Source organism: Homalodisca vitripennis, chromosome 4 (assembly GCF_021130785.1).
Source record: "Homalodisca vitripennis isolate AUS2020 chromosome 4, UT_GWSS_2.1, whole genome shotgun sequence".
NCBI classification, from domain to species: Eukaryota; Metazoa; Arthropoda; class Insecta; order Hemiptera; family Cicadellidae; genus Homalodisca; species Homalodisca vitripennis.
Window position 1 is genome coordinate 135,978,488 of NC_060210.1, and position 288,358 is coordinate 136,266,845.

Consider the following 288,358-nt stretch of genomic DNA (forward strand, 5'->3'; position numbering starts at 1 on the left):
AGACGTTTCCTAAGATTTGTTGCCTTCAGATTGAGATACGACTACTCTAATGTCTCCGTGGATCAGCTACCTAACTTTCTTACTCTTTGATCACTGGCTTCATGGAGACAACAGGCGGATACGGTCTTCCTCAAGAAAAATATAACTGGTGATTTTTACTGCCCTGAACTTCTGGCTAAAGTTAATTCTAGTTCCAACATCCATCCGCTCAAACTACCTCTTCTTTTGTGTCTGCAGTTCAACGTCATATTTATATAATAGGTGAATGCAAAGGCCCCGTAGAATTGGAAATTAAATAACTAAATCACATTATTTCTTTATTAACTAAACTCTTGTCTCTTAGTAGGTTTAGTTTTCGAAAGGGTTAGACTAGGATCTTGCTCTCGAAAATCTGTTCAACTCGTTCGAATTCTCAGTCACATCCCCCACCAGTCTATCCCTAATTTTGAGATTGAGTTCTTTTTGAACATTATTTTTATTTTCGTAGATGGAGCTTATATTGGTTACTGTTAACTTAATTACATTAAAACATAAAACCAATATTTAATACTTTTGTTAAATAAAAGTATTAAATATTGGTTTTATGTTTTAATGTAATTAAGTTAAATTATTTTTATTGTTTATGATGCTCGAGACACACATTTGTGACGCATTAATTGATTTAGAAAAATTATTATTTCATAGCTTGGATCACTTTTCTATTAATAAATGCTCCGTTTGAAGATGTTTCTTAATTTTTTGGAAAAAATTAAGTTTTTCCTCAAATTCAAAAATGCTTTCGTGATCCATTTACTGTTCGCCTTTTGGGGGCAAACTTCGAAGCTTTTTGTTAGAAACCACAGATTTAAATTCTTATTAACAATTTTGAAAAGTATTTATACTGCTGTAATAAAGAATTAGCACTGGAAAAAATTATTAGTTGGTCTAAATTTAACATGTGCTTTATATGTTGTATTTTATAGTGAAACATCTATGACCTTCCATTACGATTGCTCCTAAAGATCAAAACTTAAATCCACCCATAATTGGACCTATAAAGATTTAAATATTTTATAACATATTTCTTATGAAAATTTGGTCATTTAATTTAAAAGATTTACAAGACATCATAAAATCGTCAGTTCATTTGAAACTTTCTTGTACTTTCTTTCTTTTTTTACTTTCTTTAAATCTCTTTTAGCTTTCGTTATTGGGGCTCCCCAGCTTAAACGCAAGCTAAAACCTATTACTATTGCACAATTCTATTAATTATGTAGGTTGCACTAACTGTAGGTTTTATATTTATCAAATAAAACTATGCCGATTTAATTTATTATTCCTATATCTTTTATAATGGAACATTACAACAACACACGTCATGTGGCAGAAATCCTTTTCGGTAAAGCTATTTCTGTCCTGTGACAAATAAACAATAAATAGTATACTAAACCTTTTGTTTACAGTTGTAATCCATTCTTCTGGTGTTTAACATTATTTTTATGATATAAATTTAATATGTTGGCTAATTTTTTAATATTGTCAGAATGTACTTAATATAACATAATTCATTTCTCGAATATACTGTGTTTTACACTTGCCACTAATCAACACACAATCACAAAGTTTTTAGTCCTAACATTAGATGAAAGTATATCATCTCACAGTTATATAATCAAAACCATCAAGCCACATATTGGTTACGACTTTTTACCCTTTATTGTAATACAAGAATATTTTTTTTTCTATGTTTAGACAGACTAGCTTGGTACCGCTTTTGTTGTTCGTCTACTTATTACGTTATGAATGTTTGTAAAATTCACTCACAGTTCATAACAGAAGTTGCGCGCTTCGCCGCTTTGGCTTTTAAGTGCCATTTTGCATGCATATGATTACAGAAACGTAGCAAAAATTATAGTGCGTTATTAATTAAATATAAGATCGACTTACTTTGTAACTATATAATTCTGTACTAGGTATACTTACACAATGTTACCCGGAGACGTCAAGGTATTATTTCTATATTTGTTATTATTTGAGGTTAAGTTAAATTTTACCGGTTACCAGTCTTTAACCATTTGACTGATCAACAAAAGTATATTTAAAAACCTAAAATTGATGTAACATTTTATATGGGTGAACCCTACATTGATATGCTTAAATAAGCTCTTGTAGTATTTAACTAAAAAAATTATAGTTTTATTGACCCAAGGACTTGCAGCTAACTTACCTCTATATTGGTAGGCTATTTTCCAGGTTTTGCAATCAATTGTATAAAATAGAATCATACAAAGAAATACTAGTATGCTTTTATCATTTTTTTCATGTCTATATTTTACATTCTTTTATTAGTACAATTTTTTAAAATTTTAAACTACAAATTTTTTGTTTTATGGGGGTTGGGACTACTATACCTACATATAGAAAATAGGCTACATTGTTTGATGGACTTATTTTATAAATTTTTATTTTTATATTGATAAAACTTGCAACTGAGCACTTTTTATGAAAATTGACATTGCCAGGTAAGATAATATATTACAACAATAATAGTTTTTCCTTACATGAAACAATATTATATCACATCAAGATTTAGTAACAACATATAGCTTAATTTATCAATAACAAGTACAAGTACAAAATTATGTAGTATAACTGTGCTAGACCTCCGCTTCTTTCCTTTATGATGATTATCGGGTAGGGTACGATAAGCGGACTCGGTTTTTTATATCGAAATTGGCAAACGATATTACTTAATCATAACCATCGATATAATCAATCGATTCTGATTAATTATTTTTAACAATTAACGTAAATAATCTGTATCAACAGCTGTAGGCTAAACACTTTCAAATAATACTCGTAATGTAATATTTCAATTTTATATAAGTAGCCTAACATTTAATTATTAAATATGTCAGTAAATTTTAGAAAACTACATGACAATGCTTTGAAAGATGATAAGACATGTTTCTGGACTTCAACATGTTGGAACCAGAAAAACGTATGTGAAATTTGTGGGAAAGAAACAACTGTAACTGTGAGAGGAGTAAATATGATCGTCTTCAGTTTTCCTAATTTTGGGTATAATAATTTGTTTGACCACTGTAAATATTAAATTCATATTTTAATTTAAAACATGTGATTGTTATTGAGGACTATAGATACTTTTATATCGATTGATGGTCTAGGGTTTGAGATGCGAATATTAGGTATCGATGATTACATTCTTCGATATAAAAACTGGGTCCACTTATCGTACCCTACCCATGATTATCCCCTGAACAGATTTGGCACAGTTTTTCTCTTTTCTCAGGTAATTTCCTGAGTCTGAAACCAACTGGTGTACCATCACCACCACCCTGAAGATTTTGCGGAATTTTCGTACTAGCAAGCCATTCCGAACAAAGATTTCGTCATGAACTCAGCCCTTTTCAGCCGGTCTTTTGTTCTATTTAACTTATACAAGACATACTTATTTAGCAACATAAGTCCAAAAATATTTAAAATGACCATTTTGGCATACTTCATGGTCCTGCGCTCGTCCATTTACACGTACAACATCTGGTTGGTTGAGTCAATACCACCCAAACCTTTATTGTACTGATGAGCAATTTTTGTTTTGGTCCTTATAGTACATGTCCTTTTCTGATTGAGTAAGTCTGTGAAGCAGCCTGACAGTAGACAAAGTAACAACAAATGAATTGGATTTTTTTTCTCTATGAGCTATTATTAGGAGAGGCCCTTTCCTCAGATAGGTTATCTGACCCACAGCATATTTTCCCAATAAGTTAATTGGGAATGCCTTTTCTATCCTTTCTTAGACTGCCATTGATGAAAGTATTATGATTAAATACAGAGGTCCTAGCAAGAGATACAGAGATGAAAAATTTATCAAGATAATAATAGTGTCCCTTGTTCAAGCAATTTGCTATACACAACAGTTGCATGACAACCGAGCTCCATAAACTAGTACTTTTTCTTTTTCCTGAGTTCTTTTTGCTCCTCTGTAACAATATAAAGCTACACAATAACGTGCTATTGAGTCACAAAGGACCCAAAGTTTAATTCCCCATTTTTTGTGGGTTTTTTATAGAAGTTACTAGTCAATCCGACTTGGTTCTTCGTGTGCCAACCAATGATTCATTAAGAGACAGAGGCTGTTTTGGGGATTAGTAATGTTTGAACAATCTATTTGCATGATCAATAATGGGTTGAAATCTACCACAAGGGTCATGGCCGGGATTTTCATGTGGAATAAGTTTGCTGACATCTTCAATATGGAATTTTTTTAAATTATTTGGAGAATTATTTGGAACCAATCGGTTACATGTGATCATTTTGGGAAAAATGGGGGTAGCATTTGTGAAGTGAGTGCCCCAGTAGCTGGTTATACTTGGCTTGGTTATCATTCCCATGTTTAAAATGATTGACAAAAAAGTTTTCATTTCGAGCAAGTTTAAATCTACTCACTTCCTGACTTGGAAGTGTCAGTATAGTTTTTGTAAAGAACAACTTGAAGTGCTCTATTGGTTTAGGATTTTGTGGAGGACAATGCTTTGACCCACTCAATTCAGCAAATGTGAACTGATGATTGTAAGGTGGATCATTGCCTTCCTCGACCTCGTAAACTACTGTCATCAGACCAAGCTCAGATGGGACAGCCTTCCAGTTCATGACTTTGTTAAAGTTCAGTGACAAAACATATACGAGGGGTATTAGAAAAATAAGGTTCCCTATGCCTCCAAGACAGAATGCGATATGTTGGGAGAAATCAGGCAACACTGTCTTACCCATCAGCTGTCCCTCTCTCTATCCATACCACTCATGCCTCGCTATGTCCAACAGTGCCGCCCTAGCTACCTTCGAAGATGGAGCTCCCTATCGTTGTTACCGCCAGATTCGAAATTCGTGCTGTGATACGTTTTTTAATTGCAAAACAGATTTCACCTATTGAAATTCATCGTCAGTTATTCGAAGTTTATGGGGAAAACTTCATAATCTGTTCAACACGTTCGGAAAAAGTGTAGAGAATTTAGTGAAGGCCGCATGGAAATTCATGATGAAAACCGAAGTGGACGGCCTGTCATGACAACCGTCTTTTGGGACAGTAAGGGCATGCTTTTGATCGAATTTTTGCCTCATGGAACAACAGTAAACTCTAATAGATATTCCGACACATTAAGAAAACTGAGACGCGCGATCCAGAACCGCCGGGGAGGATGATTGTCCAGTGGTGTGAGGCTTCTCCATGAAAACGCTCAACCTCATGTCTCACGTCAAACTCAAGAACTGCTGACAAATTTTTCCTGGACTATTGTGCCCCATCCCCCCTACAGCCCAGACCTAGCCCCAAGTGATTATCACTTATTCCCAAAATTAAAGGAACACTTGGGTGGCCGACGCTTCAGTACCAATGATGAAGTCAAGGAAGAGGTTACTCGATTCCTCAAAAGATTGGCGGCAGAATTCTACAACATGGGGATAGAAAAGTTGGAGCATCGTCTACAAAAGTGTTTGGACAGAAACGGTGATTATGTGGAAAAATAGCTTAACTGTTAAGTTTTAAATTGATGTATAACACTAAGTAGAAATATAGAGCTGTCTATTTAAAAAAAATCATGGGAACCTTATTTTTCTAATACTCCTCGTATAACAGAATGATCTGTTATTTTTATTTTGATGCAGATATATTTCTCTATCAGTTGACATGTATTAAGATTTATTTGGCAAAAACAATTGTTGTCACAACAATATATCGTTACATATCAGTCAAAGGGTTATTGAAGGGTCTCCAAAAAGAATGCCGGGATTTTTAACGGATGTTACTTAACTCTTAAACTAGAGAACACTAAAATGATAAATATTATGAGTAAGCCTAAGGTTTTATTCTTTATGGTTAATATGAATAAAAATTTGTATAATATGTTTTTAAAAAAGGGACAGTTATGTGATAAATGCAGTTATTCTAATAATGTTTTTGGATTTTGTAAAATTGTATAGTAACCTAATGTCACAAATTTAGTATAGTTTTATATATATATATATATATATATATATATATATATATACACATTAATATTTTGTTAGAAGACTATTACAAAAACTAAGAAAAGTGTGTGGAATTATTTTTTCTGCAAAAACGAAAACAGCAATGTCATTCTAAAATTACTCCGCTGTCATAGAGCAATCAAAAACCATTGTTGTGTTCGCAGCTCTTTACCTTTCCAATGGTAGGCCTATATGAATCATCTCGCTACATGATTGTTTATGTATTGTAACAAATGAGATTAAGGGCCAATTCAATGGATATCTGTTGCTTGGCATATAAGGAACGAAAATAAACAACGGATATCAATTGATTGGCAGTCAGATGGTTAAAATATATTCAAGTTAACTAAACGATTTTAAGGTCATATCGAAGTAGAAATGAGTTTTGTTTGCCATTTGGCTTGGAAGAAAATGTTAAACTTGGTATGAACAGACTGCGACTGCTATTGTGACTGACACGCTAGTCGGAAGTACCGTGTTCACGGCACAACAAAAGGCAGAGTGTGTGTTCTGTGGTACGCGGAATTGAAATAGATTATTAGTGTGCAGCGTCGGTTATTGAGGTCAAAATTCACAAGATGATAAATCAATTTGTTGCTGCTTTAACTAGTTTGGTGACGCAGGAAGTGTGTTGAAAGGACATCCAACTGGCCGGCCAAAAACAAGTGATGACAAAATCAAAGAAATCCGACAATCTTGCATCATGAGCCCGAAACAATTGATTGCCCAACGAAGCCTTCAGTTAAACATACCCAAATTGACAGTCCACAAACAGTTTTGTAAATAGTTCTTTTTTTATCAATAAATACACTAATTTTAAGTAAATTGCCCTTTTTTCCTTTGTTTGCTTTTACCTTTTATAATTTAGTTTTAATACAAGCTTTGAATTTAAAGAAAAAAAAAATTACTTGTCTTGGCGTTATAGGAAAGTTAATGGATTTATTAGTGGTGTACGAAGGGTTAAATAACTTTAAAAACTAATAGCCTGTATTAGAGTTATTGTGTTGCAGTCGCATAATGGGCATGATAGTTGTCCATGAGGCAGTGAAGTTTACTGCACAGGATGGTTGGTGATGCTTTACTAAGCTGTTCTGACCACAGAACACTAAGATAAGCTATAGGGAGCAGAGAATGCTGAAAATCATAGATAACAAGAAGCAGAGTTTATAGAAATATAAAGTAACGCTGTTCAAATCCCAGCCTATTTTTTCGGACATGCTGTATAACGTATGCATCTAACGATATAGAGTTGTAATTAGCAGTGAATTAAAAAACATTGCTCCCCACCTGTTTGTCTGTTATAGGATTGAATTAAAATGTTGCGCCAGTTCAAATGTTGTCTTGAACAATGTATTATGTTGAAATTTGGACTTTGTGTTGACACAATTCTGTGGAAAGTACAACCTTCTTATTTTTACTTAGGCCTTTTAGGTCAAAAAAGTGTTAGTAATATTACAGTTTTCAACAGTATACAAAGGAGCAAGACATTCAGTCCAATAAAGTCTCCATCACTGCAATTTAATTTTTGTTTTAAGGTAGGCAAAATTTATAGTCTGTAGTATTAGGCTATTATTTGTTTAGACTTTTAATTATTCTGGCGGGTTATTTTTTAAGTTTGTTTTTAGATTATAAAGCAGTTTCTAAGTATCAATATTAGCTTTTTCATTGCCAGTACTATCCATAGAGTGTATGTAAGAGATGCCAGGTACAGCTCCATATATACATGCATGAAGAGCCGAGCTATAACAGGCAATTTTTAGCTGTTTGCAAACAATAACATGGTTTTATTATTTACTTAAGAAAATAGTTACTTTCTATGTTTCGTTTGTAAAAAATGCTGTAAATGAAACACATAAAATAAATTTACTAGGCTGCCACTATGAAAATCAAGTCATCAGACTAAATTATTGATGAGAAATATCTAAACTACTGAATATTCAATACAATACAATACAATTGAATTTTCTTAGTTATTTACAATTAATTATTGGCAGCTCTTTTGGATGTGTTAAATTACAATATTATTTAAACTATTCAAACAAAACAAATCATTCATAGTGTTGTATTTGAGTAATGGTCACAAATAAAATGTAGATTATTGTGTCATTTGTGTTACAAGCTGTCGGGTAGGGGGAGGGTGGGTAAAGTGACTACCCTAAGGAAAAACTGTTTATTAATTACTGTAATAACTGTTTATTATTATTTTTAGGAAAAAGACTATTAAACATTGAACACTAAACAAATTTATATTTTATAGGCCACACTCATTTGTAAACATCACAAAGTCATTGTCCTGTACTTCACAACTGGCGCATTCCTTATGTGCCCATTGCAAGTAACACTGACATTAATACATGTTTATACATACATTACACTAACTACAGCTGTGGGTGTCCTCATGACCAGTCAAACAACAAGTGTCAGCTGGCTGCAATAAATAGCAAGTAATATTTTATGTAGTAATGCCAATGAGAAACATAAATATGTGATGTATAAGATTAGAAATAGTTCACAGCCTGTTCAGTGCTGCTATGTAGCAGACAACAGTACAATTATATAGTCAAGTTTCATGGCTCATCAAGGCGTGATTGTGGCACCACTATTCACAGAGGCTGACACTCTTGCTAATGGGTTCACTCTAATATACTTGTGTATTCGTTCTATGTTACAGGTAAATCTTTTATTTTTCCAGAACCTATAATTTATTTATTTCTTTTCTCAGTAAATATTATAATGTGGATTACAATGAGTATTTATTTGTACAGGAACAGAGTGAATCTGGATCAGCAAATGAAAACCTGCACAATCTAAGTGGAAGTGAGGATGAAGAACAAAACGATAAGAAGAATAGCAGGACTTCCAAAAAGGGACCTACATTAGATTCATGGGTTAAGAAATCAGAAAAAGAGTCAAAAGGGAGGAACAAGCGGTCTAGAAAAGATGATGGTGATGTCAAAGAAACCGAAGCAAAAAAATCGAAATCTTCAAATCCTGTAGAGGAAAGTCTTGCTGACACTGATTTCAACACTTGTGAAAAAACTACAACAGATGGAAAAACCTGGAACTTTAAAATATCATCTTGGAATGTAGCTGGAATCCGAGCATGGCTAAAGGTTGTACTTATTTATAGATTATATCTTTCTTTTATTAAAAAGTATATTCTTTGTCGTTTACATAATATATATTCTTTATGGGCATGTATATAAGAGTTTCTTTATTCAGACTTATTCTAGAATATGTCATAAAATTCAAATAGACCTTTAAGAGGCACATATTATTATTAACCAGTATATTAAATATATTCGCCCAAGTACGTAACCAAATATTTGGTATTCGGCCAAATCACTATTCATGTCATATCTAGTTTTTTCCACCCTCTATGCTATTTTAATAAATTATAATTTTGTGTTAGCCTATTAAGTACAGTAATGGCAAACACTTTAAAACAATTTGGTACTGTAGCAAAGATATATTTTCAAGGTAGTTTCAAATATTTTAGCATAATTTTTTCACAGAAATATTGCTTTTGACTGTTTACAGAGAAAGAATAAAATAAAGAATACAAATCATTTTGTTATTTTTAAATAGCATAAGAGCTATGTAAAAATGGTTTGAATTCAATTTTATAGCTTCTTTATAGTGACGAGAAAACTTTATAGTGACGAGAAAAGCTTTTTTTATACTCTTTGATTTTTATTTATTCATGAAAGTGTTCACAAGATAATTCCAGTGCAAACATCTTAAAAACTGATAACCCTAGTTGCATAATTGTATAAAATTTCGGCCTCTTTCTATACAGGGTATTCTGAAAAAAGGTGCCCATAAGTCAGGGCGTGATTCCTCACATCAAAATAAGAAAAAAAGGTCTAATTAACATAGGTCCGAAAATGCTTAGTTACCAAGTTATACAGGGTGAAAGATTTCGTCTGAATTTCAGTTCCCCTGCTGCAACGAAGCCCTACGGGTATTTGTTGGCTGTTAATTAAGATGTAAAATTTAGCGTACTTTATGTAAAATGAACTGAAAAATTGAATAAAACCGTTTCCAGACCTGTAGCTACAGTAATTTTTAAGATATGTGACGAAATACGCGAAACTTGGTCCCGAAAAACAAGTTACATTTAGGTTTGAAGCAGATTTACTATGTTAAATGTACAATAAACACAAAATATTTTTTCACGGTACTTGTAGAAAATTTAATTTCAAAGAGAAAGATGTAAAATAAGTCTATAATAGACAAACGCAAACTTTAAAAAATAATCCTTAATTACATACAAAACGCATGAAAAATAGACAAAATCTGTTAAGCTCTCTACAAATGTAATATTGAAATTAAAACAGCTGTTTTATTAAAACAAATTAATGAGTTACTATTATTTTTTATCAAGTAAATATTTTTAACAATCATTCATTATCATACATAAAAAAGTTATCTGAATTATCATTCAACAAAAAAGTTACACTTGTCCTAAAAAACTAACCACGTCACAGTAGATGTTCAAAATGTTTCCCCTCATTCAAAATACAAGCATCCAGCCGTCTTCTCATAGACTGCCGAACTCTTTCGAAGATACCAGGTGTCTCACGTATCCTTTGAATCCCGTTAACAATCCTTATTCGCAACTCTTCTATGGTATCCACAGGCGAGTCGTAGACAAGCGTCTTTAAATGTCCCCATAAGAAAAAGTCTAGAGGATTGAGGTCAGGTGACCTTGCAGGCCATGCTACTGGGGCTCCTCGACCAATCCATCTGTTTGGATATGCTTCATTTAAAAATTCTCTTACTTGTAATGTGTAATGAGCTGGAGCTCCATCCTGCATGAACCACATGTTGTTGCGTGTGTATAGTGGCACATCTTCGAGTAACTCATTCAGATTAGTCGTCAAGAAATGTAAATAATTTTCACCATTGAGCGTATCAGGTAAAAAACTAATAAAAATTTTATCACCCAGAATAGCAGCCCATACGTTTATAGAAAACTGATATTGGTGACGGTTCTCTGAAATAGCACGTGGATTTTCAATTGCCCACATGTGAGTATTGTGGGTGTTAAGAATAGCCATTCTTGAAAATTTTGCTTCATCAGTAAAGATAATGTAATTTAAAAAATGTGGATTTCTGCACCTTCGGATAAGCCATTGGCATAGCTGAACACGAGGAAAGTAATCTCGAGGCAAAAGAGCCTGGACCCTTTGATAGTGATAAGAATGCAACTGCTGCTCGTGTAAAATCTTCCAGACAATTGAATTACTAACACCGAAATCCAAGGCTAGTTCTCTAGTACTTCTTCCAGGATGATTCTCTATTTTGTCCAACACGCCCTCCTCCAATTCAGCTGTACACGTTGTACGTAGCCGTCCTGATCTACCAACTTTTCCAGATTTAAAGGTTCCCGTCTCGCTTAGCCTTCTATGAATGGAAGAAAACATTTTATGAGTCGGTAACTGTCTATGAGGAAAATGTTCCTGATAGAGTCGTCTAGCCTGACGACTGTTGCAATGTGCAAGACCGTACATTAAATGCATGTCTGCCATTTCACCATTAGTGTACATAATATTCATATTACCTGCCATGATGAATAAGATATTATTAGCTATCAAAAATTAACTTCAACGGCACTCGCACTAACTTGTATTAAAGTACAGATCAACACACGCACTTAATGAGCAATGGAAAAATAGCTGCTTGTAATGTTTATTTAAATTATTATAAACAATGTTGCATTGTTAAAACATATGTTTTAAATAGAAATTATTTTGTTTCTCAAATCAAATATTTTAATAAAACAGCTGTTTTAATTTCAATATTACATTTGTAGAGAGCTTAACAGATTTTGTCTATTTTTCATGCGTTTTGTATGTAATTAAGGATTATTTTTTAAAGTTTGCGTTTGTCTATTATAGACTTATTTTACATCTTTCTCTTCAAAATTAAATTTTCTACAAGTACCGTGAAAAAATATTTTGTGTTTATTGTACATTTAACATAGTAAATCTGCTTCAAACCTAAATGTAACTTATTTTTCGGGACCAAGTTTCGCGTATTTCGTCACATATCTTATAAATTACTGTAGCTACAGGTCTGGAAACGGTTTTATTCAATTTTTCAGTTCATTTTACATAAAGTACGCTAAATTTTACATCTTAATTAACAGCCAACAAATACCCGTAGGGCTTCGTTGCAGCAGGGGAACTGAAATTCAGACGAAATCTTTCACCCTGTATAACTTGGTAACTAAGCATTTTCGGACCTATGTTAATTAGACCTTTTTTTCTTATTTTGATGTGAGGAATCACGCCCTGACTTATGGGCACCTTTTTTCAGAACACCCTGTATAATTAATTAACATTATTTACTACCACTTAAGGGGGAGGGGAGCTGAAGTTAGAATTTTTATATAAATTTTAAAACCATTTTCATTCCTCACATACATATTTTTCAATCCACGCATATTATTGAATGTATTAGTACTGTAATCTACATTTCTTGACAAAAACTGTGTACATAAATGAGTAACTAATTTTAGTGAATATTTTATTTTTGGTGATTTTTGAAGAAAAAGGTTTAAAACAGTATGACAATTTTGAACTTCTGATGTGGCACTGGATCCAAGATTAAGTTTTGATGTGTACATAGTTTATAAACAGCCAATATATCACTTAATGCTGTTGATACAATATAAATATTACAAAATAAGTTATTACTCTTCCAAGTAGTTTAAAGTTTAAACAAAGCAGAAAAAATAGTGTTTTATGTTTTAATTTTTGAGTTCCCAGAACCCTTCATCAGAAACACACTGATTAACACGTTCAATGCGGTTGCGGTAGATCTACTGCACGGCTGCCTCGCGCCATGCGCGCATGACGTAGATCTACTGCACAGCGCCATTGTTTAGAAACCCAGTCAGTGTGCTCTCAGCACTCGTCGTGTATGGTTGTCCGTTTTGCCGCTCGTGGGGATATACTTTTCCCGCGTTTTTGTGGTCGCCGTTCTCAGTTAGCGTTTTGTGGTTAGTTTTTAGACTACTTCAAATTTTACCGTTTTTGTTGTGTGTTTAGTGTTATTCTTATAATACAATAGACATGGATTTGCCTCCTGGAACTAGTGGAATCCAGAATAGACGTCAGTTTGTGGCTAATAGTGATTCTGATTATGAAGACGACCCTGGTGTCCCTGGTTATGCTCCGGACCTCGACGATGAACAATACGAGACTGATGAGTCAGAGGTCGAAGACCCAGACTATGACGTAAGACCACCACAATGGAGTCCTCAAACTATAGGTATGAAAGATGTACCGTTTACAAAAGAGGAAAAGTTTTTAGTCCCTTTGCCTAATGAGATTACCCCAATCAATTTTTTCTTGTTGCTGGTGGATGTGATTTTTTTGGAGGGCATTGTGGCTACTACGAATAGATACGCGTTGGAGTTATTCTGTGGACCTACTACAACCCCAGGCTCACGAATCCATAAATGGAAAGACATTACCGTGGAGGATCTCAAATGTTTTATTGGCCTATTGCTGCACATGGGAATATTACAATTACCCCGAATACAAGACTATTGGAAAACTTGTAAGCTGTTTTCAACGTGCTTCCCCAAATTCATGGCCAGGGACAAATTCATGCTTATTTTGCGATGCATTAATTTTGAAAGGTACCCTAACCCAAACAACAGAGCTTCTAAAGTACAGTTTCTAATTGACTACTTCAACAATAAAATGGACTCAATTTATTATCCTCAAAAAAAGTTGTGCATTGACGAGGGAATGGTTTTATGGAGGGGACGGTTGTACTTTAGGCAATATATAAAAGGGAAACGCCATAAGTACGGCATCAAACTGTACAGTTTGTGTGACCCCCATGGCCTAATACTTCGTTTTTTTATGTATTGCGGAGTTTTAGATGATTACGGTGGTAAGGGGCATGCAGCCAATGTTGTATTGAAGCTGATGCAAGGGAAACTCAATTGTGGCCACAGTTTATTTATGGATAATTATTATAATAGTTTCACTCTTGCCTCAAGCCTGCTCCGTAGGAATACATATTGTACTGGAACTCTTCGGCTGGACAGAAAATACGTATCTCCTGAAGTCAAATCGGCAACCCTGAAAAAGGGTGAAACCATCGCCCGCTACGCCGAAAGTGTTGTTGTCGCCAAATGGAAAGACAAACGCGTTGTCTCTTACATATCCACTGAATTTGAAAATGACATGGTGAATTCAATTAATCGAGGTGGTTTGGAGAGACTAAAACCACTACCAATTGTTCAATACAACCATTTTATGAAAGGCGTGGACCGCAGTGACCAAATGATGTCATATTATCCTTGCGAAAGGAAAACACTGCGGTGGTATAAAAAGATTTTTGTCCACGTAATTCAGATGATGTTAGTGAATGCACACTATCTCTATAACGAAGTTCGCACATCAAGTGGAGAAAACAAAATGCCATTGTACGACTTCCGTCTGGAGGTTATTGACAAGCTACTCCCGGACGTTCCCGAGCCTCCTCGACCTCTGAAGCGCCGCCGCGTCCCCCATGTACCCTCACGGATTACAGAAAAAGTGGCTTGTGGAAAGAGAAGTAAACAAAAGAGGTGCAGAGTTTGCTATGCAAATGGCAGAAAGAAATACGTGATGTGGCAGTGTTTAGAATGTGATGGACAGCCTGGGTTGTGTGTCCCACATTGTTTTGACCAATTCCATGACTAATGAAGCGTACCTTGGGGAGGATGGTTGGGTTGTAAATAGTAGTTTTTAGTGTTTTTTATCAATATATTTTTAGTTATACTAAGTGATTTGTTCCCAGTATTATTATAAACAATCGTTAGTGGTCTGTTTTTCAAAAACAATAAGGAAAACGGTGCGCGCTTCGAAGAGAGACTGGCCCCAGGAGCGTGTGCGGTAGATCTACTGCACGTTTTCAAAATGGCGAAATTCGGCTCTTTTGGTGTTTGATGACCTTTCTGTACCAACCCGTGTCACAACAACTAAATTGGTAAGTGAATACTAATAAAAAAAAATTAGCCTCTAGCAACATACATTACTTAATTTTTAGCAGCGAACGTGTTAAATGAAACAGAAACAGAACCCAAACCCAGAATTAAAAACATAACCAAAAAAGCTTAACTAATTTTTAATTCTTGATTTGGGTTCTGTTTCTGTTTCATTTAATCAGTGTGTTTCTGATTAATGGTTCTGGGAACTTGAAAATTAAAACATAAACAATGGTTTTTCTGTTATGTTTAAACTTTGAACTACTTGGATGAAAATTAGTTAATATTGATATCCACAAGTGCCCACGTAAGGTTGTCAGGAATGGTTTCAAGTAAAATGGCAGTGGCCACTTAGAGAGGACTAATGAGTGAAAGACAATGACGTATCACAGTAAATTAGGAGTTATCGGAAAATGTGTAGTGATCAGAGGAGTGCAATGATTTTTCGTGAGAAAGATGGAATAAAAAGGGTTAATAGTTAATAGTATTGTATAAATTTACTTTTGGGCGGGTTTTAATTTTGTTTTGTAACCCAATAGCATTTTGTAACTTTGTTGAAGTAGAATAAACATTCCTAGTAGGATTAATAATGGGATTAAAAATTGTGTGTATTCCATGTACTAGTTTAGACACTATGTTTAGTCTCAGCTAATACATATTTAGGGCCTGTATTGGGTGTTGGTAGAGATTCTTCCAAATTTGACAATCACTATAGGGATTTTATAAAGCCTAAAAGGCGTAGCATCATAAAAAGCAGTCTTAAATCAACAAAGTAGTGCGTAAGAACAAGATAGTGAATTGTATTGGTCCAAAATCAATCACATTGTTTGCTCACAGTACTAAAAAATCTGTATTTGTTTAAAATATTCAAACTGTTGTAACTTTGTTACTATCCTAATACAGGTAATTTAATTTTGAATCTGTACGTAATTTATTAAAGATTTTATAAAGTTATAGGAACATTTTATTTTCAGGTCCGGAAAGAAATGCAATGATAAAAATGTATATGACCCATCCTTCCCTTTAGGTAATCAATTTGTTCAAGTACATAAATTCATTATAAAGTAGCATCCGCTTTGATATTGTGCCAAAAATTGAACAAGAGTCTTCTCTATGTGTGATTTGAAATCTAGGTTTTTTTATTGCTTAATTGGTACTGTTTTTACTTTGCTTTACTAAATATAAATTTTAATACATTTGAATAACCCTATTATCTATTCAGTGGATGAGTATGTGCTTCTGAGCTCTTGTTGGTATAGAGGACTGAAGTATGAATCTTGAACTTCCCTGGTTTGTCAACAGAAAGGTGGCATACACTACATTAACAAGGAACAGCCAGATATATTAACATTGCAGGAGACTAAATGCTCTGAGAAGAAGTTGCCTCCTGAGGTGAAAGTTCCTGGTTACCACACATATTGGCTTGGAAGTAAGTAACCAAAGTATCAATTTTAATTTTATTATACCAATTTACATTAGTTGCTTCCTAAGATCTTACATATGTAATAAACTTAAGTATTGACTTGTGAAAAACACCACAGAAATGCTTGAAAAATTGAAAATGTAAACGTAGTAAAACCACAGTAATCAATAACAATCCATAAATACACCAAACTCCAAGAAATCAGAACAGTGGTTATAAGCAAAAATTTCCATGTGGATTAATCTTTGATATTCTTCTTTTGTTAACATCATCTTATTAGTATAATGTCTATTATACAAGGGATGTCTGGAAAATATTGTGTATAAGACAATTACTCCTTATCTATGCCATCCACTGTATCCAGTTCAGCATGCACTGTGCACTGTCTCTGTACCCTTATGGCTGTACAAAGAGCTCAAGGAATCTCACAAATTAAGTGTATAGAGGTAATCTCTAATGGAGATGCAAGGGCTATTCAGAAAGTAAGGGACATTTAGGAATTTAAAAAAAAAACCATGTACAAGAAAAACATTTTGTTATATACATGTGAAAGAGACTAAAATACTACTTTTCTATATAATCACCGTACAAATTCAGGCACTTATCATAGCGGTGAACAAGCTTTGAAGTGTGTCACAGAATTCTGCTACCTGTGATCCCAGCCACTCAGTGACGCTTATCTGGAGCTCTTCATCGTCTAAACGCTGTATTGCTAGCCAGGTCTTCATTTTCGGGAACAAGTGAAAGATTAAGATCAGGACCGTAGGGGGGATGAGGTAAAACTTGTCTATCCCAGAACACTGTTGTCATGATCTTCCTCACTGACAAAATTTGCAGACATTTTCTTGGTTTTTTAAGGAAACGTGTATGCCCCCACTCTGTGGACTGTAATTTTGTCTCACAATTCACATGTTTCACCCGGGTTTCATCTCCTCTTTTGATTTAATCCAGTAGTGCATCACCATAACTGTGGTAGGCCTTAAAAAATGTCAAAACTTGTTGGTTGTCAAAACAACCATTTGTTGTTTTTTTGGGTGGTCTGTAAGCATTTTTGGCACCCATACTGCACAAATTTGTAGTAGCTTAGCTTCTGTGAAACAATTTCAAACAATAAAGTCTGTAAAACTTGTAGGAAACAAAAAGAAAGCTCAGTTATTGTGAAATGGCGGTTTTCCCCAATCTTTTTGTCATCTTTGGCGACCAGATTGTCAGTTACAATGTTCGGATGATCACTCGTCTCTTGAACATGATCATTTGTTCTGCCATTTTTAAACTGAATATACCACTTCCTGATAGAACTTTCAGTCATTACATTGTTCTCGTACACTTCAAATTTCCAGTTAAACATCAATTGATTTTAAGTCTTTGGCCAGCGAAAAACGAATTACAGATCGCACTTCAAAACTGGCGAGATTTTCTATAGCAGCACAAATTTCAAATTTGAATAAAAAAGAAAAAAAACTGAAAGCACAGAAATGTACCCGTTGTTACGGCTGGATGCTGACTGAGGTTCTGAGTACACCAAAATATATGCGATTGACGCACACCTGGTGGTATCAGATGGAAACTTACCTTACTTTCTGAATAGTCCTCCTATAACTACTTATTTAGAGTTTACTGTTCTGTATTTAACTCAGTGGTTTAAATTATTTGTATATTTCAGGTGAGAAGGAAGGTTATGCGGGTGTAGCTCTGTACACAAAAGAAAAACCAGTTGACATCAAATACGGAATTGGTGACAAAAGTTTTGACAAAGAGGGACGACTCATTACTGCAGAGTATGAAAAGTTTTACCTTGTTGCAACTTGTAAGCATTTATTTTTATTTTCTAATTAATGGTGTAAGTTAGGCAGATAGCAATAATTTTTATCAGAGTAAAATTTATTCAACAGTATAATAATTTATCTTAAACATTTCAATATATTAAGAGTTTGTATAGTATGTTATATTTTTACTCAATGTTAATTATACATTATTGTTACACATTTTTCAAACCATCATAATCAAGGGCTGGTTCACTATTGATTTCGGGGAAGTCCCTTAGTTCTAGTTTATCATTATCTTTACTGTTACAAGCGATTACACATTTCAGTACCAAACAAATTAAATAAAATTATAATTAATTAATTGTTATTGTAATGAGATATTATTATAATTACTTAATCATTTAATATATTTTGTTATGATAAATAAATTTAATCATATATAAACTTTGGTTGATTAAGGTGAAGTAATTTTAGTTACATTACAAGAGAAATTAAGTTTTATTTCATAAAAATATATATTTAAACTTTTGGAGGGGGCCATGGCCTCTTCCCTGGATTCACCACTAATTATAGTTGAGTATATTGTGATGTGCAAAACTCTAACTTATGCAAAAGGAAGGGTTTGTTCAGCCATAAGGAATGTTTGTTCACTTTACAACCATTAGGTTATTACTAGTGATGGGAATAACTGATTTAAAACAATTTGTTAATTCAGTTATAATAGGAAAACCCCTGTTTCACTTGGTTTGAAAATGTTGGTAAGAAAGTGCTTTTGTGTTTTATGATTATTAATTAGTATTGTAAATATATTATTTTATGTTTATATAAGATGGACCTTTTACAAAATCAAGCAGCTATCGTCAAATTTCACGCCTACCTGTATTTTAAAAAGTTATAGAAAAGATAGCCTTACCTTTTGATAAATCTTTGATCTTTTAGCAAATCTATTAATTGCAACTATAATGGAAACAAAGCAATCTGTTAACTAAAAACCAACATAGCTTTTTGAAAGGCAGGTCAACAGCTACAGCTTTTATACAACTAATTGAAAATATAACAGACTAGCTGGAAGAAGGCTGTGTGGTGACAAGCCTATACCTATATTTATACCTTGCTTTTGATTGCTTACATTATAATTGCCTACTTTGGTAAGTTAAACGCTCAAGGAAACACTGAAACAGCATTAGCCTGGTTTGACGGCTATTTAAATAATAGACAGCAATTTGTGGAGGTTCAATGTCTCTCTCATAATACTCTGAGGAAAGGACGATGAACTCTAACACCAGTACAGCGAGGTGTATTCCAAGGATCAGTGTTTGTCCCTGTCCTATTCCTGCTGCTAACAAATGACCTGCCAAACCAACTTATACATATCTGCCATATTGTCATATTGGTATATGACACTGTCATAACACAGTAGAAAATTCAAATGCACATATTGACATCGAAGCCTATATTGCCTTTACTATGGCTAAACAATACTGCTATTCAATCGACCTTGTGCTGAATGAGGGGAAAACATTGCAGATGATTTGTAGCACCGGAAAAAGGAAGTTGATGCTGGACTACCGGATCTGAAGAGAGAAGAAAACTCCAAGTACCTTGGAGTTGTGATAGACCTTACATTGCTACCTCATATGGGCCAGCTGTGTAAAAAGCTCAGCTCAGGAGTTTACGTCATCAGACAAACTAAACAAACAAGTGGGAGTACAACAGTAAAAGTTGTATGTTTTGCATTTTTTGAGTCCCACTTGAGATATGGGTTGGTAATATGGGGTGGAACAACCAGTTCAAACTCGGAAAGAGTTCTTATCCAACAAAAAAAGGATTATTAGGCGCCATGCAGGACTAAGCTATTAGGACATTTATTGAGAACCTTTTAAAAACCTAAAAATACTCACTGTAGTAGCACTATACATAAGTCATCCTACATTTAGTTAGAGCTTACCAAGACATGCATAGGGATTTACACAAGCATAACTCCAGATGCGCAACCAATTTTGTACTGCCAACTCATCATTTAAGTTTTTTTTAAAAAGTCCAGCTATAAAGTAGCTTTGTTTTATACCAATATGCCCGTTCACCTTAAGTAGAACACTGACAACATGGATGGCAGACAGACCTTTCTACATGGAGAAAGAATTTTTGGAGAGTGCCTAAAATTAAAGAAGACGAAGATTAATTTACAAACACTGACTATTACACTTTTCTTATAAAATAACACATACTTTGACTTTTGTTCTATTCTCCAAGGATATGTATAATGAAGAATCTGAATCAGAATCAACTATTGAAATGAAATGAAATATGCCTTATTCAAGAGGCGGAGTTAGGGCTATTTAGCCCTCTCTACCACTCAACCTCACACAATATACAGATATACATATATACAGGGTGATTCATGAAGTTCTCCCCCCACTTCTACAGCACATTGTACTAGTAAAAATGTTATATAAACATAGGTCCGAAAATGCTTCGTTAGCGAGTTACAGCTAGCGAAATATTTCGCCTGAATTCCTGGGTAAAGAGTAAAATAAAGCCATACTGAACTTTTGGAAAGGTTAATTAAGTAAGAAATATCGTGGATTCTTATGTATTTTTACCTGATAAAGCTAATAAAATAGGTTTCAGAACTGTACCTGTAGTAGTTTTTGAGGGATTCAGGGTTAAATGCAAAAAATTGGGGCACGAAACAATGTTTTTTTAAGTTTGATGTACAATAACTTTGTTAAATTGGTAATAAATACATAAAATCAACAAACATTAATTGTAGAGAATTTAATTCTGAGAAAATTGATATAATCAAAGTCTAAAATAAAACAGAAATAAGTACCAAAAAATTGATTTTATTCAGTATAATACATTACTAGTTTTAAGCAAAATTAATCAGGTTGGGCCAACCGTACGCACCTTTTTATAATAGATGTTCGAAAATGAGGCCATCATTATCAATACATTTTGCAGCACGTTTGTGTATTGCTTTTGTTGCGTTTCTTAATTTTTCAGGACTTCCCTGTATCTGCACAGCCGAATCCATAATACGGGCAATTAATTCATCACGAGAATTCACTTTTTTCTTGTATACAATGTCTTTCATCCATCCCCAGATGCAATAATCCAATGGAGATGAGTTTCCTTGCTATTTTATGTGCACCTAAAAATATTTCAACATATCCTTTTTCAGATGTTGTCAATGCAGGACAAGGATTGAAGACACTTGATAGAAAAATTGAGTGGAATAAGCTATTTGAAGAGTATTTGAAAAATTTGGACGCTAAGAAACCTGTCATTCTTACTGGCGATATGAATGTAGCGCATAAAGAAATAGGTGAGTTATTAGTTCTTTAATATTTATAGTGGTAAAAGTAAGTTTTATTCATATCTAATTTATTTTAAAAGGGAGTATTAATTTAGAGTGTAAGTTAAATTAGGGTCATTCCATATACATCATCCAGACCATGTCACCCATCATCTAAGATTTTGATGATACTTGGAGGTTACGATCTTCCTACTAAGATATACAAATATTCCAAGTTTCAACTCTTTATCTCAAACGGTTATTGTTTTGTAGGCTAGTATTTTAAAGCTTTGAAAAAATGGGGGTTTTTGCTCTCTCTGAAACTGGACATTTCTGGTTTAAATCTCTTGGGGGGAGGGGGGGAAACAGTATTGTCAAGTTAACTATGTTGATTATAGAAAAAATATTACATTACTCTATCTTCATTCAATTAATAAATAAGAAATATTTTTAGAATTTTCTCCTCATTTTTGTGGGTGAAAATGGTATTTAAAAAAAATTAATATCTCTTAAAGGCAGAATTATAATCAAGTCAATTTTTTAAAGCGATCTACACAAAATTATCTATCTGAAGAACCATTGTGGCTTTTTTACTGTTTTATTTTCTTAAATTAGTTTTAAGGATTTTCCTTAGCTTATTGAAAAATATACCTACTGTTAAATACAAGATTTCAAGTATGTTTCCTTTGTTAAACTAAAATCAATAAATTTTAAAGCATTTTTGTTGTACAGTAACTTACTAAACAATTTAGTAATGAATAGCTAAACTAAGTCTAATTCCCAAATTTTTTACATTTATTTTAAAGTATATGTATGTATACCTTTGACGACTATCTTCCCATCTGTTCTTGATTCAAAGGGAACATTTAAATATCAATTACATTAATGTTGGTTTGTATAATCTATGGTATATGATTATTTATAATGAATATGAGAGTTATAATTTGTTTTATTTGTAATAGTTTATGTCAAATATTACTTAATTACTGGATTACACATAATTAGCTGCCAGTTGAAACATGGCTGACTATTCGTTTTATGAGCTGTTCCTGCGTTATAATATTCATATAATTATTAGCATTGCAGAGTTGTTAGAATACAGAACAATTACGTAAAATTGCTTTAAATTATCCTTTTTTTTCAGGCTAGCAACTTTTAGTGTATGGCTAGTTCCAAAAAAGTTTAGTTGTGAATAACTTGAACTAGTTTTAGTTTTTTTATGTCTAATTTTTACTCCATTTCCTATTATTTTTTCAATAAATACATTATTTGGGTAAGAGTATCATTTCAAATTGATTAAGTAAGTTTTTATGTTTCAATTTTTTTACTTTAAAATTTGGATTTTTTTACTATTGTAAATATCTATAGCTTTGGCGTGATCACGTTTTAGACTTAAAGAACCCAAAAACCAACCAGAAAACAGCAGGTTTTACACCCCAGGAAAGAGAGTTCATGACTCATTTTCTCAACCAAGGGTTTGTTGACACTTTCCGCCACTTGTATCCAGAGAAAGAAGGAACGTACACCTTCTGGAACTACGTCGGAAACTGCAGGGCAAGAAACACAGGATGGTATGTATTAATAATTTTACTCTTGCATTTTTTCAGACCTAAAGAACCCCAAGACCAACCAGAAGTCAGCCGGTTTCACTCCTGAAGAGAGGGAAGGCATGACTAGTTTGTTGAGTCAAGGTTTTGTTGACACATATCGACACTTCAACCCAGATAAAGAAGGGGCTTACACATTCTGGACCTATATGAACAATGCAAGGGCTAACAATACTGGCTGGTACGTACTTCCCAATGTTAATGCTGTAAAATCTTGTTTTGTCATAACAGTAATTTGAACACTGTCAATGGGATGACTATATTTCAGATGTATGAAAATATAAATAGTAGAGAAACAACTACTTTTATAACTGACTTCAAACCAAGGAGTTCATCAGTTCACCAGATTATACTGTTTTCATGTAAGTGGAAAAATAATAATTTTATTGATACATGGTAATGGTACCATATATTGTAGTCATTATTAATAATTCTACGAAGAATTTGATTTTTATTATCATATTTAAATGTTTGAAACCTTAAATCATTTAGACCTTTATCTTATAGTTTTTTTAACCCTTATAGTGCCAGGGTCTCCCGTAACGGGAGACCTTATATACTTCTGAAAAGTGCCGAGTCTCCCGTAACGGGAGACTTCGTATTTAATTTATTATACAATATTTACTGGTTTACACTACATTCAAAAGCTTCATGGATATCCAAAGTGTAGAAAAAAAAATATTTTCCTTTGTACTGCGGGCAGATGACGTGCTTGTTTTTGTGGTACTTTGGAATTATACCGACCACACCCAGACATGAATCGTTATTTGACTTTTTGCTTCTACTGATTACTAGATTAGCGTAGAACAATATTTCGTCAATATAAAACAGGAATTGTCTTATCGCAAACCCCTCCCCACCCTCAGACAGAGGTCAAAGTCGAGCGGTCTAGCAGATAACGTGATTGCACAGTCTTGCCGCCCGTTCAGCTGGTGCGTCGCTTTGTTGTATAAATGTTTCTATAAATTTATATTTTTGTGTTCTTCGTACTGGTGTGGTCGGTTTAATCCCAAAGTACCGTTTTTGTTTTGTGTTCAGCTGTTTTGATGCAACGACGATCGCAGTGGCCGTTGTGTGTTGTGTTTCGTTGTTGTTTATCTTGCTTGAGAGTTTTCAAGTTTTTAGTGCTGTATTTGTAGTTTCAACCCGAAAAATGGAAGATAGTGATATTAGACAATTTTTGGAAGCTACTTGTTTTACACTTCTTACAGGATATATTAGGAATTGAAGTAAAAAAATGTAATATTATTGTTAGAAACATTGTTGCTTAGAGAAGAAAATCTAATTAATCCTTGCAAAAAATTTGTAATTGTTAGATATTATTTTTTAGGTAGTTTTAGTTCAAACCTAATGTTATATAATATATAAGTTCTGTTTGTTCTTTCACACAAAAAAAAATCATCAAAATATGTTGGTAAACCAATTTTTAACAGCATTGTAACCAAATATGGCATAACCAACAATTTGTCATTGTACTTTTTTTCAAGAAGGTTTTAATTCAGAATTATGTTATACATATGAATTTTGATTGTTTTTTTTTTAATGCTGTATAACATAAAAATATTTCTAACTAGATAAAACAAAAATTAGTTTTTTTTTTATCTCAAACTTAAAAAAGTGTTTAAACATTTTTTAAAGCCTATCGATTTTTTATAAAATTTAAAATTTTTACAGTTCTTTGTGTACTCTTTTATGATAGGTAAATTAAAACAGTCTTTTACCAACAAATTAAATAAAAAATCATTAAAATATGTTGATAAACCAATTTTTTACAGTGTTTTTACCAAAGTCTCACGTTTTTGCTGAAAAATTCCCGGCACTTCTTGCATATACCCCATAATTTCACCTGGCACTCTTACAATGTGAAAAATGTTTAGACCTGTGGCACTCAAAGGGTTAAACTGTACTTGAAAATCATGTTACTCTACCTTTATTGAACTGTAAAACTTATGACTGTGTTTAATACAGTTTATTTTCTTCTGTCATTATTGATATTTCTCAATTGAATTGAATGAGGGATCAGTGAATGCAGATGAAGCAATAAAATATATAATCCCTAATACTCTTACCTCCAATTTCATGCATCTATTTTTGAATTATACAGCCTAATATTTATAGGTTGTTACATATGAGAAAAAGATACCGAAATTCCGATTCAGAGGCAAAAAATGTTAACTTAATCACTACATTGAGAACACACCAACTAATACTAATAACTTTTTATTTTTGTGAGGCCTTTCGATAGCAAGGCTATTTTCATCAGACACATAAAAAACCAATACTAGGTTGGTGTGTTCTCAATGTAGTGATTAAATTAAGAATAGCCAATACAAACTCCATCTTTAACAAAGAATTTTAAGTTTGAGAGAACACAAATAAAATTAAAATGGATAAAAATTACATCCACAGATGGAAGGACAGATGAAACATGAGGTAGAATGAGGATAGATGCCAACTCATCATTGTTGATATAGAACCTTCAAACTTTGACAGACCATAGGCCATCTTTATAGGCCAAACTTTAAAGGTCATCCTAAAAACTATATCAATATTGTTGAGGGGGATATGGGCTATGTTATTAACAACTTAAAACATAACTGGTTTCACGCTTTTTCTCACTGTATTTTCAGAGAATTTAATAATGATAGACACATGAGTGCTGGAGTCACTACCTTGTTCAGAAAGCAATTTGATAGACCATCTTCTTCGGACTTACCCAGTGAAAATTTGACCTACTAGGCTTCTGTGGACAATGCTGCTGTTTATGGTCTTGTAACTAAACCTAATTACTATAGTAAACCATCAAAATATACTTATAATGAGGCCTTCATACAGCTGACAGATGACTTCAAGGCAAGGAAGTTTAAAGAACTCTTATGTACACCGTTGGGATGTGTCCAAGATATGATTTTTACTGAGGTTTTTGCTGAAAACATTGTAAGATTTCAACGCAACACTGAGGCTTCAGTTATTATTACTCATGGTGAAAGATCTACAAGAATACTATGTACAATGTTATAAATAAGTCCTTATGTGAAGGGATTTTTCCTGACCTATTAAAGTTATTAGAAATTCAACCCAATACATAAAAAGGGTTCACCTAGTGAAATAAACAATTATAAACCAATTTGTCTTCTAAGTTTATTTCAAAAATCTATGAAAAAATTATCCATAGCAGACTTTTTGACTTTTTAGAATCTAATAAAAAATTATGTAAAGAGCAGTATGGTTTTAGAAAAAATGTTAGTACACAAGCAACTCTGTTCTCTTTCGTAAATAGTGCCATAGAGGCCTTAGATGAGAAAAGTTACACTGCAGGCGTTTTCTGTGACTTATCTGTGACTTTTGATTGTGTAAACCATACACTGCTGCTGACAAAGTTAAGAAGAATGGGTGTCAAAGGGTCAATGGGTGTCAGCTCTTACACTATTACATTCCTATTTATTTAAACATAAACGGAGGGCAGTTATTACTAATAAATCAGAAAAATATTGTTCTGTTTGGGCAGATGTAAAACATGGTGTATCCCAAGAGTCAAGCTTAGGCCCATTGTCTATGTCAATGATCTGCCAAATTACCTCCCTAAAGAAATTTGAAGCCTCTTTTTATGCAGACACTACAACTGCTCTAATTAAACAAAAGATGTTAAGTGACTTAGAACTTACACCAAAGATATCATTGACAAACTTAATAAAAATTTTCCTTATTCACGATCTGTCGTTAAATCGAGACAAGACTAATACATTACAACATTACGCTTTAAATTAAGAAATGATCATTTTTGTAAAGGGTTATACACAAGTAGTAAAATTTGTTAGGTATACATTTTGACATTAAATTAAATTTTTCTGACCATATCAATATATTAAATAAGAAACTTAATTCACCCAGGTATGCTTTGAGTATACTAGTTAGAATAACATCTTTGGAAGTTGGTATAGCTGTGTATTATGCCCATTTATACTCGATGTTGAGTTATGGAATTACTTTGTGGGGTAATTGCTCAGATGTGCAAAAACTCTTTATTAGTCAAAAATCAATTATTAGAACAATAGGTCATTGCAAGTCAAGAACAACATGTATTTAACCCTCCAGCTGGTATGAAACGAATTTTCGTTGCCAAAGGCCCGTCCGATTTGGCAAGGACGAATATTTGTCGCCAAAGTAGACATGTACAGTTATTGAAATTTTAGGCAATTAAGGTTCATATAAATGATTGTTATTTTATATATTCTGGAAGAGCATTAACTATAGTACCGATTTACTGTTCTTACTTCGATTATTGTCTTCTTTGTTTACCGTAAAACATCGTTCTCTATGGACAGCTGACGTGTATGTAGTATGGGTCAACCATGTTGTGAAACTGAAATAAGTGCCGGGTTTTGAGTTTGAGGTTACGAATCCAATAGTATTTGTGGAAATTGTATTTTATAGTGTTTTAGTGTTGTTATTATTGTTGTTTAGCTTACTTATATTATTATAAATGCAGTCATGAGATTATGTTTACCCACAAACAATAATATTTATTTAGAAATCTACGCATTTTTGAAAATAAGTAAATACATGCGCTTTTTCATTCAAAGCCCTGTAACACATTCGTTTTGATGTAAAAGTTACAATAATTATATATTTTTGGAATCAGGACAAAATTTTGAATAAGTTATACATTTACAGTTTTGATGTAAAGCTTGTTGCTAAGCAGTTACACAATGGAATATTTACAAAAATAATTTCCAAAAAATATTTTTCTTACATTTTGTAAAAAAAAACAAAAATACAGTAAGTTTACATGGAAACAATAAGTTATTGTTATTATAATGCTCTGCATATAGTTATGAATAAATTGACATATAATAGTTTATATTTGGACTAACAGTTATGAAATGTGATACATTATAAAAAACATCTGCGAGGCTTTTAAAATAGAGCAGCCAGTTCAGAGTGACACCATTGCCAGTTCTAGGGTTAAAAAATTTAACATCCTTACTTTGCCATGCATATATATTTTTGAAATGCTTAAATTAGTACATAAGAATCCTGATCAATTTGAAAATACAAATTTAATCATAGATATCACACAAGAAATTGTAATTTGTTTGAATATCCGGCACATAAACTAAACAAATTTGAAACTAGTCCTCTTTATCTGGGTTTGAAATTATATATATATATATATATATATATATATATATATATATATATATATATATATACATACACACATATATTTATACAATAATAAACCTTTTTAACACTTTTTTATGTATTTTATTTCGTACAATGTACATTTCAAATTCTAAGAATTAATCATCAGGTACCTTTAGTTTAAGGTAAATTATGAAAATAAATAATTGAAACAAAATTGTCATATGTTTTAACTACCTTGTTGGCTAAATTTGGTGTATTTAATTTTATATGGGATCAATGTATATCATTTAAAAGTCTATTGAATAATAAATTTTTTATTAGAAAATCTTTGTCATTTAATAATACATTAGGATTGATTTTGGTAAATTTCAAAATGTTCTAAAGTTGACAAAAGATGACATTTTTTGCTTGTGTGTAAAATTTCAAGATTGTATTTGACGTTTAAGGATCTGCTGGTTTGTCCTATATAGTGGGATTGCCAATTATTGCAATATAATTTGTATAACCCACTATTGTTAAATTTTGATTTTGGTTTGTTGAATTGCTTTTGTTTTTGATTATAAGTCTGAGTTTGTTAAAAATTTTGAAAGCCAATTGATATTCTTGTTTATAAAATGATTTGTTAATTTTGTGGCAATGTTTAACAAGGTAGTCTGATTTAATGTATTTTATATCTCTTTCTTCTTATTTTCTTTCTTTGTGTAGTTCTTCGATAATACTTTAATAATATTTTTGGTGATGTGGGTGATTCAATGAGGAAGGAATAACTAAATCTGTGTATGTTGGTTTTCTGTATTTTATTATATAATTATAATATATAATACAATTATATAATTATAATACAATTATATAATTATAATATATAATATAATTATATTACAGTATATATAAATTTTATATGACTGGAATATTATTATATAAAATAACTTCCCTTATCTACATAAAAAAAATTAAAAGAAGCACTTTGTTAAAAAAAAACATATTATAGTGTAAATGAATTCTTTGAAAACAGTTCATGATAAAAAAAAAATAATAAAAATATATCTTTTAAACAAAATTGTAAAACGAGTTTAATCTTTGGATTTAATCAATGTTTTGTATGTTTTATAATGTTTTTATACCACTAAAATATGTATCAAAAGTAACGTTTTAGAATAAGCTTAGTTAGGTATTTAATCATTAACTATGTACCAGTTTTTTATTACATTGTAATAACAAAAACATATTGTACAATAAATATTTGTCTATTGTCTAAGCATTTATTATAGAACTGGTCTGTGTAAGAGCTAGCTGGTTTATGAATAGTACCAAGCTTTGTTTTGTTGGTATTTTTTAATTTTATCTGCTTGATTTAGACTTTTTTTGTTAAATAATATATAGCTTAATTAGATAAGTTAATATTAATTGTTTACAATAATACTATTAAGTTTATAAAGAGGGTGAAAATACAAAGAAATACACATTAATTTCCAGCCTTACCCCTGGTAATAAACCATTGGTGACAATTATACTTGGAACAACACATTTATCAGTAATATTTTGCTATTCTTGAAGGGTTATGGAAATACAGATATTAAAAGTAAATTTATGAATGAGATAAGCTTTGCATGATTGTTTCATGGCCGGGGTGGGATAATGAGATTGGTTCATTGAGTTATATATGGACTTATTCAGGAGAAGCAACTGTATGGACAAGCAGAATTTTTGACAGAGGTTTCCTCTTACTGGAAAATTGTAGATAGTGGATATATCAAAGAAATTTTGGTTTCGAAGAAGGTTTTGAGCATTATTAAATACTCCTACAAAATCTCATCAGATGTAGACAAGTAGGGTGATAAATGGTGAAGAAAGACAGGTATTTAAAGTTGTTTTCAGCTAGTGTTTTACTCCGTATAGAACTTGCTTCGAGATTAGATAGGTGGGGTAGCCCCTAACCTATCTGACCTACCCATTTTGGCCATGAGCCCTCCCTCAACCTTGAGTATTGTTTATTTTTATTTATTATTTTCTTCTTTCCTTTTCCAGAGAACTTTTTGCATGAATTTCTCTGCACTTCATTTTAGCTATACATTTACAAATACTGTAATACATCTATTGTTAGCGTAACCTTTATTTTCTGTTTTTAGGAGACTGGACTATTTCATAGTGTCTGAACGGTTTCTGCCAGCTGTGTGTGATAATGTCATCAGGGAGAAAGTCCTTGGTAGTGATCATTGTCCTATCACCCTGTTCCTGCATCTGTAGGATCTACAAAGGTTAGTATTTTGTTCACCATATTGTTTTATTTCATATTTAAATACCTGATGTTTCCCTTTTTAAATCATAGCAATGTTTTAAAACTAATACTTCTCAAACTAACTTAAAATTACAACAAATAACTGTTATTAAATCCAAAATTAACCAAATATATCCTACTTTAAGTTAGCTTTCTCTTCTTGTTTTAGTGCAGTACAGAGGAAGTTGGTAAAACTGTTAACTACTTTTGGTCAGGTTCTCAAAAATCTGTAACCTGCTTTTTAATCAATTTACATGTCAGCTATGGATAGTTCCTGTGAATAGAATTGCTGTATTCCTATGACACTTTGTTCGATCTTTTTTACATAGCATTAAACAGAAACGTACACAGATATAGGATAGAAACAGGAGAGAAAGAAGTTATAGAGTCATAGTCCATAAAGATATTCTTTTAATATGCTTCAAACAATAATCTGTAATGATAAATAATAAATTACATTAGTATTAATGTTAAAAATTAGATAAGGATATCTGGTCATAACATATCAAAATCTATTTAAACCCAACCTCGTAATACACAAAATGGATTTTAAACAATTATTAAATGTTAATTACATGCAGGCTGTATTAATCTGTACGTACAGTAACGTGAACATTGCACTGCGCGGAACAACCTTCAGGTGCGATCAGTTGGTATTTTTATGTTTTTGTGTCACAGCCTGAAAACCTGCATAAAAGTAGACTAAAAGTAGTATTAGCGTATTTTTGACACTTTGTTAATATTTCCGTGGTAATCGTAATATTGTAATAATCCCAAAGTTTTAATGCAAATAAATATTCGGCAACCCACATGTAAATTGAGAAAAAACTCTCTCGCCAACCATGAAGGGAAGACAACGGTGGTTTGCACCTGTGAGGTTACTCTCCACACATTCACAGATTGTATCAAGTTTTATAAATGCTTAGAAATGTACAGCTAAAAATAAATAATAGCTTAACATCTTTAACTTTATTTCTTTTGCTCAAAGTTACCATAAATCTAAAAAGAAATAAAAAAATCTTTTTAACATTAAAAAATTGATGTTTAGCATTAGAACAATGACAAAATGGAACGATTTGATTAAAAATCTTTTATCTATCATCCAAAAACCCATAATACATTTATGACCAAAGTTTAAATTTGCATTGTGTTGTGGGACATATAATACTCGATTCTGTGACATTCAGTAATCAAATTGTGAATTCTAGAACAGTTGATAAAATTCACAAGTGGCTTACTTGCTCGGTTACTCAATAATCAATTTATGTCCGGTTAGGATATGGTACATCAGTAATGGACGTAGTAGCTCATAGCGTGACATGACGCCAACAAATTATGTTACACAATATGGCAAAGCGCAAAGACACAGTTTAATGTTTGTCACACAGTATAACAGTATACACTGTTTACTCTGTAACAAAAATGTCTGTTTCCACTTAACTCATAATCAATACAAAATTAGTTAACTTAATTTGTATGGAGGGAATAAGAATGCTGGTTTTTTTTATACCCTTATGGTGAGTAAGTTTTCATTTGCCTAATTTATATTTTACAAAGCAAACACTACAGATAAAATTGATTTAAATTCTCTAATAATTCTGATTAAAGGCAAAACATAATCCTTCATTAAAAATATTTAAATCATTCCTTATTTTTATAAGAGGGAAAGATTCATGGACGAGAATGCATGAACCGCCCCTTGACGCATTTCTAAAAAAACCTCCCGCCAATCGAAATCGAATCGAAAGTTGGGTATTTTGTTTAAAACACATTTATTTTCCCCATCAACATTATACTCATTCAAGCAAATAATATTGATTACACTGAAGCTTTTAATTATTATTTTCAAAATTTCAATCATAGTAGCATTAATCAGACACTACAGATAAAATTGATTTAAATTCTATAATAATTCTGATTAAAGGTTTATAACGTGAATATTATCCTATTTGGGTTTCTTAGACCACAAGATGTAATCTTACATCCTATTACATCAGAATCAGAATCAGAATCAGAATCATTTTATTGTCGTCCAACAATTACAAAATTGTATTGACAAAGTCAAGTGTGATATTAAAAATATCACTAAGTAGGCCTACAGAGCCTAAAATAAATACAATCTATATCTACGTTAAAAGTTTTAAAATTGTAAGTCACTAAAATTATCATTTAAAAATCTCATCCATAGAATAAAACGTTTTTCTCTTGAGCCACTCTCTGCAACAACATTCTTAAACCTACCAACAGAAATTGATCTAGCACTTAATGGTAACTTATTGAATAGCCTAGCTCCGGTTATTGCATAGTTCTGTTGAGTTTTACTTAAACCTAGCATATTGTACATCAATTGTATTTTTTAATTCTAGTGTTGTATTCATGGTTAAAGCTTCTAAGATTGAAAGAGTCAAGATTTTCCTTAACAAAAACTAAACTGTGTAATATATATATACATGGAAGCGTAAGTATACCCAGTTCTTCAAAAAATGGCCTACAGGACTCATTGTCGCTAATTCCTACTATACAGCGTATGGCTTTCTTTTGCCACTTAAACACAGTCTTGGCTCCACTAGAGTTGCCCCACAGTAAAACCCCATACAGAAGGTGTACATTAAAAAAAGCGTAATATGCACTAATGACTAGATTAAGACTTGTATACAATTTTAGTTTTTTTTAGTAGAAATATCACTCTTGCTAATCTAATACATAAATGGTTTGTATGGATTCCCCAGTTAAGCTTTGAGTCTAAATTGATACCAAGTAGTTTTACAGACTTATTTTCAGCATTACGTAAACTAAAGACAATTTCCTCGGTCTTGTTATTATTAACAGTTTAATTTATTAGCAGAGAACCAGAGATAGGACCTTTCCCTCATATAGCCCATAATGACATCATTTAATTTTGAGTCTCTGTCTGATGATAACAGAGTAGTATCATCAGCATACAAAACAACCTTACCCAGGGACAAATTTAGGGAGATCATTAATGAAGACAGTAAACAAGAAGGGGCCCAAGACTGAGCCCTGGGGAACCCCGCTTGCTACCCTCTTAAGTCCTGATCTCTGGTCACCTACTTTGACAAGCTGAAGTCTATTGCTCAAATAAGACATAATCAAAGACAAAGCATTGTTCTCCAGACCATAATATTTCAATTTTTGAATGAGTTCATCATGAGGTACAACGTCAAATGCCTTACTTAAGTCCAATAACACAGCAGCTGTTTCTTCCTTATTTTCAAAGTTATTCAATACATAAGAGACAATATTATCTACAGCTTTAACAGTTGACAGATTTTTCCTAAACCCATACTGAGATGAAGAAATCAAATTATTGTACTCAAATAATATTCCAATTGGTTTTTCACAATAGTCTCTATTAACTTTGATATAACGGGTACTAGGGCAATAGGCCGATAATTGTTTTAAATTCATTTTGTCACCCTTCTTTATGCAAAGGTACCGTTATTGTTATTTTTAAGGCACTGTGGATATATTCCATCAGTAAGCACCCAGTTTATCAGCTGTGTTAAAAGGATAGATTATAACATCTAATATTTCCTTTAATACAAAGTTGGAAAGTCCATAGACATCTTCTGATCTGGAATTACTTAACCTATACACAGAACTATATACATCTCTACTATTTACAACTGTCCACTTAAAACTACACAGGCCAGGGGGTTTAATACCTGACGATTTCAACATATCAACAGAACTTGCTACATCTAAAATATCACAGCTATTTTTTAACACATTAACAACATTAATAAAAAAGCTATTTAAAATCATCAGCTGTTATTGGGATTTTTTCTTTGGCTTTGTTAGGCACACGACCTGTTTCAGCGTTTATAACTTTCCATGCAGCCCTTACATTTTATTGTGTGACTCAAAAATAAACTTTTCATTTGCTCTTTTTTTAGCCAAAATAATTTCCTGCCTATACATTTCTTAAGCCTACCATGAATTGCCATGCACTGAGGATCAGTCCTTTCCTTTTTTTTTTCATGACTTAAGTCTAGCAATAGCCTTATTTCCCTTAGCAGAGGAGTGTACCAGTTCAACTTTAAGCTTTTTGACTTATATCTAGGCCTACTATGGTTGACAAGACTTTTTCTTTTTTAGAGGGCACTGATTCATTCAAACAATCAGATAAAACTTGCAGAAAAGTTTGAAAAGCTAACTCAACATTAGTTACTGTTAAAAAGATGCTATCCCAGGTTACAGATCTTAACCTATGCTTAAGTCTATCTAGACAAGGTTTGCTCAACGGCCTATGTGTTTCAAATGTACCGTGACTATTTTGAAAATATTCAGAAGATGAGGTTAGGTGTTGCATATTATAATTTAAAAGTAATGCACAATGGTCAGAAAGATGAGGTTGGATAATTTCACAGGTAAGCATTGAGGGGTGTAGGTTAGTGATAAAATTATCAAGACAGGAGGCAAGGCGGGTGGGCTGGAAATTTAAACAGACAAAATCAAGAGATCGTAGAATATTTACAAAGTTTTGCACTTTAGGGTCGTCACTTTTTGGATCCATGTTTATATCGCCCGCAATTATCATCTTGAAATTTCTGTATTTATTTACAAAGTCAATAAGATTAGCCAGCTTCTCTGTAAAGATGTCGACTGACGAATCAGGTGTACGATATACAGACACAGTCAGTAAGCGCAAAGTAGGAAAAAACTATCACAGCGACTTCAAATTGCTTAATTTCACACAGGCAATGGATGTCAACAACTTCAAACGCATGTAAAAAAGTGTTTTTCACAAAGATTGCCACTCCGCCAAATGAAGTAGGCCTACAATAACGAGCAGCTAGTAGAAAACCTGCTGGTTGATAAAGCAATATTTCATCGTCCACACACCAGTGTTCGTTAATGCAAAGTATGTCACAATTGACATCCTCAAGGAAAACATCCAACTCGTTAACTTTATTTTTAATTGACTGAGTGTTTATGTGCACAAAATTTACATCCAATTTCGAACCAGATATAGATTGAGAAGGAATTGGATCACTCACCCTAACTGCAAACTTTGGTAGGCCTAAGTTACCAAACTCACACCATGGTTTGATTCCAAAAAAGACTCACTAGGAACATTATGAGAATTATTCTTCTGATTAATATCGAAAACGAGCCACATAAGTCCCAACTGGCCAGAAATCTGCATCATACACTTTTTCCCAGAGGGTAACGGGAACACTAACCTTAAAAGAACTATAACCAGGGTACCTGTTCTTAAGTTTTGTAACTCCATAGTTACCGTTAGCACCTTCATTAATATATCTTTTCACGGCCATACAGTCAACATCCTCATCAAACCTGGATACAAACAGAAACCTACTCTTCTCGACAACTTTGAGTTGGTCATTACTTGTTGCACGTCCCGTAATAAAAATCAGCGCGATTTCGGTTTTGCAGTTTATTGAAACCAATATTTACACCACGCTTTCTTTTGGCTTGAACTACTTTGAAATCTGTACGATCGGATTCAACTTTACTCATCTTCGTAACTGTCCCTGGTTCTGATAGTGAACGTTTACCCCAAACAACAGTGGAATAGGAATGGCGGACTGGAACAGAACTTGCCTTGCTTAGAGTTGAGGAGACTGAGTATTGTCATGAAGCCTTACAGTTGTTTGCCCATTAACACGACCAATTGGATCTTCTGCAGGCTTAGAAACTTTTTCCTTCCTCTTTGGAATAGTTATTTCCCTCAAAAAGCTGTTTGACGGTACAGAATTTCGTCTGCTTATGCATGAAGAGTTGTCAGAGTTAACCACTGGAGTCAAATCAAAGTCATCATTAATAACCTCACTAATGTTAGTTTCACCATCAGTCCCTATTCGAATTATTTACCGAATATAATGAGCTTGTATTTTTAGGAGATGATTTTTAAAGCACTAGAATAAGAGGTCCGACTACTATTACTAGTTAAGATATTGCTAATCACTTCTGAATGATCGGTCAGAATTGAGGTTAGTCTAGCGTTCTCGGCCAACAGATCGGTAACCTGTTTACGAAGATCCTTTTGATTCTGAGTTATATCAAAAATCTGGTCTGTTAGAATTCTAATATGCACCGAACACTCACACGAGCTGCTATTAGAACTCATTAAATCATCCACTGCATCGATCGGCTTACTCACTGATACACGTTTTCTCCAACTGCTGCTGCGTACACTCACTGCATTGAAAGTTCGACTTTTCACCTTTGGAGAAAGAGAAATCCTTCTTAGATTTACCCGCACAATCAAAATGAAACCAATTTTTACAATTACCCGGTACACATAACTCCTCCAGAGCTATTAGTCACTTTTTCTTGGACATCCACCACAAACCGGGTTCTTACTAGCAGGCGCCATTTTTACAATGTCTAGTTATACATTATACATATATCAGTAGAACTAGCTTACAGGTGTAAATTTTAGCTTTTGTTAAAATGAACCAGTTAATTTCTATTTATATTGCTTTTTTGTTTTTACTTGTGTTCTTTTTACAGGTCTAAGTCTTTGACAGTTCCTACCTGAACAGTTAAGTACAAGCGAGTTTTTTGCTGCTACAAGATCTAACGTAAATGTAATTAGCTTAAGTTAAGGTTGAATACAATGCAAATATAATTTGTAAATGATTGAACTATTTTGAGAAAAATGTATTAACCAATTAAATCTATCAGTGACCAATTACTGATTGAAACATATTGCAATGTGTGGTCCAGAATGGGCATGTACAATTCCAGTTACATTTATAAAATATTAATTTTAGTCCACCAGTTAACAAGTAAGGACATTAAAACATAGTACAGCAGTTATGTGAGTTGCTGTATTAATTGCTGTCATAGTTTTATTTTAGGGTTTATTGACAATATTCTACCAATTGTTTGAAAAAAGCTACTGATTTAAATTAAAGTCTATGATTGGTCCAAGCATGTTATTTTGTCCTTTAGGTCTGATTTTACAGTTGGATGAAAACAAATATGACAACTATTGTTATTTGGTGGAAACATATAAAAAATTTAACATTTTGTTGTGGAATGATTTTTGATTCTTTATTTGTTTTGTCTTATAATAAACGAAGAAAGTAATATTCCCTTATAAATCAATTTCTGGTATCTTAAATTGTATTTTTTTCAAATTAATCACGGTTTAATTTTTACCACCAAGAAATGTTGTTAAACCATTCTGATTAAACTCTTTACTATTTTCTTGTTATGTTGTTGGAATTACTATATGTTGTTGGAAATAGTTTTATGTTATTCCATAATGAAAAGTAAGTGTTTGCATTATAAAAACATTGCTTTTTAAAAGAATATTTCACTTCAAAAATACTGATGTTAAAATTATTTTTGTAGCTGTCGATTTTTATTGACTTGGCATTTTCTTCGGAGACTAAAATCAATAGTATTATCTTCAAGGAAGATTAATGATGTTTTCTTCGTTTTCATTAAATTAGTTGTACTTTTTTACTGTTAGTGGTATGATACTAGTTTTGTATATTCATGTGTAGTGAGGAATAGCAAAGTCAAAAATAAATGTTGATTGTTGTGGATGTTTTAGTTATTGGAAGTCTTATCCTGTACTCTCCCTTCTTGTAACATGATAAATGTATTTCTTAATTAGTGCTCGCACTTAGTGAGTACCTGGATACAGTATGTGTCACACCATGGTACATCTTAACATGTATATTTAGTCATCATTTTGATATGACGAGGATAATATGAAGCGATACTGTCTGATAAAAAAATCCAGGTAGTGAATAACACTTTAAAATACTGTTGTACTACAGGCACTGTCAAATTATTTAACTATTTATATGACTTGTATTTAAATTGGGCCAGAAAGTTTTGGATATTGGTATTAATAGTTACGTTCACTCATAAACAAATAAAATATTACTTGTTTGAACTAGAAATTAAGTCATATATGATATATAAAAGTGACAGGTAGATAACACCATTAATCAATAGGATATAGCAACCTACTCATAATACATATACTCATAGATCAAATAAAACATTTTTTATCAAATGCACCACATAAGTTTTAATCGACTAAGACATGATTGAGCACATTTGCCCTGTCAGAATCATGCTGGTCCATTGTAAATCCTCATTGAATAATCCCCTTCTTTATCCTCCAACAATGCAAGGAGGCAAAACAACTAGTCCAACAACTGGACTTTGCTGGTCCCACTAAAACAATTTCATTAGTCCCCCTGAGAACCAGTGCTATAAGATCCCTTTCTATCACATCCTTTAAATACAATCTACCTTGCAATCATGCATGTGGATTCAGCAATATGATTTACTAATAAATATTACAGTGAAAATACTATCATACCTACTACATTGGCATACCCTCTGAAACATTTAATCAAAGCATGATTGGTCTAAAATCCTTTCAAAACTGTTTCCACCCACACCAAAATATTGATAGCTCTGTTTTATCTTCAAAATGTAAAGATTCTTTAACCCTCTCCAGCTAACATCTCTCTGACTGACCAATAGGAGACCACTGAATTCCATGACCTTCACAACTTCAATATCAGTTCTTTATTGATGATGGATGATTTGATGGATAATAGGATTATGGAAATCTGTCATCGCTATGTTATTTAAAAGAAATACATTTTGAGGACTGGAATCTGTTTTCTTCTCCAGCTGCAAGTATTAAAACATAGCTTTAAGCATGCAAAAAGTAAACAATTCAATACATGGTGATGTAAATACCAACGCAAGAAGCAGTCCCAAGACTGTTTGCCTGGGCTGATGGGGATTTTAGTGGGCACGAGTATCGCTCATCAACGGAATATGCTGAAGGTGCATTGAAAAAAAAAAGAAAAACTACCATTTAGATAAAACTTGGGGAAATTCTTTAAAATATTGTTTATACATTCAGAAAACTTCTTAATTTTCAGAGGTTTATTGCTGCCACTAATACAGAACACAGAAAAGGAGTATTCAGTATTTAATAGCTTCCAAACTAAAGCAAAGTCATGTTTATTACAATAGCAAAGATCAAATGACACTGATTGTGTTCTTTCATTTATTTCTTCAAGAATTTGAAGTTCAGTCTCAATTGATGAAAACAATGCACTGGGTTGATTTTGTGTCTGTACTAATCTTCCAATGACCTAAATTCACTTACAATATGGACAATGCTTGGCCATTTTCTGCCAATAGATTAAATAAATTTGTTAGATAAAAACAATAAAAAAAATATATATTTTAAATACAAAAATGTGTTCAAATACCATGACTGTGGTATGCCTCCAAAAACTTTAAAACAGCCCCATTTGTTGTTCCTTATGGTGATCTGTAAGCACTTTTGGCACCCATCTTGCACAAAATTTGTGGTAGCCTAGCTTCTGTGAAACAATTTCATAAAATAAAGTCCATATAACTTGTGGGAACATAGAGAAAGCTCAATCATTGTTAAAAGGCAGTTTTCACGAATCTTTTGTTATCTTGGCAACCAGATCGTCAGTCACAGTGCTTGGACATCCACTCTTCTCTTGACCATGAATGTTTGTTCTGCCATTATTAAACTGAATGCTCCACTTCCTAACAAATCTTTGAGTCATTACATTGTTCCCATACACTTCACACAGTTCCCAATGAATTTCTATTGGTTTTAAGCTTTTCACCAACAAAAAACTCGTCACAGACTGCACTTCACAACTGGCGGGATTTTCGATTGCGGGAAACATTTTAAATTTGAATATAAAAGTTTGCTGAGGTACGTAGCACGAGCAAACCAATATATACGTGATTGGCGCTCAGCTGGAGGCGTCGGATGGAAACGTTTCTTACTTTCTGAATAGCCATTATACATTAGAAGGCTACTGTTGACTGGCAGAGTAAAAATAATTGTTAAATTGATTTGGTATAATTGCTTTTAAAAATGTAGTAATGGAAATTGCAAAATATAAAAATGTTGTTCTGGATAAGATAAATCTTGCACCAAAGTTTTTTGATCAAAATACAAATTGAACTCAGTTGAACCCTATACTTTTTCAGAGTTACATTAAATTTTTACCAATTACATTTAAAAATTACTGTTATTGTATTGATGATTATGCCTTTGAACACTCTATGAACTATTTAAAGGGAATAATAAACAAATAATAATACAGTTGCGCTAATGTAAAAATTTTATTTATAAAACATCATTTAGCAGATAGATAAAATAAATCATTAGCATATTACTTTAGTATTACAATTATTTTAGCTGTTTATAAATATTTTGGTTAAAATAATATTTGCTTGAAGCAAAAAAGCTACAAAAAAAATGTAACATATAAATTCAGTTTATTAAAGGATCAGAATCAGTCTTTGTGAATGCCTTCTCACATGCAACACCACAAATACAACATTGTATATACATGACAATAAATATGATACACACTAGAATCTAGTCTAGAGTTATAATATGTACAAGAGAAGAGACGTTATACTTGGACTAGTATAGTAAAGGTTTGATTCGGTTGTGATGGTTGTGAGTTGGTAAAAAATGTGACATGTTCGTTTTGCCAGAGGAATGTACAGATTTCTACAATTAAAAATCCTAGGAATAAGTGTTGAACACAAGTATATCCTCTTTTGTTCACAATTAAAACAATTTCTATTGGAAATCACAAATGTTGTGCAGTTTTGTTTATTTAAACCTAACATTAAACACATGCTCGTTGTATTAATTTGAGATCCTTTAATTAACTCGAGACTGTACAAGCCAGTGACTATTCGATAAACTACATTATCCTAAAGCTTTGTGTCGAGTGTTACAAAAGCATGTTTAGTAAAATTGTCTATATATAATGGAGGAATTTGAAAACAATTAGCAATAGTGATGTTTGAAACGTGAACAGTAATTTTAATTGACTTAATGGGAATGGGAGTCATCTCATTAATTAATTTCTTTATAAATTTGTCAAAAAAAATTTGTAATTATTTTGTGCATTAAACATCTAAAAACCTTAAACTTTATACATGTAAAGCACTTATATTCCAGCTTTATGACAATTTACTGATTTCAGTTGTTTAATCACTTTAAATGAAAACAATAATTTAAAATAACTAACGTGAATATCACACATTTCCAAACTCAGTTCTGGAGAGCATACTAAGATGTACAGCATTTGGCTTTACACTTTGTACTTGTTTAGACTGTTCAACTATATATACTTCTAGTCCTAGGATACATCGTAGCTTACCTAAGACACACACTAACACAACACACTGCTATTGCTTTGGCTAACAAACAGCTTCGAGAAGGACGGATTCAGCACTTTCTATAAGATATCACAGATGAGTTACTAGGCACTAGGGCAGTAAACTAAACACTGGTTCAATCGACATAGGTCACTCCAGCAGAGAGTGATTTTGTAATGAAGTAGTCCAACTGAGCTGGGCAGACAAAGTGAGTTGGTTGATCCTTTGTTTCAAGTCATTATTATGTATTACTGAACTTAATGTTGAAATTAAGGGAAAGATAACACTCTCCTTTAAAATTTTACTCCTTGAAGGTGATTAAGTCCACTATTTCCTTAGAGGATTTATTGAAAAAAGTAAGAAGAAAAGGTGTTTAAGTAACAGTTGGTCACAAATTTTAATATAGTTAAAAGCAGCTAAATGAGAAACACACAAATTACCAAGGATTGATTATTAGATACCCACATTTTAAATTCAATTTAACTGACCTATATCAGTTGAACTACTTCATAAAAAATGATTGCACTATGCCGAATTGAAAACACTTTACGATCTGTGCGATCAATGTCTGTGGAGGTCAAGAACTTTGTCAACTTCCAACACGATAGAGTCCTCATTTATTGGGGCCGCAGCATCTACAAGCCGCTCCGAACTGGAACTCTCAATGACATCCCGAACATTGCGCCGTATGCTACTGCGTAGTATGGTGGCCACATCGTCAGCAGTTAGGGTGGAGTGGTCTGTCCGATTCACTACCACCGTGTCTCCCTGACTCTGATGCATCTCGACCAGCACGGCCGAGTAGTCTGGGGGTGGTGGCAGAGGCAGGCGAGGGCGGCTTGACGGCTCACTGCCCTCTCCACTACCTAGTGCTGTGGTGATCCGCCGCATGCTTCGTCTGAAGCTCTGACGCAGCATTTTAGCAATCCTATAACATCAGGGAAAATGGGAACAAAATTAGTTTATAAAGTCTAGAATAGAAATTAAATTAATTACATTCGTCTCTCTTTGATTTGTTTGTCACAATCTTACAGTTTTAAAGTTCTTCAACAAAAATTGTGAAAAAAATTATGTTCTGCTTTTTTTTATAGTAACAGTATTGAATGTTCCTTGTTAATAAATAAATTGAATAATAAGCTTATGATTTATATATTTATAAAATTTTATATTTTATGATATAAAATTATAACCTCAAAGTATGTTTTAGACAATTTAAATGTTTACTATGGTGTGTACACATTTCTACAACAAAAACTCTTTTCCAAAATGTTTAACAAGACATGGATATATTAATTAGGGATTTTCTTAAAGTTAAGGAGAGTTTTTTAAAAGCTACCAGGTACAATAGAGACACTAAAAGTGAGATGCCTTGATGTTGTTTCGTAAAGGGAATGAAAGCTTTGGTTTTCTGTGGTTGAAACATTTACAACGAAACATCACGGGTTAAAACAGTTACGTACAGCTTTGTTGGGAGTAAATATAGAATGAATGATCAAATAAAACTTGTATGTAATAAAATGGAGTTTATTAATATGAGAATATTTGTGAAAGTGTATAATTTGTTGTACAATATTTTCTGACATTAATAAAACTTTTCTGGTTTCAGATAATTTTTCTTCAAATATTGAGAAATTCCAGTGTAAACAAAATAACGTATATTTATTACAAAATTGTAAAATTAAATTGTACAATAATATAACTGAGTTATTTTTAACCCACTTAGGGACAATTTTACTAACCTAGCTCCTGTGGCAGTGGTGTAGGAGGGAGGGGGTGTGTACTTGGGTGGGGGGTCCTCTGCTGCGATATTGGCGGAGGCGGTAGCTGTTGTCTCCATGTCTGTCTGACTTGTGAAGTCTAACACACTTGCTGCACCACCTATCTGTGGCCTATACAGCATTTGGATCCGCTGGAAAAGCAATATACTCATAATGAGATGTATATTTTATAAGTGTATTCTGTCATGTACTAATCATTGTTGTTTATATTTAATTTTTGTAGTTTGAGGTTGTCTATGCATATTCCATCACCAATTTTCAACCTTCTGATTTCCTATTCCTTATAATTATCATTGCATCATAGTATAGCAATCCACTCTTCATTTAAAAATGATGTCATCTTTGAATGAATGAGGAAATCTTCATTATATGATTTATACAGTATACAGCAGCTAAAAACGCCAATAAAAGTGAATTTTAATATTATGTGTACATTTTTTACTGAATTCCTATATAACCATTAACAACTTATTGGAAGTAAAAGCACAAATAACAGCTAAAATGAAATACTAATACTTCATGAGATATTACGATTCTAAACCTCTAGCAAGCCTGGCTGTAGAAAAAATACAAGTGTTCCAGAAAAATGAGATTGCTGTGGTATTGCAAACTTTCTCTGTAATTTTAAAATGATCGTAATATCAGATAGCAATTAACAATGTATATATGATTGCAAGATTAATGTTTGACAAAATAGTTAAAAAATGAAGTTACTATTTTCTTAACAGAACTACAATCTAACTTACATCAAGAATATCCGGAGGCCCATCAGAGAGGTAACGACAGCTCTGTATAAGACCGATGAAAGGTATCGTAAGGAGCAGCACGACCTGCAATAAGCAGCCGAACTGTCGAGCCCACGTAGGCCAGTAGTCGTAGAACATCGGAGCACTCCAGCAGAACAACTCTCTGAACTTTCCGTTCTTGAAGATGGTAATGGACACTACCTGTATTGAGATAAGAAAAACAATGAAATATAAAATGTTTTGTTGCTAACTTATTAATATGACTTGTTTTATCTGGGCTTGATTATTTCCTTATCTCTGTGACATTAATAAATACAAATTTGAAGAGACAATTTATAGAATTGTCAGAGTTGATAATTCTTGGATAAGGCATTCTTGTTCTAAATATGAAATATGTCCAAAAAGGATTTAATTAATTAAATTAATAATACATTACAATTTTTAATACTGTTTAATCTTCAGTCAGTTCTTGTCTCTCACACCTTTGATAAATCTAATCTGAATTCTCAATTGAATAATATAATATTTTTACTCTTCTCAAGAGCTAGTAAATAGTCAATACAACAATGTAAAGCACAGAGGATGAGAATGGATTGGTGAAAAGCAGAAAATTCCTGTTCTTGAATAACAAGTTTTTATTGGTGATACAGACAAGCCCTCTTATTTCAGCTCTATAAGCTTCTTACACGAACCTCTCGTTTAAAGGAACAGGCAGCTTAGGTTCAAGAGAGCGAGCAGGTTATTCCTCTAGACAAAAACATTTCTAGAGGAAATATTTACAGAGATCTGATACTCTAAATAACTTCTTATTCCATAATTCTCTTTTATCTTTATTGAAATTTTAAGGTAACGACATCCCCAGAATTGAATTGCATACTTATTTCATCTTTCTAATCAATCTTATAAATTTCACATTAAAGGTGTGAAATACTAAGTGTGAACTCTTTAATAGTTTTCTTGTAGAAACCTCTTTCTAGATTACATAATTTTCAATTTGCATAAAATATTTTTCTTTCCTCTTAGTGGTGAATTTTTATATCAAATTTCTCTGGGTAAGAGAGTGAGAGGATAAGTACCATCAGAAGCACCGGTAGAATGACGTTCCAGATGAAGGAGAGTAATGGAGCGACCAAGTTCTGGAGACAGGAACCGGCTCGGGAAAAGAGAGTAGCTACGACAGTCTCACCACTGTAAGGTCTCCCTCGCACCATGAAAACTGCCAGCAGTTCCGCTAAGTAGAGACAGATCATCCACCATCCGCCGCCCACACAGTAGTCCAGGTAGTAAACCACGAAAATGCCAAACTGGACAGAGGAGGCTTCATTATTACATGCCGACTAAAGTGATTTTATCCACTCTAAATTTATGACTGGCACAGATGAGTCATTGGAACTAATACGTGGATGTGGACTGGCATTTGTAAGGACTTTACAAACATTTTATTTTTATTATTAAATACATTTAGAAAAAAGTAATATTCATGAAAATAAATGCTAAAAACCAATAACCAAGTGAATATACTCTTAGGAATCAAGAATTTCAGTTAACTTCATGTGATGTCTTATGAAAAGTAAAGCAAAAAGTTTATGAAATGTAACATGCAGCTTTGAAAACACTTCTTTAATGAATTATGACTACATAAATAATTCACTTCTGCGATTGTGAGTGTATTAATTACTCAAGTATGGTATATTTTTTAATTTTGGCCAGGAAAATGTGATGAGATGTTTCCCGGAACTGAATCATTGTAAGTAAGCAGTTTTATACGATTGCAATTTATTTTTTAATAAAATTGAAAGAACATTTTTTTCCTAAATAACTGATTGTAAATTACTCTAATTTTTGTGGAGTCAACATAAAGGGTTAAAAATACTACATGATAAATTTTACCACAGGTTGTATTTCAGCTTCAAAAGCAAGGAGACTGTGGACTTTAAGATAAAAAAGACTGAAAGTCAAGATTTTCATTCTCTTTATCTTGTTGGCTGGCACTGATATGGTTATTATTTACATGTTGATAGATAATTTTAATTACAAGTACGCCAAGCTATAAAAACTGTGACATGTGATAAAACTTATCATTTGATATTATTATTACATTTTTCTACCCTCCCCACGATAACGTATCAAATCTAGCATAGATGGCAATCAATTTCTTAAAGAAACTTCATCAATCATTTTAAAGAAAAATTTTCATTCTATTTTTATACATTGTAAATTGGTTTTCGCTTCCCACATTATAAATTTACGATTAGAAGCATAAAATATAAAAATCCTATATCAAAATTCAACATTGTACTATCTTAAAGTTGTATCTCTAGTTTTATGATGTCCACACATTTAGCAAGTCTATATTACAGTGTTAATAGGTACCTGAGTAGCCATAGGCAAGCCGAGGATGAAACCACAAGCACAAGTGAAGAATGTGATTGTTGTTTCCCAGTTCTTCAGCTTCTTGATGTTGATAGCCATGATCCCAGTGATCAAGCAATGCCAGATTGCCAACTGAACAACAAGAAACTTAGTGAGTTAGTTATATGTTAAATAAATGTATACCTTCAAATGGAATTAATATGAAAAAAACACACATGAATTATATGTTTAGAAAAAGAAATGTTTGAGAGTTAAATTAATCTTATAAATATTATTTTTAGTTTTACAACAATTATTTAGCTCAGTTTTGAAAAACAAAGTGACATCTGATTCTTCTTGTACACTACTAATTGGAATAAAAATTGCTCATACTCAGGATTTGTGTGCTATTAGCGTGTAGATACTATAGAAATCTTAACTAGTATGATGTTATGCTACCACATTATAGATGAAATAAGATGTGTGGATGTAATATTTACTATCTCACTTTTGTGTTTCCTCTTCAATTGTATTATCCTTTATACCTTCTTTTCTAATTTTCATTTACGGGGCTAGCTACCTTACAGTGTTAAACTAACTGAAATTCATGTTGTTACCTGTTGAGCGATGCCGAACAGTATGAGGACGAAGTAGAAGAGGACAGACCAGAAGGGCGAAAGGTTGTTGGCTCCGATGAGTGCGAGAGTGGAGGGTACGAGTTCGGTGGCGAGGCGCAGAGCCTGGTAGCCGCTCTGTTGACGAGTGTTTGTGTGAGGCATCCACACACTCTCCCCCACTACATATTGTGAGTGAGTAAGCCATCGCACTGGCGTCCCCGCGAATGCGTTGGGCAGTGGATTCTTGACCGGATGCAGAAATGCATAAGTAGACATGCGTTCTGAAACAAATGAAAAATAACTTGGTGGTGGTTAAATTATCCATTGTTGTTGACTACAATTTCTCATTACATTGACATTTATATAGAATTAAGTGAAAACGGAAAAAGTATGAGACCAGTTAGTACAGTGTATGATTTTATATAATGAGGAAAAAGTGAGGAAAATCTCAACTTTTATTCTAACTGTAGTTGTTTTATTTTATTGTTAATAAATAGATGCATAAAGATAAAATTACTAGACTACTTCAAATAAATACAAAATGTTTTGATTTAAAATTGATAATCTTGGAAAACTTATTAAGAAAAATTAATTAAGAAGGTGAGTTTAAATTGTTTTAAAATGTTCATTTTAATGGCTAAATCTGATTGAAAAAGTACCATAAAAATTTAGTAAGTATGATTTTACAATTTTTTACAATTTGTTATTAAGAGGGAATACTAGTCAACTGCCACCTGCACAATGAGGCTGTGATTTTAACTAGTGGGCTAAAGTTTAAATACATAATCGTTTCACTTCAGAAACTTAAATTTGAGTGTTTCAATGCTAATGAATTGTTAAAAATACTAGTTTATATTTTATATTGAGTAAAGATTTTCCCATAGTGAAATAAATTTGGAATATAAAATATAAAACATTATTATTAACAGATAATTGTATTTTTAACAATTCGTTAACATTCTAACAGATTCTAAAGTGAAAAATGTGTGCATTTGGGATAAGTTCCTATTTATTAAGCAGTTTTTAACTTAAATCCTGTATTGAAATTGGAGCCTCAGATACGTGTGGTCGGCAGCTAAATAGTGTACCATTTTAAAATTGAGACTAACTCATAATATAGCCATAGGATTTTATAACTAGGAAAATGAACAAAGCGAAAGCTTAAAAACATGTAATGCATTCCTTAAACATTACAATTTTAAATGGTCCTTAGACTGTATATTTAAAAAATTTCTTGTTTATAAAAATGTAGGATAAAAAAACGTTATTTTAATATACTGTGTCAAATAAATTTGTTATAAATGCAGTGCTGCATAACGCTTTTAGAAAATTATCAATTTTATATAAGTTACCAACAACAACATAATGATAATAATAATAATAATCCATGATAAATTCAAGATGAATTGAAAGAGTTTGTTATATTATAGGTTTATCATTCTATAAACATAACATGTGATAATGTTTAATTAGATTTAAGTAATTAATTATGTAATAGAACAAAAGTTACTATGAATTAATTATTTCGTGATTTGATTACTTTTAATATTTATAGTTATTTTATACTGTATTATTATGTCTTTTTTATCTTTAATACTCATAGTGTCACCTGCTTCAATAGCAATGATATATTATCAAATATATTGTGTGATAATGAATAGATTCATTGATACAAGTCCAATTAATCTCAAATTTTACTCAATGAAAATTCAGTTTGTATACGGTGTGACTCATGTATGTATGTGGTGTGACTGACGTATGTATGTGATGTGACTCATGTATGTATGTGGTGTGACTGACGTATGTAATATGTAAAAAATAAACTTCAAACAAAGAATAACTTATGTATGTGTTGTGACTAAGAATTATGTTTAGAGTAAATGGAACTATTGAACTTGATATTTGGGGGTTATGATTTAATTATTTGCACAATGTTAATTTAGCTGTAATGTAATAAAACCTTTAATTTGTTTCCATAATATTTGGAAAGTAAATCTCCATATCATATTGTAATTTCCAATATGTAATCTCATATTGTAATCTCCTGTTCCCACCCAGTAATTACTCCAGTTAAATTACTACTTCAAAATCCACTTATACTGATTATTGAATAATTGGACTTATTTTTTGCTAATTGTTTTATTATCTCTATTTTATTGTTTGCTTTTTTGTTTACATTACACAGCATATTTTATTACGCATTTAAAACATTAGTAAATTTAAAAAATATATCAAATATTTGAGAAAAGATTGATTTAGTAGTATATTAAATAGACGTTAACCATATTCCAGCATAGCCTGAATTGTTTTGCTAGGATTCACTCACCGAATGAGCTGGGCATGTAGATGAAGCCGTGTGCCAATAGTATCTGAGTGCAGGAGTTGGCCAGGAAGGCGGAGAGTGCCAGAATGGAGAGAGTGAAGATGATGACGATGGCAGTGTCACGGTGGAGGTAGTGCTTGGGACGGTTGTGCGAGGCTACTTGCATAGCGGCAGCGCCTAGGAGTCCCCACGTGTAGAACGCTTCTGTACTAGCGGCCACCCAGCTCTGCAACGACACAAGGTATGATAGCAGTCAATACAGCAATAATTACTGGTCAAGATATTATCATTTGTGACTAAAACCACAAGTTTCTGAAGTTTTTTAGTTAACAGATGTTTAATTAGATGTAACCCTAAATATACTTCAATAAAGAACATTGTACATTAAATAAATACATTCAAACTGGTTTACAATATATCCATTTGCTAATATATAATTCAATGTTAGCCTTTTAGTACAAATATACATGCAGGAAACTTACCTTTGAGTTTAGAAAGAATTCACTCCATTCGGTTTCAGGAAAAAGAAATTGGAACTTAGGATCAGCCGGCATGAAGCCAAGAAGTTTGGAGCAAAACAACAACATTCCGAAAACAGGCATCAGGGAAAAGAAGTACACCACTTTGCCATAGGATTTTAGACCTAAAAAAAAACAGTATATTGTACTTGTGAATGTTGAGTTTAGCTCCAGTTCACCTTCCTCTTATGTAATCTCCTGTTATGTAATCACTGTATTTGTATTACTTAGGTAAACTTACACAACCAAAAATGAAATAAATAGAAAACTTGAAAACACACCAATAATATTCAAGGGTAAAGTTATTATTTTTGAACCTTAGTTCAATTTTACAATATTATAGGCATGATTTGTCTTCTAGTTTCACATCTTTCATCGGATACTGCAGCTTACAAGTTCAGACTGCTTTACAGTGTCTAACATAATCACTATGCCCCTTGGTAGTCAAAATGTTAAAAAAGTGTAATAGAACCCCTAACTCTTTTGAGGAACATTTTCGTATATAGGCTAGACAAGCAATGTATATTTTTTCTTTTAGTGTGGCAATGTGTTACTTTTGTAAATGGTAAGTTATTTTGTTTTCTTAACCTTTCAGTTTCTTACTGGTTTTGTAATAATCTTAAATGTAACATGAGTGAACTGTTGAAGATAGAGCTTACATTGGTTCTCTTACTTAATAAATTTACTTTTGTGATGCCTCTGATGAAGATGGCCTTGCTATTGAAGGCCTCACGATATATAAGTGATATAGTTCAGAATAGTGATAAAAAATGTGTGAACAGCACTATGATTATTTTTTTTAATACACCAAGTCATCAGTGAAACTCTTTCTCTGTATAATATAACCGAAGCATATGATTCTAGAGGTATTAGAGTTGAGATATACCTTTACTAAGAGAAATGAAGACTAGCATCCAGACTACGGCAAGGTTGAATGTAGCCTGGAACTTGAGGTTGCCTGGAGAACTTCCCGGAGAGCTGAGGTTGCGCTGTAACACCACGCCACTGAAGTAGTCAGGAACTGTCTCTTCGATCTTCACAGGCGTCATGTTGTATCCGGGCATTGACTGACCATCTAGTGGAACACAACATCGTGGTCACAGTCTGTCTACTCTACTGTGGTCGACATAATGATATAAGCTTAGTTAGATACAGTGCTTGTTTGCTGGGAACATTAAATATAAAGGCTTACCGTCTCTGTAAGCGTTGAAAGGCTCTGCCCATCGATAGATGTCTTGCTTTGTGATGAAAGAATCTCGGAAGTAGATGAACATCCAGGAAACACCCACAATGCTGTAGATACCCAGAAGAGCTTGTGATACTAGGAGAGCAATGCCGACACCCTGGAATTTGTTTATATTAATTTCGTATGTTTTTATTTGTTACGTAAAATAAAAATTGACATACCACGAGGACACCTTCAAGTAAGGTACAGGACAAGCATACGATTCATGCTTGTAAAAATTATTTCTATTACACTCGTTCACAAACAAGAAGCATTGCCATTAAGAAGTCCAACTGTTTATTTCATCAAATGTGTCACGCAACCTAATGTAGAACCTTTTCGAACAAACAAAACAATACAATTTGTTTGCTGCTTTATAAAATTTTAATAGTGACACATATTTGTACAAAAAACCCAGCTTCTGTTACACAAATTTTTCTGGGATTTTTAAGGTGATAACTAAATGTTCCTGGAATAGATAGTAAGAAATGTATATATAATTTTATAGTTTACAAGATTATTTTAACTTTCACATTGTTTTTGCAGACTATTTTTGAAGTTATAAAACACTATATGATAGGTTAGTCTAAAATATAAGAAGACATCTATTTAGCTGCTCACCATACAGCTGAGTCTCAGATTGTAACATGACTGAAGTTTAAAACCACATTATAAATAGGAACTCGTCTCAAATTTACAATGTTTCACTTCAGAAACTTAGATTTTGGTAACTCATTGCTTAAGAATTGTTAAAAATAAAATTATTTGTTAATACTAATGATTTATGATTATATTCAAAATAGATTTAACCATGGCAAAGCCATGAATTATAAAAATATAATCATATTTTTTAACAATTCATATTATAAATAATTATAAGTGACCAATTCCTCCTATTACCACACCCTCTATCACCATATCATGTAACAATTTCATTACCTTATCAGCCAGTTATATGTTAAATTAAAAATGTAATTTGTTAATATTGAAGGGTTATTCTATTAAGGATATTTCAATTACCATTATCCTTTATGAGAGTTGTGCTCGCAGCACCTGGAGAGTATATTCTTTATTGCAATTTTAATTGATAAGGCAACAACCATATACAATGAAACCTTGACTACTTCTGCCTATTTGTAAAATTTTCTCCCATATGATATCAGGAATAATAGATAATAATACACATTGTAGGATTCATTTCAAGGCTTGTAGCTCTTTTTATACAACCTTTCAAAGTCAATGCAATTGTTAATTGACTACACTTAACGTTTATAATATAAAACAGCCTAAACCAATTTGCAAATTTATGTTGAATTCTTCAGAAATTGAACTGAGCTCTAGTCTTACCCCTTAGGCTGTAGTGAAAGTGGAGTATTAAATATTTCCAAAAAAAGAGATAACTTCAGTAATAGTTAGAAACTCCTTATTTAGGTACCTGAAATATGGGTGATATCCTCCACATGTCCATGGTGCCTGCAGCGAGGAGCTGACCCAAAGATACATGGAAGGTGAAAAGAGGAATGCCGACCAGTAGAGACATGATGAGGAACTGAAGGAAGAAGTTTGCTGCAAAAAATAACAAACATTGTAGAAATAATCTACAAGTACTTGTAGTAGTTGTAATAAAAAGTCTAAATATACAAAATTATACAACTTTAAAATAAAAAAGGGAAAATATTACAGACAAAACGCAAGCTTTTTGAATAAAATCAATAAGATACTTCTCCGTGGTTCGGTACCATGTGATAATTAATAAATAAACACTTAACATAATTTTATATTACGTAAAAAAACATGTATTATACTAATAATAACATTATTATACCTTCTAAACATGCTCTGTTTGCATGATATTTAATTTTATTTTGTATAATATTTGTCAATGAATTTTTTATCTAGCTTTTGTAGTTGCCCCCTTTTTTAAACAATAAAAATTATGCTTTAACTTTCACTCCTATTGAAAAAGAATGTGAACTAGAGTTTGGAATAAAAAAATCTTGAGGGTAGTTCATCTAATTAAAATAATTGTTAATTTGAAACTTTTTTGTTATTGTTATATGTGATACATTAATTTAAAAATTTTTTGTTAATCTCTAAACAAATTATAAAAATATGGAATTCTTAAAGTCAGCTTGATTTTACACCTTACAGATGATAAGAGTTTGTTTACAGAATTATGTTGAAGAAAACTACTGATACATTTGTTTTGTAATTTAAACATACAATAGGTGTGTTAAACACAATAATCATAGGTGTGTTATGATTATTATTGTTTTTGTCTATTTTATTATATTTTTGCCAGCTTCGGAAAGTGGTGACTTATTTTATTTTCTATTTGGTTTTATTCTATTAGTCGTGGGTATGCTTTTGAATCAATTACCAGATGAGAGTGCCCAGTTAAGTCTGCTAAAGGCTCATGCATGGTATCTTATTTCCTAAGTTTTGAAAGCTTGACAAGAACTTGTCTATGGATGGATGCAAATCTCACCTCCGAACTGTACGCTGAGAACGGCGAACCTGCTGATGTTGAAGAGGCCTAAGGTACAACCGAGGGAGGCCAACACTGAGCTTAGACCGTGCGGCCACTGGCCTAGGGCGCTCTGGCAGGTGCGCGGCATCTCGTAGGCGCTGAACAAACAAATAAACTCCAATCAGATTTTGACAGTTGCAAATTATAACGATAAGGAATTGCAGCCACTGGCGCTCTGGCAGGTGCACGGCATCTCGTAGGTGCTGAACAAACAAAACAAACTCTAATCAGATCTTGACAGTTGCAAATGTATAAGGACGAGGAGCTGCAGAACACAATTAGATATGAATTCTCGCCTAAGTTTGTCTTTCCACACAATGTCGAAACGTTGTGATCACAATAAAATGTTGATGTATCAATTTATAGAGTACTTTCGTAGTCGGAGGCTTACTTAGAGAGACTCAACCACGAAACCTAGTAAAAAAACTTGTATTTATTTTCGTGATTTCCCTTCTCTTTATGAAGTTCACCCAACAAAAATACAAGAGTTCACTGGCTCTAGTAGGAGTCTATCAAGTTTGTTATTGAGTACTGATGTAATCTGTCAATATCGAGGTTAAGTAGTGAGTGCGTGGGCTGCCTCACTGTCCACGTGCCGTACCGTGTCTGAGTGCTGCTGCGCCTGCGCATTCCGGCATTTGTACGGGAAATAAATAACTGCAATTTATTGGATGATTATATTCAAATACCGTCGTTATATTTAAGTGGATTGCTGTAATTACTTAGCTAATACTATAGACCCGCACTACATGATAAATTCACTCAAAGCAGGGGTGTTAACAACTTACGACAAATTTGTTGCAATCTCTTAAAAAATGCGTGCGCCTTCTCGTTTATAATATAGTGTTATAATTTATTAAATTCGAAAGAAAAATATTACTTTCTTCACATTATTATTGAAGCTAGAATATATCACATGTGAAAACGTATAATGATGAATGTTCAACCCCTTCAATAGCCTCCTACCACCACAGAACTAACATGATAAGGAAGAAAATTCTTTCCCGGGGAAAATTTGTTTATCGATTTCGCGAAAATCCAAGTTATATTTTTTATGCAATGCAAATAAAGAATAGGAATAGTTGCGCTTTCTGGACAATAATTGTTCTATGTTGCCAGTGTGTTTGCCGTAGCGCAATTATTATACCCTGTCCGTGGCCCCTTAGGATTACTGACTCTACACCGACTCTAGCCTAGCACCATAGAGTAACGTGTTAATATTTATGTTAGTATATGCTAGCACTCTCACACGCGCACCCACAGCCTCCGTGTCTACCGTCAGTCATAGACTGTCTCTCCAATAAGCGTGATCATTTTTACCCATTCTTATTAAATTCAGTTAAAATACGATGTACTTATCAAAAGCACACGTAACCTTTAATGTAAGAGGCCGTTATTAAACTCATCATTATATGACTTCAACATGTTATATTTATGCTGTGTTTAGACTCATTTTCACACGTCAGGAGTCACAGTCACAGTTATCAAGACACAGTAGGCTATAGTTGTTAGGTAATAATTTATAAAACAAATAAAATAAAATGATAAGTAATATACTGTTTACAGACAGACGTTGCGTGAGAAGGGCTAATTTTAATCAAATGTAACGTTGATACATATATTCATATTTCTGTTTGGTTAACCAAGTGTTTACGTTTTGCACCTAAAGAAGGCAGCACATCTGGGTTTTCGAAACGCCGTGTTTTATGTTAGTCTGCAGTTCGGGTTGTGGGTCCATCAGCGCTGCCCCAACTTGTTTAGAGCTATAAACCACTAGAATTTTGTATAGAAAATAATTACGACGATTGGCAAACAATTTAATAATATAATAAAATAACCCATTGGTAAGAACGAAATTAAATATATATATATATATATATATATATATATATATATATATATATATATATATATAACGGGATCAGCAAATTTTCAAAGAGCGTATAATAACCACAACGCGATTATGAAGAGTAATAAATAATAAACAAGTAACTAATAATTTATTCATACTTACAAACTGTGTCGTGCCCAACCAGTTTTTGAAATAAGCACAATTAAAAATAGATAAAAAGATAAATAAGGAAATATCAGTAATAACAACTGCTAATAGACAAGTTTGGTTCATTTGGAAGATATAAAAGTGTAATTTTGAATTGAATAGTAATAATACAAATTTCGTAAGCGTTTTAAAGTTTATATTACTAAAGTTTATATTAAAAGAAAAAAGGGATATTCATCTTTGGTAGCCTATAACTTCAGAAGAATAACACTAAATAGCAGAGTCGAGCAATGCAATTACAGATGGAGGAATCGCAGAAGTTGACATTGAGTTATATTTCAGCAGCTGCGATTCTACACAAACACGCCGCCAGCGTTTGTTACATTGCGAAAACAACTTCTCTTTCAGTAAATAGCTTGGAACCGCAATACTGACTATTATTCTATTACTGCAGAGTGATTGTTTATCATCTTGGGTAAATACCGAATTATGCATGTAAGACAGTTACAGTTGCTGGGATACAGATGTGCCTTGAGGAGGAGTTTTCATGCGAGGTTTAAGTCATTTCATGTGTTTGATACCAGATGTTCCTGTCATTGACCTCTAATAGGCAGTCTCGAGCTGAGGGACTATTTGCACAGAATAAGCACACAATGTAGGTTTTATTCTAGAACCTAATAAAGGGATGTTTCTAAAAAAGAAATCGGTCGTCAGCCGCGTTAGTTTGTTGAAATAGGACGTTACCGAAATGGTTAAGAAAAGTAACGATAATATTTTTCCCAAGTTATATTTCTCATAGGTTGATACACTTAAAACCGACCGTCAAACGCGTAAATTACAGTTATATCAGCGTCAGACAACTAAATAAAGGGACAAAAACTCGCATCTTTTAGATTTGTATATGGTTTGCTAACGCTGATTTAACGTTTATTTATGATTCTAACGGTCGAGTTACTGTATAGTGTCAAGCTAAGAAAAGAACGACCTGAAAAACATACAATTTCATAACATTAGAACAATATAATGCTATTTACCTACCTAGTCCACAATTCCAAAATTCGTTTTTGTAGATTTGTTACTGCGTGTTCCGTGATTGAAATCCCATTGTCAGGTATATAAAAACGCGGAAGTCAACAACACGTAAAGTAACACATAATTTAATAAATTTAGACATATACACGATAAATAATTTACGGTACACAGACATCATAGTTCTACAGCAAACGCATAACCACGGACCCAAATAGGCCGGTTATCAGTGCACACACTGAGGTTATAGGTACAGTATGTCAACTACATAAATGACAACGAAGCTTTGTTATGGAAAGCTGACGAAGGCCACACAACCGGTATATTTTCTGAAGAGATTGCTCCGAAAAAGTTAACGAATTTGTAAATAATAACGATAGTGGCACCTCCAGAAAGACCTCGCCAATATTTATCGGAAGAAAATAAAACACCTTATCTATAAAAGTAAATTATTATTTACAGAAGATGACATAAAATACCTGCGTGTAATAAACTCAAGGGTCTAAAGTTTACATATGCTACATAAGGTATATAAAGAAAACATACCTATCAGGACACTTGTAGATTATACCACTGCTACAACTTATAAATTTACTAAAAGGCTAAGAAACCTTTTGAAAGAACGTATAGTAATAGATAAAAATAGTTTTAGCTTTAAGAAATCATATGATATAATCGAAAAAAAGAGTTAAAAATATTAAATCACCAGATTTTAGTATCTTTTGATGTACTACATTTTAAAACAAATATACTCGTATCTGAAACTTCCGATATTGTTAAAAAAAGCTGAAGTATTTCCACAATATGTCCTCAGAGATGTACACGAGATGATGTTCTTATTACAAGAAATATTTGAAGCAACGTTAATTTAAATTTGATGGAAGATTTTACAACCAAACAGGTGGATTAGTCATTGGCTCTCTCCACTATGGGGGATTCTAGCCGACATATATTTAAATCATATTGAAAACGAATTTAACATTTCAGACAAAAGTAAATTTAGGAAATAATACTATTCTATCTAAGATATGTTGATAACACGATCTTACGACACCGCTCCAACCCACGAGGAATAAAAAAACATCGTTTTCCCAACATGTTTTTGGAAATAACATCTTGAAAGATATTGATGATAGTCTGGAGGTTTTAGAAGTACGCAACAAGGGTTCAAAACTTGACACCCAGAATACATCTCTACAAAACTCTACAATCTACAAAACTTTCAAAACGAAAAACCAAATTGTGCTATACTAAACGAAAAGCTGCAATCCAGTTCTATTATATTTTCAAAATAGGATCATCGGCCAGAAAATTACTTTATTAACTACTGATATAGCTCTAGTAGAGAACGAACCAGGTAGTAAGGGGAGAGAGACAACTTCAGCCCTCAGTGTCTGCGCTGCCGACCGGCCGGGTTGATTTATTACGTACTATTTGTATGAGTTTATAACTTCCGTTTCATTAAAACTTGACGATGGGACTTTTGTTCCGAAACTACGTAACAATTATAGAAAAACGAATTTTTGAACTGTTGACAAAGTAAATTACCATATATTTGTCTATAATTGCAGCTTGGTGGCTACTACAAACACTGACTCATACTTTTAACCCTTTTGATACCTTTCCATTACAACCTCTACCAAAACCATAAAGAGCTCCCGGCTCCTGGACAAAGAGTTTCACACCAATTCGCCCGCATTAGCCAAGTGGTCAGATTTTCAGCCTATCATCCGATGGATTAAGGTGGAATCTAAATTTTGGATTTCCACATGATAACAAATAATTACTACATCAAAACATTGTATCTCAAGCCACCACAATAAACCCTACATTTGTCACAACTAATAGGCGAATACTCACTCTTCAAAGGACGAGTCCACCCGCACACAGACACTACTGAGAGTAAATGCCAACAGTGTGGTATCTAATCTTCCGCAAACAATATATAAGCCACGTCAACCACTCGAACACTTTAATCGGTCATGATCTTAGAAAATGACATCTATTCACTTAAATCAAACTTAATGCAGGGTGATACGGTGGAGGGCTCTCACAGATTACACGTTGTCTGTCATTAACAGCTATTTGGACGTGGGATCGATAACGGGTTTATCTTTGCATATGCTATCTGACACGGCAAGGACTGTTAGGAACCGCCGCGCGTGTGTCTTGTATCTACTCCAACGATATCTGACCTATTTGAAACTTGGGATTAAGATATAGAGGCGTTACTGCCACCGTATACACGAAAATAGCAATAACTGTTGAAATAGCACACTGATATTATGAATGAAATCAAAACAGCCAACAATCAAGTGTTTGGCATTTCTCCAAAATTCAGTAAAAAATGATGAACTTTTACCGATAATTATTAATCTAGATGCACGTTTTCTTGACAAAAAAGGTAGACACAGGGAGCTTCGTTCACACACCTTCTTGAATGATAGCAGAATAGATCATAGATCCGTAGTAAGTATAATGGTTCATCCCTATCTCTTAATTTGTAAAATAATAAATTTCAAAGTTCATTGGTATTACATGTCTCTTCAAAGTATGAGCCCAAACTGGAATATTTTAAAACCGAAAGAACGTTTGTTTGTGTTAGATAAAAATATTTAAAGCGAAAAACAAAACTATTTTATTGTTAAAAGTTTTAAATTGCATTTTTGTTCCTAGGACTTCAGAGGGTTTACGCTCTCTGTTACCGGTAATTTCAATTCCAAACAGTATTGTTTCCATTACCTTAAATTGAAAATGGTTAATATATTTTATTTGAACAATGACAAACTATTTTATTTGAGATGTCTCCGATAAAACCGAGACATCTAGTTGTCAACTTAAAACTAAAAGTGCCAACATGTCAAGTAATTTTGCAATACTTTTTATTCCACAAGTACCAAAATACAAACTACAGCCTAAATTTGAAAACTGGTGCCATCATATAAAGTAGCTTTAGCTTGTATAATGCACCCTGGGTCTGTGTGATATGATATATGTGTATATTTGTTCATCTACAGTAGCTGATGTTAAGTTCGTACTTGCAGGTCCCTTGGATATGCGTGATGCCACTTACTAGTACATATTGTACCATCAAGTATGTCAAAGGAGACAAAAAAAACTTTATGGCAATAAAGAATTATATAACGCTGTTTTCCAAATTCATATTCAGGTTTCTACGTTTCATTTCAATTATTATAAAATAACAAAAACAAGATAATTGCATTAGATGTGAAGAGTTTTATTGTAAGTTGGTATTTGGTTGCCGGCGCTAGTTGGCGATAGACAACACAGCACATTGGTGGCTTTATTTTTGTCTGAAACCAAATCAAACTAAGGCAGTTGACAAAGCCTGTGTACAAAGTGTCGAGAGCGAAAGAGGTTTTGTTGGCTCCTTCTGCGCTGCAGCAGCGTGTGTCATTTTGGCTAAACGTAGAAGACCGCGAGGTACAGGGTTAGACTTGCATTACAGGAAAATACAAGATACATTGGTAGTGAACTCTCAAGTGATTTAGCCATAGACGATACAGATCCTTTGACGGGAAAATTGAGATGCGATGGTAATACAATAAAACTCTCACAATATCTAAAACAATTTTGAAAGTTTAATTAATGGTATTGAACAAGAAAGGCACGTGGTGTCGATTGGTGGGCCGGAAAGCGGGGTTGCAGTTTCACTGTGCATTGCAACTCGCATTGTCAACCGAAGTTCACCTTTGATCTTTACCAACTTCCATCGGAAACCACATTTTTAGTTACGAACTCGTAAAATCGGCCTGCAAACACCAGAAGTAGCAGTGGTTTTGAAGCGTTCTTTCAAAAGTTGCCTATAAAAATCAACAATTAAGGTTTGCAACTCTGGTGAAGGTTTAGTGTAGCGGTCATGTAGATCCTACCCACGAATCACAGCTGTACAATTTACAAGCTTGATAACAAACACAGCCACGACGGAACATTACGCTTTTATAAACACAATAACATACTAACAATTCGAATAGATAAGAATTGTTATAAAGTGTGTGTTTCACTTTATTATATTAAGGCGCGATCGAAGTGACCGTGACTTTAATGATTGCTCTGCTTGAATAAATTGACTTTGTTAATTACTTGGGTTAATATAAGTGGGCTCCAAGGTCACAACCATTATTGACTATCAGACCTAATGAACTATAGTAGTGTACAAATAAAATTGGAACATAACTTAAAACAATTACAGGTACACTATTTAAATTTTATGCTTATCCTATTTACCCCCTTCACTGCTATGTCCAATCGCAATCTTCTGTATGCTATTTACTATTTATCATGCATCTATTACCGGATGTGGAAGTGACAGGTAACTAATTCTATCAAAACTATATTAATGCGCCATCTGTTATGAAAATTAGCTGGCACGAGCCACATGTCAGTGTCATTAATAATTTAAATTGCTAATCGAAAAGTAGCTGAATTAATTATGGTCACTCGGCTTTTTTGTCCTACCAAATAACATTGACGAAAGTCGCTTAAAGTTGTTTAATCCTAATAACAACAGAGGAACATATTTAAAATAAACTTATAATAAGTCGGTCATCCTTTTAGACTTGGCATAATATGAAGAGTGGGAGCAATCCGAATAAAAATTTTAAAGTACGTATTTTTCAATCTGATTTACTGAGTACCATGTCAATTACACGGAGTTGTGGGCATCCGATAAAAGGCAGCCGCTTTTTTTAGTTGAGATTACCTTACGCCCCGTTATAAAGATGATGCGTAAATAGTAGGTTCAATCATGTTTATATTTTTAACAGATTACGAGATAAGTATCCACTACTCTAAATACAAGCATTAAGACGTTTTTCTTAAAACGTACTATTGCTGGAGTTGCAAGACATTTTCTACTCAAACAATCTTAATTTTCTCGTTGGTTTATTTAATAAAAACATGTATTATAATACATGCATGCAACGTTGAATAAAAGGCATATATAATCCCTCTGGACGCCAGAGGATGATTTAAAAATTCAATTAACTCAAACAAGCTTTATGATGCTCCTTCTAACTCGATCGTTGCCTGAGCTTTAAAGGTTCAAAGAAAGAAAGGCTACGAAAGAAATGTCGGTCTATTATGTTTTTAAAGAATAAGCGTAAATTGTTTAAGGTAAATCATGTTTATGTTTTTAAGACATAATAAGTACTCATTACTTTAAATAAGGTTATACGTATTGAAAAAAGGTATACAGTTACAGGACATCTTCTACTTAAACAATGTCAATTTCCTCGTATTTCGGAAGGAGAGTTTAGAGAGTTTTTTTAATAGATTAATAACTGTTGTATATTAAATATATAACCTAGTTAGATTTATAAAATCGTGTACACATGTGCGTAATGTGATTAAAAAGCATATCCTTGTAGTCACCAGAGAACGATGTAACAATTAGTTAATGTGATGCTCCTCCTCACTTGATCGTTACTGAGCCTTAAAGGTTTAAGGCTACATAGATATTTTAGCGTAGTTAAAACATTCGCCACCACGAGCCCCAATGCCGTCCGTTTATTTTCGTCATAGCATTTTTCATCCGGTGTGATAATACCGTTAAACAACGTAATATGACGAGGCTGCCAGAGGGCCTTGTGGTGCCCTGGCCCTGAGGAGACCCCGTATCTCTGACCCAGTCCGCCCAAGCTCAAGATGACACCTTGTAGCGCGGTATACCGTGACCGCTCATCTCATGATTACAGGGAACACTTCCTTCGCCTTCGCAACAACGGTAAATGGTATAGGAAACCAAGTCGTGATCGCACAAGCCATATTTCTTTGTCGTGTCTGATGTACAATGACAGGCTGTCGTCGTCTTCAAGCTTAGGCAGATGCTACTAGTAGATGTTACAATAGCTTATACAGCAGAAGCAGGTATGATACATGTAAATATACCATTAACGATGTAACAATTAGGCCAGGCAGATGCTACTAGTAGATGTTACAATAGCTTATACAGCAGAAGCAGGTATGATACATGTAAATATACCATTAACGATGTAACAATTAGGCCAGGCAGATGCTACTAGTAGATGTTACAATAGCTTATACAGCAGAAGCAGGTATGATACATGTAAATATACCATTAACGATGTAACAATTAGGCCAGGCAGATGCTACTAGTAGATGTTACAATAGCTTATACAGCAGAAGCAGGTATGATACATGTAAATATACCATTAACGATGTAACAATTAGGCCAGGCAGATGCTACTAGTAGATGTTACAATAGCTTATACAGCAGAAGCAGGTATGATACATGTAAATATACCATTAACGATGTAACAATTAGGCCAGGCAGATGCTACTAGTAGATGTTACAATAGCTTATACAGCAGAAGCAGGTATGATACATGTAAATATACCATCGCACTGGTGAACGTATTGTAATCCAATCTTGCATTGTTTTTCTACATTTATTTCTTAACGGATGTATCGTTCATATTTTTATGGAGGCATTGTAATAAAAAGGAGGCTCCATAAGTACCTGTTCGTTACTGCTCTCTTTAATCGTATTGTAGTCCTCATATGTTGATATACTGATGGTATGACTGGTTAATTTGGTTTTCCTAGAAATAGTTGATGTTTTGTTACGTTCTAAAGAACCATACTAAATCGATTAACACCTCCCCGACCTACAGTGTTCATGGGCTGTTTCATAGAGCTGGTATGTAATTTTAAAAGTATTTACATATAGATGGAACAGAATATCTATATTAACAACCATTACCAAGGTACGAGGAAGATCCTGAAAGTTTTCAAAATCAATTTTCTTTTAAGCATATGGAGTCATATTTCACGTGCGTAGCTTACTTTAATATTGCTAACATATTAATAGTGCGCACATGTAAGTTGTTTGAATTCTTTGGCAAATACGGATTTTGAGTAAAGCGATGCAGCTGACTGACTAATTTCATATTTATCGAGTTAGAGTTTGTTGGACATCAGAGTAAAGGTAGTTACGCGTCCTGTGTTAATTTCATTAAATAGCTCTTTAGTACAACGCGAACAACACAAATACTCATACTGTGCAAAACAAAATGATTGTTAATTGCAAAACCTAAATCGCAACTAAATACGGTACGGAAAATAGTTCACTCAAATATTAAAACCGTGCTAAAATTAACCTCAATGTTGTTATACCTAATCTGGTTAAGAAATATAACTGATAAACGATGGTTTTAGCGGTTTTATGAGCCATGCAAACAATTAGATTAACAGTATTATTTTGTCACCGTAATAAAGGAAGGAATTACACAATTTTATACTTCAAAATACGACGTGGCGTAAGGTATTATTTAATTATTGCAAAATGGTAACGGGTGCGGGGCGGCGCGTCGAATCGATTGCAGTCAGCTGACAAGAGCAAACAGCTGTTGTGTCCTCAGGTACAGCTGCCGACACTGCAGGAGGCACGACTCTGGCCGTCAAGTGTTTACAGCAGCTTGTGAGACACAATACTGAGAACGCTTATAATGATGCTGATTATTATATTAATACTTTCACAGAGCTGTACTGCTTTGAGGACAAACATGGGCGTGGGGGAGGATGTGTTATTGGCCTACGTGTCAAATACGACAGCAGTTAATTGTTTATTTAAAAAGAAAACATAATTGAGTTTGAATTCGATTAAATATAACACATTACAGAGTTTATAGACTGTGTAGTGGAGATGGAAAGACAACAACAGCAGAACATAATTTGTCACCTTTAAATTCAAGGAGTTTTCACTTGACTGTTTTTAACTGAAAATAAAAAAAAACGCAATGAAATACGAAAGTCCTGACAGAACGTAAAGAAGCTAAAATGTTCAATCTTGTAAGAAATCCATTCAATCCAATGAAGTAAGTTCATAACATACGTTGGTAACATACTAAACATATATGAATAATAACTTCCAAATCAGTTTATCTATTCTTCGTTGCCATCAAGGTTACCAATAAGGTAAATGTTAACAGACATTTAGACTCCAAAATAAATTCTCCCTAGTAGCAAGGAGGACTTTTACTCCAAATTTTATATCTCTAGGATATTTGTAAGAGTTATAGCAGAGAGGACAGAAATACAGGCAACGAACTTCCTTCAAGAAAGACCTGTTCACTCTGCAATAAAAAGAGAGAAAAACTGAGTTACATCCAGGATCGTCTCAGTTAAATTCAATAATTTAAAAAGCAGAACTCCAAGACAACAGTATTCCAAATTATTTCTTTCATTGTTAACAACATCGAACATCTCAGAATAATTGTCTTAGATTGAGATGAACTTTATACATAGATAAACGTTACTTTTTGTACAATCCTCTTTTCAGTAAATCCGAGGTCATTTACTCACTAAGCGAGATGACCTGAAAAACAATGAATTATAGTTTAATCTAGAATCATGGGTGATTTTGAGCATAAACCTGATAGTTGTGGTTGGCAAGTGGTGGTGGGCGAGGGGGAGTTAACCCGACCTCCAACTAAATAGAGCCAAATGTCAACCCGGCTGAATTACATTACTCAAACTACACTAACAAAGTCCAGAGGTAACTGTTTTAAGTGAGGGTCAACATGACACTCTGATACTAAGACGCTCAACTGCCACCATTGCTCAGGTCTATGCGGTATCCAGCCGCAATATTAGGAGGGTATCGACGGCTACTGGGGCTGAGGCTGGTCGAGTGGCCGCCAGTTCTGTCAGTGGGTTACCAGGTCAGTTGCATAATCTCCTGGTTCAGTAACGGGCCACGGTCCGAGCCCAGGCCTTCGCCTTCGTGTCGAACACCAGCATCTGTGCTGAGATACTCGGGAGATTACAAGCAACCCCAGTCTTTTGCCTTCGAACAAGAGCATCTCTACTGAGATACTCTGGAGATCACGAGCAACCCCAACCCTTCGACTTCGTTTCGGATATCAACATTTGTGCAGCGATACTCAGGGGATTACAAGCAACCCAAGTCCTTTACCTTCGTGTCGGGCACCAAAATCTGTGCTGAGACGTTCTGGAGATTACAAGCAACCCCAGTCCTTTACCTTCGTGTCAAAAACAATAGCATCTGTGCTGAGGCTCTCTCTCTGGAGATTACAAGAAATCTCAGCCCTTCGCCTTCGTGTCGGGTACCAGTATCTGTGCTGAGACATTCTGAAGATAACAAAAAGAAACCCCGAGTAGTTATGTTACAATTACACGTTATCAGTTATCTCGATGTGTTTCCTCCTCCTGAACAGTTGCAACAATAACCGCAGTTGTCGTAACCGAACAAGTGAGCCGTATAATTGGCGGAGGGAGGAAGTTATCAGGACCCATTCTCGGCTGTGGCTGTGAGAATGAGACTAGGTCACCACTCGGCTTACTCACAGATGAGGTTTTCTCAGTATTTTCTTATTTCGCTTTATCCTACGAATTAATGCTACTTTACTATAAACCCTGCATGTTTATGGTAATTGGAATCTCTAACTTGGACAGAAACAAATATAACTTAGAGAACCTAATACCTAGAAAGACATCTAGTTAGTAGCGTGTCCTGAAACCTATTTAGATTATTTAAGGCAGTTTTAGGTCCAGATTAAGCAGCTGAGTTTAAAATTTAAAATTAACTACCCATTTAATAATGCGTGTATATTTATCATTTGTTTTTCCTGCCATCGAAGCAACAGCGATACAGAGCGCGGTGGAGGGAACGTGTTGGAGAAATTATGATTTTGACAAATTTCTTCTCAACCTACTGTGTATTAATTTTGAAAAGGAAACCAAAATCACAAGTCCTAAATTGGAAGTCAGATTACAGTACCCAGGTTAAAAAATAACTTTTCTACTTAAAGTTTAAGGCGAAACAAAAGTTATTCCGAAGGTTGATACCCCAACCATCATTGAATGGATACTACAACGTTTATTACAACAGAATCTATATGATACAAATATTCGATATCCGACGAATGTAGATGAAATTTGAAGGCAACATAAGAAACTACTAAAATTCCTAATACACTCACACAGAATTGAATGTAGCTGCTCGTTTTACGTATTTTGGAACCATATTATTTGGAAAATATCAATAGTAAATTGCAATCACTACAAGAGCTTTTGGAACTGATTGGTGAAACCATGTTGAATTCCAAATGGTTCTGTAGTATTTTAATCATACTTTGAGCTTGAAGGCAAATCAACTTCATTATCCACCAGTGCAAGATGATGAACAAATAGTAAAATTTAATGCCTATCAGTTATCTTCGAAATTTTTATCTTAGCTCAGTTGTTTGACCTCGCATTTTGATAGCTGATGAACGGGGACTAGTCGTGAATTGACATGTATCAATTCCTAGTACAATTCACACCATGTTTCATATTACCAAGAGGAAGTATATAACTTTGCACGACCTCCATTGTAACTTCTTGTAGTACAGACAATTTACACTTACAGTCAGCTCAATCATCGATGTTACGTAATGGCCGTATTTAAATATTACATCACCTCCACGCACTAACTGTATGGAAACAATTTATCACCGAGTATATTTCAAGCCAACTGCACGTCACACTCGAGTGCCAAACCTAGAATTCTGAAGTGCGTCTCGGACTCGAGATAGCTATTATTAGCGAATCAGTTACGAGATTAGATCAATCAGCGGGGATGCACGTGTACTTCCCTATCTCAGTGCAGGCGTGTCCATTAGCACTTCTGGTGTGTGTGATGTCTGCTGAGTGGCTTAATTAACACTTATAAATTATTGTGTGTTTTAAACACAACTGACTCATAACCGGTAATGAAACCACTAACTTAAATGATAAAAAACACGTCCATGTGTATCTCATCGGTTTTATAAACACTGATTGATGTAGAATATCTAATTTCAAGATGAATGTGCGTGGTTACAACATGAAGAGTCCCAGATACTTGAATTACACCTCGCGAGACAGACCATTAGAATTCGATAAAAACTTGAATGTAAGCATGAATCAAGTTGTAAATCTATGTAATGTTGTAAAGAAACACCGATACTAAAAATTGTATTTGTTTGTTCATGACTTAGTCCGCTACAGACTTTCGTTACGGTATGTCGGGCCTTTAGATAGTCTGCTGTGTCGGCTATTTATTTAGCACATTGGCTTTGTGTGTACATTTGAATCTACCATTTTGCCAATCAAAAGATGGCAAAAGTAAATTTAAGAACGGCAATAAAATATCCTGAACAATATTTGTAATCCTTAAGTAAGACAACCATAATAATCACTGCGCAATAAAATTACGATAAAACTCTCTAGAATTGATTATCACCAATAAAATAGTATACATCGTCAGTAAAAGAGCAACAGCAATGATAGAGAAAATAATAACAATAAAAACAAAAGATAAAGCGATCCAAAAAAGTTTACTCAAAGTAGAGTTATAAATACTCCCGAACGAAAGAACAAATCTTACAGTACCCAATTAAAAGTATTGGTCATTGAAATGGCACTCAATTTCCAGAGTTGTTGAAAGCTGACAGTTCACCCACAGCTAGCCGTTTACAAACAATATCAGTTTCATTACGGAAGAATTAAAATAGTTCCTAGTTTTAAGAGAACGTAGTTTTAATATTTTAAGAAAAGATACATATTAAAAATTTTTTTTGAACATTGAATTATGGCTCTAAAATCAATTAAAAATTGATAAAAAAAGAAAATGCTATATTATCCCTGGTTTAAACAACCGTTTTTAAAAACTTGCATTCACCACTCTTGCGAAAAAAGGACTTAATCATTAAGATTGATTTAATTTTAAATTTGGAAAAATATTATTTTTGCATAACTGTAACTTAATTTCATAATGAACCTACGAATATACTTCTTTTAACAAAAAACATTCGTTGATGACAAAATATTTCCGGGTATTATCTCTTAATTTAAAAATCCCCGATTCGGGTTCTCCATCTTAATACTCTGATATATTCTGCAAGGAAACTCCAGATAATGTCACTTAAGAATTAAGCTTGATAAATAAAGAAAGTTTACCGACCTTGAAGCTATTTTCCTCGAGCTGAATATAGACACACGTGATTAAAACATCTAGTTTATCATAAACTCCATAAATGACACATGTTGAATTATTAACTGACAAGGTTGTTATTTTATGAGAAATGAAAAAGTCCATATACAAGGACAAATTCAATGTAAAATTTGAATTTACGATCTGCGTAAATTACTTGACTATTGCATATTGTACAGTTGATTCATAATAGACGGTGTTATGACCATAAAGTAGCTCTTAAGGTATATCTTCAAAGTGAGACATCCTCCCACAATTCCACAAACAAACATATGGGCGTAAAAGAGCCCGAAGTTTAACACTTTTCTTACGGAATAAAGGTTATTTCACTATAGACGGCTCTTAAGAGATGTTACTTCATAACGATGTTTAATTTTTATTTTCCCGTCCGTCCAATGTTTAAGTTTTAACCGAAGGTGCAGTATCATTTCTAGGACATCCAAATAATTACAAAGAACCGGTTTACACCCACAAAGAGAAAGTTATATTAAGCTCTTAACTATAGACTTTAATTGGTCTTGAGATCTATTTCTATGAAGATAACCATTTTAGAAACTCGTTATTATTAGAGCGTTTCCATATAGTAATCCTGTAAGATAAGTGGTGACTTGAGTTGACTGTAAATATTTGTTTTGATGAACTGTTTGTTTACTTTCTTACTATCTCAGTTATTATATAATGGACGACAAAGTTCTCTTTCTTAATGGCGGTATTAGTAGTGAAACTTGCATTACGTTGTTGTATATAAAATATTGGGAAAATTAAGGATTATTTTTACAATATTTACTTAGAATTTTCAAAGCGTAGATGACAGCGGAAATCTTTAAAGTGATCTTAAAGTAGGAGTTGATCTTTATACATGCGCAAAACCACTAAATTAGTTTATTATAGTTCCATTATCCAAGAGTAAAAATTTAAATTTATGGATTTTCCACTTAAAGAAGAGTTAGTCATATTATTTGTAAAGTAAATCAGATTTAAATAAGTTGGGACAAAATTATTACTATGAATATATTTTTAATTATTCTCTTTGAAAAATAAATATCTCCTGGAATCCATAGCAACTGCATAGGAAGTGGGTTATTCACTTCACTACAGTTTTTTGCTAAATCGCGCGTATATCGAGCTTGCGCGTTAGGGGCACTCCTGAATGGCACAGAATTCAAAAATTAGAAATAATAACGTATTTAAGTTTACCAAATTTGTGGATATGATCCAAAAGTAATTATTAAACAGTTTTTTTCGTCAACTTATGAACCGGTTGTACTGGTGAGTTTCTTTATAGCAGCCCATAAGAACAATGTTAAATCTCAAATCGCTCTCATTGTTAGTTGTAAGGTTATAGTGATATCTCATTTTTAATAATTTACATGATTAATACACATTCAAAAACTTTTTAGTTTTTCGGTACTTTTTTTAGTTGTTAAAAAATGTACCTCAAGTTTTAAATATTAAATAGTAACAAGTGATAAAAAACATTTAAACACGTATTATTCATATCTTTTTAAGAAGGAATTTCTCTGATTCTACGATCAAAAACAGAAGAGCTTAAAGATCTTAGAGGTTTTTCGGGGCGTAACTCAAGGTCGTTACATTACAACAGTTTTTTTTACTCAATCCGGGCTACTCTTTTTTATTCAATACAACTTACTCTGTAACGTAACACAGATAGAAAACAGGTACGAGTTCATTTCTTTAAGTCAGTTTCACTGATGGAACAAACAAGTAACCGAATGGAGTAAATATCTGAAGTAAGTTGCTGGTAAAGCAGCTAAAATCTAGTTTTAATTGAGAACTAGCACTGATAAATTTTACCGTCGCCCCCAATAATCCTTTTACTGTCAGAACTTTATAACGGTGTTATAATGTAATAAATATGTTGTTGGGAGGACGGTTTATAGTGCCCGACTTGATTCTCGTTACAGATAAAGAAAGAGGTTTCATATCCTTTCTGGACCAGATAATAAATATCATATCAGTACAATACTATGTAGTACTGAGCCGATTTCTCTAACAACTAGTTTATTTAACAAGTCTAAAAACAAATTTTAGTAGGTTGAAAAATGTATTGTTAAATATTTCATCCACTTATTCGGAAACAGCATGAAACCTCTTAATTGAAATAACTTGTGGGGAACAGTGCACCCACTATTTTGTTCTTATATGTATTTCTATCTTTCAATATCATAACACAATTATAAAACGATAGTACCAGGTGGATATCATATAAACCAGAATGTTAATAAAGGAAAGGATGCAATGATGGCGAAAATTGTCCACAATATGAAAATGTTAAAATCTTTCTTATGAATGCAAAATCTTAAAATGGCACCGTACGTTGAAAACTCTTTAATAAAGTGTAAATTATTGTTATGGAGGTTCCCTATTTTTGCAAAATTGCGAGTGGTTTCGTCTTAAAAGTTACGTCATCTGGTATTCACGCATTAACGTTTCGTTATATATCCTCATGAACAAAAACATTGTATCAACACAATTACACGGAAAACAATAAAACGAATGACCAAAACACTTGAACAAGACTTATCATGACATAGCAACTACTAATTCACAATGTCTTAGAATTATTATGGATGAACTCTGTTCGGTAAACTACCCTTTCCAGAAACAATTCATAAAATCGTCTATGCAATGTTTAATCAATCCGTTCGTTATTTGGGCCACTGTTTACTGACTGCGTTTTATACTTCATAGTTTTTAAGTGTGAAAACCACTCTAATTTTCTTGGACTTTTTATAAAAAGTTTATTTATATTGCAATATTTAAGTCCATACAGGTCCATAGTAATTTGAGAGTTGTGTATCATTAGGAAGGGTTTCCTTAAAACGGTATTAATGACCTTATCGTTTGTCCTAAATAATGATTAGGACAATCGCCCCACTATTTTATTTTATGAGACCCTCTGCCGTCAAATTCATCTTCATTAGGCGTTTTTGGAAGATTTATTAAGTGACTCTCTTTATAGGAGCTGTACACCATGGAATAACCAAGATCTTTAAATAAGTTGGTAACTTAGTGGTTCAACGTGTTACTATATTTTAGTATTTGTATTCTGTTTCGCATAATTTTTAGTTTTAGTCTCTCGTTCTATACATTCATTATCTTGAACGGATGTTAATGATTTTGACATAACTGTTTTTATTATTAATGTTTACTGTCGCAGCAGTAATTGTAAACTATATTTTCAATTTTACTCCCCAGAAGGTAAATTTACCTTTTGGCAGTAAGAAATTAAACGAAATTGCACTTTTCAGTAATCCAACGTAACAAACTCGTCCGATTTGAATTGTGATGAGGAATTGATTGAAGGGGTTAGTTTGTTACAAACAAGTCCCCAAACACATATTGATCCTAACTTAGCTGAGCCCGGTTGGAGGCAGCAAGAAATGTACTGCAGGGCTTAGGTCAGCAGATAATGAGAGTGCCATGTTTGTTTTGTTCCACTTATCCCTGTCGATTTAGAGACAAAGCGGTCCCCACTCGTTTTATCTTCCCTGCGATTTACCATTTAACAACTACTTTTATACTTTAACAACAATTTACACAAAATTCGATTTTATTTTGATCAATACAAAATCTCTACAAAATATGATGTATTATTTGTACACAGTATACCACGCTTTTTAAGAGCGTTTATAGATATAATTTTTCAATTCTTTTAGTTATTTAAGCAAGTAAACTAATTATAGAACAATAATAGTCGGTAATCCTATGCAGGATACATTTTTAAATCATAGATTATCTAATTAAAACTCGGTGTATATATAAACGATGTACCGTTACCAACATAAAATAATGATATGTACATATTATGGGCCAGATGTAGGGAAACGATCTTGTATGTTATGCCCTATAAGATCAGTGTAAAAAACTCAAACACTTTTAAACCTTATATATATATATATATATATATATATATATATATATATATATATATATATATATATATATATATATATATATATATATAGTTTTAAATATGTGATTAATGAGCAAGCAAACGCGTTTTCGTTTGTATTTTGAAATGTACTTTTTAAATATAAACGACAAAGAACAAAAATGTTCTGAAAATCTAATTTATAAAAAGCTTAAATAATATTTAGTTACTTATTAGTTGTTTTCAATAATTACACTTCTAAAATAAGATCATGGGGTTAAAATCGAGATGATCTGAGTGCAGCCAGCGGTAAAATGGTTTATTATTGTACATGGATTTTTGTTTCAGTGTTACGAATTTAGTGTTCTCATATATCCTAGTTAAGCTTTTACAAAATGAAAAACTTTACTAATTATTCTATTTCAGTTTTCTGTTACAAAAAGTCCTTTCTTTTAATTGGTCATTGTAGAAAAGGGATAAAGATTCAAGAAGCCCAAAGGTATTGCTAAGATGTCGCTATTGTGAAATTTATTAAATACTATTTCAAAATCAGCAACTGTTCAACTGTCCTGATGAAAACATACAGTACCAATAAGTAACATATTTGAGAAAAGTGGTTTTCAACTCCAAAATGGTTTTGATGATTTACTGTGTTTTAAAGGACTTTCAAAACATTGTCTAAAGCAATAGTAGCGGATTCTCTTGACTGATCACAAACTAACTTCAATAAGACTTCTAGGTTTGGATTGCCGCTGTTACCCAACCAAACCCTAAAGTCCCATGACCAGGAAGAGCACGACCTACACGATGTAGCGCCGCGAGTTTGACGACCCACACGTTAGACCGGAAGTGTGTATGCTCCAGCGCCCACGGTTCATACACCGCTTATCTGACATCTCGCTACCCTACCTCAGCTAATTTGTTACAATTAGTCCAATGTATGTAGCAAACAGTAAAACTTCAATGCCGGCGCCCGTCTCTGTTCCAGCTCACAATAAACTCGTCTTCAAAACAAACAATAACACTCCAACTTGGTGCAAATAATGTTTTGTTTTGCAATATCGGAAATGTTGTTAAATTTTTCAACCTATACTTAAAAATCTAGTTTTTAAGCATACTTCATGGAAATGTGAAGTTTTACGTACATGCCTGATGATTTAAGTACCAAGTCTGCTGATCTTGATTTTTTCGACAGAGCAATCTTTGCAGTTGATGTAAGCTAAAAAAATATTGGACGTTATAGAAAAAGACTCGCCTTCGGCTCGCCCATGATGTACGCTTACAAACTCGGGATAAGCGGAATTTGGTGATTGGTTAAATTCAGACATGAGGTTTCCATATTTTATGTATCCGTTCTCAAGAATCGTACGGGTCGTAATCCTTCGCTAACGCTCAGCCAAATGATGTTTGGTGTTTAATAATAATCAATAGATATCGTAGAACAGATAAGTTACGTGTTCGCGAAATTAGGAGACAAGAAGAATTTGGTGGTAACTAAAGTCAGATTATGTTTTTATACCATAGTTTAATTTTCGGGATTTACCCAAACTTTTGACTTTGAGAGCGTTTTGCGGTTAAGCCGTTAGAGATACAACAAAAAGTGACCTTTCCAAATTGTGTCTTTCGATTTGCCCTCTAATTTGAAGTAGGACCTTTGCTTTAGCCAGTACAGAGCATGGAAATAAAGTCTGCACTGACAGCTAACGTGAATTGTTTAGTATAAATATAATAAAAACCAACCTTTATCAGATTATTAAGATGATCAGGGGGTTATAACTAATTTAATCAGTAGTTCATCTACCAGGAAATTACCGGGAGGGGGTTAATGTTATCGTGGGTTATAAGAACACGTGATATTTTCCTAGGAAATGTGCTACGGGAATATGTGTACAGTAATTTTTATCAAAATAAAACGTTAATCAGGAGTTCATCTACCAGGAAATTCCCGAGAGGGGGGTTTATGTTATCGGGGGTTACAAGTATCGAGGTCCTTTTGTGGGAAATGTGTGTCTGTGCTACGAGAATACGAGTATGTGTACAGTAATTTTTATCAAAATAAAAAGTTGATTAGAGGGTTTAAATTATTATAAGTACGCGAAGTCCTTTTGTGGGAAATGTGTGTCTGTGCTACGAGAAAACGAGTATGTGTACAGTATTTTTTATCAAAATAAAAAGTTGATCAGAGGGTTTAAATTACTTAGGAAATTATCATTCCAAACCAGAGTGTTGACAATGAATCACTATTTCATTTAATTATTTAAACACTAATCTGGCCCTATTTAGTTTTACGTACATGCCTGATGATTTAAGTACCAAATGTGCTGATCTTGATTTTTTCGACATAGCAATCTTTGCAGTTGATATAAACTAAAATATTGGACGTTATAGAAAAAGACTAGTGGTTTGATGGTTACCGTACTATTTTAATAGCCAAATAACATGTACATGATGAGACAAAGAACATACGTTGTGTTGTGTTGGCTACCGTACTATATTTACGACCAAATAACATGTACACGATGAGACAAAGAACATACGTTGTGTTGTGTTGGTTACCGTACTATATTTACGACCAAATAACCATGTACATGATAAGACAAAGAACATACGTTGTGTTGTGTTGGTTACCGTACTATATTTACGACCAAATACCATGTACATGATAAGACAAAGAACATACGTTGTGTTGTGTTGGCTACCGTACTATATTTGCGACCAAATAACATGTACATGATGAGACAAAGAACATACGTTGTGTTGTGTTGGCTACCGTACTATATTTACGACCAAATAACATGTACACGATGAGACAAAGAACATACGTTGTGTTGGTTACCGTACTATATTTACGACCAAATACCATGTACATGATAAGACAAAGAACATACGTTGTGTTGTGTTGGTTACCGTACTATATTTACGACCAAATACCATGTACATGATAAGACAAAGAACATACGTTGTGTTGAGTGATCTCTTAAGGATAAGAATGTACGAGGACCTCTCATTGTATCTAGGCCTAAAAGGAGCTTTAAGCTACTTTCTACTGACAGGATGTTCAGGATGGGTCAGGTTTGAGTAGGAGCAGCGTGCTCTCGAGATCCCACGTTACATCTACCGTGGGGAAGCAGAGGGGACACTAGCTCAGTCATGTGCCCTTGGAACATGGGAAGTCTAGCTCTGTTCTCGCGTCTTCCGGTCAAATCGAGTAGGGGACATTACTTGTTCATTTTTAAGCTTAAAAAAGCTTACAAGGGAGCATAACCCGCTCCAACAGTCATCCTTCGCAGTAAATTAAACATATCTATAATCTCTTTTACCTCAATATCTCGACATTTTCATTTAGTGATGTGACAATCCTGCATATCCACTGGGATAGAACACGTCTGTTTTTGCTGTACTTAATGTAGATTCAACTGGCAGGTTTAAACCTGCCAGAAATGAAAGCTCTTGGAGCAAAAACAGACTTAAGTAGAGAAGGAGTTTAATTTTTTTCTCTCACAATAAAGCGTCAAGTAAAAGCATCGCAGGCTTTTAAACACATTTACTACTTACAGATACGCTTTGAGCCTAAGCAGATCAATAAGCCGTGCGTATTTACAGAAAAGTTATTTTTAGTTCCAACACGTGTTTCTAGGGAATCTGGAGCGAAGACATGCCGGACCTTGTGTAGGAGGCGACCGTGGCGAGAGGGCAGCTATGTAGTACGAGTATGTAAGTAGGTTAAGTGAGCGTGTGCCATCTAGATACCGCTGACCAGTGGTCAATATATTGACCTATGCCTCCTGCATCACTGCACAGGCTTCCAGTGGTTCCAGTGGACTGGAACTAAAAACCTGTTAGCTCGGCCAAACGAGAAACTTAAGTATAAACCTCACGATCTTTAATTATTAAAAGGTTGATTAAATTGCGTTATAAGACATAGTTTACTAGTGCAATCCAAAATATACTAATGCGCAATTTGCAATTTCACAGTTTGTTTTAAAAGATGCAAAAGTCCAGACAGAGCAAATATACTATGTGAATTTAACTTTGTATGGTCTATATGGTATAAAAAATACAAATTAAAGTGATGTACATAATTAGAATATAATTAATAGAACTTAACATACGTAATTACATCTCTAATGGTTTTGTTTATTTTGATCTCTGTTTGGCATTTAAAGGATAAAATAAAATCTTTAAGGAGAAAACCACATAAAAAAATATATTGGACAAATAATTATAGACATGGAGTTTTGGAGATTTTTAAAGCATTCTGTTGCAATTTGTGCTACTATATTAATGATATTAAATGATAATTAATGCTATTTTATATACACATTTTTAAATAATGTTTGTTTACAAAATACTGTTTGTTCGAAAAGTACAGTACTGTACACATTTTATAGTTCCAAGAGGAATCGTATAACACTTAACGTTTACTACAAGAATCTCTCAGGGTGTACAAAATAATATCATAAGCTTCACTATGTTTCCTTTAACCATCCGATCCATTACCCCAGCTTTGTTCAGCGGGAAAATCGCGAAAGATTAAAGTAGTAAAAGATGAATCAGATTTTTGCACGAGGAGCGCACAAAAGGTAAAAGGTTCGTTAAAAGACTCCTCTTGTGTCGGATCAAAGGTATCCAGTGATTTTGACTTAACATGGGCGACGTTGTTATAAAGACTCTTCTCTACACTGTTACATGTATTGTTCCCCTTTGTTAGTTCTTCAAAGATTAACAGGTCAAAGAGAAGCAAACTTCCCTCCAGGGAACATCGGCTAGGCTAGAGAGCTTTGTGAACTCCCTGGATCCAATGAAGGTTAAGATAATAGTCTGGATACAGCAACTAAGCTTTACGTACAGTATCTCAACAATGTAGTCTATAGTTCAAAGTGAGTCGAAAGGCAAACACACTTAAATATTCATACTATTAGACATGAAAATACAACTCACTAAAGCAATTTTGTTAACAGAATTTAAAATTTGTTTTTGTCTTGTTACATATTAAGGTTTCATAGTTAAAAACAATGTATGCTCCATGCCTTTGTCGTTATTAATATATACCGTATTATTTTTTTAATTTATTTTTTTACTTTGATAATTTATACATTATATTTTACAGTATAAAATTATAATCTACTGTTAGTTACATTATTCTGTTTTATTTAGATGTTTCATCTGATATAGTATCTTGATAACACTCTTTAATATGTAATCTGACAGGTTGGAAAAACGGCGGTCCTGGACACTTTCTACACACTTTCTTCTTCATCTAAATAAAAACTGAATGGTATTTAGAAATCGTCACGTAAAATGCGTGCACCTTAGACACATGCACAAAATTAAAATACCTCCATAGCAAAGTATAGGAAACTTGACCAAATTGTGGCGTTACGATACGATATGTTAGAAATAATCTGCCTGTTTTAATAACACAACCCTAATTTCTTTTCAGTTATAGACTGCTTGCAGTATCCCAAGAAATGTCAGCACTTCCGGGACACCGGCAATAAAGCAATACTAAATACAATGTGGCACTTCAAGGTAAATTCCGAGGGAAAAAAGTGAAGTCTCTCACACTGACCCGAAATCTGGCGTGTTGTAAACTTGTATTTTACAGTACAAGATTATACACAATTTATTACTAGTTAAATTATTCAGTTTTACGTAGTAGTTTCATTTAAATGATAGTTTTCGATAATATTATGAGAATGTAATTTCTAACCTAACGCGTTCAAAAATTACAATATTTATAGATGTTGAAGAATAATGAATGTATACAAATTGAAGCTTTAACTAATTACAATCGGTCTGATAATGGAATACGGAAACCCCAGCAGTCTCCTTATGGAGATATGAATGTCAACAATTTCACTAAAGAATTTTCAAATCTGCCAGGCAACAAACTGCAGCATTGGGCGATTAAGAGAATACTCTACATTCAGTTTAAGATTTGATATAAATTATATGATAAAAATAGATTCTCCAGGATCAATATTTACGTTTTAAGTGCGGTATCACTGCTCAGGAATGGAGGGGGTCGAGGTTCGCCCACTGGACAACTGGAGCGGGGTGCCCGAGGTCATGTGTCCAAGGTCCCCAGTATATGGTGATCGTGGAGCGGGCGATCGTGCGTGGACGCCACGTGGCGGTGGCGCCATAGGCTTCGTAACCACAATAAAGGACATATTGTGGCCACCATGGCGTGTGGTGAAATCTGTACATTTCACTTCCAATTGGACCTTTGATCTTTATATGGATTTTTTTAGTCTTCGGAGGAAACATGTTGGCTATATTAATTTTTTACTTAACCTTTACCTACAAGTACTCACTGCTAGATAGTGATGGAATGATAATTAGTAAACAATGTTTTTTTGCTATTTTAGCTACAATAAAAAAACATGAATGACGTAGGCGGCAGGGCATACGCCAAAAGTATTTACGATGTTGTTTAGGCTAATAAAGCAAATTTATTATTTGGACAAGTGCCATTAAGATACAAAATTTGAAGCAAAAGGTTTACAAGTAAATGCCAATAAATTGGATAGGAAATCACGAACGTAACTCATTGTACCTTAACTTTAATAACAGGCAATCATTTTGCGAGAAAGAGTTTATGTACCTTGACAACTTTTGTTTTTACATAGATGTTTGATAAAAACACCCACTATCTAAAATTATTGTATATCTTGCACCAATTTCTTACCATACGTTCTATTTATTCAGAAAATGTGCATATTTTGATCTTTGATCTATATACAACGTTTATCATTTATAATTAATAATTTTTTAATCCTACTAGTGTTAATCGATCGGTCTCTGACTGCCAACGTCATGCGTTCTGTAGTGTGAAATGACTTATTTCTGTTGATCAAACGTGCTCTCGCGTAATAACTTTTTATTAAAAAATCTCCCAACGTATCGACGTGATTTAGGCACCACTGGATGGGGAAAGAGTTGACCTGTCGAAACCTATATACTATTTAACATATGCGCATACACAATTATATTTATAAAACTTATGTCCAAAGTGTTACGTATTTTTTTAATAATTTAATATTTTTTTCGTTTGGTTATAATAACATTAGTACGTTTAGTTATACTTGCAATAAAGCTTGCATTTTCTGAAAGTAAATGACATTTGAAACAAAATACCAATCTAACATTTCTAATTTTGTCATAATAACATTATTTCACAAACCCAGTCTCCTCCTATATGTTGAAAAATATATAATTGCATATACAGTAATAGAAAAAAACATGAAAATCATATAAATTGCTCCGTTTTTGTATTTTAGTGTTAAAACCCCTTGTCCGAAGCTCCATAATAGCATGACACTACAGGATAAAATGACCCCATTAGTAGGGTTAAATATATTTTTCCAGTTTTTGTGCTGAAATGTTGAAGTAAATTCCTTTGTTCCTTTCTTTAAAATGTTCAACACATTGTTTTCCATGATAAACTGGGGAGCTGTAAATGAGAAATATGTTACCTTTACGCATATGTTACCAAGCAACAAAAACATAACTTAAAAAAAGAAAGAAGTAACCTACTGCACAGATTTAAGGTCCGCTTAAAGCAAGGTAATGTATTATTTTACTAACTTAACGGTGTATCGCACCGGATAGATTTCCCCGCAATAAAGTTTTACAGCTAGTTTTACGGTTGGTACTCATTCATCCTGCCTCTCGCATCCTAGCTTTTGTATTTGTAGAACAATGTCTTGATTTAAGTAAAATGGGATCGCGTCGCACTGCCCGACTGCTTTCAAAATATAAAAACTATCTTTGTTAGTTCGTGTTTGACGATTGAGGTATTTTGAAGGTGTGATAATCTTTCAGAATATACGCCAACGTTCAGTATTACAGTAAATCAGTAAACAACACGTTTCGAAATCTGCAATCTCATCTCTTCCTCACGACAAACATGCTGTGTGTCTGCTCTAAGCACACCATATCTTAAACGTGTTCGTAATAAAACTAACACTAAGTATTATAACAAACTAAAAAATAAAAGTAAATACGTCTGCTCTTTACAACAAACGTAGTGAAGATGACGGGATCTTTCCGGGCATTCACGTGTAGTGATACAAACAAATGAGTATCACTACGTTTCGAGATCTAAGCTCTTCTTCAGGTGAATAAATAACCATATAATCAGCTGTCAGAGGTCGTTTATGACGAGCATAAGTTTAATAATTCTGGAAAACTGGTGTTTTCTCTACTCTTAAAGTATTATAATCTGATAATAATAGTAAACATGGATGTCAGTTTATGCTGCGCAGTGACGATTTAGTTCTGTTTTACCTCTCCTTAGAGCTAGGTTTTGGACAAGGGAATGGACATATGACCTTTCGGTTGTATGCCTGTGACGTGACGCCGGTGTAGTCAAAGATATAACACCTGAGGAGGACAGATGGTGGTCTCGAAATGTCACATTAATGTTTTTTAAAATAAATGGCTGATGACCCATTTTCACCTCTTTTATAGTGCCGAAGACGTCGAACATAGGATCTGTACAATCGACCTTGTACAACATCAACTCTCCCCTTTATTCTGTTAGATTAAGATTCTCGCAAAGGCCATTAGCCCATGAGGACAGGCAAAATACAGCTTTAAAGGGGATCGATCTCTCCTTACAAAGAAAAAAACAACAAATGCTTATACATATTTGCATCCTGTTCGGCACACATCAAAACACGACAGTTTCTATAGTTGGCCACACTGTGAACGTCCTGGATGCCAAGTCAGGTGTAGTACACCTAGGCGGACTAGGTGTAGTAAACGGTTCCACGTCATGATAGCCCTTTTGTGTATGTTCAACGACCAGATCTAGCCTTCTTCACTGGCGAATGCTTGACCTTATATTCCTGCGGAACAATGTCTTCAGAAGGACGACTTAAGTTTGAGACACTACTGAATCGGAATAGTTCAATCTATAAAACGTGTTCACACTATTCGAAAGAGAGAATTAGAAAACGTAATTGTAAACGCTTAACTGTGATGGAGCACTCTCTGTGTATTGGGTGCCACTCTCAGCTTCAGTGTATCATACTACAACACAGCAATCTTGTAGCCGCTGTCAACCGTCAAATCGTGACTGCTTCATCAAGTAATTGCTTCACTTCATTTCCCCATCTCAATTACTTGAGCGGACTGGATTTAATCTCTGCGGTGTTTAAAGAAATAGCACTCCTGTTTTGCTTCCGGGTTACAAAAAATCATGTAATCTTCAATTCAGTTTTTGGAATATGCTGACTTGGAAATGAAAATACAATGGAAATCGTAGGTAGTGGTACAGAGCCTTTAATTTGTACAAGCAACTTTCTTTTTAATGTCAAAGAAACTGTTCCCAAACTGTGTTAGTATGGTTTGAAGTTGTTTGAATGTATAAACAAAACGTAAGGATGTGTATTTGCCCATTTCTGAGAGGGTCGGTTAAATTATCCTACCACAAACTCACGTTTCATGGAATGTAGTTTGACCGTTTAGAACTTGTATCAAATATCTCCCAAACCTGTGATGGAACAAACATTTAATTAAGCAAGATTTACAAGAAAAACTTCAAAAAGCTCCGTTGTGACCCATTTATGATAAATCTTTAAGCCAGACGGAGTGCCTCAAGGCATTGATTGATTTGAGATCTTAATTTGCTTTTTGTTTATGTCTTGAACTGCGACGTCGACTAATATTCAGATCAAGATTTGTTTGAGTTTCTCACTTATCTAGATTCATAAGACAGTGAGGAATAGGCTTTAGGGTACTTGTGGGTGAGTTTCATAATAAAACTTGTGTTTAACGATTACAGGGCTGACATACCACGTTTTTGTTTGTTTTAAAACTGTTCATTGTATAGTATGTATAGTAATGTTCGTAAATTGGCCGAGTTTTGTTTAAATTATTTCTTCACACAGGTAAATTTCGGAAATCTCTAGTTAAGGGGGTTCGGTATGCCCTATCCTTCCCATGTTAATTTGGCCAACTTTATGTACCTTTTTCTCAGAAACCTTTAAAGCTATCATCATCAAACTTTAGGACACTACTATTTAGACCTTTGTTAACATTTAGATCGGAACAAAGTTAAAAAAAGAAGTTTTTATTTAATTTGTTGTAAATAAAAAATTTATTAATATTTTGTAAAATAATTTATAATTATAATTTTTTTAATAAAAATTTAAAATAGATTTTTATAATGTCTTCCGCTCTAAATGTTAACAAAGGTCTAAATAGTAGTGTCCTAAAGTTTGATGATGATAGCTTTAAAGGTTTCTGAGAAAAAGGTACATAAAATTGGCCAAATTAACATGGGAAGGATAGGGCATACCGAACCCCCTTAAATAAATAAACCCAATTAATCGCTCTCAAAACGGAAGCTACATATTATTATACTTCAAAGTACCATTAGGTCTATACCGAGTTAGACTCTAGAGACAATACAGATTTATTAAGAATTTCTCAGCGCTTGCTATCTATTGAGTAACAAATAATAAATCAACGAGTATTGTAATGTGTAACAACAACATTCAAATTAAAGACATTGAGAACAAAGGTTTAAATTTGAATATATTTGGAACATATGGAGTTCCAACTTTATTCAGCCATAATTCTGTTGGAAATTAAGACCTTTGGTCGTGGTGTATTTGAGGAACGCGTGGTAATTTGAACCCTTGAAGGTATAATCTCACTCCCCGCACTGCATGTCATCCATGCGTTCAAACTTCCATTACCGATATTGATTCCGAAGTTGAGAGAGGCGGTTATCCATGGGGTAATTAGAGGTCAACAATCCCCCTCTGTGTAGTGCCCCCCCCCCCCCACAGCTGGTACTGCTGGTCTGGCTTGTTACCGCTCCAACATCCTTGACACTGTACGTTCCGCGCCGGTCCTTTGAGTAATTATCTGTGCTAACATTACATCAGGAAGTTATATAACACCCTCTGAAGGCTTTTTTAATCCTAATAGGCGCTATTACTTATAAACCTGTTCTACTTAACGATAGCTGGTATCCCATTCTTAGTTTATTGAATAACTGTTCAGTAACAATTAGATTAAGCTAATATTTGTCATGTGTGTTTTTTTATATTAACCTTCATGTCAAGGTCAGATCAAATAAATGACAAAAATGTGGAGTTAATATTTTGATATTTCAACTAATACGATTTTATCTATATCTCTTTTTATAAACAATCTATTTTACATTTAATTAAAAATTATTTTCACTCTTGTAATCTTACTGTTTAAATAACTTCAGTGTTAAGTTAATTATATTTATTGACGATTACTATTTCAATTATATATTGATCAATGGAATATAGAATTTTGACTTTGACTTTCAAAAAGGTCAAATAGATTATATTAAAAAAGACTTCTGCATATCTGTCTGTGCATTTTTTTAAGTTTTAAACATGATTTACGCTATATTATTGTAATTTGGTACATGAACTGCAAATATACTTAATTATAATAGTGAAAAATAAAATTATGGTTTTATGAACAGTTTCTAAATAACGAATGTTTTGCGCTTTTAACACAATGAAAAACAAGTTTTTACAATGCACATTAAAATAGTGTAATTTAGAAAAAACACTAAAAATAAATTGGTAAAAGTAAATAAAATCTGGTTATTACCTTATATAAGTAATATTAGAGCACTACAATATCAATAGCATTATTTGTCTTTCAAAGGATGGCAACATTTGTAATAAAATGGCACTATCCTGACATATGATAACGTAATGCAATGAAAGCAACGAAACCCTGTTTGAGCCAGCAGTGTCCAGTGCCGCTGAGTGGGATTGATTACCCACCGCAGTGATAAACCCATACTTTTATACATTGCGCGATAAAAACACAAGGAAACCTAAATATATTCACTTTCCTTTCTCAAACATATGTAATATCTTGGGATATTAGTTTCCCTTTGTCTTCAGTGGAGCGACAAAATTTAGTTACCTTAGGCAAACACATTCGCGCTGTCAAAGCCTGACTGAGCTGAAGGAAGCTAACCCACATACCGCGTGACAAAGACTCTTATCAAGGGGAATCCTTCGTGTATCGGGGAGCCTTGAAACTTTCACTTTCCTTTCTGAAACATTTGCAGTATCTTGTATTCTTCTTTTATCTCCATCCAAGGCCGTGCGGTCGCGTTTAGTTTTCTTATTTAACGTACATTCATTCGAGTTCAACTGGCGTTGAAAAACTGCCTAATACTGTGCAAAAGACTATTACCATCTTCGATTATCAGGAGTATCATTTTCCATTCTCAAACATTTGCTGTAGACTATATAGGGACATTATTCTTCTTTCATATCCAGCCAGGGCCAAGCTGCTGAGTTAGTTTCCTTGCGTAAATATGTTGGTATTGTATTGACCTAACGAAAATCCACACACTTGTGACAAAGACTCTTATCAAAGAAAATCCTTCGTGTGTCGGAGAGCCTTGAACATTCACTTTCCTTTCCCACACAGTTGCGGTATGTAAGGATATTCTTCTACCCTCATCTCTAGGGACAATCCGGCAATACACATTCCAACCGACACGCTTCACATATTTGTACACAGGAACCACTAAGGGTACAGAACTAGTATTTTCAGTCATTTATCTTGTAATGTGAAGAAGTATTGAACTTCCAAAAGGTGTAGCACTGACTGTAGAAAAAGGCATAGTAAATTTAAGTTTAGTTGTAGATTGTGAGAATATTTATCTAACTTAAGAATTTGACTCCAATAAGTGAAGAAAATGTACGTAAGTACACATTTTACACAATTACATTTATAGTCAGATTAACGTTAGCTTCCAAAATGTGAAGCAACTTTCTCTTGATCACAAGAGGCCCCAGAGGTGTGCTTATCTTCAACACGTCAAGACTACATCCGATTTAACTTGGTTCGGGATTTCCCTGCTGGTTCATTGGCCATTGACGAACGCCGCAAACTAAATTTAGCAACCGGATAATGAATCAGTACGATCTGAAGAAAAAGCTTTCACAAATCGGATGAGTACTCTATACTGGATTGGGATCAAAGGGAAATACGTTTCTAGTACTCGATTAATAAATTACCGGTACTAATTACCGGAGAAATTATTTTTACAAATATGAAATTCCGGTCAATCATTCGACAAATTTTAATCAAGTTCATGCCGTTTTCAAAAATTGCTAACAAAATGATTTTTTTTTTTTTTTTTAATATTTCGGCTTTTGGCTGTGTAGAGCTATTCTCAGTAATAATTTTATTTTCAAAAATCGTAATTTTATGTCACACTAATAAAATTTTTACAAAGTTATGAAAATGGAATAAAAGTAATTCAAAACAATTATGTTTATATTTTTTTTGAAATTTTCTCTAGTATTGTTCGTAGTATATACGTAGTGATTTTTATTTTCATACATTTTGAGTATTATGTGTTAATAAAATCGGATTAGTTCTCATTGTTCTCATGTTAGTTCTCTTAATTGTCAAACACTTTTGCTGAAGTGTATGTTGTCTTTTTATTTTACCACCTAATAGAAATGTTTCTCCAGTGACAACTTTACGAACCTATTTCTCAAAATTAATTTTTACAAACAATATAAATAGTATGTCTTGCCTACTATAGCACATCGATAGTGATGGCCACAGGCCAGGCCGACCGAGACAAATACAGATTTGATTTTGCGTCTTACCTGAGACAGCTGAAAATCCAAAAAAGTTTGAAGTCACTGATTAGGGTTCATGACGGAACAACCGAAACTGTTGCCGAACACCGGGATGAGCACATCACTACGGACAGCACAGACACACACAGGAGGCAGGAGGTGCCAGCGAGTCGCGGTCTGAACGGGCACTGCCTCTGCCTCTGCCGTTACTGAGGTTGAACCGTTACTGTAGCCTCCACCTCCACTGATCCTGGCTAGACTCCCACATCCTTGATCCTTGATTGAGACAAAGCGCTCGCCCCAGCTCTGCTCGGGTAGGCTCGTCTAGGTTTACGCCATCCGATACCGGACGTCACTTATCCATTCTTTCATTGTCTTAACGTTAGAGCGCGAGGATGACAGATATCCATAAATGAACAATTCCTCTTACTCATCACCCAACCCTGGCTACACGTTTTCAGAAGAAAAGGGTAGAACTGAGAACTGCGCCAATCAAATTTGATCTGTACTGATCAGGCTTAACACAAACAACTCAAGGCAAGTGTGGGGGGGGGGGTACTGGCACGGGAATAATTCAAGTGTCAAGAAAGGAACTTTCTCAGTACACTCAGCAGATGAAGGTAAACATGCAAATTGAGAGGTGAATTCTACGTTTAATTAGGCTTACTTGATTTCTCAAAGTTAAACTGCTAATGAACAAATTCTGTGCCGCCTTGGAAGTTTTCACCTTACTGAAATTAATTTATTCCACTGTTTAAAGTTCAAAGATTCGGAATATAAATACAATTAGCATTAGTACCAGATTGGCTGACTTATTTCAGAAAACAAGCTTCATCCTGAGACAAAGGATCACGCTATTTAATTCCGAGCCCCAAAATCCTTTTTATTAGGATGCCTAATAAAACCCCTATTATCCGTATATAGATTAAAACAAAACTGTTGCGACCTGGTGATCGATTACGGTCTGGATTTTCTCTTATAGTCACGAAACATTGTCAAGGTCATTATGAACTAAATAATTTCTCGAAGTACCTTCATCAAAGATATTGATAACCTAATTATGAGTCTTAACAGTTAAATAGTGATTTCCATATTATTATCACGTATAGTTTATCATCTTTTTTGTTTCATCTACTTTTACGTCATCGCTTTACAATGTTTCACCGTAATAACAATGATGTAATTTATTTGTGACAATAAAACTAAATCTAATCTGTTTATTTACTTATTCATTTATTCCACGTTTTTACTGTTTTCACTATGGTCAGCCATAAGGCGCATTTTAACATTTTTGTTGTGTTGTTAAAAAATAAACAGTTTCACTGGATAAAGAATAAGGTAAATTTCTAAGGCAAAAAATTTCTAAGTCTGCAAGTTTGTGTACAATCCTCCCATTAAATTCGAGATCCTATTTACTGAATTTGTTGGTATGAGATAAACGAGTAGAATTTTAGATAATGGTGAAATAAATATCAGGTTAAATAATTGCAGATGTGTAAAAAAAATCTTGTAAGGTTTTTAGTACATTATAGCATTGGGAGAGGGGGAGGGGGTTGCACTGCAAATATTATGAGACCTACACAAATTATAGATAATTTTAAGACATGACCATTTTTTATGTAGTAAGAAACTGCTAGTAATGGTGACTTCCTGAGGCTCTAACCTAGCAGTCTGGACACCAAACCAATCTTTTTCAACAGTTTATCTTCGAAGAAGACAAAATAACAGTATCGTATGACGGGCGCTGAGAATTCCATTGTCACCAGAACTCATCCTACAGTTGTGTTGCTTGTGAATGGGGTTAGCCGGAAGTGTAACTTTACTCCGGGCGGCGGCCACTGAACTTGCTCCTGGCTGACTCTAATTGGCGTAACCAGTCCTATCATTGTGGTGTGCCGTGCATCCTGCCATCCTGCTCCTGCTCCTGCCGTCTTGTCCGCTCCCATACTCCACCAGTCAACGACCCGCGCCACTCTACGCCGCGCCGCACACAAAAAACCACGTTTTTCTCTTCAGGAGTACTAGTTGTGTGAACACAGACTGTACATACGATTCCGTATCGTAGGATATCGTAAGGTAACCGTGAAACCTTCGATGATTCAGCAGATGTTCTGTACCTTTAGCAATCAAGAATTCTTCTTCATCAATGTAAAATATACACACAAATTACCCCTCCCCTCTCCCATACGCATACACACATTTGTCTTCATTTAATATTTCAACGGATTTGAGTTCTGATGTACATGCAGGTCCATCAAATTTGAATCTCCATTATATACCTTTGTCGGAGATCGAGAATGATTTAAACGGCCCCTCAATTTCACACTCAAGTCTGGTATGCTCTATGGAGTGGATGGTCTACGAGTTAATGTCACTCAGGTTGTAGGTTAAGTGGCCTGCATGATGGGAAAGTGCTCGATATATCCCATCATTAAAGCAATGGAATCGGTTTTTTGGCTGTAGTAATATTTTGAATTGAACAAATCAGTTTCACCTTTTCAAACGGCAGGAAAAATATAATATTTTTGATAATTCAACGAGGAATTGTAGATATTTGAGTCGGGAATTTAGATCATTTCATAACCAAGCTCAAAGAAAACTGTTACATCATATATAAAAGAAGTGTGGGTAACTACATTTTTTTATTTACAAACTAATCAATTTTTGTAATATTTTATTCTAAAATAACCGTCATTTTCTTAAATTACATTTAATGAAAATTGCATTCAAGGTCATTAAATAAACATGTCACTCCCTAAAGCTATAATTCATGTACATATTGTAAAATGAATGTTTTTATTTTCGGCAAATTTTTGGACCTCTTTACCTAAAGTGCCAAAATGTCATACTTTAAAATAAAATACACTTTGAAATTTTTGTCCTGTATTCATTGTGATGTGTCAACAATTTTTTTGTTTTTTTTTTTGTTTTAGGAAATTTATCTTACAGGGATTTGACTTGGGGATGAAAAATATCCCATAGAAAAGCTACTCTCTTTGGATTTTTTTCAGACGAACGTGACTCCAGACTCCAGGAATCAAGTCTACTGCAGCAAAATTTCACATTTTAATCTAATCAATCAAAATTACATTTTGCTACAGAATACGTTCTGCATGATAGCGTCATTATATAAGTTATATAATACAAACTATCTTAGTTTGAAAAGTCGTTATATGTAACATGATTTTAACACATACTTCTACAATGTTGAAGCATTTTGTCATTTTAGTTTACTCTATGTAAAAATGATCAAAGTTAAGATTAAAATGGAAAACTCGTATTTCATTTAAATAATTGTATAGCAAAAAATATTGAATTAGTCGTAATTAAAGAATTAAGTTTATTCAATAAAGAAAAAGAGAATTTTTACATTGAATTTTTCTAACTGCATTGCGATATCATATCAATGACAATAAGTTGGCATAACTACGTAACAGTTTGAACATTAATAAAGTATAAGATATTTTAATGAATGAATATTTAAACGTTAGTTACACAAAACTAATTGGTAAATTATACCAAGTTCGTAATTTTTATTTTAGCATAGAGCCTTAAGGCCAATCAGAGATGACTGAAGAACAGTGTAGCTTCCAAACGTCTGTAAACTTCCTGGGGCTGTACCGGAAGGGCAGGACACACGTCCTCCGCCCCGCTGTGATCTATGACCATGGGCCCCTTTGTCCGCCTTCCTTCTGCTGACTACCGCACACTCTCACCGAGAGCGATTAATTCTCAGAACAAAGGCACCCGCTTTAATAGCCCAGCAATTATAGTGTAATTGTAATTAATATTGGTCACGTTTTTTAAGTGCTTTCACTTATCACAGGATATATTTGTAAAATTTTGTTCCAAATAACTCTGAATGTCCATACACGACTGACTGTACACCTTCCTCATGTTATTACTGTGTAGCTACAGAACGATCGAATAGGTCATAATAGTACAAGTAAAGTGCACTCTAATATCAAAAATTATTTCAAACCAACAGATTCCTAAGGCAATTGGGAGAATTCAAAATACATTATTGGGCTGAAGTATTTTAACATTTAGTGGTAAAATTACTACAATTACGTGTGTGTGTTCCAGTAATAGTGGCAAATGAATTTAATGATTATTATTTTTAAGTCAGTGGGCTTTTTATCATTAACACTATAAATGAATTAGTAATGACAAACTATCCAATTTTCAATGACTTGGTGCCATCAGTGCTTCAGTGGGTTTTCTGTTACTCAGTCTATAGATTTATAGATTCCGTAATAAAACAACACCTGAAAAAATCAAACATACTAATGTGTGTAAACATTTATAATAGGAGCGCATTTTTTTATTGACATGTAATGTTACCAGTTAGGATCTGAAGTTACAGTTATAGGTGATAACTGATAAACGGTATCTCGTCTAAAGTGTTTTACATTGTTTTATTATTGCATTTTTTTATCAGGGCCACGTTTATTCGGTATTTGATGTGTATTACAACTATTTAATCTAATTTAATAGGTCTAATAAAGAAATGATGTTGAAACTATTTATTTACTGATACTACATTCTCTCCCTGTTCCTTTAGTTCTTCGATTAAGGAAATTTTTGTTAGTATTTCATCATCAGCCTGATCAATCCCAAGTTTAAAATGTACTGTTTTAACAAAGTATTGTTTAACAGTTATATAACTGTGGTATGTATTGATTGTTGGATATAACGTATTGTTTTTGTACTTATTTTCTACTTCAATTGCTGTTTGCTGAAACACGTTGTTTTAACTAATTATTATTTTAAATTAATTCATACAGTATCATATGGCATAAAATCATTTCTGGCCATACCTCTACATAGCTCTCACATCATGTACTGCGACTCCACGTACACGACATGAGTCTGCCGCCCTGGACTGTACCTGACTGTCTCTGTGCTTCTGCATCTCTTCAGCAGCTTATCGTAAGTTCCCACTAGCTGCAGCTATCCACGTGCAGCCCGACTACTCCACTACTCTCTCTAATGTGATTAATGCTCCCACGTACACGACATGAGTCTGCCGCTCAGGACTGTACCGGACAATCTCTGTGCCTCTGCATCTCTTCAGCAGCTTATCGTAAGTTCCCACTAGCTGCAGCTATCCACGTGCAGCCCGACTACTCCACTACTCTCTCTAATGTGATTAATGCTCCCACGTACACGACATGAGTCTGCCGCTCAGGACTGTACCGGACAATCTCTGTGCCTCTGCATCTCTTCAGCAGCTTATCGTAGGTTCCCACTAGCTGCAGCTATCCACGTGCAGCCCGACTACTCCACTACTCTCTCTAATGTGATTAATGCTCCCACGCCATCGACACGTGTGTCGGCCATTGCCACCGCAAGGCGATAAGTACGGACGTCCTCATTACGACCCTGGGTATTGTCACAGCATTTCGTCACTTCACGGTGTCCGGCCCGGCGTCTGGTGTCAGATTCTCTTCTTCAGAAGAACACGTGGACTGATGGAAATAGATTCAACTGAAAGATACTATCTAATGTCTAAAGGTAACCTGGCTACTGTCTTAGGACGCTGCTTCAAAGTTCATTTTGTAGCCTGACATGAGTTTCTCAATCTTCACTATTTTCTCAGTATGTGCCGTCTGCTGATACATATAGATGTTTTACACTTTTTTGTTGTTGAACTATTTAACAAAAAATATTTTAGAAACCCCGATTTTTTCTTAAAAAGTACAAAGTATTTTTATTTACATTTCATCAATAGTTTCCCATTTGTCAAACAAAATAACGCAAACCGCATCTAATCTAAACGTTCTGGCTCGAACAAATTATTTATTTTAGATTATGCTAAGCAACTGTACACTTTTTTAGTGACATTTTTAAAGTTTCATTATTATTCAACCCAATAATGAAGAGTTTTCATAAAATACAATTAAAGTCATACATGCAACCTTTTTGTTATAGAAACCCGTATTATTGCCAGTATTTCTTTCGTGAGTTTCAAAATTCATACCCATAAGATCCTCAACAATGACTTTACTTGCTCACCAGTTCACACCACCATATTTTCGTAGATTTTGCTTCAGATTAATGCTTCTGTCGAATTATAACACCATAGAAGAGTTTATAGGATTCATAGTGTCTTGTAATTTTCCTTCGCAGATCACAAAACGTGTAAGATACGACTTCAACATAGATATTGTGACTAGGATGCCGAAGACAGAGATAAACTCAATAATTCAATCCTCTGAGACAAGCGTTAAAGTCGTAGAGACGGGCACAGATACAGTCCGCCGTACCGTGACGGGATTGAATCATAGCCTGACCTCCGGGTGACCTTTCGCTCGTGCTGTTGGGCCACGAACTGGGCTACAGACACTGCATCCCGGACACGTACCAGCAACATTCACCGCGAGTCTGCCGCGGCTCCTCGTCACGTGGCAACAACAGACCCTCGCCACTCGCTGCAGACGGTACCGACTAGACCAGGAGTCGTAACTGTGTTCCTTGGGTTACGTTATCCGTCCTTTACCACAAGTTCACATTTCACATACTGACTAGACCAGGAGTCGTAATTTTGTTTCTCGAGTTACATTATCCGTCCTTTATCACAGATTCGTATTTCACATGCTGTAAAGGTACTGACTAGACCAGGAGTCGTAACTTTGTTCCTTGAGTTACATTATCCGTCCTTTATCACAGATTCGTATTTCACATGCTGCAGACGGTACTGACTAGACCAGGAGTCGTAATTTTGTTTCTCGAGTTACATTATCCGTCCTTTATCACAGATTCGTATTTCACATGCTGTAAAGGTACTGACTAGACCAGGAGTCGTAATTTTGTTTCTCGAGTTACATTATCCGTCCTTTATCACAGATTCGTATTTCACATGCTGTAAAGGTACTGACTAGACCAGGAGTCGTAATTTGGTTTCTTGAGTTACATTATACGTCATTTATCACTGATTCGTATTTCGCATGCTGCAGACAATACTGACTAGACCAGAAATGGTATCCTTGTTTCTTGATGTGCACAATCCGTCCTTCATCACAGATTCGCATTTCACATGCCGCAGACAGTAGTGACTAGACCAGAAGTCGAATATTTGTTTCTTGATGCGAATATATCGTATATTAGATTAATAATACATTTTCGTTTTATCACAATTTATTACGATAGTTGACATGGTTGATATCAAATATTCTCTTAATTAAAAACACAATTAAAACTCAAATTCCACTAAAATTAAATACTGTATATTACTATCAAGTTTAGATTTCCAAATATTTTAATATGATTTGGTTTAGCATTCGAAACCATCGTACTTTTTGTTAATCTTGGCATAGAAAGATTAGAACACAAAGTTAAATAAAAGAATTTCGTTTGTGTACTATAAAAATACGACTCAATTAAAAAAAGTATTAAAGTTGAGTGCAAGGTTTCACCGAGGAACTGTATCAGGTAACTCGGTGTGTACAGAGTTTTAGCGGACAATGACCAATCAAGGCCAGAATGTGTCCCGTCATCAAGTAGCGACAAAACTGCCACCGCGGCGGACAGAAGCAGTCTATTGAGAGCCAAGGTGGGCGCGGGCTGATGAATGGAAAATCGATCAACTTTCACTGATCAATTTCACTTCCAGCTGACAATAAAGGTTTTTCGTTGTTCCCACGCGGCCAGTAGGGTTGCAGAAGACCGGAGTTGTGACAATGTCTGTTAGGCCTACCTCACACTGGGCAACCTAAGCACATGAGAGCCAGTGTAAAGGTTCTTGCACTTGCACTGCATATCGGCAATAAGGAGTTAGACAGTGCCGAGGAATAGGGGAGACTGTTTTTAGTATCCACCGTTCCCCTTTTAACTAATATACAAGTAATAGTTCATATTTCAAGAAATTGTATTCCACAACACGTGGTTGTTCTCAATACACGATAAAACCCTCCTCCACTCATGCTTATTTAAAGTTAAATGTTTATTTATATTCAAGCGATTGTTAAAATAGTGGATGCAAGGCGCCAGCGTCTAGAAAGCTAACAAACAATAATTGAATGATATAAAGAATGACGGTTCGCGCCGACACACCGTCGCGTCGGTCTGGCTGTCAGATTTATGGACTGATTCCATGTGAACTACGATTTGTTCAATCTTTCGCAAGGCTTTTCTTTGCATTCTATACGGTAGTATTGCTCTCAGTATTTGAAAGGATTGTAATTTGGTTTCTATGCTAGTTACAACCAAATTTAATTTTCAATCGATGTTTCGTGTACTGAACTGGTTGGCCTTGCACTGATTGAATTATGTGCTTCTTGTCGTTCATCACACCTTCTAGTTCACGAAATCAATATAAGTTTTCTTAAGAATGGAATTAGTCCGTCAGTCACGATAATTTTGGTAGAAGTCGACATGATCAAGATGAAAAATCGTAAAAATATCAAACAGAATGGCATCTTTTTAACATTTATATCCAAACAAATAATTTATTTTTTAACGATATTTACCATCTAAATCAATTTATTTGTTCACCTGTACAATCTCTCTATTTTTCAACTTGTTACATTTCATTTACCAACCTAGTAAATAAATATATTTATTAAAATATAATTTAGGTCGTACACGCTACCTTTTTTTTTTAAAACGAGTAATATCGATTTTGATAAAACTTATAAATTACGTGAATTGGACGAAAAGTACCATTTCTGTATGGTAAATATGTTAAAAAAGATTTAATTTTAATTACATGTTTAACCACAATAGAAAATTCTAATGAATGACTGACTGTCCGGAGCTGCGTGATAGTATGTAACAGCGAAATACTAATGTAAATTTTAAACCCCAAAACATCTTTCTGCACTGAACAGACTGGAACTTCTTTCTGCCTTCATTCGCACCAGCGCGTGTGTTGAGAACTCAGACACCGTTTGCTCCCCCCCCCCGCTCCAAGGAGCTGTGCCCCTACGCACGCCTAAACATAACTGTGTTCATGCGTTTGTTTTACTACTGTCTTGGATGATACAACCCAGCAGACCCCTCTCACCTATTTGTAGACATAAACAGACGAAGCAGACAATATGTGCAGGACAGACATAAAAGTTCAGAGTGACAGAGAAGGAGAAGCCACAAACCGAGGTAACGGACAAACAATTAGAATTAGCGTTAATGGCGATAATGCCGCAGTCGGGACAACCTAGACAACAGGGACTACAGCGCAGAGGAAGAACAACGGACAATCGTGGCTCTAAGCAGAGTAAGCTGGTACAGACCGAACCATGTGGCTCGAATCGCGGCCTGCGCATGCGCATCAGCCGCTCTTCCTTCTCTTGTCCACCAAAACCACGTAGTACAGTCCAAACCAAAAGTAATGCTGTAAACGGCAGGGGCGACGTATTGTTAATGTAGTGTGGTATTTAGAGGGGCTGTACAAGGTCGAGCCACAAGAGGATAGGATAGGCTATTTACGAAGGAGGGGAGGGTATCATCCACCCCGTGTTGCGCATCCTAAGTGGTTCGATCTATAATCCAGATATATCATAACCTCCAGTACAGAGTTGCAGTTTATCTGCTGAAACTATGTACATATCAATCACTACTGACAAAAACAACAATATTGGATACACCAGCAACATACTACTAGTAAGTAGTATGTTAGTGAGTAGCCCCTCTAGTTCCTACCTAAGTATTTTTCTTGGCACTATACACACGTCACTTGAGTCTTCTTTGTTTCTGCTCTATAACACGCACTTTGAAATCGCAAATGGTTCTATTGTTCTTTTAAGAGCCAGCTGTACTGGTTGCCACTTTGATTGTAGCCCCGTAGGAATAGTATTACACAATATTACGACCTTATTTTCGGTCGTACCTTTATGGGATATGTCTCATTTAAAAAATATCAATCATACACATCTAAACGCTTTTAACTATTATCGATTTTTGTAGGTCATTAGGAAAAATTGGCCAGATTGTTTGTACTTTATCCTTTAAATATTAAACGTTATTTACTTTAGACGAAAAACTAAAGTTTTTGGATACGTATAAATTATACAGTTAAAGTGAGGGTGATCTCATAACTAAAAAAAAAACAAAAACAAAAAAGTGTATGAAGTTTAACATTGTTCTTATCGAGTAAAAATGAAAACAGTTTCACTTCAGTTGGTTACAAAATATTCCCTTTATAGCAATACAGACAGTGCTATGCTAATAATTAAAACCATTAAAAACGGTAAAGTTATGACATTGACAAATGATTAAAAATTGTAATTGAGTCGTTTATTTTGCCAGTATTGAAGAAAATAAAAACAGTCAACAGTCATGTTTTTCTTTAAACGAGTACTTAAGGTAACGCGCAATCTAAATTCTGTTTTACTAACTTCCTTGCTTTACTCATGAAAAATGGATCACAGTACAACAAATAGCATTTCAATCTATTGGTCTAATACTGTAATAATAAGTTACAATCCGAAATGTAATGCAAAAGTTTTTGAAGATTTTCAACTTGATGAAGTTCTTTAAAAACAACATTTTTCGATTTAAGCAGTAAACCTTGATCCCAGTTTAGCAGTAAATTTTTACTTTTAAGACATTTTTCTTTTATTATTAAATCTGTACTTCACTGAGTAAAAGTCATTGGGTGATTGTTATAAAAACCTATTACTCTAAGGGCTCATCAATTCTGTCATTTGTCTGTCTGTCCGCACGATATCTTGCACACGAACTGACCTATGACTTGATATTTTGCATGCAGTTTCATTTCTGTACATGCAACATCGAGTTCGATAATAATGCATGCCACTCATGATTTGACGAGGGTTGGTTAACATTTTAACACTGACCTTATGGGTATACAGGCGTTGATAATGGTAACTTCTAATTGATGTGTAATAAAATATTGATCATGATGGTAACAAGACAATAACAGAATAAATAATTTTTTGTAATAAACTGAAACTGTAACACTGTAACACAGAGACCTGAAACTTGGCAAGTAGCGAATTGTCTTACGCGTCATGTGGTGTAGCGCTGTGAGGCTTCAGTGTTACAGAGATTAGTGTTACAATACAGTGTAACACCGGTTGCAACAACTGCAAGCCCGATCGTGTGACAAGTCATGCTTTCCCTCGCCTCCAGACGATAATGTGCTCCTTGCCCAACACGATTGTTCTGTCCTATTCTTGTCGTCCACTGTACAGTCAGGGACAGATAAATCGTACGACCAGTAGTTTCAGAAATACTCATCAACAAAACGGTCTTTGTTATCGAGAATAATTTACATCACGGCACAATTATGGAGATCGGTTAGAGTATTTAACTCGGAAATGAAGTACTTATATCCTTAAACGTGTTTTGAATATTATTTAAAAAACGAAGAATTTGTTTTATCCGAGTGAAATAATCGGTACAGTGCCCCATTAATAAATTAAGCAAAGAAAGACAAATTTATAGTACATGGACAAGACACATGTTTTTCTTGCACTTTTTCAGAAGAAAAACCAAAAAAGATATAGCTAGCGGGGTAATGTTGGTAGCTATTAAAAGGATTCTTCACACTCTATATTTCCGATAACTAAGTCTGATTTTCAGAAACTGCAGTTTATTGGATGAGCGTTGGCACAAAATGTACTCGAGGGACTGGGAAATTTAATTTATATCTGTCTGCATGCCAGCAAGATAACTCGAAAACAAAAACTGACCTATAGATCTCAAATTTTGCATGAAAGTCGTATAAGCCTATCACTCAATAAGGTGGAATATTTTTTCTGTGTGAGTGGGAGCTGTAAATATTTATATTCAATATGAATGTCTGCATGACTACCCTCAGGACATGTCTAGCATGAAACGAGCTATATATAAACTTGATTAGTTACAAAATCCTAAAATACCAGGTGTAGCGTACAAGTCAAATGTGAAAACAAAAAATTCAAGATTAACAATAGTTGTAATCACGAATTAATACATACCTAAAACCAGCACCAATACAGGAGAGACACAGTAAGCAGGTGTATAATCCCCATTTTAAAATTTCACGCTTGAAGAAGAGAGCAGATACCAGATCTCGAAACGTCGTGTTTCTATTCAAATAACAAAGCGAGACTCTCCCGCGTCACTGTAGAAACAGTTTGTCACGATGTTCTTGTGGAAAGTGAAGACAACAGAAAATACTTAGAAAGTAACTACACCTATCGGCATTACAAACTTCTGTACCGAAAACGTTGGGTTCCATTGTAGAATCAGGATTTTACCATCAATACATAAAACATACATGACTTGTATTGATACATAAGTCGTAATAATAATAAATACGTGAGTACAGTTCGCTTCATACACATTTAGGCTTATACAATAAATGCCCAATGTTATGTTACATTTACATTAAAATAAATAAAACTTTTATTCATTTGCGTCCCCATGAAATATTTTTTCACTATCTCCAGCTAACTATATAAATTCCTCCTTGTCTTACTATATATTTATAAAGCAGACAACAGTTCATCTAAAGTTAAATGCAGCCTGGAATACACTTAAAAGAATTTCAACTTCAATTCTGTTTCTCTCTTCGTATACTCACTGAATATTCATTAATGAAAATATTCTTTCAGTGTGGGCGTTGTGGGCGGGTATGGCAAACAGACATTTGCAAATATACAAAGAGTTCGGAATGCGGTTCACAGCACAGAAGAAAATGATTTACTTTTTGTAGAGCTCCGTTCAGTTTTTCTCGGTTACTAATCTTTTAAAATTGATTGTTCCTCTTGACTAAACAGCTAATTGCAAAGAATGATGTATTTCAGATTGTTTTGATATTTTCCTGTCTAGAGTTTTTTTAGTTTAGTTTTAACTGTCTTGGACAGTTCAATTAGAATATTGAACATTAAAATATATATATTAATCTTCAATAAGAAATCTTGAAATGTATTAACAGTTTCTATATTTCGGCTTAAGCCGTCTTCAGGAAATTACAAACATATAAATAGGGCTATAAGAACATAATAAATATAAAACATCAACACAGAAAATGAAAATTAAGAATATATATATATATATTCAAGTAGTACTTAGGAATTCAAATTAAGTTTCATGAATTATTGTATTTGTTTTTTAAATTTGTCCAAGTCCATGCATAATGGCATTCTTTTTACGACCAGCTTTTATGCCAAATAACCGAAACTTTGGTTCTCATCTGCTTTTGGAAATTGTTTCAAGTGTACTTTTGAAGTAGAGCGTAAATATTAATTGAGTTTTGGTAGAAGAGAACACATTCCTAAGATGAACATGTGTGCTCGACAATGGATCTGTGTTAGAAGAGGCTCGGCCAGGTGGTTGCTCGTATTGTAGAAGCCGTCTGTCACGACAATCTCATAAACTGTGACCTCAATCGTGATTACGGGCCTATAAGGATGAGCTGCAAACATCGCATCCGTTTATCTTGTGGCACATCTTAAAACAAAGTCACTTGGAAATCTTGTAAGACTTCCTATGGTCAAAAGGAAATTACTGTTTTTGTTTTTTTTTTCTGTCGTTCATCAATCTGTAGGTCTGTGTGATAGCGCTTGATAGTAAGGTCCTGAGGGTTAAATTTGGTAAATAGGTCCATCTTAATCCTATTGATTTTGGGGTCAAAAGGTCAAATGACAGTCCGTCCGTCTGTCTACCCATCTGTGCGATAAATCTTGATAAGAAGGTCCTAGAGATTTAAAACTTGGTAAAAAGGTTCCTCTTGCTCCTATTGATTTTGAGGTATAAACGTCAAAGGGTTGTCCGTTTGTGCTATAATTCATTATAGAAACGTTCTAGTGTTACATCGAACACAGGAAATTTATTCATCTTGGTCGAAAGTACTCATTGTTTTTAAAATAGTATTGATTTTTGGGTCAAACAATTTATTGATAATATACGAGTATAAAGAGATCAAGAGGTCAAAAGGCTCTGTCCGTCTGTCGCGTCCTTAGGCGTCCTTCGACACTTCCTTCGGTCTGGGATGACTGTTACTTTATAAACGTTGATTAAATAATGTTTAATAGAATACAATCGATTTTCGATCAATGCCGAAGAAAGGAGAAATTGCATATGAAAAACATACTTAAATATAAATAAATATAAAACATGTTAAAAGCCAAAACATTACAATTTTCAATAAATTGGAATTTGTTCTGTTACATGAAGCATAACAATGTTTTGCTTGTACATATTTAGCTTTATCGAGCTAAAATGAATGGTAATATTTCCCGTTTTCATATTTATTACGCATAATGTTAATTTATGTTCCTAATAATAATTCATAAATAAATTCATTCCTTTACAGGAACGTACGGAATGTAACACGTTTCTGTACCAATATAATTTTTCTGACTCCTTGTGTTTACTTAGAATTGTTTCTCAAATACGCAAATATTCAAAAACTCTGAAAAGTTTGGTATATGTCAAAAGCAGTTTAGTAGTTTTTTGTAATGTTCGTCACACAAAGGTTATTAGTTGGTAGAAGACTTACTTCCTCCAGACACACATCGAATGCTGACTGAATGTTAGCTTGTCTGTAGCGCTATAACAATGTCTACATACATACTTTTTCTTTGGGTAAACGCGCTGCATTTTATACACTAGTACGCATAATTTATGTAAGCCAAATTAATGAAGGATAGAAACTTGAGAGCCTTGTTGGGCAAGAATCCCACCCAATAAAGCACTTTGTAGTCAATAACTGTACAGTGTTCGAATTCTGGCGAGTACAAAAAAAGGCTCGGCCTATCCAGAAAAAATTGAAGCGAGAAATCAAATTTTGTTACGCCATATGGCATTTGGAAGGTACGATGGCTACACGGTCTGGACGTGACAGGACTTTGAGTATAACTTAAATATAGAGTTCATATCCTGTAGTACCAAAGCAATTCTTACAAACACACTTCCCTTATTATTAGTTTCATGCGATATATACTCGTACGTCGCTCCCCGGAATGGTACCTAGAAAGAAGCTATAAATACTGACCTCTATTTTTGTAAAATTATATTAACAACAATCAAAATCTTTGCTGGGATTAGATTGTAAGACCCAAGACAATACAGTTATTATTGTTAGGTTATAATGGAACTATCGGGAATGAGATAAAGGTTATCAGTAAGTAAATAAGTTGATAATTTATTTCATTATGATTAAAGTCGCAACATATTCTCTTGGCAAGTATAAAATAATTTTACCTTAATATCGTAAGGAATAAAATGTACAATAAATCAATACTTTTGGTCTGGTTTTGTCTTTTAGGATATTGGGTTGGTTGAAGCTCTAAGCCGTGTCTCTGAGAGTTTTCCTTTCTGGAGCAGTTCGGAATTCTAGTAAAACATGGTCGCAAGAAGCAACTCATTAATCACTATTCTAACATTCAATCCATAGAACTGTTGTTCCATGAACACAACCTGTCATCTTTAGCACAACTAATAAATGTGCATTTTAGTTGGTTCAACATTGTAAAAGCTCCGAAAATAAGCTTCGCAAATCCGTTCATAAGGGGCTTGATAACTATTCTCGCTTGAACTTATTCCATGAAATGTATAAATGCCAATTTTGAGCCAATACGTGAATCCACAGATGCAGTTTTAACTTGGCTTCGCCAGTGCTGACATTAAAATTTGTTCCATTGAACGCCCTTTCTAACTTCGGATAAAATCCATACAATAATCATATGTCTAGGATCGTTATGTGGATACTAATGTTTGGTTGGCACTTGGCTCTTGCTGTTCTGAACACGAACTTCAAGTCGATATTTAGTTGTAGAGCGTCAATTCTCCTTCGATAATATAAAGACTGCAGTCGTGATGATAGACATCTGTTTAGGTGAACACAGTGCAATAGGTAGATTAGAGATAACTAGACAAATAACATGATCTGTGAACAAAGGATTGCAAAATACACATTTTAAGACAAAACTTTATTAAATAAGAATGAGGGTAAACCATTAAGTACCGGTAATCATAAAGAAATAATGTTATATTACTTTGATTAGTGGATTGAAAATGAGAGTAGCAATTAGCTGCTTTAAACTAATCAAAATTACCCTCATAAAATTAACCTTGGATCTATAGATTCCCCTAAAGGCAGAAAATTATTGTCTGATATATTTTATACTCACAAAAGGCTCACCAAGAGTGTAAAGTATTTCTTTTTATACTATACTAGCTGTTACCCGCGGCTTCGCACCCAATCTTTAGAACCGAAGTCCTTATATTACTTAGTAAAAGCAATTAAGTGCGATTAGCCGCCGGTAACAGCTAGTTCGTCAATAAATTCGTAGTATTTTATAACGAAAACTCTTAATTTTCAATAAAATACCAATTACAACCAGATACCCACCACTTCGCATGCGATTCACTACAGAAAAATTGGAACATAGGAGGCATATTTCTTTTGAACGTCGTTATTAACCTTCAGAGATAAATAATAGTTACTGAAAGATACTCATGATCTATTTAAGATTTAAATTTTTAAAACAGTCTCAATATGCACCTGTGAAATAACTGGAATTTTTATCCAATATTCTATGATTTTTGTATACAATTGAACTATAATAACCCAGCGGGACAGGAGTCAAAAGTCGAATTCATTAGCGCACATACGATGTAATAAATTATGGCGCTCAATGTAATTTTGCGAAACGAAAATAGGCATATTTTAGGTACATATTATTACAGTCTAATGATTATGAGCTTCAGATGTTAAGCGAAATTGCGTATGGTTTTTATTTTAGGCTTTGCGCCTGTATCACTTCTGGACCGAATTAGTTAAATCTCCGATGTCATGATTGAGCTTGCTTTGTTGTCTCGATCGAGAGAATATGTACGCACGGAGTTCTCAGAACCATACTTCTGTCAAAAAAAAAACAACTAAGGTTGGTTTAATAGCATTCTTTATATTTGTAGCCAACGTAAGATAGTAATTTTGATATCTGCATTGATCTTCTGATCAAGCGCGAGCATGGTTTGTATTATATAAATATTGCAGTTAAAGGTGAATTTTTACGTCAAATTTGAATTGTATTATCTGGATAGTAAAGTCTATGTTTAACAGTGATTGCAGAAACATTTGAAACAAAATTTTCTGTTTCTCTTAAGCTTACTCTATGCTTCAAACTATAAGTGTAAAGAAATTTAAAATAGTAATTAAATTATATAAACATATATTTCTTTTGTCGCATTATACGTATATGTTTACAAAGAACAGCTGATTAAATTTGAAAAGGCTCTTTCACTTAATAACATATGTTTGCTGCAATGCATTTCTTACGGGTATTTCTGTAACTTTTAGAGACCAGTGGGCGGAATCCTGAATCGGGACCGGGATAAAAAGTATCCTATGTGTTTCTTCCAGTTCTTAGCTACCTCCCTACAAATTTTCAGCCAAATCGGATCAGCCGTTCTTGACTAACAAAAAAACTAAATGAGATACAGCTATGAGATGAACTTTATTCAATTTCTCATCTAAAAATCCGTTAGAAGAAGTTGCATTCGCCTATAAATATCTCTTCATAAACACGCGGCAAATCATCATTTGACCTCCTGCACACAATTTTTGGTGAAATCTTCAATTGGCCATAACCCAGTAAGGAAGCATTTCCGGACCCATGTTTATATGAACTTTTTTTTTTATTTTTATAGTACAATCAGCTCAGAAAGTGCCGGTAACACTAACCGAATCACCCTGTATATATAGATTTGTATAAAAAAATTACAGTTTTAGATACCTAAATTCGCTGTAAAATGTAGAGTTTATTTTCATAATATAGACAGACAGCTAATTATATTTAGTATACCTATATCTAAGCAACCGACTATGTAGAGATTTAGGTATACTCTAAATTAAACATTTTCGGATGATTTATAAAAGGTTATAATCCTTCTACCAACATATAATAAGGGGAAATTCTTAAGTAAGGAGTTCCTTTTTTAAATTGACAGAAATGGCCCTTCTCAGATTGCACACTCAGAGCATCAATCCACTGGTGTTCATCTACTATTCCTGCCCGTTTTCTAAATCAGAGGTTAGCGGTACTCCATGAAGATTGTGAGGCTAGAAGGACTGAGATGTCAGAGACCTGTGGTGGGGTCTCTGTGGCTGGGAACCTGAGCCAAATTAATGAAGGATAGAAACTTGAGATCCCTATTTGGGCAAGAACCCCACCCAATAAAGCACTTTGTAGTCGCTGGCTGTACATTATTCGAACTCTGGCGAGTACCAAAAAAGGCTCGATCTATCTAGAAGAGATTGAAGCGAGGAATCAAATTTTGTTACGTCATTACTAGGATTAACCCTTTATACAGTGAGTACAGTAGTACAATAATAACTGAAAAGAATGAACGGTGAATATATAGGAAATTGCCACTGCGTATGAATCACCACGTGTTTTTGTACTTAAAACTTGAAGATGAGTTGAATGGTTTTTTTCAACAGTTATAATTTGTATTGATATCAACAGCAAGGGAAGTCCTGAAGAAAATGAAATGATAATGTTTACACTTCTCGATGAATACAGTTATGAATATTTTTCTTGAAATGCTTCCGATTTATGTAGCAAAAGAATAAATGGAGACACAGTCAGGTCACACACATGACTCTCAACGGTAAAATGTAACGGTAAGGGAAACGTAAAGATTAACGGCAAGGTTAGATTAATACTTACTCGCCAACACAAAACTGGTTTCACAGATCTAGTACTCCGAGTATATTGTACTTTATTTCAAGTAGTGCAGAATTAATAGTATATAAATGGTGCACAATAAGGCTGAATGGTTCGTTGAAACAAAATTATGCTCTCAATTATGATTGTGGTCTATGGATTTGGACGAAAGGTATTATTCTTGTCCTTGACGTTGAAATACAGTCGGAGTTTCTCCCTTAGATCCATAAAAAAAACACCATCTCATCTGGTACACTCGATCATTGCATATACACTATCCCTTTGCATGCTGGAATAGTTATATTATAAGTGAATTAACTCTAAAAAAGAGCTTTGATATCGAAAGATTTATTGAGTTACCTTTTTACAGTGGTATTTCAGTGCTCAATACCTTAAATTTCTAAATTCAAGTAATTTAGAAACAAATAAATCGAAAGAAGAGTATTAAAGGCCTCAACATAAAGTGACAGAAGTCTTTATTTAAGTGAACTGACTGATACTTTTTCCTAGATTATTGAAAATTTAAGAACTATAGCTCAAAAATTTCTTTTTCATGCTTATTTACTATGGAAATTTTCAAATTGTGCCTATGAAAGAAAGACAAAAAGTTATGAAACGACTGGCAGTGGTGGCTGCATGTCCTAAAAAGTAAAACTTCTGACAAAAACGACTAATCTTGCTGTCCTTTTACCTTATGACAGGTGAAATTCGTTTACTCTGTGGAGTTCTCGTTGCCATCATGTCTACCCATGAGCCTAATATTAAATTTAATTTTGCTTATAGTTTTGACCTTTTGATTAAAATACCGTAAAGTTCTTCCTTGGACCAAAAAGAATCTATGGAGCGAAATTCAAGTCTCTATGACGTTTTTATCAAGTAGTAGTGCACAGACACACAAAGACGTCGATACGATCTGACGGACCCTTACTAACAAGATGGTTATAGTACACCTCTACGAGACCAGAAGGTGTGAAAATCGTTGTACTTTTAACAGAGGTACTCATATTATTATTTTCTTGCTAACCATAAAGGAGTTCGACAACGTGAACTCGACGTTTCCTGGAGCTGAGAAAGGACTCGCAAACAATCCTGTATTGAATCTAAACCAGGTTTTTGATAAATTTCACCTTACCTGGCTTCCTTTCTCTAGAATATGTAAGGAAACACCAGTGGCAGCCTTGATCCTCCGGCAAAACTTCGTATCTTGTAAATCTGAAAGTCTCCATCTGTGATCGCTGATCTCACAGCCGGCGAGGACAGCCGCTGTATAGACTAGAAAGTGTCTTTAGGCGGGCCTAGCCCAGCCAGCAGACCCGGGTAAGGTCGCCTCTCCTCGCCTTTCCCAACAGACAGATCCTTTGAGAGGGAGTGCGGCACAACGACAACGCTTGCATCATACACCGGCCAGACGTTCAGCTCTACTCAATGGGGACTTTTTCAATTAATTAAAAAAGAACATATAAAGGCCTTTGAAATATTACAGAGTGTAATTAGCTCCGGTTCTCATCACAGCAGATCCCTTTGCTAAACATAAAACATGTTTAAGGCTTTTTTTAGTCACAATCTCATCGAACGAACCGCTAATTTTCTACGAACATTCTTAATTGTACAATAGTCTTTCGATTATACGCTATAATAAACGACCATAGATTGAATAATTTATAATTGAATTGGTATACTGAAGGTTTATACCATAAGGTGCGAATAAGGTAAGATAATACATGTATTGTCTTAGCTCACTTAAAACAATTCTTATAAAAATAAAGTAAACAACCTCTAAGGGGAAAAAACATTTTGAGAGTATAGTTTTCAGCCTTTCAAATTTTAAGGAATCAAAAATATCTACGAATGTAAGAAATATATAATGTTGTACCGTTATTTAGTTACATTATGTATAATATATATGCATATTTTGTTGCAACTTTGTTACTCATTACAGGTTAGTAATATAAATTTCCGAAGTTCTTGGAATTATATTCTTGACGGAATAAAACTTATTGACACGTGTAGCAAACTCACTCGTGTCTCTTGAACTTTGTAATCGAACTCCCACCCACCGAGGATCAACTCGCGAGTTCTATTCTTCATAAGTTCACGATTCCTTACTTTTTTATATTACCGCTACAACGTCGAGCCAATGCTACCGCCATGCATTTTGAGTCGACGTTAATGTTTAAGGTAAATCATTTTTTAATTATTATTAAATCATTAAGTTTCGAAGGCAATATTCCATAGATGTTTGAACCACGATGCCGCCCCTAGATATAATTTTAGTTCATTATTACTTTATTCTAGCAGCAACGAGGCAAAGACATATTTTTATTTAACTTCTAGAAGTGGTGCTTGTAAGTTTTATTTGTCACAATAAAACATACATGAAAACTTTGCAATCGCCACTATTTATTATTACGATCCCAGAAATCTCACTTGATGAGTTTTGGTACAATTTTCCAGAACTAATTTATGTTCTGAGTGATGATGTAAATAGTGTTTACACAAAAAGTTGCATTAACTCAACGAATAGTTTATTTTCCAATGCTAATCAATACTGAGACGAATGCAATAAACCATTTTATATTCCAACAAAATTAATACCGATACTTTGAATTCTTCGCTTAAATGCTGAAAAAGAACAATAACAGTGCATATTAACACGTACGTTATACTGTGCAAACAGAGCGTTTATTGCGTCGAGTAAAATAAAAATTTACATTCGTTAATGAGAAAAACAGCGCGCAATGTTGTCGACTAATCGTTATATGCTCTGGATTAGCTGAACAAAGTACCGCTGTTACCTAACTAATTGAATTTACGGCCAATGAATGGGTTGCTCTCTCACATTGACGTTATTAGATCACAGCTATTGAATATAAGTGAACAACCTGGTCAACACATGGGGTTAACACCACCATTGTGCCCCTGGTGGTCGCTTTACATAATAGTGACGAGTTTATTGTTGCCAGCCAGCCGCTTGTCGGACCGGGCAGTAAACTGTTATGTTGGTATAACTGATCCTTTGCTGAGGTTTATTAGCTGCCAATAGCATTTTGTTTCACATAAAAAATTAAATTTTAGAGTAAAGGAAAGGTTGGTAAAATTACAGTACGGCACTAAAATAAATTAGTTTTATATTTATTCAATATTAATGAATTAATTTATGTATTTTCAATATAACAACAAAAGTTCGAGATACAAAAAGAGGTCAACAAATGTTATCAGCATTCCAAAACACTTGCTTATTTTGCTCTAGCTTCATAAATAAGGGGGGTGTGGTTTTTAAAAAATTTTAAAGGCCGCTTTATAAAAACTGAATGGCTTACCAAGCTATCAACGAATTTAGTCGAGATATTTATAAGATCAGTTTTTGTATCAGGTTTCAATTTGGGCTTTTTTGAGACAGTTATCGCCTCCAAAAACCGCGTTAAGTAGCATATATACTTTATATAAAAAAACTTGTTTATAATAGTCTCTTTTAACTGATTCAGTTTCAATAAATGAGTCATCAAACAAATCAGCTGCTTTATTGTTGGCCTTGTTTTATTTCATCGTAGGTGTATACCAAATTTTACCTTGTTTCATCCTATGAACATAGTTGACATAAGATTATTGATTTTTGTAATAGGTTTCAACTTTGGCTTTTTTGGGACAGTTATCGTCTCAAAAAACCGCGTATGTAGCATATGTAGCCTACTGTATATATCAAACTTTTTTATAGCTCTCAAATTTCACAGAAACGGAAAAGTTAATAAAAATGTTCCAATAATTAATTACTGATAAAAACCAATTAAGAAATTTGTTTGTTGTACACTTCAGGAGAGAGAAACAAATAGAATTTATCTGTTAAAAACAAAATATTAGCATTACTTAAACAATTTTAACACCACGTACAAATTGTTTTTGCCCTTGCGCCCTTCGCAAATACTTATCAGTCTCACAATGTAAGGCTACGGCAGATTAGAACCTTGCTCTCAGCTCTCCTTGCAGAAGATGGTATCTCTCATGGTTCCGTACAAACAACCTTGAGGTAGGGTGTTCATAAGCAAACAGATTTATGCAACAAAAGTTATTGTACTTTCCCTTCAATTAAGGGCCCATGCCGGTTCCGTCTGAACGTCGACACTCGCTCTCTAAGGGCCTTGATATACAGGACATGGTGCTTTACAGTGCAGTAGTAGGGCACAAATCTTGGTCCACGCCCATGAGGTGCTACTCATATATTCAATCTCACTACCTTGTATTGCATATCCTTCCTCCTCTCGTAGTAAAGCAACGTTACCGACTGACGTAAATTGCGGTAGGTACGTGAAGAATGGGCATTGTGTAATGCCCTTTGGGACTTTACTACATTATTTAACTGTTATTTTGCAGCGTAACTTCTAACAATGAAAAACACATGTTGCCATTGATTTTTCAACTTAATAAAACAATTATATAAAAGGAACATAACATGTTCATTATCCAAGGTTTTATCCTTTATTCTTAGGTATATTCATCCTTTCGAGCTAAAGGTGACGAAATTTCGCTCACAAAAATCGAAATATCACCAGCCGAAATATCAAGATCAAGTTCAATTCTCTCAATAGCATCTCATGGTTCGAAATCGGTTACTTATGTAAGAGAACACCATAAATAAAATCGTAACTAAAACAAAAAGAATAAAGAATCATAAGAATAGTACAGACTACTCCATCTATTATTATCATCTTCGTTGACTCTTAATATTGGCAAGTATAAGAATCTAAAACAGAAATTTATACAAAATAATTCTATATTAAAATAGATTAAATCCAACCAAGTCGAACACAAGAAAGTGGCTGTCATTTTTGCGTTCTCCTAGTATAATAAAATTACCAAAAACTAAATTAACTTTCCCCGATGTCATTTAATAGTGGAATCGAATAAAAAAAATTAAACAATTATTTAAATGACTACTAATATTGGGAACTTTTCATTATCTAAGGTAATCTGAGGAAGAAGGACATGGATGACATTTTTTTATAGTTTATAGAAGAAATGGGTCAGAAAGTTGGACGGATACCTTTTGCTGATCAATGAATTAGTCTGTGGGGTGCAGATGAGTGCTTTGTTGGCCATCGAACTGGATTATTAGCCTAGACTGGGGTTTCAGACTACCAGTTCCACTACCATTAGATGCTTTAATGGCAGTAGATATGCTATGCTGATTTTATGAATAGCCACGTGTGAATAGTCTGTTGCAACTAATAATGGTCACACCGGATGTTACGGCGCCATGTGGTTAATTAATTCCCGCAGCCCCCGTATCATTGATACCATACGGGCAGCATCTCTGACATCTGTTGGGCGTAGAACCATCCTGCGGGTTGAGTCGACGATGGACATTGACTCGATTGGTGAGTTCTATTGTAAAGGTTCTTTACTCTTCTTAGCATATTCTTTACATTTTTTTTTTTAAGGAGAGACCGATCCCCTTTTAAGCCTTATTCTGTCCGTCCAGATGGGCCACTGGCCTGTGCGAGGATCTTATCAAACAGAATAAGGGGAAGAGACGATACAGTACGAAGTTGATTGTACTGATAAAAAGTGCAACGGTCACAGACAGAATTTGAACCTGCGCTATCTCTAACTCTGACCCAAAGTCCAACGACTTAGACCGCTCGGCCATCGACACTCCCAACAAGCATAACGAAGGATGAAAAATACCATTATCAAAAAATATCTTAGTTTTGACAACTGAGTTGTGATTATTTCTCTTTGTAAATTGCGTCTAAATCTCAATTCAAACTACAATCGCCTACTCCGGAATTGTCTTGTGCGTTAATTAAGCCTAATTGTCGGATATAGCGTAGGAAGCGACCATTACCCCAGGACCCATAGAGGATGCTGAACAACAGGAAGGTACACGTAAAAGGTGGAAATCGGCTGCAATTAATCGACTACCGAAGGAAACCGGCGATGCGCATTACAGGTTCGCGGCAGAGATCCAGGAAGCGAGAGGAATACCGTTGAGATGGCCCATGCATAGAGAACACACACATTCAACCGTGATATTACCGTGGGGTATGAGTTGAACTAAACCGAGCGGTACAAACTTCCTATAACATTTAAATCTGTGAATGAAAATGTTGTACATGGAACTAAAATTTGATTTGATGTCATTTATTAAAGTAAGTTCAATAGTTCATTTAAGTTATAACATTTTGAAACATATTTAGGAACTAAAATATATTTGATTATGTAGGCATGTGGAAGGGACAAATCCAAAGCCATACACAGACAAACGAATCAATATAAACCATCTCAACTAAAAGTGGTGTACCGAATCCAATTTATTGCATCACATTACGTATGTGTTTTATAAATGAAGCGGTGCGCAACTTTGAATCAACAAGATACTAAATTGATAAATGTGATTAGGTACTTATTTGTCAGCTGATATATCTCTGATAAGCGCACAACTTCTTTCATCCATTGACTACTTACATTTACAATTAATTGCAATGTTGTTCTTCTTAGAACACTACACTTCAACCAAACAAAAACAAAAACAATTTTCAGAATCTTGTTTAATTTAACAAACAATTATTTGTCAGAGATACGAATATTTCATCATCGTATGAGTTTTTTTAGTTGTAGTAAATCCGAGAGCAGCTTTCATTATACTCGTATATCCTCATGTTTTAGTCAATAAACATCGTACAGTACGCAAAACTAGGTGAAATTACAGTACACTGTAATATATTGTATACATCAATACAGCAACCAACCAATATGTTTGTCAATGTGATGAAACTATGAAGAGTTTATTAAGCATTAATAATGAACTAGTGCAATATTTTATGTACGATCTGAATCAATCTAATCAATTCATTAAACCTTTAATTATGTAGTGGTATTACACGATGAATTCCGTCACAAATTACAAATTAATGCTGATTAAATGTTAATATTTTAAATTAAAATATGAAATTGGATATTAATATAATTCTGTTCGAAATAATGGTGTCTGTATTGATATTCATTATGTACGTAAATAGATTCAACGTAAAGTTAATCATTTCTACACTAACAATGAAACTCGAGAGATTAAGAGTAGAAATTTATCCACTCTGTCTAGGTACAATATAAGGTAAGTTTCGGTCAAAAGCATAAAATATTTCCAAGACGCTAACGGCAACTTTTCAAATTCTTTGGTGGAGTTGGTGTAAATTGAAGCAGATGTTATTATACCATCTGTAATTTTGGTTAAACGTCATCACAATTTTCATGAAATTCAGAAATCTAAGGATCTTCAGACCTAAAGGGATTTTCCTTATGGCCTCATAGCCATGGTTGATTGGCCTTTCAAAGACATACCGACTAAACTACTATACACAGTTTATCTCTTATCTGTATAAAGGTCTTGGAGCATTACGCAAAGAAAATGTTACATCAGTGTCATCAAAAAACAAGAAAAAAAAACTAAACCATAAAATACATTTTTGTTAACATACTGTGTTGCTGAGTTATAATTTTTACGAATAATAGTTTTTAACAACTGGAATGTGGCAGAGATGAGAGCCGCGGTATGGAGAGCGAGAGCGAGAGAGAGAGAAATACGGTGACCACAGTCCAAGGCCACAGCTCGCGCTGGCCCACTAACAGCTCTAATAGCTGCGAGTGTGGTCGGCAAGGTCACCTGATATTGAGACGTTATTTGCACTTCGCAATTATACACAATTATCAGGACACTTTTAGACATCCTCCAGATATATGCGCAGACGTAGGCGGTCGTTATCGAGGGTCAAGCGCCAGTCGTAGCCTTTCAGTGATGATGATTATCATATAACTTACAAGGTGTACACATTTGATATGGGTATAATTATAAAGAATGATACAGCTCACAGCTCCTAAATTGTAAGTATCGCCCATCTATTACAACTGGATCGGACTGCCGATGGTCGAGCGGTCCAAGATGTCGATCAGAGTGCGATAGCGCAGCTTAAAATCTAGTCAGTGACAGATCATCTTTTTACCAGTACCATAGACTTTATTGTGTCAACTCTCCCACTTGTACTAATAAGATCCTCGCACAGGCCAGTGGGCCATGGGGACTGGTAGAATAAGGGTTAAAAGGAAAAAGCCTCTAATTTTAAATCATATTAAAACAAATCGTAAAGTAGAAGTGACCATGTAGCGGTTCAAACATTTTTCTTCTTTAAGCTGGGTTGAAATAATAACTTTTTAATTGTGATGCTTGATTTTGGCATGTTTTATGTAAGCAAAACTGAAAGTGTTAGAGTTTCAACCCAAACAAGAGTTTTATAAACGTCGAAGTTCTGTTCTTTTATGTAAAACTAATGAGTTTGCTATGTTTCAAAACTGTCTCATAACGAGCTTTAAACAAAATATGCAGTATTTTAAGTAAGCTTAGAAATAGACTGTTGTGATTTACCGACTTACTTAAGATCCCAAAATATGACATATTCTGTTTTCATTACGGTGCGAGAACACAAGTAATGTAGAATGAATTATTTATAACACTTTTCTCAAGGATGTGACTATTTTTCTGTGACAAGACTATCGTACCTCTAATAATAGTACCACATTCCTCTGAAGAACAGTGACTGGTGTTTAAGGGTGATTAAATTAATGTCCGAGAACGGCTGTCGTTCCTCAAAACATTAGATAAATATTTAACACCAAATCTTGTAAAAGTTTTTTAAAAAGCGTGGAAAATTATTAAAAAAAAAAAAACACGTAATAAACATTTAGGACTTTATATGACTGGATTGGGATAATCTGAATTCGGCTGTCATTTGGAACCGATATATGAAATAATAACACCTCCTAAAGGATTTATATCGTACACTGTTGAAAATAAAACAGAGCAACGTTTTACACGAGTAAGAACAACATGAAAAGGAAAATACTTAATATCAGAATTGAGCAATTACAGATAGAGAGGGATCGCAGAAGTTGACATTGAGTTATATCTCTGGAAATGTGATTCTACACAAACACGCCTCCAGCGTTTGCCTCTTTCCGTAATAACCTGGAACTGAAACTCTGAATGTTATTACATTACAGTGGAAAAATTATGTACTAAATTGAATAGATATAAATATGTTTTGCGCTTATCGTGGTAAAGTATGTGTATATATCGTGATAAAGTATGTGCATATAGAGCATCTATGGGGGCGTGAAGAAGCGACTCCCCTACTTCTTTATTATAGGTTATGTGTGGCTGTAATGTAGTGTATAGTAATTGTTTGCCGTGACTTGCCGCACAAACAATAAGTGCTCCACGGGAAGTGGACGCTACGGCAGCGGCTGCAGCAGTTTCCTGGCCAGAGACAATCGGCCCTCGTTCCCTTGCCTTTCTCCAGGCTCGTGACGTAACCGCGGGCAAGGATATGGGCGCGGGCGCGGTCCTCAGTACACGGAACTGAGGACACGACAGGCCGAGTGTGGGAGAGGAAGTGTAACCTTTGAAAGTATCATAAGTTCTATCAGAATATTGAAACAACAAGAAAAGTGCAAACATCGCAGAACACCATCTAACTCTGATAGATGTTGGAATACTGTTTTTAAGTCATCACCCTTTTAAGAGCAGCCTGTACTGGTGGCCAAGTTTATTTTGATCCCATAAGGAAAATTTTAAACCTCAAACACTTTTATGACTTATTTTTAATCGAAGAACAATGGAACAATTGGAATTGTCATTGTTCCAAAGATATAGCAATGTGGAAGTATGACACACCACTCGTCGCGTAACAGGCTTCACTGAGGTAGCATGCAAAATTTTAAATCTATCACTCATTTTATTATCGAGTAAGTCCAGATTGACAGAAATACAGTGATACAGAACAGAAATGGACACACAAGTCACACTCGGAAAAAAGAGAAATTGTGTCAACGTACTGATAGGCTTCAATGACGCTCAGCCAAATTTTACAGTTAGATATACACCATCATAGAACACATTCTTGTCTATGTAGACATGCAATATTTAAATTCTAGGATGAAATATCTTTCTGGATATCTTGCTACATGACATTTGTGTTCGTTAAGTTAGGTTTCATGGCAGTGTTCAAATAAAATTCCGGTTAGATAGGGAGGGTACTTCAATGCAAGGGTGGACTGAAATAAACTCTCGACATTCCATTCTATTTTTCTTTCGCTTTAATCCATGAAGAAAAACTATTACATGTTTAAATCTCCTATGTATTTAGTTTGTTTAGACATTTATTTATTTCACTATTTTCTCGTTGCAATCATGGTTAACCAATGAAAAAATATTTACTAACGCTCAGCCAAACACCATGGTGATACATGCACCATCATCAAATTCAGTTTTCTTCATATTTAATTGAAGCATCGATGACCATTTCAAGTCTATGGTTTATTTTGCATTCGAGATATCCTTAGGACTGATAGACAGAGAGAAATCAAAACTTTTCAGCCTATCCATTCATAGGCTTCGCTAAAGCTCAGCCAATTACTACACACAGAAACACCTTTTAGTTTTTTTATGTTTTTATTGGTAACTCGGCAAGAAAATCTTAAACTTTTTTAAAATTCCATAGTTTATATTGAAAATTAATAAGCTTTAAAACCAAACTAAAAAGAGTTTGGATACAAATTACTTATATCTGAAGAATTAAACATCTTCTATTGTTCTACAATTAAAAATATATATTTCACTAAAGCCGGTTTTTAATATACCTATTAAAATAAAGACAGGTAATTTTGTAACCAGGTACAAAACTCAGCAGAAGATAAAAGGATGCTAATTATTTACACTATATAGATAAGCTATAACTTTATGGGGTGAACTGTGTTTTTATGATCTATGACTTTACCATTCATACATGATATGATTTGATAACGATACGATATAGCAATTATGACTTAATTTGTAATAAAATACAACGTTTAAATGACACGATTTTTAATATACAATTTGTTAAGGATTACAATTTCCTTTAATAAAAAACACACGGTTTCCTTTTAGCGTGCACATTGTAAAAACATCGTATCTTGAACAGTTTTTAATTGGGCCCGCTAATAAAAGGTGCTCCTAAATTTAGCTTCGAAGGCCTACAACTCCCTGTGAAATGATAACGTTTAAAATTTTTTTTATATCTCCATAAAAGGTATCTTTGACAAAAATGTTGTCCACATCTTCAAAAGATAATTCTAACCAAAAATCGATTGCAGCACCTTAGGCCATGCTGTACGAGGCGAGAGTTTAAGCACGTACTTGACAGTTTAAGTTACCTTACCAAGTGGAATGAAGATTAGGTAGCAACCGGTTTATCACGTATGTTAATATCATTCGACCACTCCCTGTGGTGAGTCTGATGTAAAATCTTCATCTTGATTACTGGAGGGAGTTGTAAGCCGGACAAATTCCCGTGAGCCCATAAAGATCTCCCAGCTAAAGAAATAAGATCTATATCTTACATGAATATCTCGATCTTTATCAAATAGGTATATACCTGGAAGTAAGCAACTGCATTTATGTGATTCTTTTCTCTTAATCTCAGTGAGCAAGCACGTTAGTTACAATGAGTGGTCAGAACAAAATGTTACAGTACATATGGTCGGACAAAATGACTTCCTCGCTGGATATTACGAGGAAGCAAGGTTTCAATCACGACACATGAATTATACCGCAATCGTCGGATATTTAGAACCACGTAATGTACTTTACACTAAAACAGATATAAATTCTTCCGGTCACTGATGGTTGTATTTGAACAAATAATACACAAAAACTTCAATAATTGTTATTGAGAATTATTTTTATTCATTACTATACATTTATCACATTTTCAACAATGAGCCAACAATCATTATTAGCCAATTGGCTGAATTGGCTGAGCGTTAGCGAAGCCTATCACTTAAGAGAGCTGGCGAAAGTTAGCTCCTATCTGTTTTACTGTTCGCACAATATATCGAGAACAAATTGACCTGAAATATAGAGTTTGATGATGGCACGCATGTCCCTCCATGTGAACGAATGAATTTGGCTGAGCATTAGTAAAGCCTAACGTGAGAATGAATATAGCTATATATTTAGAATACCTTATATTTTACTGTAATTAGGAGGTTTGACGCATTTTTCTTTTGTCTGTCCGTCCGTTTGTTTTTCGCAGAACATCTCAAGAGCTAATTGCACACCTTCCACATAAGCAACACCGAGATTAGTGATAGTATATGTCCCTTTGTAGGCTTCGGCTGAATTTTACCCTAGTCTGTCCGCAGAATATCTCGAGAGCTAATCGAGCTATCGATTTGAAATAATTCCTGAACATTTACTTTCACATAATCAACACAGAGAATAGTGATGGTCTTTTTATGGGATTTGGCTCAGTGTTAGCCTTGTCTAACTGTTTGCAGAATACTTCGAAAGCTAATTGAGCTGTGGATTTGAAATTGTTCATGTAGCTTTATTTACCCATAAGCAATGCCGAGATTAACGACGGTGCATGTCACTTCATGGGATTTGGCTGAGTGTCATCCTAGTCTAACTATCAGAATATCTCGAACACGATTTAACACATCAAATTTATTTTTTAATTCGAATGGGTTGTGTCCAATGATGGTACTTCCATGGGATTTGGCTGAGTGTTATCCTAGTGTAACTATCAGAATATCTCGAACACGATTTAACACATCAAATTTATTTTTTAATTAGAATGGGTTGTGTCCAATGGTGGTACTTCCATGGGATTTGGCTGAGTGTTGTCCTAGTGTAACTATCAGAATATCTCGAACACGATTTAACACATCAAATTTATTTTTTAATTAGAATGGGTTGTGTCCAATGATGGTACTTCCATGGGATTTGGCTGAGTGTTATCCTAGTCTAACTATCAGAATATCTCGAACACGATTTAACACATCGAATTTATTTTTTAATTAGAATGGGTTGTGTCCAATGATGGTACTTCCATGGGATTTGGCTGAGTGTTGTCCTAGTGTAACTATCAGAATATCTCGAACACGATTTAACACATCAAATTTATTTTTTAATTAGAATGGGTTGTGTCCAATGATGGTACTTCCATGGGATTTGGCTGAGTGTTGTCCTAGTGTAACTATCAGAATATCTCGAACACGATTTAACACATCAAATTTATTTTTTAATTAGAATGGGTTGTGTCCAATGATGGTACTTCCATGGGATTTGGCTGAGTGTTATCCTAGTCTAACTATCAGAATATCTCGAACACGATTTAACACATCAAATTTATTTTTTAATTAGAATGGGTTGTGTCCAATGATGGTACTTCCATGGGATTTGGCTGAGTGTTATCCTAGTCTAACTATCAGAATATCTCGAACACGATTTAACACATCAAATTTATTTTTTAATTAGAATGGGTTGTGTCCAATGGATGGTACTTCCATGGGATTTGGCTGAGTGTTATCCTAGTGTAACTATCAGAATATCTCGAACACGATTTAACACATCAAATTTATTTTTTAATTAGAATGGGTTGTGTCCAATGATGGTACTTCCATGGGATTTGGCTGAGTGTTATCCTAGTCTAACTATCAGAATATCTCGAACCACGATTTAACACATCAAATTTATTTTTTAATTAGAATGGGTTGTGTCCAATGATGGTACTTCCATGGGATTTGGCTGAGTGTTATCCTAGTGTAACTATCAGAATATCTCGAACACGATTTAACACATCAAATTTATTTTTTAATTCGAATGGGTTGTGTCCAATGATGGTACTTCCATGGGATTTGGCTGAGTGTTATCCTAGTCTAACTATCAGAATATCTCGAACACGATTTAACACATCGAATTTATTTTTTAATTAGAATGGGTTGTGTCCAATGATGGTACTTCCATGGGATTTGGCTGAGTGTTGTCCTAGTGTAACTATCAGAATATCTCGAACACGATTTAACACATCAAATTTATTTTTTTAATTAGAATGGGTTGTGTCCAATGATGGTACTTCCATGGGATTTGGCTGAGTGTTGTCCTAGTGTAACTATCAGAATATCTCGAACACGATTTAACACATCAAATTTATTTTTTAATTAGAATGGGTTGTGTCCAATGATGGTACTTCCATGGGATTTGGCTGAGTATTATCCTAGTCTAACTATCAGAATATCTCGAACACGATTTAACACATCAAATTTATTTTTTAATTAGAATGGGTTGTGTCCAATGGTGGTACTTCCATGGGATTTGGCTGAGTGTCATCCTAGTCTAACTATCAGAATATCTCGAACACGATTTAACACATCAAATTTATTTTTTAATTAGAATGGGTTGTGTCCAATGGTGGTACTTCCATGGGATTTGGCTGAGTGTTATCCTAGTGTAACTATCAGAATATCTCGAACACGATTTAACACATCAAATTTATTTTTTAATTAGAATGGGTTGTGTCCAATGATGGTACTTCCATGGGATTTGGCTGAGTGTTATCCTAGTCTAACTATCAGAATATCTCGACCACGATTTAACACATCAAATTTATTTTTTAATTAGAATGGGTTGTGTCCAATGATGGTACTTCCATGGGATTTGGCTGAGTGTTATCCTAGTCTAACTATCAGAATATCTGTTTTTAACTATCAGAATATCTCGAACACGATTTAACACATCAAATTTATTTTTTAATTAGAATGGGTTGTGTCCAATGATGGTACTTCCATGGGATTTGGCTGAGTGTTATCCTAGTGTAACTATCAGAATATCTCGAACACGATTTAACACATCAAATTTATTTTTTAATTAGAATGGGTTGTGTCCAATGATGGTACTTCCATGGGATTTGGCTGAGTGTTATCCTAGTCTAACTATCAGAATATCTCGAACACGATTTAACACATCAAATTTATTTTTTAATTAGAATGGGTTGTGTCCAATGATGGTACTTCCATGGGATTTGGCTGAGTGTTATCCTAGTCTAACTATCAGAATATCTCGAACACGATTTAACACATCAAATTTATTTTTTAATTAGAATGGGTTGTGTCCAATGATGGTACTTCCATGGGATTTGGCTGAGTGTTATCCTAGTGTAACTATCAGAATATCTCGAACACGATTTAACACATCAAATTTATTTTTTAATTAGAATGGGTTGTGTCCAATGATGGTACTTCCATGGGATTTGGCTGAGTGTTATCCTAGTCTAACTATCAGAATATCTCGAACACGATTTAACACATCGAATTTATTTTTTAATTAGAATGGGTTGTGTCCAATGATGGTACTTCCATGGGATTTGGATGAGCGTGGTTCGCGCCTATCACTTAGAGGGTTGGTAAATTGTCTTCTACTCTTGTCTGGGAGCTGGAAAATATCTTTTCTGTCTGAGTGCCTGTTTGTTGACAGTCCACAGGAGATATCAAAACTAAACTGAGCTCTGAGTAGAAGATAAGCAAAGCCGGTTATGTGACATGAGGTCTGGCGTAATTATACCTTGTTTGTATTTCGTGGATTCACCACTGTATCGTTACGCGGGCTGCTGAAAACGTGGATTGTATTGCCAAATATTCAATCTATTATAATCGTATTACTTCATTGGATCATTTATAAATGCATTGTCTCCTCAATTGTCTACGAGCTAGAAATATTGGTGTGAGAAGCAGTGGTTTGGTCCATAAAGGTCTAGAAGGCTGAAGTGAGTTTTATTGCTGTAACCACTAACACAAACTCCCACCGTCTGAGAGTATTTACAGGCCGGTCAGATGTACACAAGCGGGGCGGCGGCGGCGGGCGATTGAAATGTCGGCATTTGGTAAATGACGGTCGCCGGTCAGTGTGAACCACATGCATTAACAGCCCCAATACGGCGAGGACGGGACACGATGTCGCCACAACTGGACTCTGGAGACTGGAACTGGAATTTACTGGACTCCAGTCACGTATCAGCCTTGTCGGAGACAGTTCCCACACTGTTGCGCTGGCACATCTCAGATAACCTTACTCTACTGTTTATAGCTATTCTAAATTCTTCGTTCACTGCTTACTGTTCTGATTTTATTTTCCCTGTGTATATTTAAAAACAGCGCCCATGTCACATGTGTCTGCTTTAATATGTCAAAAACATAACGATACTGGTATGGTATGGTAATATGTCAAAAACATAAACTGGTAACTCAACAATAATTGCGTGTTGTTCGGCAATGATGATGCACGAATGTGCTATTACGATTTTTGATAAATAGATTAGGTTGCATTTAAACTATGATAACGACATAATTACGTCGTAAGCCAACTGCGTTTTATTGTAATGTTCTAATAACTTCTATTCTAAATAATTGTAAAATATTATTGTGAAAACACAAAAATAATATCAATCTACTGTATTGAATTACGGATGTCCCAGAATATTTACAGAGAGCGGTGGATTTTCGGTGGTATACTTAGCACTTGAACTGATTTAGGGTAGATTTCATAGAAGTTTACTTACGGCCTCATGAGAGAATTTTCGTGACATTTTGTATTTTCGACGATCGATCCTGACTCTCAGAACCCAAAACATCTATAATAAGGCTATATGTAGCCTATATGTATGGGGTTATAAAATATAATACAAGCTTATTAACACGATAACTGTCAATATTTATTTGGTGCAGATATAACATTGCACATAGCTTCGATCAGTTCTTTAGACCATCCCAACCAATAAAAGATAACAACATAATGCAAACTAACAGGTTTTTTTTAGATACTATTACGTTATTTCAAAACCTATTTTATTCTTGAAAATTATTATTTTCTATCACATAAGATTTCAAGATGCCATTAGTTAAAACTCTAGGAAAGAGATATGTCAGTTTATGCATCGTAGAAATAACGAAATCATTTTTTTATCTCTCAGGCTATTTAAAATAATGTTTATGTGTTTTTAATCATCTAGGGATTTCCGAAAGCAGTCGACCGTAAAAATAATGGAGACATTATTATTACTGCTGTAATTCCTTGCTTATTCAAACTAAACTACTTACACGTCTTGGGTGAGTTCGTTTAATCTCAACCATTACATAAAAGTGTTTTCATAATGGAGACCATTTGTATTTGTGAACAGTTTTTCTGATATTTCACAACTTGAACCACAAGTGGAGACCTTTTTAAAAGTATCAAGTAATTTCAAGCAACCTTTATTCTTATTGATTTTTTGATTCCTGTAAGGTTTAAAGATGCCGGCCGTTCAAAGTTTGGGAAAGGATGTGTATGACAAGTATATCTGTTTACTTTGCATCATATACCAAAACGAAAAAGAGATAAAGAGCGTTCAACCATAAAAAAGTTTTTAGAAGAAAACAAAAACAGTGAAATATTATGATTTCTGGCTATTTACAAATCCACGTTCATATTAAACAAAACCAGTTTGTACGATTATAGACTTGAATCTTATAAGGTTCCAAGAGGAAAGAGTTTCTTAGTATTTGAAAGCATTTAATCACAAGTCAATAGTAATAAACAACACACATTCAGTTTAGTATTTCCAGGTTTAAAGTCACATATTAAATCCACCTTTCTTCCGATTAAGCCAAGAGGTATTAAGTCTGTTTTTCATCTAATTACAAATTATTGTATTGCAATTTCAAAATTAGAATTGGTGACACTAACAGAGAATGTGAAGGAAACAGGATTTTTCGGACAATTGTCATCGTTCAGTGATTCAAAAAAATTCAGTGATCTACGTTTGGATATCTACAATTTGATCTATATAAGGGGAAGTAAGTGTTTATTTCAGAGCGATTAGACTGTAACTGGTACTGAATATTATGAGTTTAACTAAAAAGAGTTAATTCTTTCATAATGGTAAATGATTCACTCAAAGACATTGTCTACAAATTTGCAGTTAAATAGTGGAATATTAACGATTATAGTAACACACCAGTGGTACACCGCTCCACGCTAGCGGTCGGCCGGGCGGCCACGGTGTGTTGGCGAGTCCGCGGTTGCCAGGCTGGTTGCCAAGCACCGATTGAATGCCTCACTTTGCCTCCATATCGATTGGAAACAAATTCTTTCGTAATGCGACTTGAATTGCCAACAATCAGAACGCTATTAAAGCAATTTGTGACTGGGAAAGTAAACAATACTTTCCCGGCATTGTTTCTGCGTTCGAGTCCCTACATCAATTTACAACGACTTCATTGTCGAATCCAAATCAATGTCCAGAGGCTACGTTTTTCCTAGATGGAAACGTAGAGTTTCGTTCAAAAGTTTTTTATACTCCAAGAGCTACGTCGGCTGTTTGTACAGTTCGGCGTCAGAACGCCGCACTCAAAAGAGAGTTTTCTCCGCACAAAAACCGAAGAAGCTACGATTGGCTGCGCTCCATTTCCCGGGACATCGATTCGCTGGGACCGCCCTGCCATTCCGTCCGCAGACACTTCGTTAACGCTCGTTTAAACATTTATTTTCATTAACATTCTGTTTATAATCGTCATTTTATAAGAACATTTAACTATACTAAGTTTAAACATTAACAGAAAGAAGGGAAGCTGTCTTAATCGATATCAATGGAACGTATTACGCATAAAAGTTTTTCGTTTTACTTAAAAGGACGATTTAGTGTAAGTTACAGTACTATAATTCATCATCTATAATAGTAATAAGCGTAATATGTAAGTTTTTGAATTATACATTAAGATTCATATAAATATCAATTTACACAGCCTTGTGTCTAAGAGAATATCCTTCGACATGAAAAATATTTAGTGATTCTGTTGATTGCTAATGAAGACATTGTACATTATAGATATGTATAGACTTAATGTAGCTAGCTGAAACCCACTTCAAACACAATGATGTGTAAATGATGTAAAGACCATCTCCAGAACCATAACAGGTCTGGTATGTCATGGTGTCGATGTTAAAGTTAAAAATGGAAGACGCTTATGTGTAGTGCATATGATGAAGTTCGATAAAATGAGAAAAATATTGAAAATGGCTATTGAGTGTCTGAACTCTTCGCGATGGTGAATACACCCCAATTGGTGATCTGACGAGTTCAACTGCTGTAAAAAACCAGTGGAGATGACCAGAAGACTCACCTGAGGTTGGACTGTACAGGAGCATGTTGAGGTGAAGTGGGAGCGGTGACGGTGGTGCTGGGGGCGGAGTCCTCCTCATCGTCGCTGAGAGGGTGGCGGGTCCAGGAATGGTCGGGGCTGGTGGGCTCTGAGGCGTTGGCTTCCCGGCGACGGCTCGTGGAGGAGGATATTCGGCGGCGTTGGCCCCTGGTTGGGCGGGGAGGTCCCGAGTGGGGACGGCCAGGTTGGGACGGTCGTGGACGCTCCGGTTGGGTCACGGGGGCGGAAAGCGGCCTGACCGGGGATTCGAGACGAAACGGCCTCACGCGGCGCATCGACATCCGCAGCCAGTGGTCTGGACGCGTGGGGGCGGTAGAGGCCGCGGGGGCGGCGGTGGAGGTGGTGGGGGCGGCGGACTTGCTGTTTGTGAGGTCGACGTGGCTACTGGCGCGGCAGGGAGCGGGGTGCGCGATGCTCGTGCTACAGTCGCTACAGCTGCGCAGGCGCCGTCTCCCTGGCAACGACCCATTGTTGGACCTAGAACAAACACACCATTGGTAGGTTCTAGTGCCATTATTGCAAAATCTTATTCTTATTAATCATATTTATATTGGACGATTAGTTTTAATAAGATCCTAAAAATGAACTGTGAGAATGAGATATGAGGAAATACACAAGGAAAATGTACTCCAAACATAGAACCAGTGTCAGATCTACGTGAAAAGACTCCTATCATTTATGTAATTTTTGTTCATTTCGCTGTGTAAATAACAGGTTATTTACTCTAAATAACCGAGCTGTGGTATTTAAACAAGTCCCAGGCAAACTACTATGCAAGGCAACGACAAAACTGCCTGTCTAGACGATTCATGTCTTGCTGACTTTATCCATTTATACCATGCAAGTCACACAAAGAGAGGTGCATTCATAAGTTGAAGGAGCAGCAATTCATTATACTTCGTCGCCTCTTAAAAACAGATAGGGCATTCAAACAGTCCTCCATTCCTATAGGTCATTAACATAGGACAATGCGGCTGAATCACGGCGCTCAATGGAACAACTAACACACAAAACACCGAAGAACGTCTGCTGGAATACTGATAAGAACCTCCTGAGGTAAGATTTTGTATTGTACCTGTACACCCTCTTAAATATTCCTTTCTTCTTTACCTCAATTTTTTTAGCGTCAATGAATCTTATTTGTTCCCATTTAACTTTTATGTCTCAAACGAAATTAAATTTTGTCGAGTTCGAATGCAGGACACATAGATTCCGTTTCTATGTTTTTCTTTACTCCCAGAAGGGGTGGAGGTCTTTCAGACAGAACTTAAAAAAATTATAATTATTTGTCATAATAAAGTAATGAAGTTCATTTAATACCACTAGTAAATATTATAACACATATTCCAATATTAATTTAATTTTGTGAAGCCTTTCAGAATCGAGGATTCCATCTTCAGGCAACTTCATAAAAAGCCATCGGAAACAACAAATTTGATACGCATAATAATATGGTTATATTCAGCCACCAATACGCATTGGAGTATTAGCCTAAGGGCCAATTTAATATTGGTTCTCGGAGTTGTATCCGTTGTCTCCGGTTTGTTGTAAGTTACCGAACAAGAAAAATACCTACCATATGACAAATATTTAGGAAAAGATGAGACGTACTCTCTAAAACATTTAAATCGTGGTCAAGTTACATAACAAATTTGTAGTGTGACATAAGAGACCGTTGCTCTCTCTGGTAGGTCTTTTTATTTATCTGTAACTTACAGAAAACCAGAGACAACCGATGCAACTCCGAGAACCAATATGAAATTGGCCCTTAGGCTAATATTCCAGCGTGTATTGGTGGCTGAATATGATCATATATTTGTGCGTTTCAAATGTTTTGCTTCTGATGGCATTATGTTCTACCGAACGAATACGTTGAAGTAACAATCTAATTCCATGTTATTGGCCCTCGAAGATTTTTTTATTTGTTGCCTGGTCTTCAATTTTCGGGGCTTCACCTGCTGATGTTGAGAACCGGTTTTACATTCACATGGATCACTGTGGTGGACTCCAGTTCGTGATCCAATGATACCTGTAATATTCTCATCATTTACGGAATTACTAGGAAGTAATTCCGTAATGTACGACACTGTACAGAACAGTCCCCCGAAGTCTTCTACTGCACTAACAGTACATACATATCTTGTACATTTTTCAGATTTAATAATTTGTCTTTATTACCGTAAAAGCTAAATAAACAATTTCCTCTTGTACAAACATTGTTAATTGTGAAAATTCAACCCCATAGAACACCGCTAATTACAGTAGCACTAATACTCCACTAGAGTTATCCTTAAAGTTTGATTTAAAATATTTTTGTGCTGTTACCTTTTCCAAATAGAACAAAAATGTAAGTATGTGCACCTAAAGATTTAAAAATCACACCTCCTTCTAATAGATTGGAAAAACGTCTAAACCTTTCAACAATCCAATCTGGGACACATAAACAGATGTTATTGGCCGTTTACAATTTGGCTTTCCAAAATTATGATAAAATACATTTCCCACCATTGTTTGAAAAGTAGTTTTTACAATGTTAAATATAGAAATATTCCAATTTTAGTAAATTATTTTTGCTGTAAACTTTAGAGTATTTAAAAAAATAGTCGGGTTAGTTATAATAATAAAAGGATGTTTTGATAACAAATATTAATTTGCGAGACGTAGGAAAAAGGATTGGTAGTTGAAAACCATTCATACAAAAAGTTGTTGGAGTTTACTTTACTTTATAAACGTGGAACAGATTCGAACAAATAATGAACATTATTTTTATTTGTAGCAGGAAAATTCTTAAAACCGGTTGTCTAATTCGTAAAAGAGTTTCTTTGAATAATCAGTACTCATTTGTCGACAGTTTTCCGATTATTCTACATAGTTCTTCGTACAGTTTCAAAATGAGAAAACAATATATCCAGAATGTATATGTAAGGGTTGGAAATCTGATTTCGTTCGTTGATTTTTCTCGTTTAGGATATTACTCAACACTCTAAATGCAAATTGCATTTTCAAAGATTCCGTTTAAAATTTCTATTTCATGAAATAATCGGACTTACGTATTCCAGTAGATTTAAAGCCATGTATTGTATTATGAATGATTATAATACACGAAGCGTAAATCTGGTGTTAAACTGAGAGACATAAAGATATTAACGGAATATTTAAAAATGTTTATTTTTATTAAAGTATTTCAGTTATTGAATATTTGTAAAAGGAGAAAATATTGCAGAAATACGACAATCGTCTAAAAAGATAAGATCTAGTTCCATCTAGATATGGTTGTTTACGTAAATTTAAAACAATACCACCTAAGGAGGTACCTTGGATTACAGCGATGTGTGTACATACGGACACGTACTGTATTATGTCTAAATGCAAACAGTATTTTCAAAGATTCCGTTTAAAATTTACATTTCAATTGGGTAATAACCTAGAATAACATGTTTCACTAGAGTAAATAAATACACGGTAATTCTAATCAGGCATTTGAACACTCTATACAGGGTGTAACAAGACTGTACTCTTTACTTTAAGAGATTGTTCCATGAACCTAGAGGAGTAAAAAACTAACTAAATGCAACCAATGGTCTATGCGGTATCTCTTTTCGTTTACCGCCTGTCTGTATGTATGTGTTTTTAGTCCTTTTATTACTGTAAAAACCAGTAGACGTAGAAAACTTAAATTTGGTACTTTATTTTTCGTGCAGTGTCAAATCTAGATAAAAATTAATATTATATTATCATACGATGTTTCAATATGACTGAAATTTTAAAGCTTAATAACGTAAAAGTAGTAAGATTATGACAGTATATAAAGAACAAGAAAAGCTGCTACATATAATTTAAAATGTTGCCGTGCATTGCAATTGTTAAAATCTTGCAATTACATTATTTACTAACCGAGCTTTATTATCAAGGTGTAGAAATGTTTGTAAATAGATGCAGTAATTTTTATTGTCCTTTCCAAATGTCAAAATTTTATTAGTTTTTACATTATTGTTTCAAAATGTTCAACCATCCGCTATCTTAAACCATGATATGATAATATAATATAGATTTTTCTCTTGATTTGAGATGGCAAAAAATAACTGAATTTGAGTTTTGTATCTTTACTGTTAAAAAACACACACATATACATAGAGACGGTAAAACGAAAAGAGATTGGCTATTAGTTGCATTTAGTTTTTAACTCATGTTGGTCCATGTAGCAATATCCTAACGTTTGTGTAAAGAGGTTTGTTACACCGTGTAAATACGAAACGGAGAAGAGTTTCTCCTCATATTAATATAAATGGCCGCTATGCTGAGGCCATTAATTGAAGATAGATGGCTTATGAACTCTTCTGGGTATATTAAATACAATATAGGAATACGTCACACCAGTATATCATAACGGCCTTTGCCGAAGTTGCATTTAAAATTTATTGCTATGATTTTATTCAGTTTATTACAAATGTATTTATTCTGCGATCTTCTTGTTGCCACCATGGTTATTCATAAGACCAATATAAACAGGTTCGCTAACGTTCAACCAAATCCGGTAGAATGACGCGATCATAGAATCATCATAGAACTCGATGGTGGTTATATAGAAATGAAGCTTTATGAAAAATTTCAAAATTATGGATAAGTTCGTTTTCAAGATATCGTGCAGATAAACATATAGAAATTAAATATGTTCAGTTTCTCGAGTCTAGACCCTTCGCTAACGCTCAGCCAATAATCATTCCAAGTTTGGTTCTATCAGAAATACGGTAACCATTCTTACTATTATTGTTTCTATGTTATTGTTTGGTTAGTTTTAGTCGTTAAATTATACAACATTATTTCAGTCATATCTTGTTCTTTTTTAATTCCAAAGCACGCTCAAATCTTTAAGGCTATATCACAATACTTCCAATTTATCACCGCCATTTTGAAAATATCGTGTCTTCACATTTTAAAATAAATATAACACACGCAAATATGTTATGTCGCTCTGCAATATTTAAATGAACAATATTACGTTTCATTGCATATTATTTGTGTTAGAAACAAATTGAAACTGTTTGTAAATATATTTAGTAGTGTCTCTGGGTGGATTTCTGCCCAAACGAGTTGGTATCCTCTTCACACAGAAATTACTTTCTAAGCTTTGTGAGTCTGATGTGAATTGGTCTGAGAGCTTTGGCCTGATCTCCAATTTCTCTGCAACTTCTTTGGAAATTGCTATGATACAAGATGGGGCATTTACTCAGTCTTAACTGTTTTGATGCTAATAAACTTATCTACTGCGACTTTTCATCTGGTATAATTCAAATTTTGCTATTAAAATTAATAATCTTTGAGATCACAATAGTTTTCATTATATTGAAATGTAAAATACATTGTAGGAATGATATTTAAACCAATAAACTAACTTTAATTCCAGACTTACATGTGATAAGAGTTTTCTTTAAAAATGAAAAGGCCTCACACAAATAAAATTGTATTATTCGTATTTGTTTCAAAACAAATAATTAAATTATGGTTAATGGAATCTGATTTATAAGTAACTAAGGGGCATATATAACACATATTTTGGAGTAAAACTAAAATAAATAAAAAAGTTAGAACATATGGTAATTATAAATACGTTGGAATAACGCAAGCAAAGCTATAAAAATATTGTTGGATATTTCTCAACCATTAAAAAAAATTTGATATGTAATATGAGAATCAGATATCGAATAAGGAGTTCAAAAGATTTCTTTTTGAAATTGTTGGTAAAAATACAAACGAAATTGATTGTGCATCAATATTAAAACATGCTAATAAAAATACAATATATATTTGAGAATTAAAGAACTAATTATGACATTATAAAATATTGGTTATGAATTAAAATTATAATCCTAATGATATAGTTTTTACGATATCAATGATCTAGCCATTTTTATATTTATCATAAAATACAATCGAAGAGCAATTAAAAAAAAAGGTTTTTTGTGTTAAGTAATTTTGTGTTGTTAATATTTTTTCTCGATGTTTAGCCTTGCAAAATTTGAAACAAAAATGCACACAAAATTCTATTATAAGGGCCGTCATAGGGTATCTTTTCAACTTCTGGGGAACAGAATTTTGGTAGCTTAAATGAGGCATAAATACCTAATATAATATTGCAGGAGACAGTAAATAGGTGTCACTCAGATCAGACCTCCATAGAGGTTAAGAACTCTGTAGAAGCAGATTCCTCTAATAGGGCCATCATTAACTAAACTAAACATATTAACAGATTCGCTAGGCCATATAATAGATTCACGAAAGTTTTGATCAAACAAATGGAATTTAGTTTTTTGTGCATATTGAATCATATGTTCATAATGGATTTATGAATTTCGATCGTTGATATACATATAATGGATAGGTTGCCTTGAGTATTATACTTTATTGAACAGAGGTCTTCCTATATTCACTTTACCACTCGCATAGAATGAAACTAGTTCTGGGTGAGTGGCAGGTCTCAAATTGCCACAACAGTTTCTTGCCGCCTTGAAAAGATTGTTTAAAAATCATGAAATATACTACGTAAATATTCATATTCAATATTAAAAAACGAACCTCAACACTACCACAGATTTTGTGAGCGCTACTAGAATCATAGTTAGATTCATTCCAAAATCCAATATTTTTCACTCAGAATTTGAAATCGATAAACTATACAACAAAGTAATAGAACAATCATTGCTTTCTAGACACGGATTATCCATTCAATAGACCGCCATAGTTGTTAGTCTTCAGAGCAGTTTGAATTTTATCTTCCAGAAAATACTTGTCAATTCTGGTAATAGTCCCAAGATGCACATTCAACAAGTTTTGAGTAACCATTTATACATTTGATTGATGCTATCATAGATTACCCCCGCCACGTCCGCTTGTCACATAGTAAGTAGGAGAGAATTCACTTACTCTTAGAAGAAATCGGATGAAATATTTCGTCTTAAGAATGAAGATGGAAATAATAATGTCCAGTGTTGAAAAATATACTTTCATACAAATACACTTGAGCTACTATTATTTGACTCACGTCTAATATTTTAACAGTCTTTATTACATTAATTGGACTTTTTCCATAGGTAGCATAATACTAAAGTAAAAAATATGTCTATATATAAGAAAATATGTAATTATTTTCTAGAACAGTAATATATGTAGAATACCATTGTATACTATAATAATGCCTCACTCACTGTATAATGCCAAAGAAATAGTTCAACTGTGTGGTAAGATAAGTTTACAGTTTACTACAGTGTAGTTTTTGTTTAAACACATATATAATGAATATGCTACTAAAAAAAAATCATTCCGTAGTAACCTGAACATTTCGAAATATCTGACATTGCATGATACAAACACAGTCACGCGATATGTTTGGTATGAAAACGTGATATGAAAAAGGAAGCTTGAGGAATAAAATGAAATATTACAAATTACTTTGTTGGGAGCGCCTGCAGTTTGTTGATGCAATGCAAAACTGAACTGTTATTGCCTACTCAGTGCAGACAGGCGCTTCCCAACTCGTGCTCGTGTGGCTTTTTTGTTTGCAATATCGCATAATTTCGCGCCATCCGGATTATACAATGTCATGTAACCATAGCAATGCATATGTTTCTGTACAACATATCACATGCAATAACAGAACGCATGATAAATAAATAATGAATATTGCAGTTTATCAAACAAATGTACAGTAATTATAAACTAAGTAATTATTAACGTAATTATAAATTACAAGTTAAAAACTGCTCTGGGCACGGGCTTACACGACCTGCGCAAGGAATCGATTCGGTACTAATTTTTTTAAATTCACAGTGATATGAAACTGAAATAAATAACGTTTATATTGAAAAATATCAAAGTTTTTAAACTTGTTTCATAACAATATTGTTGAATAATATGTTTGAGGTAGTAGATAAGTAACAAAAGGGAGATAAAGATAGATAGGGAAGTAATTAAGTGGAAACAGCCAACGGAAGTTCCTTAACTCATGGAGCGCATGGGTTAAGGAAAACATTCTGTTTCTAGAGCACTGGAGAAAGGGAATAACCATTCTGCCATACGCGAGAAAGGAACAACGTCTAGCAGTCAGTTTCTGCTAACTGAATTAGTCACAATTATTGACTGTATCTTACCAATTTTAAAGTTTGATCGCAAAATATTTGCGTAATATTTCAATAAAAAATTTGGAGGTTCTCAAAAATGGTCGGGTTAGTTAACGTTAAACGGATATTTTGATAAAAAAATTGAAAAATATTTGTACAAAATTGTAACGAATTTTAAAGTTTTTGGAGTTAACTTCAGTTTATAAATGTGGAACAGGTACAAATAAAATTCTATCATTGTTATTATTTACAGAAAAATATTCGTAATAACCAGATGTCTGGTATATGCCAGAGTTTCTTTAAATAACCAATATGACATTGTAGAGAGGTATTCAATCCGATTCTAAATAGGGCTTTCGTACAATTTCAAAACAATAAATCTATTGGATGTATGCATGGTATAATAATCTGATTTCGCTCGTTGATTTTTCTCGTTTAGGACATTACTCAACTATCTATATGCAAATTGTATTTTCAAAGATTCCGTTTACAATTTAAATTTCAATATAGAATTGGATTTATTTTAGTAGATTTACAGCAATGCTACAATAAGCGCTGCAATTATGAATGATTATATCACGAAGAGTATATCTGGTGTTAAACAGACACAACAGAGGTATAAAGGTATATAAGGAAAATTGAAAAATATTTATTTTTATTTAAGTATTTTAGTTATACAATATTTGGAAAAGGAGAACATAATGTAGAAATGCGACTATTTTTTACGTTTCCTTCCAATACGATCTACTGAATATCACAATCATCTCGAAAAATCGCATCTAGTTAGGTTGTTTACGTAAATTCAAAATAAAACTGGACCTAATTTGGTACCTTGGATAACAGTGTTATGTGTACGTACGTACGCGTATTGGGATATGTTATATAGGGAGCACTGAAACCACACAAAAACATTGGAAGTTAGTCAAAGGAAGAAAGATAACCTCTGCATTAAGTCTGTTGTAAAGAAAAGTTTTATACTGATACACTTAATTTATACTAATTCCATCTCACCGCATTAGATTGGGAGCTATTCAAGTCTTTAAGTTTATCTGTTAAAATAATAATGAAATGTTTTTGGCTCTTTTAATCGAGCTTTAAACGAGTGAGTGAAATATTGTGCACAAGGGCCGACATCAATACATTCCACAGACAGCAGAGAGTAGCTGCTCGAACATAGGAGATTACCAAGTAAAATATTCATGGGTCTTAGCTCCCTTCGCATCCAACATCTACATACAAATTTGTGAGTAGTATGAAAACACTGTGTTTATACTTTTTTAAAGATATGACACTTTTAAATAAAAGAGCCAGTTAATGTGTGAAATTTAAATACAAACTATGGAAAGCCACAGTGTAGATCAAATCAAATCAAATCAGATTTTTATTGCCGGAACATTCTATAATGCATGGCAAAAGTCAACTTTTTACTTGCTAGAATTTTGTCATACACCCCACAATAGATCTCATTCAGACATACAATTTACAAATTTACATACATCAATTCATTCGCCAATGATTCCCACTTCCAGCGACGGATTCAGTCAGTCTTTTTAATTGGTGGTCTCCCAATCAAATGTTAAAAAACTCGTCTACATTATTTATAAATTTTTTTAAATGCAGATGATTATTTGAAGTCATAACAGACTGCATATAAACCAATAATTTATTAAACTTAAATTATATTAATTTACTATAAATTTGTTTGTAAATTTAACCTGCCCAAAAATGAAATATTCTGTATTTAATACAATTTTGGATACTGTGTTTTACAATGTACAAAATGCCATGGTATGTAACTATAAAGTAATATTATTACATCTGTTACTATAACCGACTAATCACATATTTTAGTAGTAAATTTAGTCTAAAGTATGTGTATTATTCAAAATATTTATCAATTAAAATTTAATAAGTAAGTTGTAAATTTAACCATATAGTACGAAGAGAGCGTACAGGCACTTCATAAAGTAATACTAAATATTGTAGCTTTCATGGTGTGTTATAATAGGCGAAACATTTATCCTCGGTTTTCGAGTTTTCAGAGGCTACTAAGAACAGGATGTCGTCAATTTTGGCTGATTGAATGCGAAAGTTATTTCCTCAACTGATGGGGGAGAAGGGTGGTATTAACACTTTTATACACACGAACATGATACAATATTTCATATCAGTATGCACAAAAACAACAAAAATGAGATTCATATAAGCATTTTTTCAAAAAAAAAACCTTTTATTTTGAGATATTAATATAAGTTTTAGTTTAGAGCGTTTAAATGTACAGCTTAACGACTTTATTTCTATATGCACTAATTTTTAAAAGGATTTGACTTATTGAAGTAGGTATATATACATTAGTCCATACGTCCTCCCATTATCATAAAAAATGGTTGTATAATGTTACTAAAAATTGTTTATATTCGAAATAATAAATGAAAATAATGCATAGAAATCTATGACGTTGCTGTATAACACTTTCATTTACACCGGACTCCACCACCTTGGGTTCTACCTCATTAGAGTTTATCTTTAAGTCGAGTCTGTACTTTTCCTTATCTGCCCGTAAGGAAGAACTTTCAAAACATTAGACAATAACAACGGCAATTCCCAAGAAAAGTCGCTATTACATCAGCGAGTCTCACGTCAAGTCAAACTGCCTGGAGCCTGCAAGATAACAACAAAACTTGCACGCACTTCAGACTCCACTCGCGGTATCTTGGATAGTTACTGTCTCCTCGGTTTACTTTAGTCGACTCTTCAAGATAAATATAATATGACTTGGTGTACCTCTTTGTACTTTATTTTATAATATTTATAAACACTATAAATTATAACTTTATAATTATGAAGTTTTTACAATTATAATTAAAAAATACGGAGAGACACTGTAATACTTATTGTAAACAACATTGATTCTTCTGTTATAATTACTATAAATATTTATATCATGAGGAAGTACTGTCAGTTAGCAATTACAGATTCTTGTACAAGATGATTTCTGTATATAAAAAATCTAATTATAAAAAAATTTTCGAAATATTTAAACACGACCAAATGTGATTTTATTTGGGATTTACAGCCTGTATTGGGCTGTATGGTTACTTTAATTTAAGTTTCATGCGTATTTGATAGTTAATAAAAAACAGAACATTTTTACTGGAAGAATTAGAACCAGCCAACTATGATATCCGATCATATTTTTTGTTTAGAGTCGTTATGGTTCATGTGTTTTCATTTTAGGTTACATGTAAATCTGATAAAAAATAACAAAATAATAATATTAAACCCGACCTTCAGTGTGTGAATTCCTTTATAGCATTATGCAATTTTAACTTTTTTTGCAAATACGATAGCAAATATGTAAATTTTTAATATAAAGATGAAATATTGCAAACATGAGAATTAAAAAAAATGTTTAATTTTATAGTGTGATATGTCTTATTAAGTACCATATTAGCGCAATTTACCATACAAAGTTACTTCGTTAAGCGATATCAATTAATATTTAACACTGGTGTTCCTAAATTGTTCAAAATGAGACATCTTCAATGCATAATAATATAAATTAACCGTCAGTGTACAATATCCATAAGTTATTCGTGGTAAATAAAGAGAAGGGGACTAAACACATTTTATGGATTTTTTAATTTGCGATGTTAAAGTGTACGAAGCATCAATTATAATGTACTCGTCAACGCAAGTATTGAAAGTGTAGACAAAAATTATAAGTCCTACAACCAAATTCTCAGACACTACAAATATTTTTAATGTATGATTAATTTTCAACAGGCTTTTTATTTGATGCAAATGGTCCAAGCCCGACTGGTCCCATCGTTCTATACTGGGCTCAGTTGGGGCGATAATATTAAATGCTAGCTATCTTCTCAGCTGCCAGGAACGATAGCTTCACACCGTAACTGCTAGAAAGTTGAGCTATTCCATACACGTCACTCGGGTATTAGTTACGTTTAGTTCCCGACCAAAGAATGCGGTGGAATATAATGTAAAACATCAGGTAATCTAAAACTTATTTTGAGATAAAATTAAAATAAATTAAAAAGCAAGAGTAATTTTTTTCCGTTTTTGAACTAAAAATAGAGTAAGTATAAAACAAAGTTACAAGTTAGGAGTACACCTGATCATGTGTCGCCTAATAGACTTCCTTAAGTTTTAAGGTTATTGGGATCCTTCAAAAACACCTTGGTGGGATATGGTTTACCCCATAGCCCAAAAAGCGTAATGAACATACCTGGGATCATGGCACAGGACAACTGTCTCCAAGCCCCTGTTGTTTGAACCAATGGGCGTGAAGGACAGCCACTGAAGGGGCATTGATCTTACCTATATAGGTATGATACTACCTATTTAGGTAGTACTTTTTTTATTTCGAAGCGCAAAATTCCAAGTCCATACCTCAATATAGTTTTCAAGGAATCGGGCGGTCAGACAAATAGACACGTGTTAAATCTTTTCAGCTCTCGAGTAATAGGCTTTGCTGTCGCTCAGCCAATACTACAAAACTTTAATATGTACAATGTTTTAACATTTATTTATTTAGATTAAATGGTTGTTAAAAGAATATATAATTTTTGTGTGTGTGTTTATTTTCAAAGGAACATTTGCATTATGTTTTATATTTTCGGTGAGACTTGCCGCGTCAGGGAACTGCTGCCATCTTATTATTGCGAGCACGTGCTGTACACGAGTCTGATGTGCCCACGTGATCTGCTAACTCTTTTTGTCGTAAGTTATTATCGTGTTACATGTTTTTTGTAACAATACAATTGTAAACAACATAATAACGGGGAGTGGCAGTGCTCCAAAGTATCCAAAGTAAATAGAATTCACCAAAATGTTTTCTCACTTACTAGAGTTTTAATTACAAGCTATTGTTGTTACCTAGAATACAATGATTGCAATAAACTCGTAACAAATATTCTTGAAAAGTGAAATTGAAAGGAATTTTTTTAACTTTGATTTTTGAAAGCTCTCTTATTAGCAGGTTTGTTTCCATTTGTATAATATAATCAGTGGGCAAGGGAGCTAATTAACTCAAGTGCTTTGGGGTTACAGTTGAGTTTAGGTACACTTCAAGTTTTGTATAACTGAATGGGGTTACTAACAAAATCATCAATCTCAAACAAAAATTGATTACATAGTTTTGCTTCACAGGCAGCTATGTTTTTTTCTACAAGTTTCTTTGATATTAATTACCTGATCGGATCTTTTCTTTTATGGAAACAATTTTATACTTTTGATAAGGTCCATTGAACTTTTTAACCCATTTGTGCAACAACTTACTGAGCAATTTTTGTGATATGTAGTATATCAAACTACGGCTATAAACATATAAACGTAGAGCTCTACAGACGTTTAAGGGTTAAAAACGAATTTAATTTGATTTTTAATCTGACATTGAAGATCTGTATGTAAGACATGGTATCAATGTAGTTTTTCAAATACAACAGCACCACGATTTCCCCTGGCTTTTTTCCTTTAAGTTTAATGCCAAATGGCTTAAGTTTATTATTATATATTACAGTGAACTTACCCTAACATTTCCGATTCTTCCACTGTAACGGTGACGAAGCTGTCAGTGTCGTCGTCGCTGCCAGCGTTGACTGGGAGGGTGGGGGAGGCGGAGCGTGGACGGGTGGGCAGGTCGAGGCGTTTGGTACGAGGGAGGAACATGGAAGCGCGACAGGGGGCGTGGGAAGATATACCGTCCAGCACTCGGGACAGGGACTCAAAGGAAGAGCAAGTGGAGGGACTCTTGGAACGAACGGTGGTGTCCACGGGATTCCGGAGGGAGGAGAACTCCCAAGAGTCACAACGCGTCATCTCACAAGGGTCCGGGGGAGGGGGAGGCAGCGTGTCCGCGAGTGCCGTCACGAGTTCCAACAATCGTACACTCGTCGGGGAGGCTTCAGCCTCGGACAGTTCTATGTCACTCCCTTCTTCTGGAGGCTCGGGAGCGGTCGCCTGCTCGAGTACACCGGTACAAATTGGTGACACTTCCGGAGAATCGAGTCCTTCCAGGTAGTCCATGTCCAGTTCCAGGGGAGGAGCGCTGGGAGGTCCCCTCCGCCTCCCCCACTCCCTCTCTCTTGCCAGGGCGTCATGTAGCTGAGGCTGGAGGATCTCCCCCAGGATGGCGTCCAGGAAGTGCGCATCGCTGCCCAGGCTTGCCAGAGGTCGCGACAGTCGCTCTCCCGCATCCATCTCACACCCTTCTGAAACAAATGGAGGTACTTATTGCAACCTTATTATTCTTAAATATATTCAAGCACTAACTAGTAGGTACAAACTTTTTAAAGCACTTTTACCTTCATAACTTTGACAGCAGTACACATCGTAATGAACAATTATTGCCATTTATGCAGTAATGAGCAAAACAAAATTAGCAAACATAAAAATGCGAGATATATTTCAAATATAAACAATAAATTCGTTTTATAGAAAACCAATAAATCAAATGTAATATAATGTAAATTCCGAACATTTAAATTAACAAGTTTAATCCTCTCATGCATTAGCTCTAATGGGGGTAATTGTGCGCAATTACGTAATACGAGTTTTGCCATTAGGAATTTGTTGACGTACGGTCGGAGCTAATGTGCTTTCCAGCTAAACCGACTGAAGTGGAAGTTAATTACTGAATTTAGTTATTCGATTGTTTTCAAAGATTGCCACTTTAACTCTTGTTACTATTTTAAACACTAGAGAATTAAAACATTAAATATGGGTACAGATTAATCCAATAATTCTGAATTGTTAAAAGTTCAATGATCAATTCATAATATATTAATTAAAACAGCTTTTTGTTATATCAGAGATACATTTATAATATTCTATGTTAAGTAGGATTGGAAAAAAGTGCATTTTACAAAATATTTCAGATTGTGAGCACTATATATTAAACTAGCAGTTACCCGAGGCTTCGTACGCAATTTCACAGATTTTGCACCTCTATGAGAGCACTTCTGGTTCGAGTGAATTATATTTCCGACACCAATGTTTTTTTTAACTTCTTCCCATGATAAGGAAAATATGTAAAACAGTGTATATTTACGGTAATTTTAATGTACTTCGGTCTTATTGGATTTTTTTCCAAATTTAAGTTTAATTTTATAAAATGATAAGATACTGAACACTCGTTCAATTGAAAAATGTGACTGAAATCCGAAATGTGAAACACATCGGACCTTTTCACATAGAAATAAATGTGTCACGTACATCCAGTGACGTGCTGTAATGTTACATGTGGTCAATTCACTTCAAAGACGTCAGCGAGCTACTGGGGTTCAATCTGTGCAATTTGTCTCTTTACTTCGTCAATTGTTAGTTTCAACTTCCAAGTTGAAAGGATTTTCTTACGAGCGTGATGTGATACATTTTTAAACATTTGCCGTTGTGCAGTATTTTGTTTTGGAACAGTGTACCGACATTGAAGAAATCCGACATTATAATAAATTACTTAACTTAATAATACAAAAATAAAACGTATGAAGCAACTGACAGCTGCTACAAATAAGCAAGTGAGGTATGTTGCTCAGTGCGCATGCGCGTTGCCTCATTTGAAAATTTCTCCCCGAATATCCTATCCTGTTTAGTTTGCGGAATATGAACCATTTAAACGTCAGGTAACGTAAGGTTACACCGCACCATTGTAAAACTAAAACTTAAACATTAAGTTCGGACTCTTAAAAATATTTTATATTATTGTCAGAATATTATTTCAACAATACAACCCATTCAGAGTAAGCTGAATGACAGCCATTTTGATTTGAACCCCATCAGAACAAATTTAAATCTCAACAACTTTACACCGTTATTTGTAATCATGATATTATAGGAAACATCTCATTCAAAATATAGCCAATAAATAAAAGGCACCCGCACAGATTTGATCTTTTTATATTGGTTATACGAAAATTTTCGAATATTTAAAAATGTATAAAATTTACAGGAATGGTCTCTTACGGATATAAATAAGGGCGAAAAACGTGTTTGAGATTTAAAGTTCTTTTCATGGAACAAAACTCAAAATATTTTCACTATAGCTGTATCTTGGTAAAATATATTTGAAATAACTATTTAAGAGTTCCCTTTTTCCGTTGCATATAACCATGTAACAGAAGGATTTCATACAAAATTATTAAGGCAAGCAGTAGCGGAACGACGTTATTTGGTTATAACGTACTTGGGAGCAAGTGGAAACGCCGGCTCCCAGTAGAAAGGCAATTTCAGCACGCCAATGGCCCAATATTGCGTACAAGCCAAATGAAGGCGCACTGTTTGAGCCGCTTTACAGCCTGCGTCATGTGAGAGAAGAATGTGATATAGCATGTACATAATCACACATTTCATGCCATAGCGCCCGCTTTGTTAACAGTTTCCCCACTTTCATATGTCCCGGAATCTCTAAACAATAACAATTTAATTAATACCAGAGGCATATTACATGAACGTTTATGGTAAGTTAAAGTCACACATTTACGTTCAACAAGGTGTAAATACGTTATCTTTAATATCATTTTAAAATAATTACTATACATACATGTACTCGTATACATTAGTATTCAAATATATAACTATTTTAAAGTTGTATGTAATAAAATGGATGTTTACGATTTGATGCTTCAGAAAAGAAAGTCAGAAAAAATAAATGTAATAGCTCTTTCATTATATAAAGAACCTTTTGAAAGAAACCGCCGAGAAAGAACCATTCAAGTGTTAGTTCTACCGACCAGAAATCTCAAGAGATCTTAAGTGTTTTACGTTAACCACGTTTCGCGTGAACTAAATGGAATTAATTACCCATAAACTTCCAAACAATTAGACCATTCATAATGTCGCTTTCCTAGTATCTTGCACTTTTCGTGGGTTACAGAGATTTAGACTCAAGTATGTCATAGATATACAAGTTGAATCAGTATAATATTGGTATCGTGTAATATCAATATTATAACTAAATTTATATTATATAGTTTAATTAAGTATTTGATATAATTCAATTATTCACCTTAGGTGTTTATTTCCCTTATATTACATAATTTCTACAGCTCGTAGAAATATAATAATCTAATTTATAATTATTAAATGACCTGATTTATTTTTTGTAACAAACAATCAGACTGTATGACTGTATGTAAAGACTGTCATGAATTTATTATTGAAATATAATTAATTGTACAACGTACATGTACATGTACATATTGAAAATAGTTTACTAAAATGTTAGGTTAGTAATAGAAATTCGTAAATTTCAAATACATATTTCCAAGAAATGGTTTGTTTCTTCATAAAAAATCTAAGTGAAATCTCTTAAATGTTATGTATTCTATTATATAGTTTAAAATAAAAACATTCCAAATCAAATCTGTTTTATTGCGGAGACAATAATTATTACATCGTATGGCAAACGTCAATTAATAATGACATTCTAAAATTTCTGTCATCCATACTATAATACACATACAGACATACAATCTTTACAATCACACCTCTTTCATTCATCGCCAATGCATCCCACGTCGAACAGCGGTGTCAGTCTTCTAATTGGGCGGCCTCCCAGTTCAAAGCCAAAAACTCACCTGAATTATAAAATGCTTGCGACACCAAGAAGCGTTTTAGGCGAGTCTTAAATGGCTTTGGCGTTGGAGCATCTTTGATTGAATTGGGCAGTCTGTTGAGGAATTGAACACCCGCTTGTGAAGGCAGGCGTTCATAAACTACCGTTCTGTGTCTACCAGTTCGGTAATTTGATCTGCCACGTGTCTCATACATGTGTATGTCTTGGCCTCTGGTTAAGGTACATTTATTCATACAAAACATAGTTGTTTCCAATATGTAGAGACATGGAGAGTCAACAGCTGCAATTTCTTGAAAACTTGCCTGCACGACTCTCTAAATTTGATTTTTTTTGATGATTTGAATTGCTTTTTTGAAGTCTGAAAGCTCTTTGGAACTGAGTATTAGCGCAAGCTCCCCAAAGGATCACTCCATAGGCCAGGTGGGGGTATATCAAGCCATAATACGCCGTAATCAGTACCTGCCTCGGGCAGTATTTTGCTAAAGACCTCAGGACAAAACTACCTGAGCAGATCTTGGCGTAAACATGATCAATGTGCACATTCCATGTCAGCCCTCGATCAAGATACATTCCAAGGAATTTTGAAGAGGTCCACACTGGTTGTCCGCAGTGCGCAAAGAAAAATTTAAACGTTGGTTTTTGAAGAGTTTATTGTGAGGTTGAGGCTGTTGAAGTATTGGACACAGTTGTTGATATCAACAAAAGCCTGTTGTTCCAAAACTTCGCTTGATCTTGCATTGAAAAAAAGAGTCGTATCATCTGCAAACTGCACTGTTCTTCCATGCAGAAGCGATGATTCAATGCCGTTGACATAAAGCAGGAAAAGCTGAGGATAGACCCCTGGGGGACTCCATAGCTAAGATCTATTGGCTTGGATGATTTATTTGATATCTGGACAACTTGGGATCTGTGGCTTAGAAATGAGCTAAGCCATTTAAAAGGCACGCCTTGAATGCCGTGGAACCCAAGTTTGTCGAGCAGTATATTGTGGTCAACGCAGTCGAATGCTTTGGACAGATCCAGGAACACACTCATTGTGTGGTTCCGACATTCAATCCCCTCTACAATTATATCGACAAGACCAACGACTGCGTCAGTTGTCGATTTACCCTTTCTGAACCCAAACTGTTCATTTGAGAGCTGATTGTATTTGTCCAAAAAGTGAAGCATTCTTATAAGAAAAAGCTTTTCAAAAACTCCGTTTCCAAACAGCGCATATTTCTTAGATAATTACTGTATCTTAAATTCATGAAAGTTTTTACTATGCGTCAGATGTTTATCAATTGTACAAATTAAATTGTTATCCACATATTTAGTGGAGAAAAAGGTATAACAAAATAATTCACATAACGATTAGTTGATAAGCACAAAAATATTTCTTTGTAACTTAAATTTAAATTTCATCAGCTGGTTGTTAAAACCGCCAATTTTTGGAAATTATTATATGTGATGTTTTTATAGACATTGTATTTGATGATACTTCATTTCAATTCACAACCAAGTATGGTTTGTGCATAACCGCTATTTTACTATCAGAAGTAATTATTTCAACAAACGGCTGATGATTTGATTTTAATGTGAATAAATGTAGCTAATTACGTTTTCGGTAATATTCTACATGTATTGAAATTCAATAAACGAATTGCGTTACTATTTGAAAAGTTACATAATTTCTTAATTTATTTTATTTAACCAAAACCGGCAATTTAGAGGACTGTTTTAATAATAACTTTACATGGAACTCGAGAAAAAGTTTTCATCTTTGTTATTTGCTAGCGATTAAAATAAATGAACTACAGTTGGTTTTGCCATGTATAAAAACATTTTATTATTCTAAATTTTACATATACATGGTAAGGTTTAGTGAAGATAAAAATTCAAGTTTTTAAAAGGCCACTAATTTGTATTCATTTAAGAAAAATAATACTGTACTTTCAGACATAGACCTTTTTAAGAATACCACATTAAAACTGTAAACTTTATAGTGTTATCGGTAACATAGAAAAAACAATATAACGTAAATTCAAACAGGTAAATAGGCTAAACACTATTTATATATTTATAATTTTAATTTTATAAAGTTTTTAGGAAATCCATTTACAGGAGATTTTGTGTTTTAATGTGTTCAACTAACACCCAAAGTCTCGAACTCTATTTTAGAATTACCTTGTACAGAAATGTCTGTTTGAAGGAAACTGCAATCATAAAGCAGTTTACGCAACTTAAATGAATGAAACTTAAATATAGGCGCTCTTTTACTATTTACCGAAATAAACTGCAATGTATGAATTAAACGTTTGAATAATTGCTCTTAATGCATACCATTTTATTACATTACATTACCAAAGCACCGAGATGCATTGATGGTGTATGATGGGGGGGGGGGGGGGGAGGGAGTGTTGTACATCTATCTTCTCTACGACAGCAATAATGAAGCTGTCGATTCAATTACATGAATGTCAGTAGTCAATCAACTAGATTAACACTGCTCGATGACTAACACTCGATTCGGGAATATGTACGCTCTCGTAGTTAGTCGAGATATCGAACGACCGATCTCTCAATAGACTTTTGTGATGGAATGTGATCAAAATTCACGAGGACATGGCACTAAAGTCTATACAGGGCGTGATTAAAATCTATGGAGGTAGCCATTCATAATTGATAAGGGCAGTGAGTTGAATTATACGAATTCCACGAATTATACTGAATTATATAGCTGACATAGGGATTCAGACAAAATTGTGATGAATAATTTTATGTCCCACATCCGATATTTATAATGCAAACATTCGGTGAACGTTATCGATGCCTACCACTTGAGGGACTGGACAAACTTCATTTGTCTGTTTGTCCGCACGATATCTCAAAAACATACTGACTTATACACTTGAAATGTTTCATAACACACATTTCTACATAAGAAACACCGAGTTCTATGAGGGTATGTACCCTCATATGTATCACTTCATGCAATTTGGCTGAGCGTTAGTGAATATATTTAAATAGGTAACAAGGTTGGCAACGAGAAAATAGCTGAATAAATAATTTTGTAAGCAAATTGAGTATAATACTGTAAGATTTTAACACGTGAAAGTTTTATTTATTGAGTAAAGAAAAAAAGAGGTTAGTGGAAGTCAATGTTAAAAGTAGGTGTCAAAATTTGATTTCAGCGCACTCTTCATTTGCAAACTGATATTAAACAAGATAATTCGAGGAATATTGCGTCTGTAGACGTGACTTGAAAATTATTTTTACATAGACAAGAATGAGTTCTCTAATGGTGCATGTCTAATTATGAAATTTGGCTGAGCGTCATTGAAGCCTATTCGTAAGCTGAGACAATACCTCTTTTGCCTACCGGGTAATGTTTTTAAATTTTTTTTGTAATATTGTCTGCCTATCTATCTATCATGCAGGACATTTCGAGAATAAAATGATCTATATATTTGAAATGAACGAAGCCTGTTAAGATTCTGCTTATCTATCTATCATGCAGGACATTTCGAGAATAAAATGATCTATACATTTGAAATGAACGAAGCCTGTTAAGATTCTGCTTATCTATCTATCATGCAGGACATTTCGAGAAAAAAAATGATCTATACATTTGAAATGAACGAAGCCTGTTAAGATTCTGCTTATCTATCTATCATGCAGGACATTTCGAGAATAAAATGATCTATACATTTGAAATGAACGAAGCCTGTTAAGATTCTGCTTATCTATCTATCATGCAGGACATTTCGAGAATAAAATGATCTATACATTTGAAATGAACGAAGCCTGTTAAGATACACTTGGTGTGGCGTGTATGTATTTTAATGGTCTGTTAGAGACAGTTAATTTGTTATTAAATATGTAGAAGGATGGAAAAAAACTGTATGGTAATTATAGTGCATTTTAGTAAAAAGGATACTAAATTAATGCTAAAGGCTCCGAACTGAATTTTGCTATGATTAAAAAAGGTATGATTTCATATGACTTTTAAAACTGCCATAGAACAAAAGAAACTTTTACAGTCATGACTTTACACAACCAACAATATTATGGAATCAGTTAACTAGCTATCCAGCTCCGTATCTAGAAAGGTACCTATGTAGAAGGTGTGACCTAGCGACAATCACAAACTAGTCTATTAGAGGTGTTTCATGACCTCTTAGAAATTGCAAATGTTTTCTTTCGAAACCAAAGCAAGTTTCAGAAATTATTTTTTTTACCATAACGGCCAAAACATTAACAACAATTACAAAATATGGTGGCTGAGGCCATTTTAAGAGCAGAATTTAAAAATATGCAAATAAATCTGCAGCATTCTTAACAGGGTGGTTTGGACCTTCAAACAAATGTATGTTAAAATAAACAAACAATTATTACCAACAAATTCAACGTATTTTGATTTTTTTCCTACGACGAAATGATACCACCTTGAGCTTAAGCTACCAAGTCGAATGTCATTTTTCGGTGTGGTGATGATAATCAGCAGTAGAACTGTTTTTGTAGATGTATGCATATACCTGAATCCATGTAGGGACAGGAAAGGAAAGATCAAATTTGCCCTTCAGAAATAGCTACCAAGAGATTTATATGTGTGGTTGTATACTTTGAGAGGTTCTACGATTAAAAAATGACAGGTTTCAGTAAAAATTACTTAGTTACAATTACTTTTTTACACTGTTAAAACTCTAATTTGAATTGTAGAATTAAGAGAGACATCTCATTTTAAAGATACAGTCAATAAGCATTTAAGGCGATTTAGTTATTTTTTATATATTTTTTTTATTCAGAAAAATATTCAAAATATTTCATACTTTAATGTTGAAATGCTTTATATGTATACATTTTAATGGAGGCAAATCTCGCATTATTAATTGTCTATATGAAAATATAATACCCCGAATACGATCTCGGCTGGGAAAATAAGCTCAAACTCATAACCAATCACATTACCAAAGGCACGATTCCCATATGTTTTACATCATTAAACAATGAATGAATGAATGAAATTGATTTATTTCCCAAAAATATGTACAATATTATAATACAATCTGTACAATTCATTTCTAGATTGTTGCAATACCGAACATTTTGAAAATGTGAAGAAAGAATAAGAAATAATCATCATAGAATAAACAACATAAAATAAACATCATAAAAATAGCATCATGTATAAAAACATTGTCCTCGGGAAAATGAGCCTGCATGGGCTATGATGCCTGTGCGCAGTCTCGAGTTGTTCACGCCTGAAGAAATAACGGACTGGATTAATAAAAAAAAAAAATGAATATAAATATAGTACAAAATAATACACCATTACACACCACACACATACATACACACACACATACATATATACACATATATACATATGCATGCACATACACATGCGCATATGCAATGAATATATTAAAAGGAAAAAACCGCGTAATTTTGCTTTGTACCTGTTTTAAAAGCATTAAATATTATTAATTTTAAAACATATACATATTAGCAACAATGGTAATTAAGCAGGGTCACCGCAGATTATAATAGGTTATTGATAATGAATGATGATGGGATAGAGTGGTGGCTATTTACATGTCAAACTGTCCGTCCGTAGTTCGTAGACAGCACTGCCTCGGCCTCCTCAATAGACAATGATAATAACCACTGGTTAACTTTCCTTTTAAAAATAATTGTAGAAATTTCACTGAAAAAACTGAAATTTGGAAACTGTTTACTCATATTTATAAAAAGCACGTGAGCAAGATAGTATGAGTTGGTGTTAGAATAAGATTTAGTTAATTGCAATGGTAGAATTCCTGTTGATCTAGAATAACGTGTGTTATGGGTGTGTTGAGTTTTTACAAATAAATCATCTAAATTTTTTATACATGTGTATTAAAAGAGATTTTAATAAAAAGTTGTCTTATTGTAAACATTTTAGTTTCTTGAAATAAAATGGATGTTGTTGAAAACCTATGACATTTTTTTAAAAGCTACTTTCAAAATTGATTTCTGAACCGTAAAAAGAGGATCAAGATTTGATTTATAAGCTGCCCCCCAAGAAATTATCCCAAATGCAAAAAGAGATTGCACGTATGCATAATATACAATTTTCATTTCTTGTACAGCAAGAATATCCCTAAGGTTCTTAAAGGCAAAGATATACTTTCGGGGTCTTTTGTTTGAGATATTCAATATGATCTGACCATTTTCAAACGGAAATCTAAAATAACGCCAAGATATTTTATACGAGTTTATTTTTTTCGATTGCTTCGCAAATACAGGTACTGTTACTGTGATTTCCACAATTATGTATGATCAGATTTCCTAAGACATAATCCGACTGAGGATTCAAAGAAATTGGCATAAATTTTGTTTTAGTTATATTTAGGGAAAGGACATTCTGATCAAACCACTTTTTCAATAACATTAAATCACTTAATGCTTCTCGTCTCACATCCGCCCATGTATTTCCTTTCAGAAAAATAAGTGTGTCGTCGGCAAATAATGTTATTTTTTCCGTTTAAATTTAGCTTGGCAATATTATTATATATATAATAAGAACAGAATTGGCCCAAGTGTACTCCCTTGAACTACACCATAGTCTACACATTAATTGCATCGCTACTAACAATTACAAATTGAGACATATTGTTTTCTATTGGTAAAATAACTTTGAAACCAGGTAAGGGCCATGCCCCTAAACACCTAATTGTTCTAATTTATTCATTAACTTATTTCTATCAACAGAGTCAAAGGCTTTTTTGAGGTCTAAAAAAGATTAGCATTGATTTTTTTGTTTTCTGAGATTGCACTATTTAATTCTTTATTTAAATCAAACAATGCATCCGAAATACTCCTGTCGTCCCTAAACCCATACTGACACTGAGAAAGTACATTATTTACCTGGAGAAAGTGTACGAGCTGTTCCTTAACTACCTTCTCCAGTACCTTAGCAAAGACACTCAAGAGGGATATCGGACGGAAGTTGTTTTTGTCAGTAAAGCTGTTTGACTTATGCAAAGGGTTAACAGCTATAATATTCTTAAGTTTATTCTCTTATGTTAAATGCACAAGTTTATTGCACTACTAGTAGTGATATGTTACTACTAAGGAGCAGGATGATGTAAGGTTGCAAATCTGTTGGGACATAAAATCATCGCAAGACGAGTGTAAGTGTTGGAGTCAACTGGTGAGATAAGGTCAACTAGTGACCAGACCAAAGGTGTCACGATGTGACCTGACTGACCCCCGCCCCCGGCATCAGTCCCTAGTGGACCGTACTGTACCGACTTTGTTGTTACACTCTCTCTGTCCTTACACTCGTGTTATGTTAGTCTACTTTAACTTTGTGTTAGTCTGCACTGCCACGTACTACAAAAGGCAAAGATAAAGCATATATTTAATCACAGATTTGGTGAATAACATATTTTCTTTGTCATATTCATTAAGGATATACTCTCTAAATGACAAATTACATGTAAAAAAGAAAATTGTTTTTCATTACCAACGAGAACTTATAGATTCACAGAAAAACAGCTGTAGATAAGAGCATATTTAAGAGAATTAAAAACGTTTTAATAAAATATAATATATAATTTTTAGGCATTAAATCTAATAAAACTATTTCTCTTCCTGAGCAAAGTAAACAAATAATAAAGTAAGCATATAAATAAAATATTGCTTCGTAAATCCCATGTTTCAAACAATGCGAATTTATCGTTGATTTACAGATTGGAAAAACTTTTTGAGTAGGCTATGAAAAAATAATATATTTTTGTCGTTTTATCATAAAAAAGAATATTTAAATACTAATTAATAACAACCTATTTTTACTGTTCCATACGCGATGCTAAAATGGTCATTAGTGTATCTACAACATTAGCGTGTTGTAAATGGATTGTTCTGTACATGTCTCTTGAAAGTGAGTTCAGTTACAGTTGGTGTGTGTGTGTGTGTGTGTGTGTGTGTGTGTGTGTGTGTGTGGAACTGTCGACTGTACAATAGCAGCTCACACTGTCACTGTCACACTGTCACTATCACACTGTAGGACTGGACAGTAGACAGTGTCGGGGACTAGGATACTCGACACCACCGCTCATCGCTCTCCTTGGCTTGCTTTCACACGACAGACAACCTGGGCCAAAAATAGCGCAAGACAAATATTCCAGCGGCTCGACAGCGCTGATTGCAGGGCAACTTTCCACTTGATAATAATATCTAGTGAACGCTTCACTAATATCTGTTATCACTAAATTTTGCTGTTTAGCCCAAAACAATTAAGAAAATGTATAAAAATAAATCAAGTGCAAATGTATGTTATTCATGATTGTTGCAAGAATTACGAGAATGATTGGAATTTCTCACTATACAAACTATTAGCTTGTCTCCTGCTTGTCTTGATTATACTAATTTGGTGGACCGTTTTTTCTAAGGGTTTTAAAATTAAGTGATGCACAAATAACAATAACACACCTATATTATATAAATTTTATTTTTGATCTGACATTCTTAATAATGACAAATAAAATAATGAGTAAGGCAAAATCAAATTTATTTCTGTGTATTAGAGGAAAATTATAAACAACTATAAATACAAACTTATAAACAGCAGTAAATCAGTAGGAAGAGACATATAACAAATTTGAAAATGTGATATGAACAACGGAAAAACACATTTAAATGTAAAAATAAATGAGATGAAAAAATGTTATTAATTTTTCGATTGTATCAAGCACTTCGGGACCTTCCGCTTGTACACTGTAACGCTGTCCCTCTCAGTTAAAATAATTTCCACAAAACAATCTGCGGAACATCTGATGCGCAATGCAGAATGAGCTTAAGCTTTCAAAATTTTAGTGTAGTCTAGGCAAACGAAAATCAAGGTCTCTGACTCCTTTTTGGTGAGGTATGTAAGAGAATATTTAATGACTATCCTTACGAATAAACATGACGAGGGTGTTAATAGAGAACTGAATATACATGGACTATTTATATCTGAAAAATAAAAAAATAAAAAAAACAGTAAATTATTACATCTCCCCCATCCTCCGTATTCTTTTTAATATGTCTTTAATGATGCTTCTTGTCCCAGTGTTTCTAAAGAAGCCCCACCCACTCCATGCACTACAAGAACTGCATGAAGGCGAAGAAGTCATTCAACGACCCAGTCAGTACCTGACTGAGCTACAAAAAGCATACATTTCCTGGCCCTTTGATGCATATAGCGAACCGAGATGAACTTGTATTATCCATAGCGAGACCTAAATATTTAAATTGGTCCACACCCTCAACTATGTTACAGCCGTTAGCCTCCGACTGTGCATCGCCTTTATAAATACATCCTAAATGGATATTTAATGGAATATAGTCCATAAGAGTAAAAATAGGACACCATTTGTCAAAGTTTAACGAAAGTATGTCAATGTTAACCTCGTCTCTCGTGTAGCTCGTAGAGACCAAGACAGGGTCGTTCGCAAGTTTTGAACGGTACAATCAAAATAAAGATAACCGATATTTTACAACTGACGAATACATCTTTTGGCCATAACGACAGGGTGTTGAAAAGAACTAAGGAAATGAAAAAAAAAATCAATTTTGAAGCACTATGGCCGCTAGAAATAGAAAACTTTGAATTAAGCAAAATGATCCTTTATAAAAAAACTAGCCGTTTCCCGCGGCTTTGCACGCTTTTCGTAAGCTTTTGCCCGTGTATGTGAACTTCTGGTTTAATTGGATTATATTTCCAACGCCGGTGTAGAGTTTGCGTTGTTGCCACGATCAAGAAAATCTATTTATGTTTATAGCCATTGTTAACGTACCTGTACTTTGTTATAAAGTGGTATACTTTACACTCAAGCTTTAAGCTCAATCAGAAATGTATCTTAAAGACAAATATACATAATAACTTAGCGCCTTCAAATAGTGTTTTGGGTATGTAATATATCTAACTGTCTCGTAATTGCAGTTTATAGTGCGCAGGCGCTTTGAAACCTTTCATCTTTTGCACCGCCGCTTGGTGGTGAGTTACATCAATGGGCTTAGCATATAAACCTTCTCCGTGGAAAAAATACGTATAAATACACATTTTTATAATGGTCGGTCTAATAGTTTGCTATTCTATTATCTAATAGTTTGCTATTCTATAAAGGATATACACACAAACATTTATATAATATATATATATATATATAGATTAAAAAATATAATAGTCAGACTTATAGATAATACTTCTTTTACCGTCAGACAACTATATAAAGAGACTGAAAATCATCACCGTGCATGGCCATCATAACAATGATTTAAAATTTATGTACTAAGTAAATAAATTTATTTTACAATTTATTTTGTTTTTTGGGTGTCAAGCTAAAAGAATATGAACTGAGATATAAATCATAATTTCATGTAACCTTTTTACTACCCTACTTAGACTATAAATCTTTATTGGAAACTACACTGTTTTTAACATAGTATAACTATGTGTGTAATTTCGATCAATTGATTATGCATTCCAAGTAAGAATTCTGACTGTTATGAAACTGAAGGAAACAACGTTATTAGTATAATAAAATATAATGTATGCTATCCTGACCTTGGATGAAGTTATGGTTATTTCTCAAGGAGATCGGTGATCACAGACTCTGTTATGGAGAGCTATCAACAGCTTTATAGACATTCAGTCAAATAAAACCTAGAAAGATCAGCTTGATATTCCAGCGCAATGCAGAGTAATATACATTGGAACTTTATTCTAAGTGACTTCACTCGATAACATTTTATATTTGTTTAATGTACGTAATGGCCTGATACTGTGAAACGATCTAGAGTTTTACCCCATAAATACAATGTTAAATTATACTTTTACTCACTTAGTTTTGGTCGTAGAACTATATCTTACATTAAAGATATGATTAATAGATTTTTTAGATGTTAAGATGCATACTTCTTAGATATTCAAATTATGGAGTTCATATTTTCCCTCGAAAATGAATAAGAATAAAAAGCGCGTTGGTGCGTATTAATACTACTTTTAATATAAAAAAAACTCCCACAAGTTAAAGACTAAAAATAAGAGCGTTAAAACGTTTTTAAGTTTAACATTGTTCTTATAGGACGAAAGTCATGATGGCCGCCAGGAGAGCAGATTCTCAACCTCCGATTTTACAGAAAAAAGCCAAAATAATCCATAGTAATTGACTCAAAATAGAACAATAAAGTGGAAAGTGAATTTACTGAGATAGTATTTCTTTCAATTAGTAAAACTCTTTTCGGGAACAAAAGGAAACAAACAGTTAGGAAACAAGTAGTCGTGTAATTAATTGTCGACGTATAATTAGGCCTATAATTAGTGTGGCAATCTGTAATTTGACTTCTCTACTTCGTGTCCTGTCGCCAGGATATTGCGGAATGTCCGGCAGGTACCTCTGAAATCTCAGAATAGTGATGAAGTGAATACTGGAGAACTGTACAGGTATTTATTTATCTTCTAACAATGGCAAAAATCTAAATGTCAGGTCAGGGTCTGAAGATTTATGTCCTTAAATCAGAAGAGAGTCGGTCTTGAACTTTCGAAGCAACCACGAAGACATCATCAATTTGATGAATGACGCAAATTGCAATGATTCGTGAATGAAATGGGCACGAACTACAACGTACGTTTCTCTGATTGCTGAAAGATCGTTCAGGTAATTGGGAATAAATTTAATAGATAATTAACAGTTTAATTTTTTATTTTAGGTGATCCTATTTACCTGATTTTTGTCTTGATTTACGTAAGTTTTGGTAGGTTAATCTGAATTTTAGTTTGCCTAATATGTAAAATATAACACTAAAACATATATACTCGTAGATTGTGTAAAAGGTTTTTAAACTATGAAAACATTTGATTGTAGAACAACATTTGTTTTGTGAAATATGCATAAATAAACAAATCTGTATCTTTTTGAATTAAAACAATAAGACAAAAATCAACAGTTCGAAAATTCAAAAAGTTTACACATTTTAACTAAACTAAAAGTATTTCTTAAATGATAAATGGCATGTTATGTTAATTATTCTATAGAGAGCAACTAAGTATATAAATGGTATTATATTTAATAAAAAGGTAACAACTTCCAGTTATGGGCGTTTAAATAAATATGAAATATAAAGGCAAAATATAGATTGGTATTTATTTACAAGTTTACAAAAATAGTAAATTCATGAACGAACCAATCTGTACTTTCAAACATCGGCTATACCAGATTGGCCAGCTAAAAGAATTCCTGATAACAAAACCTCCCTTATTTCATACCAGGCACTTTAACAACGCGTGTACTTAGCAACTTCAGAGGAAATACAACTCCATGTAATACAACCAGACAGAAAGAAAATCACAACAAAATCGAACAACTTCACTATGTCAGACTCGTTACAAACTCCCAGCATCTGCGCACCGGATCGATCGCTCTTCATCTTAATCATTCTAATTTCAAAGGCGCCGTCAAGTTGTATTTAACAACAATTTTCAATAGACTTTATAGACTGCATGTTTCTCAGTAACAAAGACGGCGTTGAATACTCAATTATTGACGGGTAGGCTAAATTGTTTCCAATCCTACTTCCGGACCGGTGTAGTCTATTTTATGAGCACCGATCAAGTCCTCATGCCTAAAAGCCATAACTTCAGATCTATCCATGTTAAATTTTTAATCACAATAAAGCACTGACCTGTTTGTCACAATTCGCAATCGAATGGTAATGCGGCGCAACATTATCCGTTCAAAACCATTGCACCCTAGGGCACTAGAATCTAGGATTTCATGGATTAAGGGCGTATGAGCAAATTTATGAACTTTATACAGAGACAACAATAAAAAATTTATGGCTTTATAGCTCTAGTTATACAGCAGTTGTTATTTCCTTAATCACGCACTAATTTACATTCACCTTAACGTAATTAATTCAAAAATAGGCAAAGAATGTCGCATTTCATCAGGAAAAGCTAGGATAAGAAGCCCTTTCTGACACAACTTGGGGATAAACGGCTTAAAGGCGATTTATTAACCATCACCAGCGGTCGAGCAGGCGGACTGTTTGCGAGGACAAAATCGTTCAGCGATCACTCCAACCAGCTTGAGTACACAAGGTCTTCTGCGCGATTTCCCTGTGATGTGATACGAGTTCATGATGCATAAAGTTGGGGAAATTAGAGCTCCTATCTGTCCCATCACCATATTACAATCACATGAGGAAGAAGTGGGACACTATCTCAACCATGCAACCTTGAAAGACGGAGAAGCTCCATTGAAACATCGAATCGCAAAAGTGAGCATTGGAAAGTTCTCTCATGTTTAAGATTGCTAAAACCTCCAACTCCAACGAAATCCTCATTCACTTCAATCGTCATCCTTTGTGGTAAACTACACTTACTTAACCCAATATTTTGACATTTACCCTTGCTCGACCGTTGCTTGATATTTTCTACGATCTTCCTTTATCATCTACTGCTAATTTTCTCAAAGGATTTTATCACTTGTAAATTTAATTTGAATTTCTAACATCGTTACTTCTATGAGACGGAACTCTACAACGATTAAAATTCATGCTAAGTTTTTACGGTAAACCGTCATAATCAATAAAAAACAGGTAGAAAATACGATACAAATAATATAATTTGAGACATAGAAAGAGTGCACGTTTCAGTAATATAAATATTAAGGCTATTCCCAATATATCCTGAAATTTTTTAACAAAAGTGAACTTCTAAAGTAGGATTGTGATTAATGGAAAAGATTTTCTGAATTATAGAATGTCAACTGTAGATTTTAAGTTAATGTTTTAATTACAAAACATATAACTACGGTCTATTTCTATGGTTAAAAATAGACCGTATTTAATGTGCATAAAATTCCAGATGACATTTGTTAGAAGGAGATATGATTCAATTTTGTACGCTTTAAAAACGTTAAGAACTAGACCTTACTGAAAAGATGTTATGAATGGTTTACACATGTGATAATAGTTTTAAATGAATTGTACATTTCGGTTAAAAGGAAAAAAGGAAAATACGAGTACATTATGAGTTTTGTACGAGAAAGTTGTTTATTTATAATTTAAATTCCTGTCTATACTAACATCTTGATTCGATATAAAGGGTAAAAAGACTCGTGATAGAGTTGGTTGAAGACGAGTACGTGTTTCAGCACTGATAACGTAATATTGTCACCCCCGCAGGAACAGGAATAACGAGAAGATACCTCCGCACCACCACCACTCTCGTAATGGGGAACTACGGTCACCACGCACGAGATTTCCATAATAGTGACGTAAGTGATTAAATTGGTAATAATTAGTATGAACTTTACAGCGGAATGCTTAATAAAATCAAACCAAATGACGTTAAACCCAACTGCGTCGATATCGCAGTGGATAAATTATGGAGCTCTCAGAATTTTACTTTTTCATTACCTATGTGAAATCAGTTAGTTTGAAAATTCATCTTGGTTTTAGTCTCTTAGGAACAATTTAGGAAGATAATCATCATGTATTTTACACCCTTATTTTTATTGTAGAATTATGAGCTATGTATAATTTTAAGAGTATAATTAATACGCACTTTTTAGCTCTTTTAGAATTTTTCTTCAACAAACTTCTAACAAACTACTTCATTGTTTGTTACGCAAAATTTATAAACTTTAAAACAAAACTAACGGGAGGAAAGGTGCATATAAATAAGATCTTAAAAATGGGAATCACCGATAATTCCACGGCTTTAAATAAGGGCTTAAATATAATTAAAGTTTAACGTTGTCCTTATTGGAAACAGCAATACTCAACATTCTATCTTTAGTTAGGACACTAGAAAAGAAATACTAACAACATTACATTTGATTGCCGTATTCTGCGAGAGTTGAGTCAGACCGATCATTATTATTGTGCTTTAATTTTGTAACATAATTGGATATTATTTAGTGTTGTAACATAATTGGATATCGATTAAAGTGTAACGACACAAACCAATTTGAGGTTAGGAATCGTTAAGTTACTATGTTAGAATATTTTAATACACCATACTTACTCTTAAATATGTTATATGTATATGTGTGTACAGCACTTAAATAGTTATTTGTAAATATATATATATATATATATATATATATATATATATATATATATAAAACAATTATTTGGAGTTTATCGCTACCACAAGAGTGTATACCAAAGACTTCCCAAAAGCTTTATTTGAACTTATAAGACATTCACATTTTGTATTGTTTTCTTTGTTTGACTTAAAACCTTAATAAGTGGTAAGATAATATTAGTTATGATGTCCTACTTAATCTCCAATCTGTCTTTGTTATTATTAAGCTAAACCGCCAACTTACCCAGTTATGCATTTCAAAACAAATGAATTGATCAGTTAGTGGTGTATGAAGAAATAAACTCAGAAATCACCATTCTTGTGAGTTATTTCAAGTATAAATCATCTGTTGGCAATTGTTAAGGTTGCTGCATGTTGGATAATTGGTGCTATGTTTGTTTGTGAGGGACAGCGCATTCGTATTAAAACTAAAACGGGAACCGAGGACTAAATTTTTTAATTATGTTTCGAAAAAAAAAACGGATATTTGTTTTGGCTGGCACATTCAGCGTCTGAGTTTCTAATGGCAAATTTTATCCCTTCACTATTCAAAGTTGTGACACTATTCACTATTTGACCTAGAGATTCTTACAAGACGTCGAAGGAGGGCCGAGGATAATATAAGATAATAGACTAATATACGCCCTGACTTCATCCTGTCCTTGAAGTTTGTATCTCTTGATGATTTATACACAGAGTCATACCTTCTGTTAGTATCTCTTTCCTTCGTTTAGGAATGTATGAAACTTTTATATTAAAAGTGTATATTCTTTATAATGCAATTTATATGTTTATTGCTACGTTTACTTTACACTACATATGACATTTGACAGAGAATGTTCAGACGCACATTAATGAATCGGTATCGTAGGACTGTTCTTTACAAGTTTCTTTTATCACATAACATGTTTACCGACAAAGGCAGAACCTCTATGGACTACATCTTTGGTTATCTGGAGTACGTCATTTTCACCGGAACAGACATGCTTTCTTCCTAGGAACGGCGGTGATACCATCTGTTGTTACGATCCGCGGAATATTCTGAGCCTGACGGTCCAGCAGGTTCGGCCGGAGCGGATAATTGCTGGAGCTGGAGTGGGAGAAGGTGGAGGGGAGATGTGGCAACAATGTGTGTGACGTCACAGCCAGAGTGACCTGGACCCGATGACTCACAGGTCCCTGCTGCAGCTGCAATCCCGTCCTGCGCGGTGTTTGATACAGTGACGTATCCAGGGGTGCTTTCGGGTTTATACCTCTTCCATTGAGGTGGTGCATCTGAATTAGCGCCCCTTGTTCGTGACGTCACTAAAGGGGGTGCTAAATCAGCACAGTTGTCGTATGCATGTCCTAAACAGCACCCCCTTTAAATAAGGGGGTCCTTATTTTTTACCTCCTTGACCATGTCCATGCAATAAATAAGCACTCCTCTCCCCCACTGAATACAACAATAAACATATAAGCCTATTGGAATGAGTTATTATATAATTATGTTTCTTTGTATTGTTATGATTTGGTATATTTCCAAATAATTAAATGTCCATTGTAAAAATTGGCTTAGTAACATGGATATAAAAACTAGATACTATGTATTAAATTAAAACTTACAATGTTTGTTGCAGAATTAAAATAGAAATGAAAACACCCTTTTCTATAGCTGTTTCAGATCGACAGTGATGAGAAATGGTGGATAAGCTGATAAGTATAAATTCTAGCATTAATATCGGACGTAGAATAAACATTGCAAATTAATGTATTTATTTTGATTTAGTGAAATACTAATGTGAAGCTTTTACTCAAACTCGTTAAGAGATTGTATCGATTTCTACTAATATTTGGTAGTAATTTTTAAATTAGGTATATAGTATAATGTCCGATACTTTTGTAAACAAAACATTTCTCTTACAAGGTAGGTATATATTGTTCAATTTGTTCATGAGCCATGCCGTTTTAAAAGAAATTCACTGAATGTTCAAATGTTATTTTTTTAAACATAGTAAATAATCCTAAACAATGTTAAGGCCTATTTTTATATATGGGTTTCGTAACATTCTCTTACCTGTCTATATGCTACACACATCCTCTCTCTTTATTATATTTTGTCGGGTGGAAGTACTGTCTATACTCATTTCCGTGACTCTTCCCCACAGTGAAAGTTATATCTGTCAATAGGTTTAGAGAAGAAACACGACCTCCCCTTCCAATGCATTTATTAGTAGTCAAAGATCATTCTATGTCAAATCAACACACTTTAGATAAAGATTTACCTCACCATTTTATATTTTGCTAAGATTTCGTATGTTCACAGTGAGTAATGAGACTTAAACAATAGCAAGTTTAAATTTTTCGCAAATACGGCTATGTAAAGTTCACTCCAAACGTGAACAGTCCTTCTTGACATTGCTCTAGGACAGCGGTTCCGAACCTGTGGTACGCGTTTCAATTTTTGGGGTTATGCAAAAATATCAGTAATGACGGAAATCGATATTTAAAAATTATTACATTGCGGCGTAATGAACTGCCGATGTGTCGGTGTTCGTGCGTGCATGGTCAGCCGTCAGAGCATGCATGACTCATGCTGAGCAAGCATGGACTGGAATCCTGAATAAAAATGACAACACATCTGAACTAGTGATTGTTGGTGTGCATTTATTATTTAATACTTATGATAACAGTATTTACATCTTAAAACAGACAAGTGACTCAAAACATGGAACACTAAAAAACATCTGTTAACAAGTAGCGCAAAGGTTCATCTTGGTGATTTAGCAACAGCAAACAGCAGTTCAATGCAAATTGACGAACAATCGCAATTTGAAGATAGTGCATCAACAATCAATACTTTACTGCTAAGATATAAGACAAGGTATATTAAAGAACTCAAACCTGCACACGTAAAGAAAAGAACATTTGTTGATGATAAGACTTGTTACAAAATCAAGACTGTTTTTAAGTTTTTATGTTAGATAGAGGTTACACGTAGGATTGCTTTTTCGTACAGAGGTAAAATTATACGAACTGAGGAATGAAGGTAATTGAATGTAACGTAATATATTTGAGATATGCCGCGAATGTCGTAGTCATTTTGTGTTTGAACTATTTTCACAAAATAAAAAACAAAATTAAAAATTACTAGAATATTAAGCTAAAATAAAAAAAATATTTGCTGTTTGCAGACGAAAGCCAAGTATAAGCGTAATCGATAAAAAAGTGACGGCAGATAGGCCGGACTGCGCGTATCGGGGCCTGAGAGTCGCCTCAACTTCTTGAGTCTCCGGAGGACTATACGTTCATCTTCGTCCAAGGAAGAACATTATTGCTTTTGGGGACAAAGGCAGTCCGTTCGTATATGAGCTAACTTTTTCGTAATGTTCTGTCAGGATCTTCGGTACTCGTTCACGTGTGCTAACTCTAGGTGAAACCCCCCGTGAAAATCTTGGTAACATCACTGAATTATTGCTCACCTCATGAGCAATTGGAGCGTTAAACTTACAATGTCAGGTAGAAGTTTACTATTTACTTGAAAGCTAAGTACTCTAGTAGGCGTAAAGTCTGTCCATGAAATGCTTTCTAAGTCGGTAATTAGTTTTTATTAGAGACACAGAATCGACCAAGCCGCGCCGCTTGACCCTGAATTTAACCCGAGACTCCCAACTTAATTAATTAGACTAATTAGCGTCAATTGCTGGGACAATGGGCGGACTCCTGATTGTTAGGAGTGGAATGATCGAATATAACCTTACCACGCCTCTTCCTCGCCTCATCCATTATGTGTTATTCTTGTCCTCAGCTGCTGGTTATATCACAATAAATTATAATCTTAAATTAATTATTGATACTGATAAAGAAACCCTTTATTATACTTATACTAAACTACAATAATAATAATAATAATACTAATAAAACCTCAACCAAGAATTATTATAGTTTAACAATTTTATAAGGTTACTGAGTGGCACAGTTATGCCTCCACTTTATAATCTAATTGTTACTAACATTTATTAAATAAAGTTATTATTTGTTAATAACTGTTGTTAGCTTTCCGGTCACCATCTTGAAATAGAACTGAATACAGTTCCAGGTGAAATTAATATTCACGGCAAATTTTATTTACATAAGTATGGTTTGGGGTATCGACGAAAATATACGATTGACAAATATAGATTGACAAAATCGTTATAAGATTTTTCTATCTCCCGTTTTATTCGGGTAACATTATTCCGAAATCTAGGCAGAGAGTTCATAAAAACCGTGTATAATTGAATGAGATTTTGAAATATTTTTGAACTGGAATATTCAAATTTATAGTATGTGCTTCATGAGTACCATTTAAAGATAGCAATTCATATGGAACATTTTCCACGAATGTGGTTTATCTGCGGTAGTGGTCAGAATAAATTCCTTGCCTACTGAGTTACAAAGTATGCCATACGTTTATGTATATGGAGAAATATAAGTATCTCCCATATATACAGGAAGTTCAAAAAATGTAGGGAAATATTTTTGGATATGGTTCAATAGGTAAAAATACAGCAAAACTAAAGATACTATAACACCGTGGTGTATTTCACTTTATTTTACGTCTGTGTTTGCCTGTATTTTTTATTTAATAAAATCAAAGCTCAGAAATTGTCTAATTTATGGCGTTGCAATTTTTAATGTTTTTGACTCATTAAAATGTTAATTTCGGATGAAAAAATCGTTCATAATTAATTTTAGAATGGCGGTATTTTAAAATTGTTTAAGAAAGACATATTACTTGTAAATCATAACACTTTTATTTCATTACTCATTTTTTATATGCGGATGATAATAACGTAATAAATGTGTTTTTATTCTCTTGTGTATTCAAATTCAGTGCATTATTGACACAATCTGGAAAGTTTTCTCATCATTGCCTATAAAAAAATATCCCACCATTTTAAAACTAGTGATGATAGATGTGGATAGATGTTTTATTTTCGCAGAATATAACATCCTTTAACAAATACACATGCAAAATTACAACACCACAACTTAAACTGTATCTGATTTATTTTTTAATTTAAACACAACAAACAGATAAATTCTAAACGAAGCGTAATATATCTTACCGTTAGCAGGTTATGTTTATTTTCATCTATTTAAACACATTCCCACCTCTTTTTAACACCCTGTATAATATATATGGAATAATTTTATTTGCTCCTGGTTATCAGAGTGAAACGGGTACACGTACACAATAGTAGGCGTAGACCCGAGTTGTGTAATAATGTCATTAACCTATAAAACATAAGTCACATGATAACGGCCAATTAGTACTCAAACTCATTATCAGTAGTGTACAGAGGTAATGACTTCAAAATGAGATTACCCTGAGGTGTAAACCACTATTATAAACTGGCACTTTTTATGGCAATAAACTATCAAAGTTGTATCTATGCATGAATTGTATCATATACTAAAGATTCAATATGATAAGCAACCAACAGTGAATCCTGACTAAAGTTTAGTGTGGATGGATTGATTGTGTTGTAAAATACTGTTTTGTGAGCAACGAATATTAGTGGTTTTGCTTCTCACCCAATACTAGCTTTTTACTCCTTTCCAGTACCAAAAACAGTTCAACTGAGTGTTCGGAAAAACCAGTTTGAGTTTAATTCCTGGTATTTACTAGGCGAAGGCAAATGTGTGATCCTTGGAGAACACCATACTATCGAAAGAAGTGTATAAGCCTGCAAAAAGGAAAGTACGAGTGAAACCTTACTAGTAGTGAAACCGAATTTCATTATATTTTCATATACTAATCACTGTGTTGAATAGAAGAAAACAAAAACTATATATTTCACTTCTATATTTCGGGGGATTTAATACCCCCGTCTTCAGGAAGTTTTAAATAAAAATGAAATTATATATATAGAAAAAACAAGAACTATCCAAATCACACACAATGACAATGATAACAACGATGACACAGAAGAGAGTATAATTTTTTATCGATACCAAGTATTTACATGTTTCTTTGAAGAAAAAAGACGGCCTTGAAGTACTATGCACTAATTAAATAACACAGCTGCAATAGTGAAGACCTTGAAATGTGGGTCACGTGCCACCTTGATGTGAGTGTCCTACTTAGTATGTGGACATAGAGGTAAACAAACACAACTGCCCCCCCCCCCCCGACAGTTTACGCTGTCTACTTCACACGGCACACGGTATAAACGCGTTTTCCGGAAACTGGAAGCGTAACGTGCATGATTTTAGATGCCCAAAGTACAACACTAAATCGAATCTACCTTTTATGTATTGATAAAAGAACAAGTAAATATAAATTACGTTGTAACGTACAATATTTTAGAAAATAACAGAAAGAAAAATAAGAAAATTGTTAAGTTCCTGTATTATTTTAGTGTAAATTAAAGTCCACCAGGTGTTTTACTTCATAGTAAAATGCATCGTTGGACAAAAAGTTTGTTTAAACCAAAGTACTGTATACCCTAATTCAAAATCTTATGACACGATAGTGCCTTTGAATTACAGTTCGTTGCCAAATTTTACGATATTCACAAGTATCTATACTTTTAAAAATACAAATTTAAACCTACTATTAATGTAATACAGACATAAAATAATTTCTAAAAGGCAGTAACTTAGTTAATCCTTGGCAGATTTGGACAAATTTGACATCAATGATGATGTAATAGCATTAACAACGTTTTATTAACTTGAGTACTAGTAATGATCTTCAGTTTTTATGAAATTTTATATTAAAATTAAATACTTTCCTTATTTTAATGCGTAAATGAGACAATTTTTTCACGATTATAATTAGACAATAAATATTTGTTTATTAAAAATATGGAAAGGCAGTTACGAGACTGACCAACAGAAGTGACTGACTACTAACGGACAGTGAATATATATCTTGAAATGTACGTTTTCTAATTATAAAATGGTAATTTTTATATTTTAATCAATACGAGATACTAAAGTCTTTATTTTCTATTAATTTTATACCTATTTTTGCAATGTTTCAATTATTATCGTTTATATTATCTTTTATGATTTGGTTATTATCATTTTCACTACATCCTTGAATTTTCCGAAATAATTACTTCTTTTGCATTACATTCTAAAAATGAAATAATGGATTTATGATAACTGAAACAAGAAAAAAATTCTGGAATACAATCTTAATAAATATCTTGTAAACACAGCATCTATTGTAGTTGCATATCTAGCTGTACTGTTTTTATCGTTTGGCACTGTTAAATTTAATTTAACTTTTAAAAAGTTAAATAATTAGTTTTGACGTTTCTTCAGCAAAATTTGTATCAAAATCTGTTTTAAAATATTTTAATTGTTTATTGAATGTAAGGTAAGTGACATTGAGTAAAGGTTATAATTGAGAGAAAGACAAATGTTATTCCAGGATTAAATTACACAACGGCTTTGTTAGCTAGAAAATATCTAATCAATGTATTACTAATCCTTTTTTAAATCCCATCAAGACAAAACTAGTTATGAACTGGAATAGGAATTAATATTAACCGTGCTGAAATTCAATTTAGAACCGATGAGCTTTAAATACTGCTATTAGATAATGCAATAAGTTAATCAATTTTACGTTGGATTCGTTAACAAATAAATTAGTAATTTGTATATTTATCCAAATCAGTATTTTACCATATATTTCAGACTTTTTGCAACGATTGTTTGGTGTTGGAAGTTTTTTAGTAAGTTGGTAGGAAGTTTAGTAGTTGGTAGTTTTTGATAAAGTCAAGATAGCTACTAATGGCAGACAGAATGAACTGACTTTGTAAATTTTGACAGCTTAAATTGGAGCTTAAGTAACCTAACCTGAAAAAACCATAACCAAGGAAAGTATGCAGAAGCAGGGATACATCCAGGTAATGTGATATTTAGAACATTTATGTGAATAATAATAATATGAGTAAACTGATCGAACAGCTATAAAAGACATCATTGTAAAACACTACTAGATTAGAGAAGAGTTTAGTTATTTTCCTTATAATGTATAATGTTGTTTCTTATTGTTGTTTATATTTCCGTTTAAATCTCTCCTAACAGATTTTTCATCAACTTTTGTTACTTCAGATCAGATGTTTATATAACGGTTTGGTAAAGCTGTTATTCTACTTTGAAAGCACGAGGAAAACATAAAAATGCGCGAAGTTCCTGGATTACAAATGAAAGTTTTCCCCCCGTACAAAACATACATCCATAGCACGCCAAAATAAGTAGTTACTTCAACAAGGAACGACAGGAACCTATCACTAGCACGCCTGGATAGCCACTGAACGGAGAAACGCAGTGACATCAAAATGGCCACGACAGTCTCGCTCCTAGCGGCTACAGAGCGAACATGTGTGATGCGTGACGTTCTGTAACGCGAAACGAAAGTTTTTCTCCCGTGCAAAACATACGTCCAAAAACCGCCAAAAGAAGTAGTTACTTGGAAAGTTTTGTAATACACTTACAGACTGGAAACTACTTATTTTTGGAAAATAATTACTAACGTACACTCCATTTTTGCTTCACAAGTTTTGAAATCTTGAACCAATTTCTGAAATATTACTCACCCGTTATACACTGTGTATAACTCTGTGTATTTAGAAATAGTTGATAATTATACGGTATGCTGATCATGTTTGTATCTTATTAATATTATTCATTATTTTATTATATAATTACTTCGGTGGAAGTACACTTGAATTAGTGTACTGGAAACGCAGAATAGTAATTACTAACCTTAACGTCGATTTAAGGTACGGGAAGCCACATTTACTTACACTTCCTTTTCAAATGTATGTGGTGGAAGTAAATTGGCTTACACCACATTCTACTAATCCAGCGCAGCTATGCCAGAAATAGCCTCATTCATATTGTATAGCTACAGAACCACTAACTAATCTCTCACTGAAGTAAAATCAACAAACACAATTATAATTTGAAAGGACAAAATAATCTAATTGTAGTATTTTAACATTTTAATATAATATATTAAAATGTTAAAATATAACATATTTTAATTTTATAATTATATCCAGTCTTTTTATTATTAGTTTTTAATAATATTAATTCAACAGTTTCATACACTCATACAAAATTAGTACTCGATTTAACGAAATAAGTCTTTATTGAACCGACTGTAACTGTTTTCGGTATAGTACAAATGTATGATCGATAGATCAAAATGTTCCTGTTTTCATGGTTACTGATTGTAGAAAGTTTCAAGACGTGGTCTTGAATGGAAGACAATAAGATAGGCTGATTGGCAGTGGTGGATGGCCTACTTAACTTAACTTATAACATAACTCATTGTAACTTAAATGCTTTTTGAGTTTTTTTACTCCTAAATAAATCAAATTCCTTCCTTGGATAAAGAGGAATGTATGTACTACGTGTGTGTGTCAAATCTCTAGGACTTTTCTATCAAGATATTTCTCACTTCAGGACAAAAAATGACACTATTTTAGAAAGATGACCTTGTCAAAATAGATATGCTGTGTCCTTCATAAGATTAGACTATACTGGTGGCCATCTTTTTTAGCCCCATATGAACAATGTTAAACTTCAAAAACCTTTTATAACTTTATTTGTAGTCGTAGAATTACGGGCACAATTTTAAGAAAATTATGTGTCCTTAATAACTCCTTCAGCTACAAGATTTCTAGTCGGTTAAATGCTGTACTCGACTCACCACTGTCCATCTCAAGTGGCGGCTGCCATGTCACTCGTGGCCTGATCCTTGTATCCTCACCACTAACAACACTTCACTCCACACTCGGCCACTGACAGACTGCTGACTGACCCAGAGTGGCGTGGGCGTACAGTTAGGTCCCGCTCCACATGTTCCCTCACTCTCACTTCTCAGGGCTCTCCCATACAGGACACTCCTACCCCATTGTACCTTCTGGGCGTGTTTAGTCACAAAACGCAAAGTTTAAATTGAGTTTAAAATAGAAGATCCTAATTGTATTCTTGTCATCATAAGAAAATGTCTGGGAACAACAGTTGGAATGATTCATGTACGCAAACTGGTACAGCGTACATCAGAACTATTAGTACTGATAAAGAAAAATTAATATTAAAGAAGCATAATCTAAAAAAGTATATAAAATTAGAATCCATTTTTATATTACAACTGATGTAATTATAGTGTTATTAGTTTTTTTGTTATAACGTATTCAAGGTCAAGTAATGTTTATGCGTACATAAATAAATATATACGAAATGATAAAACAACTGAGTATATAACAAAATGTATAAAGATTGTAGAGGACTGCAGCTGATCAAATAACAGAATCGGTGTGTTGTAAAAAGCCTATGGGTTTCTTGATTCATCGTGCGTTTGCTTTTCGGTTAAACTATAGCATAACCTGGCGCTACATAAATATCCTCGTGACAAATGACCAGTACATTCCGTTATCTGCCAAAACAACTTTAACCTTTTCTACGATATTAAGGGTAGAAGAATTAAAAATATTCGTTTCCTCTCTATAAGATTCGTGATCAGACCCTTTAGAATTTCAATATGTTACGGTACGTAATTGGTTCTTTTCGTCGAGATATTTTCGTCCGAGAGTGCAGCAGGAGCCCGAAGTTATGGCTGAATGGATTAGTATTAACCCGTGCGGAAAGATTTTCTGATTTTGTTGACATAATCATAAAGTCTGTACAGTAGCGTAGACAAGTTTTAGGTTCGGAGGCAGGCAAAAGAAATTTAACAATATTTCAATGTTGGGGGTCATTTATGTGCATCAACAGAGTATACGTATGTACAGGGAAATAAATCAGTGATCACCATTGAAATAAAACACAACACAAAAGAGTTACTGAACATGTAGGCTGGACTGAATTACCACTCATCGATTATGTTTGTAGAAAAGCCTGCAAGACGATCCTTTCATCGATTGTCATACTAACTGAACCGGAATAATACTTATTTGGTCATCAACCGACGACAAAGACTTCATTGTCGTGTAATATAGAGAGAAAGTAAAGTGGTGACGTAGCACAATGCGACAATCAGCTGACGGTGTGAGAGAGAAGGAGACAGACAAGCCTAACAAACAGCTGATCACTTCACCTTGTGGCGTCAGCCCTCTTGCCTTTGTCTTCTTCATTATTGGCATTACACCTACGGTGCAGGATAACATTAACACTATCAGATTAATTTACAGGTGAATTTTACCAATGTTACGGAAGAATTCTTATTAAATAGTACTCACATGTTACGTTGCAGTTAGAATATGAAATATTACGTACCAATATGAAAGATACAGTACTATAGATAGAGTTACCATAGAGTACCACGCATACTTAAATCATGATGACTCGAAACAATGGAGTAATATATACCACGAAGATTATACTGGACTACCTGAAATTAAGCGGATATCTAATAAATAAAATATCTACACTGTAGCGTTTGTTGCACTTTAGTCTAAAAACAGTTAATTTATTCCTCGATAACTAAAAAAAGTTATTTCAAACAGGTTAAATATAAAAAATAATAAAAAAAATAATAAATTATTGATAGCAACTGTTGATATCATTATATAAAGTACTTATGTTCATTTAATAGTAAACGTCAACGCCTGGTATGGTAATATAAAAATAAAATATACAAATTTAATGTGATAGAGAACGTAGCAATATTGTGAAATAATGTTTAACCTATATAATTATGATCGGTAGACATTTTTATATCTGGTTAGTTTAGTTTTGGTTTTGAACATTATCATAACTCATCTACTCCCAATTTCTGTTTCGAGTGCAAGTGCTGAAATATGAGCAAGAACCGTTGCTTTATTTCTTATCGTGAAGAGGAGAAGCTAAAGCACATTCATTTTAATTCAGACGTGGCATTCTTCATGAGGAATAATTTAATTGGAATGCAGTTTAATGGTACCTCAATTATAATTGTATGAAAATTAATTACTGCTCATTTAAATTGTGCATTTTTATAATCCGTAATGGCGTGTGAGATCCACTTCAAGAACAGTTGAGTATTTTAAAATCGACTGGGCATATGTATTGACATTATTTTATGATATTTTTTGGTGAATTTCAAAATTAATTTTTTGTATCCTTTACAATGGTGAATAGGAGAATAGAGGTGGCTCTTACAACATTTTAAATGCCCATCGAGTAATATCTGAAATTAAAAATTTCGATGAGGCGAACAAACTCAAGGACCCCAAGAAAAACATAACCTCTCTGTCCAAACAGGTAATTTGAACAAACGTAAAACTCAAACTAACCTCAATTTTCAATTTTTACACGCGCTATTTTGGAAGGAATAGACTTCTAATTTTTACCATTCTTCTTTTTTGTAAAGACCATTAAAATAAGTTGAGTGATAACACGGCGCTTTCCATTTTCGGCGAACGTGTAAACGGTTTATTAACAGTAATCACAAAATGATTTATTCCAAAAGGATTTGTAAACCTTATTTTGAACTATATAAAATTTTTAATTTGTATCTTGTCATTTTTTAACATCTGCTGTACAAGTGTACTACTAAGTGAAACAGATTCAGTTATCCTGTAGAATAAATTAAATAAAATTAAGTAGTTTATATTTATTGGGATTCTGTTCTAATAATTTACTCATTTCAGACTTCCAATATGAACCATTATGAACTAATGCGTTAAAGTAAAATGCAATTGCTTCCGATAAGAAGTGCTAAATATCGGAAAGGGGCGAGTCGGACCTACGGAAAAATATTCCACATGCTTAAGAACCTTGAAGGCATAAAATACGAAGGCATATAAAGTCACTGTTAATGTTTTAATGAAAATCTAAACAGCAAAAGTTTGATGTCAATAAAAATAAAAAAATAGGTTGATATAGCATATGTGCATTTTAAATTTCAGCAAGGTAACTAAATATACTCTGCCTAATCAGCACAAAGTTCGATGTTCGTAGATGTTCGCGAGGAGCCCATTATTCTAACCTTCTAATCGCCTTCGTTTTTTGTTGAAGATGCGCTTCAAAAAAGCACAGCTACGAAGTCAGCTGTACTAGCAGTCATCTTGATTGACGCTCCATAAGAACACTTTTACTTTAGGTTTAGTCGTTGAATTATGAGGGATGGCTTATTTTAAAGATATAATTAGAGGCATCCAAATGTTTTTAAGTTATTTTTTTAAAAGCTTTTTTAATATTATGTAAACGATAAAGTAAAAAACAAGTTAGATGAAGGTTTTTAGAATAATCTCTAAAAATATCTAAAACATTAAAAAGCGTCTGGATGACTATATCTTTTAAATGAGTCATATTCCATGACGCTACGATCATTACTTATATGTTACATACGATCATGCACTTGCACTGGTGAACATTTTGATTGAAGCTCTACAAAAACAATGTTAAACCTGATGCACCTTTATAATATTTTCGTAGAAGTATGATGTCTCATTTTAATGTTACCATTAGATGTATTCAAACGATTTGAAATTATTTTGATATGGAGCAAACTTTTTTAATATTTAAACAATAAATTACAAAAAAGTTCAAAATAATCTCTAAAAACATCGAAAAAACTCAAAAGCTTTTGGATGAGTATATTTTAAAAATAAGGCAACTTCCATAACGCTACGATCAAACATAAGGACGTAAAGTGTACGAAGTTAAACATTGTTCTTATGGCGAAAACCCGTTTCATTCATAAATACAGATAGAGCTGCGCGTAGGAACAAAAGCGACTGGTGAGTAGTTGGCAATTCAAACAGAGATAGTTACATTAGATTCCAGTTCCCTGAATGTACCAGTGAGTTGGCTAATATATATTGTTATGTAACTTTGCAGTGTATGTCTGTATCAAATATGTTTTCAGTTGGGATGAATTGTAAGCTCTTTTGCTGTAATCACAAATTGAAACATCCCACAAGCATTGATACTTTTTAAGTTTTACATTTTTAAGAATTTTAAAATTCTAATTACACTACTACTTGTTTTACACACTTATTTCTGAAAATAAAACTACTGTACGTAACAGGACAGCTAAGTAGTAACTAGCACGTTCCGTGGAGTTCTTACGACGCGAGTGGTGTCCGCTTACATTACGGTCTACATAATGTTCTACGCTAGTCAATCACGTGACCTATTCTCCCCCACTAGCGGCTAGTAGAATGAAACATTTTAAAAGTCACTAGCGTGCTAGTAAATAGAGCTTTATTTATACTAGCCGCTAGTTGTTCGTTCATAGTTTGCTAGCTGCTAGTCGAGTAGCTAGCTAGCTGCTGTATTAGCATTGCATGGATGTGCCTTTCCTCCCCACCAATGTACACGCCCAACTTGACCAGAGTCCGCGATATAGAACAATACTGCTAAAACATCTGGAGTCCGGATGGGCCCTGTTCTAAAAAAACTGGAACTAACTGCACCCTTGAGGATTCCCGAATAGGCAGTCCTTCCGAGAACGCCACCCGCCGAGTGACTCGTCACACTGTAGACCGTGTCGAGCAGCCAGAGCGTGACCCCTTGATATAGCTTCCGCCCACAGTACACTGCTACATACACTGCAAAGAACGGAATTGCAACAAAGATTAAAATGCACCGGTATTCTTCTTATTCCTCGTAACTAAACCTCAACTTGCAATAAATTATTTGCCACTGCTTACCGAGCATGGTATTCCCAACTATATTAAGTCAGTTGCGAGTAAAAAACTGTTTGCAGCCTTACTGAAAACTTCAATTGTTAGAAAATATGTCAAAGATGGATTAGTTGTAATAGGCTTTGCAGGATGGATGGAGTGGTAATGAATGTGCGTATGAATTGGTTATTCCTATTAAATTTTAAAGAGATCTTTATTACATCATTTTATCTAATGTCGTAGTAGCTTTACTTGACTTAAAGAAATGTTATTATTATATTAAGGTTAATTCTAAGACAGGGCCTATGGGGATAAACTTTTCCATTTTGCAATAAATGTTACAAATAAAGTAAGTTTCCATTTATTTTAGAGAAACCCATATTGCAGAAGGACTGATTAAAAAAGTCTATTTATTATTTTAAAAAGTAAGAAACCTTAGCTCGTTGAGCAAGATTTAATGGATTGCTTAAAATCCTATCGTAATATTCCTAGGTTAATGGCACATGGATACTATTGTTTTAGTACAGATCACACTGCTGACAATAAAAGTGGCCTTGACTTTTTCTCAGAGCTAAACATCAGCACCAATTAAAGTACTATACGTTAAGTTCTTCTGGTACAAAAGGAGATTTGGATTACGCAACGTTTAGTCAGACCCAAGGACGGGTCTGCCACGGGAGCAGTCGCGCCAGACAACTCACAGTAAACAATCATTAGCAAAAATAAATATGACTTGATCTTACTAAACAATCACGACCGCTCTTGAAACGGAATCCGCATTCAGTAAAAAGAAGCCTTAGAGGAGAAAAAGAGCTTATGAAACGGAACTCAATTTGAAAGGATAACAGGATTTTCGATCATTATGCATCACAAAAACAAAAGGACTCCATACTTGATTCCAATTATTTATTTCAAGTTTTTTCGTAGGTAGCCTTTGATGTCAACTTTGATTTTAGAATTTCCATCGTTATCTATTTAAATTATTTAGTTTCAACAAGCTTAACCATGTGTTTAGGAATTGACACCTGAAGAATGGAGCAGATTACAGTTGTTGAAACGGTGTGTTTATGTTCTTCCAAAACGTAACGATGGAAAATGTCCGCAGGTCGGTTATTCTTGGGAAAGGCAACAGTAACAAATGAATTAATAATTAATTAATTTTATTGAATTTTGACAATTAATCATTAAATAATCTAGCTATGTTCTCCTAGCATCGATACTTGACTTCACATTTCAACTAGCGAAATGGATGTATGTGGAACGTATTTATGATAGTTGTGATTCCTGACTTATGCGTGTCACAACGTTCTGGTATGATTGTTTTTTTTTAACCTAGATTTAGTTGTCTTGGGTTGATTATTCACCTGAGGAAGAGATCATATTGCAGATTTCGAAACGTAGCGTTATTGATTTCTTGCATCACTGAATGAAAATCCACTGAGCATAATTCACCCTTTTCAATCGTAATATTTAATCACAGATTCCAAACTCTAATAGTCTTGTTCAAAGTTAGAACCTTTGGAATATAATATACCTGTATATGACTATAATGTAGAATGCAATATAAACACATTACCTTTATGACAACAGTTTAAAAACACATCTAAAAGTTTTCAAAAGCCTCTATGTTCCCTCTCTTCACATCTGGCACCCTCAAGCTGATGATTCTGATACCATTATCGCATCTAACATGGATAAAACATTAGTGTACAGCACTACACAGTTTCTGGATTAATGCGAACATGTGTTGAAGTGATACTCAACTTGATATTTTGAACTTTGGTAGGCTTAAATTAAATCGCTTACAGCAACAATGTTTAAAAAATATTAACTTTTAAAAATTCTGACTTTCTGAATCATCTCAGCTGGTTCACAAATGTGATTGAACTGTTGTAATAATAATAGTACAATGAATGATTGGATTTTGCTACAATTCAAGACGGCATATTGTTCATGTATTCTAAGAAAATTTTGGTATTTTTAAAAAATACAAAAAAATCTTTACAAAAAAAAACTGAAAAGAAAAGTTATATCTATGCAATATAAGTATATGATACATGAATAGAATAGCACAGTTTCCAATTTGCTTTACTAGAAGCAGTGATGGAATGTTTTATACAACCAATCATACTGACTGGCATTACAGAATATCGGATCTAGTTGCTCTCTACTTTTTTGATTTATTTTTGTAATGGATAAAGAAAGGGTTGATATTGTGATATTTAACAATGATTGTACACCTGCAGGCAAATGAATGTTATACTGGGGCAAAAACGTAAGGGCTCCCTAACCCCCGATAAAATTTAAAATAAATGTTTAAACAATTGAAAGACTTTAACGAAGATGTGCTGTAATGAATATCACAATGTAAAATCCAATTGAAAAGAGAAGGTTTGATCCAAAATATAGCCAAGATATAAAATAATTATAACATGCTTCTAATTTATAGCTGTTTTTACAAACATTTAAAGAATAAATTATATTTTTTTATAACAGTTTAAAGTTAAGTATTCACGAAGGGAGGTTTGAAAATAAAATAGGATTTCTGATATTTGCCATCATTATAATAACATAACGGAAACAATGAATAACAACACGTTTCGAAACAGATTTGGAGTATGTTTAATATATTTTCTTTCTTTTACTAACTGTTTTGTCACATCATGAAGAGGATAGATGTAATCCTTGAAACGTTGTGTTATACATTTTATAACATATAACGATGGTATTGAAACTGTTTTGTCACCTGATGAAGAGGATAGATGTAATCCTTCAAACGTTGTGTTATATATTTTGTAACATATAACGAGGGTATTGATAAGTATTACGAGGAGTGGATGGGTCTGCCTTAATGATTAAGGTTTTAGAAAGGCAAACATGACAGAGAACCCTCCCATGCCCGCTCATAGGAGGTTCAAAATCAGACCCAAATAGAAACGGATGAAGATAAGGTTATGATTTATTACAATATGTACATGAAATATGAATAGAATTAGGTAATTTATATGTTTTTTTAATGAAACAAATAATTGTACGATTATTTTTGGGGGAAAGTCAATAATTTTATTAAATAATATTAAATTTAAAAACATCCTTTATTGAGCCATAAATAATTAAAACACATGTAACTCCCTGAAGCTACAAGTCATGTACACAGCGAAACAAAACCATATTTTTATCTTTAATAATATTGAAACAGGCTTGGTAACAATATTGTTCAAATTTCCTACTCCTCATGGAGGGGAGGTATCACAAAAATGATTCCAATTTTTCTATATCAGAGAAGTGTATTTTACAGCTCTTTTCCTTTATAATTAAAAAATAAAGAAACAAAATATAGATTGCATTAAATTGTAGTAGTTATCGTCGTTCTCGATTCATATCACTTGGACCGGTCCTTTATTGTTGTAAGTAATGACACGCATAATACTGTGGAAAGTAAATAATATTGCGTGTACTTGTGGCCTAATTTTATTTGTTAACATGTTGACTGCGGAAAACGACTTCCTACGTGACGTATAAGAATACCAGTAAAAACCACATAGTTTATAACCGCAGTTATGTGTTAGGTGTTGATCTTATTATATGTAGTGTTTTCTATTCTTTTTAGTGACAAATATATGATCTTTCTGATGGGTCACCAGGGATTAAAATAATGTGATAGCAGTAATGGTCTATCGTAAAACAATTCTATTAAAAAAATCCTAATTATTTTGAACAATAGGCTTTTCAGTCATACTCAAAATATGTTCCATTATTGGACTTTACGGGTTATTAATGTTGAGTTCTAAAGCTTCTACATAGTACCATCTTTTTTATACACTCAAAAATAATGCCATTTTCGATTCGTTATTTCTAATATTATACATAAGGTAAATATTACATTTGAGTTATAACTGTTCGAAGTATAAGTATGAAACGTTCCCTGGAAACCACAGTACTGGTTTTGCAGCTCATTGGTTCTAACTGTATGCACGTCATGTTATCAACGGAGTGATGTGCTCGTCTACTTCATGCATCATACACACATGGTGACGTGAGCGTGGTATTGGAATATTTGAGTCAGAACAGTCCAGTCCGCAACCATCTATATTAGTAATGCGGTCTCTTGGATGGAGCAGTCAACCGAATAATAAAACACTTCGGGAAATCATTGAAATAGTTCTACTGGATATTTTATATTAAATTTTACTCGCGAATTATGGCAAATACATGTCATACAATACACGTTTTCAGAGAATTATATTCACCCCTTTCGTAATGGATGGTTTTGTCTCAATAGAATTCCACAAGCGATATTTATTTGATTTTGGAGACTTATAAATGAGATCAGAGCACCTACGTTTTGTTATTTTCTTTAAAATATGTTGTAAACAAAAATACAATATATATTCTTTTAAAAATAATTTAGTGCCTAGTAACTCCATAAGCATGACGTAATTTATCTTATTATGTGGGATTCATTGACAGCGAATCAAATACAATGTATAAATTATCTGATTATTCATCGGATCATATTAAAAAATACGTTTCGTTCACTTCATCAGCCCTACCGTGTCGAACAGCAAAAACTATTCAAGGTAATTTCCCGCTTAAATATGCATTTATTCTACGCAGTTACACAGCTGTACAGTTGAGTTATACTCAGAATGTGCAACAGCATCGAGTCGAACTAGTAACGAAATGTACCTTCCATGTTTAAATGGATCATATTATTGAGTTTTAAAAGTTCTGTTATATGCCGTTAAACATTCCAGTCGAACAGGTAACAACAGATCGTTCTCTCGGTATATTACATTGGTTAATATAATAATCAATAATTTATTAATCGTGTAATATATCTTTAATTACTTGTAAGTAAAGGTAAGGAATTTTAAGTAACTAGTAGCTCTCCCGTCTTAAAAATATTTGAAAGTTTTAAACGAAATAATATGTTTGTTCAAAAACCAGATTTTATTATACACACATATATATATATATATATATATATATATATATAAACATTAATACAGTAACTTTTTTAGCATAGTTTATTATTGTTTAATTTATGAACAAAAAATTGCGTTGTGTGTTTCTAAATAATATTTTACTACAAGGTGCTCATTCGCTTCTGTCTTCTTACTACGTTATGTATATATTTCTTGTTATATAAAACCGTAAAAACTCGTTTTAACAGCTTTTTTAGTACCAGAGGTATCATGTATGCGAATTACGGTCATGTAATAGGGACTCCACCCATCTTGAAAATTGAGACTGGCGTCAATAGTGGAGAAAATTGCCGAACCAGTGAAGTGTACAAGTGCAATAAATATATCTTTGAATCTGAAATAGTATTACATAGTTTACTGTCATAATATACATGTCATACAAATACATGTATCTAAATAAAAGGTTGGGTTTGTGTATAAAAGCGTTGATTTAATATTCGTATCACATTAGTTAAAGTAAAAACTTCCATAAAGTCTGTACTTAGTGTAAATTTCTACGTAATCTGTCAGTGGCTCAAACAAAAGTTTAAGCACTTAGGCCTTCATTTCAGAAGTAGCTGACTTGATTAAGCATTTCATACCAATAAGTAAAGCTCTGACACGAGTTACCACTGGCTTAAATCAAGCGACAATTTTTTTCTATTTCAGGTATATTCTCTCTAAATATTGTTTCGTTATAAAAATGCTTAATAAATCTTCAGGAATAAATATGGTACATCATCCGTAAAACTATTTTGAAACCTCCATCAAAATGCAGTAGATCACTAGAACTGATAATGATGTTACGATGACTCCCAAGGTCACCCACTGTATGTTTTCCTCGTCTTAATGATGTACGCATCCATAACACACCTCTTCTCTGAGTAGCCAACTTCACGATAGCAGTAGACACAATTAAATCTTGTTCTAATTCAATTTGGTGTGACCAAGCAAATTGGTACTGATGCTGTACAGCAAGACGTAGGTCTGATGTAAATATCTACACTATTATATACAAATTTAATGGTATTTGCCTGTGTGTTTGTGTGTATGTTACTCAGTAACGTAAAAACTACTGAACCGATTGTACTGAAATTTTACATGGATATTCTTATGGTCTCTAGCTAACATGTAGTGCTATTGATATTTCGAAAACATCTCCGGACTACACCCTACTGGTCTTAAAACTCCCTTAATATTCTATTACCCATTATATTTCAAATGTTATATTACGTGCAGAAGCTTGTCTTTGTCTGAAGGTGTTTTGCATTGCGATTTTAATAACCTGCAGTCAAATTTATCACCATAATTGTTGAGAAATGTTGGAGAGAAATTCGAAGAAAATACAGATATACTTATAACAAACAATATCACTCTATAACTTCCGGACCTCATAGTCAAACTTAAATCGAAAATGGATCAAGAGATTATAATATCTTTCAATAACTATCAATTTATCATGATTGTTTGGAATGTCATTTAAAAAGAATGTGCTAATGGTGTATCTGTTAAAAAAATTAAACTGAGTGTGAAACCACGGGTATCTAGCTAATTTGCTATATAGCTGTATATCTAGATACCGTTTATCTATCTCTATAGCTACATGTGGCTTTGGTAGAAATGTGCACCTAATTTAAAGTCGAGGTGTATTAATAGCTGTATTGCTATGTAGTAACAACGTGCCTTAGACCTGCAAAACCACTGAACCACTATAGAATATTATTCGATATTGGATATTTTAATTAAATGAATCAACTGAACTATGGAGTCTGCAGCTCAACACCCACTGGGTGACGTGTATGGCGGTGGATGTGGCGGGGGAGGGGAGGATACGGGATACGGGCTGACGTTGTGTAACCTGGTACGTCAAGGACGTCTGCTGTATACTGTAAACACGAGGTAAAGCGGCACTGCTGGCTCGACGTACAGTTACTTCTTGTCCCCGTCTTCTTCTGCGAACAGACTGTTTACTTGAAGTGGTCTTTCGTCCAAGGAGATTACTGATAAGCAAGTTATGACACGTATAGTCCATGATCCCAGAAGTAAATTGCTTTATATAATTTCACAATCTCATTTTTCTTGGATCGCCAAAGGGATTTCCTATAAAGATGAAATCGATCGTCATATTTAGCATGGGTCGAGATGAGAGAGTACTAAAAGGGTTAAAATATGAAACGATAATTTTTCTCACAACATTTTTTTTCGTAACTTGGCACACTCAATACCAACCGTGAGATATGTAAATTAATTATAAATAAGCGTAAGCTATCCGTGTACAGAACGAAAACTGGCTAAAAATTGTGTTTTGAATTTCCTTATGTAGTTGTCTAATAGTGACATACAACTATTATTTACGTGTCGGTTTTAAATATCTAAAATCTAAGAAAAATATAATCTGACAAAAAAATTTCTTTCTTATTTTGAACCCTTTTGATATCATCAAATTTCGGCCTTCCCCATAACTGCCACTGCTGACGATTCTGAGTGGAAATAATTTCTCTATCGTTTTCAAAAAACCAGGTACAAGGCTTGTATAATTCAAACTGGCACGCGGTTCCTACACTAGTACATAAGTAGTGTTCTTAATGGCATATCTATATCAGCTAATAACTTATCTATTCATATGGCCTGCAGTAATAACACCAGCACCTTGCATACTTTTGTTATTCGGCAAAAAACGAACCAGTTTTCAAGTGAACGGCAAATGCCCTATCATTCTTGACGATATATATTATTTGTATTCCAAACGACGCCACATAACAAGAGATATCATTATATGATCAAATAAACATACTAAGCACAATAAACTTATTTATTTGGAAGTGAAATATCATCAATTTGTTCATTTTTACTGTTCTCTAAAGACTATACTCATACACGTAAAAATTAAAATGTAAGTCGCTTTTTATCAACTGGTTCACATTTTGTAGGTTACTTTCAAAACGTCACTATAAGTGAGAGAATACGAAAATAATATTGAAGTTTAGAAATAAACAACAAATACAATGCCATTAGTATCAGACAAATCAAAATTTATTTGTAAAAAACAAAGTTATGGTCTAACTTTTATCAATATCGGATAGGTGAAACGTTCACTGCAGCGGTGAAATGTGTTAAAACTGTAACAAATTGTGTAACATGTGACCTGAAAGTTGATTTGTGACTACAGTACAGTTTTAATCCAGCGACATCATGGAGGTGACTTTTTGCAGCATTAAAATGTTTTAATGGCCTTCCGGAAAATCTCAGCGGTATAGAGTCGTTTAAATTGTGCTTCAGTTTTCATTGGTGAACGAAATGAATACGCATTCCATTGTTTAGCGTGGAAATTTTCTTTACGGTCGCATAATTTTTATGGAATTATTTTGTATAATCAATAAGAATAAGAAATCAAAGTATAGTAATTGGAATCTCTGATAAAATTAACAAATTTTAACTTTTAACTTTTTCAATCTGTACATTTCTATAAAATCTTATCACAGTAATTAGATTAACTGAAGGTATTTTTCTGAGTAATATTCAGAGAATGAAATTTTAAGCGATTACTGGATTAGCTATTCCCCCTTTAATACCTTTTAAGAGATACACTTTACTATTCTGAATTGTGTTATAAATGATTATGATAATCAATAATGGATAACATTTAAACTTTTTTGACATCTACCTTTTTGAAAAGAGGAAGGTTATAAGATTGGTAAAAATATCCTACATTAAAAACAGAAAAAAGATTGGATCACCTAATGCATTATTCAAATTGTAAGTTAAAGTTAGGTTCTGAAGGTTCGCTTGAGATGGACGATCATTCAGTCTACTCTAACCCTTGTTGACACACCTCATTAATTTTACGTAACTTCTTATACTGTATAAGGGGTTTGGGATGGGCTAAACAATCAATTCGTCTGAGATGGTATGTCACAGACGCGGCGGTCTGCTTCAGTTAAGCGGCGGCCGGTTCAAGGTGGCCCGGGCATTACAAGGTCACCCGCGCACAAAGACCGTCCGCGCCAACGATGACCCCGCTGTAAGTGAATTGTCAGCAGTCTAATGGCATTCTAGCAGTTGGTCTAGAATGTCTAACATGGACCTCTATCCTAAATTTGATAAGGATGGTTCTTTGACAGAAAATTGTAGCGAACATATTTCTCAGACGTTTTTCTTAACATAAAACAATTAGAGACTATGTTTTGGTGAAACCACGTTCTCTAAGTGAAAGTAGACCCCACACCAATGAAGCTGAAACTAGACATTTACGACTAATACTTTCCCTATTTGGTAAATTAAGTGGTCTATTGAGACATTTACATTCGTTGTTCTGCTGTGCTTGTCTCGGAAAAAACCGTGTTCCAGTCTTAGAGGAGATTGAGTTACACAATTTCAGTTGGGAATTAATGCAGTAAGATTGTAAATATTCACCTGATCGTAATTTTATTTGTATGGGGATTCATCTGTATCACAACCAGTATACTTGGAAAACTCATTCACGGCCAAGTCGGTCAAAAAATGTTTGTTGCTTATCCAATATATATATATATAAATATATATATATATATATATATATATATATATATATATATATATAAAGCTTAATAAGACTTCTGGTTACAAAAATGTCCTTTAATAATTCGGCATTTGCCGTTCTCAAAAAGGATTAACAAAAAATAATATAATAATCAAATTGTACATCAAACAAACAAAATTAACGTAAATATATATATATATATATATATATATATATATATATATATATATAATTTGCAATAGACATTGAATCGGAAAAAGTAGTGCTATGCCGGGACTCGAACCCGGGTCTTTCACTTGTAAGAGTATGTTACCAATACTCCACTGCCCTTACTTATTACAATTCAGTTATTTATATTTGACCGTTTCTGTAGTGTTTTAAATAAGTAAACTACCATAAATCGGAGTAAACTAATACTCGTAAATTATAAAGTAAGTAAAAAATAAGTTAACTAATATGTATTATATTTATATCTTATCAATAAATTCACGTCTAAGCGTTTCCAAAAACACATTTTCGTCTTGAGAGATCATCAAACTAATGACAGCCGTCAACAACTTCTGTTGTGACCTCAGTGGTGGTCTATTCTATGTGTGCTGAGCTGAAAACCGTGCATTGAGCGCTGAAGTCATAAATCTGCTAGCTGGGACCTCAGTATGCAAGCTGAGCCGTGATGGGCTCAATGATGAATATTGATGACAAGGAGCTTATTTTGGATTGGTGGTTCAGTTTAGCCCTCTCTAAGGTCTGGATATCTCACAAAGATAAACTTTACAATCTCGATTTACATAGATCCCACCAGACGTATCACAAGCTTCGGAGTTATTTTTTTTTCATATTGGTCCTTTTGTCATTTATCAATAATCCACTAGATATCTTGTGAGGTTTCAGAGAGAAGGAGTATAGGAGTCTTGCGTATCATAAGCGTATAGCTTATAGTACTACGAAAATGTGATATTAGATCATTAATAGTGTCTATCTTATTAATTTATAACTTCGAGAAGATATTTTAGATACACAATTACACAAAAGTCTATTCGACAGATTTATACGAAATTGAAGATTCATGTTGCTTAGACATAGGAATAACACACATATTTTTATTCCGAAATACTTCCTATTATAAAATATTCAGTATTAATTTTGTATTTGCATGTAACATTTTGTTACATTTGTAGTAATGTGCTGCAAACAGGTATGGCAGTAGTATTGCATAAGTTTTAATATTAGTAGTGGTAATGAAGAATCAAAGAATTTGGTTTATTTTGGTTACTTGAAATTAGTTTTCTTTGACACTGTGGCACCGCATATCTACAGTAGCTGAAGGAACAAAAACGGATGAAACAAACACTAATATGACTCAACCAACCATTGCTCTATGATTTTATTTTGAGGAAACAAACGAGCGCAGTGAGCACATGACAAAGACAAGGGAATCACAAAGCAATGCACCGGACAGAAAGTAAAATTTTTGTGGCAGAGAAACATGAAGGGGCCAGTGGGTCCATTCTGCCCGAAGTGATATACGAGACTGATGAGTTCAATAATAGCTTGTGTAATTCCCAGACTGAAAAATACGATGATATAGCAAACACAGACTAGAAAGCAAGGGATACAGTGTACTGTGTCATGTTACTGGCATGTATGCCTCTGAAGAACTAATACAGAACAGTAGTAGTAAGTAGTAAGGCATATCCGAAAGTAAGGTTTTTCACTCTATTGGTTATAATAAAGTTGAAGTTCCACGATTTTTCGATTGAAGCTTGCCTCTTTAACTGAACTTTATATTTCTTTGATCAGGGCAAGGATGCCAACTCAGTTGTGGTGACGGAAATATAATACGAAGTAGAAGTGCTCCTAAACGCGCAAAGTAAAAAACCTGTTTTTATTTAATGGGCACGTATAAAAATTGTTTCCATCAAGGACGTCAGGGCCTCAAAATATTAATATTTAAGTCCAGTTATTCTAAAATGGATCAGGAAATTGGAAAATCTTCCAGTAATCTACACAAAATTTCAGGAGTGTTTGTTATGCAATTTTAAATGGATATTCTTATGATGGCTCATTCTGTGGCAGTGTTAGATTTAAGATACACTAGGCGGGCGGAAAAACCAACTGAATTCAACATTCATATTGAATCAACCCTTCCTTCATGTATGGCGTATGCCTCAGTATTTTAGTAGAAAATTCCATGCGGAGCAACAGGTAACATAATAACAGAATGCACCTTGCGGGCTTGTATAACATAATTTCAAAATAAATTATTGATTTCTTTTCTGTATGACCTAAGTAGGTCACTCAACCTCATTCCATCTGAAAATATCTGAAACCAAACTGATTATCAAGATTCATCACTCACAAGATTCAACTCTTTGGATTGCCACTGGAGTAAAAACGGGATTAGGGCTACTTATGTGGGAAAACTATGTAAAAATGTTTTTATATATTCTAAACACGGCTTTAAATCAAAACCTTCTCTTCTCGTTAAGTAAGTTAAGACGGTAATTTTAGCATTCAGTCACGTATACGTGTATGAATACATAGCCATGACATGATGATGTTTCACCACATAAATTGTATGATTTATGATGAAGATATGACTTACAATAAACGTAGCCTGTTTAATTAGTATGTATAATTACTAAGAAGGTGTACAGTGATGAGTAATATACACAGTATAACATTAGCGTAATCCATTACCTGCTTTCAGTTTAGATGTGTACCTGAACCTTAATTTTATTGAGACAGGTGTTACAAACACCTACATAACAATTTTATAACGGGGTTTTTCAAACCTCGTGGTTTCGTGTAACGTTCTTGACTTATACCTTATAAAAACAATGTTAAACCTCAAACACGTTTATCCTCATACTTGGTCATATAATTATGGAAGTTACCTCATTTTAAAGGTCTTATAAATGCTCATCGAAAAAACTATTAGTTTTTATTGTAAGAGTTTTATATTTATTTATTCAAGAAGTACAAGAAGGTTATGTGTGGGATATTTGGGGAAATAGATTTGAAGTAAATATTGAAAAATGTAATATTTATAAACAACTATTTGAGTTATATAAGCAATGATTTTTATGTTTCGGAATAGCTGTGATGTATTCAAATATTTCTATATAATAACTTGTAACGACTGACTAACTTATACCTTCCAGTTGAACCTACTCTGGGTATAGAAAAAACCGATGTGTCACTTAATCTGGGCAACCTTATGGATTTCTAAGATCGGCACATCACTAACCGCAAATGTCGAGATTGTGGGGGGCAAGGGTAATTCAATAGGTCTAGTCTACTGCGGGAGATGACTGTTGGAGATGGTAGGGTTCGTTCCCTAAGTCAGACGTTCTTGCCAGCCTAGACATAAGGGTGTGCCATCCCCTGCGAATGGAGAGGCTCGTTCAGAGCTGGCTTTCCCTTCTTACGAGGGGACATGATTAGCGCCCTAACTTTTTCCTCATGAATCTTGATAGGAGGCGGCCCCTTACCCATCCAGAACAGCTTTTCACGCAGGAAGCAGCGCAAAGGTATCTAAATGCTGAAGATATATTATAGGTAGCTGTAAACAGTTGTTATTGCATTTTAACCACACCAGGTTAAGCTTCAAACACTTCAAGCCCCTTTTTGATTGTAGAATTATTGGAGATGTCTCATACTGAAGATCTTATTCATAGGCACCTATACATTATATTTTTTTCAGTCTGTACAGTCTGTATAGATACTTTCAAACGATGAAGTACACGTTGATATTTTTTCTAAACAACTAATAAACATTTCGAAAAATTAACAAGCGTTTGGATTCTTATTAATTATATCTTTTAAAAAGAGACATATCGCACAATCCCATAAGTATTTAAGGTTTAGCAATGTTCTTATGGGCTTAAGAACATTGTAAAGCTAGCCGCCAATAAAACTAAGTGAAATTCCATGTATAGTTCTGAATGTCTAAGGGCCTTCACCACCTAAACATTCCACACTTACTGAACAAAATAGGACTTACTCTAACCTCATTCTGTGAATTTCCCGTTTTTGGTTCCTACAAGTCATTGAACAGAACATAAAAGGGTAGTGATAGAACAAAGAAAATACCACTACTCTAACCTACACTAGCAGTTCTACATGAAATACTCTATCTGTGAACACTTCCGTTACATATACGGAAGTAGTACATCGAGGCAGACGTTGTATTATCTCGTTGACCTCTGTGCCCATTGTTGTTGGCTCAGTGTGGGAGACCCGGACGGTGGGTGTGCCGGGTGTCCTGTCCGTGTCAGGCCATTCTCCTAGTTCCCACACTTAAACACACGTTCTCCTACTTCCCTGAGGCGCATTCATTCATTCATACACACAATGAATGAAATTACACGTTTCAGGTGTTTGCTCTCCTTTCAACACTACCTGGGTTTAGTGCGAGGGAAAGGGGGAGGGGGTTTAGTTTACCTGCTCCACTGGGTCACTTGTCACCCCCGCAGTCAATGGATGCCGTTCGAAAGGAATATCTTAAGGGAAAACTTGAATGTGCTGGCTTCTATGTGGACGTGAAAACTGAACGTGTCACTCTTCTATACGGAATGCTTGAAAGAAATATTGCACCTTTCTGTCAGTTACGAAAGTTTAATTAAGTCCATAACTTTCGATTATGTATATTTTTAACGACACAATTTAAGGCTAAATACCATTGCAATTCGCATTGACAAGAATAAAATTGTTTATATATAATTTGATATCCATGATAGAATAAAGCCTGCAGCGACGAAACAATTCAGAAGTAAATCATTATGATTAAATTACAGGAGATCTGGAGTTTTTGTGTAGGGCTGTGTTTCATAATACCTTCAAAACAAACAACATGTGAATTCATCTGGTGCCTAATCCGAACCAGAACTGACGTAATGTCAGTGGTTTGGCAAAGATCCTCTATGACGAGTCGTTTGTCAGGTGGTTCAAGGCTATGAGCTACGAGGTGGAATGAAGTGTAGGGGTGATTAGTCGTAAACTACACCTCTGGCCGAACGGCTCAATAGTTAACCTTGCCGGTACAGTAAGGAAGGCTCTTCGTTCAAAGCGCGGTGGTTACGGCACAACTCGGGATCTGCAACACATCACGACTTATTGATCCACAGACCCAAAAAACGGGGGGTCGCCCAAAACGATTGGTGCTTATTGTTTATTTGGGTTGCCGCGCGACCAAAACTGCTCTTTGATATTGATCTATATTGTCTTCCACTAAAATGCCGCTCTATGAAAATAATAAATTGAAATATATTATTATTTAGGTATAATTGTTTAAATAATGAATACGAGTAAAACGGTAACATTATCCACAGAGATTGTAAATCTCTGTTTGGAAAATGACACATGAATCAAACAGTGAAACAACTTGAAGATTTAAATCATATAGTTTTAACAAAAATGTCATTATTAGCTACTAATATTATTAGTTACTTGGATAATCCATAATTGGTGTTGAGACGGTAAAAACTTAGCATTAAAAAATACAATACATAAAAATTCTGCAATGTATTTAATCGATAAGTCAAAAGACATATTATTGTTGCTAGCATTCATTTTTAATATAACAAATGTATAGTAAAACTTAAAATTTAAAATATTGCAAATACATAGCTACAGAACACGTGTGGTGTATGCTTTCTAATGCACGTCCAGTTTGTTACTATATAAAAAGAAATTTACATTTTACGAAAAGAGAGCAAAAATAAATATAGGCTACCTCTCTGAAGTGCATTGCGAACAATGAATAGTGGAATGAATAATAACTGAGGAATTCTGAATACGCAATATACAAATAGTTTAATAAGTATAGTCTAATAAAATAATATATTATCTTTATTCTTAAATTCACTTTCTCCCACCATATTTCTTTAGTAATACGTGATAAAATTAGGAGAGAGTGAACCGACAGGTGTGTATTCTCCCTTTTCCTCATGTTCCTGGTAAGACATAAAGAAAAGGAAACTTCTACCTCTTAATTCAGCGAAAAAATACAGTGGTCTCTTACACAGCCTTAATGGCTAAATAATTACCGCTTTATAACCTTGCTTTGTAGAAGGCAAGTGACGCAGTTTCAAGTCTCTGTCTTATTGAACATAATGTGAAATTATTTACTGTACGACTTTTGTGTTTTCAATACAACAGAATGCCTGATAAACATCTATTACAGTAACCGATTTACAGGTCACATTAGCATGTCATATACATCCCTTAGTTGTGTTTCACTGAATGAGCCTCCAATTAAATACAAAAACAAATGATTTGAATATTTAGAATACAACGTACATTTCATCATTTTGATACTTAATAAATCTATTTATAATTAGTAGGCCCTAAAAATATAATTTCAAAACATCACGAACGGTTAAAACAATGTAGGGTATGCCACACCACGTATTGTGTAACAGGCTGTCTGAGATAACATGTAAATTTCCATTCTCGAGTTGTTTTGCTGACATATAGACACACAGTCAATCATACAGAAAAGACATTTTTAATATACCTCTGATAACATAAAAATTCTGTCAGGCTACTGAGTGACGCAAGGCTTAACTTCTATGGTGGAACATGCACCATCATATACCTTATTCGTGGCTATGTAGAAATGAAGCTTTCTGCTAAATTTAAAGTCTACAGATAAAATCTTTCTAGAGTTATCCTGCCACATGATACATTCACATTGTCGTTCATTGAGTTAGATTTCATACCATTGTAGAAATAATAAAAGTTACGGAGAGCTAGAGAGGGTACTACAATGAAAGAGTGCGTTGAAATCAAATCTCGTCACCGAATTTTAACCTTGACTTTCCTTTCCATTGTTACTCTATGTAACATGTTATAATCACATATGATTGTACACAGTATCTTTACAATTGATTTAATCAGCTATTTTCTCATTGTCATCATGGTTATCTATACGACCAACGTAAAAAATTCGCTAGCGCTCATCCAAATTCCATGGAGTGACATGTACAATCATTTAATTCAGTGCTGCCAACATACCTGTAGAGATGAAGTTTCATGTAAAATTTCAATTCTAAAGGTCGGTTCATTTTTAGATTCCTTGCAGAAGGACATACAGACAAAAATGAAAATATATGCAACCCCTCGAGTGTTAGTAAACAGCAATCAAGGTTTGCAGAATCAAATGAAACGCAGGGCCATCGCTGAACTGCTTTTTAAAACACGATTTTTCAGAAATTCTGAGACAACAAGATATTTATTCACAAACTTGATATGGATGCTAAGATAAATCTTATGCAGTAAAATATTTATCTTTTGTTAAATATTCTTTATTTTTTGGTGGTCGAAACTTAATAAATGAAGATAGGTGGGAAAGATTGCCCTGGCAGCCAGCTAACGCGGTGGTTGCGGAGATTCCCCTGACTCAAAGCGGATCTGCGACTGACAGCTGACTCAGCACACATTGTGTGTTATCTCAGAGGTCAGCAGGATGCCTTATCACCAACTGATGACCATTAATGTTGACTTTACACTAAACCCAGCCTGCCAGTTAGCTAAGCCGTGGTAATTCTTTGCGTTTTTAACACAATACTTCAAATGAAGTATAACGTAACTTTAAAAGAAAATATGTAAAATAAAAATGTATTTGTAAATACAGCAATATTGTATACTTGTAAAAGTTCATAGTGCATGCTAATAACAGATTATACACGATAAAAACAAATAAATAAATGTCCTAAAGTGTAGAAAATTCAAATGTTTTTTATACGAAGTACACAATTTGTATTATAGTTTTACTTGCAGGCCCACAAGAAAATGTTAAAAAAATGTTTTTAGGACAATTATTATCTCAGCTTCCTTTCCACAAAACGTTTTGATGAGCAAATTAAGTGACTTAACAGTCATATAATCTTGTATTATAATAATATAATCCATGTGACTGTATCTGGTATTATTATTACCTTACAGCTTCCTTCCACATAACAACGTTTTGATAAACAAATTAGGTGACATCAGTTATATAATCTTGTATCATATTAGTATAATTTATGTGACTCTATCTGGTATAAGTATTATCTTACAGCTTCTTTCAACATAACAACGTTTTGATGAACAAATTAGGTGACATCAGTTACATAATCTTGTATCATGTTAGTATAATCCATGTGACTTTATCTGGTATAAGTATTATCTTACAGCCTCCTTGCACATAAACGTTTTGATGAGCAAAGTAGGTGACTTAACAGTGACATCACCTATTTCATATTAGTATAATCCATGTGGCTATCTGGTATAAGTATTATCTTACAGCTTCCTTCCACATAAACGGTTTTGATGAGCAAATTAGGTGACTTAACAGAGACATCATCTTGTTTCATATTAGTATAATCCATGTGGCTATCTGGTATAATAGATTCCTTGACGATATTCTGATGACCATCTTACCATATTATCAAAACAATGTAGTCTACGTTTGAGGAGTCAAGTTGACGTTTAAATAGTAGCATATTATAAATACCCATCTCTAAAGCAGTTGCTTATAAGATGTGATTCATCTTTTTTTAACGAGCATTTTTATTTTAAGGTATTAAAAAAATAAAAAATATTAAAAAGATAAAAAGACGAGTTTTTTAACGATATACAATGACAGGACACAAGAAATGGGCTTCTCACTCTATCCAGAATAAACAAGATGCGTTTATATACTTTTATCCTCATTGTTTTTTCCTCTCCTGCTGCCAATATAATATATTAATTGCATGCAGTAGTAATTAAATCACATGAATATAGAGAATTACACCAGTACATTATTACAAGGTAGAAGAAGTACACCACTACACGTGTCATAACAGGATTCATTGAAGTTGCATGCAAAATTTCAAATCTAGTTCATTTAATTTTCAACATCTCCTGTGGATAGATAGAAGGATAGTCATCATATAAAAAATGATTTTGACTCGAAAATGACGCATTATAGAACTCAGTTTTGCAGGAATTTAGTCTTATGCAAAATTTAAAGTGTATATATGAAATATTTCTCGACATATTGCCACATGATACATTCAGATTTTTGTTAATTGAATTGGGTTTGATATAAATATTTAAATAATAAGTCCTGACAACAAGTTAATAAGGGATAGTTAGGCTACACGTGTTAATATTTAACATATTGGCTCTATTATGTGCGTATTAAGTTTGTTTACAAATTTATATATTCCGTTATTTTCCTATTGCCATCATGGTTGTCTATAACATAAATGTAAAAATATTCGCTAACACCCAGCCAAATCACATGGAGTGACATGCACCATCATCTCACTCAATGTTCCTCATATAGACATGAAGCTTCATGCACAATGTCAAAGATATTGGTGAGTTCGTTTTCGAGATATCTTGTGGACAGACAGACAAACAGACATAATGAAATTTTGCAGCGCCACGAGTGACAGGCTTCACTGAAGCTCAGCCAATTACAAGATAGGAATACGTAACAAGTGTCGCATTTGATTGTTAAATCCTATGATAGTACATACACCGTCATCAAACTCTGTTGTCTATGGAGAAATGAAGTTTAATCTTTAATTTATAGTCCATAATAAAAATCCATAATTCAATATGGATGTGGATATTGAGCGGAAAGATGGTCTTAGAGAAAGATAAACAGACCTAAAGAGGCATAAGAGTCCAAATCTATAACTTGATATCGTGTGGACAAATAGAGTTATAAGAGAAATTTCGCTAACTCCCTAAGTGATTGGCTACGTCAAATAAATTTACTTGATGAATTAAATGTATTATAACTATCTTGTTATCATGTGCAGAACCATATTCCTGTTGATTTAAGTAGTATCCTTTATTGTATAAAATCTTCACGTACTACTTAAAACGTTTGAAATGGATTGTATCTTAGTTCCCATATTTACGCGAGTAACAGTAATAAACTTATTAAACTAATCACTTCAAGTACCTCTTTCTTTGACTAATGCCACGCCGAGGAACAGTTACTATTCTGTCCCCAATTTGACTAATTACGTCAAAAGTCAGTTCTAATTAACCCAACATTCACTGGGGTAATGGCCCGCATAATAGACGGCCTACCCGTCTCGCCTGTCAGCCCTGCCCCGACTGCTCCTTACTTCAAGGCTGTTGTCGGTTACCATATTCCCCTTAACTTCATAATACGCTAACTATGAAGATTAAATTATCTTTGAAAAGCAATAATCTGCAAACATACGCATAGATTTACTCAGATATATAAGGTTTATATTTCGTTGTATTGATTTATAGTTCACAGGTTATTTAAAAATGGCCTCCGTGCAATGGACTCGTGCAATGGACTCCGAGGCAATCGAAAATGTTTCTTTTTATTTTAATTAGGGTATTGATCTAAGTTACCATGTAAGAGAGCATATAAATTTAAAATGTGCAGGAAAAATCAATCTACTCATATAAATTATTATTCTACCTTCAGTTTGGATAGTAAAACTACGAGCGAATAATAATAGAGTGTTTGACTGATTATATAATAATGTTATAACTAAGGTAGGAATACGCCACAAAATGTGTTTCGTAACAGGCTTCTCTGAGATTCCATGCAAAATTTCAACTCTATATCACATTTCATTAGACTACGTATGTTAAATTGTCACACGATTGTACTCAGTGTATATTGAACACTTCTTTTGCGATTTTCTCGCTACCATTACAGCAATCCAAAAGACCAATGTAAAAGCTTTCGCTATCTCTCAACTAAATTCTATAAAGTTACCTGCACTGAAAAAAACTTCGGTGTTACTTATACAGAAATGAAAATCCATGAAAAATGTCAAGTCCGCAGGACATTTCATTCTCGATGAATCGTGCGGACAGACAATGTGAAATTTGTCCAGCTCTTCGAGTGTTAGGCTTCGCTAATGCTAGTCAATAAATATACTGTATTCTACATTTAATAGAATACAAACATCATTCACCAAATATATTATTTTTTAGATTAATTATACGTACTTGTACACGAAAATGGACGATTTAATAATATATAATAACGACGATAATAAACTTAATAGTCTTCGAATTTTTAAAGAACGAAAATATATATACTATACATAAGGATGAAATGGAAAACTTATTGTAATACAAAAAAGATTATGATAGTTTTTATACATTATTTTACGAACAAACACTTATCAAGAAAGTACTTAACAGAAAGCTTCCACGTATTGCTTCAGGTTGATCAAATAGAAATCAGTTATGTAAATTGCTATTGTATCACTACTTTAAAAATAAAATTGTATTTGATGATTCCATGAAACACCCAAATATCGTAATTAACTAAGTAATTATATTTTAATAGAAATAAATCGAGCGCAAATTGTATATCAGTTTACGTCATGTTCAAGGTACATATTACGCTTAATACCATTTATTCCATAAATTATATAATCCCCAAAATAAAACACAATTGTGTTACAATATTGTGGTTTACAGTAAAACTATATTTAATATAAACTTTAATATAATCCAAGAAAATGTATATAATTTATAAAATACGAATTCATATTATTGAAAACAACCAACAAAGAGAGTTGTTGAGAAAATGTTTGTCTAGAGATGATTTTGCAATTTTTAGTTTTAGATATGTGGTTGATCATTTTATGCACGTCATTTTTTGCGTTTTACCAAACGCAATACATAACTGACAAATCTTTAATATTTATTTATCACATCTTACTTTAAACCTTTTTGTAATATTATATTAAAATTATGTTTGGTTGCAGAGATTTTTTGGAATTAATTTTCTATTTACACTTATTTATATATTGTAACGAGATGGGGCTTTAATGCGAAGGTGCATCAATGTTTCGGATTTTAAAACCAAGGAATAATTGTTTTATAAACGAACGCAAAGTAACATTCTAATTGATACCTGGTACAATAATGAAATTATTTATTTTTCCTTTGCCTTGTAAAACAACTCTGTCCTGCAAAAAACTTTATTTCGTTTAATCAAAATTGGTCATCGAATTGTTGTACCAAACACGTCATTTAAATATAAACTTGATTTTTAATAATTTCCACTTTATAAAAGTACAAGTATGCGCAGTACTGTCACAGACATTGAGGTTTATGCTCGTTGTATATCACTATTGTAAACTATTCGAATACAAGTACTGACAACAAGAACTTTCGACAAGGCAGTTTGTCGAGCGTCGTGTTCAGTAACAAAATAGAAGAAGACTATTTGGAAACTCTGACGACAAACACGAGACAAGAACTGTTACAGCTTCGAACAATTAAGGAGATTGACCTTTTCTTACTTGTCATTAATTTTACGTGGGATGTAGGAACAAAACATCTTGCACGTGCAAAGTGCAAATTTTACTAAAAATTATGTTTAAAAAGGCTTCTGAAATTTCAATACTGGATTTATAACTAAGCGAATGAATTGTTGATTTTATTTGTTTATTTTGGGTAAGAAGATGAGGAAACCTCTTATTGCACTTGGTCTTAAAAGGACTTTTTCTGTACTTCCGGAGTGGCAGGATATTCAGAATGGACTATAATCCCATAAGGAGAAATAACGGGCGCTGTCTCAGGCATGCCAAACCTTCAAAAAATGGGAGGCTAGCTCTGTTCCAACCACTTCCAGTCAAAGCGGGTAGGGGAAGCCATACTCCCTCATATTAAGGCTTGAAAAAGGCTACACCATTAAGGGAGTCCCACCCACTCCATTAGTCATCCTCTAGAGTAAACCAGACCTATCTACCAACCCCATTATCCCAACATTTGCGGTTAGTGATGTGCCGCTCCTAACATCAGTTGGGTTTCCCAGATTGGTTTTTGCTGTATCCAGTCTATGTCCTACTGGCATGTATAAACCAGCCAGCAGTGAACCCTCCAGAAGTGAATAGTTAAACCGACATGGCGCTCCTCCCAGAATGCTGCTGTAAGCTACAGTATAAGCAAGCATTACAGTAATGGATTAAGCTATTGTCTACTGGCTGTGTGTAACGGTAACATTTCACAGCATTGCTATTACCATATCTGTGTCGGAGGTTTAACTTTAGCCTAATCCTGAGTGGAGCGACAACATGCCTTTTATGGTAATGATAAGATTGCAGTATCATTCTCGCGGCGTTATTTACTACTTTGACACCTTTCGGCTCTATTATTTAATGATACGCTTTATAGACTACAATTATATTCTGACAGTAGTACCATATTCTTAATGGAGATTGTGATAAAGTAGATTGTGTGGCGCCAAAACAACGCTTAATTCGGGTCCAATGCTATTTTGACACTTTATTTAACTTTATAAAAAATGTTACTCCTCTCACAGGTATTTTTGAGTATAGGGAGTGCAAAATAAAAATATATTAATACAAGTTTAAAATATATTTTAGATTCCAAACTGTCTTAACCTACAGTGACGACTGAGCAAGCATGTGAACATAACGATCGCAGTTATCGGTACATTTGTTATCAATAAAAAAGAGCTTGTATATAACAGTTCTGGCGGAGACGAGATATTCAAGTTCGGACAAAAAGTTACGTACATCTTAAGGCCCCTACAATCTGCAATCATTGTACGGATTTTGGCAAAATTTGGCAAATTTCGAAATCTGTGAGGCGTCCCCATATAGTGTGTATAGGGTTGTAACGCTAGTACATAAAATGACGTGTTGATGGCCGCCAATCGAATGACCGGGTCAATATTTATGAGATTTTCATCAAATCTGCCCTAAATCACACAATCTGGAGGCGGTGGAACCGATTCGGCTAAGACTGCGACCTAGTTTGGTGACTGCACATGCGTGAGCATCACTATCATGGACACTTATCCCGACTGTAAAGGAATATTATTGTTTAAGGAGTTTTTGAGTTGTGCAGTGCTGTAAAACAATAAAAAATGCATTATAACTTTATTTATTTTTAGTATTTTCTTTTAGTTCACATAAAAGAACTACTCAAAACAAATTTAAAATATTTCAGTGTAATCTATAAGGTGCGTTATGATTGTAGTGCAAATTTGTCGCATGGTTTCACTTAAATCTTAAGGAGAAATTGTAGCTGATAAGTTTTCAAATTTAAAATATTTCAGTGTAAACTATAAGGTGCGCTATGATTGTAGTGCAAATTTGTCGCATGGTTTCACTTAAATCTTAAGGAGAAATTGTAGCTGATCAGTAGATCACAGAGTCACAATATGTATTTTATAAGAAGTTATTGCTGACCTCATATAGTAGCTATCATGTTCTATAATTGCACTTCTAATACCTCGTTCATTTTTACAATGCGCCAGTCATCGTAATGATGTATCAATTCGCATACAAAATTAATGTGTGTAAAATGTCTTCTATTTATTTTTTACTGTCCCATATATTATCTTTTAGGTTTATTTACCTCATAGTACAAGCTATGTTAATTCAGAACATCCGTAACCACTTAATATTTAGACAACCAACATTATTAGAACATTCAGCACGTCACTGAACTCCGTGTGAAACACAACTGAGGTGATGCGAAAATTATGCTCGCTTGGGTGGAAAATCCATTCGAGATTGCTCAGACCACCGTAGTATAAGGGTGGGTCGTTGCATGGTCTGTACACCATACGATATCGATCATGCCGGTCTGCGCGACGATTTGCAGGGTCTTTACTATCCCTGGTGCTGTCGCTGTTTGTTGTTAAGAAACTCTTTTTAGACATGACAGCGATCTAAATAATGTTTAGATATTACATTTTTAATGTCCAACACTGATCTCCAGTCCTCGCGAACAGCTGTCACATACTGGCTGCGTCAGATGCGAGCACCAGGAACTGTTCATAATTGACTGTTTTACTGTCCGCCACTGATCTTCAGTTCCTCGTGAACAGCTGCCCCATACTGGCTGCGACATTGGCGAGCACCACTGTTCATAATTGACTGTTTTACTGTCCGCCACTGATCTTCAGTTCTCGTGAACAGCTGCCCAATACTGGCTGCGACATTGGCGAGCACCAGGAAATGTTCATAATTGATTGTTTTACTGTCCGGCACTGAACTCCAGTTCTCGTTAACATCTGTCTGATAGTGTATACGTAATTGGCGAGCACCAGGAACTGTTCATAACTGACTGTTTTAATGTTCAGCACTGATCCCCAGTTCTCGCGAACAGCTGCCCAATGCTGGCAGCGACATTGGCGAGCACCAGGAACTGTTCATAATTGACTGTTTTAATGTCCGGCACTGATTTCCAGTTCTCGCGGACTGTTTATAACTGTCTGTTTTACTGTTCGAAGCTCTACCGACAGTTCACAACTGTCCATCTCTACTTACGAGAGCTTCAGCCTCTATTTAGACTTTTACTCGCTCACACAGAATTTCTTGGAATTTTCAGCTTTTTCAGAATTTTCAGCTCATACTTTCGTAGAAATTGAACCTTTTTTCAGCTAGAAATATCTTTACCTGTCACGGTGTAAGCCTAGTGGTTACCGCTAAGGCACAAGTGGACCCTAAAACCATTGAAAGCAATGAAAATTTCAGTTCGATGGACATTATCGACACAATTTTTTTAAGTGAAACCGAATCCATCTAATTGACGAATCAATGAGACCGTGATAAGTGGACACCTCCCGCCCTATACTATAATCAGTCAGCGAATGACGTTGTGTCATTAGTTGGTGTTCTGTTATTGACAAGTATTGTTTGCGCTTCACCGGTGGAGGTGCGGCTGATCAATACTACTGTAGGCCCTTGCCTAGCTGAAATTGCGTTTTAAATATATATTGTCGACAGTATATTTATTGTGTTTTTGCATAAAAATGTGTCATTCCACTAAATTAGTACCGTTCAGTAAAACATTTAATATATAGATCCACATAGGAATTATTAATATAAAGCAATCTACATTTAATGAAATTCTTTTTCATAGAATATTACTGCCTTCAATTTACAAAATGTGCATAATTTAATTGATATAATATTAATAGTAAGAATTATTTAATTTAATTTTAATATTTTTAAAAATAACGTACAATAACTTTAGAGGGAGATTAGACTAGTCAGTTTTATGGAAGAACAAAATTCGATTTTGAACTGAAAACAATTATATTAATTGTATTACACTTCGACTTTTTCTATAAATCTTTGGTTGGGAAAATAGTTTTTTTACTTTAAATACACAGGACTTAAGATGATTTACGTGAAGCAGAGAAAGTAGAAAACTTTCACACCAAGAAGAATTCAACTATAGGCATTTATACTAGGAAATGTAGCAGACACAAATGAGCTGAACATGAAAAAGAGAAACTTTTACAGTATCTAAATGAGGAATACAGCAGTATACAGTTTCAGGGACTGACGTGTGTTTTTTAATTTATGGACTTAAGGAAATTATATCTTTAAAAAATTATAATTTAAATAATTATATGATTAAAAATGTTTTTACAAAGTATACTTGATATGCTGGAAGTATATCTTGATAGGATAATAACATTTAGGACATTTGACATCGTTATTTGTGACAAAATGACCTTATCCTAAGAAGTTCTTATTTACATCAGGGTTTCTTTGAGTCCGATTTTTATATACCTCTAAATTCTATTTCTAACGCCAACTCCTTGTAGAATAATCAAAATCATTTTCCTATGTTAGCGGTCTTTAGAAATGGGGATGTGACATATACATATTTTTAATAAATAAAAACAAATGATTATATTAAAAAGCCGATTGCACCACCTTAGAGGGAAAATACTTGCACCACCTTAAAGGGAAACAACCCTTATAGGAAAAATATTTTGTTACTATATTGAGATAAGATTTGCGATAAAAGAGATAAGGAATTTATGGCCTAATTACTACTCCTCACTAATGACAGGTTTGCCTTAATGAAACGTTTAACAAATGGAATAATAACAATAATCAGCATAATTGAGGGATTAATTTTCTTTACAGTCACTAATGAGGCGCAATTTATACTTTCTTTAACAATTAACAAGGTTTAGATAAGTAATAGTAATTTAAAGTATCTAATTGGTATCGTGTCACTATTTCATAATCACGAAACCATTCATCTGATGTAAAACGAAAAGGAGACGAATTACAAAGGATTTTATAATAATTTATAATGTCTAGAATACGTCGATTTACAAAAAAAAATGAGGAATCGGACCTTGGTAAAATATGTTCATATATATAAAATCAGCTGACTTAGCTACGAGGGAAACGTTGACTTTAGTAGTAGACCTTAGCTGTACTGGAAAGCAGCCCATTTGACCCCAACATCAATAGAATTCTTCCTTGGATGAAAGAAATTCTTCCATGTACAAGTTTCAAGTCTTTAGGATCTTTCTACCAATAGTTATCACAGGGACGGACTGATAACAACATGGTTTTAAGAAGGCTCTCGAATCTTTAGTATTAATTCCAGTATTGTAGAATAGGTTTTCCTCTATAATATTCCATTTAGACCTACTAATTTCGTGTTCATTATGTATAGATTAATGCTCATACACGAGTACATTCTTGAATCAGTTAATTTTGTTTCCTCTCACTGGTTATGGAATGCCACCATAACCATAATACATCTGATCTGCTAGTTTCCAAATAATAACTACAAACATAACCTCTAAAATAGTAGGTGTGCTGTGAGCAGGTCTGGGATAAGTGCTGTTAGAAAAATAACGCGTACCAAGTCCTAGACTCCACGTCTGCACTTGTCACACATGAAACATTGCTGAGGCAAGTGCAGTTAATAAAATAAACTCCTCCCCAGTCCCAGACTCCACGTCTGTACTTGCCACATATGAAACATTGCTGAAGGCAAGTGCAGTTAGTAAAATAAACTCCTCCCCAGTCCCAGACTCCACGTCTGTACTTGTCACACATGAAACATTGCTGAGGCAAGTGCAGTTAATAAAATAAACTCCTCCCCAGTCCCAGACTCCACGTCTGTACTTGTCACACATGAAACATTGCTGAGGCAAGTGCAGTTAAGTAAAATAAACTCCTCCCCAGTCCCAGACTCCACGTCTGTCTGTACTTGTCACACATGAAACATTGCTGAGGCAAGTGCAGTTAATAAAATAAACTCCTCCCCAGTCCCAGACTCCACGTCTGTACTTGTCACATATGAAACATTGCTGAGGCAAGTGCAGTTAGTAAAATAAACTCCTCCCCAGTCCCAGACTCCACGTCTGCACTTGTCACATATGAAACATTGCTGAGGCAAGTGCAGTTAATAAAATAAACTCCTCCCCAGTCCCAGACTCCACGTCTGCACTTGTCACATATGAAACATTGCTGAGGCAAGTGCAGTTAGTAAAATAAACTCCTCCCCAGTCCCAGACTCCACGTCTGCACTTGCCACATATGAAACATTGCTGAGGCAAGTGCAGTTAGTAAAATAAACTCCTCCCCAGTCCCAGACTCCACGTCTGCACTTGCCACATATGAAACATTGCTGAGGCAAGTGCAGTTAGTAAAATAAACTCCTCCCCAGTCCCAGACTCCACGTCTGCACTTGCCACATATGAAACATTGCTGAGGCAAGTGCAGTTAATAAAATAAACTCCTCCCCAGTCCCAGACTCCACGTCTGCACTTGTCACATATGAAACATTGCTGAGGCAAGTGCAGTTAGTAAAATAAACTGCTCCCCAGTCCCAGACTCCACGTCTGCACTTGCCACATATGACACATTGCTGAGGCAAGTGCAGTTAGTAAAATAAACTGCTCCCCAGTCCCAGACTCCACACACACGCGAATTTATAATAATTTTAAACTATACACTTGTTCCATGGTTTATTGTAATCCACTACAACTTGAATCTTGTTCATTCTTATCTTCTTCTTATTTGTATTACTAAGTATATGTAATACAAAATTATATGTATATAGTCAAAAACTGCTTTTTAAGATTAGTATGTATTGTTAGAAGATAGTACACAGAACATTGAGGAAGTATTATAGAATTCTGAAAAAATACCATGTCACTTTGCACAGACTATATTATCTCACGTCAGAGATGCACAAGATACGGCCCCTCTACAGAGATGTTCAAGATACGACCCTGCCTTAGAGATCCTTTAGATGTGGTCCTACCTTAGAAATGCACGCAGTATGGCTCTTATAGATGTGTGTATGGTGGATTGTATGAAAACTAAAAACTTACTAAAGCAAATAACATAGAATTTTAGGTTACGGAACTCATATGCTATCTAAAAACTTTGCTTTCCCATTTAGTGTTGCCACCCATTGGCTTTTAAAATTAGCAAGAGATATCGGATATGAGGAATACTTTCCAATTACCATCACTTTTCAAAGAGATGATCTGGCTATTACGTAGTATAGAAACTCGGAAAATACAAAGCTATCAACCAATATTTCATGTTAGAACATTCGCTACTATCTCGTCGCGCTTATGATGACGATCAATTGTTTCCATTCACCATTCAGCTGATTTACATCACAAAGAATAAAAAAGTACTCATAATTAGTTTCAGTTAAACAGTTTGCTAAACGCAATAAAAGAACACATTCGTTGTATTCGTTTTATTTGCAAATGTGATGATGAATTTCTCTCAGTCACTATTTACAACTCGTGTTGAATAAAGCAATTATTGAAATTGCTTGGACTATAAATATTGTTGTGAATATAAACGCTGGTCTGTGTAATGATGGAATTAAACCGTTTAAGGAACGAACTGGTTTGTTTACATGTTGTGTCGCTGTTTACATGAATACATTGCTGTAGTGTTGTTATTCTTTTCGCTATTGTTAAATTACAACACTCGCTTTTGAGGGAATGTGCTTTTAATAATAACGGCTGTAATTGGCTTAGCCGTCTGTCCACCTGATTGATCGTTTTCATTCCATTACTACTTAACATAATAAATACACACATTTGCATAAATATCGTGCATTCACGTTACGGCAAATACATAGAGAAAATTAAATAAGTATTTACTCTTCATCAGCTACTTACAGTACGATATAGTTATGCGAAAGTAAGATAATAGCCATAACCATTGGAAATTCCATTCACTGGTAATCGTGTTTGAACCATTGAGTAAAAAAGTAGAATTCGCAAAAAATGTCTGAATGCACGCGTGTGTATTAGAATGTTTGTAAACATAGTCGATCTGCTAGACTAATTTTGACCAAAATTTGGTTTATGAAAATAGTTTTGGAATACATTTTAATACAGATTTTTAAGAACTGTGTTATTCCAAGAATCAAAATTTCTCATCAAATTCACAAATTAAAAACACCCATTCAATATTATTGTTGTATAATTTTTACCCTTGTAGCTCAATAGATAAATGGCGAAAGTATCTAAACTGCAATCCCTTTCTCCCCCCCTTCTGTTTGCTAATATGTCATGTGTACAAATTCGTGGTATAATTTAGTTTCTACGTCATCAATACCCTCAAAACAAAGGTGCTTCATCTGTTTCGAACTCATGACACCAATCCACTCGCAAGTCAACAAACAACGGGTCAGAATCGCGCCAGAACAATTGTTTCAGGGAAAATGTCCTTTCAGTAGAAGTGTAAGTGAAAGTAGGTTTGCCCAAAATAGCTGGACTGTTGGTACTTTCTGATTAAACGGAGGCCATCTATTCAAAGCACGCTGCGGCTGTTATGGTAGGCAATTTAGAAACCTAAATCGCCTAACCTAACCTAACTTAACATAACCTAACGTAACTTCCCACCAAAAGTTGCTAAATCCCGTACATTATCGGTGGCCTCCTGAAAGTACCTGATTGTTTCATACGTGCCATAAGTGTTTAAAGCTTTTCTTAACGCGGCGCTAGCTAGACACTTTATGATGCCCCTGGACACACAGCCTGCGGATATTTAGTAATGGGACACAGACTGGTACGGAGGTATTTAAAAGCAGGATACGAGGTCACGTCCATAACGAAACAGCTGTGCAGGATATACGCGCGTGCGGAGACACCTGGCGCATTCTCCGCGCTCACACCCACGATACGGCACGGCTCGGGTTATGTACGCTCTGACATCAACGTCACCTCACCTGCCCAACGATTAGCCCAACAATACAGAGTCACTCCAGACTGTACTTTGTCGGGCCAGAAACATTAACAATCCTTTGTTCTGTTCAGCATTGACATTACCGCTGCAAAGGCTGTAAAGGAAATGATCGACACGGTGGCATAGATCAATACTCCGTTTCATTGTTCTACACGACTCTGAAACATGGTTATGGTTACCTTTGTCATGTTTAAAATCGACCGTCACATAAAGGGTTTATAGGGCTTAGATTGTATTAGTTATAACGATTTACTAGATAACAATCAACAAATTCATTGGTTTCAGTTTCGGTGAAGTGAAACCTACACTTTGTTTTTGACGATGGAAGGATTGTGAAGGAAACAGGATTTTCCGGACATTTGCCAGTGATACAAAAATCAGTAACACTACGTCTCGAGATCTGCAATCTGATCACTTCTTCGAGTAAATAACTAACCTACCACATAATTACAAACAAGATTAAAATAAACAAATCATACCAGATCTCGAAATGTAGTGTAACTGATTTTTGTATCACCGAACGATGGCAAATGTCCAGAAAAATCGTGTGCCTTCATGAAACCAACAATAACACCAGATTTTGCAATAGATGTTTGAATTAAAAAACTAATCTTGAACAGTACTTTGTTTAAAGTTTGTTACTGACAATGGATGATTTGAAAGGATGATAGGATTTTGGGCATTTACCATCTTTATATGACACAAAACGTATGACACTACGTTTCTAGGACAGAGTGTTCCACATTCGTAAGTTCGGGTGTGACGTGTTCGTGTCCTTGGCACAAGTGCAGTGACATCGCTTGGGTTCATTCTCTCCAGTCTAGACTTCAAGTTCGTCTACCAAGTTTCAGTTACACCATTTAGTGGCAGTCCCTTGTCACACTTATTAGTTTACTAATGTATCAGAATTTCTTGAAGAAGAGGGTAGATGTCAATCCACAAAACTTAGTGTTACACGTTTCGTAACATACAACGGTGGAACATAGTCTAAATTTTAACATCCTTTTAAATACTGTAGTTAATTTATCCCAAGAAGATGACAACTATTTTATACATTATCTCTAGAGAAACATCCTCGCTTGATCAATGTTGCAAAGTCGTAGGGAATATCTCCAACCAGAATTCAACTGCTTAAATTCTTTGAGTTTTAGGATGTCAGGTTGTACATGTAGATTGGATTCACGCTTTGATTGTATTAGTCACACAAGAGATAACTCATCTAATGCTATACGGTACATTGAGGCACGTAAATTGAGCGCTCGGTCTGCTATCTGTAGAGCAAGACTAAGGTAGTGAACGTTTTAACGATAGCAATTAAAGTTTAGTTGTGCAATGTGCAGCCCTAGCATTGGTGGTCGGAACTAAGTGAAATAAATTACCGGACTTCAGCACATCTGGTCCTTATGAAAAAGTTTTCTCCTACGAAAGTAATACGATTAAAGATTCACGATGAAATTATCTAAGACATATGGCTTATTAGATAATAAGTGTCAGTTTCAAATTAAATTCTAGTAAATAAGGCCTCCGTGTTTGTTATATTCCTGTTCAGGGGAATACATACACAGATCGGTCTTTTATGGGAGTAGAGTTAATGATGGCATTAGAAACTCGAGGAATACGAGAAATACCGAAACCATTAGTTAAATTTCACTGCTGCGCCATTTGTAAAACTCTTTTATAGAAAAGAAAAGTATAGACTGAAAACTTTTTTTATAACAAAAGGAGAGACTGACCTTCTATACATAATTCTACTCGTATGCGTTTGTAAGAGAATCTTATCAAACAGAATAAGAAAAAGAGTCCATAGAGTACAAGGTATTGCGCAATCTCCATCCCAGATCCAAAGTCCGATAACATAGCGTAGGCCGTGCGGCCATCGGATCTCTCACTTACATAATGTGATAAGTATCAATTTGTTTTATTATTTACAGCAAGGTAGTATTTTGAGTTGGACACACGGTCTGCACAAATTTGCCCTTGAGCGCATTTTGTGAGTGGAAAATGTTAATCCGTATTCTATAAAAAATGTTGAAAGGGACGTGTGTGATATTATGTGCAGGAAGAGCTTCGCCATGCCAACCCTTAATATTTTTGTCTCAATTGTGTAACTAATGAAAATTATTGATATACCTTACTTTATGTAAAGTTTTATTTCTTTCCCTTCTACAGAAACTAATTATATATTTTTCACATAATTTTAAATTAATACCATTATAAATGCTTTTTTGGAACATTCAGTATTTAAACAACCGGGTTTGGGATAGTTGGCCTCTGAATCTGGTATTTTTAGTCTACAGTATATACAATGCATATCACTCACCCTTGTACCTCCTTGCACCCTCTAGTACACCCTTTAATCGACTGGTACAGGATTTCAGTACTAAACAATTTACTAAGTTCAACACTGACCTGTATTGGTGGAATAATATTTATATTTATTGTTTGGAAATTTTTGCATATTAAAAGATTAACATTATGAGTGACATAACGTAATCTGACCCCGTTTGGTTCAAGCGCTTAGGTGCCAGAAATAGCTACTTCTTTGGTAATAATAATTCGGAGTGGAATGTGAGTGGGAGTCATGGATCATTTCCATAGTCATAAAGCGAGAGACATAAAGCTTATCGCAGATAAGCCCTGCAAAGAACACCTGCGGAGCGTCATCTAGACAGCTTATGGCAGAGATAAGTACGGGACGACTGGCTGTCTGCGCTGAAGTCGTTTTGTGATAACAGAAGAGATAGCATGCTGAACTTTGTGTTGGCATGAGATGAGGCTACGCGATATGCAATGTCAGTTTTACCGAATAGTTTTACCTTGTTACTTGCGTCATGCATCCCAAACTTTATCTGAACAGATATTTCGAATAAAGTTTGATCAAATATCGATTAAAACTGTATTTAAATCTTCTTATCCATCCCAGAGAGTTACAAAAATAGACTACGTCTAGCGTTTACTCTGGCAATACATCACTGACTAAATGTATAGGTTGCAATTTCCAAATCGAGTTTTATCGCCATAAACTAATTTCTCGGTAAGAAATGTATTTGAAATCGAACTAGTTTAATACAAAAAATATATAAATATTTAAAGATGAAATTTAGTTTTTAAAGTAAAAAAGTTGAGTGCAAACATTAATTTATTACGAATTGTGCTTTAAAATTATGTAGAGTCGAACACATTCATATAATGATACAGTATATAATCTACAATAAAAATATCCAAAATCGGCTAATTAACTTTGAAACTATTCCAAATAAAGTTCAAAACAACAAATTGACATCGTCGTCTTTTTACCTGGTCCTTCCTAGAAAATGCTTCTCGCAGTTCTATATGATCTTAAAAGTGTCAATACAATAAAAGTGGGCTAATACTTAAAATTTGGAAACTGAATAAAAATGACAGTAATGTAAAATATAAATTTAATATATAATTCTATAAAGAAAACTAACCAATAATTAACTATTATTTCTTTAGAACTAAGACATAAAACCTATTTATTACGATATCGTAAATGGAAGGACTCTAAAACATTTGTATATACTGTACAGTAACAGGAGGGGAAATGATTTTTTGTGGTGCCGGTATCTGAAGATAAAGAAAGATGTTGGCTATTTTGTAATTCCTTTGCTGACTTTTACTGATTTTCTACTCGTTTTTCTGATAAACCTCGTTTTAAATAATAACGTTTTAGAATAACACACTTTTAAATTTTAAGTGACCACAATGTATTTACGAACTATTTATATTTTGTATATCAAACAACACTAAATATCTCATCTCGTTGGGGGTTTCAAAATTATATACACATTATTGTGCATGCATTACACAATTTCTACTAGTTATAGACAAACTATTTCTCTGTGAGTCAATTTTGGGTTTAGAATAGTTTCTCAGGTCTTAATTGATTCTTAAAGGTCCATTTCCACAAGACGATCCATTAAAATCGATCCTTACATTTTCTGAACCTTATATAACATAATCCATACACAGTTCATCGGGACTTAAGTTGTGGTGTTTATTTCAATGTCACTTGTAGAAGACTAATTATGGAGTTCGATACGAATAATTCATAAATAATTGAAATGTTGTAAATGATGAATGAGAGAACATTTAATATGCGGTGATTAAACCTCCATGAACGGATGGATTTTCAGATAAAGCTTGATTTGTTATCTCTGCTCATGGATAATGTATTGAATGTAATCCGCTCCAGTTGCACAACCAACACAACCAACATTATTTGTGACCGAGTAAATGACTGACCAGTTCAATGAACCCTAAGAACAAAAGGGTTGTGCAATCTGGAAGGAAGCTTTTCCAAGAATATGTTAATTTCTAATATGTTCAAAGACAATAGCTTAATATTGATAACTGGATACACATGCAAAAATTAAATGGATTTAATAAAAATTACATTATTTGTTTATTTTGATACATGTTTGTTTATTGCATAACCACAAGAATATTTTAAACCTAATCAATCATATATATATATATATATATATATATAATATATATATATACACACACATATTAGATAGAATTAATTATAATATGAAGTTAATCCTAAAGGGAAAAATTAATTGTACGGGTATAATTGTACATAGTATATTTAAAGCCCTGCAGGAAAATTTCAAAGCCGTTTCAGGGCTTCCAATATTTTGATGCAGAATTGCACTAAAATCAGCATAGCACAAGAAATGCAAACCATTAAGTAGGCCTACTTCGTTAAATTTGGTAGAATCGGATGAAAAATACTTAATATTATGATTTTGGTCTTTTTGAATAGATATTAATTCTTTGATACCACATACTAGTGTAATTATTTTCTTGTTACTACACGATTTTTGAGTTTATTTACAGTCTAACTGTTACACGGAGATTTGCAAAAATTGTGCAATTTTTAGCTAATATAAAATTACTATATTTACCAATGAATTAGACTCTAATACGGCAGAATTCATATTAAAGTTTGCTACAGAGCCATTTCGGATTTATAAAATAAATAAATGGACGGACATCGAATTCGAGAGGGCACGAATCTCGTTTTATTAAAAAAAAACAACACCTTAGCGTTATTAATGAAGGTCTGAAATATAATATATCACGGTGATTAAAAAAACATAATGTATTCGTAAAACTACGAACGGAAGAGAGAACATCTGGGCTGAACGAAGGGTCAAGCGTCTCAAAATGAGTTAGAAATGCCTCCATTGTTATGAAGATAACCTGGAATGTGCACTAAGCGTGTCTGAGGCGAGGTTAGAGTCTGGGAAACTCCCACACTGAGAACAGGAAAGATTATAACTGCACTATACTGTCATCACACGTAACGTGGGCTTACCTCAGTGTGTGTATCCAAGAGCAACCCTCCCGAGTGACAAGCACTTTCCCACAACACTCAACACTGACAATCTCGACTGTCACTTACACCTTCACCGACACAGCTGGCCCTCTCGCGTCCTGTGCTCCTAGTCTCACTGAACCATAAGGTCGCTCTGCCACGTATTCCGCCACAGAAACTGGTCCCTAAGTCTCCACACGCCCACGAGGGCAGAGCGACCTGGCGGCGGCTGCTGCAAACAGCGACCACTGAACCGCGCCGCAGGTGCTGGTGTTGGGCAATCATCAGGTGTCTGGTGTCTCGGTCCGGCCGTGTGGCTGTGTTGTGCTACTCCCGGTTGCAAGCACCTGAATCAACCTCTTGGTCTTCCAAATGTCAACAAACACAGGTGCCTGCTTCCTGTAACATCTGGTATTGTGTCATCGACAGAATTCCTCCTTTCTTTACTCTTACAGCATCGCAACTCTGACAGTGCAAAAAGCTCTGAGTAATCGAGAAATAGCAATTTCAAAAATCTTAATATTGTAATACTAACTATAAATAAAATGTACAATGCTATCGTAATCCGGATCAGGAAGCAACAAACAATATCTCAAAGGAACAGGAAGTAATCTTAGCTGATATATGGGCATCCGTAGTACCCTTTAGTAGTACCCTTTTTTTACAAAATATATTTAATATTTTTTTCCTTTCGGTACACCGTAGCAAACTAAATAAGTCAAATTATAAACTTTACACCAGCTGTTTTCATGGAATCGAAACTAAAGTACGAGTGTGGACTACATCGTAATCTTTCTTTATCTATATTTGTAGGGTTTTTTATTATTAAATAATCTCATTAAAACCCTCAAATAATAACAACAATGAAATAAATCGAGTTCACAGTTGGTCAAACTGAGTGTAGTGTACGCAAAATAAAGATACGGACAACTTACAAGTGGATTTAACAAAAATAATGTTACAATATTCTACTATTCTATTTCTTATCTCAAGTAGGTATACCGAAATACAGGTGGGTGTACACCATGGAATAAATCTTAGCCTTACAGAACTGATAATAATGTTTCTTCATTACACATTAATGTAACCTACCACTTTCCATTGATGCTGACTGGAATTTAAAAGTATACAAACTTAAAAAACGTAGTCCTAATAATAATCCTGAACACTTCCCTTATATCAACGTAAAGTTCTCAGATAATTTTCTTAATAAAAGGACTACCTTTTTACGGGACCATAAATCTGGCCATATAAAGTAAAGACGATTACCATGAATATTGATTACGAAATTTATATTTGCTACTACGAAATCCTTGACCACTAACACTGACTTACAAATGCTGATCACGACCCGACTAAAACAACCCCTAGTTAATTAGCTTTAAGTTGAGACATTAATTAGTGAAATAAAAACTGCTTCACCAGAAGGGTTAAGTAAGTGGAATTAACACAACTGGCATTAATCATCAAAAAGGGTAAAAGTAAATAAATAATTAAATAGCGCCTTTATTCAGCGAGCGTTCTTCTAAGTTATTGACTCTGATTTACAAGAAAATTCTTGTCATGGTATACAGATAAATAATCATCATTTTAAAACTAAAAATAAAACTAAAAAAAACATATAAACAATCTCTTTGACATGAATTTGAAACAAACGGTAACTGAGAAACTTCAAAGCAGGGGACAAATCATTGTATATTTCCGGTCCAAAGGTCAATAAGCTTTCTTGCCAATTTCTAGGCGGACTCCTCGCAAATGAAGTAGGCTGAAAGCTGAATGACTTTTATCATTTACTGTACAATGTACTGTTAACAGATGAAACCAACCGTGCCATAAGTCTTTTAATTTGTCAGAAAATCCAATTAATTGTTTTCTTTATGTTTTTGTAATATACACTTTACAAGGGCAGAGCCTTTACATACAGCATTTAATATGGATCAAGGCATTTGGAGTAAAAGTTCCTAATTTATTGTATGTTGTTGTATCGGCAACAAATGTATGACAAACTTCAGGAGTATTTGGCCACTAAATGTAATTAACGTCTTTTGCAAATTACGCCTTATTTTGTTCTTTGATGTTCTAGACTGAAATGTACTAAAAAAATATTTTTACCAATAGAGTCGACTTTATCAGTGACGATAAAAATATTATAAACTTGCATATGGTTTCAGTTACATATCCATTCTGTGAGACAATTAATCGTAACATGCTCACTAAGACACTTAGAGGCAAAGTAGAGTGTGAACACTCCCCCCCCCATAACAAACCCAAACAGGTACGGCATGCGCAGGCGCAGTTACTTCGGAAGTTACAATTGTGTTTTTAATTTCTTAAAGATAATCCAATCCGAAAAGCATACAAAGTTTGGTACAAATTAATTCGTTTTTATGTAAAACAATATTTCAAAACAAAGTTAAAATTAGGTTTACAAAGTTACAAATTGTTCTTTGAATATATTCTTATCATAATTTAATCTCATAAGCATAAGCTTCGCAAACACGTGCAGATGCTTGGTAATTATAATTTTTTTTTAAATTTTGAAATATTATCAGGTGAAAACAAATATTTTTTGACAGAACACCATGTCCAAACACCTTCAGACTGCAGTAGCCCCAATTCAAGTAGTACGATATAAATATAAATATTGTGTCTGCTGGAAGTGAGACAGCTCTTCACATTTACAGTTAACGGGAGCTGTGAACGGACTCGCGGCCCAATTAACACTGATGTTTGTTTTTAATTACTCAATGATGAAAAGCAAACCCTCTACACTTAAAATCTGTTTACCCTTGTCGAGGTAAACTTAAAATATCTGGAACGAATAAAATAAACCGTTGTTGAGTTGCGGACTGCTAAACTCGCATGGCGGAATTTTACTAGATTAGGCACTACTGGTACCAGTCATTCAGACCAATACTTGGTTCCTTAATCTCATATCAAAACTAAGAAATACAAATAATGCCATTCTTCATTTCTGTAAGACTTAACTCTCATATATGATTTAGATTTCTTTGAATCCTATAGTGTATAATATTTATAACTCTCTTTCATTAGTATAAAACATAATTTCATTGTTTCAGTGTTCATTGTACAAATGATGACGTAAAATCGGGTGATTGTTCCCCATTGGCCGTGTCAATTTAATATACCTCTATAGTACATCTAGCACCTAGGCATGATCAGATCGGACGCCATTGCGTCTCTACCTCGCTGCCAGTTCATGCTAAAATGTGAATCAGACCTGAGTGCACCTCGTTTGTTTTTGCTGGGCACTTGTATAGTACAGCTCTTTTATTTGTGTAATATAGTTTACAACCCTGTACATACATGATACGGATAATATCCTAATAACTCCCTTGAAAAGGCTTTATATTTTGTGGAGTTCATCTTTTGCTTTGAACAGATGTGTTTTCACTCTAATACCTACGTCCTTCCTAACCACTAATTAAATAATACAATCAGTAGTCCTCCAAAACTGATAACTTTATATTATTCTTAAGTATCAAAGTATTTGTATAGAATAAATTAGTAGAAACAATTTTGATATTTTTTTACGTATACCTCGGTTACTATTTGTCGAAGCAGTATATAAGAGCACAACAATATTAACATCATCGGACCAGCTTGATTTTACGTAATAATATAATGCCTAGTTTCTATTAGTTCTCCATTATATATATTTTCTGTATCTCCCTGCAACGCATTTCAAGAATGGAATGAGCTATAGAATTAAAATTTTGACTGCAAGACAGTTCGATGATGGTTTCAATATGTGATTCTCAAATTTGAAACTTCCCAAGGTTATGTAAACGTAACAACTTGGATGATACAAACATTATGAGTATAATGTTGACTTCACTTAAAATTAAAGTTTATGTATTTTGTGAAAATGCTAACATTATTAACTTAACTTAAACTTTACACAAAACGTCATCTCACCTTTCTCAATTTTGACAACGGGTAAAAACGTGTCCTACATGGTACGCAATAAAATAACTGTTGTTTCTGTGTATTGGAATAGTTTTGTAATGAAATACTCTCGTGTTGCCCTATACACTATCGTAAATCCCGATATACTATTGTGTTGATACAATCCAACATAGGACTTTCAGTTCAGTAACTAAATCGATATTATCCTTCTTTAAAGGATGTGCAAGTGTTACAAATGCATATATAAAGCTTTAAAGACACCAGATAGTTTTAATGCATTTAACCTCTTGGTTGCGGATAAAAAAATGTTAAAAATGACGCAAAATAACCATGTCTGTTCAAATTCCGTGTATGCTACATTTTCAGATTTTTTATAACAGTTTGTTCAGTGCAGACGGAAACAAATCTGAAACCTCAAATATGATGGTATCTTGTGATTACCATATTGCTCCACAATTTGGGAAAAGAATTTATATATATATATATATATATATAAATATATATATATATATAATATATTTAAGTTTTTATTCGTGTTTTATGCTTTAAGTTCTAAAACCAAATTTTAGCAACTTTTTACTATCACACATTGTTTTGAAAATATGAAGTTTGTATTTACAAATATTAGATTTGTACGTTCAACCTCATAAAATTAATACGGAACTAGACAAGTGTATATTTATTGGTACAAACATAAACTTACATAAATACCAATTACTTATTTTACTGAGTATAAAAGTATTTGTTATGAATTTCTAAAAGAACGCATGCAGAACCTGAAATAGTACTCTACTATTTTAGTAACTGCCAGATCAAGGGATAAGGGTTGAGGAGGATTGAGAAAGAGATAGATGTGCAGGTAGCACAGATAACTAATACCTGGTACTTGGAGTAGAGGGAAATAGGCCAACGGGACTCGCAGAAAAGATATAAACAGGAAACGATGCTGCTCATGCGATCTAGCGGTCAAAGTTTGCGATACTAACGCAAACTCAACTTAAAGTTGTACCAAGTCCCATTTCGTTTAGTTTACGCTCGTCCCTATCTACCACGTAGCAGTAATGGCAGATAAATACCATTTTTACTTTTCTTAAATTTCAGATAAAATTGTAGGTTAGATTGTCCTATTCAACCTTCAAATCTGGTTCCTAATAAAAATTCCTAAACGGATAAGCACTAACAATACATTTAACAAAAAGGAAATCTGAACCAGTTCTAGATCAAACCTAATATAACTAATGGTCAAAATTGATTCACATGGTAAATAACACATCCTCAGTCTTAATTAATTTCCATACGTTATTATAATATGGTAACAACCGTGTTTATAACAACAAGGGCTACTCTGATAAAAACAACATGACCCACGGGGTTTGGAGAATTTCCACGGTCAGTCTGCCGTGTCGTACCTATTTCGACCGCTGCTAGTGTATCAGGGAGTTTCCCGCCCTCGAGATTATGTGGAATCAATAACTATTATACATTTTTAGTATCCATATTTATTTATGTTTGAGTTAAAAAACTGAAAACACATACAATGTTTATTAATTAAAGCCTTCCTCGATCATTCTGAGTAAGCAGTTGAATCAGAGAATCAGATGTACGTATAATTATTTTTTGTTTAAAATACTTTATTACATCCAAAGAAGGAGGGAAATGAAAACGCCGCAACGAAAATGGTTATTGGAAAGCATAGGATAGATTGTTTCCATAGGCTTTTGAAGCCCGGAAAAAAATCGATCTTTCATTAGGCATTTGTAAAGTATATTGACAAATTGCCTGAAATACAACAGCTATCACTGAGACCGATTACGAAAAGAATCAAGTTTAAGTTGTATTTATCATTATCATATATTAATTTTGGTGATAAAGACCTTGAAGTAACTTTATAATTTAATTCCTTGCCCTCTCATTTTAAGAAGTATACGCTCATTTAGAATTTCTTGCTGAAAGAACTTTAGTTTAATCAGGGTCTATCCGAGATATAAGTTTAATAGACAGCACCATTATGGCCTCTCTCAAGGTTTTATACTTACTTCTCTTATTTAAAATGTTTTACTGCTGATTTGTGAAACACATAGCATAGTTTCCCTACGCTGGTCATATGTGTATCTAAGAACTAGCCTACTTGTAAAGGAATGGTCTTTGATTGCGTGGAATAGCTAACTGTATTGGTGTCGGTTTATGCAATAATTGGATATAATTGATAAAGGCCACCGCAGATCAACCATGCGATTTTAATCTCAGTCAAACGTCGAGTTAGATCATAAGTGAGAGTTCCAGCGATCTTTTTGTGAAGGAGTGACATAACTAAATTTAAGTAATCAGGAAGCACTCCGTTGGCTCGAGACGTTGGCCTTGGCATTGTGTAAAACAGGTTATCTGTCTACACTTCAGAGTAACCATTAAACCTAACCTTTTTAATCTTATATAAAACCACGTTATATTTAATTTTAAGTAGATGAAACTAAACCATACGTTATATCAGTTTATGTGTCTTTGATTTGTTTGTAAGTTAGCTTAACTCTTATATTATATGAATATATATGAGCCAAAAAGTTAAATCTGAACAATATTACCTCGCTTGTAACCTCCAATGTCACGAATGTTTCTAAAAAGTTGTTATCTAGAATCTTTCTTTTTGGGTTCTCCCAAAAATATCAATTATAATTGTATACTTGAAGTCAGCAATATCTTGAAGTCTCAAAGCGCTGGTCGCTCAAACCTTGCATCTCAACTACGATACGACAGAGGGTGAAGTGTTCCAAAATTTACGTTATCTCAACAAGGTTAAATTACAATAAAACTTTTCAAATTAAAAATTTCCAAAATTGCAGTAAGTTTATAACTATGAAAGTTTTAGACAATACCTCCTCAAAATATTTCTTTTAGTTCCATGTTGAAAATACATACCATGAAGAAATCATAATACCTCCTCACTAATTAATTTCGATAATCTGAAATTGAAAGAAATGAGATTATACTTTATAACGCAATTTAAAGGATCTAATACTCGTACATGGTTTCAAAAAATGTATTATTTAACGGTCGATTAAAGAACTATAAAACTCGATAATTTTTGTATTAGAATAAATGAACCAATAGAGCTTTACAAAAATACTGATCATAGTTTTGCAACGAAAAAATATGAATAAAACTCGAGAAAAAGTGTTTTCTTGATCTACAGCTCTAGATCATATATAAATCTTATAAAATACCAAAATTTGGGGTGATATCATTTAATAATCTTTAATACAAAAATATTGAATATTAGCTATTAAATAATTGATGACTAGAATCAGATGGAATTCGTAAACTCGAGAAATGTATATTCAATTTAGAAACGTAATTATACTATTGGATTAAATACTTACAACTAATTGAACGAGGGTAAGTGAAGCTACTACAGATAACAATGCTCTGGTGGGAAGTGCTGATTGAATATGAATGTGGAGTCAAGTGTAAAAACTCGGTTGCTCCACGGTGATTAGGGACCGTTTATAATACACTGCAGCTTACTCATTTGTGCACCTGTTGGGCCAAAGAGGATCCTATCCATCATTCATATTCTTCTTCAGATTACACTGGATGGCTGCTGAGCAACCAGAAATACCTCTTTTGTGGTCTAGGTGTCTCCGATGTCAAAACAATGCAGAGTTCGTTTTGAATTTCTTCGATATCGACTTTGTTTTGTATCTCTCCAGGCGTGGACTCCAGATTCCAGGCTGACGTCTGTGACAGTTTCAGATTTCAGACGCTGTACTAAGCAGAAGGTGAAACGGAGCTAGACTTAAAATTCGTATTAAAGTTAATACTGAAGAACCAAAAGTAATAATGTCTGGCTATTTGCTCGACAAATAGTTTCAATAAACAATGTAATATATCAGTGTATTATGCTTTATAACATCTGCCATAATAAGGCTCTTGTGTAAACACAGAGTATACACAGACTTGCCGTCCCGGGTGGCGGTTTTCGTCTAAACCAGGAATACCGGGGTTGCGTCTTAACCTAGGAAGCAGGGTTTGCGTCTTAACCTAGGAAGCAGGGTTTGCGTCTTAACCTAGGAAGCAGGGTTTGCGTCTTACCCTAGGAAGCAGGGTTTGCGTTTTACCCTATGGATGCATGATTTGTGTCTTACCCCAGGGAAGCCGGATTCGAATTCCGGTTTTAACACAACATTTTTGCCGACCAGTGAATAGTTATTTGTACCTTACAAAAAGTAATGTAATAAACGGTTAGCACTCCCGTTTCGTATAATAAAAAATTTTGCATCTTAAGAAAACAGTCCAAGAGGAGAGAAATGTAAAAATAACTCACGTTGTATTAATATCCCGGTTTAGCAAAATCCATTAATGAAAAAATGCAAACTACAACCATCATTGCAAAACTACCAGCTATTTAGAACTAAAGTGGATGTTAATTAATGTTTGACGGATCGGATTTATTTGTTTGCATTGATATTAATTATTTACCATTTGACTTAGCAGCTGAAGTGTTTCACAAATCGTCAATACACGATGTTTTACTGACGAAAAGTAATACTAAAGAGACGATTCTAGCAATGAATAATCTATATATAGTAATTCTCGTTATCAGGAGAAAAATTTGTTGTTTTCTGTGCGCGATCGTGTCTTATGAGCAAAGCGAACCCGAGGTTAAAAATACCTGTAAGCTTATTAGTTCCGTGTAGTGAACAACGTTTTTATCATACGGAAATCAAAATTAAAACTATACGTTTGATGTATTTTGTATTTCATTATAACTTTAAAACAGTCATACTTTCAAGTTCACGTACCGAAACGGATTGTTATTTAAATGCACTGAAACCAAACCTAACATTTGAAGTTTGGGCACTGAGAATACATTGTGCGTCAGAAATCAACAAAACAATGCCTGCGTGAACCAACTGAAGTATCATCAGCACTTTTTTTATAAAAATAGTACTCAAGTATTTGAGTAGGCTTGAAAAACATAAACGTTAACTTATAAATAAGTACTACCGATAAAGTATGAACTCCCACCACTGAATAAAGTTTCTAGGCAAATTTATTAACTCTAAAACATTTACACACACATTTTAGCTACTATAGTCTCATATTTTGCGTTGTCCTCAAAGGATGTAACGATGGTGATTGGCTATTTAAAATAGGTTTTCCTTATATTAGTTTGGTAAATTGGTATAAAATCTCTTTCGTTATTAAGGAGTTATGTTTTACAATTATGTACAATGTATATTTCACTTAAAGTTAGTATGAGCATAATGATAAACATTTATCGATTGTAAAAACAAAATGAATTACTCACAATTTATTTGCAAGGTATAGAGTTTAATGAATATAAATGTTATGGTAAAAACAAAACAATGCTGTTAATGGAATTTTGTATGTATGTTATCATGCGGCAATCTATCTTGGGGTTTTAAGTATTCATGCAACGGAGTTCCAATACATAACTGAGTGCACAGCAATAACATTGTTTTTAGCGTTACAGTTCAATAAATTGGTAGCCAGCTATATTGCATTAGTATAAACGAGAATGTAGAATTACATACGTTTTCCCTTTAAAGAGAATGTATTTATATCACAACCAAAATTATACACACAAATATGTTTGTAATCTGTTATTGCTACCATGAAAACTCCAATGGAAAAAAGTATTTTATAATAGTAAAATATTTAATCTAATACTAGCAGTTATCGGCTGCATCGCTTGGAATTTATATCTGAATAATAGGAACTTAATAAGCGTATCCTTTCTAAATGGAATTGCAAAACACTCCTAAAACAAGTAACGAACGATCACTGAAACATATTACTATACCTTAATGTATTTTAGAATAATTTAAATTTCAGTTTTTTTTTAAGCAGTGTTTGGGAGGCCCTGAATTTGGAGAGGAAATGTAGTTTTACAAGCACTAATGAAGTAACTTGAATTGATCTGCAACATTCCATGATATCTAATTAAATAGCTGAAACAATTTAAGTGACACTTTAACTATTTAAAGCCACTTTTAAAAACTCTAAATTAAGAGTCTGTTAGCCCTCTTAGTTACAAAACATATGACGATATGATGGAGCCATACATATGAAAAAGTCTTTTTTGAAAGTAAAACAGGTAATCGTACATAGCTATTGCACAACAGAGATACAACTTTCAGTCTATTACATATTAAATAACTTGAAATTATCTGCAACATTCCATGATATCTCATTAAATAGCTGCAACATATTAGTAACACTTGAACTATCTTTTTCACTTTAAGAACTCTAAATTTGGAGTCTGTTAGCTCTCTTAATTAAAATACTTATGACGTGATATGAATGAGCCATTTTGAAAAAGTTTTTTTTTAAGTAAAACAGGTAAATGTACATAACTATTGCATGACAGAGGCACAACTGTCAGTCTACCACATATGTAACGTTTACGATTAGTTTAAATCCCTAAAAGTGCCTTCATCATGGGCTTCTCGGCTCGGTGCCTTTGTTTGTACCCTCAGTTTCCGTTATTGCGTCGTATTAATGTCTGTTAATCTGATGCCGGTACAGTGTTTTCAATCTCTGTTCGCTGAAAGGATATATTCTATCACCTTAGTTCAGTCTAAGAATGATTTAAACTTTGATGTACCTTATCAGAATCGTGTCCCTCATCATTAGTGTAACATCGACCCGCTGCCCTCGACACTGTTCTCGGCAGTTACACATTGCACCTACTTTTTTGACGTCTGGTGCATTTCTTTGTGACTCCATTTGCAATGGTCACGGACTCGCTACGCTCGCTTGTTTCCTCAAATTGTAGTCACCGAGCGAATAGTTCGTTGAGTCATGTTAGTGTCCAGTCCTTCCGTTTTTATTCCTCCAGTTACTGTAAATATGATGTCTTAAAATTGAGTCAAAGGCAGATAATTCCGAGTACCTTATGTGCACCCATATACAATTTGTTTATTAGTCTGAATTTTATAACTATATACAGGGTGTAATAAAAAAAGGCTGGGCTGGCTATGCCATTGCTGCTTCTGGCTTGTGCAAGCGTACCTTTAAAGTGGTTGTGCTCCGTTATACCTTGAAGAATTTCGTTGAAACTAGTACCGTTGGACTTGAAATAAATTTCTTCAAATAGTTGGTGTCTAATAAATTTTTATAACTATTATGGTCTTTTTCTTATTTGACTTTATACATTTTCAACAAACGCCATTTTGTTAATATTAAAGAAAATAACACATTTATTTTTTATTTCCTCTTACCTACTCAAACCTACGTGCAAGATTTGGTATTTTTAGTTTGACTATATTTAGAGGTAATCATTTGTCAATAAATAAATACAAAATGGCGGCTAGCGGCTAAATGAAATGGAAATTGGAAAAAAACAATTCTTTATTTTTAGCTGAGAATTTGAAAATACATAGCCAGCCCAACCTTTTTGTTACACCCTGTATAAATATAGTATTCAGAATAAACTGAGTGGTATGAGTCCATCCGTAACAACATCGATAGTAAAAGTTTGATAATGATACTGTCATTGCTATTTGCAGCACACTACTATCTGGCGAACCACTTGGGTTTTCCGTTTCTGGAATAATCTCTCGGAAACAGTCACAGCTAATTCTGCTATTTACTACAGCTGCTATTTGTTCCTGCAAAACAAAGTTCTGTGACATTACCAATATATCAACAATTTTGACCATATTTACAGTACAAGTTTTTAGAATAATTTTCTGTATGTGACATATGTCGAAAGAAAAATATGTTTATGTATTATTGTTACATTTAAGCAATGCTCCTGCCAAACTTGTTTTTGTGAATGAGCATCAAACCTCCATGAACATCTTCACATACTTGACATGGCAAAAGCATATGTGGGGAATGAATAGTTTACGGTGAATCTTGAACATTCAATGTCTCATTTTACACTATCAAAATGCAACTAAGTGAACACGCGATCGGCGGAGCCTTCCTCAGCAAAATAAATACGACCAGGACTTTTGTAAAAATGTACATTAACAGTATGGAATGGCCACCGCTTTGATGAAATATAATAATTTAAATATTGGTATTGAGCCATATCCTGAAAAATCAAATTTAATTTAGTTTTGGTTATTTATTATATTCGTACAAAATATACCTAACACTATCGTTTGAACTTAATTTAATTGTTAAAATAAAACAGGGTGTAACGAAAAGTTTGGGTGGCTATGAATTTTCAGATTCTATGTGTGATTCTAAGGTAAAAATGAAGATTAATTTCTTCCCAATTTCCACTTTGTTTAGCAGCTATACGCAATTTTTGTATTAAAACAATTTTATCTTAGTTGTCTTTACGATTTATACGATACTTGGTAAACAAGTCCATGCAAGATGGTATTAGAGTTTTTTCACAAAACTACAATAAACGATGATTAGCCATAAGATGGCGTAACACGTATTAAAGTGATTCGCAACCCAATAAATGATCTTAATTTATTGATAAAATAAATTCTTAATTAAAATAAAACTAAACTAAAATAATATTAAGTTTTACTTCAATAAAAAAAAAAACATTCTTTCATTAACCGGGCATGCATGGCTTGATACGGTCTGAGAATCCGTGCGTGAATAACGACACCTGCTTCCTAATTTTAAAACAATCCAAATACTTTATGTTGGACTCCATGAATGACTATCACTGTTTACAAATACATAACTCATATAAAAATTTAATAACATAATATAGCACAACAAACATCTTCCTTAAATCATATTTCAATTTACTAATTGTTTTAATAATACAAAAAACATCAATGTTGTGTACCCTTGTGCTATTGATCACATTAGTTGATGAGTTTTAAAAGCTTAGAGTATGAACCAGTCGTTGCCATTCGAGAAATACAATATTATATTTAATCAGTTTCATGAAAAATAAATAACCACAACATGACAATTAGAAGGATATAGGCCCCTAATTTCGCCTTTAGTTCCAAAGCGTTGGCTGATTCATTTTGTATGTTGGCTGGATTATATCGTATGTACCGTATATTTCCCAATTGCATGGAAGGAGGCAATTGTACTGCCTCTTCCCAAAGTCAAAGCACCTTCATCTGTGTCCGAGCTGAGTCCAATTTCGGTATTGCCTGCCCTGTCGAAGATAATGGAGAAGCTGGTTGTTTCACAAATGGTACAATTTCTGGAGTCTGAGAATATCCTTCCAGCCTTACAGTCTGGGTTCAGGAAGGACCATAGTACTGCAACTGCGCTTTTGCTAGTTTGTGACGAGTTGCTTCACGCAAGGGCGGATAAGAAAGCATCTCTTCTTGCAATGCTGGACTTTTCACATGCATTCGACTAAATAGACCACAGGATGTTGTTGGCTGTCATGCATTTTTATGGTTTCCGACCAGAGGTGGTTTCTTGGTTTGATTCCTATTTGGTGAATAGGAGACAAAAGGTTAAAATTGGGATGGATTTCTCCTCATCTTTAAGTAGAGTTGCTGGTGTTCCACAGGGAAGTTGCCTTGGGCCCATTCTATTCACCCTGTTTTCCGCCACTATGGGTTCAGACTTGCAACATAGTCGCTTGTATTCATACGCCGATGATGCTCAACTGTGTGTTTCATATGAAGCCGGAAGAGCTGACTCAGCAGTTTCCATTTTGAATGCTGACTTAAGCATTGTCCATGATTGGTCTGAGAGGCATGGGATTAAACTGAACAAGGAAAAGTGTAGTGTGTTGTCGATTCCTTCCAATGTGGGTTCGGAGACAGTGGGTGAGGTGTTGCTTGGCAGTGTCAGACTGGAGTGAATCCTCCAAGAGTGAAGGAGTGTGAATCCTCAAAGCTCTTGGGCCTCATGCTTGATAGTGGCCTCTCACTATCTGGTCATGTAAGTGCCGTTTGTCGGCGAACACTTGGTCGACTGAGAATGCTATACAAGCATAGGCACATGTTTCCTAGAGAGACCAGGCTTCGCCTTGTCCGGGCTCTTGTGCTCTCTGTGATCGATTATTGCCTCCCTGTCTATGGCAACATTGTGTCTAAAGGAGATTTAGAAAAATTACAGAGGGTCCAAAATATGTGTGTAAGGTATGTATGTGGTTTAAGAAGGTTTGACCATGTTTCGGAGGCTCGACGATCGCTGGGTTTGTTGACTGTAGCTGATACTTGTACTCTGCGCTCCTCATGCCTGGTTTACAGAATCCTGACCACTGGCAGGCCGGGATATCTGAGAGAAAAACTAAAAAGCAGGTCTCAAGTCCGATCTCGCAGTACTAGACAGGATCAAGTGTTGGTGATGCCTCGCGTTCGCCGTGAATTTGAAAGAAAACGATTTGCGTACTTTGCTCCCAAATTATATAATGAACTGTCCTCCAGCGTAACAGGCCAGGGTGTATCTGAAACGACATACAAAGAAAATATATACAAGTATTTAATGTACAATACAAGGTGATATAGCCATATATAACTGTATGTCTAATATTATGTTTTATTTATTAATAACTAACTATAAAATAAGCTTTTATTTTTTTAAGAACTATAATAAGACATGAGTCGTTTTGTAAACCAGCAATTATTGTTGAAAACCGCTCCAAAATAAAAAAATAAAAAATAAAGTCCTTATTTTATTTATTTATATTTAGTCCATTGCTTCGTATGATTTTCGAAAAATGTTGCTATTTCGATAAATAAACAATCTTCGGGAGAACATTATTGAAACATAGATGAGTAAACTAACTGATTTATCACAATTTTGAGAGATAATAACAGCTGTTTGATCTACGAAGAGAATCATTAGTAATATTCTGTTTTAACGACAGGTTCGTTTAGTTCGCGTTTATTATTATAATATACTCTCTTAAATTAGAAATACAATAACACTGAGGTAGCTGCTAAGACAAAAGTTAGTTAATTTGGAAGAAAATTAAGAACTCCCATCAGAATAAATAAATAGAAACAAATTCAATCATAACAGAATAACTCGTTTCTCTCCTAATTACTTCCGCTTTTACCTGAAGTAAACTTCCATAAAACTTGTTGTTGAGTTCCTCTTTATTTCTTTTTAAATTATTCAGAAACACCCATTTTTATTTGCCACTTAATTGCTTGTATATCAGTTTCACAAAGTGTCTACAAGATTTGGATGACAGAATTAACGACACTTAATATTATCTTGCATCTGGATCAGTAGCGCAACCAGAAATCTTCTCTGGGGGGTGTCCGAAATACCGGAGAGTATGGAAAACCTCCCAACAAGCGGGTGGGGGGGGGGGTTATACCCCGAAAACAACATAACATTTTTGAAATGTTATATAAAGAGGACAAAGGTCAGGTCTGAGTGTATAAAGATTACAGTAAAACCTCTCTACTACCAATAACCAGGGGAAGCTTTACAAGGATAATTGTTTATTTCTGAGTTTCTACGTATCAAACTGTTTACTAACAATAACTTCCAAGTTTTGTATCGATAACAATGAAAAATTCCGGATTTTGGCGATTTTCAACCAAACTCTTAACTTTGAAAATACATATCTCGGAAACTTGAGATCTGATCAAGACCAAATGTATATACAAGATAGATACACATGTACTGTAATTTTAATTGTACTAGGTAAATTTAAGAATAATATGAAAAAGGTTATTGAATTACCATCTTAACTGTTATTCTTGATTGCATGGTCCACAAAATTCGACATTGGTTATTATCTTGGGCGTGTAATTTTGTAAATAACTTATTACAACTTTTAATTTTTAACACAGATTAAATTTAGCAAGCTGCTTTTAATTCACAGTAACCGGTAAGTGTTAGTTTAAAAATGCAATCGCCAGATTGCCCAGAGCACTGTTGCCTCGTAGTGAGAACGCATGACAACAAACCAACACAGTCCTGCTCGGAACTCACTCACTACTGTGACAACTGATCACGTCGGAACTACTGCAAAAGATACTTTTTGTACCGGTTACTCTCTGTATAGTACAAGTACAAGTTTGACTGATACTGTACTCAGTTATCGCTGTGCCTGGTATAAAGTACCCAGGCTAGTTTAGCAGCAGCAGCAGTAACTGGAACGCGTACTTGTAACAATTTAGGAGTACTATGTAACGTCTAAATCAGGACGTGAACATTTTGTACTAAGTACCGGGTACAGGTAGAAGCCAGTAGAAATAGTAAGAACTAACCTAACTTTCATGGTTGCAGCGTGACGGTATAATTCAAATATTTAGAGTTTAGAAAAAAATTGAATTATTACACTTGCAGTATTTCGTAAATAAAATAGTTATAAGGTTTGAACTTATATATCTAATTGTGATTTATTTCAAGTTCCAACATAAAAATTATAAGTTGTAGACGAAAATAGACTATTAAGCAATAAATTATTTTGCAATAAAATGCTCTTGGGGGGATGCAGGTCACGTTCGTCCCTCCCGTCGGTACGCCCCTGATCTAGAAATGTGAATCTGTGTTCTTGATATATAAGTGCTTTACAGTACGAGTACCTGGTAATAAAAAGCACCTTCCAAAAAGTGTTTTAATGCCATCAGTGTTCTTAAACTTAGGAAATAACCTACCTTGAAACCAATTTTCTCATTTATCGCAAAAATAGTGGCATAACGAAAAGATCGTGGTACTTCTGGTTTGACCCCAAGTGAGTTGGCGTCCTCCCATCAGGGGAGCCGCTCTTTCTGAAGGGATTCACCTTGTCCTTAGAGCTTTTATTTACAGTGTCTATATGTCTATAAGATTTTACCAGTGCCTCGTACGACAAAGGGCAGGCCAGAGTAACCAGGAAGAAGTATACTCTGGGGTAAAACATGTCCTACTCCAGTTCTCTGAAGCCTTTTCTGCGTTTTCCCCGTTCTGGAATACGTGCTCACCCGTGGTAACGTAGAGTCCGACCTCTGCGCCCATGTCATACTATCTGATCAAGGGCCGAAGTGGTTGGCTCCTGACCTCGGCCGAAGCGATCCATAGGCAAAACGAATTCACACAGCCTCCCCCCAGGACAGGTCCGAGATCTCCCTCCCCCGGACGTAGGGCCCAAGGCCATCCTCAATGGTGCAGATCAATCTTCAGGCAACCTCTTTTAGAAGAAGAAAATAGTGAAAAAGAGGTACAGAGGGAGTTAAAGGGAGATCGAAATGCAAGGGTTTAGCCAAGGGTAGCCATTGAAGTGCAAATGTATGAGATCTCGTTTGGAAAGGAAACAATATAAGATCCCACGGAAGGAGCATGCCACAAGTAAGTTTGAAGTAACGATATACTCAGATAGGGTAACCCCATGGGCGCCATCCACGTGCTCCTAAAAATATGAGGCCCTTGGGGTTGCTTATGTATAAATGAAGCCTATGCACAATTTCAAGTCTTAGGTCAGTCTGTTTTTGAGATATCTTGCGGACAGACAAACATATAGACAGATATGAATTTTTAAGCCCTAAAAGTGATAGGCTTCGTTAACGCTCAGCCAAAAATAGTGAAAACTGCACAAATCGCTGATATAATTAATTATTTAATATTTTAATACACTGTGTGTTACTGTACCACTTACATCGATAATATAGCCTTTACTTACTCGTTTATATAAGTAACTTTGGAAATTTCAAGCCTCTAGCGCCTTCCTTCCGACAGAGTTGTTAATTACAGTGCATTCTTCTCGGAATATTTTCCATTCTCAGAAAATATGATTATATATCTTGCATATTCTACCGTTTTCCTAATTAACATTTTATCGCTTAACTGATACAAACAGTCGTAAGCTGATGAAGTCGTTTGGATTGTAAATCAAAGAAGTGAAGGTTGCTTGATGAGTAAATCTATTACTAAATTATATCATTATTTCCACAAATACAAAATGTATTGGAAATATCAGCCCTATACCAGTCATTTATACTCACGAGTGCAAATAAATAGTTTGTGTATGTTCACTACGACAGTAAACGAAGGTAAACTCAAATGCAATAAAACATAATAACGTATGTTTCTCGGCCTTCCGAGGGTGTAAGAAACTTAATATATACAACTTAAAATGACTTCGCCAGTTTATTCTAATATGTGCATTAATTTGTTCAAAGGAAACATTTTCGGGATCTTTTTCATATTGTTTAAAAAGTTCTCCAAGTACACAGTAGCTGGAGTTCTATTATTAGACGACCTGTCACTTTGTTATTTACAACACCATTGTGTTGACATTTGAAACGGAACGCCTTTATGCTCGTAGTTGAGAACAGAAAGAGATATCAGGCTACACCGATGCCGCTAACAATGTAGTGTGAAAAACATTGCGCCTTCTGCCTCATTATACATAACATTCCTGCGTAATTCCTAAAGCATTTTTTGTAATTTCTCTAGTTTTTGAAAGTCAAAAGATTACATACATGTAAAAAACTAGCTGTTTCGTTTCCTGATACAATAAATTCTATTAGTAGATTGCCTATAATCTCTTTTTAAAATTTAAAATTTGAAAGTATCGGTAAACAGATAGAAGATGAAATTATAGTCTGTTAGGAATTTTTACAATTGATATGGATTCATAATATAAAAAATATACTCAACGCAATATCGAAGAAACCGTAAAAAAATAGTGAAAATCATACCAAAAACTCCCAAAAATTCATTATCATATGTAACATAATACAATTTCATTTGATTATACTCAAAATATTCTCTGTCGGATCAAGAAGGTGATACTAGTATAATACTCCACTACGTAAATTAAGCAATCAATTCTAAAAAACCACGTTTTTATATAACGTAAATTGTACTTATGATTTTAAATAGATAATTTTGTCAAATCATCCAAAACAGAGTGAGCTTCATTCTTGATGAAAAATGGCCATTTCCTCAAATAAATGGATTATAAATTAATCAAGCCGACGCGATAAAATGTTTAGGTGTAGGCCTACTCATAGATTAGGATTTCGGGTGGGAAGATCATATCATTTAATTAGGCAAAAGATTGCATTTCATCATGTTTTTTTTTTTTTTTTTTTTTTTTTTTTTTGTACAGATTTAATCGCTGCAGTATAAATTTATGTAGAAAATGCCCGCATCGTTACATTGTAAACATAATTGTAACTGTTAATAATACGAAGCCCGAAGACTATCACATGGAACCAATATCTATGTAAATGAAGTGGAATCACCTGACGGTATTGGTACGAGCTAAGGGCACTGTGGTGATTACCCCTGGTACTACCATATTCACCTCATAGGGCTGATTACAACATGGGACCAATATCTGCTACCCATTCCCGTACATTCATCCCCTTCCTCATACTTGACATGTATCCAACTCTGATACCACTTAATGCGTTGTTGTACCATGCTTCATTTGTAAATTAAAATGAATATTAATTCTCTGAATATGGAGTCCTCCATATAACTTAGTCCAAATCTCACGCACTATAGATTAATTAGCCTCAGGAGCACTAATGAAGGGACTGGTCGAATTTGGAAGGGACGTTCATTTCCCTGGTAACCTCCCTCTCAACTACCCTTGCCTCTAACCACCACTCAAAATTTATTTAATGATATATAGTTGGTTGAACGTTCTTGAAAATTTCTCGTCTTAAAAAAATGTATTTGGAAAAAATTAAATAGCGAATAATAAATATTCTTAAAATAATAAACAAATAATTATTGTTCTATAAGAACATTTGTTTACTTTATTAACTTTATGTGATTCCGTCATTGACGACTAGTCTCAACCAGCACTATAATCTTTTATACACATTTCCATACATTGATTTTATGTATTAGGTACTATCAATACCGATTTTGCAACGCAAGAATAAGAGCTATATACTTCATAACGTCATTTAAATTTTAAAAATTCAAAAATAATGAGATAAAAGGAGCCTATATTATCTTACCTTATATGTCTATATTTACTATCTCAAAAGTTACAAGACGAGTGTTCCCTTCTTGAAATCTACAATATTTGCTCTGCGATGTCTGTCCTTTTTAATCTGAAAGGGTGTGCAATTTTTACCGCTTACTTTGGAATTTTTGAATTGAGAGAGGTGTATGATATAATATTCAGAGGTTTTTGTTGCCAGCCTGACTTAATAGAGACTTTATTCTACAAAGAAGGTTGTTAGAGTTGTCTGAGAGGAGGGATAGTTGCAGCGTTTCCGATCGGATAGCGTCTTATCGTTACCCTCCCTAGTTATTCATAACACTCACATTAAATGTGATTTTGACAAAATTTGTCTTCCAGCACCAAAATTGTTTTCCTACACTAAAACATAATTACATTACCCGAAATGTTCAGTTCGGAAATAAATCAGAATATGTCGTTTAAAAAGTCACTATATCGGTCCCAAAAATGTTAACCGAATGCCCTAAGATACTGTATTAATAAGTCACACAATAAAATATTTTCATGGCGAGTCAGAGGTGTCATCTATTGGGTGAACTTACTTAGAGTCATAAAGAGGCTGCCCTCATAGTTGTTTGAAATATTTGTTAAGGATCATTTATGATGGACTAGAAAATATTATAATAATTAATTTTAATATGAAATGATACATTGCATTGTGATGAGCACACAAAACTGCATTGTTAAAATTGTGCCAATAAATGATTTATAGTGAAATTCAGTGTCTTTAAAAATTAATTCATAGTGCGATTTCATGGTTACGACCATGGTTACCCATAAGATCAGTGTAAAAGTAGTAAAATCTTAATTTTACCTCAATTTTCGACCTTTTATCCCCAAAATCAATATAGTTCATATGCCAAGTTCCAAGTCTCTAAGACCTTTCATTGAAGAATCGTCGCATGAGCGAATGGACTTACGAAGAAACGACATTATTTGCCCTGCACCAGTTCTTAATAATTTTCTTTAGTTTAAAATAACTAAAGATCAGGATCAATGGAGACATAGGAGCGCACAAGTTGACCTGAATTGCGAACGTGACCGTAATACTGGAACTATCCTTCTTTACTGTCTGGACAGTAACGGGTCGGCTGGTTGGACATGCAACATTAAGACATTGGCTTAAACTGTAACCATATTTGAAAATAACACATAGTATAGCTTTATTTGATTGTTTATTAAAATTAAATGTCAAACAGCATACAAAATATGTGATTAAACATCGTTCTCAAAAGTATATATTTTTGAAAAATTCTAGTCGGAGAATGTGTCAGTATCTACAGTTATGGCAGAGTTTATTGTCTGTTGTGGAGTTTACGAGGGCCACATATCTTGTATGAGACGTTACTGTCACAGAGAACAGGCTTTAAGTATCTCGCCGCTTTTGTACGGCTCTTCTGAACAGACACTATCCTTTGAGGAGCACTGAAAATACTGCCATATCTGCCTGGTGATGTTGCTTTTGATGTAATGTGTGTCTGCTTGTTTTTGAGATTTCATAATAAAGCATATCCTGGAAGTAACTTTTACGTTTTTATATAAAACCATACAGTACTCGTTGAATAATTAAATTAAAGAGTTTTCTGGCTCATGGAGAAGTAGTAGTTATATTTTGTGACTACCGAAATATTACTGATTTATTCGCATGGGATTTCATGTCTCGAACACAGTTTGGCATACAAAAACCTTTTAGTTACGAAATGTTTAGTAATTGTGTAAAAAATGAATGTGAAATGAATGTGATTTAACTCTGTGGCAATATATATACACACACAACATTTGTATACGTAATAATAACCCGATTTAATTTTTCAATGATCATTGAATTGCAAAAAGTATTTGCTCCACCGTGATTGGAACCCGGGCCTCTCACTTGCCGGGCGAGCATGTTACCACTACACCGAAAAGTCCTTTTCACGATTCAATTTTTTTTGTATTTGACCGGATTATATAATAACGTATGTTTAATCAGAATCATTCAAAAAGATGCTGAATATAAACGTTATGTATTTACTTAATATTAGAATATTTGGTTTGCTATATATATATATATATATATATATATATATATATATATATATATATATATATATATGACATAATATAATATAAAAAGTAACAAAATATTTAAAAGTTATTTCTTTCATATTTAATATTAATGTAAATAAACAACAATTATCCATTGTCGTCATCACAATTATTGGGCTGATAAAGAAGGCAAGGAAGCACACTTGTTCATTATTTATCAAATACACAGGTTTGTTTAGTATTGTAGAACCAAAGGCATGATACGAGAAGCGCCTGCAATTAAAGAATGCATTTTCAGCACTGGTGAGTAAGAAAGTTGTCAATTTTGAATTGAGGACTAGTAATATTCGGTTACAAATATGGATGTGGAAATTCGGCTCAAAATACTCTCTTTTTTGTAATTTTAACTTATATAATTTAATTACACGAAAATATAGCACTTTATGACTTTACGTCTCGCGTACATGTAATATATTATAAGGTGAAATTCAATAAGATTGTATTGAAGATGACCGGTAGCCTTCATGTATGCTTTCATGTATATTTCATGTATGTCTATGTCAAGTAAATCTGTATTATAAGGTGTAGTACACGCTTGCTCTTGATTGTTCGAATGCAGCCGAAGTGAAATAATAAACAAATAAATACCATATAGCAATAATCGAAAATCCTTTTAGAGTACCTATTTGTGCTTTTTTTGTTCAGAAGTGTACAGTAGTCGTAAAGTTATATTTAGCAAGGGAAAAGACAAGGGAGAAGAGGTTATTTGCGACAATATTAGTTTTTCACATAAGACACTGTACATTAATCTTCAAATACTTTTAACCCTTTTTCTGGCAGTAGAATTGTGGGAGGCGTCAAATTGTAACGTTATGAATAAAACTCATTCAAAACATTTTCATTTTTGTTTGTTATTAAAAAAATGCTCATATATTTTGAATTGTATTTTTTTACTACTCAGAACTTATGCACTCTAGAAGAAAAGCTAAATAGCGTTTAGCAGTCTCCCCCATCACTTAATGAGGAAATCAGACTTCTGTCTGTGTATGTATCCATTTGGGCACAAAATATTTTTCCAACAGGTACGAATATAGAGGAACGAAATTTGGTTTGAGACGACACCTACACATACTTCACATCGGTATTAATAATGGTAAACATCTACCCAATGGAGGCTGCTCTCCAGTCCAGGATCTTGTAAAAGACATGACTCGATAAAACAGGGGATCCAGGGTTTCGGCAGCTTCATTGTATCTCAGAACAGCAACTATTTATCGTGCATCCAGTGTCCTAGACTCCTATTCAAAAAGTTCAAGGTACCACGACCCGACATTACGCCGTCGAGGAAATATCCGTGATCTGCAACATCTGAATATTTGGGTGTCTTCATCATTTGGCATACTTAATGAGGTAGGGCTGATAAAGAAGGCTCTACCCAGCCCTAGCCCAATCTTCGTACTCTCACATGTCCAACGTCACAGTAATATGTCACATGGGAATCCATTATCTTTGGAAAAACTTTACAAATCAATAAACTTTTCCGACCGAAATCGAACGGTCCCAACTGGCACAAATCGACATTCGTTTATAATAAAAGTGTGATGCAATCCGATTCGAACTGTTCAACGACACTACTGTACATCACAAGAAGTTTACGCTACCTAATAAACTTGGATTTTAATTTGACGTATAAACTGCTCAATATAGATACATTTTTATTAAAATCAGGCATGTAAAAATAACATTAACAAAACAAAGGCACAGAATACAAATGCTTTTTTAGCAACGTATTTCCTACCAATAAACCATGAGAAATAATATTCTACTGGAAATAATAATGGCAATATATTGAGCATTTCCAGAAAAGCTTCCAAGGGGCGAACGCGAAAATACTAACCTTTGTCTCCTGTTGCATAGACCAAAAATCGGTGTAGTTTGTAGGTCTTACCCGAATGTTAATGGTGCGTTCCATTATGTCAGATATTCGGAAAGGATTAATTTTACACCCTCATCGATAAACCATCATCAAATTTAAACATGCTCGATCCATAACCATCGCCACATTTACTTACATGTATTATAGAGACGTACTAAGTTTAGATAATCGAATGCTGGGCCTTATCAAAACACCGAAGATTTGAAAATTCAATTTATTTGCAAGTAAAACTAAGCGTATAATCCAGGTTAAAAATTATTTTTCTTTGCATAGACTCGTAACCTTATCCTGCACATCCATTTTTATTACAGCTACAGTAGAAGAGATTGGAATATTTCTGTTTAACTAAGCAATGTAAATATTCCAAAGGAACAAACCTGCTTTTTCGGATTTGCACAGATTTAATTGCTGCAGTATAAATTGATATGGAAAATGTACGCATCATTACATTGTAAACTTAGTTGTAACTGTTAATAATACTAAGCCCTATCACATGGAACCAATATCTATGTTAATAAGGTGGAACAACCTGACGGTATTGGCATGAGCTAAGGGCACTGTGGTGATTACCCCTGGTACTACCATATTCACCTCATACGGTTGATTACAACATGGAACCAATATCTGTAACCCATTCCCGTTTACCCATCCCCTTCCTCATACATGACAAATATCCAACTCTGATACCACTTCTCAATGCATTGTAGCATGCTTCAATTGGAAATTAAAATGAATATTAATTCTCGCGATATCATATTTAACGGCGAGTCCTCCATATCGTTTAGTCCAAATCTCACACACTCCAGATTAACTAGCCTCAGGAGAAGTAATGAGAGGACTGGTCGAATTTGGAGGGGAAGTTCATTTGCCTGGCAACGTCCCACTCAACCCCTGCCTCTAACTAACACTCAAAATTTAATTAATGATATCTTGATCTAAATCTCACTTCATATTCGTTAACTAAGATCGAAGGATTCGTCGTTGGTTGAACGTTCTTGGAAACTTCTTGTCTTAAAAACAATTAGTTGAAACGGTAAAATAACGAGTAACAAATATTCTTAAAATAATAAACAAATAATTGTTCAATAAGAACATTTATTTACTTTTTGTGTTTCCATCACTGACGACTAGTCTAAACTAAAATTATAATCTTTTATTCACGTTTCCAGACATCGGTTTTATGTACGAGTATTTGCTACTATTAAAACCGATTTTAACAACACAGTATTAAGAGTTATATATTTTATAACCTAATTAAAATGTTAAAAATTCCAAAATTAATGAGATCAAAGTTGTCTATATATTATCTTACCTTATATTTCTATATTTATTATCTCAAAAATTGCAAGACGAGTGTCCCCTTCTTTATATATAATCTTTATTTATAATCTCCAGACTGTAGCATATCTAAAAGCTACACCACTTTTGTGCACCGTGCACTCTTCTTAAGGATATTATTCTAAACACTGACGTGTACTGTGGGATTTAAACTGCTTGACCAACAACAATAGAAAATCCAAATTCTACAACGAAAAATGTCTTGTTGCTCCAGGACAGCGATGAAAAAATTATTTTCACTGCATTCTCAAAACCTATTTACCTTTCAGTTCTGAGACCTGTTTTATTAAATTTATAAGGGCACAAACTATAAGAAATAATTGAATTCGCCAGAATATTACCACAATTTCAGGAAGACCTCGTTCTACAACATTTAAGACTTCTAACGACTGGTGATGCTTTTGTAATGCTCAGTAAACGGACACCACCCTTTGTGATGCAATAGAAATAGTTTATCCTGTACCACATGATGTTGCCGCTGTTCCCAAACTAACATTACCTTAGAAGTAAAAACAACTGTACAACTCTCTTCAAATCCTTTTTTGATACATAAATCTTCTATATAATATCTACCTTCTTAATTTCTATGAATTCTAAATAATCTTCTTTCCTGAAATAATTAAATATTTATTAATAAAATAGATTATTTCGTACATTATAATAAATATTAATTTTTCCATACATGGCCTATTTATTATTTTAGCGCTAAAAATAATTAAAATTAGAAAGTTATGTATAATATTATGTACAAGTTTTGAAACATTATACTCACTCATATTTTTCACCAAAAAACGAATATAATTGTTCAGTACTTATTTCTTAGTTAACGGCTGGTGTTGTTACTGGCCCGAGATGACGTCACCGACTCGCAGCCCCTTCTCCAACCCCTTCAAGATAAGAAGACGCGGCTCTTTATTCTCTCCGCAGGCGGCGTACTGGACACACGCTGCTGCCCGCATTCCACCCCAATACATGAACAGTTTCACGTTTATACAGCTCTATTTTGTTTTTTATGTATTTCAAGTCAATATAGTTACTTTATTTACCCTCTCGGAGTGAATCATTCCCCTTGTTGTCCACCGCTCTCCATCTACAAGACCTACCCAAGACTTCTGGTGATCCTGGACTCCCCGCTGCCCTGGCCGAGGACCTCGACGACCCCGTACTACGAGACTCCCCCAAGGTACATCACCAGTCGTTTTTATTTCGGCTATACCGCGGTTACGGCTCTTCCTCAAAGAACGTACATTTGGTCCTCCGGGCCGGATCAGCTGGTCCTATACGAACGCTTCAGTTTCATGCAAAAAAACAGTCCACTAAGTTTTAACATTTAATTTGAGTTCAAATCAAAACTCAACCGCCTCATGAAACAAACCTGATTAGCATTAAAAATAAAAATTAGCATTTAAGCTAAAGTTTCGTGAACTGAACTATAGAGCCAGACAGACAGGTACAGAACTGCAGGTTATGTTTATTGATTGCGCTGCTTATCGGCCGCTATGTGATTGTCGCTCAGCTGATCGAGTATTTCTGTCCGCCGACCGGACGCTCTTATCTATTTTGAGCAAACTTATCTGTCAGCTGTTTCTATTTAAAACTAATAATTTTCTATCACTGAGGGAATCATTCTTATTTTCTTAATCACTCACTATCTAATATTATTTCTGTGTCAATGTTTTGTTTGAAGATTACTTGTTTTATTTTTGTCAAGGTTTACTAAATTAGTTTGTAAGCAGGTTAATTTAGTAAATAAGGATTCTGTCTTATGTTAGGGTGTATTTCACATTTTGTATTTAATTAGTGTTTGAAAATATGGCTACTAAAAAACTAGAACAATGTGTGAAAAAGAGAGAAAGGTATTTTCAAAAGTTACAGCTGTGTTTTTGATTTAATCAAGGAACTTCCAGGTGAAAACTAATGATTTTGTCGCTAGGTATTCAAATTTAAAGTCTTTGTACTCAGACTTTGAAGCCCTTTCAGAACAGATGGATAATCTTAATCTTGAATTAGATGACCCCAAGGACACTGTGATACTAGTTCCGCCTTCAAGCAGTTTGATACCATGTACTATAAATGTAAAGCCACCTATGATGTTATTGTAGCTACTAAGACTAAAAACTGTCGATGTAGATCTCTCACAAACCTCACTTGTAAAAACCTAAGCTTCCGCAAATAGATATAAGTAAGTTTGGTGGACAGTTTAGAGCAGTTTAACTCCTTCAGATCTCTGTATGATAATTTAATCCACAATACCTCCATGGCCCCTATTGAAAAGTTTAGTTATTTAAAAAGCTTACTGGAAGGCCCTGCTCCTGGGCATTGTTGAAGCCATACCCTTTGATCCAGCTAACTACACTCTAGCCTATGACACTCTAGTGGAACGCTACACTAATCCACGCCTCCTAGCTAGTTTTTATCTTAATAAAATACTTGATCAACAAACCTGTAAGACCCCTAGTCTAAGTAGCCTAAGACAGATCGTAGATGTGTTTCACATAAATGTTCAAGCATTGAAAAGTCTTAATATCAGTGACTTGTCTGGTTTTATGCTCTTGCAACTAGCTTTACGCCTCTTAGACAATAATACTAGAAAAAGCGTTTGAACTAGAAGTGAAATCCAAACAGTTTCCTATATTGGAAGACCTTATGGAGTTTCTTCGCGCTCAGTGTACCGTCTATGAACTCACCAAAGAAACACACACAAGCTAGTGTAGTTACGTCAAGACCACCCGCACCCCTTCCCCGCAAGGCGTTGTTCTCAGCTCAACACGGTGTTTCACATTCAGAGAAGGACTAACTCGTCGCCTTGTCGCCCTGCCTCTCAGTGTCCTATGTGTAAAAATAACCATCAACTTTACCGCTGTGACCAGTTTATTGCTTTGCCCTTACATGAACGTTATAATTCTTGTGCGCTCATTTAAACGATGTTTTTCATGTCTTGGGTCACACCATGTGTCTGCGTGTACTTCATAGATGCGAGTTGTAGATTTTGTAAAAGTAAGAAACATCACTCTCTACTCCATGACAAGCGGGTCTCCACTCCGCCGCCCGTCCACGCAGACGCACCTCACTCTCACATCTCTACACCTGCGTCACCCCCCCTCAGTAGTCGGCGCTTCCGCCGCCGCGCCTACACCTCAGACAACCGCACCCGTTTCAAACACTGTCCTGTCAGTCTCAGCGAAACTAACACAAGAAATGTTGCTTTGTTAGGCACCGCTCAAGTACTCATTCAAGACGATTTAGGTCATTGGCAAACGTTGCAGAGCTGTCATTGACGGAGGTAGTCAAATCAACTTTGTCACTCAATCATTAGCTCAGACTTTACGACTACCTATCAAAAGGTGTAATGTTAACATTTCAGGCATTGGTCATCAATGTGGCATAAACACAAAAGGCCTCGTTACTTGCAACATAGCCTCTCGCTACAACAGCGACGGTCCAACTACAGTTGGATGCAGTTATCATTTCTAAGATAGCATCTAATCTTCCTACAGCCCCGCTTTCAGAATCTCTAAGGCAGAGATTCAATTCTTTGAATCTAGCAGACCCTGAATTTATTCATCCTGCTAAAGTTGACATTCTCTTTGGAGCTCAAGCTTTCACAGACATGCTTACCAATGAACTTTCCATCATCAAAGGGCAGCCTACCGCGCTGCACACAATATTTGGTTGGGGTTCTCATGGGTGATGTCCCCATGGAATCACCTTCTCACCAACGAAAACTCTCTTCTTTGTTTCATCGTCTCCAAGCACTGATCGACTCCTAGAACAATTCTGGGAAATGGAAGAAATCAATTTTCCAAAACCCCTCAGTCCCGCTGATCAGTTCTGTGAAGATTATTATCAATCAACCATCTATAGAGACGAAACCGGACGATATGTAGCCTCATTACCCTTCAAAAATGGCGTCCCCTCTGACCTAGGCTCCACACGAGAAATAGCTCTTCGCAAGTATCTCCAACAGGAAAGACGGCTTGAAAGAAAGCCGGGAAATCTCGCTCATTATTCAGACAATTTACAAAACTATGTTGACCTAGGTCACATGTGTCTCGCCCTCAGCCCTCTCCATATGTCCTCACACATCACGGAGTTGTAAAAGAATCATCTTCATCTTCACCTCTCCGAGTTGTCTTTAACGCCTCTGAAGTAAGTGACACGAATCAGTCTCTTAATAAATTGCTGTTGACGGGACCCAAGCTCCAAGCCGACATCGGAACTGTTATCTCTATGTTTCGATTGCACCCCATCGCTCTGACATGCGATATAAAACAAATGTATCGAGCCATAAAAGTTGCTCCTTCTGACCGCAAATACCAACATTTGTTTTGGCGTTCTGACCCTTCTGGCCCTGTCCAAGAATGGGAACTTCAACGATTAACTTTTGGTCTCTCATCAAGCCCTTTCATCGCCCTTCGAACTTTGAAGCAACTAGTTCTCGACGAAGGTCCTAACTACCCCAATGCTGCAGAAGTGCTAAACTCGTCCTGCTACATCGATGACATCGTCTGTGGTGCCTCTTCGGAATACGCAGCCCTTCAATTGTTTGATGAACTCAATCAACTCTGCGTATCTGGTGGTTTCGAACTTCACAAATGGGCTAGTTCAAGTGTTTCCGTTTCTCAACACCATCCCTTCTGACCACAGAGAAAGACCACATCCCCTTGGATCCATTCACTCCATAAAAGTACTAGGACTTGAATGGGACCCTTCCACGGATTGTTTTCACTACGCTATTGCCCCTGTAAATAAAACTCCGACCAAAACGAAATGTCTTATCTCAAGTTGCCCGAGTGTATGATGTCAACGGTTTCATCAGTCCATTATCTTCACACTAAAACACTTGCTTCAGCAAATATGGGTTGGAAAAATTAGACTGGGACGATCCACTCCCAAAACATCTACACATTGTTTGGGATAAATTTGTCAAAGAACTTCCACTTATGTCACAAATAAATATCCCTCGCTATATCCTCAGTACGTACATATCCGTCCAACTCATAGGTTTTTCAGACTCTTCTCAGAAAGGCATGTGCTCGGTATTGTATCTAAGAGTCGAATGTGAAAACAAAACTACCGGATGTAGCCTATTGCATTCTAAAACCAAAGTTGCTCCACTCAAACCACTAACGATACCCCGCTTGGAATTATGCGCAGCGTTGCTCCTCTCCCAACTGGTCAAAGCTAACCAGAAGCTTATCACCAAACTACAGATATCAGATATCTTTTTATTCACAGACTCAATGAATGTTCTTGGTTGGATAAGAACACCTCCGCTCCTTCTAGAAACTTTCGTTCTCAAACCGAGTTTGTAAAAGTAACGGAAAACACGTCTATTGATGTTTGGCGTCACATTTCAGGAGACAACAATCCCGCAGATTGTGGCACTAGAGGTCTGATGCCCTCTGGCTTACTTGATCACCGCTTTGGTGGCATGGCCCCTCTTTTCTACTAAATGAAATTTCCTCTTGGCCTGTATCACCTGGAAAAAGCTCCTCTGAAGTAATTGAGATCAAGAAAACACCATTTTAGCAATACACTAACAACTAAACGTTATACCACCAAACGATCTGTACCAGTGGATAAATCGATTTTCTTCACTCACTAAACTACAAAATGCAATGAGTTATGTACTAAGATTCATTCATAACATCCGATCCAGACAGTCTGCTAAACGTTTTGGTCCTTTATCTGTAAAATGAACGAACCGAAGCCCTTTGCTCAATGTGTAAAAACTCGTTCAAAAGCAACACTATTCTCCAGAAATAAAAGCAGTCAATCAAGGAAAGCCATGCTCTCCTTCGATAAGAAAACTCACACCATTTTTATCATCTGATACCCTCATGGTGGGGGGTTAGACTGAAGTTTTCTCCCTTGCCTGAGTCTTCGAAGCACCCTGTTTTGATTCCTTCTCAAAGTCACTTCGCAACTCTATTGTGTGATCACTATCACCTGTACTCTCTTCATGGTGGTCCCAAAATAGTTCAATCTCTTATTCAACGCCGCTACTGGATTCCGGGTGCGAGAAAATCTCATCCGAAAAACGCATTTTTTCGATGTCTCACTTGCTTTAGAATGAAAGCAAAACCCACACAACCCCTAATGGCAGACTTGCCCCCCTCTCGCTTCAAGCAAACGCGATGCTTCACCAACGTTGGATTGGATTGGATTTTGCTGGTCCCTTTCTTGTTAAAGAAAGTACTAGAAGAAACGCAAAATTGTCTAAATGCTACATTGCTCTTTTTGTATGCATGACAGTCAAGGCTGTTCATCTAGAACTAGTCCACTCTCTCAATACTGAATCTTGTCTAGCCGCAATCGACCGTTTTATTGCTAGAAGAGGTTTATGCCCGCAACATATATTCTGATCAAGGCCGCAACTTCATTGGTGCTGCTCGTCAGCTTCAAGAAGTTTATTCTCTACTCAAGAACTCCACGCCACTGATCTCAGACCACTTAGCCAAGAACGAAATCCATTGGAACTTCAATCCACCCTGTGCTCCGAACTTTGGTGCGTCTCTGGGAAGCTGCAGTGAAGTTCTACCAAGCATCATCTGAAGAGAATAATACAAAACCACCACTTCACTTCAGAAGAATTCTCGACATTCTTATGCCGCATTGAAGCTGTTCTGAACTCCAGGCCGCTCTGCGCACTTCCATCATCACCTGACGACGACTTCAACTACTTGACTCCAGGCCATTTCCTCACTGGAGATCTTCTGCTGTCACGTCCAGAAGAGGACATCACTTCCGAGCCACTCAATCTTCTATCTCGTTGGCAACAAGTGTCTCGCGCCACTCAACACTTCTGGAAGAGCTGGAAGAAAGACTACCTCCACTCGCAAATCCAACGCCCAAAATGGACCTGAACAAACTACAAATGTAAAGGAAAATGACCTAGTATTAATGTACTCTAGCAATAGTGATCCTCTAACTTGGCCCCTAGGTAGGATTATCAAAGTGTTACCTAGCTCTGACAACATTGTTCGTGTGGTCCAAGTGAAAACCCCGTCAGGTATTGTAACCCGTCCTGTAAATAAGTTGGTTGTTTTACCTAATGTTTAGTCATAATCTCCTTAGTGTACATATAACTCCATTTTCTATTCATATTTAGCTCTTAATTAATGATAAATTGACTCAGGTATGTTTCATGACGAATGGTAAATTTTCTTCAATCATAACGTTTTCTTTTTTTCTTTTACTTGGGTCAAAAAATGTCCTTTTTTGGGGGGGGGGGGAATGTTTCAGTACTTATTTCTTAGTTAACGGCTGGTGTTGTTACTGGCCCGAGATGACGTCACCGACTCGCAGCCCCTTCTCCAACCCCTTCAAGATAAGAAGACGCGGCTCTTTATTTCTCTCCGCAGGCGGCGTACTGGACACACGCTGCTGCCCGCATTCCACCCCAATACATGAACAGTTTCACGTTTATACAGCTCTATTTTGTTTTTTATGTATTTCAAGTCAATATTAGTTACTTTATTTACCTCTCGGAGTGAATCATTCCCCTTGTTGTCCACCGCTCTCCATCTACAAGACCTACCCAAGACTTCTGGTGATCCTGGACTCCCCGCTGCCCTGGCCGAGGACCTCGACGACCCCGTACTACGAGACTCCCCCAAGGTACATCACCAGTCGTTTTTATTTCGGCTATACCGCGGTTACGGCTCTTCCTCAAAGAACGTACAATAATACTTTGTAAAATAAAATGAAATAATGAATCATTAGGATTCAAATAAACAAAAAAACACTTGTTTTGTAAACGAAACTTAAGACATCATCAATAATAAATGTTATTATTAACTTTTATATCAAAATATTTCTGGTATTAAATAACTTTAATGTATTCTCAAATTAAAGTGATAAATTTAAGTGTTGTAGTCCATTTTGAGTATTTAATTCCGTACTAGTAGAGCAGATGGCGATTTTAAGGTGTAACCTATGTCGTTGATACATAATCAAGATTTAAATTAATAAAACTAATCGCTGTAAGTATTTTTTTCATCTGATGATTGTACCGTTAGTTAGTTAGATTTTATATAATGTAACATTTCACAACCTAGTCAGCCAGTACAATTTAATATTATTTTTTTATCCAATGTTCCGGAACTAAATTATCGGCGGAGTAACTACCTAATTGGCACGCGTAGGAATATTTTATTCTAACCCTTTGTAGCAGCCCAACTACGTGACCGATTTGACCTCGCGCGCCTTGTCCGTAAGTAAAATTTATATTTTCGTATTATTAAATTAGCCCTTTGATGCCAAACATATAAAAATGAATGTAACGTAAAGTAAAGTTGTAAATAGTAAAGTAACTTACCCTTGAAGATCTTTTATTTGCTTGATTGAAATAGATACAAGTTGTGGCGTCGTCCTTCTGACGAGCACGTTGTGATAAGTTTTTTGTCTCATTAAATAGCTAATACCGTCGCGAATTTGTTTTAGGCGAGGTCACGTTTTGTTTGAGTAGATGGCTACCACTTGTATAACTTGGACTCCTCTTCTAGTAATTACCGACTAGAAATAACCCTTCTTAGAATACAGCTTCAATGTCTCGTACCGTTAGTTAGTTAGATTTTATATAATGTAACATTTCACAACCTAGTCAGCCAGTACAATTTAATATTATTTTTTTTTATCTAATGTTCCGGAACTAAATTATCGGCGGAGTAACTACCTAATTGGCACGCGTATGAATATTTTATTCTAACCCATTGTAGCAGCCCAACTACATGACCGATTTGACCTCGCGCGCCTTGTCCGTAAGTAAAATTTATATTTTCGTATTATTAAATTAGCCCTTTGATGCCAAACATATAAAAATGAATGTAACGTAAAGTAAAGTTGTAAATAGTAAAGTAAATTACCCTTGAAGATCTTTTATTTGCTTTATTGAAATAGATACAAGTTGTGGCGTCGTCCTTCTGACGAGCACGTTGTGATAAGTTTTTTGTCTCATTAAATAGCTAATACCGTCGCGAATTTGTTTTAGGCGAGGTCACGTATTGTTTGAGGAATAATCTATGGTTTGATATATTGCTTAAATTATGACGTCACGATAGACATTGTCTGCTGTGCGCGTCTGAAAGTGGCACTGTGAATGTTACTTAACCTTTTCACGCTACCTGTTAGTACATGTAGTTAGTTTATTTTTAAAAGGGAATGAACTTTGAAAGATGTTATGTGAAATTTTAATAAATTTATAAACCGTGTTCTCCTATCACAACAAAATGCACAGTTGGTAAATCGAATGGATAAAATTTCCACTCGTGTTCATGCAAGGTTATCCATCACATTTCGAATAAATTTAAATTTTGCATCCAAAATTATAGTAATATAATAAATTATGACTTCATATAATGTTTTGTGTTTAAGAATGCAAAATGGCGACCTTTTCGGTTAGTAAATGTTAACATGTTCAAATAGTGTTTACTCGGCAAATGTTGACATCAAGAGAATATTACTGCCGTACCATATCAAATGATGTTGTTATTAAATAATACGCCTTTCTACATATTTTCAGTTTTCGGTAAAGAAATTAGTTAATAGAATCCTATTTATTATACACGATTTATTGACTCTGATTATGCCACCAATGTGAACTAGTCCATTTTAAGTAGTTCATACACAAATGAAAATGATTTATTCAGATTGGAATTAATATATAACTTCATAATATTACTATTTTCATTACAAAAGTTTATATTTATATGATTGTAGACTTGGTTACATATATGTATAATTAATTTTATGTTACTAAGTTCTTTTAGTTAGAAAGCTACCTGGAAAACACTTGGAACACTGCTTTGTAGTATAAAAGTACGGGGCAATAAGTACAACTCTTAATATTGTATTTTTGTTGTAAGAATTTATTACTATGGAATGTATAAGACTAAATTTTGATCATAAATTATTTGATTATCTAAACCTTCCAACGAGAGAAGGTGCCATTATTAAGATGTTATTGCTACAGTAAGCAGACCTGTTTATCACGGTGATGATATGTGATTCTCATAAGCTGATATCATAGTTTGTGGAAATACTTCCTACCTGATGATGTAATGTTTATCGATTTGCTTTTTTTGAACTTATAAAACCTCTTAGAAATATTAATTACCGTTTTTGATAAAAATCATATGACTTCGGTGGTCAATGTTTGTTTACTTTCCACCTTTCGGTGTTACAAATTTGCAAACAAAATGCTTGTACAAAATTTAGTATACTATTTTTATTTTAAGTTGTCATTAAAATCAGTGATAGGGACCTGATTATAAAGTTAGACACTAATAAGATAAGTTATTGCTGACAAAAACTACAGCTAACATTCCTATCATAGCCATCGATGAGACATAAATTCCAAAAACGTCCGTCCAAAGTTCCAATCACAATAGTTCACATAAGTAAAGTTCCTATCACTTAGGGCAAAGTTCTCATGATATATTGTATTTTATCCGCCACAATTTGCCAAATAGTCATTTAAATCCTTGAATGAGAGTTGACAATAATCGTCTGATTTTTTTTCTCAAACTTTGAGTACATCAGAATGTATGGATTCTTTGCTGTACAATCTGACAAATGAAAGAAATTCAAAGGTTTTAATATCTTCAGTATTAAAATATAGTCGAATAGATTAGTCATGTAGCGAGCAATACATTAACTATCACACAGCTAACAAGTGCACCAAACATGAAGGCAAAGATAGGAAGATTTTACTATCCAGATAAGCGATTTGTCTGTGTTGTGGAAGAGACAGGGAGTAACAACCTCGGGCTCCAATGGAGTTCATAATAGTTTGAAGAGATAAGAATGTCATTTTTGGTGAACCGTGTCGGTGGATATAGACGGTTCATGTTTCTTCCATGTTTTTGCGTGCATTTTGTGTGTATTCCATAATATGTATTTAAAGTGACTGGTTCAATTATATTTTAAAAGCTTTGTTGTATTCTACAGTATATTATAGTATTACTATTAGTTGTTGTTATAAGGTATCTATATCTTATGATATGCATTGACTAAAGATCGATATAAATAGAAATGAATAACATTATTTGAAGTACTAAACTAATTAAGTAATATAGAATAATGTGATGAAGACAGGCCACTGATGATGACTAATTAGTTATAAATGTGTGATGAGTATGCATCCATAAACTTTTACTTTTTCTTGTAAAGTTTTCAGTAATCAAACAACGAATTCTTTTTAGATATTGTTGTTTTAAATAACCAATAAAACTATCGGAAAACTAAAACTTCTGCTAAAAGACAACTTAAATGGATTTTATAATACGCTTTACATTTATAGTAATTGTTACATAGTACATTTGTCATTGTTATCTGCATAACTAATATTTTATAAAACTTTTAATTTTATTTTCTGGACATTTTCTTACTTTGTACTCAATAGTGGTTGCAGAGAAGGTTGAAATAAAGGAGAGGTTTTTACTATCAGATTTACTCTGTGCTTCCACTACATACATAATTGTATAACCGGTATAACGGTAATAATGGTTGTACGACATAATATATGGACTGGAGGAAGGGTGAGAGGGAGGAGGTGACTTGTATATTGGTTCCATGTTGTAATCAACTCTATGAGGTGAATATGGTAGTACCAGGGGTAATCACCACAGTGCCCTCAGCTAGTAGTCTCAACTCATGTCAATATCGTGAGGTGATTCTACGTTATTTAGATATATATATTAGATCTGGGCGTAGTGTTATTTACAGTTTTAACTTTATTGATTTGTAATGATACAAGAATTCGTAGAACATTTTGTGTAACAAAGATTTAAATACCATTAATTAGAAAATTAACACTTCTGTAAATGAACGTGACAACGTGATATGACTGGTTTTTCTAGTCGATTGGTTTTTTTTTTTTTTTTTTCCTTTGGGATATTGGGGTGGATTTCATAGATCCTCACACGTCAACCTGAGCTTATTGTGTGCCCCTTTGCTTTGATGTTAGAGGGGTAAGCCTATCTTCGTTGCCCTTAATTAGGCTAAGAAGCTTTTCCCCGATACTAGCATCTGGTTCGTTCGCCTGGTTGTTTATCACCGAAAAGAGCCCTTCTCCTTGCTCTCCCAGTCTCTCACAGTCCAGTATTATGTGTTTTTGCCAGTCTCTTCCAGACTTATTGCAGAGTCTACACTCCGAGTCCTCATTTCGTAACCTAGAGTGTTTAGGTGTTTCCTGAAGTGGCCGTGTCCAGTGATCAAGGCAATCACTTGCTTAACCCGATCCCTGCCCAGCCCCATCAGCCATTGGTGAATCCGGAGCTAGAATCGGCTAGCAGTCTTTTGCCGAGTGCTTGTCCTTGGTGACTCTGCCACCGCAAGCGGTGTGTCTTCCTGGACCATTTGTTTATACTTTGGTAAGCGGTCTGACTTGCTTATACCACAACTCGGTTCTGGACCGGTGTATGGCATGCTTGCTCCGCTTTTGGCAAGCCTGTCGGCGCATTCGTTGCCACCTATGCCTGTGTGGCCCGGTACCCAACCAAGACGCACACAGTTGCGTGATCCAAGCTTGCAGAGAGTGTTTAAAGCACTCCCACACAAGCCTGGATGAAATGCTGTTGGAGTCAAGAGCTTTAAGAGCTGCTGCCTGACTGTCTGACATTATACAGATGTTCATTCCCTGGTACCTTCTGGTGAGGCCTAGGTTGGCACAGGCTAGGATACCATAGATTTCGGCTTGAAATATGGAGCAGTTCCGACCCAAACTGCCGCTTAAGGGCAGTTCTAGGGGATTGACTATAAACACTCCATATCCAGTTCTACCCTTAATAAGCGAGCCCATCCGTGTACCAGACAAAGCTCTTTCTTATTGTTGGGATGTTATTTGCGATTTCCACTCATCTCTGGAGTAGAAGTCAACAGAGAATGGCTTATTGAATACGAACTCCGTTCTCATTGTGTCGGAGACCATTTCGAGAATAGCGCTTGGGTTTACAGCTTCAGTGATGTCGCCATGGCTCTCGTTAGACGCGCCATTCCTCCACAAAGCCAGCAACCATCAGCCGATAAGCTGACTTACGCGCTTCAGCTTTTATATGGACATCAAGAGGTAGAAGTCCTAAAGCCACCTCGAGGGTCGCTGAGGGACTGCTCCTGAATGCTCCGGTTACAAAGATTGTGCCAAGCCTTTGTAAGCTTTCAAGCTTGGCTTTGGCAGTTACCTGATTCATCTTTGTCCACCAGACTAAATGAACCATAAGTGATTTGAGGCCTTACAACTGCTTTGTAAAGCCATAGTGCTATATGGGGTTTTACGCCCCATGAGATTCCTGCAAGTCTCCTGGACGTCATGAGCGCCCACTTTGCTTTGGTGCAGGATATTATTAAGATGATCATTCCACGTAAGCTTATGGTCTAGAGTCAGTCCTAAATATTTGACTGTCTTTGACCACTCCAGGCTGAGTGGATGCGAGTTTCAGCCTAGAAGAGACTCTAGGTTCTTTTTTCTAGTGAATGGTACAGCTACTGTCTTAGAGGGATTTACTTTCAGTCCCTCTCCCTGACACCAGTTGTGTACATGTTGAAGGTTGGTATTCATGATATCAACAACAACATTTGTATATTTTCCCCTGTACCATAAGGACTATGTCGTCTGCATATCCTTGGACATAGATTCCGTTGTTAGTAAGGTCCTCAAGTAGACCATCTACTACTAGATTCCACAGTAGAGGTGACAGGATGCCTCCTTGAGGACATCCCCTTGTGGGTGCGATCACAAGCGATACTTCATTGAGATCGGCCCTGATCCGTCTGGAGCACAGTATGGCCCTAAGCCACACGGCACCAGAGCTGGCTCGAGGCCACGTCGCTGTGCTCCACTTACTCATTGCAGTGAATTTGGCATTGTCGAAAAGCTCCTTCAATGTCTATGAAGGTGCACAATGCCAATTCCTTGGCGGACCAGGCTATCCTCAATCCTACTGACTAATTGGTTGCAGTGCTGATTCACAGGATTTGCCTTGCTGGTATGCATGTTGGTTGCGATGAAGGGGAGTGTCTGAGAGAACTCCCTTTCTCAGGTGCCTCTCCACCAGTCTTTCTAATGTTTTCAGTAGAAACGAAGATAAAACTGATGGGACGAAAAGATTTAGGGACAGAGTAGTCCGCTTCCCTTTTTTAGGGATGAAGACCACCCTGTTGAGACGCCAGACTTGTGGTATGTACACCATAGGCTAGGCTCGCCCTGAATAGTTCACATAGAAGGGTAAGGAGATTCTCCGGCCCTTGTTGAAGCAGGGCCGGAAAGATTCCATCCCCTCCTGCAGATTTGAAAGGGGCAAATTTAGAAATTGCCCATTTGGCTTTAGAGAGAGTGACAATCTTTCTGGCAATGGCCCCAGCTACCACGACAAGCTCTTGGCCGTGAGCCTGCCTCGTGGTTACCAGACGTTCCAGTGTCGTCATTCTCAAAGATACAATCAGGGAAGTGAGTCTCAAGGAGAAGTTTCAGGCTATCACTAGACCCGGAAGTGTGTTGACCTCCCTGGGACCTTAAAGATCCCAAGTGACCGGTTGGACTTGAGGCTAGTAAGCGTTGCAGTCTGGCTGCCGCGCTTAAACTCATTTACCTTCTGTGTAAACTGCCTCCAGGAACTTTGTTTTGCTTTTTTAATTGCTAGGCTGTATTCTGTTAGAGCTCTATGATAGGACTCCCAGATACGGCTCCTTTTGCATTGATTGTACAGCTTCCTGACATTAGCCCTTTTGCGAGCGAGGTCCGCAGTCCACCACTTTAGTATTGGTTCGACTCTTCCCCCGTCGCAGTGGGCAATTGTCGTGGGAAGCTATTGATTATAGCATTCTGCAGGTCAAGAAGCTATCTGATCTATGTCTGTGAAGCATCGCACCCTTCCGCCTACCGATCCCAACTGTGAACTGAAGGTCAGAACTTATATCCCAACCAGTCAGTCCTCCTGGGATTGCGATAGAGGACCTCTGCAGCCTCATCTTGCTGTAAATGAACGTGACAACGTGATATGACTGGTTTTCTAGTCGATTGGTTTATAGGCATATAACATTGAGTCTTATTAAAGCACTCTACTATTACTCCGCTGCCGTTTATCAGATATCCAGGCGGTTTTTTCATATAATGGGCAATTACAGTATAGTTTATGTAATTAAATCCACTGTAGTGTTTAATATCGTACATATACGTATCCATATCAATATCCTCCACTCTTCCCGCTGCCCTTGACATGTTTCATTCTATTTTAAATATTTACCATTTTTAGTAAAGTATTTGGATATAGCCTTTGTATAAACGTTTATTTACTTACCAAATGATATTGTCTTAATAATGTATTTTTAAATTGTAACGAAGTAAAAGATTTTAATATATTTGAACAAATATATACTTTCTAAATAATAATAGTTTTTTGAAGGTACATACTCACATTACTACAAAATTGCATATATTTTATATATACATTTATTAATACTAATGAATTTATTAATGAATTATGAATTTTATATAATCTGAAAATTATTAGGTTAGTAAATATACATTTGCATGATGAGTGATTCATTTAACAAACTATAAATTTAAATTTTATAATCTAAATATATTGTGTTGTAGAATTTTTCGCATTTGCACTCCTGATCTAAAAGCTGTGTTGTCAAGCAATTACCTTGGCGTTTTCAGCGTCCAAAGGTTTTATAACTAAACAGAAATGCAGATGTTAGTTTTAGCAATATTAATGAAACATTTCTCTGATATGTTGGAAATATTTATCGATTTATACCCGTGGCGACAGCAAACAACTCATCTAACGTTTACATAATTATTGATGTCGTTTAATAGCATAAAATATACTGAATTCCATTAATATAATTTCCCTCTAAATAAGGGGTAATATTGGTCAGAACGAATAGCGACGAATTGTTTAGTTGACCTGGAGAATTTACTGTACGTGCTTGAAATACTGGAATAAACCTTCTTTACTGTCTGAAACACATTAAGGACATTGGACTGTGCAATACTATGGGAGTAAGACTACTGTTGTTTTACAGATTTATTCTTTATTAAATTAATTTTAAAAGTGTGCAGTAGAAAATTATGTCAGTATACACACTAATAATGGAGTTTACGTCTGTTACAGTGTTTACGAGAGGCCACACATCTTGTATGAGACGTTATTGACACAGAGAACAGGCTTCATGTGTCTCGGTGCTTATTTTACTGCTCTCGCTAAACCGACATTATCCTTTGTAGTTAATCTTTTGTATGAAATATTTCTATCTCATGTTGTTTTTTTATATATTTTTGTCGAATCTTCTTGATTTATTATGAGGCCTGTTCTAGGAATAATTCTTAACGTTTGTCAAATTGTAATTCGGTTTTTATGTTATACAATAATTGTTCTTGCAGAGGAAATGTCCAAATAGCGTTTGAAAACTGTAGTTTAGCAGTTTTGAGCTTCTTTGGTATAGATAGATAAAAATTAAGGTATGTATGAACATTTGCAGTTTATAAATTAAGTTATTTACACTTAATTAAAATACCTTTGCGTTTATAAGGTATTTTGTTGGACGAGTAACTTTTTTAAATACAGTAATTGTTTCGCAAATTTAAATAAAAGACACAGATATTTATTTCTACAAGTAAAATCATTATCCATAATATCCCATTACGAAGATTAGATAGCCCACTTAGAATTTCTTACTTCAGACATTGAGAGAAAACACCTGCTGTTGTCCGTGAATAGCATAATAATTCTAGTCTAAATGTCAAGTTTGTTAGTTTTATATTTTACACAGTAAAAAGCCCTCCTAAATTATTATTCAAATGAATTAAAACTGAGCCTGTCGTCAAAACAAAATATAATTTTAAAATAAATTAAAAAGTTCCATCCGAATGAAGAGACACAAATTAAATCATAACAGAATATCTAATTTTCCTTTTAATTACTTTCTATTTCAGTTAAAGTAAACTTCGGCAAAGCTTGTAATGAATTCTCTTTAATTCCGTTTCAGTTATTTACTAAGTAGCACTCATTATTTGATTTATAATGTTGTGTATAAAACCTTACATTAATTACGCAATAATTATGGGTGTTGAAGGGGTGGGGTAAAGGATGTTGATATCGACATAACAGTAATATCTGCTTTGGTTGACATATGCGGTTTAAATATTATATGGGCGTAATTTTTTTAATTTTCAACAGAAATTACCGCTATTCCAAATACTCTAACGGGCTTAATAACATAAATCTATGCAGCATTTGCAATTAATGAAAAAGTATTCCCACCCGACTACAGCTACATATCTGGTAGTGGGTATTCTGGTAAAATTAGAGTGCTCTTACTGTTGTGCAATAATTACGTGATTCTGAAATTGAATTATAAACACAAGTGTTATATGAACTAAACCATATGCAAAATGATATACGTATATAAATTGTAACCAAATTATAATTATAACAAATGAAATCCTTCCATGCAATGGGAGCAAGTATGCGGAAATAAGAATCTCAATAATGTTATAAATGTGAAAGTGCCATTTTCACGCATAAATAATTTAACCGATTTTTCTGCAAATTTTTCATGGACATATTTTTAAGGGTCCCTGGTATGAATATAGACCTATTTCTATTTCTAAAATCCCTCCGGACTGACGTCCTAGTTGTCTCTAAAGTTATGGAATATGCATTAAAATATCCTGTTAAATGTAATCTACTGTTGTTGATATTGTTTTTTGACAGCAACATCATACGTTATTGATACAATCACTACTTTCAATTTGTTTACCTTCATCGTGTGAAATTATAGGGTAAACCTAAAAATAACATTAATACTTAAAAAACTTCAAAATTTACTGAATATTATATGCTTTTTAAGTCAAATGTAAAAACAATTAATAGTCAAAATATACAATCGGACTATATATATATACAATCTATTATATGCTCTTATGTATGTATATAGTCAGATTGTATATTTTCACATTTGACTTGAAAAGCATATAATATTAACGAAAGAAGTTAGTCATTATCAAGGGTTTTAGGCTCATGGTTACTAGTAATTACAGGCTCTTGTGAGCTCCCAGCTCTATAGAGTTTTTATTTGGAGCTTGCGACATTTGGGAACTCACAGCCTATGGCAGAAATCTGCTTCATACGAGTACATGTAACGTGCTTTGGCAAGTCGCGAAATTTGGAAGCTTTCAACCTCTGGCATTTCTTTACTTCTGGACAGTTCCTGGTCACCCGGCCTCTGGGAGTTTAGGGTAACCCCAGAAAGTTCACGATTCTCTAGGACTATAACCGTCAAAGTAAGCTACGCTAAATTAGGCAGTGCCCGACCTTTGGAAATTATCGGGGACCATCTTATCGGTTTCTTGCAGATCCCAGTCTCTGACCTGTAGCAGATAATCTGTACTGTTCCTGATCTCTATATGGCACTTGAAATTTGGTACTTTACTACCTTTGGTAGTACATCTGGGGTTAACAGATGGTCCTTAACCCTGGTATCTACAAAATTCCTGCTCATAATTAATTTAGAACTGTGACCTGCCAATTCTGAGATATTGTAGGTATTGACATCTAGGATATCTTGCTATTAAACATAACAGTGTATAAAATAATGGTGTCTGGATCCATCATATGAATACCAAATTTATACAGGCTAGGTTTGCAAACATATTCCGCTGTAGAGACCTCCGTCCTCTAGACTTAAAAATTAAAAACCATCCTTTGTTAACTTACGAGTATTTTTTTAAAATGTTGATCAAAAACATCCAAAACGTTATATATAAAGTAGTGGTTTACATTTATTACACTAGAGCTCTGTACGTCTAAACAGCTTGGTCACCATTTCTGTTTATATTTATCACTGAGAACATCCATATTAATGTTGCTTCATCCATCCACCGGTAAGGCATTTGTAAGTGTGAAGGTTAATTTGGTTTGCTCTAGGGTTCCACCCCCTTTGATCAAATTGGTTGCAAAAAAGAATGTTCGTGGAAATTTTGATAAAAATAGTTATAATAATTAACGATATTAAATGAATGCATAAATGCAAGTACATTTTAAACATTTCATATGTCGTTTCTATAAATATTTACATCATTACGTACATAATGTGAGGTGTTTCGGTGAAATCGCTTTTTATATCGTCTGCCCTGATAGTTGCAGTCGTGCTGGGTTCTATTCCAGGGTTGTGATATCGACTTATAGCTATTTCTATCTTACCCGCGCCCTCACCGTACGCTGGTAGAGATCGATATGATACACAAGGTTAAACGTGAGTGAACAGAAAATCTCAGAGTCGTTCAGAGCGAATCCAGTTATTCGCACTCTTCAATAGAACGATATCATCACAGTTTTCTGTTCTATGTTTCGCGATTTCACGTGGATAAATGTTGATTAGAGCTGTCAATGCCCCGTTCTAGAATGCGACGTTTAGAAATAAATCCTATTGTAACGACGGGACTATTTGACAATTATTTGTGCGTGAGAGAAAAACAGATTTTTAATATCGGTGGTCCGCGAGATCTTTATTCCACAGCGTTGGCTCAAACCGGTCTCAGTATCGTCTGCTCGTTTCTTCTTCCTTCAGTGTGTGTTGTTGTGCTGTGTTAAAGCTGAGGTTATGTTTTGACTTTATAGTATCAAAATAAAATATTAAATATATTAAACCAACAGATTCCTTCTCTATACTAACAAGACTAACGTTAAACGTATAAGTTTATAAGTTAAGCTGGAAGCAAAATGTCTAAGGGAAGTCTTGTGTTATATCTCTCTCCTGTGAAGCAGCTAAATCCCTTCAAGCAAATATATTTAGGTTATTTAATACAAGTATCCTTGTTCAGCAATAATACAGGTATTTTCGTGTGTACTATTTTCCTCTTTAAGCCCTTAGTATCAAAATATGCTAATATTAACAAGCATTAAAAGTTTGTTATAGCCTACAACCTAACATTCACTTTGAAAAACATACTCTTTAGAAGTAGGAAGTAAAGCTTATGCGATTTACAGGGCACCAAACAAATATGATTTAGAAACCGGGGCTGAGAATTCAGAGGTTTATTAAGCCAATGAATAATATATCTGTAAAACAAGGCTGTTACCTAGATAGCCTAAATTAAGTTCCCAGCCTATCCTGGCGTTGATCAATAACTTTGAGCTTAGGCTATTAGGCACTACACAACTTAAAGTAAGCAAAATATATTATCATGAGCTATAGAAAGGTTTATATATGCTATATCTAGTAGATTGACCAAGTACATACACCTAAACTTATCTTATGCACCAAACTATTAACTTTTAAGAATAGGATAACAAAACCTATACAGCTTATAGGATGCAAAATATGCGTTTGCAAACTAGGACAGGTAGTGAAAGGTAATATAACCTATATTTAATAGATACTCTACTGTCACTAGACGAGATAGCCTATAAGCTGGTCTTTAACCTATCCTACGCACCGAATTAACAATTTTAGGAATAGGATCACAAAACCTACGCGGCTTATAGGATGCAAAATACACGTTTGCAGGACTAGGATAGGTAGTGAAGGGTAGTGTAACCTATAATGAATAGATACGCTACTGGCGCTAACCGCAATAACCTATAAGCTGCTGTTAACCTATCCTACGCACTGAATTATTAATTTTAGGAATAGGATAACAAGCCTACGCGGCTTATAGGATGCAAAATACACGTTTGCAAACTAGGACAGGTAGTGAAAGGTAATAGAACTATATTTGATAGATACACTACTGTCACCAAACGAGATAACCTATTAAGCTGCTGTTAACCTATCCTACGCACCGAATTATTAATTTTAGGAATAGGATAACAAGCCTACGCGGCTTATAGGATGCAAAATACACGTTTGCAGACTAGGACAGGCAGTGAAACGTAATAGAACCTATATTTGATAGATACACTACTGTCACCAAACGAGATAACCTATAAGCTGCTGTTTAACCTATCCTACGCACCGAATTATTTATTTTAGGAATAGGATAACAAGCCTACGCGGCTTATAGGATGCAAAATACACGTTTGCAAAAATAGGACAGGTAGTGAAAGGTAATAGAACCTATATTTGATAGATACACTACTGTCACCAAAACGGGATAACCTATAAGCTGCTGTTAACCTATCCTACGCACCGAATTACTAATTTTAGGGAATAGGATAACAAGCCTACGCGGCTTATAGGATGCAAAATACACGTTTGCAAACTAGGACAGGTAGTGAAAGGTAATAGAAACCTATATTTGATAGATACACTACTGTCACCAAACGGGATAACCTATAAGCTGCTGTTAACCTATCCTACGCACCGAATTACTAATTTTAGGAATAGGATAACAAGCCTACGCGGCTTATAGGATGCAAAAATACACGTTTGCAAACTAGGACAGGTAGTGAAAGGTAATAGAACCTATATTTAATAGATACTCTACTGTCACTAAACGAGATAACCTATAAGCTGGTCTTAACCTATCCTACGCACCGAATTATCAATTTTAGGAATAGGATTACAAACCTACGCGGCTTATAGGATGCAAAATACCCGTTTGCAAACTAGGATAGGTGGTGAAAGGTAATGGAAATCTATAATTAATAGATACACTACTGTCACTAAACGAAATAACCTATTACTACGCACCGAATTATTAATTTTTCAAAGATTCCGTAGAATTCAAGGTTAACGAATCAGCACTAGTTTTTATATTCAACATTCAATATTCGTACTGTTTTTAAATTCCCTTAATGATTACAATTCGGGGTGACTCACCAAAAGACGATATATGCCGACTGCGTATTCTCTCGTACAGGGCTCTCGTTATTCCTCGACTCGACTTCAGACTTCATAAACCGACGTCCGCAAGCGAAAACTCTTCTCTCGAATTGGCTTCACTCCACGACGTTAGCAAGCAAAAAACTCTCTGTCCCTTGTCGGATCGGCTGTATAAGTAGGCCGCCAGCCGGTCATGCGCAGAGACGCGTTTTCGTCAGTCGTCGCCAGACGCTGCAGCGGTCACATCGGAGCTCCGGCTAACTGCACTGCCCCGAGTAGAGAGGTTCCCTAACCTCAAATCGGACTCCTTCTAATGGAATGGACGACGACGACTATCGACGAAAAAAAAAATAAATCGACACACCTACTTGTCAAAATAAACGTTTTCTCATTTAAGAAAAAAAAAACGGGGTATAAAATTGAACCCTTACACCCCCCACTTACTTCGTGGAGAAAATAAAAAAAAAACTAAAAAAAAGACTCTGAAGTCGGATTAACAAATCAAAAATAAACTTACTTTTCACAAAAATTCAACATAAAAGAAATAAGGTAAAACTAAAAGTGTACACTTCGTCCTCGAATTAATAAATTCCCCTACGCCCCGTAGGAGAAAACAAAAATAAAAATTCTTCTTAAACTGCCCTCTCTTTCAATTATTTTTTCTTTGGGAAGACTGGAAGGCCCAAATTTCCGGACATTTATCCTCTTCCAACTCGTTCGTCCCCCGGTATCTGGACCTTCATGGTACGGCGTTTGCACGGGTCCTCTTTGGTTTGGTGCCGTGAGGACGCTCTGGAGGGTTGCCCATCCTTTCCTGCGTTGCTGTCTCCTCTGGCTGGGATTTCACCGACGGGGCTACTCGAAGGAATTCCTCTTCCTCGGGGTCCGGGATCACTTCAATCGAGCTGCCCATGCTCACCCGGGCGACAAAGAGAGGACGTCACCCTCGTCCATAGGTGACAGTCTGGCCAGCTCTAGTAGTGTGGGTTTGGGAGGACATACACTTGTCAACCTCCATGTGTCCCGAGGACGTTCCCGCGGCACCTTCTGGTGGGTTTATCGCGTCCACCTCCTCCTGCAGGACACCGATCTCTTCTGGTGTTTCGTCCTCGGCCGGAAGTATAAGTGACCACTTCGTTGGGTCAGTTAGCTGGTCTAAACTCTTTGGCCAGATCTTCGAAAGACCAGTCCGGTTCCTCCCCCGGAAACAATTCCGGCTGGCTGCTCTTGTTCTCGGTCACCGAATCCTCCCGAAGTTCTTTCGCCATCTGCCGCCTGAACTCTCGGCCATCTACTCGCAATTCCTTAGCCTCCCGTCCCCCGCAGATGGCTCCGGCGATTAGCGCAGAGGAAAAACCCCGCAGTCCACAAGGTTGTCCTATGAAGGACAACTCCGCTCACCGTAGAGGCACCAACTCCGGGCCTCGGTCTTGGCCCTCATCTCCTCCTTCTTCAGGTATTCGCGCAGAAGATCCATCGCCGGCTTGTGGTTTCTTCCTTTTAGGGAAGTCGTATGCGCTGATGGTTTCCTTCCGTGGCTCTACTACGAGAAGCCACCAGTGGCCGACGTCCGCCAACTCCTCATGTACGGGGACGAGTATTTTCTCATAATCCCACAAGTCCTGGTCGCGATGGTGACCCCGCGCTCGCTCGTGGCCGGATCTCTTCAGCACCGTGAAGAAGTAGGAGTCCAGTGCGAGGACATTTGGCAGGTTATGATCCATAGCATTCCGTCTCTCCAGAAACCGCAGATACGCCGAAATTACCTCGCCGTTTAGCAGCTGTCCAGGAAAAAGCCGCTCTGAATCGCATGGCAGCAAACGGACCTGTTTCCTTACGACTCCGTGCCATCTTCCCTTATCTGTCAAACTGTGGAACAAAAAACCCAGACACACAAGCCAAGCTCTAGACTACCGTGCAAAGCCACAGGTAACCACTCAAGCACACAAAAACTACAAAATGCAAATAGCAGGGGATAGTGCAGTTAGCGTGCAACCTGCAACCCAAAGCAAGAGTTCAACACATGCAGGAATCACAAAACTAAACTAGACACCCAGTAGGACCAGTAGGAGCTGCAACATCCGGCTTATTCAGCCAGATAGGACGTGTTCCCTTAGTCGACATACTTTTTTAAGTCTTTGACGTGAGCTCGTAGCACATTCTTTTTTCGACCACAGAGGCTTGTAGATGTTTGATCCGAACCTTTCTACAAATTTTATAAGGCCCGTCGTATTTTGCCGCTAGCTTCGAGGCGAAAGAGTCAATCGCCGACGAGAGATGGTGTTGTTTCAGCCACACCAACTCCCCAAACCCGGAAATTTTCCTCTCTCCGCCTTAGGTTGTAATATTTTGCTTGAGATCGACTCGCTCTTTCTAAATTCGAATGGCATTGCTTGTACAGTTTCGCGAAAGCTTCTAATCTTTTCCGGTTCGTATCTGTCACATGAGATCGGAGTCATTTTGCCCATTCTGTACCTTTAGGGGGCCATGGATTGCATTCGGTAACCGCAATTCCCGTCCAAAATTTAATAAAGCTGGAGTAAATCCCGTAGAATCATGTACGGCGGTGTTCATGGCGTACCTGAATTCGTTCAAGTGTATGTCCCAAAGCCGTTGATCTTCTTTGACGTTACTGTGCGATCATCGTCTTTAGGACTCGATTCGCCCGCTCCACCGGATTCTCTGGAGGCGTGTAGGGTGCTGTCAGTTGATGTTCGATTCCCAACTCTCCAGTAAATTACGCCATAGCTTGGCCGTAAACTGCGATCCATTATCAGTGATGGTGACCTCTGGTGCGCCGTATCGAAAAAGCACCAAATTTTTGAAATGCGTTCACCACATTCGTCGCGGTCACTGATTTTTAACGAACACAGTTCTACCCATTTCGTGAAGATATCCTGTACGGACTAGGATAAACCTCGCACCTCTTCGTGAACGTGGCAAGGGTCCTATTATATCGGCTGTGACCTTATACCATGGACCAGTTGGTCTCCGAAAGTACATCTTTCCTGCTGGTTTCCGTTGTTCAACCTTGTGCGCCTGACAAGACTGACATCTTCTAACATAATTCTTCACATCCCGTGAGCAATCCCGGCCAATAATACCTCTCTTGGACTCGCTTTGCCGTTTTTTCTTATTCCGAGATGGCCGGCCGTTTCGCGATCGTGATTTTCATTCAAACACAGCTTCTCGCTTGTCTTTTGGCACACACAGTTTCCAATTTAGAGAGTCGTCGAACCTATTCGCCCTTCCTCGGGGGCTTATACTTCATAAGGTTTCCTCCGGCAATCCTTAAATTTCGGCACGTGTCGGGCTTGGAGGTAACTCTAGCGAAACATCTTGTGGTACCAATCTCGCTTTAAGTCCGATTCCTTTTCCAAAACTTCTGCGCTAGAGCATAACTGAGCGCTGTTTGTACCTTTCTACGGGGTAGCGAGACAGAGCATCTGCCATTCTGTTTAGTGTACCCTTCCGGTAATGAATCTCAAAATCGTTCAGCTGAAGTTCTAGCACCACCGAGCTAGTCGTCCGTCGGCTGCTGAATATTCATCAGCCATTTGAGAGCCTGATGATCGGTAACGGCGATAAATTTGTACCCCTCCAGATATGGCCTAAATTTCTTTACCGCCCATACTAACGCCAAACATTCCTTTTCGGTAACGGTGAACCTTTTCTCACCGTCGGTCAACAATCGGCTAGCAAATGCTATAACGCGTTCTCTCTTATCGATTTTCTGAGTCAATGCTGCACCCAGTCCATCATTCGAAGCATCTACTTCTAGCCAAAACGTTTGTTGAAAATCGGGGACACGCTAGTATTGGTGTATCGGAAAGCTTATCTTTAAGCTCGAGAAACGCACTCTGTTGTTCGTCCGTCCAATCCCACTTTTCACTTTTCTTTAAAAGTTTGGTTAGAGGTCTAGTTGATTTGGCGAAATTCTCCACAAATCTTCTACACCAAGAAGCGAGTCCTAGGAAGCTTCTCAAAAGAGCGAACTGAAGTAGGAGTGGGGAACTCTCGGATGGCTCGTACCTTTTCTGGGTCTGTACGAATTCCGTCTTTATTTACAACGTGGCCTAAAATATTTTAATTCTCGTTTGCAGAATTGACATTTCTCTGCATTTGGTTTCAGACCAGCGCCTCGTAGCCTATTGAAGACATCCTTGAGGGAGCGTTAAGTGTTCTTCAAAAGTCTTACTGACAATAATTAGGTCATCTAAATAAGCAAATGCTTTTGGCTCTAGCTCGGGACCTATAATTTGGTCTAGTAATCGTTGGAACGTTGCTCCAGCAGAATTGCAATCCAAACGGCATTACCCGAAAATGGTACAGGCCCTTGCCAGGTACGGTGAAAGCAGTGAGAGGTTTGCTTTCTTGCGAAAGGGGTACCTGCCAATATCCTTGTTTCAAATCAATGGTAGAGATGAAAGGAGGCTTCTCTCAATTTCTCCAAAATCGACTTTATCTGGGGCAATGGGTACGCGTCTTTCTCGCTGACGCCATTTAATTTTCTAAAATCTATGCAGAAACGATATTTCCCACTGGGTTTCTTCACGAGCACTATCGGAGAACTCCACGGGCTCGACGATGGTTCTATAACTCCATCTTGTAACATCTTATCAACTTCCTCGTTAATGATCTGTTGCATCGCCGGATTTCTAGGATAGTATCGTTGTTTTTATCGGTTCGTTCTTGCTGAGTTTGATTCGATGCTCCACCAAAGTTGTTTTTCCCGAGCAGGACTCGAAATTTAGGAAGCTCTTCCTGTAAAAAAATTCGTTCAATATGTGTCTCTCTTCGTCATCTAGTGAACTAACCTCCTCTGGTACTCTGTCGCTATTCATACAGGTCAAACGACTGTCATATAGATCTCCGCCGCAGTTAACTGATACCAAATTTAATGGTCGGATCAGGTCCATGCCCAGGATGATCGGGGCAGTCAGCGACGGCAAATACGCAGTGGCTACGTCCAGCTCGTGATCGGTGATTCTGCATTTAAAGCGATATATGCTCGAGACGGACACTTGAATATTGTCGGCTAGTGAGATTTTGAATTGTTTCCTCGCAGGTTAGAACGCCTACTTTCCCCAGGAAATCGGCTACCTCTTCATTAATGAGTGACGCCACTGCACCGGTATCAATCAACGCTTTGAAGTTTCTTCCGTAAATCTCCACGTTCGTGTACGGTCTTGGGTCATCAATATCGATTCGATTGTTCATGCCACAAAAAATTTTTAATTTTGGTCGAGCCATTCATTCCATTCTTTTGGGGTAGTCAGTTTTGACTTCGGTTTGGACTCCGGTGACCCCCCAACTCCCGAAGTCTCGCTTCGTTTCCCGATTGCCTACAATCACATGATGTCGTTTTAACACCTGGCTTCTTACAGTTGAAACATTTCAAATTCCTTGGTTTTCTACAATTTCTATAGAGATGGCCTGGTATTTCGCAATTCCAACATACTATCCCTCGTATTACTATTAGGCTTTGACGGGTTATTTTGGTCGTCACAAGTTTGCATGTGTGTAGTGGCTCTCTGATCGGTGGACGGTTCATTGAAAGATACTTTCCGGTGCCCGCTGTCGGATGGCCTGGTTTGCGCAGTTTCAAGTTTATCCTGAGTTTCCGTTCTGGGATGTGCAGTCCTAGACACGGCATATGCTTGAAAACTTTCTTTCAGTTGCTGAGATTACCTTTGCTTTGAAATGCTGTTTCCGGAACTAGCGCTTGAGCAGGACTCGGTGGAGGGCGATAATTAAGTTTTTTCTCGTAGACAAGTTTCATACTCATCAGCAACCTTCATTAGTCGGCTAAGTTCACGAAATCTCTTCCTTCGAACATACATTTTATACGTCGGGTGCGTATTATTGTAGATTCTCTCTAACTTCTCAGTCTCCGAAAATCCTCCTCTTCTTCTGATGAGAGTAGACAGAGCAACAACGTATTGTTTAAACAGTTCTCCATCGCCTTGGGTTCGTTTTCGAATTTCATCATCCAGATGAACGATATACCCGGTGGCAGGTACTGTATCTGAAAGTCTCGAAGAAAATCTACAAAGTTTGCCCAAAATATCTCGATTATTTCTGTACCACAAAAGTGCACTCTCTTTTAGCAGTTCAGGTAGAGCTTTTAGCATTCGATCTTGTTGGACTTCATAAGCATCCATCAATTCGTGTAGTCGTTCTAAGAACGATATGGCGTCAGTATCTCTCCTGCCCATCAAAAACGAAGATTCCATTTGCGCACCATATTGCACAATGTAGCGGTGTCTGAAAATGCTGTGTGGGTTTACTCTCGAAACCAGACGCCATGTTTCCTGACTGCGTATTAGTGAACTCGTAATACTGTTGTGGTAGCGAGTTTTGATGGATGTACGTTCCGGGATGCCATCAATTCATACTCTGAATTCTGGCTTCAACTCTCTCGGGGTTGTTTGTTCGAAAGTAGTTGCTCTAATCGCTACGAGTTGGGACTGTGGTCTTACAGCTCCTGACATTATTCGCTTAACTTCTTCGAACGTAGCGGGTAGGCGGGAGGACCAAGCATCTCTCTAATAACTTCCATCTCTGTTCCTGTCTTCGATTGCACATTTTCGTTATTTGGGAGAGTTTCGCCGCTCGTTGCTCGACTCACACTTCCATATTCCGTAGGAGCAAATCCGAGGGAAGGGCTCTTCGCAATCCCACTTCGTGCTAATCGCACTAATTCTGCTCGCACTGTTGGCTATTTCCGTCATTCGGTACTCCATATTTATTAAGTTCAGCTTGTAGCTGCGGTTTGGTGAGCTTTATAAACCCAGCTAAACCCTTGCATCCAAGTCGGTTGATATATTGCCGTCATCCGGCGCTTGGAGTTACCAAAGTCTGAGGATTTATCGGATGTCCTGTTTGAACGGTCTTTGGTATTACTCCAGTAGAAGTAGACGTCGTAGGCGGAGGCTTCGTTGTTTTTGAATCTGTTTTCTTTGTATCGCTTGTAGTACCGCTTTCTACTCCATTAATATACATCCAAAATACGTTCCCATCCAAGAAGGTTTAGAATGGTTCTCAGAAACCTTAAAAATGTATAGATCCATTTTCAATAGTTTATTCGCAGTAAGTTTGTGTATTTTAAGTTGTTCTGTCGTATCACTTAGTATTTTGTCTTTCGATTTCTATTCTTTTCAGTCCCTGTTCGGGCGCCATTTTATGTGAGGTGTTTCGGTGAAATCGCTTTTTATATCGTCTGCCCTGATAGTTGCAGTCGTGCTGGGTTCTATTCCAGGGTTGTGATATCGACTTATAGCTATTTCTATCTTACCGCGCCCTCACCGTACGTGGTAGAGATCGATATGATACACAAGGTTAAACGTAAGTGAACAGAAAATCTCAGACTCGTTCAGAGCGAATTCCAGTTATTCGCACTCTTCAATAGAACGATATCATCACAGTTTTTCTGTTCTATGTTTCGCGATTTCACGTGGATAAATGTTGATTAGAGCTGTCAATGCCCCGTTCTAGAATGCGACGTTTAGAAATAAATCCTATTGTAACGACGACTATTTGACAAATTATTTGTGCGTGAGAAAAACAGATTTTTAATATCGGTGGTCCGCGAGATCTTTATTCCACAGCCGTTGGCTCAAACCGGTCTCAGTATCGTCTGCTCGTTTCTTCTTCCTTCAGTGTGTTGTTGTGCTGTGTTAAGCTGAGGTTATGTTTTGACTTTATAGTATCAAAATAAAATATTAAATATATTAAACCAACAGATTCCTTCTCTATACTTAACAAGACTAACGTTAACGTATAAGTTTATAAGTTAAGCTGGAAGCAAAATGTCTAAGGGAAGTCTTGTGTTATATCTCTCTCCTGTGAAGCAGCTAAATCCCTTCAAGCAAATATATTTAGGTTATTTAATACAAGTATCCTTGTTCAGCAATAATACAGGTATTTCGTGTGTACTATTTTCCTCTTTAAGCCCTTAGTATCAAATATGCTAATATTAACAAGCATTAAAAGTTTGTTATAGCCTACAACCTAAACATTCACTTTGAAAAACATACTCTTAGAAGTAGGAAGTAAAGCTTATGCGATTTACAGGGCACCAAACAAATATGATTTAGGAAACCGGGCTGAGGAATTCAGAGGTTTATTAAGCCAATGAATAATATATCTGTAAAACAAGGCTGTTACCTAGATAGCCTAAATTAAGTTACCAGCCTATCCTGGCGTTGATCAATAACTTTGAGCTTAGGCTATTAGGCCTACACAACTTAAAGTAAGCAAAATATATTATCATGAGCTATAGAAAGGTTTATATATGCTATATCTAGTAGATTGACCAAGTACATACACCTAACTTATCTTATGCACCAAACTATTAACTTTTAAGAATAGGATAACAAACCTATACAGCTTATAGGATGCAAAATATGCGTTTGCAAACTAGGACAGGTAGTGAAAGGTAATAACCTATATTTAATAGATACTCTACTGTCACTCGGACGAGATAGGCTATAAGCTGGTCTTAACCTATCCTACGCACCGAATTAACAATTTTAGGAATAGGATCACAAACCTTACGCGGCTCTATAGGATGCAAAATACGCGTTTGCAAACTAGGATAGGTAGTGAAGGGTAGTGTAACCTATAATGAATAGATACGCTACTGGCGCTAACCGCAATAACCTATAAGCTGCTGTTAACTATCCTACGCACCGAATTATTAATTTTAGGAATAGGATAACAAGCCTACGCGGCTTATAGGATGCAAAATACACGTTTGCAAAACTAGGACAGGTAGTGAAAGGTAATAGAACCTATATTTCATAGATACACTACTGTCACCAAACGAGATAACCTATAAGCTGCTGTTAACCTATCCTACGCACCGAATTATTAATTTTAGGAATAGGATAAACAAGCCTACGCGGCTTATAGGATGCAAAAAATACACGTTTGCAGACTAGGACAGGCAGTGAAACGTAATAGAACCTATATTTGATAGATACACTACTGTCACCAAACGAGATAACCTATAAGCTGCTGTTAACCTATCCTACGCACCGAATTATTAATTTTAGGAATAGGATAACAAGCCTACGCGGCTTATAGGATGCAAAATACACGTTTGCAAACTAGGACAGGTAGTGAATGGTAATAGAACCTATATTTGATAGATACACTACTGTCACCAAACGGGATAACCTATAAGCTGCTGTTAACCTATCCTACGCACCGAATTACTAATTTTAGGAATAGGATAACAAGCCTACGCGGCTTATAGGATGCAAAATACACGTTTGCAAACTAGGACAGGTAGTGAAAGGTAATAGAACCTATATTTGATAGATACACTACTGTCACCAAACGGGATAAACCTATAAGCTGCTTGTTAACCTATCCTACGCACCGAATTACTAATTTTAGGAATAGGATAACAAGCCTACGCGGCTTATAGGATGCAAAATACACGTTTGCAAACTAGGACAAGGTAGTGAAAGGTAATAGAACCTATATTTAATAGATTACTCTACTGTCACCAAACGAGATAACCTATAAGCTGGTCTTAACCTATCCTACGCACCGAATTATCAATTTTAGGAATAGGATTACAAACCTACGCGGCTTATAGGATGCAAAAATACCCGTTTGCAAACTAGGATAGGTAGTGAAAGGTAATGGAATCTATAATTAATAGATACACTACTGTCACTAAACGAAATAACCTATACTACGCACCGAATTATTAATTTTTCAATGATTCCGTAGAATTCAAGGTTAACGAATCAGCACTAGTTTTTATATTCAACATTCAATATTCGTACTGTTTTTAAATTTCCCTTAATGATTACAATTCGGGGTACTCACCAAAAAGACGATATATGCCGACTGCGTATTCTCTCGTACAGGGCTCTCGTATTCTCGACTCGACTTCAGACTTCATAAACCGACGTCCGCAAGCGAAAACTCTTCTCCTCGAATTGGCTTCACTCCACGACGTTAGCAAGCAAAAACTCTCTGTCCCTTGTCGGATCGGCTGTATAAGTAGGCCGCCAGCCGGTCATGCGCAGAGACGCGTTTTCGTCAGTCGTCGCCAGACGCTGCAGCGGTCACATCGGAGCTCCGGCTAACTGCACTGCCCCGAGTAGAGAGGTTCCCTAACCTCAAATCGACTCCTTCTAATGGAATGACGACGACGACTATCGACGAAAAAAAATAAATCGACACACCTACTTGTCAAAAACAAACGTTTTCTCATTTAAGAAAAAAAAACTGGGTATAAAATTGAACCCTTACAATAAACATATATAATTTAATTTTCCTCTTTTATAACGTTAGTTGTATAAAATATATATTCATCCAGTATTACCTTTTCCTTCCGAATATGTTATTAATTATAATCTATTCCTCCATTCTAAAATCTTAACATCTTGTTTACGCAACTTACGTAGGCGTTTATTTTTACCTTTTCCTTAAATAATATTTTACTAATAAACAGAACTAATGAACGTAATAGAGCAAATCAAAGGCTAATTGGTTACAACATTCTTCAACATTATTGAAATATTTTCACACTATTCTAGAAATTTACATACATTTACTTGGTTAAGAGCTTTTAGACTTTGTCATTTAAAAACCCTTTTTGAAATTTGAAATATAATATATTGGTCCTTGTATATCAATACCAGGTAAAGTTATTAGGCTACATTGATGTTGTAAAAAATACAATACAGTACAAGAATGTAAACAATATTGAGGCTTCTGTACCAAAATCGTTATGTTTTACATTCTTAGATCGTCTTCAGTTTCTGGATAAATTGTATTTCTCCATAATTTAGGGTTTTGTAGATTCTAGGGATTCTACATGTTGAAGTGTTAACATCTGATAATCTAGGGTTTAATAAAAAAAATAATATTATATCCTGCTTACATTTTTTTAAATTTCAAAGCATATTCAAAAAGAAAAAAGTAGTTCTTAACTGCTCCCAGAATTTCTTTACAAGAATTAAACCAGCAAAAAACAAAAACAAAAGCAAAAACAGCCAATGAAGGTTGTGTATGCTTCTAATTAAAACCCAGACGTTAAGTGAAGTTTGTGGCAAAATACTGAAACAACTTTGAATTTCAAATAATTTTTGCAAATGTACATATTTAAAATAGATTTATAATGAAATAGTTTCTTTTAGATAAAATGGCTTTAGATCAGGATCAACGGAGATATAAGAGTGCAGTAGCTGACCTGGAGAAAAACGTGACTGGAATCTTTGGACTAACCTACTTACAGTCTGGAAAACATTAAAACCTTGGTTTGTGATATAACAATATGTGAACATAACCTCAATGCTTTACAATGTTACAAGGTTAGAGTACGCTACGTCACGAGTACGTTTCAGGTTTATTTCATGTTTAATATGTTCTGCAGACAGACACACGACAGACTGTCACACGGAAAATAAAATTAGTATGGTAGACTACAATGATGCTCAGTCAATGATGATTCGTGCGTATAGGCATACTTGAAGGGTCGCTCGTCTAGGCCTATTTGCAGGTGATTTGGTGATAGGAAGTATGACTCATCCAGATTTTTTGGATTCATTATGAAGGACGAAAGTATTAGGAACGTATAATGAAGTTTATTTTGGTCCCCGATAAGGAAAACCCGTCCAAAAATAGTGGGCTTCGATAATATCGAAGTACCGGCGTCACGGCGTAGCGGACGAGTATCGTGTTTCGTAACGGCTATTCTTGTCGTTTATTTGCGAAAAACCAACGAATTAAGTAAATACAAGCTAAATTAGTAACTTATACAGTTTTTTTATAAAAGTAATATAGTGATTTGAGTTGTGTCCAAGCGAAAAACATGAGTTTTTAGTGTAAATATAATTGGGTTATATTGGTGTTTACAAATTTGCTGACACCCACACAAAAGAAATGTAAGCAAGTTATTTGTCTCTACATTTACTTATTATATTTATTTGTGTTATCTTAATGTTTTATTTCATGTATTGTGAAAACTACACCATTACTATGTAATTTCTATACTCATGAAGTACAATTTATATAATGTCGGTACCGGGCAGCATTTTGTTTATACAAATAATGCCATGTTTGTTTTTATTATAGAATCGTATATTATACATGAATTTTATTTATAATTTTATGGCCTTTATAATGGTATAAATAAAACAATCTTAAAAATATATGTACAATCAAATTAGGTGCAAAATTTACTTGTTAAAAAAAAGAAAAATTACGTAAACTCTAACGATATGTCTCGTATTACTCATTTAATGAGAAGAAAAACAACAAAATTTTAAAATTCTGTTGGATAGTTATTTTACAACAGCTTTTCCCCCAAAAGCTTACAAAAATGCAAAAATTAGCCCAGCACTTTATGCATATTCCTTGGGAAAATGCCAGTGGCACTCAAAGGGTTAATAGAGTGAAGCAGATGGATAAATATTGATATACTATAAATAAATATACAAAATAAGCATATAATATGACTATAACAATTAAAATAATTAAAAAATAACTATAAATACCAATACTAAAACACTACCATTGAAAACAGTATAGGCTATTGGATAACATTAGACATGCAAAATAATACTGATATAAACATAAGTGTAACATATTAAAAGAACAAAATAAATAATGCATGGCAATTTGGAAATACATAATATAACTTGTATAGTGTATTACATTAAGACATTAAATTGTGTTTAAATGTTAAAAGTAAAATCCAGTATTATATACCGAGTAAGATGGTAAAATGTCTGTCTTAAAAGAAGGTATTTACTTCAGAAATCCAAGCGAAATAATATGTAAGAATGCACATTAAAGACGAAGTTTAGTGTCTGTTGTACTGTTTACGAGAGGCCGTAATCTTGTGTGAGACGCTACTGTCACATAGTATCTCTGTGCTTTTGTACCGCTCTTGCTAAACCGACACTATCCTTTGTGGTCAGGTAGAAATATCTCCACCTCTACCTAATGTTGCTGCTTTTAATGCAACTTTTACCTGCTTGCTGTAACGAAATAAAAATAACGTCTTGTATGTAAATTTACTTGATGTAATTTTGATCAAAGACACTTCCTGAGCCTACCTTAGACAAAGTTTACTACTTATGTAAATGCTAGAATATAATTTTTATATTTAAAGTATCATAAACAAAACACAAGGAGTGTTGAAGATAATAATTTCCTAGATTGGAGATAAAACATAAAATTTAAAAATTTACTTAAATTATTATTCAAGTCAAAACTAGTATGTACCTAATCCTACGCATCATTGGGTTTCGTAGCTAATAAATCAGTAAAAATTGTATTTACGCATTCCCTTTTGAATTCTAGTCTATTAATTCAGAAAATAAATTTGGAAATTGAGTAAAATAGTTATTTTGTAAAAAAACATTAAGCAATAAATAATATGGTGTTGGAGAGAGGTACATAAAAATTAATTAAATTCATAATTTTACAGCATGCACATGACATATAGCTTCAAGGAGAGATATATTTTAAATCTTTTATGACTTAAAGACATTAAAAAATTAAATATATCATAAGAATATTAAATTTAAAAAAACTATTTCTATTGCCAACGAAATAAAATGTTTTTACTATTGAGAAGCATGTCACTCCATGGAATAAATAGATCAATGGCTACAAGATCGGAATATTAGTCAATCTAGAAAAATAATCACTCAACGCATGGATTTTGTTGTTTACACAGCCTACAAAATGAACAAATTGGTAGCACATTTTGTCCTGGTACTTGATAGGTTGGTGTTGTGGAGGATAAGGGGGAGAATATGATTTCTGGTAGCCGTGGCGGTGAATATAAACGATACAAATTTATTCCGTGTCGTAGAAAAGAAAATGTCTCTGCGTGAAATTTGTAAGTATTGGATAGCCACGAGAATTAAATGTTTCGATGATTACAAAATTAGTTATATTTTATATCGCAATATAATTTAATTATTTATTTTCAAAGTTAATAATGTACGACTTATCTAAAGTTAAAGAATTTAAAAATTACAATACAAAAAGATGGTTCCTAAAAAAACTAAATGTATAGATAGTATCCTTAGGGTTTGGACTGATAAAGAGATTTGAAAGAAACACAATATTGGTAGTCGTAAACCTCTATAAATGTGAATATAACAATTCTAAATAATATTACAGTTTTATTTTATTGCGAAAACGCTATGATTATACATAATATAATATAAATCTTATAATATACTTATAATATAAATCAACACAGAAGAATAACTCCATTGCATTATTTTTTACGAGGAACTATAAATACTATACTTTCTATAAATACCTCATCCTATTAATGAAATTTTCATATTTCCTCAGAGAGATTGAGAAGTAGCTTCATTACAGTATTCAATCTTTTATTAAGTAGCGAGGAATTTAAATAGGGATATAAAATAATGGTTTATTTTTTTATAAAGCATCTTACGGGAAGTATGATCATAATCCTAGTGTAGAGTTTATATAAAAAGGCAAATACCAAATGATCAAAGTTTATTTATTACATTATTATTTTGATTACTACTTTTTGACAGCGTATAATAACTGTACTATATAAGAAGTGTTAAAAACATTGGAATGTACTGTCCAATTACAGTTAACGAGTGTGAGGTAAGATTTGGTTCTAGATACTGGTAAATTAACTGTTGAGTGGTTAGTAGGTGGAGATGAGTGGGAGGTTACCAGGCAAATGAACTTCCACTCCAAATTCCACAGGTCCCCTCATTACTGCTTCTGGGACTGCCTAATATGGACTGTGACTATACTAGATTTTGGACACTTCTCGTTGGTGATATCACAAGAATTAAAATTTAATTTGATTTGAAATCGGTAAACATGATGCATTTAATAATAGTAATGCAAACGTGATGGTAGTTGTGAGACATAACATATGGTGAGGAGGAAATGTGTGAGAGAGGGGGTCACTTGTATATTGGTTCCATGTTGTAATCAGCCCTACGAGGTGAATATGGTAGTACCAGGGGTAATCACCACAGTGCCCTTAGTTAGTACACTCAATTCATGTCAGTATCGTGAGGTGATTCCATTCAATTTACATAGACATTACCTCGTACCTCTGGAAACACTATCCATATTTGACAGTTTGATATTACTTATGAACTACCGTTGTTCCTCCACGTCTATTCTTAACCTCCTAGTTCAGTAGTGGTAATAGCACACCTTTGTGTTGGATGTTCGGTATCTCACGTGGAAGCAATTCGTAAAGACGAGTCTGACTAATACGTTAATCCTGTCAACGATGCCTGTCCGCTGCGCAGTGCTGCGCACTGCTTGCTCTTTTAGAAAATAAAATAACTCGAGCTTGCAAAAGTCGAATCCCAGATCACGTGATGCCCCTGCTCCTTAACGCAATAATGTCCGAAAGGCATCAATATAATACAATAATATACTTTCCCCCCAGTTCATATGCACCTGTGATAATAATACTTGGCTATAAATGCCCAACCCATGAAAAAAGTCCATTTTCCATGGTCACGCTAATGTAAATAAATACCTTATATTATACTTTATACAATTATACTTTTTTAACTTTATCGTGGTTTTCAATCGTTACTAAATTTAAATTATAAACTATTTTGTTATTTACATGAAACATGACAACATGGGTATTTATTTTATTCACATTCATTCGACAAACATAAATATGTGGAACATGGAAAACAGCGGTTTAATTGCATTATATTATTTATGAACAATAACTTGCATTCAATTAGTATTCATTCACCACATGACCAACAATGTAAGAAATATTTACTGTAATCTATAACACAATAGGGTTTTAATTTCTAAACAAATATTGATCTCATTGGAACACTACATTATTATGCAAATATTAAAATATTTTTCTGAGCTCCATATTCTTCTTTATTCATGACATACATACATCTCATGTCATTTATTTCAAATTCTTTACTGTAATAATAACACAAAATAATACCAAATACTCGGAGCTTGGTTTTAAAACTTGATATTTATGGATTAATTTACAATTTATTTTATTTAACATTTTTTATTCCATCCTGAATAATCTTTCCTGAAAGAGAAAGTAATTGTCCATCTTGCTACGAATAAACTGTAGACATTCCATTATATTAAATTCCACTGCCATCATGATATCGTCGTGGAACGAAATCTTGTGCAGCGGTTCAACAATATCGACCCATTTCTATCCGCTCCGGAGTACGCCGAAGTTGGTATGTTATTTTCTATTTATTTCAAAAACATCATATATCATATGTTTTTAACTTTGTTGATTAAAATGATTTCATTCGGGATTTTTAAACACTTCACAACATTAATCTTGTATATGTTTATGTTAAACTATCATCCAAAAGGTTTTTCATAACGAAATTTGAAAAAACATTTTACAAAAATATTCCTTGATATGAACAGTTTTATACCAATGTGTTTATAAAAATTATTTTAACTTGGTTTATTATAATTTTCTCTAATTCAAAATTGCAAAAGCTTCGATACATCATCTGTCTTGTTTAGAATGATATTAGAACGGCATTCAACACTTGAGAGAAGTAATATAATACAGTAGACCATATATTAATGTGTATAGACAGACAGTTTTATCGAAATCTTCACCTACGTTTTTGAGGTACGATACTACAAATAGATTTGTTTTTTTCTGCATTTGGCCTGTCAATTTAAGGACGTGTTGTTCATGAAAACCAGTATTTTTAGTTTTAGAAAACCAGTTAAGTAGATTCTATATAGTTTTTCTTTTCAAATAATAAAATTAATTTAGTTTAGTTAATTGAACTGGTTCAGAAACTAGGTTAGTAGTTCATGAACCAGACTAGGATTCGTGTCAGAGGATTAGTTATTTCTATGGATGGAATCTATGGGCAGTATTACACTGCTAAATATATCGAGTAATAAACAACAAACAGTCAACAACTAATAATAGTTTATAATAATTCATTATCACATTTTCATTTCATTCCTCATATCGATCACAATTGCATTAATATAAATTCCAACACTTGTTCTCACATAAACTTTCAACTCCTTTTATCAGTAGCATGTAACAGTTCCTCTTTTGAAACCCACCTTTAATACCATTTTATTGATATTAACAACATTTTTACAAAGTTTGATATATAACTGTCTTCAAAACATTTGTATTTGATTTTGAAATAAGTTACAATATATCGAGCAACCTCTTGATACTGCAGTTACCAGAAATTAACCTGTACATATTTATATTCCATAAATATTTAATAAATCACTTTTCAATTGTTTATGTAGCAGATGCTAAAAATCTGACATAAATAAAATAAACACTGTATCTGAAAGCTGTAATATCTTCAGTGTTATTTTAAACGTAACTACGAAAATACGTATATTAAATTATATAGCCGACCGGATAGAGTAGCTTAACTAGCAACAAAGCATTAGACAAAAAAACAAAAATATCAAAACATTGCCTTTTATTATACTTAGATAACAATTTCAATAACAAGAAGGCAAAGGTCGTAAACTTATATTGTCCAGATACGCTATTGGGGTTCAACGGAGTTCACAATAGCTTAAAGATATTAAATATCATTTTAGGGGCATACATACGACACAAGTTTGTACCGTGTTCTGCTTAAACTTGGTAGGTTTAACATTTATTGAGAAGTGACTGATTCATTTATATTTTAAAACTTTAGATTATTCTATTTTCTATTGTTATTATAATTTATAGATCTAAATTTAATTTTGTTATACGATAAGTTGTGTAGATCTCACGCTATCACGATATGCATTAAATTTATCGATATAAACAGTAATGAATAACAATTGAAGTAGTAAAGTAATTATATAATTTGGGATTGTTTGATGGAGACAGGTTGTGACTAACAAAAAAACGATAAATAAAAAACTAGGTTTAGTGAGACTATCTTGAATGTTATCTCATTAGAGCAATGTTAAACTTCACACACTTTTATGCCATCATTTTTGATTGCAGCGTTATGGGGGATGTCTAATTTGAAATATATGATGAATATCCATCGAAAGACTTTTAGTTTTTAAGTTTTTAGTATTCAAACAATGAAATACAAAAATAGTTTTTCTAAATAAACAATAAAATATAGAAAAATATAAAAAGCGATATTGCTATTAGTATTACTATTAGTATGCATATCACTTATATATTTAAGCTCTTACATAATTGTACTACTAATAATAAGGCGATAAAAGTGAATAGGAAGAAACCATGACCTAACAAGAAAAATATTTCTAAAATTAGGAAAATGCATTATTATTATGTGTAATGTATTTTGTTTTAGTAGTATATTATTAGTATTTTATACAAAACTAAACGCTGTTATATCTTATTGTAGGACGATAATATTTTACAATGAAGGATTAAATAAGTTACAAATATTGTTTTCTAAAACCTACACAAATAATACAATGCACATAAAAAACTTGAAATTGTAGAATGTTCACAGTGTTTCTAAGCATACAGAATAATACAGGCACATTGTACACTCACCAGAGAGAGTGAATGGAGACGTACAGATTGACTCTTGTCAAGTTCGACTTTGTCTTGTTCATCCCAGTACATTGATTTCTATATATTTTTTAAGCTTACCTTATGTTTTCTATTTCTTGACCCCAGGTTATATTCAAATTCTTGAAAAATATTTTACATTGATGTAGCACATAAATATGTCAAATGCCAAAGTACTTTTATCCTTTAGGAAATTCGTCCTCAATAGTAAACTTTAACGAAGAAATAATTTGTACTTATCCCTCAAAAAATAATACATCACTACGCATATTAAGTTAAGCTCGATATCACCTTTCGTTCAGTGCAGCGTCTGATATCTAATACTGGTACAGATTGATTTCTGCAATCTATAGTCCACGTCTGTCCGATTCGTAAAGAAAAAAAAGACCCAAACAATTTCATTGAATCGTTTCGACATCAGAGATACGTATGATGCGAAGGGGTTCAGTCTGGTTACCCAGCAGATATACAGTGTAGCCTAGATGGATAGGTATCCTCGTTGTCTCATCGGTTACACAATTGAGTGCATTTCGATCCCACTTTTATACACGATCCCAAAGCACAGTGGATCAACCGAGTTTTCTAAATTTTTCCATTCTGAACGACTTTGAATCAATCCTTCCGATCACAGCTACGAAGTGCAAAATTCATCTCATTTACATTAATGTAAATATGTTCATATATAGTAATTAAATTAAATTAGAATATTGAATTTTAACCAAAGTTACTGAATAAACAAGTTGTTTAATAAGTATTTAGCCTTCGGATTGTTATGCTAGTACAGTTATGTCAATACGCATGTGTGAAAAACTGAGAGCTCTGTCACGTTTGACTAGCAAGTGAGGATCCCAGCTGGCCGAGTACTTTTGATAAATAAACCTTTATGAAATGAAATTTAAAATTGATATGCTAATATATATATATATATATATATATATTATATATATATATATATATATATATATATATATATATATATATACTAGCAGTTACCCGCGGCTGCGAACGCAATTTCGTAGGCTTTGCACGTGTATGAGCATTTCTGATTTAAGTCAATTATATTTCCGATACAAACGTTGAGTTTGTCTTATTGCCAAGATCAAGAGCATATGCTAAAACTTATATAAAACTTATGCTTATATATTTATAAGCATTGTAATTTATTCCGGATATAGTATTTTGTTTCCATAGTTGATTCTGCCTTATTTCCCGGATCGAGGAAATATGTCAAAAGTGTATATTTATCACCAATGTATTTTATTCCGCTCTTAGTATTTTTGCCTTATTTCCCCGATCAAGCAAATGTATATGTATACAAATATCTGAGAAGCTTACTTCTGTCAAAAGAAAACTAAACTAAGATGGAACTTATAACAGAATTAAAATTTAAAGTAAATTTTAGAGAGTAACTTTGTCTTTTATATCTGCATTAAAATACAGATCAAGCACTGTAGACAATATTTGCTCAAATATATTTGCTGCTGTTGAATGTACAGTCAAAATTTTATTTTTACAAAAAGATTTAATTTTCTTATTTTGATATTTTTTTACACTGTGCTTATGAGTGGTTGTAGAAAATATTGAAATAATAAGTGTGTTACTATTAAGCTTATATATCAAGCCTCCTAAACAATAAATTTATACATACAGGAAATATTGGTTAAATTACTTATTTTTACTATGTATTACATATGTTTTGCTGTCATGTTTACACTGAACAGTTGATTACATAATTTAAGAGCGTCTTTCATTCTATGGTGTTTTCAGCGTGCATTGGTTTTAACTTAATAATAATGCAGATATATTTTAGGAACATTACTGAAACTCTTATCTGTTGTCAGCAAACAGCTTATCCAACGTTTAAAGCAATTATTTATATAGTTTAATCTCATAAAATATGATTGAATTTAATATATATCCTAAATTAAATTAAGAGCGATTTTGTTAGAACGAATGGCGACAAAGGAGGATTATGTGGTTGACCTGGAAAATGTTATGTACATGACTGAAACACTGAAGAAACCTTCTTTACTGTCTGAAACACATCAAGGTCATTGGTTTGTGTAATACGACTATGGGAGTATGACTAATGTTGGTTTATAGAATGCATTCTTGGCTAAATTAATTTTAATAGTATAAAGTTGAGAAGATATGTTGTTATCCACACTAATGGTAGGGTTTACATCTGTAGCTGTGTTTACTAGAGGCCACACATCTTGTCACAGAGAACAGGCCTTTATCTCGCCTTATCACAGACACAGGCCTTATCAGAGAAAAGCATTATCTCGCTGCTTTGGTACAGCTCTCGCTTAACCGACATAATCCTTCGTAGTTAGTCCTTTGTATGAGATCTTTCTACTTCTTCTAAGTGATGTTACTTTTGATATATTGTTTGTCGAACACTCTTGATTTATTATCCAGGCCTGTGCTAGTAATAGTTATTAACGTTTATCAAATACCTATCTCTGTAGTCATTTTATACACTAAGAGTTCTCGCAGAGGAATTGTCAAAATAAAGTTGTAATTTATTTTCCTGCGTATTTTATAGTAGTATGGAGCTGCTTTGTTATGGAGAGATACAAAATTTAACCATGTAGGAACATTTGGACATAGTGCATTTAGTAGTTTACACTCAACGTTTGAGTTGCACTGCATTTTGTTGATGTTTAATTTTTGTGTTATAATATGTAGTATACATTAAATACTTGTTTCGGAATATTGAAAATCTTAGAAGAATTTGCAGTTGAGGGCATATACTACCTGATGTGGTCTGTGAAGAGCATAACAATTCTGGTATAAACAATGTTAATAAAAGTCTACACACTGTAATTTAATACTTTTTCACACAATATTTGTGTGTGTGTGTGTTTACAAATTTATTTATTCTGAATTTTCTCGATTCCACCATTGTTACTCATAAGACCAATGTAAAAATATTCGCTAACGCTCAGATAAACATAGAGAAATGAACTACAGTTTAAAATCTACTCTTCAGTTTACTTTAGAAATATCGTGCGGACAGACAAAAAGGTATACAGACAGAAATGGAATTTTGTCAGCACCGAAACTGATATGGGATAAAACATACTTTTTGTTTAAACTAAATATACTATATTAAAAAGGCCCATCCAAATAAATAGAAACAAGTGAAATCATAACTGAATATACAATATTCTCTTTAATTACTTTTAATTTCTGGTAAAGTAAACTTCGGCAAAGCTTGTAATAAATTCTCTTTATTTCCGTTTGAATTATTTACTAAGCAGCACTCACTATTTGATTTATAATTCTGCGTATAAAACTTTAAATTAATTATACAACAGTTTGCATTATAAAGGTCTTTATAATGCAAGGTCTTTGCATAATAAGTCTTTCGGCCTTCAACCAAAAATCAAGTTGTCTCAGTGTAGTAATGTGAGTATCAAAATAATATCCCTATATGAAAATAAACTGTTATTATTATTATTTAGGTACATATTTAATTCAGTAGTAGAAAATCAATATTAGTTTTTATTTCTAATCTACAAAATGCTTAAGACTATTTTGCTTTAACAATTTAATATTAGCTTAACATAGGACTAAACTTGACAAACAGTAAAAAAATGTCGATATCGACATAATATCTCTTTTTGTTAACATCTGAGTTTTAAACATTGTTTTGAAATATTTACCTACAGAAATGACAGTTTTTAAAATTCAATAATGGGTGTAATTACATAAAACTAAACTGTATTTTTCATTGATGAAAAAGGAGTTCATTACTACTAGTAGTATATACTTTATATACTTTTACTAGACTACTATATATAGTATATACAAAGTGTATAAATAAATATATATATACATAGTATATATATATAGTATATATAGTATATATATATATATATATATATATATATATATAGCATATATAGTATATATATTTACAGAAACAGGTTATTCTCTTCTTAACTAATAAACCACGGTATATTGGTTTGAAACATTTATAAATTTTCGTGTATCTAGGTACACTTCTCCAGATAAATATACATGTATAAATATTTACATAAATTGTGAAAAAAACATTAGGTTAGAACTCAAACACGAAAAAAACAAAACATTATATGTGTATATATACTATATATACACATAGTATATATAGTATATATATATATATATACATAGAGGGCTATATATATATATATACATAGTATATATAGTATATATATATATATAATTTCAATAAACATTGAATCACAAAAAGTACTTGCTCCGCCGGGAGTCGAACCCGGATCTCTCACTTGCCGTGAATGTGCTACCATTACACCACAGAGGGCTTACTTTTTCCAATTCAATTATTTTGTATTTGGCCGTATCTGTCACATATGCGTTTAAAGGCCTATGTTAAGCCTGCCTTTGAATTTGCTAGTTTCCTACCTACAGATGGTCCTTAGCTGCGGTATCTACCAAATCCCTGCTTCTAATTAATTTAGGACTTTGAGGCCCCTGTTACCCCAGTTCCTGAGGTATGTTAGGTGTTAACATCTAACATATTCTGCCATTAAACGATGATCAAGACAGTGAAAATAGTTTTGATCTAGAATCCAGTCAATGCATTCTAAAGTTATGTAGGCTAGATTTGTAGACAAGTTCCCGCTTTACGAAGCTCTTGTCTTTAGACCCATTATAAAAGAAAAACCATTCTATTTTAATTTACAAGCGTCTTTTTATAATTTTTCTCAAAATCTATCCAACCACGTTGCGTGTAGAGTAACACTAGCGTTATGTTCCTCTCAAAAGCCATTTGTAACAAATCCTGGTATAATATTTTTTATAACTTAAAGCTAAAACTCTAATTATTTTACATTAAACATAGTAAAACCATTATTAAGAACTGATAGTAGGATCAGAAGTAGTATAAACATAAAAAGCAGTTATAATATGTAAAAATGTTAAAAGAATGCATAAATGAAAGTATGTTTTTAAATATTTAAAAAATGGTTTTTCTAAATAAAAGTTGGTACCTACATTATTATTCTTTACATAGAGAGGGCGATAATGTTGCAGTTTTATCTATAAATGAATTTTCCCTATATGGTAATCTTAGAAGTTGAGACAAAATGTTAAACTTCTAGTACCTTTTGACAAACACTTCCGATAAGTTTATTACTATTATAATCCATTCCTCTCAAATTACTTACTATTCTAAGTAAGATACTTACTTAAGCGTTTATGTTCACATTTCCCATAATTAATATTTTACTAATAAACAGAACTAATGTACCAAGTAGACCAAAGTAAACCAAAGGCTGATTGGTTACAATATTGGAGAAAATTTTCAAATATATATTATTTAACAACTTATTTAAAATGTTTTTTTATCACTGTAATTTACATCAACGATGTGTTGAAATTTGAAATGGAATATATTTATCCTTGTAGATCAATAACAGGTAAAGCCATTAAGCTAGATTGATGTTGTCAACAATTCAGTATAAGTATGTAAATAATATTGAGCATTTTTTTATTAAAATCTTTATATTTAAAATTCTTAGATCGTGGTCAGTTTGAAAGAAATAATTATTTTTTACTTTTGTATCTATAAGTGTTTGAACGTATAGGGATTCTACGTATGTGATAAATACAATGTTTTGTTTTCTCTCACTGTAACATCTGATAATCCAAACTAAAAAAATTCAAAATCAAAATATTTAAAATAAGTTTATAACGAAATATTTTTTAGATTAAAATGGTTATAGATTAGGATCAACGTAAAAGTGTTGTAGCTGTCCTGGAGAAAAACGTGACCGGAATACTGGGAATAACTTTCTTTATAGTCTGGAAAACATTAAGACATTGGTTTGTGTTATAACCATATATGAACGTAACCACAACGCTTTAAAATAACTTATTACTAGGACAGAGTACGCCACATCAAAAGTAGCGTAACAGGCTTCGCTGAGGTTGCATGTAACATTTAGCTGTTTTGTTTTTTTCATTTTTTATATTGCCTACATAAAGACTGTCATACAGAAAAGAGAACTTTACATACCTACGGCAGACAAACGAAACTTTGTGCCAGCCTCTTGAGTGATTGGCTATAATGACCCTCAGTCAAATCCCATGGATAGATATGTACCTCAAGCGAATTCATTCTTGCCTGCGTAAAAATGAAGTTTCATGCATACCAACTTTACAGTCTAAAAATGAAATACTTCATTTTTTTAGTACACAAATTTCTTAAAATTTCTACGATTATACACAATCTTTTACTGTTAGTTTACAACATTTTTTATTTATTCCTATTCAATGAGGTTTACGAGTTTTTCAAGACAATTACAATATACATATATCACCTCTACTACGTAGCTAACAAATGGAAGACTGTAGAATTTTAAAAACTAAAAACTAAAAATAAAAAGTCTCCATATTTCCTCCTGTAGGTACTTAATAACTGTCAACTTGCGCACAATAAAACATAAAATAGCAGTACATAATAAACAGGTAATAGACTACAAATATAAAAAGCAAGTAACAGGAACAATAAAAACAGGAAAACAGTATATTGAACATCAATAACTGTAAATAATAATAAAGTTAAGCAGATGGATTAAAATTGCAATGTAATAAGCAAATACTATGGATTGAACATATAATATGGTTGCAAGTATTACAATAACAAAAAATAAAGAATAAAAACGCCAATTCTATAAAGATATCAAGGATAAAAGTAAAGATATTAATTAAATAATAGTATGCATGCAAAGTAATACTGATATGAATATAAGTACAACATATTTAAAAAACATGTTAAGCAACAATATGGAAGTAATTAAAACAAGCATGACCACAGTAGTATACCCAGCATCGCCCACCAAACACAATGCACAATAACCGTGCCATCTCGATGCACAGGTGTGACACTTTATAGGCACCACTAAGAATAGAATATAATGTGTCACCAATGGACCTCACGGGTGACAGTGGAAACAAGCACAGCTCGTCTGAAGGAGGCTGTGGTATCAGAGAAAATGTAAACCAGGCCACATGCATGGTTGCCACCACACATCAGGCTTGGAATATTACTGTGGTATTCTGTATGTATTCATTGCCATCATGTTTACCCATAAGACTAATGTAAAAATTTTAAACAATGCTTAGCCAAAACCCATGGAGTGATATGCATTATAATCTATTATAATTATAATGGATGTTTGGAGGTTTGTCCTCGAATCACGCTGAAACTGCTATACGGATTGTGCTTTTGGTCTGAATTAACATTTAGCGTGGTTTTTACCACCCATAACACATTCATTTCACCAAATAAAGTCGAATTAAAAGTGAAAACGTAGTTTGTTTACATTCGAATGTTATGATAAGAACGGAACGTATCTTGACAGCTGTCGACAGCTATAGTTCGACAAACTTTCTGAAACATCTGTTTACATTTGAATTTTATCAATAATAAGTAAACAGTGCTTGATCGGTAGTGTAATGCATTAGTAAATAAAACATTAATATATAAATTTTACTCCAGATGCGCCAGTGACGAATTAAAATTATCTAATACATTAAATACTGTTAAAAAAACCTTAATGAACAAAGTTATGGATGTTTTCACATAAATGGTGGGCTTCCTTGACATTATGATATTACATTTTAACAATGGCTTACGGAAAAACAGAGAAATGAATACTAACATACGGTAACGATTCATTCTTTCCCTGGCTACAGTCCAAAAAACAAGTGTAACGCAAAACTTTAATAACGATTATTTTGAAATGTTGCATAACCTTAATAAGGATTTTCACCTTATACCGGAAGTACATAAGAAGTATGTAGGACTTCCCCCTAAGTCGTAATAGGCTTTTTAGTCCTAGCAAACTCAACTATGCCAACACGATTTTGACCAAAATAGATTTCCGAGAACTATATAATGGAACGTATATAGTATTTTAATCGAGACAATATGGCAAGCTAACCTGTGACATAGTAGGTAAGTGAATTTAAACGGTCTTAAGTAGGCACTTTTTAACCGAAGTAGGCATCTCGGTCCTATGTAAGTAGCCTATATATGTTTTTTCTTCGTCAGAACAACAAGGGAAACTCTACTATGGTACTGGAAATATCTTAGACCTGAAATATATGACAAGAACTGGAAATATACGCTTTTTGACCAAAGTAAGTTTTCGAGACCTGTGTGCCGAGATTTGTGTTTTCTTGATCGGGATTACAAGGCAGATTCAGCTGTGACGTTATGTATATAATTAATTAAAACCAGAAATGCTCCTACACGTGCCAAACATGATATAATAATTAAGTTAAACTCTGATACTATTTACCACAAACTTAAATAATATCTACCTGATGTATGCCTACTTACGTTTTAAAATGTTTGTAGGACTCCCATCATATTACATCATAATTGCTTTTTATAAGGACTTCGGTTCTAAAAATTGCGTGCGAAGCTGCGGGTAACAGCTAGTATAGAAATAAAGCTTCACGAAAATGTTTAATTAATAGATTAATACGTTATCGACATGACACGGACAGGCAGACATACACACATAAATAATTTTTTCCAGCCCTTGGAGTGTAGGCTTTACTGACGTTCAGCAATTATTTGTCGTGTTATTAGTAAGAATGTTATTGCAAATTTTTAGTTTTACTTACTTGTTTGAAATCCATTCTTTTGAATGCAAATACTTTTTTGCCTCATTGAATAATTATCTTAATAGAGCATTCATTACATTCTCATAAGCTATGTACACATATAATACTGTGAGTAGTAGAAATTCTGTTAATTTTAAACACATTTGAGTTATGAATTAATATATTCTGTATTTAAGTTTTAAAAGTAACATTCAGTGTCATATACTGTGTTAGATTGTAAAATGTCTATTTTAAAAGGAGGTATTTACTTCAGAAATTCAAGCTCGATGATGTATAAGAATGCACATCAATAACGAAGTTTATAGTCTGTTGTAATGTTTACGAGAGGCCACACATCTTGTGTGAGACGTTACTGTCACATAGAACAGGCCTCATGTATCTCGGTGTTATTTTACCGCTTTTGCTAAGCCGACACTATTCTTTTTGCTTAAGTGGAAATATTTCCATCTCTACCTGACGAAGCTGCTTTTGATGTAATATTTGACTGCTTGTTTTATGCTTGCTAATGAACTCATAATAATGTCTTCAGTATGTACTTAATGTACATTTGACCAAAAACCGCTTACTTCCCACCGTTGACATTAAAGAGTTTATTGCGTATTTAAATACTGTAATATAATTTTTATATTTAAAGTACCATAAACATAAAAGACAAGGATTTTTCAAAGTAATAATTTCTTTATTATATTTGTGATTAAACATAAAATCTTGTGTTTAATTTTAAATTTATTTAAAAACTTAAAATTTGTTTTTTATAGTTCCTAATTAAAAATTGCAATTCAATTACTATACCAAAAACTAGTATGTACCTAATTCTGCGTATTATTGAGTTTCATTAATAATAAATCGGTAAAGATTAGGTTATTGTATTCCATTTTGAATTCTAATACATTATTATAGACAATGAATGAAAACAGTGAGTAAAATAGTTATTTTCTAAACAAAATAATTTAAACTATAATGATTTGGTATTCGTGGTAATTAATAAATAAAATCTGCTGAAGATACAAGTTCGAAATTATACATCATATACATGAGTTTTAGCTTCAAGGAGTGATCCACTTTTTTATAGTTTATGAATTAAGGATATTAAAAAATTTAATCACGTTTAAAGAGATTACATGTTTTAAAATATTTCCTTAGCCAAAAAATCAAATGTTTGAAAAACATATCATTTCATGGAATAAATAGATCGATGAATAGAACAACCGAATATTTGCCAGTCGACAAAAATAGCAGCCATAGCTTGCTTGGCCTTTGCCGTACACCTGGCTGACAAATTCAATAAACTTAAATTGAAATTAGTAGCAAGTTTTGTTCAGTTACTTGATTCGTTGGTGTTGTGGAGGGGGCGGGGGAGAGTATGAGTTTAGGTAGCCGTGCCGATGAATATAGACGATACAAATTTACTCCGTGCCGTAGTAAAGTGAATACATATGCGTGAAATATGTATGTATTGGATAGCCATCGAGTATTAAATGTTTAAATAATTAAAAGACTTACATTAAAAACATAAAACCAATATTTAAGACTTTTATTGTTTTGTGAGGCTTTTCGATAGCGAGGCTATCTTCTTCAGGCACTTCACAAAACTTTTGCGATGTGTCTGAAGAAGATAGCCTCGCTATCGAAAGGCCTCACAAAACAATAAAAGTCTTAAATATTGGTTTTATGTTTTAATGTAAGTTAACAGTAACCAATATAAGCTCCATCTACAGCAATTAAAAGACTAGTTATAGTTTATATCGCAGTATAACTTTTCAAAGTCAATAATGTACGAGTTATCTAAAGTTTAAAAGCTTAAAAAATTTAAAAAATTACAATAAAAAAGATAGTTTCTAAAAAAATATATATAGTACCCTTGGGTCTAACTGAGACTGGTAAAGAAATTTGAAATGTGTATTGGATACACATTGAGACGTTACTGTGTTGATAATTAGTAATTATTTAAATTTAAATAGTAATATTATTCAATAAATGTTATTTATACACAATTTATGTAAGATCAAAGAATTTTTTAAAATTTGCAATATGAAGGATAGTTCTAAAAACCAAATACCTACTCGTATATATTCTTAGGATCTACCTGAGACTGTAAGAGCAATTTAAAAGATCACGGAAAGCAATTTTGGTAGTCGTAAACCTTTATAAATATAAATTATAAAAACATTCTTACGGTTTTATCAACACAGATACATGCGAAAACATTTGATTATAATATAATAATATGCATATAAAGTATATATCTCACACATAATGTCTTTATGAGGAATTTAGTAATATTGAATACTTTAAGTGTAAACAGTTAGAAACGACTATAAACTTGTTACTTTTAAATTAAATTTTATAAATGCCTCATCTTATAATAGCAACTCATCTTATCTCGAGTTGATTGAGAAGTAACCTACATTGTTTTATGCGAGCACAATATTTATAAAACATTTAAGAATTATAGGTTCATTTGTTTATAAAGTTTCTTACATAATGAATGATTGTAATCCTAGTACAGCGTTTTAATAAAAAGACTAATATTAAATTACCAAAGTTTGTTTACCGTAGACATACTTTAATTACTAATCTTTTGAAAGCCTTTAATAAACTGTACGGTATATAAGAAGAATTTCTAACAATCGGACGAACCCTCCAATTACAGTTAACGACTGTAAGGTAAGAGTTGGTTCTAGAGATTGGTAAATTAACTGTTGAGTCATTAGTGGGTGGGGGTGAGTGGGAGGTTACCAGGCAAATGAACTTCCACACCAATCTCCACAGGTCCCCTCATTACTGCTTCTGGGACTAGTTAATCTGGAGTGTAACTTAACGAGGTTTAGGACACACCGTTACAAATGGTACCTTGAGAACAATATTTCCAATTGTTAAACCATAATATATTTATTTATTGGAATGGAAACGCGATAGTGGTTATAAGACGTAACATAAGATGGGTGGGAAGAGTAAAAGGGGGGGGGGGTGACTTCCATATTGGTTCCATGTTGTAACCAGCCCTACGAGGTGAATATGGTAGTACCAGGGGTAATCAACACAGTGTAGACTCAACTCATGTCAATATCGTGAGGCGTTTCCACTTCATTTACATAGATATTAGTTCCACGTTATAGTCTCCGAGCTTAGTATGTATTAACAGTTGCAACCATGTTGACAATGTAATGACGCGGTAAACTTGTAGATCATTCTGTACATCAACTCTTAGCCTATAAATAAAATACAATTTGGTTGAAACTGTCTTTAGAACGTTACATTGTTTATTCACTTTTAAATGTGTATGTAATGCATGTTCTCTTCCATTTGTTTACAGGCTTAAATGTCGGAGGAGTGATCTCTCCTCCACGGTTACTTGTAAATTAACTATGTAGAAAAACAATAAGTGTTAAGATCACAAGTATGTAAATATATTACTTTTCTCGTAGTAAAATTTGCTTGTATAGTGTTCATTGTAAAATATAATAGTTTGTAGTATGCGAAGTAATATATTTACTGTATTAACTATAATCATTTCCCCCAATAACATTCTGAGTACGCTTGTGCATGAAAAAATCCATGTCAGAAGATCTAGCTATGTTTATAAATCATTGGTTACACTGATATAATTCGATTAGAAGCTCATCAGCGCTGACTGTATAACGGCGAATTACAGATCATATGAGTTTGTTTGATCTACCAAAAAACAATAGTTATTATTAACTTTTTAGTTTTTGAAACATAATTACATGTTAGTAATCTAATAGTATTAAGGGCCCCATAAGTCTGTACTGTTCGTACCTCCACAAGAACAATGTTAAACCTCACTCACTTTTGCAAGTTTAATTTAGTCGTGGATTTATGGAGACATTATTAATATATACAAATATCGCTCTTTTATATATTTTTAATAGTTTTATAGGTTGGTTATAAAATATGTAAAACTTTGTTGTACTTAGTCATTTACGTATTCGTATACACTTCACAAATGAAAACTAGATAGTGTTTAAAGCCTAATTGTCAAATAAGTCATCTTCCTTGATGCTACGATTAAACATTAGTTCATAAATTGCAAGAAGTTTAACATTGATCTTATGGAAAAAATCATCAAGGTTATTTTACTATAGCCGTCTCTTAAACTCGTGTCGTTGTCTGTATATTCGTCAGTGCGCTAACTCTTGATTGAGAAGTCTTAGAGATTTGAAACTTTTTAATATGTATCTCTTGATTGAAGGAACACCTTTGTTGATTTTGTGGTCAAAAAGGCATATTAAAGCAAAGCTATAATTTGAAATGCCAAACCTTATACCTTCTGCTTGCTGGTCTTGAGAATATTTTAATTAGAACATTTGATGTTTGGAGTATAAATTTATTATTTATCTATTATAGATTTTGCCTACACTTAGTAATAGCCAAATTATTGAAATATATATATATATATATATATATATATATATATATTCTACAATTTGTATTAATAATATTTAAATTTAGGCTCATTACATATTTTTGTCACTGGAGAAGATAAGGTCTTAAATTGAAAACAAACAATATAATTTTTAAATTAAAAATAAAATGATGGGATACTCTTACATGTTAAGTGGTAGAGAGGACTTTTAAGTCCTAACTTCGCCTCTGTAAATAAAGGCATTTTTCATTTCATTTCATTTTTCATTTCATGTGTGACATTGATATGCATAATATATACAAATATTATTTTTATGCCAACTTTGAAACTTTTTAATTCCAAAAGAATCGTTTGGATGAATGCATTACGAGTGTTTGTGATACAAATCCAACAGAATAAATGATTAACATTCCACATACTTTGACTAAGGATTTCCTTCAAGATCTACTTGATATAGACACACAAAACTAACAAGCGTAGCTGACTAGAATGTGTTCAAGATTTTTGCCCAATCTTCGTACAGTTGGCAAGTGTTGCACACGTTTTTTTATAACGATGAACTGATATTTTAAAACACGTACTCTTTTGTTACTTCATAATAATTTGCTGCTAAAAATGTGCAACAAATCAACATTTTCAGAGGGGAGGGGAGAAATCTATCTAATATATTTGACTATCATTCAAATTTCTAACATAAGCCCACGATAAAAATGTAACGCAGTAGAGTAATATGTTATACAATTACTTATGTTATTGCATGTTATATAAAGTAACAACATTCCTGTTGGAAAATTTTAACATTCCAAGGCCCATGTAATGTTTATAGCACACACGTTGACATCAGAAGAACATTAATGAGGCACTTATGTCGATTCCGCCGTTGTTTTTAAGTACATTACATTCCTCTCTCAATGTTTACAGCACAAACGTTGATATTAAGAGTATATTACTGTCGCATGTATATCGATAACAGCATCGTCTGCTCCTCCTTTCTCCGCAGAAGTTGCAAAATACATTACATTCCTCTCTCAATGTTTGTCACTGTCAACAAAATACTTAACAGAACTTTCTCAATATTAAGGTTTAAGGTCAAACTAATGTTGCACATAACAAAAGTAAAGTAGTAAATAATCACTAAAATATTACTGATTGGAAACATCAGATACATAAATAATATAATGCTAGTTTCTGAGTGTACATATTCAGAGCCTCCGAAAAAGATTACCGGGATTTTGAACAGGCGTTACTTAAAAAATATTTAATATAACTTAAAAATTTGAACGTCAATTTGAAGAAAATTTAATGCAGTCTTTTTTGTATGCTTGTGTATATAAAAAGTCTGATAAGTCACTAAAATATTTTATACTACTTGAGGCTCTTGAAGTTACATAAAATTATCGATTGTTTCTAATTATAATTAAAAGTTATTACATATGAAATTTTATTTATAATTGAAATATTTGATTGATTACATTTAGGTTTGGTAAAATATAGATACAATGTTTTTGCTAGTTTATTAGTACCTGCATTTTAACAATGATACCATTATTTTAAATATTACTTCTACTTATAAAAAAAATTATGATCCTCTGTATAAAGTTTATTTTTAACGATGGAAGGATTGTGATGGAAACAGGATTTTTCCGGACATTTGCCATTGTTCAGTGAAAAAAGATTTCGTGTTACTGATTTTTTGTTTCACTGAACGACGGCAAATGTCCGGAAAATCCCGTTTCCTTCACAAAATATGTGGTAGTTAACACTTTGAAACAACTAGCAAAGTAACAGAACATTAGTTGTTGTATTAAACAAATAAATAATAATTGTGATACATTATAATTAATTGTATTACACAATACAATAAAAATCGATAGCCTGATTACTTGCCTGCTAATATTTTAAAGAACTAACTAATAAAACAATTAATTTTAATATCACTATATTGAGGTTAAAAATAATTTTAAATAACGATTAGAAATTATAACATGATGCGTGAAATGTATTTGATGTCAGATATTACAAAGATTGAAATATAACATTTCGAGAACTGGGTCTGCTTTCTTGTTCAGGTGTAAAACCCTAAACCATTCAGGCATGCATATAACTAAACAAGCTGGTAAATTCGACAGGAAAATTTGTATACTTAAAACCAACATTCAAAAATGCCAATAATTATTACATCAGACTCAGCTAATCATATACAGACCCTTAAAGTTACCAATTTCAGTGCCTTTATATAATTTTCTAGTGGTAATATAATAATTATATGTGTTTCTGCGATTATTTCGAAGTGTATCACAAATAAATATAGTCTTTGTATAAATTATCGTTTCTAATGTTATCCTTTTTGATATTCTTCAACCTCCACTAACAATTTCGTGGATGTCGACCAATCGACATCAGGAAATATTATTTTATGGATTTCAAGAAAAACCGGGGTATGCGTCATACATTGCAAATGGGCTCTCGACGTCTAGACTAAATGGATATGTAAGATGTCGCTCCGTTTCTTCTTGCATACTTTACTATGTATATCGTAAATGAATATATGTTTTAT

General features: G+C 34.3%; 2 protein-coding genes across 3 annotated transcripts; one reads left to right on the top strand and one right to left on the bottom strand.

Annotated features, from left to right (window-relative positions):
• Window positions 1-1,758: 1,758 nt before the first annotated feature.
• Window positions 1,759-38,086, top strand: LOC124360242 (DNA-(apurinic or apyrimidinic site) endonuclease). 2 transcript variants are annotated; one of them, XM_046813683.1, is made up of 9 exons: window positions 1,759-1,986; window positions 7,332-7,562; window positions 8,793-9,140; window positions 16,325-16,451; window positions 18,109-18,252; window positions 21,396-21,539; window positions 23,117-23,297; window positions 30,391-30,519; window positions 37,041-38,086. In XM_046813683.1, the coding sequence occupies exons 2-8, from the start codon at window positions 7,344-7,346 to the stop codon at window positions 30,506-30,508; spliced, it is 1,281 nt and encodes a 426-aa protein (XP_046669639.1). In that variant the 5' UTR covers window positions 1,759-1,986; window positions 7,332-7,343; the 3' UTR covers window positions 30,509-30,519; window positions 37,041-38,086. The 2 variants fall into 2 exon arrangements, with proteins under 2 accessions (XP_046669639.1, XP_046669640.1); XM_046813684.1 differs by lacking the exon at window positions 7,332-7,562 and having other exon boundaries at window positions 1,767-1,986.
• A 2,641-nt stretch (window positions 38,087-40,727) lies between these two features.
• LOC124360243 (sodium-dependent transporter bedraggled) lies at window positions 40,728-207,532 on the bottom strand. Its single transcript, XM_046813685.1, has 15 exons — window positions 207,357-207,532; window positions 137,754-138,435; window positions 124,053-124,568; window positions 53,795-53,934; window positions 52,742-52,872; window positions 51,274-51,424; window positions 50,968-51,156; window positions 50,046-50,206; window positions 49,567-49,789; window positions 47,241-47,521; window positions 46,645-46,776; window positions 45,348-45,575; window positions 44,272-44,472; window positions 43,487-43,656; window positions 40,728-42,675 (listed from the first exon to the last, which is right to left on the bottom strand). Exons 2-15 carry the CDS (start codon window positions 138,422-138,424, stop codon window positions 42,309-42,311), a joined length of 3,561 nt encoding a protein of 1,186 aa, XP_046669641.1. The 5' UTR covers window positions 138,425-138,435; window positions 207,357-207,532; the 3' UTR covers window positions 40,728-42,308.
• Between the last annotated feature and the right edge of the window lie 80,826 nt (window positions 207,533-288,358).

Excerpts from the sequence above, each read along its gene's own strand:
- LOC124360242 (XM_046813683.1), top strand. The coding sequence starts at position 7,344 with ATGTTGCGCCAGTTCAAATGTTGTCTTGAACAATGTATTATGTTGAAA. Across the intron at positions 9,141-16,324 it reads GAATCCGAGCATGGCTAAAG|AAAGGTGGCATACACTACAT; the intron begins GTTGTACTTATT and ends GTTTGTCAACAG. Across the intron at positions 16,452-18,108 it reads CCACACATATTGGCTTGGAA|GTGAGAAGGAAGGTTATGCG; the intron begins GTAAGTAACCAA and ends TGTATATTTCAG.
- LOC124360243 (XM_046813685.1), bottom strand. The coding sequence starts at position 138,424 with ATGGATGCGGGAGAGCGACTGTCGCGACCTCTGGCAAGCCTGGGCAGC. Across the intron at positions 52,873-53,794 it reads TCTCAGCGTACAGTTCGGAG|CAAACTTCTTCCTTCAGTTC; the intron begins GTGAGATTTGCA and ends TATTTTTTGCAG. Across the intron at positions 42,676-43,486 it reads ACCACTGCCACAGGAGCTAG|GATTGCTAAAATGCTGCGTC; the intron begins GTTAGTAAAATT and ends CTGATGTTATAG.